This window comes from Mustela erminea, chromosome 11, assembly GCF_009829155.1.
Source record: "Mustela erminea isolate mMusErm1 chromosome 11, mMusErm1.Pri, whole genome shotgun sequence".
Taxonomy (NCBI): Eukaryota; Metazoa; Chordata; class Mammalia; order Carnivora; family Mustelidae; genus Mustela; species Mustela erminea.
Window position 1 is genome coordinate 42,195,317 of NC_045624.1, and position 256,948 is coordinate 42,452,264.

Consider the following 256,948-nt stretch of genomic DNA (forward strand, 5'->3'; position numbering starts at 1 on the left):
TAGAGATCCTTGCCATGGAGTAGATGTCTCATATTCATAAACCCTGTGTAGAGTGTCAGTGAGAAATGGGAATACAATGGCAAAAAATTAAAACAAATTTTCTTTAAAAATCACTGTCCACTTAATATTAGTGTGGAGAAGTGTGTTTCTTCTCTTCCCAGACAGTTTTTTCCTTTTTCTGGACTGTATTTCACTTCAAGATGCAGCTCAAGTGTCACCTCCTTCATGAAGCCTTCCCTGACAGACTACACCTTGGCTGAGTGACCTGCCCCCACTGCCCATGCTCCTATAACCCCTATAGTCCACACATATAACAAGACTTTTTCTACTGCATTGTGTCCTGGATTTCTGTCTTACTATCTAACTATGTTCTGAATCTACAGTGCCTCCTAGCACTGTTCCTGGCATGTAGTAATGCTAATGTTTTTGAAATAAATTATACTTCATTCAACTTCAATAAATATATTCATACAAATTGAATTCAACAATAAATTCTTTCAACAAATAAATCATACTTCATTCAACAATGCAGTAAATTCCATATAGCACTAAAAATTATTTATTTGAACTAAAAGAAATGGAAGATTATATATTCTAGAGGTGGAAATGAAATAATAAGGATATTCAGAGTACTTTTAGATGAGATTAATACCATATATAGGAGAAAGGATATCCTCGACAAAGAGCAAAACAAAAATTAACCTCAAGACATATTCTGGCCAGGTATTTTGATACATTCAGACATGACTAGTCACCAGAGAACTATTTTTAAAAAGCAATATGACAAAGACAGAGGAAGGACTCACTGTCCTGGTTTAGGTTGTGTGGCTTAAGATTTGTTGCTGTCCGGGAAGCAGAGAACTCTAGGAATTTGGTTAAAGTATAATAGAGGAAATTCCCCCCATATGGGGAGCGATTGATGTGTTGTTGCTATATGAGGATATTAAACAAAACATGACAGTGACATAATATTGTCATAATTGAGACAACTAAATTGGAATCCTGGCTCCATTTTCACAAACTTTGTGAGATAAGATATGTTTCTCATTTTGAGAATCAGTTTTCTTGTCTTTCAACAGACTATGCCTCCTATGGTGGTAATTAAAAACAGAAGAAACAGATGAATTCACAAACACACCAGAAAATTTTAACCTACCTCTCTTAGAAATTGATATAATAGGCAGGCAAGAAATGTCAGTAAGGATATACATAATTCAAGTAATAAGAAAAGGAATTTTGATTTAATGACCATACTTAAAACAACTGCACCAAACAAGGGAAGAATACACATTTCAGGTAAGCATGTGGGATGTTTCCAAGAATTGACAATAGAATGTGAACTCCAGAAAGGCATGAATTTTTGTTCAGGGATGTAATACAAACACCAAGAACAACACCTGGCATAGATGAGTGCTCAATACTTCTCCAAAAAAAAAAAAAAAAAAAAAAAAGATCATATGTGGAACCAAATAGCACTTTGAAAACAAATTCATGATTGAAAACCCCTTAAGTTAGAAATTAATACAAAAAGTTTTAAGTAATTCATGATCAAAAAACTGAAAAAAAATTTGAGGAAAAAAAAACCAATTATATACCACAAACAGTTTGTGCAGTATAATTAAAGAATGTCTACAAGTATACTTTTTTCCCATTTAGTCTAAAATGCACATTAAAAATGAATTCAATTATCTATGTCAGAAATATAGACAAAGGATAGCAGCATCCCCTTTCCCCAGCCCATGAAAGGAAATAACAAGCAGGACTTGATGAAATAGAAAACAGAGATCAATAAGGCCAAAGTTGGCTATTTAAAATCATTCATAATAAAGACAAAATAGAGGAGGCATTAAATATTAGGATCATCAAATTACTGAAGCTGAAAAGAGTAAACAGATAACGGAGATATTATGAACAATTTTGTCAGTAAGTTTGAACACTTAAATAAATGGTTAAATTTCTAGAAAAATACAACTTAATAGAACTGACCCAAGAAGAAATAGAAATTAAGAACAAACTCATTTCCAGCAAAAAAGTTGAATTAATAATTTTAAGAAACATCTTGCCCTCAAAGAAAACAACATAACCTAGACAATTTTATATGTCTGTTCTACTAAACTTTCAAGATACTGATGATTCCAATCTTATACAAACATATGGAGAATGGACAATTAGAGAATTCCATTTTTTAGGTGATAATAACATTAATACCCATAGCAGAGTGGGGTTAATGCAGTAATAGGGAAGCCCAGGTTTATTATATGCACAAAGATACAAACAAGAGCCTAAAAATAGGGTGCCTGGGTGGCTCAGTGGGTTAAAGCCTCTGCCTTAAGCTCAGATCATGATCCTAGGGTCCTGGGATCAAGCCCCACATCAGGTTCTCTGCTCCGCGGGGAGCATGCTTCCCCTTCTCTCTCTGCCTGCCTCTCTGCCTATTTGTGATCTCTGTCAAATAAATAAATAAAAATCTTAAAAAAAAAAAAAAGAACCTAAGAATAAATTGGATATAAGATAGAAAAATTCCAGCTCTCCTCAAATTGACCTATAGTTTAATCAGCATACCAATAGGGCTTTTTATGGACCTTTACAATCTGAATGTAAAGTTTTCAATGATGAACAGTCCAGACAAGTCTGAAGAAGGACATGAAATAGATGAATATTTTCCTATCAGATAACAAGATTTATTACAACAGATAAGAAGCATGGCACAAGGATATACAAATTGACTCATAAAAGAAGATAGCTCAAGAACAAATGTGCATATATTTAACAAATGAGGCTGACAACTAGTTATCTACATGGAAATTAATGAATTGTTTTCCTACCTTACATCATACATAAAAATGACATTGCAAATAGATGAAGGACCTAAGAAGGAGAGAGAGAGTACTAGAAAACCTAGAAGATAGCATAGGGTAATATCTTCATGCCCTCAAGGAGGAATTCCTCAAAGAAGGACTTCCAAAACAAAACCAAACAATCAAAAACCTTTAGAAGAAGGATAAATCAATTCATTAGGGTCATTAACTTCTGTTCACTCAAAGATATAAAGAAAGTGAAGCAAGCCATAATGTGTGGAAAATACTTGATTAGCAATCAGAATAAAGAACTCTGATGAACAGTAAGAAACAAATAACTCATTAGAAAAAGTGACCGAGGGGCGCCTGGGTGGCTCAGTGGGTTAAAGCCTCTGCCTTTGCCTCAGGTCATGATCCCAGAGTCCTGGGATGGAGCCTCACATCGGGCTGTCTGCTCCGCAGGTAGCCTGCTTCCTCTTCTCTCTCTCTCTGCCTGCCTCTCTGCCTACTTGTGATCTCTGTCTGTCAAATAAATAAATAAAATCTTAAAAAAAAAAAAAAAGAAAGAAAAGAAAAAGAAAAAGTGACCGAAGACATGACATTTCACAGAAAAAGAAATGTGAATGAACCAGAATCATTAAAGAAAATCCAGCCTACTCATAATCAGGGAAATGCAAAGTGAAACCATAATAATATCATTTATAACAGGACATTGGTTTAACACATTGGGAAACAGGTGGAAAAGCACAGTCTCCTTTATCCTTGGTAGAAGGTCACTATTTTGGAAATAAATGGCATTACCTGCTAAAATTGAGAATGTACATACTATGACATAGCTTCTCCATTCCTTAGACATATACCCTAGGAAATTTCTTATACATGTACATCAGAAGACATTGTCTAAGAAGGTCATTGCCAAGGGTTCATAATAGCCGAAAACCTGGAGCTCACTTACACATGTGTCTGGAATAAATAATAGAACAGATAGACAGATAAAGGGTCCTACTGAATATTTAAAATAGAAATAGACAACAATTTGGATGACTCTCAGGGGACTATTATTAGGCCAAAAAAATCTAATTTGCATAAGAAATTATGTAAATTTTGATATGAGTTTATTTACAGAACATTCAATAACATGTAAAGTTAAATAATCTATTTTTAAGGACCTGAAACATGCTAACATACAAAGAAAATCAAGTGAATAATAAATACAAAATTAGATTAATAGTCATCTCTCAAAGGATGGGTGGAAGAGGGGTACTCTGGGGTCTTCAGAGTTGAAGGTTATGTTCCTTGAAATTGGGTAGTGGTTATATAGATGTAACTTTATTATAATTATTTATACTTTTTCAAAGAGAAAGCAGGGGGAAGGGACGGAGGGAAAAGGAGAGAGAGAATCTTAAGCAGGCTCTACACCAACTGTGTTAGCCCGATGCAGGGCTCGATCTCACAACCCTGAGATCATGACCTGAGCTGAAATCAAGAGTCGGACACTTAACCAACTGAGCCACCCATGCACCACTGGGAATTATTTATACTGTAAACATTTTATGAATATTCTTCAACAAATATTCAATATTGGAAAAACAGGTAGACACTCTAGAATGCTAACACACATGAAAAGAACAATCCCCAATAGGTGTGACAGGAAGTAGAGAAGAAATCCTCAGTTTCTCTGGCAATCACAATTTTTAGATAGGATTTCCCTTAAGACTTGTGCATGATGTGAAGTTCATTTTGAAGGGACAAGAGGGATGAAAGAAACAGGTGTCTCATTTAAAAAAGCCAGCAGTGGCCACTTAAGTAAACAAAACCATAGACTGTTAGAAGAACATGTTGACTGGCATGGTCAAGGTCAACATCTGTTTACAAATCAAGAAACTGAGGCTCTGAGAGGGGAAGTCGATTTGCCCAGCTCACACTCCTACTCAAGTAGGAGAGCTGAAATTAGAAAGTAGCTCTCTGGGTCCTAGCCCAAGGCACTCCTGTCACCTGGGTAAGGTGAGGAGAGCATGGGCTTGGTCATACACTGACAGTTACATTCTAGAAAGCCCAATTTCCCCTTGGGTAAAACGGGGAGTAGAAATCATGCCAGTCTCCTATGTCTGTTAGAAGATTGCATGAGGTACTGTATGTGAACTTTTTATAGTCAGAGTAAAATCAATGCCAGCTGCCTCCCTTTCCTCCTACCCATGATGGCAGCAGATGAGGAGGCTGAAATGATGTGACAATGTCAACTCTGTACACACTCCAGCAGGGAAGCATGCTGCCTGCGGGAGAGCCAGAGCCCTGTGCCTCTCTGGGTGTGCTCTGTGCATGCTGGGGTTTCTAGTTCAGTGTCTTCTTGCTGCTCCTTGCTTCTTACTTTTGAGACTGAAACCAAATTTTTTTTTCTGCTGGCAGATAACAGGACATTCACTTTACATTTGTGCAAACAAAACAATTACTATTGTTTCCTGTTGACTCCAGGCCCACAGAACTTTTGTTATCACCCAGAGGTCCTGATGGGAATCAAGCTGAAGAATCAAGCTGAACAAAGATTTCTTTTTTTTTTTTTTTAGCCAGAATCAATTTCCTGAAGTTGAGAGGCTTTATCATTCACAGTCTGTGTGCAAAGAACTTTTTTTTTTTGGATGAATGACTGACTCCTTTATTGGTTTCTTCCTTCACCAAATCTCCCATTGCCTGCTATCTCACCCTGACTTTGGGATCTCACCCTGGGGGGAAAAGAATTGCCATCTCTCTGCCCATGAATGCCACTGGGAGCCTGGCTGAGGGTCCATAGTAAATGTGCTATTGAGGCATGTCTGGGTCATATTCTGGCTATGTAATCTCGGGCAAATTAATTAACTTGTGTACTATCTGGAAAATACTCTCCAGAACTTATAGGATGTCATTTCTTTCTTTTTCTTCTCTTTTTTGGGGGAGTGGTGGGAGGGGGTTGCAACTTAGTGTCTACATCTTGAGTATCTGCTGCATGTCAGTTAGCGGGAGAACACTAGAAAAGAAATAAGTCGCATTCCCTGCCATCAAGGAGATGGAGAGTGAGGTTTAGGGATGTGCACGTTTTATCACAAGCAGACTCTCGGCCAGGAGCCCAGGAGCTGGAGTGGGTCAGAGCGGGGTAAGCAGTTTGGTTCTACCAGTCTCTAGACAAGGCCGCATGAGCTTAGGTAAACACAGTAACATGCCCAATTCTGTTTTCCTGTCTCTAAAATATGGATAATAGGTCCTCACAGTCTGGGTGTGAGGTTTAAATGAGATCATAGTTTTTGGTCAGGTTACTGCCAGCTCTCTGAGCTCAGTCTCCCATTTACTGTGAGAATAAACTCCATCTTGGAATCCTGTCACATGTGACATTGTTAATCATGCTGGCTGGCCTTCCTATCATGCCGGTATCTTCCCTATCATTCTTCTCTCTCACGCCCTGAACTGCACTTTAAAGCCCCCCCACCCCCATCCACTAACACAAGTTGAATCATGTCCCGGACTTCCCTGAGGTTAGCAAGGAGAGGAGGGCCTGCCTTGCGGTACTGTCATTGTGCCCCCATTTCTACCTCAGGAACTTGTTCACGGCTGAGCTTCCTTCCTTGGCCCTGTGGTATGAACATTTAACCCGACATCTGCCCTGCTGACAACATTTCAACTGTATGACCCCCTGTAGTTAACTGTAGGCACAGTGTTGCTCAGGAGAGCTCTAGAACTCTACCTTGCATAACTGTTGATTAATAACTCCCAGTTCCTCCTCCCACAAGCCTGTGACAACCACCATTCTCCTCTCTGCTTCTATGACTTTGACTATTTTAGATTCCTTATATAAGTGGAATTAGGCAGAATTTGGCCTTTTGGCACAGCCTGATTTCACGTAACCTACTGTGCTCAAAGTTCATCCTTGCTGTCACAGATGGCAGGATTTTCTTTTGTTTGGAGGCTGAATAATACTCCACTGTATGTATAGACCACATTTTAAGAATCCACTTATTTGTTCTCAGACATTTTAGGTTGTTTCTGCTTCTTAGCTGTTGTGAATTCAGTGAGCCTAGGAGGGCTAATATCTCTTCGAGATTCTGATTTCAGTTGGTACATCTAACCTTCTTATCTGGGCGATCTATTCCAAGAGGGTTTCATGATCCTAATCAAACATGTTTGTTAGGTTATTTTTCCCAACCAGAAGACCAGAACTCTCTTTGAAATGAATTTTCTATCAAGCTCAAGTAGCAGAGTGCTTTAAAAAAATAACATCTCTCTCTTTTTCTCTTCCCTTAATCATAGTACCCAGCAGATGAGCAAATTGGGGTGGATCCACTCGCTCACCATTTCTAATGCTGAAAATCTTTGAGGTTTTCTTTGTACTTTTCTCCCAGATGTCTCCCCAACCCTTTTGGAATAATTTCTTTCTGTTCCTCTCTGCTTTTCATTGAGAATAGGAATAATTCATCCAAACATAAGGAGAGAAAAAAGGTTTTTTGGGAGAAAGGGGGAGGGGGGAGCCCATCCCCTGTCAAAATAGTCTGGCTCCACATCTGCCCCTTTCACTCAGCCTTTGTGCAAAGCGGGGCTGGTTGGGTACGACGCACTGGGGCTCTGTTCAATAGAGCATCTGTCACTCCCAGCAGAGCCAGGGCTGCCTTCTGAGCTGAACAGGAAAATGACTAAGTGATGACAGAAAAATGGCTGCCAGTTCCAAGTAGAATTGCCACCTCTGAGGACGCCCAACATTGTCTTTTCAAATGGCACTTTCACAATGAGCTTTCTCTCCTTTCAGTGGCTTATGATCTGAAGATTTGATTCCTGTCCAAATGCCCAGGCCTCCATTGATTCCTAGATTTGCAGAATTTTATGCTGGGAAAGAAGTTTAATGGCGAGAGGCCAAGTTGAAAGCTATGAGATTGATTTTGGACGGACAAGAAATTCCTAAAGAAATTTTTGAGAATTCCAAGGTTTCAGGGTGAGTGCTGAGGAAGGAACACTGGACTGATTCCAGAAGACTTAAGTATTAGTCTCTGCTGTATCACTCTGTGGGATTTTGGGCAAATTACTTTACTTCTCTGGATTTTAGCTTCCTCATCTATAAAGTAAGGATGTTGAATAGGATCAATAATTTTCAGATTGTGTTCTGAGAATCCTGTAGTCAATAAGTTAGAGGAAATGCTGGGATAAATTTCATAAAGTGCTTTAGTAATGACTTTCTCAGAAACTTTAATACATTACTATGCACCACAACTTTCCAGGGCAAGAGTAAGGTAAAAGTTTTCATAAGCAATCAAAAGCTCTTTAGAGCAGGTGACAGTCAAGGCACTTAATGGCTTTATTAGTACGAAGGTTATTTGTTCTGAACATTTAGTTGCATCACTCAGGAAGGTGGGGGAGAAGCTAGAAGAATGAGAAGCACAAGTCCTAATGTTATAGAGAGTGAGATCATAAGAATAAAAATCCACAGAAATGAGGATGTGAATTAGAAAGAGAGATGGGTAAAAGGTAATGTGATTCATCTTCACTTATAAGAAGGGCTTGAATGGAGAACCAAGTGAAGGAAGAGTGACATAAAATTTAAATAGTAAGAAAAAAAAATCTTAATGCTTGTTCATGGCTTTACCAGTTCTCACATTCCTTATGTGTATGTGTAACTCCAGATTTCCAACCAGTATCATTTTCCTTCTGTACAGAGGACTTCCTCTCACTTCCTGCAGTGTATGTCTGCTGGAGATGAATTCTTGCAGCCTTTGTATGAATGAAATGTCTTTATTTTGCCCTTGTTTTGAAATGTTTTTACTTAGTAAAGAGTTATAGGTTGACAGGTTTTCAGTACAGTGTTTTCAAGACATTCCTCCATTGTCTTCCTGCTCTCAATATTTTCAAGAAGAAATCCGCTGTAATTCTTATTTTTATTCCTCTGTATGTGACTTGTCATTATTCTCTGGATGTTTTTAAGCCTTACCCATTATCATTGTTTTTAAGCAATTTCATTGTGATGTGTCTTGGTGTAGTTTTCTTAATGGTGGTGTGTGTGTGTGTGTGTGTGTGTGTGTGTGTGTGTGTGTGTATTTCGTTGAGTTCTTTTCATCCCTGGTTTATAGTTTTCATTGAATCTGAAAAATCTTAAGCCATTATTACTTCATTTGAAGGACTATAGTTTCTGTCCACACCCCTCTCTCTAATATCTTTCCTGGAGACTCCAGCTACCTAAATTTTAGCTGCCTGTGACTGTCCTGCAGCTCACTGATGCTGTTTTCATTTTGGGGGCAGTAGGGGGCAGAGATTCTTTTTACTCCCTTTCATTTTGGATCATTTCTATTGCCATGTGGTCGAGCTCACTATTCTTTTCCTCTACAATGTCCAGTCTGCTGGGGACACCATGTAGAGTAAGTATTTCACCTCTTAGACTTCACAGTTTTCACTCCCTGATGTTCCACTGGGGTCTTTTAAAAATATTCTCTGTGTCCTTAGATAACTTCTGACCATACTGGAATAGTTAAAATAAATGCTTATTAAAGCATTATTAATGTCCTTGCCTGTTTGTTCTATCATCTGTGTTAGTTCTGGGTCAGTTTCTATTGATTGATCAATCCTCATTGTGGGTCATATTTTCTGGTTTATTTGCATATCTGATGATCTTTGATTAGATTTCAAACATTGTGAATTTTATCCTGCTTAGTGTGGATTATTTTTTATATCCCTGTAAATATCCTTAAACTTTGCTCAGGGATACAATGAGGTTTTTGAAAGATCCTTGTGGGATTTATTTGTATGTGTGTGTGTGTGTGTGTGTGTGTGTTTTGGTGGGTTCAGATCTGTGCTCAGTTTGGGACTACTGAGGTATGACTTCCCTAGGTACTTTCCCAATGTGCCATGAATTATGTGTTTTCCCCTCTGCCTGGTAGGAACAGGCTCTGGACATAGTCCAGTGTGAGCACTGGACACTGTTCTCCAATCTTTCAGACGGTTCTCCCCCAGCATTGTGTAGTTTCCTTAAATGTATATACTACTCACTACTGTGCTACATACCCAAAGGACCCTGAACAGGCTACTCTCTGTGCATTTTTCTCCCATCTTTGTACCCTAGCTTACCAGCTCCAGCTTCCTTCTTATCTCCAGACTCTCAATTCACAGGGTCCATCAGGCTCTATGTAGCTTCCTCTTTCTTGTGCTCCAGGCTATAAATTCTCTTAAGGTAATCTGTGGCAATTATAGGACTCACCTCCTTATTAGCCATCTCAGGGATCACTGTTCTTCATTGTCTAATATCCAATCACTTGGAAATCTTTGTTTCATATATTTTGTTTGCTGGTCATTGTTGTCATTGTTGTTGTCATTTCAGTAGGAAGATAAATCTAGTTCCAGTTACTCTATCTCAGGTGGAAGCAGAAATCTGTAACTGAAAATTATAGCAGGAAGTTTAATTTGAACGTAAGAAATGATTTCTTTGTTTAACTCCCACTATTAGAAAAACAAAAAATCATTGAAATAGGAGACCCAGGAATATGCGGGAGTCCTCATGCTTGGAGCCTTAAAAAAGGGGGCAGGTTGAGAGGGTGATCTGGTTGGGACATCTGTCACCCCATTTCATGCCACGGTTGATTTGGCTGTTCTGGTTGGCCAGGCAGGTGTCTCCATCCTTCCTAACTGCTGTAAGTTCGTACCTCCCAAAGCTGCATGCATGATTGAAGAGAATGACCACACCCATAGAGGAAAATCATTCTTCAGTCACGGCTATAAGAGTAGCTGTGCTCTTCTATTAGAACATCCAATCAACCTCTCAAAGTCCATTTGTAGAAGAACATAGTGTAGGCAAGCTTCCAAAACTCCAGACAGATCCAAATGAGCCACTGAATGTGGCAGTCTACCTTTCTTAAATAAAAAGCAAAACAAAACAAAATACAATACAATACAATAGTATTTGTTATGGGTGGTTATTTATTAAAGATTCTTTCTGAGCTATATGACAGAAAATAAATTTGAGCCTTCAGCAAAAACGGTTATTAATTATTTTAACACTTTTCAGGAAAGTTCAAGGAGTTATGCCAAGTACATCTGTTACTCAAGGTTTGAATGATCATTTCAATCTCATGGCTTCCCTTGACTTGAGGGCCAAGACAAAGAGAATAATCCTCTCCCCGACAGAAGTAATCCGAATGATGCCTGGGTCATGTGAACACTGCCAGATTGATTCTTGTTTCCAAGGAAATGATGTAAATTACTCTGATTATTTAGTTTAGATCTTGTTTTTTAGCCTTTCCACACTCCCCTCTGCCTCCCAGCCCCATGACTGACAGTTTTGCTAGAATCACACATAGTGGGGGAGGGATACTGTGTAGTCAAAAATGTACCCGTGAAACATGAGGCAGCTTTATAAGATGATCTTGCAAGATTTCTATCAACTCTAAAAATTCATGATTCTAAGGACCAGAATGGTATTGAAAGGATTTGAAAAATATTTGAAAAATGATAGGATCACAGATGATACACAATAAATCGATTTCCTCCCTAGGAATCCTTTCTTAAGGTTTTATTCTCTTTTTGATTTTTATAATAACTCATGTTTATTACTGAAAATTTGGAAAATCAAGAAAATGTCACTACCCAAAGAAGATCCCTGGAAACATTTCAGTGTATGTCCAAATTGTTCAAGAACTTGATTGATGGGAGTTAAAAGAAGGCACACCCGAATAAAGACTGTTGTTAATTCTCTTGATCTTTCATGCATATAGACCGACTTGAATACCAAATCTTGGCATTTATGCTCCTGGTAACAGTAAGCAGATTTTTCAATTAATTATGGCATATGAGCACTCTTGAAGGTCTTATTCCTCTAATTACTTACTAGTTGCTGCTCTGCATTTTGCTCTATTCAATAAAAATGCACATCATTAATGTCTAGTCACTGTCCCTGCACCCTGAATTGCAAGGCTTCAACAGAACACACATTTTATCTCGACGTATTTCTGAAGGATCTCACAGGAATGGTGAGGAATGGGTTGAATGGAGCCTATAATTAATTTTGTGTTAATTCTACTCATTCATTCCTACATTTATTTACTCATTTATTTATCACTTATTTACTCATTTATTCAACAACCTTTCATTGAATTTCTACTATGTTCCAGGTACTCATGGGTAGTAGAGAAATAAATGTAAACAAAGCAGAAGCGAGGTTTTTTTTTTCCCCCCTTCCTCATAGTTTGAGGTTTAATGGGAGACACAGAAAAAAATAAATGTCAGTGAAATAATTACAAACTGTGATAAGTGCCAGGAAAGAAGCAAATGGGAGTATTGAGATTTATAAACTTGAGACCACACAAGGCTCCTCTCTGCTTCTAACCTTCCATAGCTCCACATTGCCTATGCAAGGCAGCCAGTAACGCAGCTTGACGTTCAAGGCTCTTCATGGTATGGATCCTGCCTCAAGTTCCCACTTCCATTCCCCCCAAACTTAGGCACACATAAATATCCACCACTCCCTGGCTGTGTATGTCATGTCAAGGAGCACAGAATTTGACTCGCTAGCGATGGGGTGTCTTTGAGTGGTTCCAAGCAAGGCAGTGACACGAGCTCACAAAACGCTTACTTTGAATGGTTCACCTTCACCTTGCAGGGCGATGTGCGCAGGAGGACCTGGTCAGGTGCAGGCATAAGCACCTGGTAGGAAGCATCGCCAGGGCTGTGGCGAGAGGATGACATTGCCTACATGTTGGTGGGAGCGACTGAGCTACGAAATCTGGACGCGATCCATTCTCTGGGACATGGTCAGGGACTGGCTGTGATGGTGAGGATACAGCAAGTGACTCCCTTCCTCCTGGCCTTGAAGAGGTTGGCGAGCTGCCAGCTAAAGCCGGAAAAGTGACAGTAAATCGGTGTTAAGGTAGGCACACTACTTAACTCAATATATAGATTCTTCCAGAGGGAAGTCAGAAATAATTTCCTCCTCTGGGTTTTGCAAGAGCAGTATCCAGACTTCCTGCTGGTGGTTCTTTCCCAAGATAGGATATGGCAAGAAAGATCATTTCGTAAGTCTCTAATCTGAGGTCTCACAAGGGTGGCCCACAGGCTGAATGTGGCTTCCAACCCAATGAGCTGATTTAACTTGCACTGTGTCTTAAAACTGGGAGTTTCCCCCACAGAATTTCTGATTTTCACCTCTTTTAAAAATAAGATCTGTCAACATTCTCATGGGACAACTGGCTGGAGCTGAGGGAGACTTTTTCCAGAGACATTTCCACCCCTGGCTTATGACAGGCCCTACTACTCGCTAACATCTGTCAGGCTGCAGGTTAAGGAGTCCCCAGCTGCTGCTCGGCAGAAGGGCCCATGTGTCCTAGGTGCTGGGCCCTCCAGTCCAAGTCCTAGCGCATGCAGGTGAGGTTGTAAAGGAGGCCAGGGGGCGTTTCCTGATGGCCAGGGGGCATGGTTCTTCTCCAGGTGTTTCAGCAGGTGCCTGCCCCCAGGGCACGCCAGGCTCTGGCTGTCCCCCTCCCCAAGTGGGCCCCAGGCAGCATGCGTTGTGTCTTGGTGCCATTACTGAGCGCTAACAATACTACCTCCAATACTACCCATAAGAACAATTATAGAGCACTTACCATGGTCCAGACACTCTGTCAAGGGCATCACGTGGATACACGATTCCTGCAGTGAACAGGAGGGCAGGTGTTATTGTTCCCATTTTACAGATGTGGAAACAGGTGCAGATGTGGAAACAGGTGCTGCGGCCCAAAGTTACAGCACAAGTGCTTAGGGAGAGGGAAGAATCTAGGTTAAATCCTTGGTGTCTACCCTTGAAGAATTTCTTGATCCACAGTATATTTTTAAATAAAAATCATTCCTGTTTTTTCTATTTCTTTGCAGTTTAATAATGCATATTTGAAATTCTTTTCAAATAGCCACATCGATCTGGAATGGCTTGTTATTTGCAAATAGTGTGTCCTATGCTTTCCTATCCTGCTTCTTTGCCTATGGGGTTCTCCTGCATGGGTTATGGTTCTCTCCTCCTCCTCTTGTCCATATGTGGGTCTCTGGCCTGGAAGTTTCTGGTAGCAGTTTGCGTATGCCTTTTACAGATGACTATGAGGTCATCTTGATTAAAAATATTTGGTCCTATTGTTATGCTTTCTCACCTCTTGTGTCCAGACCATGGATACCTGATTCATGTTGTGTTTACAGTCCTTTTAATTTCTGTTCAGGGTTCGAAAAAACTGTATGCAAGTCTCCCTGATGAGACAGTGAGGTTCTAAGAGCAGAAACTGGGTCTTCCTCATGTGTATCCCTGTCCCTCCCTAAATGGTAACGAGCATTGCACAGAGTGGGCAGAGTCTGTCTTGTCCCATCAGTGTCCTTCTCTTGACTTAATAGCACGTTCAGATCCCTTTCTCTCTCCCCATCACATCGGCTTCCTTGAAATAGTGGGAATTCATTCTGAGGTGTCAGAGACAGATGACAGCTTTGTGTGGTATCTCTCTAGGCACTTACTCTTCAACTGGCATCAGAGGACTCATCCAGAAGCATCCACGTAGAAAAGGTCAGTGAACAGAATCCAAAGTGTAGGAAGACAGAGTACATATTAGAATGAATAACTATGGCAGGTTCGGGGCAGTGGTTCTGAGCTGGGGGTGGCGGGACCTCCCCACTTCTCTCCCACTCCGGGCAGTGTCTGGAGACACTCTTGGTTGTTATAAGTTGAGGAAGGGGCTCTACTGGCATCTATTAGGGTAGGGGCAAGGAATCCTACTAAATATCCTGCAATTTACAGGACTGCACCCACAACAGAATTTTCCAGCCCAAAATGTCAATAGTACTGAAGTTGAGTGGCAGGTGGAAAGGGTTTTCTATTGCTGCTTCTATAAACACCATGGCTTAAAACAATACACAGTTTTAATCTTACAGTTCTGGAGGTGAGAAGTCTGAAACAGGTGTCACTGGGCTTAAATCAAAATGTCAGCAGGGGGGCGTCTGGGTGGCTCAGTGGGTTAAAGCCTCTGCCTTCGGCTCAGGTCATGATCCCAGGGTCTGGGATCGAGCCCCGAATCGGGCTCTCTGCTCAGCAGGGAGCCTGCTTCCTCCTCTCTCTCTACCTGCTTCTCTGCCTACTTGTGATCTCTGTCTGTCAAATAAATAAATAAAATCTTAAAAAAAAAAAATGTCAGCAGGGCTGTGTTCCTTGCGGAGGTTCTAGGGGAGAATCCACTTCCTTGATTTTTCCGGCTTCTAGAAGCCACGCCCATTTCTTGACTTGTTGCTTCGTCCTTCATCTTCAAAGCCAGCAATGGCAGGTCGAGTCCTCAGCTGCCGGGTGGCTGGTGCTCCATCATTCACCTAAGGACCCTGTGATTACATTGGGTCTATCTGGATAAACCAGGATAAATTTCCTCTTTTCAGGTCATCTAATTAACAACCTTAATTCCCCTTTGCCACATAAACTACCATTCTTGTAAGTTTGGGGATTAAGATGTGGATCTTTAGGGGCCATTATTCTTCTTCCACAGAAGACTACCCTTGTCCTACAACTCAAATGCATTTACTGGCTTTATCCAAACCAAGTTGCAAGTCGTATAGATGATGCCCAAACCGTGTCGTATGATTTTAAGAGACTTAAGTGTGGATGGCTCAAGACCTCTTAAGTCCCTTTCAGTTATAGCTGCTCTTTAACCAAGTCCTGCCCTAGGACCTCTAGGGACATTGTTTCCTGAGCTGTGGGAGTCTGGGCTCGATCACACCTGCTTCCCTGGGTGCTTACCAGGTGAGAGGCTTATACACAAGCACTAATAGCCAAATGGAAATCCATGTGCCTCTTCACTAAGTGCCAGATGCAACAACTCCTGGTATAAAGATAGGAGTCCTAGAAAGACTTCACTCCTCTTCCCAGAAAATTAAAGACACCAGCCCAAATTTCCTTCCCAGTTATATGCAGAAGGAAGGTGTAAGAGCAAGAGCCCTGGGACCTCTGGGTGGCTCAGCTGGTTAAGCACCCAACTCTCTTCATTTTGGCAAAACGTGATCTCATGGGTCATGAGATCGAGCCCCGATGTGGGCGGTGCGCGGAGTGGGAAATCTGCTTAAGATTCTCCCTTCTCGGGGCGCCTGGGTGGCTCAGTGGGTTAAGCCGCTGCCTTCGGCTCGGGTCATGATCTCAGGGTCCTGGGATCGAGTCCCGCATCGGGCTCTCTGCTCAGCAGGGAGCCTGCTTCCCTCTCTCTCTCTCTGCCTGCCTCTCCATCTACTTGTGATTTCTCTCTGTCAAATAAATTAATAAAATCTTTAAAAAAAAAAAAAAAAGATTCTCCCTTCTCTCGTTCTGCCCCTCCCCCCACCAAACTCTCTAAATAAATAATTTTTTTTTTTTTTTTTTAAAGAGAGAAAGAGGGGCACCTGTGGCTCAGTCAGTTAAGCATCTGCTTTTGGCTCAGGTCATGATCCCAGGGTCTCAGCACTGGCCCCACGTTGGAATCCCTTGCTTAGCAGAGAGCCTGTTTCTCCCTCTCTCCCCTGCTTGTCCTCTGTCTCTTGCTACCTTTCTCTCACACAAATAAATATATAAAATCTTTAAACAAAAAGACAGAAAGAGAGAAAGAGAAAGAGCCCTGGCTGGGCCTGGGCTGAGCTGGAGGCCGTGTCCAGGTGTGCCTGCACAGGGAGCAGGGTATGCCTGTGTGCATGAGCGCTCTGGCTGTGGCTGATCAATGACCATGTTCAGTTCCTTTGTACCATCTTAGAAAATTAGGTAAGAAAATGGCTAGCACAGGTTTTGGCAGCCTGTTGGAGAGTTACACATACCCTTAGGAGGCATGTTAGAGGGGTGCCTGGGTGGCTGAGATGGTTAAGCGTCTGCCTTCAGCTCAGTTCGTGATGCCAGCGTCCTGGGATGGAGCCCCGCATCAGACTCCCTGCTCCATGAGTCTGCTTTTGCCTCTGCTCCTCCCCCTGCTCGTGTGCTTGCTCTTTCTTGCTCTCGCTCTCAAAAAATAAACTTTTTTGTTTTTTTAAAAAAGATTTATTTACTTATTTACTTGACAGAGATCACAAGTAGGCAGAAAGGCAGACGAAGAGAGAGGAGGAAGCAGGCTCCCCTCGGAGCAGAGAGTCTGATATGGGGCTCTATCCCAGGACTCTGGGATCATGACCTGAGTTGAAGGCAGAAGCTTTAACCCACTGAGCCACCCAGGTGCCCCTAAATTAAATAAAATCTTAAAAAAAAAAGAGGTATGTTGGAGTTTGGGGTCCTCTATAATAGTACAGAATGGGTAGTGGAGAGAGTCCTGGTGCTGGAACCAGAGGACTCCGTGGCCGGGTGCCGGCTCACCTCTGCCCGGGATGACTGCCTTACAGAGCCTTCCAGGACACAGGTGGTGGTCCTGCCCCTGTGGTCCCACAGCCTGAAGTTCCGGCCCCCTTCCAGTAGGGCAGGTGCATCCCAAACAATAGCCTCTATCGAAGATGCAGCTGGGGGTCAGTGGCCTGAATGTGGGAACACAGTAAGAACACAGGTGTCCTCCAGGCACTTACTGGCTTTTGACAGTAAGGCTGTCAGGCCAGGCATGTGTCGGGTGGTGCGTTAGTACTTCTTGGGTTGTGGCGTGAGCCAGAGAAATACTCTCCTTTGCAGCCAGCAATATGATTGATTTGAAAGAAAGTCTATAACGAGCATGTGCTTCAAATGAAAGAATCAGGAAGGTACAGCCAGAGCTCTTTTATGCTAATGCTCTGCAGGGAAATCACTTGAACATGGCTTTTAGGAAGGGAGTGGGACACGCAGAGTGGGGACATGGAGCCTGTGGGCAGCCAGAGGTCTCCTGTCTCTTCACCTTCAATATGTGAGCAGCCGGGATGCCAAGAGCAGTTGGCAGGGGCCACTGGCACGACGCTGGTGTTGCTAGGGCTGGCCTTGTGGGCTCTCTGGACTGGAGAAGTGCTTTCTTTGCATTCTGTGGTCTGAACCCGCTTTCCCTGGCTCCCTTTGCTCTCTCTGGGTATGAGTGAGGAAACAAGAGCCAGCTCTGAGTGTCCCCACAGAAGATGCAGGGTGTGACAGGTTGTGACAGGGTGTGACAGGTTGTGTTCCTGCTCAGAGGCAGGGTGACTGGTGGAATGGCTGGGCGTCACTGGCCCTAATAAATGTGATTCTTTCTACTGGGAAGAGGATGCCTGAGGGCACTGGGTGGACACTGACCTTACCACCTTTACAGGTAACCTTGTTGGTGATATAAAGAGCCTTCTTCCTAGAGGGTGAATGAGCCAGGGACCGGGGCAGGAACCTGAGGAGGTGCTGATGTTGCCATCTGCAGCATACATGCCCCCCCAAAGTTTTGGGAACTGTCCAACCTCCCCATGCTCCCCCCTCCCCGCTCCCTGCACTATACAAAAGTGCCTTCCTTTCCTGTTGCCTCTTCCTTTCCTATTAAACTCAGTAGCTTAGAACAACACATACCTATTCTTCTGGCGTTCTGGAATTCAGGAGTTTAAAAGCTCAAGATGTCGGTCAAGCTGCGTTCATTCTAGAGGCTTTAGAGGAGAATTTATTTCCTTGTCTTTTCAGTCTAGAAGCCGCCTGTGTTCCACCCTTTGTAACCTCCTGCTTCCACTACTGACCCTGAGTCTCCTGCCTCTCTCTTATAAGGACCCCATGATTCCACTCAGCAACCTCCATATAATCTAGCATAATCTCTCTGTTCTAACTTCCTTCATGTAACCATGTCTGCCGAGTCCCTTTTACTGTGTAAGACAGAAGGTTCCGGGTTGAGGAAGTTGGCTCATACCAGAACAGGAGGACAGCAGCCTGTGGTGTGTGTGTTGGGGCGGGGGGGGGGGGGCCACAAAGACCCTGCCCCTTCCAGTCCAGCAATGCCCCCTTCAGGGCAGTGGCTCTAGGACCAGACCCAAGGGCAACTTTGCCTTGGCTTGCTTTCTAGGTCAACACCAGCCACTCTCCATGACCTCTCTCTGGCACCCAAGCCTGTTCCTCTGACCTGGATCAAGCCTAGGGATAGCTATTCTGTCCTTTGGGAGGGGACCTCGGCCTGGAGATTCCAGGCCACCCTGTGGGGGTTCCCTCACATCCCCATCACTGTCCCTTTGTTTTAGTTTCCTGTAGGGAAGTGACAGGGGCCTGAGGGAACAAGGCAGAGGAGAGCCAGGGGCTACCTGAGCTCTCAGATCTCCCCACATTCCTGTCTCTGGTGGTGTCACAGCCTGAACCGGTGCCTGAACCGCCTGCGAGCGGGGGCGGCGGGTGGGGGGGGGGGAGGCCCTGAGCTCTGCAGCCAGCAGACGGTGCCATCATGAAGGCCTTGCCTCCAGCTGCAGCGGGGCACGGTGTCCCTTGCCAATTTGTTATTTGTTCTCCTAATCTCTCTCAACACAACTCGCACTTCGTTAGAAAAAAATCCTTGGGGATCTCCCTCCGCTTCCTGTGCAAATATCTTTCTTTCTTTTCTTTCTTTCTTTTTTCTGTCTTTCTCCTTCCTTCCTGCCCTTCACCTGTTTTGAAGCTTAACTCTAGATAGTGTGCTGGCTCTGAGGGGTTCTGGTATTTTGTTAATATTTTTGCTTTGATCTTAATCTTTTAATCATATTTTTCCTAGATCCCAATTCTTTTTTTTTTTCTGTTTTTGTCATTATTTCATTGAATGTGTTTTTGTCATTATGACCTAACTCGGGGTGTGTGTGTGTGTGTGTGTGTGTGCGTGTGCGCGCGTGCACTGTGTGCTAGCTCCGGAGACCTGAAGTGGCTTTACGGCTTAGCAACTGGTTGGCTCTTGGACGGGTTAGATACCATCCCTGGATCTTCTTTTCCTCATCTGAAAAATGAGGTAATTACCCTGCATAATGGTTTCTTGCAGCCCTAACTTCTTTCTGAATCAGATGGAAGCCCAGAGCGTTGACGGACCTCTTTTCTTCAGAGGTGTGCACATGGACATCACTGGACAGCCTCTTGCTCCCGCAGTGATTAGTCTAAATCAGGAAACTTATATTTGCTTTAGAGAATTTTCCCCCTTACTAGTGGAATAAATGTTCTACCGTCTGTATTATTTTCCTGAGGCTGCTGTAACAAATTCCCAAACACTGCGTAACTTAAAACAACAGAAATGTATTCTCTCCTCATTCTGGAGACCAGAAGTCTGAAATCGGTATCAGTGGGTGGAAATCAAGGTGTGGGTAGGACTAGCTGGCTCCAGAGGATTTGGAGAGAATCTGTTCCTTGTCTCTTCTGACTTCTGATGGCAGCTGGCATTCCTTGACTTCTACTATTCTAGTCTCTGCCTCTGAGGCACATTATCCTCTCCTGTTCTCTGTGTGTGACCCCTGGCTGTGTTCTCTTCCCCGGACATTTGTGATTGTATTAGGATCCCCACCCTGATCATTCAGGACATTCTTCCCACATCAAAATCCTTAACTGAGTCACATCTATAAAGAATCCTTTTCCTTATAACATTTCTAAGTCCCAAAGGTCAGAATCTGATATATTTGGGTGACTGTTTTTCAACCCAAGACACCACCTTATAACAGCCTTCCTAATGGCTGTTGGCGAGCAAGGGAGATGAGTGACTGTAGTGTCATCTCTAGCCTCTCTCTCATCATAGCTGCAGCCTTTGCGAAATCAATCCCAGGGGGCAGGGGGTTGTGGATAACTCCTGACATTCTTGGAGAAAAATGCATGGCACTTTCCCAGGCAAAGAAGACAGAGCGTGTGTCCACAGGTCTGTAATCTGGGCTTCTTTTTGAGGGCACCATGAAACCCACAATGCCCCAACTTCCTGACAGATGATAAGAGACAGATAAACTGTTCTAATAACTTTTTTCTTCTAAGTCACTGTTTAGAGAGAGAGTGGCATGGGAGGGAGACTGCAGAAGGAACTGGAGACCCATTGCCATGGACAACTGTTTTATTGTAAACATGGGACCTTCAGATCCAGAGCCTATCACCCCCAGGGCTCCTCTCCCTGTGCCCTCACTCCCTGCACATGGCTGAATGGTCAGATTGTTAATAAACATTTTTTTGAATTTATAGACATTAGTTAAAAGTCCCAATCTCAAAATTTGTTGCCTGTATTTTTCCCTGTGATGACATTGGGCAAATCACTACCCCTTCCCTAGACCTCAATTTGGAACTTAAAAGAGGATGGACAGTGAGGGCAGAGGCAGGAAAGTATGTCTAGTGTGAAAAAGACTGTATAATGTAGTGCAGAAACCCAAGCTTGAGAACCAGGCAGACTTGAGTTAGAACCCTGGCTTTGGCTCTCTGCTAGTCATATGCTCTTGAGCAAGTTGCTTCTCCTCTGCCAAGCCCTGGCTTCTCATCTGTAAAATGGGGTTAACAACTGCAGTGGGGATGGTTATGAGTTGAATTATATCCCTCAAAGAGACACTGAGGTCCTAATCCCTGGTACCTGTGAATGTGACCTTACGTGGGAATGGGGTTGGTGTGGATATAATTAGTTAAGATGAGGTCTACTAGTGGAGTGGGATGGCCCTTAATCCCATATTACTGGTGTCCTCATAAGAGAAGAGGTAGACACATGGGCAGAAGATGACCATATGACAGCAGAGGCAGAGATTGGAGCCATGCATCCACAAACCAAGAAATGCCTGGGGCTACCAGAAGCTTGAAGAAGAAAGAAAGGATCCTTTCCTGGCATCTTCAGAGGAAGCAAGGCTCTGCCAGCACCTTGATTTCAGACCACCAGCCTCTAGAACTGTGAGAGAAGAAATTTTTGTTGTTTTACCCCCTCCCCATTTTGGGGTCATTTGTTACAGAAGCCCTAGGAAATTACGACCATTGTCCTGCCTGCTCTTGGCTATAATAGTTTCTGGGGCATTCCTTGCTTTCGATGACCTTGACAGTTTTGAAGAGTGCTGGGGAGGTATTTTGCAGAATGCCTTCTATCAGGATTTGTCTGATGGTTTTCTTATGATTACACTGAAGTTACGAAATTTTTGAAGGAAGACACAGAGGTAAAGTGGATTCTCATTCCATCGTATCAAGGGTGCATGCTATCGATTTGATTTATGGCTATGAATGCTGATATGATTTATGGCTTGACCACCTGGCTGAGGTAGTTGGTCAGCTTTCTCTACTGCAAAGTTCCTCTTCTTGCCTCCTTTTCCTACTCTCTGGAAGGAAATCACCATCTGCAGCCCACATTTAAGAGATGGGCCTTATACTACACACCCTTGAAGGTGAGATATCTGTATACATTATTTAGAATTCTTCTTCACGGGAGATTTTTCTCTCCTTTCCTGTTGATTAATTGAATCATTTTTCTATGAGTAATGACTCATGGATATTTATTGTGTCCTACGGATTATGATTCAACCCTTTTTATTTTGTTGCTCAAAGTGTTTCCACTTGGCCGTAGTGACTCTTCCCTTTGGCTTTTGTTTCCCATTAACACAGCCCCCATCACTATGGGATGTTTTTTCTTCCCTAGAACTTATTTCTGGCGTATAAGATGCTCTAGGTTCATCTTGTATATTGTCTGTTCTGGTTCCAGAATTAGCCATTTCTCTAGGGGGACCTGGCTTTTTTTTTTTAATTTTTTTTTTTAACATGGGTCACTAAGATAAAGAAAGCATGTCCATTTCATTATGTGAGTTCTACTAGGATCCTTCCTGCTTATGGACCCAACAATCAGGAGGTTAGATGCCCATTAGGAGTATAATGAGGAGGAATCCAAGAAGCAGCAAACATGCAGTGAAGAGCAACTTAGGAAAAAACATGTATTTCCTTGCTCTGCCGACAGAGGGGGACTAGAAACAATGACACACTAGGGCAACAAGCACATAGTGATTTCTAATACTAACTTCTAATTCTAAATTAGAAGCCATTTCTCCATGTTTTCCCCATTCTTCCAGGCCCAACCCAGGTGGCTGCACGGGTGTGTTCCCAGTATATTAATTTATCAAACTGTACACCTAGGATTTGCACACATTTTTATGGATGCTGCATTTCAATAAAACACTTCCTTAAAAAGATACCTTTGATCTAGTTACAAGACATCAACAACTTTGCTTCCGTGAGGTTGCAAATAATCTTCATGATGCTAAAAATAAAACATTCTTATGCATCAGTTAAGATATGTTTGCCTGTAAGAAACAGAACCTCCGTCTCAAACTGGTTTAAACAGGGACTTCATTATCTCAGGAAACAGGTGGTGAGGTAGGCAGCTTCAGGGAGAGCTGACTTGGTGGCTCAGTGGTGACACTGAGCGCTGGCTGTATCTGGACATCGGTTTCTTCCTGTGGCTCCCTCTGAAGAGCAAGAGAATTTTCTAGCAACTTCCCCTTTCAGAAAAATCTTCCCTTCAAATCCCTTCAGGCACAATTGAAGAAGAGAAGTGAAGAATCTTTGAATCTTGGTGTTAATAACAAATACTGTCGCTCCTTCTTGAGGAAGGAAAGCTTTCTCGGGTCTCTTCTCTGCTCTGGCTTCTGATATTGTTGAAGTCTGGTTGGAGTGGCCATAAGACAGCCAGCCTGGAAGAGAAGGCAGTGGTCTTTATGGAGGAGAGTTGCAGCCCCCAGGTGCCCTGCGGGGCTTATTATCAACAATGGAACAGCTTCGGTGTCCAGCCCCGTCTTCATGGTGGGTAAAATTGATCCTGGCCATGATTTTGAATGTGGTTTCACAGTGCCACAAAAGTGTTCTCTCCAAGCATTTAGCACCATTCCAATTTTATATTTTCTTTGGTGATTAACTGATTAATATCTTTCCCCCTACTCTGTAAGCTCCCCAAGAGTAGGGAACATGTCAATTTTGCTTAGTTTTGCATCTCCAGCATCTAGAACAGTGTATGCAACATATGGGAGTTCAACACTATTGGCCAAATCCATGAACATGGTGGGAACGACATGCGTCTTCAGATCAAACCGATGTGGTTTCAAAGCCTAACCCAGGGACACATCAGCTTCCAGCTTCAACAGGGCCACTTTGCTTCTCTGAGCCTCCGAATCCCCCACCTCAAAATGAGGATAATGCCCCCCACCCTTTTGAGGAGTTTCATGCATGTTAGCTTGCCCCTCATTTTTCGCTCCCCTGACTCCCAAACACCCCGGCAGATTGTTACTTTATGAATCAAATGGGCACCAAATGCTTATCTCATAGAACGGTTATGGAAATCAAATGAAGCAAAATATATAAGAGGAGGTGCTTTGTAAAAGTTGGTGTTAAAATGACGATAATCATCATGTAAAAAGAGGTGTAGAGGAACATGGAAGTCCGTGTTCACCTTATAAGATTGGCCGGAATACACAAGACTTCTTACCCTGTAATTGATTTTGTTCTGTGTCCTTTGAAGACCCTAGTGGCATTTTCAAGGGTTGATTTGCTGTATTTAAAATTTTTTCTGTATTTCTTATATTTTTGAAATGATCTGTATTCTTGATGCTGTGGCATTTGGGGCCTTATTCTGGGGAAACTGCCACTCCCTACGCTAGCTAACTCCTTCAGATAGCGAATGACTTCCCCCGAGAGTGCCTCTTTGATACAGAAACCAACAGATCTGGTGCCCACTCCCTTAACCATCACCTTCGTCGAACTCCAGACCAAGCCTGTATTCCTCTTGCCCTGAATCACTCCACGGCCACGTTCTAAGGACAACTAGGGACCACCCCCATAGCCTAGACCCTGCTGAGATTATTCCAACTATCAAGTCCTAACCTGTTCAGAGCACTCACCTGCCTCACACCTTCTTTCCCAGGAAAACCCCCATAAACACGCTGGGCCAAGCTCTTCCCTCTCCTCTTGTTCACCTCCTGACTGACCCTGCTGCTTCTCAGTGTGGTCCTGCATGGTGTGGCATGTCTCCTGTTTCTTGGGATCTGTGGGTATAGACTTCCTCCTTCATGACAGTCATATCTGTATTTGTGATTTACCAGACTTGATTTAAACAAATCTTGTGTATATTTTAACATAGAAACAGACCCCAGAACCAAATGCTCTGGATGGGGGTGGGTGCCTGTGTTAGAGAAAGGATATCAGGGACCCCTCCCCCATCTTCTGAGAGGAAGGGCAGAGGCTGCCTGGGCAGTGGACTCAGAGCCTAGGGACTTGGCCGTGAGGATCCTCACAAGGCCAGTTCTTGGCCATGGAAAGGCTCATGAATTTCATACTTATATGGTGAAGAATGTCCATACCCCTCAGGAATAAGTAGAAGAGATATTATTTAATGCCCTAGAGACTTAACTGGAATCAAATCTTCAGATATTTCCGGTAAAGGAGTCAGAAAGGAAAATATTGTGCGGAGCGCCTCCATTGAGTTCTATGTCAGGGACCCGGCAGCCTTCTGGAGAAGGTGCTATTTAACCTCATTTTACAAATGGGGAAACGGAGGCACAGAACAACAAAGTCCCTTGCTCAGCTTGTAGGTGGTGAGACCAGCACTGGAACGCAAGCGCACTGCTTCAATCCTCCCCGACCTCAGCTGCCTATTGTTTCAAGACAACAGTGCTATCTGTCAGACACATAGGGACAAGGGAGCCCCAGGTCGCCGCCATCTTCTGGGTGTGAGAGCAGAAGTGAGATGAGGGAAGGACCTCTACAATGCCCTGGCTTCTCGGGAGCTCTCTGGGCTGTCTGAGCCTTCCCCAGGACAGTGGTGCTGCAGCAAGATTGCCATGGGGCAACCCTTTCTCTTTTTGCTGGGCTTTATTGGGCCCTTCCCTTTCCAGGCTCTTCCAGGGAACCCCTGGTGCCCACCACCTGCCATTCCTGCCCTCCCACTACATGAGCCCATCTCAAAGGCAGGGAAGGGGCATTCCCAAAGGCCATCTATGTGCCAGATACCACATGGGGCTTCTTCTAAGTTATCATCACCAGTACTGGGACTTTGAGGTGGGTTTTCCCATTCTCCTTTTGCAGGTGGGAAAATGAGAGGAAAAGTATTCCACCAGTTACTACACACAGCCAGGAAGTAGTCAAGCTGGGCTCGAACCAGATCCTCCCACTTTCCACCCTGTGCCGGTATGAACAATAGCAGAGCCAGCTCTAGCACAGCTGGGCTCTGGCATCGGTAGGACTAGGGGAACCCGGGAGCCCCCCACAGCCCCAGCTGCCCCCATGCACTGCCCTGCTGACGTTAGCCCCAGTTTCCCTGCTCAGTCCTGCCCTCTCCTGCTGATGAGGGCCCGGTCCTGAACGCAAGCCCAGGTCCCTACCCTCCTCCTTCACTTCTGTTAAAAACAAAAAAGTTGATATACTTATTGAATGCAGTGAAATGAGTGTTCCTTCATTTGCAAAAGCTGGCCAGGCTGTCCAGCAGTCAGGACAATAAGAGTACATTGAAGCAGACATCTGCGAACTCTCTCCAGAAGGAAGGGAGGAACAGCACACCTCTCTGGGAGGCATTTCATTTTTAGGAAACCCACACCACATATGTCATAATCTGCTCCCCAGCATTCACAAAAACACATATTCATTAGTGAAAGAAATACGTGTTGATTGGAGAAAACCTTGAAAACTGAGAAAGAAAAAGAAGAGCCTGTCATCCTACTGCCTAGTATCTATGCATCTAATACGTACGTGTATTTTCAAAATTCGAGTTATCCTATTTATTATACACTACAAAGCATATATAGATATATACACACACAAGTCGAGTTATACTATTTATAATCCTGGAGTCTGAATGCCTTTTGTTAACATCCCTTTTAACAGTCCCGTAGTAGTAGTATGTGGTGGAAATCAGTCTGGCTTGCTTCATCGTCGCCTGGGGAGCTCAGCCGTGTTTGTAGGTCCTCGGGCTCTTTCCCATACCCCACCATGTCAGAATGTCTGGGTTTAGAACTCTGCGTTTTGACAAGCCTCCCTGGTGATTCTGACACAGCCTGGCCTGCTGTGACCCATTTTCGGAGCCACCAGTGACCAGGAGCTGTCGTAGACGTCAGAAGTGGCGCCAGGCATGAGGCCACCTGCGGCTTGTGGGAGGCCGGTGACCGAGTTTCTCCCTGGTTTTCTCCTAGAGGGAATGGCAGAGCCGGCCTCCTGGAGTTGACACGGAAAGCAGCACTCTGGGAAAGAAGGAAGATGCATCGAAATGGATAAGGCCTGAATCTTCCTATGTGTAACTCCTTTGGGGAACTCTTCACACCACAGACTGAGCCCTGTTTGTTTTTCACCTTCTGACTCATCCCACTGTGGGGGCCTTCCCCACCCCCTTCCCCTTTGAGCGACTGTGATTATTTCTTTTATCCTCTTCCACTCCTTAGTCACAGCTGACCGGGGCTGCTCTATCCGGGCGTCCGCTCTGAGGACGGCTGTCATCCCTGCCAGTGGCAACTGAGAGGGTCCCGCACAGGGTCACACACACCCCTCGAGATGTCCACTCACTCCAGCAAGCTTCTCAGCCTTGCTGTAGAAATGGGGTCCCAGACCTATGCAGAATCTCAGGCTGAATCCAAACCTGTCTTGCCACAGGATCCCAGGCATTGCCTGTATGTACTGAAGTTCACCTAAGGGTGAACTTCCTCAGAGATCATTGCTGCCCTCCGCTCGTCGGTCTGTTTGAGGGATGAGATCACAAGGAGTTGCGACCTGGCCCTGCCGTTCTGTTCCCATTCTGTCCTCCAGCCTGGATTGTTCTGGAAATCCCAAGCTGAAGGGAAAAGCACAAGCCATTCTCCAAGGGGCATCAAGAACCACGCTGCCTAGAGGCCTCAAGCTGAGGTGCCTCCGCTCCTGGCGACTGCTGGCTACTCTGTTGGGGGCGAGTTAAGGGACAGTGGGGACAGCGGCTCTGGAAATGTTGAGTAATGGGGTGAAGCTAGGATCCTAGCTGCATTTGGAATGACAGCCTTGTTCTGTTTGGGGAAGAAGCACAATGGCTCTTTATCCCTGGGTATTATGGGATTTCAAGGGCGGGAGCCAACCAGATAGGCCAGGGGATGATTAAGAAACAAAATGCAAAGCATTGTGAGGGGCCACGCTTTGCCCAGCCCCAAAAGTCCTATCATAACAGCCATTGTTCACACAGCCCCTGCCTGGGCCCCACCTCCTTCCTCAGAAATACGGTAGGGCAGGGACATGGGTCTATTAATCTCTTCTCAGGAAAAGGGGTTGAGGTGGTAGTAAACTCTGGGGTCTGGGAGGATGAGTGGGGGGTTGTAAGGGGGGGGCACAGGTAGGACAGAAGGTGATGGTGATGGTTGGTTAGCTCGTGGACCATAGCAGATCAAGTTGGGTTGTGGGAGGCAGTATGAATTAGTGTCGCACCGGGGCTTTGAGGAGCCAACAGCAAGTGGAGTACAGGGAGGGGCAGGGAAAGGCCGCTGCCCGCCCACAGCGTGAGACGGGATGTCAGGGAGCCCAAGGTCAGAAGCCATGTCCCACTTATGGGTACATGGTTTTGGCATTTTGTGTACCTTTCCCGAGTCGTATTTTCCTTGTCTGCAAAAGGCAGATACTGACATTTGCCTCAGGAGGGGATGCGGCAATGAAATTAAATGAAATGAAGCATAAGAAAGTACCCAGCGCAGCACTTGGCACGAATCATGAGTTCGGGTTCAGAAAGATGTTGTTTCCTGTTGCCTGTCAACGAATACACCATACGCTCAGCCCTGACAGATCTGTGAGGCATCCCTCCTCTGAACCTACGAAAGGTTCAAAGTGTGATTCCAGAAAGCAGCACGTGGGGGAGGGGGCAAGGTAAGGCTGTGGGCAGTTATACTACGGTAGTCATTCTAGTGCTGGTTCATTACGGTCTGACCTAAGGCAGGGTGTGTGGGACTGGGGAAAAAGGCAGTGATTTTAAACAGGATCTGATGTCATCAAATTTGCATTTTAGAAGAATATCTTCCAAACACTGTGAATGACTGGGCCTATATTTTCTCCCCTTGAATTATTGTATTGTTTTCCTTGAATTGTTTTATTGTCCAGTCTCCATCTGTCTGATTTTTGCCTTCACCCATTGAAGAGGACACTTTCTTCCTTGCATTTGCCAGAGGGTGTCACTCGGCAACAGATATGTCTGCTACCACGCAGGGTGACAAGATGGGCAGTCTTCTTCCCATGGTCCTCATGGGACTCATTTTCATGGAAGCCTGCCCCTAAAAGCTAGCAAGAATTAATTGTTCATCTGACATCTGTGGGTGCTGAGGGGTGCAGCCGCCTGGTCCATCCCCAGGTCTCCTGTAGAGGATGTTAAGGGATACAGACCGCCTCTCCCTTTCATTTCTGGCATCCCCCATCTGCCCCAGGCTTCTGAAATTTGCCTTTCTTCTTCTGACTCCTTGCTCTTTAATAAAGGAAATTCACCAGAGATTTATTTAATAACATTCTAGTGTGTGCACCAGATGATTTGGTTAGTTGGCTAGTTGAACTGTCAGTTTTAGCTCCCCCTCATTTGATTTCCTCACTAACTTCTTTGTTTTGGCGAGGATTTAGAAAATTCAGTATATTATAGCTTCCCGTGTTACAAATTCTAAAGACTGGAAGTTTTTTAGGAAAACTGGCTGAACTTTCTGCATTTGGAGTAGATGAGCCTCATTAGTTTATTCCTTCCACTGATTTCAGAGTGCCTCCTTTTCATAAATGAACTCTCTTAAGTGAATGCAAAACTGTTTTGGATGCATCCTGGAACGCAGTCTGGGATCACTATTCCACAAGGAGGCCATTGAGTGTGGGAAGCGGCTGGCTTCAGAATTTCTTAAGAGATTCTGCTTCTTGAAGACGTTCCATTCATGTTCCCAGTGACCCTTTTCTTATTTCCACATCAAAATCAATAGTCATTATTGCTCCTTGGGTGATAAATGGGAAATCTCCAGGAGGAAAGATGGCCCTCCTCTGTAGCTATAACAGGTATGGGTCACGGGGACTTGGATGTGTTTCTCTAATAGGACCTGTGACGTTACCGGCAAGTGGGCATTGCCCAAAGACTACATTCTGACCCTCTAGCTTCTGACTTTGGGGCCCCAAATAGCCTCAAGCCTTTCCTGAAGATGGGGACAGAAGATGCACTGTGAGTCATCTAGTGCTGGGATCTCCGGCCTCATGTGGGGATCCAATCTCCCAAGCTTTCCAGCTGCCACTCTGCTACTCCCTCCAGGGCATGGCATGGAGCTAAATTCTACACCCATCCCTCTTCCTATTCACCCTGCTTTGGAGGTTTGTCCACCAAGACTCTTGGCCCTTGCAGCTCTGTCAGGACAACCACCCCTTTTCTTGGGGACATCTGTTGGTCTTGAGAATGGATTGAGGTTCTGGGTTCCATGTGACTGCAACTCTTGTCTCTGGGCTCTTGTACTCAGAGCCTCTTTGCCGTCACTCAGAAGGGTCTCACCCTGGCCTCAGCATTGCATAGTGGGAAGGGACCAGCGTCTGTCCTGGTAGGTTGAAAGGTGACAGCGAGGACATGATTTAGGTCTCTCCTTCCCAGCAGTAAATAAAAGAGTCAGCTGATTTATTTATTTATTATCCAGTACTCATCATTTCCTCACATGGCCTCAACTGGAGAATTCTTCAGTCTGGCCAGGACTTTTGTTTTTCTTTTCTTTCTTTCTTTCTTTTTTTTTTTTTTAAAGGATTTTATTTATTTATTTGACACAGAGAGAGTGAGAGATAGCAAGAGAGAGAAGACAAGCAGGGTGAGTGGGAGAGGGAGAAACAGACTTGGGAGCCCAATGAGGGACTCCATCCCAGGACCCTGGGGTCACAATCTGAGCTGAAGGCAGACGCTTAACAACTGAGCCACTCAGGTGCCCCTGGCATAGATTGTTTTCTGTGGGTGACTTTCATCCTAAGCTCCAAACCTCATAGAAACCTATAGAATATCACAGAGATTCACCTGTCTTATTCTCCTTTCTTCCCAAAGTGCCAATCTTGCCGAACTCTCTATTATTTATTCACAGCTTCTTCCCAAAGTTTGTAGCTCAAGGCATCTGACAGGTAGGAAGGAAGAGGAAAAAGCTCATATGAGCATAGTTTTCTACGAGTCACTCATCACAGTTTGATAACACAATTATAGAAATGAATTGTTCTAGTCAGACAAGGCTCTGTGATGTGCTTAAGTCAGGTCCAGGAAAAAGGAGGTTATTATAAGGTTAGACATGGAAAGAACTGAATAACTGTCAGGATCCAAGGTATCTCTGTGGATGGGTCCCTCCAAACTGTGTTTTCTCTCTCTCTCTCTCTCTCTCTCCCCCCTTCTCCCTATCCTTCTGTCTCCATTTGCATTTCGCCACACAACTGTCTCATTGTCTTTTCTCAGTCAGTTTCCTCTGCTTACTCATGGTCTTATTGTTTTATGGGCTTGAGATGGTCCATTGTGACCTCTCTTGTGTGAATCCTATATCATGAACTTTGGGTTTTTATTCCTATTAAATGGCTTAGACCCTTGGCCATAGTTTGTGGATCAGTCTGTAGATGACCCCCATGGATTGGGAACCCCATTGGTCTAATCTGCTTTGGCCAGGAGGTACTAGGTCACATGGTGTTAGGCCAAATGTTGGCCTACACATTAAGTACCGAGCAGGACAGTGTCCCTCAGAAGGGACTGTGAGTGGGGCAAGTACATTGAAGTGGGCCCACTCCAGGATATATTCTTGCTATGGTGAGGATCTGAGCTTTTCTCTTTCCATTTCAAGCAAAGGCAGAAGATAGGTGGGTCCAAGGAAGGTGAACTCTGGAAATGCTGAGAGCACAAAATTTCCCCAGAAATAGGCTGGTGACTTGTAAGCAAATGCCACCATTCTTAAAAGATAGAGGGGAAAAAAAAAAAGCCAACAATCTCCTGTTATATCTACTGAGCATAACCCTTTGCAGATCCTGGAATCTGGAGAAGGTTGGGGGTGGGGGGGGTCTAAGAAGCATTTTTTTTTCTTTAATTTTCATCTAACTTTGCCCAGAGGGCATTTGGGCGGGGCCCCCATGGGCCAATCTCAAGAGAGAAACAAAGGCAGTTGCCCTCTGTTTCACACCTGCTAGCGAGGCTGCAGTGGGAGTGTGTATCTTGGGAAAGAGCTAATAGACTCTGGATGGGGAGCAAAGGAATGATGTCGGTGATCAAAGCAAGAGGTGCAAGAAAAGAAGACACATCTTTGGTGGGCACATACTTCCAGATGGAGGCATCATGATCTTAGCCTCTGGAAAGAGGCTCCCTCCTACCAGGTGGGTCTTAACATGATTGGTTTGAACCTGGGAAGACTGTGCTGAGTACACCTGGCTCAGCCCCACTCTCTTTCTCTCAGCCTTGGGCTGTCCACAGGGTGCAGAAGGCTCCTCTGTCTCACGGAAGCAGCTAACTCCCTGCCATAGGAAAACCCATCCCGGATCAATGCTTCCAGAAGCTGGATGGGTAGATCAGGCAGGGCACGCTAAGGGCTAGAAGAAGCAATTTCTGGAAATTGAGCACCTTCTCCCTTTTCTATGCCCTCAGAGTCCTCTCCAGTCAGTCTGCCGTTGGGGGTGGGAAGGAAAGCAGGAGAAAATTCAAGGGCATTATTTATGGATCGTGCTAAGAGGATGTGTGTGACCTTCTCACAATCCATTGGCCAAAACTCATCTAAGCAGAGTTGTCTTGAAGAGAAGCTGAGTATATAGAGTGCAGCTGGGCCTAGGGAAAGGGCTGCAGAGATGTTGGTGAGCAGCTGTATATGCCACAGCCAGGATGTCTCATTCTAGGATTCATTATTAGTAGGCTCTCTTGACTGCAGGTATAAGCTACATTTATTTGTAATAAGGGTGTTTTATCCTCCCTTCTGTCATCCTTTGTTTTATTTTATAATCTGCTCAAAGCTCTCATGAGGAAGAGAGAGGCTATTTTTGAACCTCTCAACTCCAACATTTGGTGCATGGCCTTGGAACACTGAGAAATAGAACGTAGGAGTGGAATAACAAATCAGGAGGAGATTTAGCCTTTAATTTTCTTTGAACCTTAAATCAGAAGGGGAAGAGAATATGATTTTGGACTTTAAGTCCTTCGGACTTTAATATCTTTGGACTTTAACTTAATCGTTGAGCTTTAATTCCTTCCCAGAAAATTCATGATGAGCAGGGGTCGATATTCAAATTTGGAACATGCTGTAATTTGTATTTTATTGCTGAAGTATTTTAATGTCGTTTGATTTCATTGCAGAACATATAATGGTCTCTATTTAGAGTGCCCATATAATTTATCACCCAAACTAGGATGGTTTTGAGAGAGAAAAGAGGCTCTATCAATAATTAAGCCATGACAACAGGTACAAACCTGGACCATTTCGGGTGAATTTGGACATGTGGTCACTCTAGCTATACTGAACAATGTGGGAAAATGTAATTAGTAAAGAGGAAGGGAATGGGGAATAAATTTCCAGTAACATAGTAGATTTAGTCAATGAAGATTTCCTGACTCCCAAAAAAGCCCTCTGGGGATCAATTCTAACTTGTCTACCAGTGGTCCCAGGAGGACCCACCCACAAAGGAGCATAACTAGTCAGGGACCATCCAGTCAAGCGAGAAGAGCCGCCATATGTATTTCAGATAGAGGGGACTCAATGCAGTGAACTGGGTGCACAAATGTTGGAGGACAAAAGGACAGGGAGAGCAAAAAGGAGGAGGAGTAGAGAGATGAGTAATGACAAGAAGCTGCTACTATCCCTAAGACTGGGGGAACAAAACGTAAGAGGTAGAGTCATCCTAGGAGGTCATTCTAGGATCCAAGCTCCAGGCAACTGAGGAGAGGTACAGCCTGGATGTTGTTGGTGACTCTGAGGAGAAGGCGAGGCTGGTGCTTTGAACAGGAAGAAAGCTCCTCCCTCTCCCCAGATTGTGTTCTTCCTTCCATTCTCCTTCCCATCTCCCTTTGGCAGACCCTACCTAACAGGAACCAACTGTCAAAGGAGTCTGGGAAATGTAGTCTGGAGAGTCCCAGCCCCCGAATCAAGGATGGAGCCAATGGGTGGGCTTAGAGCCAAGAAGCAGCAGGGAGATGAAGGGCCTCCATGCAGTGGATGGCACTGGGGGGGCGTGCCTGAGGAAGGAGGAGCAGAAAGGTCCCAGCAGAACTGATCTCCCTCTGAGTATGGCCGCACTCCGCTAACCATGGCTTCATAGGTGAGCACAGATTGAACAGTTGAGGAAAGTCACAGTGGCCGCTTCTCTGTTCCTGATGCTTCCTCTCACATGGAGTTGTCACATTCCTAACTTATCTTTGTTTGCCCTTCAATCACCCAAGGAAACTGGAATGGCCTAATCTGGATCTTGAATTTGGGGAGAAGAAAATGGCCATGCTCAGCTTAGCCTTCCCTTCTCATGGTTGGAGCCTACCTGTAGGAAGCTGAGGTTCTCTGCCACCCCTCCATGTGTAAATCTTACCGGTTCATTCATAAAGCTGCCATTTATTGGCACTCGCTCTCTCTCAGGCAGTGTTCTGGTCCTGAGGATACAGCAGGGAATAAAATAGACTAGCTCCTTATCTCAGGGCACATGCAGGCAATAAACAATAAGCATAATCAATAAGTACACCGTATAGTATATTGGAAAGTGATAAACACAGGTGCAAAGAATAACAGAGAACCGTGAAGAGGGACCAGGGTTGCTGGATCAGCACCTGCGATTCTAAACAGTGTGGTCTGGGGGGGTCTTACTTAGCAAGCCCCTCTGAGCACACGGGGAATGCTATTTGTTGTTGCTGACACTCAGAACCCAATAAAGGCCCTCACTTTTGAGGGGAATATTGGCCATTCTGTTCCTCAGTCTAAGCAATCACTGGTCCCCAGTCCTGGACATGCTATAAAACAATGAACTCAGCCCCCAGCAGAGACAGGTTGGTGTGGTCTGGGAGCCTCAATCAGAATTGCCTATAATTAGTGCTTTAAGGAGCTTTACAAACAGAAACCTAGGGGCCCTTCCTCTGCCCACCTCACGCTGTTCCTGATTTGCGCCCAAGACAGTGGTAATGGCTAAAGCTGTTGGTAAGCAAGCCAATGCTGTTTTTAAGTCAGCAGTCCTCAAAGTGTGGTCCAGATCCTGGAGAGTGGAGGGCTGTGTCTTTGAAGACCTTTCAGGGGGTGGTGTGTGAGGTCAAAACTATTTTCATTGCAGCACTAGGATGCTATATGCTTTTTTCATTTTCATTCTTTCATGTGTATGGTAGAATTTTCCAGAGGTTACGGTGGCATGTAATAGCACAACAGATTGAGTGCAGAAGCAGATTAAAATTCTCCTTTTTTTCCTAACTACATATTTGTGTGAAGCCTGATTTTCTTTATACATTTCCATCAAAACAACATATTGCAACAGATTGAATGCAGAAGATTTGAAAATCCAGCTGTCTTCGGTTAAGCCAAACTTAAAGAGATTTGCAAAAGTTAAAACAATGTCACCCTTCTCGCTAATTTTTTGGAGGGAAGGTGCAAGAACTTTCCATATAAAAGATATCTTTGTTAATATGGAAAGAGCTTGTTATTGTTACTTGTAAATGAATTCATAAATATTAAATATTTTTCACTTTTAATTTTTAATGTAGTAAATATCAGTGAGTATAATCCATATAAACAAGTATAAAGGGGTCCTGAGATAAATAGGTTTAAGAAAGGCTGTTCTAGAGGGCTTTGATGTGATAGCATACCCACATGTTATTAGAACCCCAAAATACCTCTTCAGAGACATTCTTTTTTGGGTCCAGATGTCACATAAATACTTGGCCATCCTTGGGTGCCTGTGTGGCTCAGTCAGATAAGCTTTTGCCTTCGGCTCAGGTAATGATCTCAGGGTTCTGGGATCGAGTCGTGTGTCAGTCAGGCTCCCTGCTCAGCGGGGAGTCTGCTTCTCCTTCTGTCCCTTACACCCCACACCTCTCCTTACCAGTATTATTACCAGTCAAAATTTCTCAAATATTAAGGTATTAAAATAAATAAATAAAATCTTCAAAAAATACAGGGCTATCCTTGTCCACTTGACTCTCTTTTGGGTATCTACATGTGTGCAGAACTGATTTCGATTAAGTCTATCATCTTGGGGGGGAAAATGCCATTAATCCAGAGTGGAAGGAAGAAATAAGAGCTCTCTTGAGTTTGCCTACCAGATATCTGGAGGGCAGCAAGGTGATGAAGCTGTGGTCTGAGGAGAACACATTTGTCCTCAGGTCGCACCCAGGGCAACCTGATGGAGGTAAGCAACGAGAGCCTGCACATGTCCAGCCACGAGGCACGTGGGCTCGTGGCTTCTGGCCCACGGGAAAGCTGCACAGAAAGTTCCCTGACACAATCACCCGAGTTGCTTGCCATTCATATGGAGTTTCTGGGCTCTGCCCAGAACCCCGTTAAAAAAAAAAATCTAGGGCTGGAGATCTAGCAATCTATCCCCCCCCCCCCCCGCTTTTTTTTCTTTTTAATTCCTTGGGTGATTCTGTGAGGTAGATTTGGGACCATTTGATCAACCTCCATAAAGCCAGTCACGTAGTTATGGGGATGTGTGAGTTACATGTTGCTGCCCCAAATATTTCTCCCAGGTACCTATTGTGGGTCCGAATTACATACCTGTGGCGATTCGTTCTTTGGGGTTGGGGCAGCACCTTCTCCACTGTTCCCTACTTACATGTAAACCTCCCAGGGAATGCTGCGTCCAGTTCTTCTCTGGGAATAAGATCTTAGCAGGTGTATCAGACACCTGCTCTGCTCTAAGGGATGAGGAAGGGCAGAAAGGATGGGGACAAGGAAGAGAAAGGAGACTTGCGGGAAGGATACAGAAGTGGGAAAAGCTTAAGGACTCCAGGGCCCCTTGACAGGCAGGAAGAGAACAGAAGACGAATATTGATTTCCGCTGAATCGACTCCCAAGGCTCATGGAAGGAGCCAAGACATCTCTGCAGATTTTGAACAATGTTGGCATTGGTATAGCTAGTACTGGATGCTAATGATACGTGTTGGCTCCGAATGCAGAGAAGGAACCCAAGAGTTTCTTCAGCCCTCTCTGCTGTTTCTTGTGTGTAACTGAGACCCAGCTGATCCCCACCTCCTCTTCCAGTCTGGTTCCCTTCTCCACACTGTTTCCAGAATGATTGTTCTAGAAGGCTTTTGAAAGACAGTTTTGGAAACTCTGTTTATTGTGAAATATGACACACGTTCACAAAAGTGCTCGAAGTATAAATATATAGGTTAATGAGTAATTAGAACCTAAAGCGTCACCCAGAGCAAGAAACAGAGTCCGGTCCTTGCCTCTTCTGCGTGCCCCCTCTCAAAGGTAGCGCTTCCTTCCCCCACGAAGGTGCCCCAGTCTTAGCGTTTATAAAAAGTTGTTTTCTTGCTTTGCTTAAGAATTGTATCATCTATGTGTGCATCACCAAACATTAATTTCAGGTGGCTTTGAATTTTATGAATCAAATTATATATAGTATCATTGGGTATCCATCTTCTTTACTTTTATATTATGTTTTGAAACATTTTTTCATGTTACGGTAAGCCGCTATGGTTTTTTTTTTTTCATTTTTATTACTGTATAGTATCCTACTGTGTGAACTACATCATCATCTCTTTCTTTATTCTCCTACTGGTGGGCATTTGCTTTGCCTCCAACCAGAGTTCCTACAATCAATGCTATTATGAATACTCCTTCACACATCTCATGGTGCTATAATTATACTCTTCTGTGGTGTGTGTACTCAGGAATGGAATTTCAAGTTCATGGGGTATAGGCATCCTTTTTTTTTTTTTTTTTAAGATTTTATTTATTAATTTGACAGAGAGAAATCACAAGTAGACAGAGAGGCAGCCAGAGAGAGAGAGAGAGGGAAGCAGGCTCTCCGCTGAGCAGAGAGCCCGATGCGGGACTCGATCCCAGGACTCTGAGATCATGACCTGAGCCGAAGGCAGCGGCTTAACCCACTGAGCCACCCAGGCGCCCGGGTATAGGCATCCTAAAGCTTACTAGCTAAAGGTACATATATTTTCCCAGAATGGTTGTACTAATTATTTACACCAGAACAGAATGAGAATTTCAGATGCCCTGTGTCCTTACTAGTACTCAATATTTCTCAGTCACACATGTTTCCTGTCTGGTGGGTGCATATTATTTTCTCATTGTGGTTTAATTTACCTTCTCCTGACCTTTAATGGGATTGAACATCACACAGGTTTACTGGACGTTTGGGTTGTCTCTTTCCTGAAGCCAAGTCTTGCCCACTTGCCATTATCTTTTCCATTGTCTTTTCTTACTGAGTAGCATGAGTTTTTATATATTCTAAATACTCGCTCTTGCTCAGTTATGTGTGTTACAAACACCATCTCTCATTCAACGGCTTGCCTTTTCACCCATCCTGTAATGGCTTTTGATGAAGAGAGTTTCTAATCTTAAGTAATCAAATGTATTGATCTTTTCCTTTATGCACTGTGTTTTTTTTGTTGTTGTTGTTGTCTTTTTTTTTGCATTTTGTTTAAGAGCTATTTCCCTATTCAGAGATCGTAAAGATATTCTTCTACATGATCTCCTTAAGGTTGTTTTGTCTTCACAATCAGATCCATAATCCACCTGGAATCACTTTTGCATATAATCCACTAGGCTTTCATTTCTGTTTTCTCCCATGTAAACATCCAACTGTCCTGATGTCATGTATTAGAAAGACCACCCTTTCCCCATCCCTCTGCAGAGCTGCCTCTGAAATAAAACAAGTTTTCCAAATGCGGACATCTTCTTCTGGACTCTTTTCTTGCTCCATTTGCTAATTTGTTTACCCTGGAGACCATGATAAGATAAGATTTATTTACTTATAAGACTTATGATAAGATTTCCTTTGGGTCTGTTTTGGTGATTTTTTCTAACTTCACAAAATAGATGATTTGTTCATTGCCTTTAGATTTTTCCTCTTTCCAGTATGACTTTATCTGTATCCCACACACCTGACATATGAGTCCATGATCACTTAGTGCAACTGTTTTCTAATTTCCATATACTTTCTTCTTTGACTGTAAGTTCCAAGAAGTGTATTTCCAAATAAATGGCGACTTTCTTGATATTTTTCTAGCATAACTGCATTGTGATCAGAGAAACTTGACTGTATGAGCCCAGTCTTTCAAAAGTTTTGAAGCTTGTTTTGTGGCCTGGTATACAGGCAACTTTTGTAACTAACTGTTTCACTTGTGCTTCAAAGCCTGATTTTTCTGGGGTGTTAGGGTGAAGCGCTTTCTGTGTTATTCACATTGTTCCAATCATCTAGATCATTTCTAATTTTTGCTTCAGTTACTGGAATTAAGTGTGATCAAATTCCCCAGGAGGCTATGGATTGGCCTATTTATTTTGTCGCTCTGACCACTTTGCAAATAGAAACCACGCTGTTAAGTGCACAGAAATTGAAAATTATTATATCATCCTATTGAATGAAAACAGTGATCATTTGCAGTGTCCCTATTTAACTCTACTAATGCTTTATGCCTTAAAATCTATGTAGCCTTTGTTAACATAGTCCCCCCAGCATTCTTTCAACAGCGTTTGCATTGAATGCCTTGGTTCCTTCTTTTACTTCCAAACTTCCTGCGTTGTTTGTTTTAGGCATGTCTTTTTAAAGGACAGATTGTTGTTTGTTTTAAATCCAGTCTGATGATCATTGATTATGAGTTGGATCATTTAATCTGCTTACATTTATTATACTTACTGATATATTTGGATAAAAACCCCCGTTATCTTCCTCTGCTCTTTTTACTTGTCCCAGCTCGAGCGATTTAATCATTCCGTTTTCCTTCTCCTCTTTTAGTTTAGAAGTGATATACTTCTTCAATTCTATTATGTTACAGCATGCCTTCTGGAGAGGACCACATGCATTCTGGGTATATCGATGGCTGATGGTAATCTACATCCTCTCTAATTCCAGGTAATTCAAGGACCTTTGATCAATTTCACTACATCTAGTTTTCTCTGGACATGTGCTCTTGTGTGTAGAAACGGTGCTACTGAGTCACACCGGCTGGGAGCCTCTTAGAGGGTCCCTGAGCAGTCCGAAAACCATGAGATGACACAAGCCAAGCCACTGTGCACATTAACATTCTACAAGCATGGAGCTGCGCTTCTAAAATGTTAACTGGACCAGCTCTGTTGTGGATAATGCGTTTTAAAAATGCAATTGCGGAGCAATGAGGCATGGGTTTTTCATGATTCCCAAGGCAAGGAGGCTGGCACCTAAATGGGGCTATCTCCTTTTAATCAAATGCAATCGAAAGCAGTAGGGAACACAGGGAGATCTGCATATAAAATGAGGTGCATTCAGATGATGATAAAAGAACTGTGGGTGCCTGCAGGTCTGTAGCTCACCTACGATTCTAGAAGGACCAAATCACTTTACTTCCTGCTGTAAGTGTTTTTGTATTTCTGTTTCCTTAGCAGACCCAGGCTTGTGGTCCCTTTGCACTTGGAGCATGCAGAAGGAAAAAGCAAAGTCATTTCTGTTTATGTGTGTACAAAGTTGTCCCAAAAAAGGGAGGGAAGAAGGTTTAAACTGCATGTTTGTTTGCTTTAAGAAGGGAGACAAACCTTGTTAAGACTCTTGACTCTAGCAAACAAACAGTGGGTTCCAGAAAGGGAGCCGGGGGTGGGGATGGGCTAACTGGGTGATGGGCAGTAAGGAGGGCACGTGATGTGATGAACACAGGGAGTTACACGCAACTAATGAATCATTGAACATTATGTCAAAAACTAAAGATGTACTCCATGTTGGTTAATTGTATTTAAATTAAAAAAAATAAAATGGACACTTTTTTCTCTTCTGATGGATTTAAAATTAAAGCCATTAAAAAGGTGTTGCTACGTTCCAGAAAAAGAAAAAATGGTGGGACACGTTGCTTGGTGAAATTAAACTTCAATGAAATTATGCTTCACACAAGCCCTGAAAACAGAAAAGTTTTTACCATTTGTGTTTAATTTAGTTCAGTGAAGTGGACACACCTATTTCCATAGCACGGCTAAATATATTAAGCACACCTACTCTTGTTATCCTAAATTTTCACCTGTGCCCGATGTACCCACAGACCTCTGTGACGCCTCAGTGTAGGAAGTAAGCATCTTTATTTTGCACAGCGCCTTGTTGACTGCTCTGACCCTACTTGGGGGTCCACGGCTATCCACAGTGACATCACAACACTAAGCTTCTCATTTCCTCCAGGAGCACAAACTGTATTTCTCGATTGGGAAACGTGTCTCTGACTTTGTACTGATAGATGGGGAAGTCACACCTTCTAAAGGGCAAATGACTCGGTGTTGAGTCACCAAGTCATTGGTCCCCTGGGGAAAGAATTTCAGAAGGTCAGGCTCTCTGGGTGTCATATAAACTATTTTGGTCTCAGAACTCTATCTATAAAGAACCCACAAGATCATCTGCTCCAACCTTACTCTTTTCTCATCTTACAGACAAGACAGTGGGCGCCCAAAGACATTAAATGATTTCTCCCAAGGTCAGAAGACTAGTAATTACCGGTGTTCTCATAATGTCTAAATCATATTTCCCCAAGCTTAGCAGATATAGGGGAGATGAGGATTCCAGAATGCACACCACTATCGAGCGAGTTTCATTTCAGCGGCAGCTTCTCTTGCAGCAATGTGAGCCATGATCTTCCTGATGTCCAGTCTTCCCGGGGAAGGAGAGGCACAGCATTAGAGCAACTACAAAATTGCATTCCATTTCAGAAGAGCACGAAGGCCCTCGCTCCCCTCTCTCCTTCGCTGTCAGACTCTACTGATAGATGAGGTGGGCATTAATGGCTCTCGCAGACCAGAACTTGACAGAGATTGAAAGCATCTGTCAGGAGAACCCAGGCCTCCTGTTCTGCCATCCAGGCCACCTGCCAGGTTTTGCTCTGTTAATTGGCTTCCGTGCAAGCAGCTATTTTAACAACGATTCTGTGTGGGTCTTCTGCGGCACATCTTGATTTAAAGTGAGATGTTGAAAAGTACTTCTCGACCACTCAACACGTCCGGGGTTGCTCATATTTAGCGGATCGGACAGAAAGGGAGGCATCCTTCAAAACTATTGTGTCGACATAAAGCTAGATTATTCAGTCTCCTCAATTCGGAGAATAATTCTCAGAGAGATGGTGACTGAGGAGTCTGATTTCTGCCTAAAGAGATACCTTCCCTAAGGACAGACAGAATTGATAAAAGAGTTTGTGGAAAAAATGCCACTGTGACCTTAAACATGCAGTTTCTGGGTTGACACCATAATGAGGAATGGAGTGCTATTAAAATATACTGCACATTTTAATGACTCCTCTAGCGGTAGGCCAAAAAAAAAAAAAAAAAAAAAAAAGACTTAAGCTCAGAATAATTCTGGGAAGGAGGATTTTGCCAAGGAGATTTTAATGTCAAGAATGTATGTGAGGCTAAAAATAAGGAGCTCACGCACATTCCAGAGCCGTGGGTGGGGATGTATATATAATCAAATTAAATTATGCCATTTCCACTTATGAAAAAATATGATGGCAAAAATTGACTAGAAAACATTTAGTCATATTTCACTTGGATTAGGCTTATAAATACCAAACTCCAGACTTGTCAAAATAAACCCTACCAGCACTTTCTGGCCGAGGTGTTAGATAGACAATGGCTGCAACGTGCAAAACGGATAGAGAGCTTGCAGGAACATCGTGCCTGGAAAAGCCACAGGGGTTCAGTTCCCAACTAAAGAGAGGGTTCAGAGAAGTCAGAGGGGGAAGAGGGGACCCTGCAGGGTGGGGACTGGAGCCCAGAGTCGCCCAAATGTGGAATGCCAAGGGAGGGGCTGTCCGGGAGCCTCAAAGATCTGTGAAACCCAGGTCCCAACTCTCAGAAATGGGAAATCTGGGGGCCATGACGTTTTAGTATTATTATTATTTCCCATCAGAGAAAGTAACCCTCAGTTTTAACCTTCTTCTAGAGGGCAAGCACTGAGTTCTTTTGACAAATCATAAACCATACTTTAGCCTCCTCCGCTTACTTGAGAATGGACCTTGGGCCAGAGATGTCTCTGTCCATTGGGTTCTGGTGCTGACCAGTGGGAAGAAGGGCCAAGAGTCACAGGGAAGGAGGAAGCATCTTTCCTGGCTGGCATGAATAGTTGGTGACCTCACATTGGCCAGTACTTGCTGATGGAGAAGACACACACTCCTAGGCTGCTTGCCTCCTGCATCTCCCAAGTGATGGAAGGAGCAGGATGGAGAAGGCCGCTCAGGCTCCATCCACACGCCCAAGGTGGTGACAGGGACCCAGAATTGCTGATGGGGCTCAGCCTCACAATCCTACTGCCTCAGAGTCTAGATAAATTCTGGCTTGGGTAGAATTTGCATCTCGTGCCTCTGAGTTCTCTCCCGGAACGTCATTCTGGAATCCCTTGATGTTCGCTCCCTAGTGAAAGAATAAATCAGGGAGGGAAAATAATTTGACCTGATGGAAAGGGAAACAAGGATGTTAAAGGATAATAGTTATGGAGGAGGTACTGAGGACCAAACACTGTTGTAAGCAGTTTGCATGTGTTATCTGGCCCCCTCCCCAGCCCCCACACACTCCTTCCTTGCCCACACTTCACAGCACTCCTTCCCACGGGTCAGCACCAGAGTCTGGGTAGGAACTGCTATTAGCCCTGTTTTAAAGGCAAGGACACTGAGTTTTAGGGAAGTTAAATATCTCACTCAAGGTAAACACATAGCTATGAATCAGCAGCGGCCAGATTTGAACCTCAGACACGGGCATCAAACCCAAGCCTTAAACCATTTTATTATTCTGTCTCCTACGTATCTCTCTACTACTCCCTGCAGCTTCTGCAGTAAAACAGTTGCAAAACAGCAAAATGACTGAGTAGTTGTGGGAGGGACCTAATTTCAGTGTTGGTCCTTATTTTTCATATAACGTCAGTAATGTCACTTACCTTAATGAGCCTTCCTTTGTTAATCTATAACATGGTAATAATGCTTTGGGTCCTGCTATTCTCACAGCATCATATTGCTGGGAAGCTCCAAACAAAAAGTTCTATGTATGACCTGAGTGAGACGGTTGCTACCGCAGGTGAGGTGGTAGAGAAGAAATAACAAGGACCATGACCTGGACCTGGATTTGAATTTGTACATAAACAGGACTTTTCTGACCCTCAAGCATTTCATCTACAAGCTTCCAGGGAGCACTGAGAGAAAAGACACATGTCAGAATCCAAGTACAGTGGCTCTCTGCACTGACCCAAGCAGGAGGGCCTTTTACCTGCACGGACAGCAGATAGAGCTGCTGAAGACACAGTAGATGAGTGGGTTGATGGCACTGTTCAAGGCTGGGAGGTTCTGAATGATCACAGAGGCGTAGAAGCGTTCCTCGGTGTCTGGAAGAAGACTAAAATTGTCCAGTATGTCGAAGAAGAAGTATGGACTCCAACAGCAGATGAAGGCTGGGGAAAAGAGAGCCATGAGCACCGTAGCTGACCACAGCTTGGGGGTAGCTTTCAGTGGTGGCCCCAAGTGGAGCTCCAAATAGGTTCCTTAGCATCTGCGATCTCTCAGAAATATTCAGAACTGTTGTGTGTCAACATCCATGTCATGTTTACTCACACGCAAACACACATACACATGGATGTGTACATGTCCCACAGATAACGTTGCTAGAGTTGAGTGAATTTGTAAACGGAGGGTTTGATTTGACCCTTGTTGTGAGTCTTTGTGGAAAGGTCGCGAACTGCTTGGCATGGCCTCAGCTTCTCATCCCACATAGTGTGGAAGGAAAACCAGCAAAACTCTTTGGAGATTCTATGAGAAAAAACCCCAGAAGAACAGGAAGCATTCTGACCAGTAGTGACTCCTGGTCTTAGTATATGGCAGGGGGAAAGGTGGTGCCTAATATTTTCAAAGCACAATCTGGATTCATCTCCATGTTCTTAATTTTCTTTTGCATTTGTTAGTCTGCCACTCCAGAAAAGAGCTGCTCTCTACCCCTCTCCAAGTCAATCAATGTGTGTGAGCCCCTGATTCTATTAGTCTCCAAATCCTCAGGGGAAATGGGTGGTATACGGGGAGATCCAGAGTCTGACAGTGAATTTTATGGGTCACCTTGACTGGGTCAGGGGGTGCCTCGGTATTTGGTGAAACATGATTTCTGGGTGTTTCTGGATGAGACGAACTTTTGAATCGGTAGACTAAGAAAAGCAGACCACCCTCTTTGATGTGGGTGGGCCCCCTTCAATCCCCAGAAGCCTTGAATAGAACAAAAAGCTGAGGGAGAGAGGATTCATGCTGTCTGCTGGACTACCTTCTCGCTGGGACACTGTTCTTCTCCTGCCATCCTTCACACTCGGACTGAACTACACTATTGGCTCTCCGGGGTCTGCAGACCCTGGGATTTCTCAGCTCTGTGATCATGTGAGCCAATTCCTTATAATAATTATCTTTACATATATGTCCATCTCTGGAGAACGGGACTATTACCCACATGCACCAATGTGGACGGTCTTGGGGCTGACTAGACAGGGATGTGCCCTCTTCCGCTTTCTTGCTACATCCTCTCCAGCCTCCCTCTCCCCCTTTCTCACCCATAGGACTTCTCCTCAGAGAAGTCAGGCTTCCTTTGCCATCTCCTCGCAGGGGCCAACTTTCCTCTGTAACTGACTGGTGCGTCTTTATTCCCCAGGCCTTGGCAATGGATTAAAGAGGAGCAATTGAAACACAAAGACCACGGAGCATTCTTGGCACCAGTTGGTAAGCCTAGTGTTGGCTTAGAATAGTGGTTCTGGGGTACGAAGGAGCAAAATTACCTTTGGGGGGCATTTTGAAAAAAAAATGTGTGTGTTTATGTAGGTACGTGTGTGGGGTTGGTGGAGATCTGGTTTGCCCAGGGATACGGGTCCTCCTGTGTGGGGCAGTCCCATACATCCTTTGAAGGCCCAAGTGGACATTTATGTAGCTGGGAGCTCTGCTTATAATTACCCCGGTCTGGAAACCTAACTCTATTCTATATATGAACACAACTGTCTTTTAAAAAATAATGAATTTTCCAGAAATGTAATTCCTTTGCAGAGGGAGGAAAGATTACTTTCTTTCATTTGGAACTTCAGCAGGATTTATTTACCTGTTCAAAAAATCAAGTCCCTGACAGCAATGCTGCTTTATTTTCACATCTTCATGAAAACACACCTGTACTGATTCTCCTTTGTAGCTGTTACTACAACTAGCTGCCTACTTCATTCTTCTTCTAGGGCAGCCGTGGCCAAGTATTTGCATATTGAAATCTGCTGTTATATTATACGTTATTTTCTCTCTAGTCCTCCTTTGTGTTATTACATATTGATCTTGGAAGACATCTTAGGTAGATAGTGTTAATTATGCATTTCATCGCACGATGGTAAAGGAGCATCACAGAATATCTGTTATAGGAAAGGCTGGTTTGGTCTGTCCGGGCTGTTAACACTGGCTGGCCGTCTGGGGGCCTCTCTGTTCTCCGAAGAAAGGAACCCCAGGGCCTAGCAGATGGTTCCTGATTACAAATAATTACGTTGGCTCTGGAACACATGTCTAACATTTATCTCTGGACTCAACATCCAGGGGATGAGTATTTTCTTTTCTGTCTCAGAAGGCAAGAGAATCTTGGTGCTACTTGGTTGGCTGCCGGGGGAAGGACTGACTATGAACCCCAGTGCTTGTATCTGCTCTGGCCCCAGCTCTGCCCGCACTGCCGTTCTGGGCCTCTGTTCTACTGGCTGAGTCCCACTGCGCCTGCTCTGTTTGGCATTTTGCAACAGCGTCTTGGAAAGGTGAAATTGCCTGTTTTGGTGATGTGACATGCAGCTAACACAAGAAGTGTGAGGCTTTCTCAGGGCTCCCAGGAGCTGCAAGTGGGGTACGGAGGGGAAGGGGAAGACTGGAACCACATAAAAAGAAAATCACACAAATCACTTCCTTCTTGCATATCCTAATTCATGTGTTTCCCTCAGATATTAATGAAGCCCCTAGTGTATGTGGGATTCTCTTTCAGGTTTTGGTGACAACAGTGCAAGCGGCGCAAAGGCAAAAGTCATTGGTCTCACGGAATTCAGCCAGTAGGGGGAACAGACAATAAGCAGATCAATAGATATAATATTCAGAAAGAAGTGGGAATAGGAAGAAAAATACAGCGGGGCAAAGACTAGAGAAGAGCTATTTCAGATTTGTGAAGGAGGCTTGGCTGAAGAGGGAGCACTGTTGGGAAACCAAATGATGTGAGGAGGGAGCCAGGCCATCCGGTGACAGAGTATTTTAGGTGTTGGAAACAGCCCGTGGTCCCCCCAGGTGCAAACAAGTGGACATTTTAAAGAAATAGCAAGAAGACCAATGCAACCAGGATAGAATGAGCATGGAGGAGAGCACTGGGAGGAGAGGAAAGAGGAGAGGCTGGAGGTCTGGCTGAGGGATAGATCACACGTGGTAGAACTGTGGGGTTTTCTTCCAAAGTAATGGGAAGCCAGAGGTGGGTTTGCAGGATAGTGATGTTACCTGATTTATAGTCATGAAAGATCACATTGGCTGTTTTGCAGAAAAGGAATAAAGAGAAGAATAGGTATAATGTTCTAAGCAGAAAGTGGTGGAAACTTAGACTAAGACAGGAGTTGTACAGATAGTGAGGACTGGTTGGGTTTGGGAGCTATTTTGCAGGTAGAACCTTCAGGCCTTGCTACTGTATGAGTTATGTGGGATGTCAAAGGAATAGAATAAAGACAGATAGATGACCCTTAAGTTTTTGGTATAGACATTGGGTGAAAGATGGTGTCATTTACTGAAACAGGGACAACGGAGGGAGGAGTTACTTCGTGCGGGGGAGGAGAACAGGCCGACACTTTGGGTTTGACATGCTGACTATGACAAGCTTACTAGAAACGCAAATCAAGATCTCAAGTAAAAATCTTAAATAGGATTTCTAAGCAAAGGAAGTGTTCTAAGAAAGAGAAAGTGATTACACGTTGCTTACAAGTCAAGATGAACATTGGGAATCGACACTGGCCTTTTTAGAGGTCGTGATGACATTGATGAAGGTGGTTTCAGGAGTGACTGGAGAGAAAGCAACAGGCTCCAGAAAATGAGAGGTCGAGCATGGAGGAGTTGTGCTAGAAGAGAGACTGATGAAGGGGTCTGTTTTGAGGAGTTCACTGAGGGCCCTCCTGCACTGTTAAGGGGGGCTCCAGCGATCATTCTGGGCTTAGAAAGAAGCAGTGCCAGTTCATTCCTACAAACAGGAGAAAAGACCGAGCACACTGTAGAAAGGCAGAAAGGTCGATGAATGTGAAGATGGGAGCACGAGGGAGTTCTCTTCCGATAGGACGTTTTCTTAGTGAAACATGATGCGAGGTCATTAGCTCAGCGAGCATAAGGGGGAGGAACTTTGAAGGGTTGAGAAGAGCAAATTCTATCTACGCCAATCTGACACAGATCATGTGCTCTAGAAATACCTTATTTTCCTAAGATGAAGTGATGTTATGGGTCTTTGGAGTAGAGAGAACGGGGAGAGAGTAACGAGGCCATGAGGGAGGGATTTGTAGTGACCCTGTAATTAAATATCCAGAAGAAACGGAATGCCACGTCTGCTTTCTCTGCTCCTAAGCTTCAGCCTTAGGGGAGAATATGTCTCAGAGAAGGCAGCTGGGTCACCTGGGTGAATGTTGGGCATCATTCAGCCAGTTATGAATTCATCAACTTTCTCCCAATTATCTACCCTAAGGTCTTGGTGGACAACTCTATTCATAAAGGGAAGGATCCAGGAACCACTGTCTGCCCTTGAAGGAGACACGGATGGACTGCTAAATTCCACACATTCTTCTCCACTCAGACAAAGGTAGAGTGCCTGCAGGCACATTCCTTTCTTGTGGGATGCCCCTCCCCCCTCTGCCCAGCTCCTGGGACAAGCTTGCTTTTGGAATGTTCACACACAAGGAGGAACTTTGCTTACCCAAAATGATGACAATGCTATACTTGATGGCTTTGATTTTTGCCTTTGAGAGGAGCCCTCGGTGGTAATTGGTGCACAGCTTTCCATCTGGAGATACAGAAGGGGGAATGGTGAAACGGGGTAGTGTTTGTGCCAATACGAACATCACAGGTTAGATCCACAGCTTCACAGCTGTCATGGGGCCACTTAGATCCTGTTCACCCCTGCCCGGGAGGACACCCTTGGATATTTTCAGAGTCAAGATGGCTTTGGGCTGGATGCTGGTAACAGCTCAGGTTGCAGCTTAATATAAAATGTAAATGCACTGGGACATCCAGACTCTCTCCAGAGTCTTGGCTGAATGCCCTGAGTCAGCTAAAGCTGGAATTAGCCTTGTGACCTGGAATTAGCCAGGGGGTGATGCTAAGCTACCCATCTGGTCACTCCCGCAACTTAGGGTGAAGCCATTTTCTTAGAATGGTTACCCCAGACTAACTCGTTCATCTAACTCAGAAAATCCACTCTCAACAAAACCTCAAACCAGGGATACGAGAAACAAAGCAAAACAAAACAAAACAAAAAACCTGTCTCAAGTAGGATCTTGGATATCTAATTTAATTCTATGTGAGCTGTTGTTTGATGGTAAACACACGAAGGATAAATATAAGAATCTATTAGTATCCAAGCTTGATGGAGGCAGGGACTATGTTTTCTTCATTGCTGTATCCTCTAAACTTCGTGAGTGATTAATAAATATTTGTTGAATCAATGAATACAAACCTCTCTCTAGTTAAGAAGCAGTGGTAAGATAAAAGTTGATTAGGGTGTACAGAATTTAGAGGGTTAGCTCTCAGTAAAGAAGTAAATTGGTATGAAGTAAATTGGTGTGAAGATGGTACATATGGGAATAGAGATGTTGGGCGCAGGGTCTCCTACCCATGCAGAAGTGTTTTTACTGTTAGAGCTTCCATCAGGCAGTATGGCGCCTTTGTGAAAATTGGGAAAAGATGCCCTTCCTGTGGATGCCCTCAACCTTGCCCCAGCACACACTCAGTGAGGGAAGCATGAATGGGATGCTAATCCCATGCACTGCTAGCCGGATGCTGCTGACTGGAGCTCAATGAGCAGGACCCTAGTGGTGGTCCATGTCAAAGGCCTACCGGGGCACCTGTTGAATGGAGTTGTACACTAGAGGCCAGCTGCTGTGCTAGGTTGTCCTCACTACAGTGTTCCGATTCCACGTTTGAGATTTATTTTAATCCTATGGAAACTGATCTGAAAGTTACCTTGGCACTATTATTCTAGACCCTCTCCAGTCTAATCCAGCCCAATCCAACCAACATGGCATGTCTGCCAAGAGACAAGACTGAACAGAAGAGGCTGAGATAGAGTTCCTGTTCTCTAGGAGGTTCCAGTCTGGCAGGAAAGGTTGCACACTGTGCTGGGTGAGAAGAGAGAGAGGAAAACCAGCTGTGAGGGAGAGAGCCATCTCCCACTGCCCTGCAAGGGAGGCTGCAGGGCAGATGGAGAGAATCCAGAGGTGGAGCTCTGTGGGGCTGTGTGGGAGTGAGATTGGGAGAGACTTGCAAAGCAGATGGAGCGTCCTCAGCCAGGACGTGGAAACCAGAAAATGTCAGATGTATCTGGACCATGGGGGAGTCACTCACTTGACTGGAGCCTAAAAAAGGACGATGGTTTTCAGGGTGGGGAGGAGAACTGAGGCAGAAGTGGAAAGACCTAGAATGTCCTCCCAGGGAGTCTGGGCTGAATTTCGGAGGCAGCTGCCAACCGCTGAAGCTTCTGAGTCTTTTCCCAGTGTGAACATGTACTCGCTGGAGAGGACAAACGGTAATCAGGAAGAATAGGAAGAAACGTTTATGTGCAATAAGCTGAAATGCTAATTAGAACTGGTTTTTTATTTCTTAACGTATACGTTATAAGGCCACTCTTAGGTACTACTAGGGTTTCAAATTATTCTGTGCATTTCACAGAACCACGAGACTTCAGTAGCATAAGGAAGCAAAAACCCTTCAGAAGCATTTATAGCTGCGGTTCTAAGCTGTGGGCGATATTGCCCCGGAGGGCTACATTTGCCAATGTCTGGACACATTTTGGATTGTCTCAGTGTGCTGGGGGGTTGCTATTGGCATCTAGTGTGGAGAGGCCAGGAAGGCTGCTAAACATCCTTAGAGGCACAGGACAGTGAAACAGAATTATCTAGTCCCAAACACCAATAGTGTCAAGGTGAAAAAACCCTGATTTCCACGGTGGTCTCCTGGGAAGGATATGGGCTCCAAGGTCAGACCTGAATATACCCTCCAGTTCTACCAAACTCCACCTGTGTGACCTTAGGTAGCTGCGAACTGTTTCCAGCCTCAGTCTCCCAATTTAAAAAATGAGGCATAAAACACCAAACTCAAGAGGCTCTTTGAAAGGGGCAGAGGGAGGGAATCTTTCAAGCAGACTCTCTGCTGGGCATAGAGCCCCATGCAGGGCTGGATCCCGTGATCTATCCCACAACACTGAGATCATAGCCAAGAGTTGGATGCTTAGCCGACTGAGCCACCCAGACACCCTGCACCAAACTCAGAGTTTTGAAGATTAAAAAAAAAAAAAAAATGTATTTAAGATGCCAAGCTCCATACTGAGAATGTCAATTCCCATATTAATTGGAATGAATAAAGTTTTAATAGTATTTCAGGATGAACATGAACTCCCTTTATGGAAGTGAACAGACAGTATTACTACATTTAGAGAGTCTATTATACACTGTTGTTATCTGGATATAGGAATTATATACATCCAAAAGTTCTCCCGGAAGGATTTTACCCATGGGAGGCAAGTCAGAAATACAGCCGACCAAATTATATCCATTCAAAATATCCCCATTGGCTGGCCTAACAGCTGGCTCCGAAACAATACAGTTCTGAAAACTTGGTTGGTTTTTCAGAAAAGTTCTTGAGAATGACATTTGTGCTCTGAAATCTTTTTAAAATGGAACCTCGCAGTACTTCCCGCCGGGCAACTGGGTGACAATATAATCAACTACCTGCCCTTCGATCTCCCAATGAGATCAGTGAAAGCCTTCTTTAATCTGACCACTCGAGGAAATGCAAAGCCTCCAGCTTCTAAAGATGGCTCTTCAAAGAGAACTGAGCTCCCAAATGCCAGTAATTCTCCTTTATTGGAAGATAAAAGGATTATTTCCACCCAGGCCTTGGCACTGAGCTAGAGCAAAAAACGGTGAAATCCAGCCATCTCTGCCATTGATAGCTGGGGCCGCCTTGAGGCAGCTGGTCCATTAGATTCGGGACTGGAAGCTGCATCCTGCCCCAGGCAGTCTCAGTTCCCGGATGCATCCTTGGGTGGGCCCCCCACACTGTCCATCTAGTCTCCAAGGGACCACTTCCTGCTCTTACCTCCCCCCCTTCCCCACCCTTGCAGAGCCACTGGGAATCCATTGTTGCCTGAACAGACCGCCTGAAGGGGGAGCAATTGGTATCCTGGGATTTTTAAACGAGACAGAATTTATTCCTGGCCGGAGGGATTGTTCCATCTCTGGGCTTATAATGAGTGCAGGAGATTGGTTTGTAACAAGGAAATCTACCTGGGGATGTTTTAAAACAAATGTTTTTTTTTCCCACACGTTGGGAAGTCTATGTATTTCCGATTGGCTTTAAGAATGTAAATGTTTTTAACAGTCATGCCCAAATTGTAAAATTCTTAAAATTTGAAATTTTTTATTTCCAATCATTGATGGCCTGTTTATTTATAAATATAGCCTCAGGATTAAATATTTCTAGTGCATTTTTACACTAAATATTGACCACTACTTTCCCTTGTTTTTGTTTTTGTTTTTTTTGGACCAGAGGTCATAGCTAGATATGAGGAGGTATGACCTAACTTAGCTACCTCACAGCCTTTTCTGTTCCTCAGCTCCTCAGTTCAGGGGGAACCAGGAAGCCTGGCAGACCTAAAATAATTGTGGCTGGGACACGGGAGCTGTCCACCAAGCCTTTTCTTCTCAGCAGGGTGTAGTCAGATGACAAAGCTCTACCTATGGGAATATGGGAAGAATCCATGGACACTATTCTCAGGCCTGGCTCAGACAAACCACAGAGTAATCCTCTCTGTTGTGTCCCTACCCCTGACTGTAGGATGTCGATGCTGAGAGAGACACCTTATAGCCATCTGTTCAGTGAGGCAGAATCTTCATCTGCTTGAGTTCCTGAATGACTATGTGGAGCCTTTGTATTTGACTGTTGATTGGACTTTAATTAAACAGGAAACATAGTTCTCCTTTGTTAAGCTACTGTCTTTGGGGGTTTCTTTGGTAGGGCACCTAGTGTTTCCTTAACTGAAGCAGAAATCGGTATTTCATATGCATTGCTATTATAACAAAAATCTAAAACATATAGCATTGGCCTGTGGGCTGGCAGCAGGTGACAAGGAAACTGATATTGGAAGCTGGGACACTAGAGATCTATTTCATAGAACCATCACATACGATGCCTGGGACGTCAAATTGTGTATCTACTGAGCCTGGAGCCCATAGAACAGGCCTGGCTCAGCAGTCAGGGCTCTCCAGAAAATGGAACTAACAGGAAATACGTAGAGATATACATAAAAGGAAATGTATTATAGGAATTAACTCACAAAATTATGGAGGCTGGGAAGTCCCACAGTTTGCTGTTGATAAGCTGGAGAACCAAGAAAGCTGGTGGTATAATTAAGTCTAAGTATAAATCATGAGAACCAAGGAAGATGTTTGTGTAAGTCTGAACACAATGGCTGGAGACTCAGGCAGTCAATGGTGTAAATCCTGGTCCTAGCTTGAGGCCCAAGGAACAGGAGAGCTGATGTTCAAGGGCAAGAGAAAATTGATGTCCCAGCTCAAGCAAATTTACCCTTCCTTTGTCTTTCTGTTCTATTCAGCCTTCAGCAGATTGGATGATGCCTACCTCACTGGTGAGAACACCTTTATTTAGTCTATGGGTTCAAATGCTTCTAGAAATGTCTTCCAGACACATCCAGAAATAGTGTTTTGCCAGCTATCTTGGCATCCCTTAGCCCATTCAAGTTGACACATAAAATTAACAATCACAGTTGGTAAGTGGAATGTTAATAGTGTGTGTTGGTTGCTACCGCTATGTTTAGCAAGGTATTAGAAAAAAGAGGTGAGCTCAGACAAGAGATGGTTGGTTTATGAACAAAAATGACAGGAACATGGGGCGCCTGGGTGGCTCAGTGAGTTAAGCCTCTGCCTTCGGCTCAGGTCATGATCTCAGGGTCCTGGGATCAAGTCCCGCATTGGGCTCTCTGCTTAGCAGGGAGCCTGCTTCCTCCTCTCTCTGTCTCTCTGCTTGCCTCTCTGCCTACTTGTGATTTCTGTCTGTCAAATAAATAAATTAAAAAAATGACAGGAACTTAAAGTCTTAAAATATGGGATCTCATGGAACTGCAAGTGTCCATTGCTTCTGGTCCCTGATATTAACAGATACGTCTTTTGCATGACCTGGTGCAAATTGAAAATGTGAGTGGAGCATTAAAGTAAATGTGTACACCTTCTAAGTGTGCAAGTCTTATACCAGTGGAGCTGAACTTGGTCCCCAAATTAAGTTTGAGAGGTTTTAACCAACAAAGACCCATTCAGAATCATTCCTGAGGCAAAGATGACACTAAGGATGTGGCCTCCCTACTAGTGTTTTAGATGGCTTCAACCTAGCCTCCATTAAGTTAAAGACAGGGATGGTATATGGAAGCAAAGACACAAGTCAGATATGAGAATTCTATTAAGAAAGATTTTTTGGACATGGTCACTGGCACATGAAACTGACTGAAAGCAAATGGATCAGAAACCTACTACGTATTTGAGGAATGATATTGCCAAATAGACCATGAGCTCTATATCTTTTCAACACTTTGAGAGATCAGATGTTAACATTTTTACTAATCCTTTGGGTAGAAAATTGCATCTGAGGTTTAAATGTGCAATTTCTTGATCATCAAGAATCTTAGTTTTGGCCATTCCTTTTGTCCCTTCTGTGAAATGTCTGTTTGTGTATTGCTCATTTTTTTCTTTTTATCTTTTGTTGTTGTTGTATATGTTTTTTAAAATTGAAGCATAATCAGCATACAATTTTATAGTAGTTTCAGGTAAATAACATATTTATTCAACAATTCTATCCATTACTTTGTGCTCACCATGCTAAGTTTGGTCACTGTCTGTCACCATACAATGTTATTACAATATCATTACTATTATTATTTTTAAGTTTTTTTTTTTTTTAAAGATTTTATTTATTTATTTGACAGAGAGAAATCACAAGTAGATGGAGAGGCAGGCAGAGAGAGAGAGAGAGGGAAGCAGGCTCTCTGCTGAGCAGAGAGCCCGATGCCAGACTCGATCCCAGGACTCTGAGATCATGACCTGAGCCGAAGGCAGCGGCTTAACCCACTGAGCCACCCAGGCGCCCCATTATTTTTAAGTTTTATTTTATTTTTTTTTCAGTGTTCTAAAATTCATTGTTTATGCATCACACTCAGTGCTCCATGCAATACGTGCCTTCCATAATACCCACCACCAGGCTCACCCAACCCCCCAAACTGCTCCCCTCCAAAACCCTCAGTTTATTTCTCAGAGTCCACAGTCTCTCATGGTTTGCCTCCACCTCTGATTTCCCCCATTTCACTTCTCCTCTCAATCTCCCAATGTCCTCTGTGTTATTCCTTATGCTCCACAAAGTGAAACCATATGATAATTGATTTTCTCTACTTGACTTATTTCACGCAGGATAATCTCCTCCAGTCCCGTCCATGTTGATACAAAAATTGGGTATTCATCCTTTCTGTTGGAGGTGTAATACTCCATAGTATATATGGACCATATCTTCTTTATCCATTCGTCTGTGGAAGGGAATCTTGGTTCTTTCCACCATTTGGTGACTATGGCTATTGCTGCTATGAACTCTGGAGTACACATGGCCCTTCTTTTCACTACATCTCTATCTTTGGGGTAAATACCCAGTAGTGCAATTGCAGGGTCATAAGGTAGCTTTATTTTTAATTTGTTTTTTTTTTTTAATATTTTATTTATTTATCAGACAGACAGAGATCACAAGTAGGCAGAGAAGCAGGCAGAGAGAAGGAGGAAGCAGGCTCCCTGCTGAGCAGAGAGCCCGATGTGGGGCTCGATCCCAGGACCCTGGGACCATGACCTGAGCCGAAGGCAGAGGCTTTAACCCACTGAGCCACCCAGGCGCCATTATTTTTAATTTCTTAAGGAATCTCCACACTCTTTTCCAAAGAGGCTATCACAATATTACTAATGACATTCCCTATGCTGTACTTTTCATCTCCATGACTTACTTATTCTATTCAACTTTTAAAAAAATTCTTTTTTAAATTGATTTTTAGGAGTTCTTCCTATATTCTGAATACTAATCTTTTCCCAGGTCTCTGTGTTGCAAATACTTTCTCCCACTTTATACTTGACTTTTTAGATATTAATAGAGCCAAATTTATCTATCATTTCTGAGTTAACATAAATTATGTTGGATCTTGTTTATGTTGGATCTTGTTGATCTATGTTCAACTTGTTTAAGAAGATCCAACATAATTTATGCTAACTGGGATATGACATGTATAACATAATTTATGTTAACTGGGATATGACGTTGGGATATCTTATCCCAATGTCATAAAGGTATCACCATACATTTTCTTTTAAAAGTTTTCTATGGGGGTGCCTGCGTGGCTCAGTCACGTGGCTCCTTTGGGCGTCAGCCTTTGGCTCTTGTCGTGCTCTAAGCGTCCTGGGATTGATCCCTGCTCAGTGGGAGGCCTGCTTTCCCTCTCCTAGTCCCCCTGCTTGTGTTCCCTCTCTCGCTGTGTCTCTCTGTCAAATAAATAAAATCTTAAAAAATATATATATATAGAAGGTTTATATGTTGTGAACATAAGGAAACGGAGTCAGCAAGGCCTGAAAGGGGCGCTCACACGCACGTACCACTCCCGGCAGCCTGCCTAACCAACAGAAAAACCACTTGGAGAAGGGAGGGCGCTTTTTACACGAGAATTTGTCTCTTGCCTTTAAGAAAAAGTAAGGAAGATCCCGCCTTCCTCAGCACCAAAGCACCAACCACACCACCTGCTGCCAATAAGAAACCGCCGCCACCTGGAACTCTTCGTTCTCCAGTGACCTTTTGTTCGGAACAGCCTACCCCAGTTCCTCCTAAAACCTAATAAAGCTCACCTTCCCTTAGTCTCTTTGGACTTGCTTAAAGTTCGCCCCAGCTTGCTTGTCCCGAATTGCAATTTCTCGGCTGTTCATGAATAAATTCATTTTTTACATAAATAAAATTGCTCTTTGCTCTGCTTGCAGTTAACAAAATTTCAGTCTCCAAGTCTCCTGGAATTTGTTTTTGCTTATAAATTGAGGTAAAGAACCAGTTTTATTTCTTTCTCTATGGTCTTCTGACATATATCAAGTTTTTGTATATATGTAGGTTCTGTTTTGAGGTTGTTTCATTTTCTATTTGTGTATTGTATTGTCTCAATACCATACTCTATTAATCACTCTGACTTTATGATAGATTTTAATATTGAATAGAGTAAACCTCCCCTACTTTTGTTCTAGTTCTCTAGGAGTGTCTTCTTGGCTATTCTTGGCTCTTGAAATTTCCGCATATATTTTAAATTGGTTTGTCAAGCTCAATAAAATGTCCCATTTTAATTTTGACAGGAATTGCATTAATCTGTAGATTGTTTGGGAAAATTGACATCTTCAGGCTATTGAATCTTACTATCCATGAACTTGTTATAAGCTTCATTTATTTATATCTATTTCTTTTATGAAGTTCTTTGTCTTTTACTAAATGTCATTCTATGTAGAGAAGCCATTTTGCCTGTGTTTACTGATGAAGAAACGTGCTGAGAGCAGCTAATGGACTTATCTTAAATCATTTAGCTAGAAAAATAGGACTCTAACCCAGTTCCCAATCCAAAGCTTTCTTCCCCACCTCATTCTGTCTCATTTGATTTGAAACATGCAATTTGGATGTGGCATGGATCTTGTCCCGTCTCCTAAACCACAATGGCCAGACGCAGTCATACACAGATAGGTTTGCAAACCCTATGGCCGCACTTCCTGCATCTCCTGTCCCTATGCAGTTAACTGCTCTATTTTACAGAATTAGATTCCCCTGGGCATCAAAAACACGCCTGTTTAGGAAAGATAACTTACAAGATTGAAAAATCTCATCCCCGGTACCTCTTGCCTTCCACACTTGTTTGTGGGAAAGTATTTAGATCATTTGTTAAATAGTTCTTTTTCTTTTCTTTCTGTCCACCTTTGAGGGAGAGAAAATAGACTTCTTTGCTGGTAAGAAGAGTGGTTCATAAAAGAACGAGAGCTTGAATGTTGCAGCCTGTATTTACACCGCATGCTTCTGTTCACACTAATCATTGCCAATGTCCCCTCGTTGATGAGCAATAATCCTGGCATGCTAGCACCACTGGAGATCTATTTACCAGGCAACACCATAAGCTGCCTAGCTGTAATAACAAAGAGAAAATCAGGTGAGTTCCGTTTATGAATCAGATACAGAGAATATATGGGCTTTTGACACTACTCTCTGCCCCTCATTCCAGAAGAGGCTCACTGGTGTTAATATGGACAACTGAAAAAAAAAATAGGGGTAATAGACTTTGACTTGTATTAAAGAATAAAAATTGACTGTAGCCATTTCCACTTTGGGGAGGATAATGGCATATTGTATACTAGTGGGAAAACTGCTCTCTATGTGGCTTTGAACTATTTCAGAGACTGGAGGACAGGGCTAAGCCAGTAGTTTAGGGACTAGGAAATCTAGTAGCAGGGAGATATGCGGGACTCTGGAAACAGACAGAGCCCAACCACTGTGGTGAAAGGCCTGCTAGAAAAGGGGGGAGGCAGCTGATAAGAATTGGAAAACTTTCTTCCCCTCAAACCTACAGCAACATTTGCTCTATCTACTCTTGGGGGTGATAAACTCAAAGAAACTGATGTGGATCCCATGCTTGCTGGGCCAGGAGCAGAGGGAACAGAAGAGCGCTCCGTGGGCAGGTGAATGTGACAGCTCTGGGCAGGAGGGAGCTCAGGACAGACCAACCTCCTGGAACTGGAAAGAAGCAAAGGACGGGGGTTTAAACGAAGCTGATTGAAATCTGTAAGTACAGGAAGACCTTAGCCTACTGAGATAAAATCGGGCCCTTGACCAGTAGTGGCCACCTTTTAGATTTTAAAGACTTCAAATCAAAACACTTCAGGGGCTGGGATCTGAATAACAATCTGAAGGCTAAACTCTGGAGGGAGTGGGGTGGAAGAGAAGCCACGCCAAAGAGCCAGGGTTTGGGTTTTTTAACTAAAAAAAATTTTTTTTCACTTTGAACTTTTTTTTTTTTTTTTCCCCCAGCCATGTACCACCTCCCCTTCTGCAGTGGCCTTCCTTCTGAGAGGCAGCCTGATACTGGGGAGAAAACATAGGCTTTCTGGTCAATTGTATGGGCTGTCCTCCATTTGTAAGAGAGAGATTAATAATGCGCCTTGCAGCGTCATGCACAGATTCAAGAAGATGTAGTATGGAAAGAACTTAGTGAAGTGGCTGACAGGAGCTGCTCTGTCTGTTCCTCTGTCTTGTCAGCTTGTGTTGATAGACCATGTAAACAAATGCTTCATGGCCAGACCATATATAGAAGCAGAACCCCTGACCCACACTCTGCAGCCACCAGGCCAGGGAACCAACCCATTACCTGAAGTGACCAGACCAGAAGGCCAAGCTACCATGTATAGGTCAAACGTGTAGCCAGTCTGACCTGTATCTCTCTCCCACTGTCCTGTAAGACCCATAACAATCTACCCCAAATGGTCAACACTCAATTAATGACTGACAGCTTCTTTAGTTTTTGTCTCCACTTTCAACTTAAACCCAACCAGAGCTAGCCAAGTATATACCCTTCACCAACCACATGGGATTCCATGCTTCTACCTGGCCTGCCTATAGCTTCCCAGGCAAACAGCCACCAGCCACCAGCCAGGGCACATCTGAATTCTTCCCTTTTTCCACTATAAAGCCTTCCCACTCCTCTGCTTGCTTTTGAGTCTCTGCCAAAACAGAAGGCATGGTGCCTGACTCCCTTACAATGCCTCTTTTGTGAGCTCTGGATAAACGTTTGTCTATTCTCATTTGGTTGGACTTCAATTATTTCTTCAGTGTCTTTTTTTTTCCCCCCTGATTCTGCCTGTGTATGGACTATGGGTTTGTGTTCTCCCCTAATGCATATGTTGAAGTCCTAATCCCCAATGTGATGGTCTTTAGAGATGGGAACTGTGGGAGGTGACCAGAGTTAGACGAGGTCATGGGCATGGAGCCCTCATGATGGAATTAGTGCCCTTATAAGAATAGACAACAGAGCCTGTGCTCTTTCTCTCTCAATCTCCCCTCACCCCCATATGAGGACACAACAAGAGGGAAGGGGCAGCCATCTACAAGCCAAGAACAGCACTTTCACCAGGAATAGAATCAACCAGCACCTTGATGTTGGACTTCCCAGACTCTAGAACTATGATAAAATAAATTTCTGTTGTTGAAGCCACTCAGTCTATGGCACTTTGTTATGTCAGCCTGAACAGATGCAGACGCCCCCTTTTTACTTTTTTCCCCTTCACACCCATTGCTCTGGACCTTCCCAAACCTGCTGGTCCCATCACACTTGATCTGTCCACCATCAAATCAGGGGTCGTGTAGTCTAAGTGACAGTTTCATCAGTATATGCTTGTATAGTGCACATTACTCAATTCAGGTTACAAACGCACTGCTCCTAGGCTCTCCTAGAGACAGTATCTTGGTGAAAAAGGACTGATTCCATTGGTTTGAATTTCAGGCATCACAGAAAGCTCAGCAGGGAGACATCTGTGGGCAGGAAGAGGCATTTTTTGTTATCTGTTATATCAACCTCTGGGAACTTCCTTATGCCTTGTAGCTTCTAGATCCTACCTATGTATCAGAACACATCTTATCTTGGTCATTACCCATTCCCTGAAAATATAAGTTTTGAATGTTTAGGGATGTATCAGTTTAAGATATATCTCTATATCTATCTATCTATCTATCTATCTGTCCAGTGTGCTATCATCTGTATATGCACATGCATATTCTAATACTTATTATGTATTCGTATATTTATAAAAGTGATATCATTTAACTTTTTCCTTATTAGTTTAATACATAATAAACATCTTTTTATTGCAATGAGTATACTACATAATACTTTTTACAGCTGTCACATTTCCTTGTCTATATAATTATAGTCGATCCCTCATTACAGGTATGCAGAACTTTTCCCATTTTTTCCTGATTATAAACAATGATTCTTATGTTTTCTTTCCTTTCCCTCTCTTTCACTTAAATCACTAAAAAAAGTTTATTTCCTTGTGGCAATGAGGTAGGACTATAGCTCTATTTATTTCTAAATAAACTCTCTCAACAACACTAATTACTGAATGATCTCTACTACGCTATCAATTCGAAACACTTTATCCTCCCTTAAATTCCCAAGGTTTCCTTTAGAGTTTCTGTTCTATTCTCTTCTTCTTGTAATTCTTTGATAGAGATACCCTATTTCAACAATTTTAGTATTTAATGTATCTATTTCATGCCTGATAGAGGAAGGATGTCTTCCTCCATTTTTTTTTTCAGACAAATATGCTGACGTTTAGCCAGAGCCCCTGATGATGAATAAAATGAATGCATTTGTGTTCATTCTTTCTGCTTGCTCTTGTTCTTCTAGAAAAACCAGGGTGCAGAGACTAGACTGGAGGGAGGGAGTCTGTGTGGAGGACCTGCACGGAGCCCAGAAGGGGTCACAAGTTGAATGATAGGTGTTTCATGGGTGGCACATTTCCAAGCAGCCTGCACACACCTCGGGGTTGCTCTTGTCAATCACGGTGGGAGTCAGCAGCCTCTAACTGTGCCTCCCGCTGGACGAGAGGTTGCCAAACCTGGGTGCACATTAAAATCATCCAAAGAGCTTTTCCAAAGTAACGATGCCAGACCTCACTCCAAGCGGAGTGAATCAGAACCTCTCAGGCAGCGGTCTCCTGGTATTTGGTGCATTTGAGAATCTCCCCAGGCAGTGCTCTTGGGCAGCCAGAGCTGAGACCCCACGTGGGGGCCTAGAGGCTTCCTCTAGTCTGAAACCATAATATGGATTCATTTGGCATCCCCAGGCCTTGGTACTGCTGCTGACCTGTGGCGGACACAGCAGAACTGAACTGAATTCAGATAAGAACACCCAGCCTTACACGTCTCTCCCGATTTACCTAGAGAAGGGATACAGATGATTAGTGCCCGCTTGGGAATCCTTAAGACCTTCCCTCCATCACATGGGAGAAGTAGCTTCAAGAGGGAGGAAAATGAGCAAGGTCTTAGTCTGGTAAAGGTGTTCACTCACGGTTTGAAAAGAGGAGGGTGTCGAGACCATTTAGGCTGTCTCCTTATTTTAACCTGGTGAAGGCCAGAGAGGTTAAATGACTTTGCAAGGTGGCCCAGCTCTCAGTGGCACACCTGGAACAGAAACCAGCCCTTTTGTTTTCCGGGCATCCGCATTATACCCTGCTGTCCTCATGTGAGGGCGTGCGGGTGTGTGTGTATGTGTATATGTGTGTGTGTAAGTGTGCATGTGAGAGACTGTGAAAGAGTGCATGTGTGCACGCGGATACCAGGAACGGGAGGAGGTAGGAAGTCCGAGCAGAGAACTAGTGGCATTATAATAAATAGAAAGCCAGGAGCCCTCTGCCTTCTCTTTCTAGCACGTGGGTCACTGTGTTCTCTCCGGGTTGGTCTCCGGCAGGTGTGGCAGCATTGGACTGGGTGGCAGGGTAGGCCTCCAGGTCCCAGTGCCCGCAGTGTGGGAGGGGCTCTGCACTAAGGTTTACTGATGCAGAATTTGGGGAAGGGCTATAGTGGGTGCTCTCGGGCTCATTCTGGGGTGAGATGGTGTGTTGGGAAAGCACTGACCATGCGTTGCCTGGCTTAGGGTCCAGGACTGTTCTGTGGATGGACAGCCATTTTCTCCATCTGTAAATTCAAGTCAAGTAGAAATGTCTATGCCCATGCATCACTGAATGTGTGCTCCTTGGACAGACCTCTGTAAACCCCAGTGTCCTCCATGGTGTTCTCTTTGCCAGGCCTAAGTAACCAGGGTGACCTTTGGATCCTGGCACCCAAAGTCTCCTCTTCCTTCTTGAGTCTTCAGGGAGGCCACATGGAGGGGACAGCACCTACCAGGAGAGGCTTTGTTGGGTCTGACCAGCTGGCTGGGTCCTGATGGAAGAGTGCAGGCTGGTTGAATTCAGGCAAAGCCTGAGCTCTTATTTGCTAGACAAAAACCACTGAAGAAGGAAAATTATTTAAGAGCCAGGTAATGCCAGTTAGACACTTACCTGAGCAGTTGGAGATCACTGTCTCATGGGCTTTGCTTTTCATCCAAATGGTTCGGATCACAATGGCATAGATGACACTGTGGAAAGGACCAGAGGTAATATTAACATGGCTGGTGGGTTCCTACTGTCAGGACACAGAAAGACCACTCCAGTTCTCTGAGTGTGAGGTAAGGAGGGAGGGTGCTCTAAACCACGCCTGGTCCCTATCCTGGCTGATTATAGAATCCCTGCATGTCACAGCTACCACTTTTTTTTTTTTTTACCTGAAGAGGATAGAACATGGTGAAGTAAAATGGTTCCTCCAAGATAACTCAGATGGTTAGAGGTAGAGCTGAGATTAGAATCCAGACTCAGGGTTTGGGATCAGAAAGATTTGTATTTGTATCTAGCTCTACTACTTGCTGCTTGTATAACCTTGACCTTAGACACTCTTTAATGTGGCCCCATGACTCCTGCCTCTGGTATGCATGCCTTTGTGAGATCCCTTTCCCTTAACTGGGGGAACTGTGACTTGCTTCTAATCCAAGCATTGGGCTGAAGGTGATAAATGTCTGGGATCGTGTAAGATTTATGCTTGTCTTGCTAGCGCCTCTCTCTGTTGCTGCCATGAGTCCTACAGCCCCAGAAAATTAATTCTGCCAAGAACCCACAGGAGCCTGAAAGAAGACCCTTCCCCACTGAGCCTCTGGTGATAGCCCAGCCCTGGCAGACACCTTGATGGTTGCCTTGCTTCCGCAGAGGTGAGCCATGCCCCATTAAGCCATGTCTGACTCCGGACACACAACACTGGAGATAATAAACATATTTTGTTTTAAGTCATGGCTTCAGGATAATTTGTTACCCAGCAATAGATAAGCAATCTACTGGCTGACACAGGTTGAATGTTTGCTGCGTCTCCACCCCTAAGTTTACATGTTGAAATGTTAATGACCGTGGTGATAGTAGTAGGAGGTGGAACCTATGGGTGATTAGGTCGTGATACAGCCCTGATGAATGGAGTTAGTGCTCTTATAAAAGACACCCCACAGAGCTCCCTAGCCTCCTCTACCATGTGAGGACCCAGGAGAAGTCTGCTGCTCAGAAGAGAGCTGTCACCACACTCTGACCATGCAGGCGCCCTGTTCTTGGACTTCCAGCCTCTAGCACTGCAAGAACTGAAGTTCTGTTGTTTACAAACCACCCAATCTGTAATATTTTGTTACAGAAGCCTGAACAGACTAAGGCACTGGGCCTCTGTTGACACTAAAATGGAATTAATAACACAAACACTTTTTTGGGGATGGATCGAATGTGACAACATTGAAAATGCCAAGCACAGCACTTGGAAATTAGCAGAAACTCAATAAATGTCATTTTCATTACCCTTTTTCTTCCCCATTTTTCACATACTATCACACCTACTGTAGCATGAAATAATTTATGCCTAACAGGAAAACAAAATATTAATGACTCAAAAGCATCAGGAAATTTTGTATCTTTTGTTCCCTTTGATCAGTTGTTTGATGCTTCCAATATGTTAAGAACTTGAACTAAAAACTCTGGGACAAAGCATTGCTTTACTTTAGAATGCCACACATTTCTCTCCTGAGATTTACTGGTTAAAATAAAATCAGAACTCTGGTCTGCAGTGGCTGACAAAGCGCTATTGTTTTTAATGATCTTTAGAATATAACTTAATTAATGACTGTGTTAAAAACCTTCTGCTCCTTTTTGTTTTTCCCATTCTTGCTAAGCGAACTCCTCTGAGTGCTCCAGGTGTGCGTGGAGCCCTTTTGGAACATCCCCAGTCCTTCTCATATACCTGCCCAGGGATTTTTCTGGAACTTGTGTGTCTACATTATAGAAGAAATGAGGAAAAACTACTTGTGAGTCTATTCTTTACCTTAAGTTGGACATTTGTTATAGCAGAGAAACTTTTTCCCCACATAAATGAAATACAAGGAAAGGTTACAACCACCACGGAACATTAATTATGTATTACAGTTGCAACCCCAGAGCTAAATCAATCAACAATTCAAATATTTATTGGCCATGAGCCATATACACAATGGAGAATTGAGGAAGGTCTTATGTGTTAGGGGTTTGGGCCTAAGTCATCTCTGCCTCATCTCCTAAGGACCCTTCAGACAAGTGGAAAGCAACTCGTAATTAGTAGGGTGTCCCTTTATGACAAATCAGGCCATTGCTCAAAGCGGAGCAGTTATGTATCAGAGAAATCTCTGAATTATGTTCGTCTCCTTCTTCTTCGTTGTTCCTTTCATCAGCAAGTTCTGTGGTCTGTCCCTTCAAAACGTCCCCATGCCTCCATGATTTGTTCCTTCTTCTCCATTCATGCTCCTCAGCATCAGTCTAGAGACTTACAATCTCTTTTTTTCCCCCCAAATATTTTTACGTTTTATTTTTATTGTGTAAAATAAACATAACAAAGTTTACCATTTTAACCACTTTTAACTGCATGGTTTGGCAGCATGTAGTACATTCACACTGTTGTATAACAGTCCCCACTATCCATCTACAGAATTTTTCATCTTCCCCAACTGAAGCTCTGTACCCATTAAAAGGAAGGCTTCATGAGCGTTCATGGCATCTTCATATGGGGACAGACTAATTTCTGTATGGTTCCAATTTCAGTATGTGCGCTCCTGAAACAAGCACCCCTTATGACCTCTTATTATTGTGATCTTCTAACATCTCTGCTCAGCTACCATCTTGAATGCCCGCGCCTCCCTCAAGGTGGCGCTCTAGGACCCAGAGTCATCTCTGGCTTAAAACTGCCCCAATGTCTCCACTTACCTACAAGATGACATCCAGGCTCTTACACAGGGCATCCAAAGCCTCCCACAATCTCCCTCTGTCTTCCTCACCTTTACCATCATCATCCTTCTTCCCTCCACCCCACCGTCTCTCGATGACTTTTCTCCAAATCAGCAACAGGAGTGCCCAACAGGAGCGAGCTGACAAAACTGACCCCAACCCCATGCTTCATATGCAGCTGACTTTGGGTAAATCTGAGTTCCAGTGCCTTCTATCTCTCTGTGATTGCTTTGCTTTCTTGCTGAAATGCATTTTTAAGCCCATTCTCCATATATCACTTAGCTGTGAAACCTTTCTGAGCTGTCCCTGTTCCTCAATGATAACTGGCTCTCCCTTCCTTAGGGCCTCCATGCTGGTCTAACACGGTTTTCGTGGAGTCTTTTGTCTATGATGGTCATGTCCTAAAGATCAGCAAATCTATCCATAGCCCATTCTCAGAAAGAGAGCTCAAAACAGATTTTCAAGAACAGAAACATCTCTACTGTTCTGGTTTAACTTCTTCCACGTCTTCAATCTATTTCCACTCTCCCAACAAGTGCAGGTTTCTTCAAGTTTCTGACAAATCTGAATACTGAAAGATCATCCCGATCGAAGAAAGTATCCCTTATCTGTAACTGGCTGCCTGAGTTCTTGATTTTATGGGACACTCTCTAGACACAGACCCATTTTCTCTCATTTCCTTTGTAGAGGCAGCTCGTGATGGGGGTTGCATGAGAGCCGAAGCCAGAGAAAGACCTTGTAGGACTGCCTTAGGAGGATGCTGGTTCCTGGTTCCTTAGTCCTGATTCTGGATAATGCGTAAGAAGCGTCCAGGGAAGAGAACAAAACCTTTGCCCTTCCTGTGGGACACAACAGACAGTATTCCCTCAGACTGTAAGTGCCCCACCCCTGCAGGATTCAGCACAGGACTGGGGACTTCATGGGTTACAGTCTTGGAGCCATAGACATTCATAGCCAGTGGGGACCTAAGTCTCCATCTCTGCTTCCCATTTGGGGTCCGAGGATTGTGTCCAGTTAGGTCTCCTTCGAGGTCAAGCATAGGGAAGACAGGTAGGGGGAGTTGGTGTTTCACTGAACAAGGCCCTTTTTTCTCTTCTCCTAGCAGGGGCATTAAGGGTACTTGCTAGTCAAAAATGTCTCTCTCATTAATTAATTCATTTCATTTTAGGTATTTGAGGACTCATTTTGTCCCAGGCACCTGTTAAGTCATGGTGGATACTGTGGTAGAAAATACAGATTCCTAGCCTGCATAGAGCTTACACTACAATGTGGCAATACAGAATACATTCGTGGCAATAGGTAGTAATAAAATGAGGACACATTAATATATGCTTATAAAGAGGCAAAACGCTCTGAAGATAAAATGGAGGGTGAAACAAGAGTATATAATAGGGACCCTGATTGGTTGTGGGGGTCAGACTTCAGTTTTGAGAGATTCAATGACTTGTCTGAGTTCACACAGCTAGAGGATGGGTCCTCTGACTTCAAGGGCTGTAAACCGATTTGTTAACAACCTTGTTTTTTTTTTTTAGGATTTAGTTTATTTATTTGACAGACAGAGAGGCAGACAGAGAAAGAGAGGGGGTGAAGCAGGCTCCCCGCTGAGCAGAGAACCCGACGTGGGGCTTGATCCCAGGACCCTGAGATCATGACCTGAGACAAAGGCAGAGGCTTTAACCCACTGAGCCACCCAGGCGCCCCTGTTAACAACCTTGTGAAGGAGGGTGCACAAGTTTCTCTGGGGGCTGTATTGGGTTACATATGCTATATATGGTTCTAGTTATTTCCTAAATGCCTTCTTTGATTCCTAGACCAGGTTAGCATCCCTGCTGTGGATCCCCTAGGGCTCTCTATTTACTCTACTACCACTCATCACAGTGTTGTAACCCCTTCCTTAATTGGCTGTCTTCTCTGTTACAGGAATATTCTTAAATTCAGACAGCATGTGTGTCTAGTCATTTCTGTATCCCCCTTACCAGGTCCAGGTCTCCCAGAGGGTGGGTGCCCTACAGCTATTTCTAGAAATAATGAATATATGGCAAAAGTTAAAGTGTCAGGGACTCAACAGTATCTCTGTATGTAGTTGGGTTTTGGGAGACATGAAGGCAAAACTAACTTGTAAAAACAGCTTGATACTTAAGAAACTAAAAAATTACATGAGAGTCCTGATATATACAGTCCATTGGTACCATGTTTAATGGGCTCCCAGACAGAGAAAGTCAAAGGGATGCCTTGGCTAACTCACTTGGTGCCACTGAAATAACTGAGATTTCTTAATGGTCCTAGAAGAGTTCATTCTGATGACTTAGGTAATTCAGATGCATTTACTGATGTCTGGGAACAGCAAGTTTGGACTGTTGGGTATCAGTTAGGATACTTTTTATAGAAACTTATAGAAAACTCCCAACTCAAATTGTTCTAAACAATTGGAATATTTCTTATCTCCCATAATTGCGACTTCAAAGGGTCAAAGCTGAGTTTCAGAAATCTGCCTTTTCTCTTTTCTTTTCAGTGTAGGTGTCTCCCTGAGTCAACTGCAGCAGTTCCAGCTGTCAATCCTGGACACCTGTATACAGAAGCAGTATCCAGAAGATGAGAAGCCATCCTCTCCTGGACTTGTTTCCTAAGAATGGGGAAATCTTTTCCAAAAGCTCTTCAGAAGATGTTCCCTCACATCTCATTGGCTCGAATTGGTCACGTGGCCATTCCCAAACCATTCACATACTGAGGGGAAGGGCTGCCATGAGTGGCTTATTGTGGAATGGATACTGGAATTATCCAATCCAGTATCCAATTGGATACTGGAAATCCAATCACAAACGTCTACCTTGACCCAGCAAATTAATGAGAATGGCTTTTCAAAAGGTAACTCTTGCCACCCCTCAGGCAACACCATATGGTATGTCACTTCCTTTAATAATATGATGGGTCATTCTTCTTGACCTTGGACCTCATGCCCAGGGACAGTGCTAGCCAGATCCCTGGGGCCTTTCACACACCATGGCCTTAAACTCTACTGGGCTATACCAAACTTAGCATGGGACTTTCCCATAGTCTGATCTCCATTCTCCAAGCAAAAGAAATGGATCTTTTTTTCATATAACACGAATCAATGCTCCATGACAAATGTGCTTTTTTTCCACTTATTCCTTTGCAATTGTTGGCCATGGATCTTTTATGCCTCTTTCTTTATGTCACAGAGATAAAAATGATAGAAGAATGAGAAATCAATTAAGTTACAAGAAAATAACCACTGCTAAAGTAAAGCAATTACACCAGGGCTAATAACCTACCCAGCAACAGTTAGACAGTTATGTCAAGTAAATTTTGAAATAATGGGAGTTGTGTTGACCCAGAAAAACAATGTATTGCCTTTATTGTCAGTCACTATGGTTTCAAGTGCTGGGAGCCTGATTTAATTAATGACAGAAGAGCTAAATCTTTATTCATACACAGCTCTCATGAGAGTTTGCCCCAGATAATGCAACTCTTTTTTCCTCTCTCCTTCCCTCCCTCTCTGTCTTTCATCCTCTCTCGCTTTTTCCCTTCCTCCCTTCCTTCTTCCCTTTCACATACATGGAGGATCTACCATCTGCCAGAAACTGACCTAGGTACTAAATAGCTAGAAATTTCCATCTCAGGTGTGTGTGTATCAGAGTGTCATAGTACCTCTGCCCTGGGATTGGTTCACATTATCGGTCAGGCCTGCATTGTACATTTACTCCCACATTTATAGAGTGAGCATTAGGTACTGGATTTGGAATTCAGAAACAAAGAGACAAAGTTCTGTACTCAAGAGATACATCACACAAGCAAGCAGGGGTGACACTACCACAAAGTCTTCATGGCAGCAGGCACGAGCGGAGTTTGGAGGTTATGGGTGAACGCCCAAGGCACTACTTGGCCTGGGACCTGCAGTGGCCACTCCATGTGGAGTTGGTATGTGGAGTAAGATGTGAAGAATGTGACCTGGGTTTCTAGAAACAAAGCCGCAAGGCAGGGTGGGTGTGGAGGAGTGTTCAGGCATAAGGAACGATGTGCATAATGGTAGAGGGGTGAAAAGAGTGAGGAGCATCCCTGTTTGTTATGGCTGCAGTAGTGGGTGAAGGAGAGAGCATCAGTAGCTCCCCGGAAAGAGCCAGGGACCTTCGAGAAAGAGAAAACATTTATATAGATATTAAGTGTATATAAAGCTATAATAATTTAAACAATATAGTATTGGTGGCAGAAAAGCCCCCAGCTTAGTTATTTGTGCAATTCTCTGCTTTCTTCATTATGGCAATACCTATTAACTGATAAGAAAACTAAATTCAAAGTGAAGAAGCGAGTGACAAACCAGGGACATGTTTGCAACATATAAAAAAAGAAAAAAGCGATTGTCTAAAGACTACCACTCAAGATAGAGAAAGAAAGAAAATAAAAGTGCAATGTAGAGACTGACAAGTTCAGAAACAATGAGAGTGTTTAAAATATAAATATACATATGATAGAATTGCCACTTCATACTACGTCGAAAAAATAGGTTATTCAGTATTCAGTAAATGGTGTTGGGACAAAGGAGCTGGCCTCAAAAAAGTAAATTTAAGTTAAATCTCTAATTCATAAATAACATTGAAAGTAAATGGTATTGGGGACTTGGCAAATCAAATCAAAGTTTTTAAAAAGATTTATTTATTTGAGAGAGAGAGAGAGAGCATGAATGAGAGGAGTAGAGGGAGAGGGAAAGAGAATCCCAAGCAACACTGAGTGCAGAGCCATTGTGGGACTCGATCCCAGGACCCTGAGATCATGACCTGAGCCAGACCAAGAGTGGGACGCTTACCAACTGGGCCACCCAGTGCCCCAAATCAAATTTTTTTAAAGTAAAATTTTTAGGGGCACAGAGTCTGCTTGGGATTTTCTCTCCCTCTCCCTTTACTCCTCCTGCTCCTGCTCTCCTTCTAAAATAAATAAGTCTTTTTTTTTGAAGTGACATTTTTAATGTATTGCCAACACTGAAATTATGTTCTAGTAACTAAAATAATAAATCACTGGGGCACCTGGGTGGCTCAGTGGGTTAAAGCCTCTGCCTTCGGCCCAGGTCATGATCCCAGGGTCCTGGGATTGAGCCCCACATCGGGCTCTCTGCTTAGCAGGGAGTCTGCTTCCTTCTCTCTCTCTCTCTCTGCCTGCCTCTCGGCCTACCTGTGATCTCTATCTGTCAAATAAATAAAATCTTTTAAAAAATAAAATAATAAAATAAAATAATAAATCATTAAAAAGTTAAATCAAAGTAGAAATAAGCATGTGCAAGGGACAATTTCCTAAGAAAGAAATGGGGGCAATATGTAAAGAAAAACATGAGTAGGTGTGAACACATTTCAACGTGAAAGGTCTGTGTATAACAGAGAAGCCTTATACATTTCCTTAGTATTTCCACATGCATTTGTGTAAAGTTTTGCATAACGCTTTCCTATGGTTCTTTTAACTTCTTAAAGAATCTGACTTTCTCATTTCTAATTTTTGATATTCATGCTGTCTCCCTTTTTCACAGTTATGCCAGTCTTATTAACTGAAAGCAAAAAAAAAAAAAAAATCAAAATAAAGCCATATTCAAAACAAAAAGGCAAGTGACGAACTAGGGGATTGCCTCAACATATAAAAACAGGAAAAGTTTATTATATATAGAGTATCTTTAAAAATAAAGAAGAGAGAAAATAAAATTGAGAAAAATGGGTAAAAGAATATGAATATGCAATTTATCTAAAAAACTAAAATGATAATGTACATTTAAAATTTTTCAATCTCATCTGTAATGAAAAAAATTAAAACAACTTTATATGTACTTTTTGCTTATCAATTTGGTAAGGAGATATATATATATACATATCAATTTGGTAAGGAGATATATATATATATCAATTTGGTAAGGAGATATATATATATATATATATCAATTTGGTAAGGAGATATATATATATATATCAATTTGGTAAGGAGATATATATATATATCCTGCCTGAAGAAAAACAAAGCATTAGGCATGGTTAAGAAAGTGAATAGACATCTAATTTGAGTTGTTTCCTTTGTCTACTTAAGCTTGGAATTAAGAGTTTATCTAAAAGGACTATAAGCAACAGGATAGAGCTCAAGGGTCCAAAATGTGGTTAAGAAAGAAAAAAAAAAGATGAACTTTAACTCTGAGAGATATAAAATTGTAGCAAGTTATCCCAGGAGCTAGCTGGAAAACAAATTCTTCACAAGATTCCATCTGGGCCTGGTCTTGGGTCAAGAAGGAGGAGTTGCTGAGAGGGCTGGAGGGTGCCATATTCCCCAGACAGAAGCTCTTTCTTCTGCAAGAGGAGCCTGACCACAGAGGACTGAAGGTCATGACTGAGCAGACAGGAAACGCTTCAGGGAAGCTTGAGGTTGTGGGAGGTCACTCTGAATCTTCGTCATTCTACCACAGCTAGGAGCAAGGAGCACAGGGCGGGATTTAAGGAGGCTGTGCTTTGTTGAGGGCTGAGTGCAACTTGCTTTTGAAGTCATCCCTTTCATCGTCGTATTGTACTTGGCTTTTTCTAAGGGCACTACAAGAACACACAAGTCAGGCTGCAGGCAGGTCTGAGAGGTCCTGATGGGAAGGAGCAGCTTGAATTGATGGGGAATGATTATGGATGGGGAAAGAGCCACATGACAGATCTGGTCAGACAGCGCATTGGGAACACTGGGGTGGACATACTGTATCCACCAGCCTGAGCAGGTGTTTGGACTGATTTCACGAGCTGATGGGAAATCAATCAGGAGAGAACAAGGACAAACACTGTCCACTGAAATCGATGCGTCAGTTGCCTGTGACGGACGGCAGGAGGTGCTTCCCCCCAGATGCTTACCCCTGCGACGAGCCACTTTCCTCCTCCACGTGCCACTTTCAACGATGCTATGACTTAACTTTGACTGCTTGTCTAAATAACCTTCATCTTTCCTCCAAGATTCCTCCCAAATTCAACTCAGTGGAGAGGAGGCAGTACATGGAAATCACGTAGGCGTCAATTTGTCAAGTCAGCAGAGATGACTGACAATCTCCAGTCTCAGCAAGGCTGCGGCACTGGCTATGGGATCCCTCCCCTGCCCAGCTCGACCTCTGATGGAGAGCAAGTCATTTTGCGCTTTTTAGCCTTAGGCCTACTTTTGTGAAAAATTCAGGGGCTGGCCTATGTGATGGATCACATTCTTCCAGCTATGGTATTTTATGCAACTACAGATGAACAAAGAGCAAGAATGCAGGAGTCCCATAATGTCAGAAAAAACTCAAAACATATTTCATACACTTAACACTTCATCAAAGAAATGCATATGAAAACAATGAGATTTTTTTTGAAACCTCTATGTTGGATGGAGATTTCATAAACGATAGCATCTTCCATTGGGTCAGGGGAAGAAAACTCAGAGCTCTTTTTTTTTTTTTGCTGTTGGCAGGAATACACCTTTCCTGTAGGGCAGTTTATGAATATGCATTGAAAGTTTTAAAATGAGCATCATCTTTGATCTAGCAATTCCAGTAGAATAAGTTCTGAAGGAATAATCAGAGACTCATGAATAAATTTAAGTACAAAGATTTTTATCACAGCAGTATTTATATGATCTGAAACCAAAGGCTGGTTCCTTCATTCAGGACAGATTATGGGGCACACCGTGGCCGGCTTGGTGTAGGATCAGCCTGGCCAAGCAAACCCTCAACGTGCCAGTATCTCCCTCAATCCCTGACCCCACCCAGGCCTTTAGAGTCATGCTGTCAGAGGTGATCCTGCCACATGACAAGTGACACCCTGACTCTCCAAGCAGTTGTGGTCTTCTCTGCTGAAAGACCATCTGTGGCCATCATTGGTTATGGGACAGAGGGAGCATCCTATGACTTGGTTGTTAAGGCTCTTTATAATTGAATCTCACCCCACCAGAAGGAGCTTATTGCCAACTTCTTCTCTCTCCCACTGACATGCCTGCCTGTCCTTTCCTTGTCGCTGCACTTGACTTGGACCCCCAGTTCCCAGAAAACCTGCTTCCCTCCCACCTTTCCCTTCTCTTATCTGAATTCTTCTCTCCTCCAATTGTCACTTCCAAGAAGTGTTTCTTGTCATTACTTGACCTCACTTCATGCACTTCCTAGCATATTTTTTGTGTGTATCGCCTTTTTTTTTTTTTTTTTTTTTGCTCAGTTTTGCTTAAGGTTTGCCTATCTTTTCAATGACAACGTAAGATCTCTGAAATTGGTACTGTGCCTTATATTTGAAAGACTATATGAAATAGGAGAAAGAATAGGGTATAAACTCAGAAAAACCTTTTTAAATCCTGTGTGATATTGGGCAGGTTACTTAACCTCTCTGAACCTGAGTTTTACCATACATAAAAAGGGTACTAAATGTAATTATTTGATTGAGTTGGGATCTATGTTAGCTATGGGATGGAATCCCATATGCGGTTATTGTTAGTTATGTCTGTTCCATAATACATACTCAGAAAATATTAGTTCTCCCCTCCTTACACTACTTTGGAGAAGTTGGTCTTAACACAAAGTAGCTTCAGATGAAATCTTGAGGTTTGGCCACTTCCCTCAAGGACACTAGGACCAATGACGGGCCTTGTGGGGAAAGAAGAGCAGGAGTTGGTGAACCAGGAAAGCCTCTATTGGGGTCTGGCCTGTTGGTCTCTTACCTGATAATTGCCAGGGGGATGAAGTACACCAGGAAGGCCACAATGGTCATGTACGGGGTCCAGTAGGAGTCATCCGGCCATAGCGCCCAGCACTGCACTTCGCCATTAGAGAGTTTCCTTTTCCCAAATATTATCAGGGTGGGAATGGAGAAAAGGAAAGAAAGGCTCCAGGCAATCATGATGAGGATCTTGGCTTGCTTTTCTGCTCAAAGAAAAGAAGTTGGATGGTTTATCCATGTAGATATCAAAGACATTCAAGATGGGGACAGTATGAGAGATCACAAAGATGTGATCACTGGAGAACAGTGATCACATCTTTGGTGGGTGAGGGACATGGCCATGTGGTCAGACAGAGAGGGAACAGGTAATCTAGTTTGATAGCACGAGCATCAAAGGAATAGATCAGTGCGTGGGAAATAATGGAAGGGTTGGAAGTGGTCCAGGGAAGTAGGAAAATGTCTATACCACCTTCAGGACTTGAAGTGCTCAGAAGGCAAGTTGAGAAGCATCCACTTTGGAGATGTTAGGAGAACCAGGGATCTCAGGAGGCCTCCTGGATTTTGATGCTTGTTCCCTTTGCCATATTGGGGAAATTCTCTACAATAATTCTCTCCAATATACCTTCTGCTCCCCTCTCTCTTTCTTCTTCTTCTGGAATCCCAATTATTCTAATGTTGTTTCATCTTATGGTGTCACTTATCTCTCGAATTCTCCCCTCGTGGTCCAGTAGCTGTTTGTCCCTCTTTTGCTCAGCTTCTTTATTCTCTGTCATTTGGTCTTCTATATTGCTAATTCTTTCTTCTGTCTCATTTATCCTAGCAGTGAGAGCCTCCATTTTTTATTGCACCACATTAATAGCTTTTTTTAAATTTCAACTTGGTTAGATTTTAGTTCTTTCATTTCTCCAGAAAGGGCTTTTATATCTCCCAAGAGGGTTTCCCTAATATCTTCCATGCCTTTTTCGAGCCCGGCTAGAACCTTGAGAATCGTCATTCTGAACTCTAGATCTGACATATTACCAATGTCTGTGTTGATTAGGTCCCTAGCCTTCGGTACTGCCTCTTGTTCTTTTTTTTGTGGTGAATTTTTCCGCCTTGTCATTTTGTCCAGATAAGAGTATACGAAGGAGCAAGTAAAATACTAAAAGGGTGGCAACAACCCCAGGAAAATATGCTTTAACCAAATCAGAAGAGATCCCAAATCGTGAGGGGGGATAAAGGGGGCAAAAAGAGGCTCAGAAAGAAAAAAAAAAAAAAGAAAGAGAAAAAGAAAAGAAACAATTAAAAAGAGAAAACGAATAAAGAAAAAATATAATAAAGAAAATATACATATATATGTTAGATAAACTAGCTTAAAAATGTTAAAAAAGAAAAGGGTAAAAGTTAAAAAAAATTTAGCAAAAGAAGAGAAAAAAAATTGAAAAAGAAGAAAAAATTAAATTAACTGCAAGACTAAAGAATCATGGGGAGAAAGCCATGAGTTCTGTGCTTTGCTTTCTCCTCCTCTGGCATTCAGCTGCTCTCCTTGGTATTGAAACTGCACTCCTTGGTAGGTGAACTTTGTCCTGGCTGGATTTCTTGTTGATCTTCTGGGGGAGGGGCCTGTTGTAGGGATTCTCAAGTGTCTTTGCCCCAGGTGGAATTGCACCGCCCTTACCAGGGGCCGGGCTGAGTAATCCACTTGGGTTCGCTTTCAGGAGCTTTTGTTCCCTGAGCGCTTTCCGTAGAGTTCCGGAGGACGGGAATGAAAATGGCGGCCTCCCGGTATCCGGCCCAGAGGAGGCGAGAGCTTGGGGACCTCCTCCTCAGTGCGCCCTCAGAGAATAGCGCCCATTTACTCCCGTCTCCCTGGCCTCCGGCCGTGCTCCAAGCTCACCGAGCCTGCGACCAGTTCAAGGTAACCCAAGCTGTGAGCTCACTCCTTGGCTCTGTCTCTGTAGCCAGCTTCCCTGTTCTAATACCTGCAAGCTCTGTGACACTCAGACACCCCCGATCCTTCTGTGACCCTGTGGGACCTGAGACCACGCTGACCCCGCGTGGGCTTCACCCCGGTTTAGCCTCTGGAGTGATGTCCCTCAGTGGAACTGTTGGGAAATTTTTGATGACTGCTTCAATCTCCTTACTGGTTATGGGTCTGTGCAGGTTTTCTATTTCTTCCTGGTTCAGTTGTGGTAGTTTATATGTCTCTAGGAATGCATCCATTTCTTCCAGATTGTCAAATTTGCTAGAATATAGTTGCTCATAATATGTTCTTATAATTGTATTTCTTTGGTGTTGCTTGTGATCTCTCCTCTTTCATTTATGGTTTTATTTAGTTGGTCCTTTCTCTTTTCCTTTTGGTAAGTCTGGCCAAGGGCTTATCAATCTTATTAATTATTTCAAGGAACTAGCTCCTAGTTTCATTGATTTGTTCTACTGTTCTTTTGGTGTCATTGATTTCTGCTCTGATCTTTGTTATTTCTCTTCTCTGCTTAATTTAAGGCTTCTTTACTGTTCTTTCTCCAGCTCTTTTAGGTGTAGGGTTAAGTTGTGTACTTGAGACCTTTCTTGTTACTTGAGAAAGGCTTGTATTGCTATATATTTTCCTCTCAGGACTGCCTTTGCTGTGTCCCACAGATTTTGAACTGTTACATTTTCATTATCATTTATTTCCATGATTTTTTTCAATTCTTATTTAATTTCTGGATTGACCCATTCATTCTTTAGTAGGATGCTCTTTAGCCTCCATGTATTTGGGTTCTCTCCAACTTTCCTCTTGTGATTGAGTTGTAGCTTCAGAGCATTTTGTTCTGAAAATATGCAGGGAAGATCCCAATCTTTTGGTACCAGTTGAAACCTGATTTGTGACCCAGGATATGATGTATTCTGGAGAATGTTCCATGTGCACTAGAGAAGAATGTGTATTCTGTTGCTTTGGGATAAAATGTTCTGAATATATCTGTGATGTCCATCTGGTCCAGTGTGTCATTTAAAGCCTTTCTTTCCTTGTTGATCTTTTGCTTGGATGATCTGTCCATTTCATTGAGGGGGATGTTAAAGTCCCCTACTATTATTGTATTATTGTCAATGTGTTTCTTTGAATTTGTTATTAATTGGTTTATATAGTTGGCTGCTCCCAAGTTAGGGGCATAGATATTTAAAATTTTTAGATCTTCTTGTTGGACAGACACTTTGAGTATGATGTCATGTCCTTCCTCATCTCTTATCATAGTCTTTGGCTTCAAATCTAATTTATAAGGATTGCCACCCCAGTTTTCTTTGGATGTCCATTATCATGGTAAATTGTTTTCCACCCCCTCACTTTAAATCTGTAGGTGTCTTTGGGTCTAAAGTGAGTTTCTTGTAGACAGCATATTGATGGGTTTTGTTTTTTTTATCCATTCTGATACCCTGTGTCTTTTGATTGTGGCATTTAGCCCATTTACATTCAGGGTAACTATTAATATATATATATAAATTTGACTGGTAAATAGAACAGAGCCACCCACTTGATTTAAGGTGTATTTTGGTCTCTTAGAAGAAACTACCTCCCAAAATTTTTTAAAGAAAGAAATATTTATATATATACAAAAATAAGGGTAAACATGATAAAGGGATGACTAAGGATGAAAATTTTTTAAAAATTCTAAAAAAAGTAATTGATAAGTTGATTGGAAAAAAAAGAAAAGAAAGTGGAGAGAATTTGCTCAGAGTGGAGACTAACAAAGCCCTGTGCTAGATTTAGGGCATATTTTAATCTATTAGAAGAAATTGTATCCCAAAATATTTTTAGAAGGAAAAAACCCTATATGTATACAAAAAATAAAGTCAGATACAATGAAGGATAAATATGAGTATAATAATGAAGATTTTAAAAGATTTTTTTTAGGAAGTTATTATTAAGTAAACTAGTTAAAAGATATTAAAAGAGGAAATAGGAAAAGTTAAAAAATTAGAATAAGAAAAAAATTAAATTAAAAAAATTTAATTAACTTTGCAAGACTAAAGAATCATGGGGAGAAAGACATGAATTCCATGCTTTGCTTTTCCCTCCTCTGAATTCCGCCGTTCCCCTTGATCAGTGAGCTTGGTCTTGGCTGGATGTTCTTGCTGATCTTCTGAGGGAGAGGCCTGTTGTAGTGATTCTCAAATGTCTTTGCCCGAGGTGGAATTGCACTGCCCTTGCCAGGGGCCAGGCTAAATAATCTGCTTGGGTTTATTCTTGGAAGCTTTTGTTCCCTGAATGCTTTCCGAAGAGCTTTGGAAGACGGGAATGAAAATAGCAGCCTCCCAGTCTCCAGTACGGAAGAGCCCAGAGCTCAGGGGTCCCACATCTCAGTGCGCCCTTGGAGAAAAGCAGTCAATCACTACCGTCTCCCTGGTCTCCGGCCATGCTCCGAGCTCACCTGGCCTGTTACTGAGCATTTCTGTCTCTGACACACAGTCCCATTTGGAGTCTCCAAACCCAGCAGATTCCTGCCCCCAGGGAAGGAAGTTGAATCTTCCTAGATCTGCCACTTGTGGTGTCCCTGCTCAAATAGCAGTGGCCCGACTATGCCACAGATGACAGTTTAGGGTAATCCTGAGCTGAGAACGCACTTCTTGGCTCTGTCTCTGTAGTTGGCTTCCCCAATTATGGGGATACCTGCGAGCTCTGCTACACTCAGACACCCCCAATCCTTCTGTGACCCCGCAGGACCTGAGACCACACTGTCCCAGCGAGGGCTCCACCCCCGCTTAGCCTCTGGAGAATTGTCCCTCAGTGGAGCAGACTTTTAAAAGTTTGAATTTTGTGCTCTGTTGCTTGACTGCTTGCCAGGAGCCCGCCCCACCCCCCGCCGTCTATCTTCCCTTTGCTTTGGATTCACTTCTCCACACGTCCTACCTTTCAGAAAGTGGTTGATTTCCTGTTTCTAGAATTGCTGCTCTTCTTCTCTTTGATCTCCTGTTGGGTTTGTAGGTGTTCGAAATGGTTTGATATCTAGCTGAACTCCTGCAACCTGATGTCATCTCAGTCTGCTACTCCTCTGCCATCTTGACTCCCTTCCCCCTAATTCTGTACTTTTATCTTAGTCCTCTCTTTCATGCATCCCATAGATCTTCTTTGTTTTTTTTTTTTTTAAAGATTTTATTTATTTATTTGACAGAGAGAAATCACAGGTAAGCAGAGAGGCAGGCAGAGAGAGGAGGAAGCAGGCTTCTCGCGGAGCAGAGAGACCGATGCGGGGCTCGATCCCAGGACCCTGGGATCATGACCTGAGCCAAAAGCAGAGGCCTTAACCCACTGAGCCACCCAGGCGCCCCATCTTCTTTGTTTTTAATAATGAAAGCTACCCATGGTAATTACAGAAATACCAGTAGGGAAATATCAACAAAAAGAAGGCAAAAAAATCCCTGGTGGAAAGTACCGGAAATAGCCAGCCCAAATTTTGATAATGTGTTCATATGTAATATGTAGATTACACATATAAAAATGTGAACATAATGTACATGCTGGTTTTCAATCTGATTTTTTTCTCAGAAAAAAATTTTTATGACCATATCTTCATGTCAAAAAATTTTATGACGTCTTTTCATGTCTGCATCTATACAAGTGGCATTCAGACTTCTTTAAGCAATAAAAGCTTTTCATCAAATATAATTTTATCTCGAGCCCAGTGCAGGATGCCTGGTTGGCTCAGGCTGAGGTTGCATGACAGCCAGAAGCTTCCAGACCTGTTCTAGAGCAGGTCTACAAAATGAGTCCTCCAGGGCCAGTGTGTGAAGTGTAATTTGAAAAGCACCGATATAAATTTTTTCCCATCACTATACTAAACTCCAATTTTATTGATAACCTATTATTATTTAAATTGTTTCCAATTATTTTATTGCAAACAATTTATGTGTATTCTCTTTATGGTGCTGTTGCCTTAGGATAAACTCTGAGAAACTGATTTTGGCAAATATTATTCAATTTCTTCCAAAAGTGTCTACAACTTATGGCTCCCATTGGAAGTATACAGACATGCCTATTTCTGTATATTCTCCCAACACTGAGAGGATTCTTCCTCTTACTCTTGTTATCTCATTGATAAGATTGCATATCCAAATGTCTAATCTTGCAGTTCTTCAGTTAGTGATCAAAAGGAACATTTCTATATATCGTCCATTTATTATTTTTTTTGTTTCTTAATAATTTGTTCATGTCCTTTGTCTGTTTTTTCAATTGTTATGTTCTTATTTCTTTGCCAGAGTTCTTTAGAAGAAGGACATTATCCCTTTGCCTGTTGTATACAAATATTTTCTATTTGTTATTCTGCTTAGGTATGCATACGATGTTTATTATTTGTATAAAGAGTTTTAAAGTTTTGATGTAGTTTATTTTTATTTTTATTTTTTTATAAGATTTTATTTATTTATTTGACAGACCGATCACAAGTAGGCAGAGAGGCAGGCAGAGGGAGAGGGAGAAGCAGGCTCCCTGCTGAGCAGAGAGCCCGACGTGGGGCTTGATCCCAGGGTCCTGGGATCATGACCCAAGTCGAAGGCAGAAGCTTTAACCCAGGCGCCACAGTTTTGGTGTAGTTTAAACTACATTTATTTCCCTTATTGTTTCTGCTTTTGGTGTTATTCCCAGAAAGATCTTTCCCTCACCAAAAATAAAAAGTTTTACCTGTACCCTTTCAAGTTTAAAATTTTTACTTTTTCCATCCAACTGGCATTTACTTTGTAATTCACTGTGACAGATGGCAGTCTAATATTTTTTAAATGGCTAGACAACTATGCTAATGCCATATACTGACTAAGTCATTCTTTTCTAACTGATTTGATATTCCATATGCCTTATGTACATTATTCTGGTTTCAGTATCATATTTCTTAAATTATCAAAGTTTTATATTATGCTTTAGTATCCTGAAGTATGTATTTCTCTTCATTATGAATAGATGTTTTCCTAATTATTCTTGTACTTATTTATCCTAAAGAGGCTTAAAATGTCAGTTTCTTTGGAGTTCCTGGCTGAGGAAACCACCACTTTAGTAAAAAGCAGTGAACAAGACCAGTAAGAATAAGGGGAAGGCCTCCCCTTCCCCTCTTCTTCCATTGGTTTAGTCGCCATCACCTGGTGTCTGCTCAGCCATGAGGGACACTCTGTGACTTTTGCCTGCTCAGTTCTGGGTGAAGAAGCTGTGCTGCCCGGTGGGGAATCTCTTTCTACTGCCCCCTCTTTGTTCAATCACATGAACCCTTAGCCCAGCCCCTCAATGCTGCCCTTAAATTCTGAGGAACTGTAACTCCAAGTAATACCAAGTGAGCCCAACAGGGTTCCCTGTTCTCACCTACCACATCACCCCAAAACTCCTACATCGCCATGCAGCCTTTCTGGGCGAGTGTGGCATCCATTTTTCATCAGATCCCTGTGTGCTGGGAATTCCGTGAGGTTCTGTTATTTGAAGCCTTCTTTCCTTGGCTCCCTCCCAGCTGTACATCCCCTTTATTTCTGTTTCCTCTGTGACTTCAGTGGGATTGGCCAGAGAGGAAGGGAAAATGGATAATGTCTATTTCTAAGTTTTCACCTTTCCCCAAAGCTATTGAAGATGATTATTTTCCAAGTGCCCTCCACCAAACCTCTATTAATTTTGTAGTGAGGAAATAAATTGCTTTACGTTTTTAAAAGAATGCTATAATATTCATTGCTGCCTTTTCTGTAATTTAGGACACTGTTTAGAATATTGCAGTGTCTCCTAGAACTAGTCATATTTTCCATGAGCTAAAGAGTTGATTTTTTTTAACCCAATGAGTATTGTGAGATGAGTAATGTTTCCCTTCTGGCTATGGATTCCCTAAGCCTCCACCTCTGGCAAATATCTCAGGACACCCCTCATGTTTCCTTATACTTAATTTCCCTAATACTTATATTTCTGTACCTTGAAATACTCTGGTGTATGTGTTTTTGTATGCCCCCACTCAATCCTTCCTGGGGCTTGCTGGGCATAACTAAATAGGTGAATGAATAAGTATATCATACCTTTGTTTACATCATGAAGTGTCTCTCCCATTTCCCTTCATCCCACTCCCTGCTTCCTCCTTTATCACAATCACTGAGGCAAAGAAAGTGCCCAGAAAGCTTGGTGCTGGCCACATACTTCACACACACACACACACACACACACACACACACACAAAAAAAAAAAAAAAAAACAAAAAAAAAACCAACCTTAAGAAAAGCCTACAATAAACAGATATAAATTCTATTTTTAAAGTAGTTTTAATTGTGCACAACACATCAGTTTACCTTCTTGTACGTAAGTCCCTGTGGTCACTATAGCTAGTTGAAATCCCATTGCCAGAAGTGAGGACTTGTTGATGTGTGCCCTTGCAAGCATTTGTTGATTACTTTTTCTTTTTTTACTGTCTGTGGCTATCCCACTTCCTCATTGAGAAGCAGGATACGTGGTAGTCAAAATACCTGAATTACACCCAGGCCATCTTGGGTTCAAGTCTTGCCCTGCACCTACCAGCTGTGTGATTTGGGCAAGTTACTTTAACTCTCTAAATTATAATTGTCCAAACTGTAGGATTCAGATAATAATGGGACCTATCACATAGAGATGTTGTAAGAATTAAAGTACTTAACATGGTTAAAGAACTTATATAATCATGAATGCATCTGGTATGCAATCAATAAATCTAAGCTACTGAAACATCTACATTCCTCTACTGAAGGAATTCCTGCTGTTCTAAGCAAAGCTACAATAAACAACACATGTACATACAGGCATGAATGTGAGTGTTTGTCCAGAGAAGATACGGAGAAGTAGAACTTCAAGGTCAAAGGACTGCACATTTTGTTTTAACTAGATTTTGTTAACTTATCATTTAAAGGATCTATGCCGATTTTCTCTGAAATATTCAATAGTATCTGATGACATTAATTCTATTTATTCTAAAGTTCTGCTTGTTCTGCTAATTTTACTTTCTTAGTTGTGAATGCCTCAGAATGGTATTTTGAACTATTATCTATTTTCCACAGTTTTGTTTTTGTCTCATTTTGTATGATATTTGATTGCACTTCATCTCTGTAGTCAAGATTTCATATTAGTTCTTCATTTTATAAGTTTTTACAGGCTTCCTGGGAGAGTGTGGTACAGGTCATTCAACATTGTGTTCTTACTTGCTTTTAGGGGTCCTGGAGGAAACTGGGCTCTGCTCATGGGCAGAGTAATGGACAATTAGTCTTGTGACTAGGTACCAACCATCCCTCCAAGGAGTCATTTCTTCCTAGGACCCCACCCTGTCTCTTCAAATCCAGCATCCCCACTACTAGGAGGAAGAGCCCTCTATCTCTGTTGCCCCACTGGGAAGGGGGAGGACAGAGGGAACGTAAACATGCAGTGATGGACCCTCCTCCTTGTGTTCCAGAATCACCCTACTGGTTTCCTTGAGTCCTTCTTGCTTTGGCCTTTACACAATCTATTTAGGAAGCACTCTTAACACCATATTACTGTACTGTCATCTGTGGGTATTGTGAGTTGTGTGGTTTAAACCTTCCCTCTGACCCATCTGTTTTCTTCTTCTGGGGCTTCCACACTATTGCTGGATCAAGGAGAATTTTACTAGCCAGTAACTGTCAATTAAAAACATCTTTCCAATTATCTCTATGGTTTGGAAGTAAGGAAGACAAAGTGCTTGTTGACCATCCATGGGTACTATCTACATAGTAGATACATAGTATCCAAATAGTATCCACTTTTCCTAGGCATTCTGCTTCTAATTCTACATCTTTTTGGACCATCAGACCCATGAAGTGGAAAGAAAGTAGAAAAGAAGAGAGTGGGAATAAGAAAACCATTATTTAGGAGGATAACATTAGTGGAAATAAACCTACCCTCACCCAAGGATGGTTTCTTACAGGATAGACTTTAGTTAAGCCAACTTACCTCCTTGCAGGAACTTCATGGGGTAGACGATGGCATGGTATCTGTCTATGCTGAGGGACACCAGCACATAGGTAGAAGCATAGAGCAGCACAACCTGAAGAGAGAAACAAGAGGAGGTATGTGACTTCACAAAAGTGAGAGAATGCATATCATAGAGGAGTATTTTGTGCTATTTAGAAACCTGTGCACTAAAGTTAAGGAGGGATGAAGTTTGGGCTAGGGAGAGAAATGACTGACTCCCTATGTCTAGAAGTAGCTTGCTGTTTGGGAATTGGACTTTTCATTGCTAATGGTGACCAGTGAGAATGCTTCTAAGCTCACCCTTGTTCATTCATTCACATGACTTCTTGGAGACACCACATCTCAGGATCAGTCTTTCTTGACATTTGCATGGTACATTTGTTTGTAGTTGACTTATAAAGCTAAACTAATTTTCTCTGCCATACTTGACACTCCAGAATAATTAGAAAGAAACATTCATTTGGGTTTTATCAGTGTGAGTTGTTGAAAGACAATGGATGGGATCTGGTTTCCAGGAGCCCATGTGCTATTTAGAATCATTTATCATCATCTGTGTTAACAGTCTCAGAACTTACTTCCTCCTCCACTTCTTTAGCAGAGCTGTTCATTAGGGTCAGTCCTTGGGTCCCCTCTTCCTCCTTCCCACCCCATCTCTTACCAACTTTGCTCAGGCCCTTTAATTATCCTAAGTATAGTGTTATTTGTAGAGTTTGCAGAGAAGGAAATTGGGATATAAGAGGTTAACTTCTTTATGAGAGGAGCATAATCAAAATATAATTAAGTGAAATATCTCTGAAAGGATGATCAAAGTGGAAAGTTTTTGCGTAACGTTGAGCCTCATTTCTACCAAAAGTCCAGCCATATCTCTGTTTTGTAATCTTTGGGCCAATTCCAGAGTGGGGAAGGGTAAGTCAAAGACCAAAGTCTAAGGGTGAGTGTCTGAATCTCTTCTAAAATGAAAGAAAAATACCATGACTTTGGTAATAACTTTTGTCTGAATTTATACCTTACTGTTCTTTCCCTCACTCAACTAAAAATAAACAATATTGTTGTTCTTTATTATTTTTACCTAAAACACTACCACAAATGCATCCCAGTACTACCATTGTGGAAGGTGCTATAGGGAGGGGGTTTTGAGGTCTCATTAGTGATTGAAGGTTCTCCTGAGGGATGTAAGAAGAGAGTCTCCTCTTGCTAAAAAGGTGCTATATGGACGGGGGGAAGAATCATGTCCAAGTTTAACCAAAAAAAATTAGACAACTGTCTTCTTAGAGAAAACTGGGATTTCTATGTGTGATCCAAGAATTCAGAATTGTTATAGCTGGGCACACACAGCTCAGGAGGTGGCATTTCAGGAGGATGGGGGAAAAAAAGTCCCCAGGGGCAGAACTTTGTGGAGCGGAATGTTGTGGTAAGAAGGTCACAAGAATCTCAGCCATTTTTGGCTGTGTTGAGTGAGGTAGCTGACACAAGTTCAGAATCTGGAGCAAGAGGAAAGTTCACAAAAGAGAGTGCCAGCATTAACAAAAAGAGATGTATTTTGAGATACAGTCAAAAACAGTAGTTAATTTCAAGGGTATTCAAACATCAGGCAGGGTAAAAAAAAAACCTAAAGGTTACATAAAAGAAATGCATTTCAAATTGTCGTGCCTCTTTTTTACAAAAATAAAATGCCAGAAAAATAGCATAAAACATGTTCATAATTTTGAAAGAAAAATTATGATCCAAGAATTTTGTAAATATCATTTCTGTGCCAAGGCACAGAATAATTTACTTATATGTATAAGAAAGAAGAAAACATAACATCACATAATCTCCTGCAAAATCTTCTGTGAGGAAATATTTCTGCTGATTGAGCATTGTTTCAAAATTAAGACTCTATAAGAGGGACAGGATTGAATAATAGCAGCTATGGTAAGCAATGAGTCCAAAAATTCCCACAACATGTTTACAAAATAACTATGAATTTATTTAGGAAACATTCCAGGGAAAAATCTGGGGAGTTGAGAAGAGAGTATAAGGAAAGGAATCATGTTATATCTTTCCATTTGGACATTTTAGGCATCTCTTTTGTTTTTTACTTTGATAGAGACATACTCAATTTAAAAATTAAAGATAAGCTATGATAGTGAAATAAAAATGGAGAAAAATAATTTATTAACTTCTTATGGTTACTGTAACAAATTACCACTAACCTGTGGTTTAGACCAACAAAAATTTATTCTCTTACATTTCTAGAGACCAGAAGTGTAAAATCACTTATAGTATACTAGTTCAAAGTCAAAGTGTTAGCAAGGCCAGCCTCCCTCCAAAGGCTCTGGCGGGGTGTGTTTCCTCCCTTGCCTCTTTCAGCTTCAGGTGACAGCCAGCACTTTTTGATTTGTGGTTATACCAATTACATCTTGGGTCTGTGGTTATAATGCCTCTTCTGTCTGTCAAATCTCCCTCTGCCTCCCTTTTATAAAGAATATATATGATTACATTTAGACTCATTAAAATAATCCAGAATAATCTCCCCATTTAATTACATCTGTAAAGTCCCTATTTGCCATAGAAGGTAATATACATACATTTTAGGAATTAGGATTTGGATTTTGGTGGAGGGCATCTTTCAGCCTAACACAATTAATAACCAAATAGAAAAGAAAAAACATGTAAATAGGAAAAAAAATTAACCAAAAAGATTAAAATGAGGTGATTTAAATAATACCAAACACCATTTGTCTCAATAAATATAAATGGTTTAACCTCCTTGACTAAAACAAAGACTATGTACAAAATCCTTCCCCAAATCTAACTGCTTAGTGTGTTGAAAACAAACCTCTGAAACGAAATGATTATCAAAGTTTAAAAAATACAACAATGACCAAAGGCATACAGAACAACTAAAACCAAAAGAAGGCATTTAATACAATACTGCTAACAGAAAAATTAAATTCAAAGCAAATTGCACTACATGAGAAAAATGGATTCTTTTTATTTAAAAAAATACAATACAAAATGATGATAGAATATTAATAAACTTATATGTGACAAGCAACATAATACTAAATATGTATAACTAAAATGTTTAAAGATTTAAAAGAATAAAACATAATAATACATGGAAAAATTAAACACACTTTAAAAATAATACACATTATTGTAAAATATCTAGGCAACCATTTCAAAACTGGTCCTAAACTAAACTACCAAGAAAAAAAATCCCTCAATAGATTCCAAAAATTATACAACTTATATAATTTGCATATTTAAAACAACAAGCAATAAAAGCTGAAATTAGTACCATGTTATTTTTTTTTTAAATACCACTTGGAAATTTAAACACCCTTGTAATTAACTTGAGTCAAGAAGGAAATCAAAGTACAATTATAGTCAATTCATAAATGTCAACAATGAAAATTCTACACATCAACAACATATGGGATACCATTTGGAGAACAGATGGCAGCTTGAGGACATATGTCTGAATTCGCACTACCCCACCCCTCAATTCTGACAAAAATGACCTAGGAAATATAAAACTAAGGAAAATCTTCCAGAGAAGTGAGACTTGAATGCAGCAAACTTAGAAAAATTTTATTTAGAAAAATACCAGATTGGATCCATGTACAGGAGGATCCCCGGACTTAAAAAATTAATATACTTTATTTATTACAGCAATTTTAGTTTTACAGTAAAAATAGAGCAGATAGTACAGAGATGTCCCACCCTCCTTTCCCCCAGTTTTCCCTATTATTAACATCCTTCCCTAGTATTAACATCCTTCCCTATTATTAGCATCCATTTGTTAAAACTGATGAACTGATATCAACACATTATTACCCAAATCAATGTTTTATATGAAGCCTTATTCTTTATGTTTTATAATTCTGTGGGTTTTTGATAAATGCATGATATCATGTATCCACCATTCATACAGAAAAGTTTTACTATTCTAGAAATCCTCTGTGCTTTACCTATTCAATCCTTCCAAGTCCCTAGGAACCACTGATCTTTTTATGGTCTTCATTGTTTCCCTTTTCCAGAAGGTCATATGGTTGTAATCATACTCATGTAGCCATTTTTTTTCATCCATTCAGCTTTTGAGGAACATCTTGCTTCTGATTTTTGACAATTCTGAATAACATTGCTATAAACATTCTTGTGTAAGTTTTTGTGTGAATGTAAGTTGTCAACTCATTGTTTATATACCTAGGAGTGTAATTGCTATATTGTATGATAAGAGTATGTTCAGTTTTGTTTTTATAGAATTTTATTTTTATAAAATTGAACTGCCAAAATAGCTTTCAAAATGGATGTATCATTTTGCATTCCTGCAAACAGCATTAGCATTTTGCATCATCAGTTTTTTGGACTATAGTCATTCTAATAGCTATGTTAATGCTATCTTGTTCTAATTTGCGATTCCCTATTGCTATATAGTGGTGAGCTTCTTTTCATATGCTTGTTTGTTATCGTTCTATCTTCTTTGGAGAAGTGTCTGTTCAGATCTTTTGCTCATTTTTAAGTAGGTTGAGTTTTAAGAGCTCTTTGTATATTTTGGATACAAATCCTTTATCAAGTATATGTTTTGCAAACATTTTTTTTGCCATTCTGTGCCTTGTCTTTTCTGTCTCTTAACAGTGTCTTTTGCAGAGATGTTTTAAATTTTCATAAAATCCAACTTTTCATTTTTTTCTTTCATGGATGGTGCTTTTGGTGTTATATCTAAAAAGTCATTGAGAAACCCAAAGTCCCCTAGATTCTCTCTTATGTTATCTTCTAGTAGTTTTATAGCCTTGCATGTTTCATTCACGTCTATGATCCATACTGAATTAGTTTTTGTGAAAGGTGTAAAGTCTTTAGTCAGATCATCATCATGATCATTTGTATTATTTAATTGGATACCAATGACTCCAGCAGTATTTCTTGGCAAGGCTATCTTTTCTCCACTGAGTTGTCTTTGCTCCTTTGTCAAAGATCAGTTGACTTTTAGTGTGCATTTGTTTCTGGGGTCTCTATTCTGTTCCATTGATCTATTTGTTGATTTTTTTTTTCCAATATCATGGTGTCTTGATGTAGCTGTAGCATTTTTGTAAGTCTGAAATCAGATAGTAGCTCCTCCAACTGTGTTCTTCCTCAGTATTGTACTGGCTTGTCTGTGTCTTTAACCTGTCCACACAAACTTTGTTTGTCTGTATCTATAAAATAACCTGCTGGGATTTTGACTGGGATTGCATTGAATTTATAAGTTGTTTTGAACAAAATTGATAACTATAGTGCATTTTCCTAACATAGAATACCTATCTTTATACTTTGATATTCTTTGATTCCTCCCACCAAAGTTTTATAGTTTCCTTCATACTGATCTTGCACATATTTTGTTAGGTTTATACCTAAGTCTTTCATATTTTTTGTGCTAACATAAATGGTTATTGCTTCTTAAATTTTAAATTCAAATTTTTCATTCCTAGTATATAAAAGCATATTGTAGTTGTCAACCTTGTTATTTTTATTTTCACTTAATAAGCCCACAGATTTTCTATATTTTGTTTTGTTTTTTTCATCTGTGAACAGGTATTTCATCTTTCCCAATCTGTATACCTTTTATTTCCTTTTTTTGTCCTGTTGAGTTAGGTGGGATTTCCAGTATGATCCTAATGGGAGTAATGGGAGGGAACATCCTTGCCTTGTTCCCTATCTTAGGAAAGATACATCCAGTCTCTCACCATTGAGTATGAGGTTAGCAGTAGCTTTTTGTAGCTACCAACTGAGGAAATTGCCTTCTATGAAAAGTTTGTGGAGACTTTTTACTGTGAATGGATATTGGATTTTAGCAAATGCTTTTTCTGTGTCTATTAAAATGGTTATATACATTTTTTTTCACTTCAACTTTTTGATTTAATGAATTACATTAATTGACTTTTGAATGGTGAACCTTGCATACCTGGAATGAATTCCATTTGGTCATGGTATATAATTCTTTTTATAAGTATTTTCATTCAATTTACTAATATTTGTTGATAATTTTTATATCTATGTTCATGAGAGATATTGGTGTATAGTTTTACTTTCCTATAATGCCTTTGTCTGGTTTTGGTGTTAGAGTAATGCTGGACTCACAGAGTGAGTTAAGAAATGTTCCCTTTGCTTTTATGTTCTAGAAAAATTAGAAACTTATTAGTAGAGGAGCCTGGATGGCTCTGTAGGTTATAAGTCTGCCTTCAGCTCAGGCCATGATCTCAAGGTCCTAGGATTGAGCCTTGTATCAGACTCTCCTCAGGAGCAAGTCTGCTGCTCCCACTCCTCCTGCCCTTCTCCCTACACCCTCCCAACTCATGTACTCTCTCGCTCTGATAAATAAATAAAATCTTAAAAAAAAAAAAAAAAAAGAAACTAGTTAGTATAATTTCTTCCTTTAATGTTTGGTAGAATTCACCGGTAAACCCATTTGAACCTGGTGCTTTCTTTCTTAGAAGATTATAAAATATCAATTAAATCTTTTTCATAGATACAGACCTATTCAGGTAATATATTTTTTCCTTGTGTGAGTTTTGGCAGATTGTGTCTTTCAAGGATTTGGTCCATTTCAAGTAATTTATCAAACTTGTATTTCATAAATTCCTTTATTATCATTTTATTATCAGATCAGTAATAATGATCCCTCTTTCATTTTTGATATCAGTAATTTGTGTCATCCCTTTTCTACTCTTCTTTGGCCTGACAAGAAGTTTACCAGTTTTATTATCTCTTTGAAGAACCAGTTTATAGTTTCATTGATTTTTCACAATTGAATTACTGTTTTCATTTAGTAATTTGTTCTAATTTTTATCATTTAAAACATTCTGCTTGCTTTAGGTTTACATTGGTCTGCTTTCTCTGGTTTCCTAAGGGGAAGCTTTGTTATTAATTTTAGATCTTTTTTTCTTTTTTAATACAAGAAATTAAATGCTATGTTTCTTCAGAAGCACTGTTTTTACTGTCCTACAAATTATGATAAATTGTATTTTCATTTTTTTGACCCACATGTTACTTAGAAGCATGTTGTTTCATCTCCAAAAACATTGAGACTGGCCAGCTATCTTTCTGTTATACATTTTTAGTTTAATTCTAGTTGGGTCTGAGAGCATACTTTGTGCTATTTCCACTCTTTTACATTGTTAAAGTGTGTTTTATGGTGGTATGTAATTTCTCTTGGTGAATGTTCCCTGTGATTTTGATAAGAATAAGCATTCTGTTTTGTTGGATGAAGCGTTGTATAAATGCCAATTAGGTCAATTTGATTGATAGTTTAGTTTATTTCAACTGATAGCTATTTAGCTCAACCATATCCCTGCTTCTAACACAGAACTGGCATAATTTATTTCTCAGCAATTGCTAGAATAAGCAATTGATAACATCTACCTAAAAGGAAGCAAATTTTTTAAATAATAAATTAAAATGTGTTTTAAAAAATTATCCCTGAAAAAATACCAGTTCCAGATAGTAATCAGGGCTCTTTCACATCTACCAAACTTTCAAGATTATGTTCAGAGCACAAAAGATTTTTAATTGTAACTATTCTCTGTCCATTTTCTGGAGATGAAGTAACTCCATTTCCAAGGTCTAAAAATGATAGAACAAATTAAAATCATGGATGAATATAGTTGCAAAGATTCTATAAAACTCTACTAACAAATGGAATCTTATAGGGTAAGTTTTCCCAGAAATGCACTGTGCTTTATAAAGCTACAGTAATTTAGACCTGAAGTATGGGCATAAAAATAGAAATATATTAATGAAAAATAATTGTTAACAGCTCTGAAGCAGCACCTCAATCCTAATACCAGTTATGAAACAGTTCATTCTTTCTATAATTAGTTGATGTGCCTTAATCCATATTATATACATATATAATATATTACTAATATATGTAAATGATATATATGTAATATTTTATACCATATATTTTATGTATATATATATTTGTATTTATAATTTTTACTTTGAAGCATATTCAACAGGCAAAGTGTAAATGTCTTTAATCTGAAAATAGATATTATCAATAACTGAGAAAAAAACAAGTATCCCAGTTATAAAAAAATTGAAAAAGAATAACAGATACTTTGAAGAAGAAGAAATTCAAATGCCAGTAGATATTTTAAAAAGTCCAATTTCGGTGGTAATACAAGAAATACAAGTTAAAATAAACCAGAGATAATACCTACTTTCTAACAATCTGTCAACGTTTTTCAAAAAGAACAGTAGCCCGTGTTGTGTTAATTTGAGTGGGGGAAAATGGCAAAAAAAAGGAAAGAAAGAAAAGAAAACTGATAAATTTTCTGAAGATTGTTTAGACAGTGCTACATATACTCTGAATGTTTGTGTCCCTCCAAAATTCACATGTTGGAATCTTAATGCCCATTGTGATGGTGTTAGGGGTGAGGCTGTTGGGAGATGATTAGGTTATGAGAGTGGAGCCCTCATGAATGGGATTAGTGCTCTTACAAAAGAGGCTCCATAGAGCTCCCTTGCTCCTTCTGCCATGTGCCATAATCTGGAGTCTGCAACCTGCAAGAAGGCACTTGGTCTGACAATTTCTGGCACAGTGATCTTGAACTTCCAGCCTCCAGAAGTGTGAGAAATAAATATTTGTTGTTTCTAAGCTACCTATTGTGCAGCATTTTTGTTACAGCAGCCTGAATGGACCAAGACAGCCAGAATATGTCAAAGACCTTCATGTTGACTCCAAAATTTTACTTAATACTTGAAATGTGAACACTTATATTCTTACTAATGCTACTTATGTTTTATCTGTATGTTTATTATTTTAGCAAAAACCCCAAAATCTTACAAATTATTCTTGTCCTTCCAACTAGAAGAAGCGAGAAGTTTATTGGGTAGAAGTGCTGGGTTCTATGTTATTTTCCTTATGAAGAATCCAAGACCTAATCTTGGTGTCAGTTTGTTTCATCACATTCGTAAGGCGCGACATACCTGCAAATAACGAACCACTCGGCAGACGAGATCAGGTGCCAGAAAGTCTCCGGTGAATCGCCAAATGATGTCTGTCAAGATGTTTATCAGACCTGTGAAGGAGTCTAACAAAAACACACAGTGGTTAGTTTGAATCTCTTTCAAATTCCCAGCCTTGCCACAGTAGAAATGAATTCCTGGGGAGATATCCCCTCCTCCTGCCCCAGTTTATCAGATGGCCATTAAGGAAAAGTAAAGCAAGACAGGAGTCCATTGATTTTACTTATTGGAGCTTGTTACCACTTAGATGGAGCCACCTTGGAAGGATTTTGGTAATAACTAAAATGACTTTGGTAACCATGCAGTTGACATTTTAAGTCCCAGAAGAGGAGTTTTAAGGGGGTTTAGATCTCTACCCAAACAAGGACTGTGTGAGGATCAATAAGGACAAAATTGAGAAAAGGAAATTATTTATCTTCAAGAAGTCCCTCAAAGTCCCCTTCTTCTATCTGTTACTTTACAGTGTCGACCTCTTATTACCTCCCTATCATCAACAACTCCCCCCAACCCCCACCCCAGGTTCCTTTTCTTCCTTCTCCTTTCCCCCTTCAACACCAGTCCCTAGAAAAAGTCAAGTGCATGATCTATCACTTTAATTAACTTCATTGATTAAACTACAGAGGAACTGAGGCCAAGATTTGAGACCAAGGTCAGAGACTTTATGCTCCTGTGGTTGTCCTTACTCATTTCTATACTTACAGGTTGTAAGTTGAGCAGATGTTTACATCAGAAATGCAAAAGTATACCATATGTCTTAAAGCTCCCTCTCACCTCTCCATGACTGCTATCACTAATTGATCATGTGATTCAAAATTTTTCTCAAAACAGTGTTGGAGGGATTCTCTGCTGATTGTTGGACAGGGATGGGACTTAAGACAGGATAGGCCAGAATTCATCGACTTAGGGTCACTTTCTTGGAAATGGGATATAACACTCTATCAAGGACCCAAGAGGCAAGGCAAACTCTTTGATAGAGTAACTTAGAAGTCTGGAGGAAGTGTTGGTCCTTCTTAGGCAAAATGGAAATGTCTGAGTTGCCCTGGAAGACAGTATAAAAAAAGAACAAAAAGGTCATGGTGTAATGGACATATTTTGGGAAGCAAGAAGATCCACCAGAGAATGATGTTGCATGAAAGGGTTCAGAAGACACACCATTCCTGAAGAAAGTAATGGTGAGAGGAACCAGCATTACAAAGAAGCTCAGTGGTGGCCTCCTACTATAAGGCAGTAGAGAGGGGGTGATAAAACCAGGTCTTATAGAACTATAGTAAGTATGAACTGTAATAATTCTCCTAGTCCTTCCCCAAAGGGACTTATGGCCATTTATTTGAATGGCTGTGCACTGGGGAAAGAAGAATATACAGATGTTTTGAGGACTATTAGACACAGGGTCTATGTTAACCTGACACTTGGCAAACTGAAGTCTCATTATGGCCCCACTACAAGCATGGAATCTCATGGGGCCAGGTAACAAATAGAATCCTAGTTTAAGTAGAATGGTTCACTAGATCTTCAGACCTTTCATTGCTCACTTCCCACATCCCTGGGGGTTTAATTTGTATTGACATACTTGGTAGTTGGAATAACTCCATATTAGGCTCCTCAGAATAGTGGCAGGGAGTAAGACTACACATTTGGACAACATGATGAATTACCCCTTATCATGGTCAATTTAGCTATTGTTGTATTTGACTGTCTTGGAATTACCAATAACGGAGACCAACACTGAGCCCCAATATGGCACTACTTCTTAAGAAGACCAATTTGTTACCTTGTCAAAAGTTGACTACACTGGGTCCTTTCAATACTGCAAGGGAAAGCTCTCCATTTTCCCCGTGTATACCTACTCTGAATATGAGCTTGCTTCCCTGACCTCTGAGTTGTAGTCAGCACCATTCACCAATCCCTAGAGGATTTCTGATTGCTCAATTGGAACGGCATGCCAAACAACATAATATCTGATCAGGAGATCCATTTCATAGTGAAGCAGATATAGGCTTGAACCACTGATCATAGAATCCTCAGTTTATATCATATAGTATACTCTCCAACTCTTCTTGGAGCCCTGGGTGGTCTGCTAAAGGCATAGATAAAGTGCCATCCTAATGGCACCCTGAAAGGATGGAATGCCATCCTTCAAAATGCTGCGTATGCATAAAATCAGGGCTTTCTTTATCATGCTGTGTTTACTAATAGGAGGCTGACATACATCTGATAACCAAAGGGTAGAGACAGAAATGGCTTCACGAGACATCACTCCCAAAGAACCCCTGGGACACTTTGTGTACCTCTCTACTCTGCAGGCTGGAGGTCCTAGTCCCAAAAGGAAGTGCAAACTTGCCACGGGACATAGCAAGGGTCCCTTTGAACTAAAAGTGATGGCTGCTGCCACAAGGACTCCTTTGTGCAGGGACTAGCAGTCTAGATGAGAAGTCACCACTGTGGCCAAAGTCATTGGTTGTGATCTCAGCAGAGCTGGATTTATACAATGAAGAAAGGGAAGAGTATGGGTAGAACACAGGCAATTTACTTCTCAAGTTAGGATTGACAGCAGTAATTAGTGAACTAGGGATGCCAGGTATACTGCAGCATGCCCTCAGCGAAGAGTCTGGCAGATTATTCAGGCTCTTGGGTGCCCTGTCCTTCTGTGGTGGGAGGGTGATAGGGAGTGAAATTGAATCTTTATTCTTGTCATGGAGATGTGCACTCTGGCTTCAGGTGGCACAAAGACAAAGCTAGCAACTCTGTCTTGGATGACAAATGAACTGTACCTTCTAGTAAATTGTTCAGATCAAAATTCAAATCCTGCCTTTGTTGAGATTCACTAGTAGCCTTTATGGGAGAGGACTGTGGTTTCTGTGCAACTCTACTTAGAGGACTGGGCAGAACCTTAGAAGTAAAGGGTATGTGTTTGGTTGGATTCAGGCTCTCAGCTGAACAGCTAAACAGCAAAAGAAACTCCAGTTTTATAGTAGGCCACTCATAATTCCATTTCCAATAGTTTATTTTTATTGCTGTGTTTCTGTTTAAGAGGAGTAATGAAGGGACGCCCTGGGTGGCTCAGTCGGTTAAATGGCTGCCTTTGGCTCCGGTCATGATCCCAGGGATCATGGTCCTGGGATCGAGTCCAGCATTGGGCTCCTTGCTTGGCGGGGAGCCTGCTTCTCTCTCTACCTCTGCCTGCCACTCTGCCTGCTTATGCTCTCTCTCTCTCTCTCTCTGTGTCAAATAAATAAATAAAATCTTTAAAAAAAAAAAGGGGTAATGAAAACTGAAATGACATTGTCACTTGGTAAATGATATCTGTGAACCCTGGAGAATGAGAAACAAAGGGAAACCATCGTCCAGAGTAGGTAGGATATAAATAGGTTCTCAGAGAATATTTATCCAATAAATTGTCACTGTGGTTTGTCAAAAGTATTTATGGCTTTGTAAAAATTAAACTTTTATTTAGACATCATTAAAGGCTCATGAGAAGTTGCAGAAATGGCACAGAGTTTTCACATACCTGTCACCCAGCTGTCCCTCATGGTGACATCTTACCTAACTAGAGTTGACTTCGCTGTTTGAAGAATTAGCACTCTTAATCCAGGTTTCTGTACAACTGAGTGTGATCTTAAGGAATGTTACTAAGCAGTCATTATATCCTTGCTAATATTTTAAGTATTTAAAGTATCTTAAGACTTTTTAATCTAACTAAAAACTGTGAGGTACGTTCCCTGTTTTATAGATTGGCAACTAAGTGTGATTAGAATCTTTCTGAATGTTTTATGACAAATTAGAGGGAAAGCCAGCCTTGTAACCCAGACTTGGATGACTATGTCCACAGTCTTCACCACAGTGCCTGTGTTTTTATTATTATTTTTCTTTTCTTTCCTTTCCCTTTCTTATCTTCCTTTCTAATTCTTGTTCTATCTGTTCTCATATAGTCCTGAAACCTCAATATATAGGCATGATTCTTCCTCCCATTCCCCTCATTCCCTGTCCTGGATGCCCTGATTTTTTTTTGCCTCTCTCTGTTTATAGGGCCCCTCCACCCATAGAATCTTCCTTTATTCCTTTAGAGAACTGTGATGGTAAGTCTTCCTCTTCTGGATCTTCACCATAAACAGGATAAGTGCCCAGCTTAACCTAAAACCTTCTAGGATCTGGCCTTGCCTACCTCTTGTCAGATACCCCCATGGCATTTTTATATTGAAGACCCCAGATCACACATTCGTGTTTTCAGATATGAATTCCCACTTTTTGAAAAAAAAAAAAAAAAGAGTCACTGATATATGCCTCACTCCATATATCAGTCTGTTGAATTTTTATTTATCTTTCAATATCTAGCTGACATGTCCCCTTTTCCAGGAGCTTCCCTTGACCATTCACACGGTAGGGGCTACAACAAAATGCCTTTGGCCCTCCCAGTCTTGTGCTCCTCTGTCTCTTCCTTTTTGTTTCTCTGTAGATAACCATTAGACCACTGGCAAAGCTCCATGGGAAATACAGCAAAAATGTTGGAGATTAGAGAAATCTTGTAGCAGTCCTGGGTAGTCAGAGAAGTGCTGAGGAGGTCAGATTTGAGCAGGGTGTTGGGAATTGTGAGAAGAAACCTGATCAGTAGAAATCTCATGAAGCATTTCCTCTCAGGAATCGACTGGAAGAATGAATAAAATAGACATTGGAGTTCCTTGGCTCTTCTCCTTTGTTGTACTTATTCTTTAAAGAATAATGAGGAAAATCCCTAAACTTACGTTTCTCTAAATCTAAGTGATTATATTAACAGTTATAATGTACTCAGGTAAGACTCCCTCCACCGCCCAGCTCAGTCTGAGATAAGCCCAGATCTGGGAGTAGACTATCAATGAAACTCGGGCCCAGCCTTTGTGGCTATTAAGCAGATGCTGCTCTAACTGATCAGTAAAAAGCTATTTCGTTACCTAAGTAATTGAATACATTACAAATAAACCTTTCTTAAATGGTAATTAACAGGAGCCTGGGAACAAAGGGTCCACTTCAAAGGCTTAATCACTTCCATGCTATTACTCCTGCTTCTCCCCATTTCTTCCGTGAGAGATCCTAGGAAACTGCAATACTCAGAAAACCCAAAACAGGCTCACTGCGGGTTTTATGGCTTCTTTGATGGTCTCAGAAATCTGAGTGTGGGTTCCCCGTTGGAGCATGGATATGGGTGGAGTGGAAAGAAGTCAAGAATGAGAGGACAGGGGCACCTGGGTGGCTCAGTGGATTAAGCCTCTGCCTTCTGCTCAGATCATGATCTCGGGGTCCTGGGATCAAGTCCCACATCGGGCTCTCTGCTCAGTGGGGAGCCTTCTTCCTCTCCCTCTCTCTCTCTGCCTGCCCTTTCTGCCTACTTTTGATCTCTGTCAAATAAATAAATTTTTAAAAAAAGGAATGAGGGGACAGCTGAGCTGAACCCTAAAGGGTCAGTGAGGATGGGTCAGGGGAAACCAGGTGAAAGACACTGATTCTAGGCAGGGCTGACTGCGTGAACAGTTACAGTGTGAAACAACATCAATTTGGGATTGCTGAAGTCTGAAGTAGGAGCTTCCAAGGCCAAGATATGGGGCTGGGAAGACAAGAGTTGGTCCTTTTAGGGTCTCATGTGCCAGTTAAAGGAGCTGTGCTTTTCCCTGTGTACTGTGGGAGCTATTGAATGTTGATGTGGGGCAAACACCTGTTTCAAATAGATTTCTTTAGTCACCATTGAGGGATCTATTTGGGAAGTCCAATGTTAAATTACACTATGCTTGTTAGGAAACCATGCAGAAGTATGGGAAAGAGATAAGTGGTACCTGTTGTATGTCAAATAGAAATTGGAATAGAGAGAAGGGTGCAGATCTGAGATACACTTTATAAGGTAAAATAAGGAGGACTTGGTGTTTTGAGTGTGAGACAGAGGGAGAAGTCCTGGCTTGGGTGTTCGTAGTAGGTGTGGTGGCTCTTGAGAATACAGGAGGATAAGCTCTCTAGATTTGGCTTGTTCCCAGTCTTTGGCAATTCCAGACAAAGCTGCTATGAATATTCATGTATAAGATTTTATGTGAATGGAAGTTCTCATTTCCCTAGGGTAAATACCCAGGAGTAAGACTACTGGGCCACAGGATGAGTATACGTTGAACTTCACGAGGAACTACCAGATAGTTTTCCAGAGTGATCATACCAAAAATAAATGTCTGAGAGATACATTCTCTCCTTGTTAGCACCTGGTATGGTCAGTATGTTTTATTTTAGTCATTGGGCTAGGTGTGTTGTGGTCTCTTGTCCTGGTCTCCATTTTGCATCTTCCCACTAGTTAACAATGTTGTTGCTATGATCATCCATAGCCCCTACACTTCACATTCCTTTTGGGGTACTGTCAGGGTGGGAGATGGGCTGGGGAGGGTTTTAGTGCTCCGGTCTCTACTTTCCTCTGCACCTGTGTTCATGAACATGGCTGCTGCTTGTTGCTCAGGGCTTGCTAAGCTGGAGGTCGGAAGCCTCTCCTTTGTCTGACTCAGCCTTGGTCTTATATCAACCTGTGCACCAGAGTCTTGGGCTTGGGAGCTTCTCAGGGTCCCAGTTCCTTCCCCACCATGGCACTTGAACTTCTGCCTTAGATCTGTGGTGGGTCTTGTGTGGGAGAGACTTTTATACCCTTCCCCTAGTGGTGGGTGACTCTCAATGGAATTCGTATAGTAACTTGGGCCAGCCGTTTTATGCCCTCATCCCCAAGAGTTGGAGGCCTTCTTACTGGTTGTCTCTATGTCTTTCCCTGTGTTCTGGGGCAACAGTATGTGGTACCACAGTGGCCTAAGGTGTTTGTCGAGAGAGACGACTGAGCAGAAGGGCATGACTTCATGCCTTTCCTGAAGGCAGAAACTAAACCTTCATGTATACTTGCACACCGTCTTGGTAAGAACTCCTTCTTAACTCCACCATTGCGTAGTGGAAAAAGCCATAGACAACCCTTTAACTGAATGAACACAGCTGTGTCCCAATAATACTTTATAAAAATAAGCTACAGACTGGGTTTGGACTGAGGTCTATATCTTGCCAACCCCTGATCTACAGAATAAGCTACAAATTGTGGCGTTTGGAGCCTTTCTGTCTGCCTCTTAGGTCTGATCTTTTCTTGTCCTACGGTAAATTCATACCATAAGAGAAACCCTTTCAACCAGCACATTAATACTGACAGCTGGTTAATTGATCACAACGTTGGTTAAAAAAAGGAAGCACACACACAAAACCTTCTTAAAACATTTGAATATAAAACATTAATGTGCATGCATTTATCATTTCTTTAATGTAGGGCCAAGACTTTTATTTGATTTTATGCATCATCTTGCTTTTGTGTGCATAAAATATATCCATAATGCATCTTTTATGATTTCCAGTTTTGTTTTCTTTAAATTGGAGTGAGAACTTGAGATACCAGCAAAGCAATTTGAGGCAGAATCTCATTGTAGGGATTTTTATAATCCTCTTTCATTCTTTTATAGTTACATACCCTGTGCTTAATTCTATTGCTTCTTTTAGTGACTCAGGAAAAAAAAAGTCAAGTCTTTCCAAAGTATCCAATTTAATTTTCACAGAAACAACAACTCTTTAACATAGTTTATGTTAATTATATCATTTTAATAATGAGTAAAACTGGCATAGGCTGCTTTGGGAACAAACACCTGAGACTCATATAACCCAAGAGGTGGGAGCAGAAATGGATGACTTTTTAGGGACTATCCTGCTGGTCATGGATGCGAGTTAGTCAGGGTATTAGAAGGAAGAATGGAGTGTTGGTCAGCCCATCAAGGCATGAAGAAGATGCAGCCAAGAGGCCTTCTATGGGAATCCTTTAGTGTTCTTTGACCATTCCTGGTTGTTCACTCTGTCAGCCCCTTTCTTTATGTTGCCCCTTGACTTGGTCGTTTCTTTATGCACCTCTACCTAAAGGTAGATATCCTAACTCCACCAGGTTTAATAAGGGTCACCTTCTTTTTGAAGCCTTTTTGACTACTGGGATTGGCTGATTGCCTTCTCTGGACATCTCCCTGCCTTGCTATCAAAGCACCTATAACACATTAACACATGTATTCTTTTTATTTCTCTCTGATTCTGCTGTATTATGAGAGTATAAAGATTATTTATTTATGCACTGTCATGTCTTACACCCTAACATCTTATTACATGGTAAGGGCTTGGTAACTTTCCTTGAAATGAATGACGACATTGTTCCCGCTGTTGTTGGCTCAGCTGCTTCAGCAGAGGGGGTTTCACAGAGAACACTCAACCCCATTAACTGTATCCTTTAGAGAAAATTGAGGTAATGATTATAGAGTCAAGATGATGGAAGGAGGGATATGATTGGAAATTTTGATCCCCAAGCAGATTGATTTCTTTCTTTCTTTCTTTCTTTCTTTTTTTTTTTTGTAAATTTAATTTTTTTTTTAAGAGAAGGAGAGAAAGAAAGATAGAGGGATAGAAAAAAACTTAAGCAGGCTTCATGCCTAGTGCAGATCCCAACTCAAGGCTGGATCTCCTGTCCTTGAGATCATGACCTACGGTGAAATCAAGAGTCAGACACTTAGCTGACTGAGCCACCCAGGTATCCCTATCCCTATGCCGATTTCTAGAACAGTGCTCTAGACTCTCAGATCTCTGCCAGATTGTAAGCTCCTGGTTAGCAGTGGCTGTGCCTTACTCATGTTTAGAGCCTCGACCTTTTTCAAGATGTCTTGTAAGACACTCAGTGCTTTCAAGATAAAGAAGGAAATGTTGGCGAACTAAACAGATTTTTAAAGTCCTCAAAAATTCGAGGCCAGTCTTGTAAGATTCACCTCACATAGAGAACAAGATGAAGCACCATTTCTTAGATTCCTACTTGCTCTCAGCTGATGTTCATACTTTCCCACCCAGAACAGAACTATGGGAATAACGAATACTTAGTAAACCGAGTAACTTTTCTTGACAAGTGAGTAACATGTGAACATTTGTCACACTGATTAAGGGGATCACTGAATACAAACAATTTCAAGAAGACTTAGACATATTTGACAACGTCTTAGCTTCAACTATGGTGTTATGGATGAGAGGTGCCCTGGTTTTCCTGGAGGACACTGTGGATGGTAATGTCGATAGGGAATCTCCAGGGTATACAATGCTTCCAGCTCCACTCCATGTCTTTAGTATTGTTTGTTTTATTTTTAAACCAAGGGAGGTGATAATTGTTTGCTTGTGGTTGTGCATGAAAATATTTTTGATATTGCTAAGGGTCATTGTCTCTCTCTTAGCCCCCTCTTTCTTTGGAACAAGATTTGAAGACTTTATGTGAAAATTTGTTTCATGATGAAACTTGCATTGCCCAATCTGATGTCAGGTGCTTAACTGCCAATTAAAATCATTTCTCAAAAAAGTAAGTTCTTTCTCTAAGTTTTATTCTCATTTTATAATACTAATATGATCCTGGCACCATTCCCTTTGCCAAGATTAAGTACTGGCTGAGCTTAATGGCCCAAACTGTCAACTCCCCAGCTCTTTATTAATCCTGAGAAAGTGGCCTGCACCTCAGTCATTACTGCTCAATTAGGTAAATAACCATTACATCCATTCTCATTAGACCACTCTCTTCACAGAAAGCTCTTTCCGAGGTTTTCATCTAGTCTTAATAAGTCATAAATGCCACTAATGTCTCTCTTTTTCCATTGGTCCACTAAACAAATAAAAATCATGTATATAATTAATGGAACCCCAATCCTCCTAAAACCTATTCTCTGCTTCCTTGGGTGCAAAAGCCAAGAATCCCATTACATGAGGCCAAACTGGCTAGCATGGGTCATTGGTTATTGCTGGATGGTGAAGAATTCTTATACTCATATGTGTAAATATCAGGTCCAGCAAAAGCATATGTTTCCTTGAAGTGAGGGAAAATAAAGCATCGAGTGACTACTATTTCTCCTCCTTACTCTTCTTTACAGAGAAATTTCTTGAGGCATGGCAGTACATAACTCTGAGTATAAAAATGTAAGATATGGACAACTTGTCTCCTCCTTTAATGAGAGGTTTTTTTCCTAGTAAGAATGACCTTCCATCAATCCCATCAACGGTCTTGGATTTTTAAAAGTGCAAGTGAAGGAGAGGAGAGTTCCATTTGCAGTTATCTAAGAGATGAATTCTTTGAATGTCTTTTCTTTTTTCTTTGCAGTTCTTGCCCAAAGACAGCTGAGTTGTAGCAGGTTGGCATGCAAGTAGGAGATTGCAACAAGAAATAGTTGGTTCTCATTTCATCCTGCTGCAAAAGGCCACAGGCTTATACATATGGACGTGAGGCAGACACAGAAGGCTGCTCAGATCTCTCTTGAAGAAAGACCTTCCTGCGCAGCTGTGAGAAGTGTGGTTTGCTGGCATCCTCCCACTGTTAGACTTCTCAGGGCCTACCCCAGCTTCCTAGTTGAGATCATACTGTTTGTAGTACAAGTCCTGCCAATGACTGAGCAAGGTGTGGGTAGAAGGGTCTAGTCATTTATTTCCATCTAGCATGAGAATCTTATAATGAGCTAGCAGAAACTGTAAGACCGCCATTGTGTTCTGACGGGTCCTCCAGCCCAATCTTGCTTCTTCCTTTTTCTTTTCTTACACATTACGTTTCCCCCATCCATTTTTGCAAGACTTATTTTGTTCAGCATCTGTCTTCTAAAGAACCCAACTTGCTACAAGAGGTAGGGCAGGAAGGGACACATGACCATTGATTGTCTAGGGATAGTCTTTAAAGGCTGCCTCTTTGCATAATCTAAGATCTTAGCTGCCAGCCCAGTCCCAAACTCCTACCCAATTTTCTAGAAAATAGTTTTCTGAAAAAATTGATAAATAGGAGGTTCAGGCTTTGTTTAACTAGATCTACAGTAATGACTGTCTATCTTATTTTCTACAGTGCATGCTCATTAATTTGTGTTAATTTAATACATTTGTCATCCACTAAGAAAACAGTGTTGATTAAATTAACTGATTGGTTTACAAGGTGAATACGACCAAGCCAGTACTCGAGAGAATAGAAATAGTAGTTGTGATGAATGGTTCAGAGCTAGAACCATTATTTGTTGGCAGAGGTACTGTTTATGGGGCAAATCTTTGTTGGGTTAGACTGTGCTGTGCAATGCAGGAAATGTGACATCCCCAGACTGTGATAATTCCAAATGCCCAAACCTTTCTAAATGCCCCAGGACTTCCTCCAGGGGGAGATCACTTATAAAGCAAGGTGAGGTGTTCAAGGTCAGAGCTACCTAAAAGAGTCTGAACTGCTGCCTGATATATTAAGGCAAAGTGGAGTTGTCTGTGATGAGTCAGGAGTGGTGGGGGTCGGGGGATGGAGCCAAAGCTCAGAGGACAGAAGATAGGATCAGGCAAGCAGAGTGGGGTAGCAGAAGCCGATCACAGGGTCAGAAGGAAGCTGGATTTTGGGCCACAGTCGGGTCCTAGAATAGCAGAGTGGAACTAAGCCACGCCCTGCCTAGTAGGTGATTGATGAAAGCAGATCCAGGGATCAGTCTGGAAACAAGAGAGCACACTGGGTTTCAGAGCACTGGACCCTTGGAAGAGGCTTCTTTGTTCCAGTGTATCTTGTAAGGCCTTGGCCTCATCTTTCCAGGGGATGCTCACCTTTCCCAAAAAATAGCTCTCTGAGTCTGATCTTGCCAGTAAGGAGGGCAGAGACAAATTTTGGCTGACGACCTTTGTGCCAGGCGTTGTGTGGGGCTATTTAACATGCGTTCATTCATTTAATGCAGCATTTGCACGAGCGTATCTGAGCCAGGCTCGCCAGTGTACACATCGATAGAATTAGTGACTGTTCAGAGTTCGCATTCAACTTTGGTTTAGTGACATCTGGAGCGTAAATTGGACGTTTATGTATTACTAATTGAATCGAAGAATTCTAATTAGATGAAATCATTCAGTCTAAGGTGAAGTATAACCACAGACACTCAGAAAAATCATAGAATCTTAGAGAAGCAGGAACACTATCACCGAACCAGCGTGAGACATCTGCATGTGACAAGGATTAACCTCCACAAACAGGAGAGATCAGGTCAGGCATAATCTACAGGTAACCTCTTTCCATCACCATAACTTCCCCCAAAAGGCAACAGTATAATTCCTGCATCTTGTGGTCATTATGAGAACTAAATTAAGCAAGGCACAGAAAGCACACGTGTCAGTGCAAGTCACAAGGGAGGCCTTGAATGCACGCCACCTGCTCTGCTCAGTTCCCCAAGAGAGAAATGAAGCCAAGAGAATGTAAGTAATGTGTTTAAAGGCACACACATGATAAACCCAAGAGCCAGGACTCCGACCCAGGTTATCTAGTCTCTTATTTTTGTACAGCTTTCAAACTAAGAATGGCCTTTAAAACGTTATAATGATCGAATGAAATGACAAGAAGGAAAATGGTTTGTGGCACAGGAAAATTACATGAAATTCCAATTCCAGGATCCACATGTGTATTGGAAGGCAGCCAGGCCCATGTGCTCCCACATTGCCCATGGCTGCTTTCCTGCTACACCAGCAGAGCTCGCTGATGGAGCTCAGGGAGCTCCCAAAGCTAAAAAGGTTTAGAAAAAGCTGGCTGACCCTTCTCTAGACCTGAGACCCCAGCTCCTGTCATTACGCTCAAGTGCTGGTGGATCCAGACTGCTTGTGACTTTGCCAGATCTTTCGGTATTCTTGGGGAATTATCAAACTGCCACGTAGGTTGCACTGAAGTGCTCCCCACTGGCTGACATCGGAGAGTTGTGATGGTTACCAGATGGGAACAGATTCTTCCATCTTAACAAAAATCCAATCTCACTCTCTTTCATGTTCAAAGCACTTGATTAATGAGGACCTGAAGGGGGAGAAAGAACACTGGGCTGGGCTGGGCTGGGTTGCCACTGTGTGCTGCTGCAGTCAGAGAACCCCGCCCCCCATCTGACAGTTTCCTGAGTCCCAGCTCTGCCCCCATGCTAAAGCTGCGGACTCAGACACAGAGGACTTGGAGGCTGACAGCGCAAGCTCTGGAGGCAGGTCCCTGCTTTGCACCTGCCTCTCCAATGACTGGCTCTCTGGTTTGGGGCAAGGCACTTAACCACTCTCGGAGTCAGGTTCCACGGGTCTAAAATGGGAGGAGAGCAAGTGTCTTATAGCTCAGGCAGTTGGTAGGATTACATGAGAAACTATATGCAAAGAGTTTTTTGTTCATTTGTTTGTTTGTTTTGCAAAGAGTTGGCTGAGTGAGTATTCCTTAAATATTAACTATTATTATTATTATTATTTTGCTTGCCTATTTGTCAGGATGGAAGAAGCTCATTTTCTGATCTCAATGAAAATGCCCTGGAAGGTGCTTTACAAACTTTTTTTTTTTTTAAAGTAACACAAGCACACAATATGCGATTCAAGCAGGACAAATAACAAAAATAAATGTCTCACAAAACGAAGTGTCCTGTAATGTTCAAGGTAATACTATTCGTAATAACTGTAAACTAGAAAGTACCCACATGCCTGTTCCTGGTAGAATGCAGTACACTATACTATATGCACACGGTGCAGCCATTCAGATAAGAGTGTGATGGGTCTACAATAAGTGTAACAATGTTGACAGATCTCTTGAGCAGAACACTGTGTGAAAAAGGAGCAAGACATAGATAGGGGCACCTAGGTGGCTTAGTCGGTTAGGTTGCTGCCTTCGGCTCAGGTCATGATCCCAGGGTCCTGGGATCGAGTCCTGCAAAGAAGCAGTCCCAGCCTGCTTCTCCCTCTTCCTCTACCTGCTGCTCCCCCTGCTTGTGCTCACTCTGTCAAATAAATAAATAAAATCTTAAAAAAAAAAGAAAAAAGAAGAAGAAGCCAGACATAAAAAGCACATACCATAAGGCTTCATAAGGCTCCATGCAGGTAAAGTATAAAATCAGGTGAAGGTCATCTTGGCCTCTGGGACTTCCCTCCATGGAGGTGAGGGGTGAGGACTACAGGTTGGTGGAGGGGGTTTGGGAAAAGCCAGCGGTACTCTGTTTCTTGATTTGGGTGCTGGTTACGTTGGTGGAATTCAGTTTGTGAACGTTCATTAAACTGATATCTATAATGTGTGCACAGGATTAGATTTCGTATTTCAATATAAAGAATAAAATCTGAAAATAAGAAAGGCACCCTCCACCTACTCTTAACTCCCACTCACTCAGTTCCTTCCTCGGAAGCAGCCGCAGTTACCGTCAAACAGAATATCCAGAGCTGGTCGCTGAACGTGCAAGAACACGTCTGCACGGGTATATTTTGGGTATTTCTATCTTTCTTCTTACATCCGGAGAGGAAGTTTTTGTTTTGTTTTATAATACCCTTATTTTTAGAGCAGTTTTAGGGTCACAATAAAATCAAGCAAAAGTACAAATTTTAGGGTCACAATAAGATTGAGCAGAAGGACTTGAGTTCCCATCCACTCCCTGCACCCCCCTTGCCCCCACAGCCTCCCTCATTCTCAGTCCCCATGGGGTGGTGCATTTGTTGCAATCAATGAACCTACACGGACACATCATAATCACCCAAAGTCCACAGTGAACATTAGGGTTTTCTCTTGGTGTTGTACATCCTAGAGGTTTGGGTGAATGTATAATAAAATGTAACCATCATCATAGCTATTATCATATCAAGTATTTTCACTGCCCTAAAAACCCTGAAAGCAAGTTTTGATGGGCCTAGACCCATGTTCAGCCGACAATCTGTTATAAAGGCAGATCTCAGGAGAAGGAAGAAAGAGTAGAGGAGGTGGGAGGGGGCTGGACGCTGGGTAATCTTCCTGGACCTGGCAAGATTTCTGCCAGTGTTTGTTGAACTGTCAAAGCGAATTTCAGGGCTTCAAGATGGCTGGGCCTTCTTCCTGGTGTTGAGCTGGGACCCAGATTTCGTCACCTCATACCTTCTTTGTGTTTGAAAATCTAGGTATCCCTTCGGGCAGCCCTGGTCCTAAGTCTGTTCATGATGAGCACTGGGCCTGGTTTGCGACAGAATAACATCCCTCTTTTCTTGTGAAACCGTATTCCTCGTTCTGAAGCTGTAACAATGTCTGAAAACAGGATGGGTTATTTGAAATCAGGGTCACCAGGAAGCCATGGGAAGGCATCCTTGCATTTCTGACCTTTTATTCTGTCTTGTCCCCCTTGCTGGTGACTTTCTCCTATAGTTTTGGCAGCATCAGAAACCTCAACTGTAATTCATCTTTTTTTTTTTTTTTTTTAAAGATTTTATTTATTTGTTAGAGAGAGAGATACAGAGCGCAAGCACAGGCAGACAGAGTGGCAGGCTAGAGGCAGAGGGAGAAGCAGGCTCCCTGCCGAGCAAGGAGCCCGATGTGGGACTCGATCCCAGAACGCTGGGATCATGACCTGAGCCGAAGGCAGCTGCTTAACCAACTGAGCCACCCAGGCGTCCCTGTAATTCATCTTTTAAGACCCACTGCAAGTTCTACCTCTCCATGAAGTTCCCACCTTGCTTCCCAGAAGGATTCTGATTTGCGTCACTTCATCTAGGCCTTAAGTGATCATCGGTCTGAACTTATTGATTGCTGCCCACTGGGCTTCAAATACCATGCCCTGTCCTAGAAATACCACGAGGAAGCAAACTCCATTCCTGTCCTCAACTTGTTCACATTCTAGTGGCAAAGGGAGGCATGTGAAATAATTTATTGCATGGTGTCTGTAGAAAGGATGGGGTGACTGATCAAATCCGCTAGGGTAGCAACCAAGAGGACAAGGCAGGCTTCACAGAGGTGCCCCTGGAGCTTTGTATCTTGAAGAAAGAGCAGCGTTTTGCTAGAGAGATCAGAGCAAGAGAGCAGTACGTGTGAAGGCATGGGAGTATGAAACACCTGTTGTCATTCATCATCTTGTGTGTCATTGTATTTACTAATCTTTCCAACTAGACCAGGAAAAGGCTCATAACAGCCTGCTCTGTTCCCCTAGTCGAGTTCTAGACACTAAAATTAGATAGAAACAAAAGATTAAGGGGAAGCAGAGGAAAAATCTTCTTAAAAGATTTAATGGAGGGCCTACATTTTACACATTCAACAAATTTCCATTTTTAGGATGCAAACTTCTCATCAGACTTGGAATATAAAGGAAACCTTCTTCTCCTTCTCCTCTCCCCAACTTCTTCTTTGATTGTGTGTGTGTGTGTGTGTGCGCGCGTGCGCTCGTGTGCAAGTGGGGGGAGGGGCAGAGAGAGAGGGAAATAGTTAATCTTAAGCAGCCTCCATGCCCAGCACAGAGCCAGACATGGGGTTGGATCTCACTACCGGGAGGTCATGACCTGAGCTGAAATCAGGAGTCATGCCCTTAACTGACTGACCACCCAGGTGCCCCTAAAAAAAACCTAAAGAGATGAAACTGAACTTCAACTGGAGCAGTTTTCATAATCCGGGTCGAATTAGCAGCTTCGACCTTTCTGTACAAGGACAAGATTAGCAGCTTGTCCTTTCTGTACTTTCCTCCTTACTCAACACTCCATGGCTGGGTCCTCAGGGCTTGGCTCTCCAGCCGTCAGGAGGATGTGAGTTATTTTGAGTGTGATTAGGTTTGGCCTGTGATATAGTCACTATCTGAATCCATTGTTTTGCCGCTTAATTGCTCTGTGACCTTGGGAAACTTACCTAGACATCTTGGGTCATTGTTGCTGCCTTATAAAATTGAGACTAGTATACATACTTACTTTGTCAAGATTCGATGTTATCAATGTTTGGACCATGACAGCTCTCAATAATGTAAGCTTTTCCTTTCTTTCTTTTCTTGACTTCCCTTTCTATTCCTTTCCCGCTTTCCTTGGAACATTTAGGAAGAAATTTTGGAAAGAGAGAGCCTAGGAGTTGGAGAATGAAGAGATTCTGAGCAACTGAGAGAGACTCTGGGAGAGATAAGTGGATGAGTAGAGAGGAATTTTCAGACATGTTGCTGGGTTTCCTGCAATTTATCCCCACCGATAAATGCCATTTCCTCTGAGCGTTCTCCTTAAAACTGAAGTTGGGTGTTTCTTTGGAACAGGGCATCAGGTGAGACTGGCCATAAGGGGGCCCAGCTTTGTTGGAGTGCACACATTGCAGAGGAAGGAGAGGACATAAGTAATCTAGGAGAAAAGATTCAAGGTCACAATCTTGACCTTAGTGTGTGTCTGTCATGCATTCCTTTAAGGGCTGTCACCTGGGAAAAGCATTAGGTTTAAGATTAATATGTGGCTGGCTAAGGGCCTTTTCTCAGTAATATCTTGGAGCTTTCAAGCAGCTTATCCCCATTACTAGAGGGGATTATGCAAAGATCCTCTGTGCATTTGACAGGGATTCAGGCACAGTGGGGAGATGGGTGCAATGACCCAAGCTATGTCTCCCAGACCTGAGTCTATGATTCATTCTATAATGACTCACACGGATCCTTCTCTATGTCCCCCACCCCGCTCCGGGGCAAGAGAGTCCCAACCTCCAGTTAGTGCTCTTCCCCCCACCTCCCCACTTCAGCCCACCAAAAAGGGCCCTCTCAGTTGCAAACAAATCTAACTGACAACTAATTCTCCAGGGCTAATGGCTGAAGCCACTTATTCTCTCAACAGCATGTTCATTTTAATGGGGGCATCAAACCTCGGCCCAGGAGGGACTCGTTAATGGAAGGATTCTAGGCAGTGTAGAATGCAGACAGGAACAGAATGGGCTGGCAGCGTGCCCAAGGTCACACAGCACAGTAGTGGCAGAGCTGTAAATAAAACTCAGCTGCCTCAACTCCCAGTCTCACACGGCTGCCCCAGCCTGAGACTGCCTCTCTTTGGGTCCAAACGGGGAGCTGCGGCCCTATTCTTGAACTGTGTTAGTGACAGTGGCCTGGCCTGAGTGTGAAGAAGCTGCGACGTTGAGGAACAGTCCTCCCTCGCTGCCAGAACCCAGCATGAAGAACTGGAGCGTCGGGAGGCTTGATCAATAGATATTATGCAAATGCCTCGAGCAATAACATTCCCTTCCATTACCAAGCTAACAGTCCCAATAAAGAGCGTGCCTGGATTCTGACAGTTTTATTTTTCCTGGTTTGTCAGATGGAAACCAGGGTCTGACTGATGTCCACATGAAAGCATAAAAGGTACATGACTGGCAGAGGCCCAATTCCCTTTCCCTGAATTAGAGGCCCTTGCACCATGAGCTTGCAACAGGCCGGCTCTGTGCACATCAATTACGTTCTCTGGCTGACAGCCTTGCTGAGTAGTAAACATGCCTAGAGCCCCGATGAACCTCATTGGTGATGCAACCCCCTTAGCCGGGAAGCAGCGGACCGCGGTCTCCGCATCCCCCTCCCTCCTTGCCCTCTTCACCTCCTCCCACCTGTCACCGCAGCAGCTAAGGGATCCCGGAGCCGGAGGACTGGTTACATTTTTGTTTGCAGTGTACAAGAAAAATAACATTCTTCATCTTCTAAACCTGAAATTAATTGCTAGTATGAACTCCGACTCTGTTGGATGTCGAAAACTTAATTGCAGTCAATTAAGTGTTTACTCTTCCCTTGTCTCTGTAGTCCTCTTTATTAAGTTCTAGAAAACGTAGGCAGCATCAAGTCCTGTGTGTGCATGTGTGTGCGTACGTGTCTGTGCGTGTGTGCACGCAGTGTGTCTGGTCCTAGGTATCTTCCCTTATCCTCACTGGCATCTACTAAGAAGTGCCCAATCCCATCTCTCCTTTGGTTGTCAGCAGATCCAAGGGATGCCTGCCTGGTCCCCACCGTGCAGCCCCTTCCGGCCACAGGCTCTCTTCTCCTGTTGCTCAGAATACATTCCCCCTTCCCTGCACCAGGATGCAGGGCAGTCTCTGCCGACCGCCTGTGGCTATTTCAGGCTCTCTGCCTACACACCCACACAGACGCTTGTTCTCATTCTCAGTGCCGGGTGGAGGGGGGAACCCAGTGTCTCACTCACTCCCTGGACTCTCTCTTGAGAAAGTGGGTCACAGATCCCCTTGCTCTTAAATTTCTCTGACTTGTAGCTCTCCTCCCGTGTCCCCCTAATGTTTGCTCTGGAGTGGCTCCAGACTCAAGCTCTCCTTCTGAGCAATGACCTGATGGCTCGACGGTGTCCTGCACATGCCCCCTTGCCTTTCCCATTTCTGGATCTAGGGAGCCTAGCTTTTCAGCTTGTCTTCCAAATCACTTGAAATTCAAAACCCAAGAAGGAGACGATTTTTTGTTTTCATGTTCCTTTAATAAACCTTCATTATGGCAGTAAAAGCCTCATGACACAGTTGTCCAAATGGGGGATTATGGAGTGATAAGAATGCTAAAGAGGAGAGGGGGAAGAGCACATCGGTTGAGAAGCAAAAACACCATACAGTGCATTAGATTTTTAAAACTTGCTTGCAGTCATTCTCAAACAGAGCTCCAGAGAAAATGAAGCCTTAAGGAAAATGATTAGAATTTTCATTTTCTCAGTGTTCCCAAGGTTGATAGCTTCCCAAAGTTGCCAAGGGAAATTCCCCAGGGTAATTCTGGATGCACAGGAGAAAAATAATTCCTTATATCAGTGGAAACTTTGGGAAAGAGATTCTCAAAGTGTGATCTGAGGATACCCCCAAGGGTCCCTGAGACCCTTGATCTATCAGGTCAAAACCATTTTCATAGTAATAGCAGGACTTTATTTGCCTTTTTCACTTTTGTTCTCTCATGAGTGTGCTATGGCCTTTGGAAAATTTGTCTTTGCAAACAAACATCTGTGTACATTCTGTACACAAAGAAACAGGTGTATGAAGATTTCATATGTTAGAAACATCAGATAAATAATATTATATAGTTTTTAAAAACAAAATAAGGCAGGGGATTCTAAATTTGATGAGATTAAAAGACAACTAAAACTGAGCAAATATATTAAAAGAAGAATAAAACTGAACTTTTAGAAATGAAGAAAAATTATGTGCTAATTCAAATTAAAATCTCAATAAACATGCTAAATAGAAGACTGGAACCAGATGAAAAGAGAATTGTAAGCTTGAAGATAGGTCTGAAGAAATTACCCTGAAGGCAATAGAGACAAGGAGGTAGATCAAAGATAATTTCAGGCACATAGTGAATAGAATGAGCAAGTCCAATGAAAATCTCATTGGAATTCCAGAAGATGGTCAAGAGAATGGAAAAGAGGCATTCTTCAAAGAGACAGTGACTATGAATTTACTATAATTGAAGGATGCCAGTCCTCAGACATAAGAAAACTGACAATGCCTGGGTGTTAAATATCCCACACAGTTTTCAGACAGCATGCAAATTTAGGAAGAGGAAAGAGTTTGTGTTTGTGAACCACCAACAAAACAGAGTGGTCATTATGAACAGAAGGCCTCGGGGATCAGGGTTTCTTAATGGAACTCCCAGAGAGTCAAACACAAAAATGTCATGGGGAGACTTTATCTGAGTCCAGGAAGAAGAGCTGGCCATCAGCATTCACTTTGATGATTCAATGAACATTTGTTGAACCCTCGCCATTTTCCAGGAGGGTCACCCAGCCTCAGGACTCCTACCCTCTCCTCTGCTCTTCCTTGTCCTCTTATCCTGAGGACTCCTGCCCATTTGTAGCAGGCAGTCAAACTGCATGCAGCACTAGGCCCATGAATACTTGCTCTAAGAAAAGAAGAAAAAGAAGTATCTACAACATAAAAGTACAAAGCATTTTTAAAAAAAGAATATGTCAGACAAATATTAACTAAAACAAAGATGCTATAGCTACGTCAATACAAGATAAAATCTTAAAAGCTAAAAGCATTACTGAAGATAAAGAGAGTTACTGAATATTGATTAAAAGTTTAATTCACTGGGAAGATGTAGCAATTCCAAACCTGTTAGAAAAAATAAAGTAAAAAATAACAGAACTATAGGGAGACATAGAGCAATATACCTGCACAGTTTAGCAACTTCTTTTGGATATTTATAGATCAAGTAGATAAAAAAATCACTAAGGATAGAAAAAGATCTGAGCTACATGATAAGCAACCTTGACCTGATATAAATATATATATATAGGTAATGCTCCTCAAATCTAGAAAACACACATTTTCAAAGGTGCATAGCACTTTCTATAATTGTTAGGCATTAGACCATGTGTCAAGTTTCATCCAATTTCAAAAAATCTAAAGCATATAAGACATTAAGCTAACAATAAAAAAGACATAACCAGACAAGCCTGACATTTTTGAAATTAAGAAACAGACTTCAAAATAACAATTTGTCCAAGAAGAAACCATAATAGAAATTATAGATTGATTAATCATAATGAGATAGTAATGAAACTAATATCTGTCAGAAATTGTGAGAGGAAATGAAAGCCTCTTTGGGAAATACTTGTAATCCCTAAGTGCTTATTTTAGAAAAGAAGAAAGTATAAAAAGAAATTATCTGAGTATCTAACTTAAGAAGCTAGGAAATGGTGCAGGTGTTATTACTGAAAGTAGCAGAATAGGGAAGACCATGGTTCCATCACTCTAAAAACTCATAACCTAACAGAAATCTCAGAACCAACTTTCAAAGAACTCTGAAATATAGTTAAACAACAACAACAACAACAACAACTTACAACAACTAGGGGAAAGCCTAAGAAATTGCTGCATTGTGGTGAGAGAGTGCTATGGCATTTTGAAATTGCCTGCTTGACATGCCCAACTCCTCAGATCAGCAGTGGCCATAAAGACACTGGTTCGGGTTGCTGGGACCACAGGGAGCAATATGAATCTTGTTTTCAAAGAGCTATGGTTGTATTTTGACTTGTCTGGCAGCTCTCCTTAACAGAGGTACAAAGCTTGCCTTCATTTCACCTCACTTGGAGTGTTTCCAGGCCTGAAGAGTTTCCTGAGTGGCACTTGCTGAAGACATTTAAAGACATAGGTATTGAATACAGTCATATGGAGCAAGGAATAATAATAGGGACAAGCAATAGGTAAATCAGAAAGCCTGGGAAAGTTGAGGTTGGAGAAGAAGATGCTTGGGGAACTAAAGGCTTTCAAAAGCTCCCATGGGTATAGGTGCTCACACACATGCTCAGGGCTGTATGAATTCTCAGACAAGTCTGGGAAGCACCTTATAAAAGCTTTCACTTCTGAGAGTCTTGAGAGGGAGAGAGAGACAGGGAAGGGCAGAAAGAATATGAGGAAACAATGACCCAACTTCTCCCCCATTTGAAGGAAGACATGACTCTATACATACAAGAAACCCAGTGAACTCCAGTCAGGGTAAACTTATAGGAATGCTCAGGAAGTCACGATAGCAAACTGTCGAAAGCCAGAGAGAAAGACAGAATCTTGAAAGCAGTGGAAGAGAAGTGACTCGACATATACCAGGGATCCTCCATAAGACCAACAGCATATTTCTTTACTGAAATTATGGAGGTCAGAAGGTGGTGAGATGACATATTTAAAGGGCTAAAAGGAAAAAATTGCTAATCAAGTTTTATATCCAATAAAACTGCCTTTTTTTAAAAAAAAAAGATTTTATTTATTTATTTGATAGACAGAGATCACAAGTACGCAGAGAGGCAGGCAGAGAGAGAGGAAGGGAAGCAGGCTCCCTGCTGAGCAGAGAGCCAGATGCGGGGCTCGATCCCAGGACCCCAGGATCATGACCTGAGCTGAAGGCAGAGGCTTTAACCCACTGAGCCTCCCAGGCGCCCCCAAAACTGCCTTTTAAAAAAGAATGAGAAGTGAAGATATTGCCCGATGAAAAATGAAGAAGTACCTCAGCAGTGGACATGCCCTAGGAGAAACATTAAAGGGAGTCCTTTAGGCTGAAATGAAAGGCCACTAAACAGTGACTAGAAGCCATGTGAAAAAAAAAAAACAAAGAACAACAGTAGAGCTCAAAGCAAGGGTAAATACAAAAGCTAGGGTTTTTGCACTTTAGGTTTGTAATTCTTCTTTTTTTGTTCACTACAATTATTTACTTGTCTGTTTGTTTGTTTTAGAGAAAGAGAGAGAGTGAGAGAGAGAGAGCATGAGTATGCAAATTGTGGGGAGGGGCAGAGGGAGAGGGAGAAAGAGAGAGAAAATTTTAAGCAGGTCCTGTGCCCAGCTTAGAGCCTGACCCAGGGCCAGGTCTCAGGACCATGAGATATGATGTGAGGTGAAATCAAGAGTTGGATGGTTAACCAACTGAGCTACCTGGATGCTCCTGTTCAATATGATTTAAGAGACAACTGTATAAAGCAATAATGATAAATGTATGTGAATGGACACACAACGTATAAAGATGTAATTAATGACTAGCAACAGAAAAAAAGGATGAAGTTATAAAGGCACCAAGTTTTTATATGCAGTTGAAACTAAGTTGGTATTAATTTTCAAACTTGATTGTATAAACTATGACAGTTAAAGTTAAGATGTTAATTGTAATCTCCTGGATAACCTCTAAGGAAAAAAAAAAAGAAAGAAAGAAAAACCCCCAGGGAAATAAGAAATTAGAAAAACTATACACTAGGGGAAAAAAAAATCAATTATTCCTACAAGGAAGCAGTAATTAAAGAATCCAGGGACAAAAAATCTATAAACAGAAAACAAATAGCAAAATGACAGAAGTAAATCTTCCTGTCTTAGTAATTACTTTAGATATAAATGCATTTATGTTTGTATTTAAGTAATCAAAAAGTAGAGAATTGATAAAAATCATTATCCAGTTATATGTTGTTTAAAAGACCCTCACTTGGGGCACCTGGGTGGCTCAGTGGATTAAGCCTCTGCCTTTAGCTCAGGTCATGATCCCGGGGTGCTGGGATCGAGCTCCGCATCGGGCTCTCTGCTCAGCAGGGATCCTGTTTCCCCCCCTCTCTCTGCCTGCCTCTCTTCCTACTTATGAGCTCTCTCTCTCTCTGTCAAATAAATAAATAAAATCTTTAAAAAAAAAAAAGACACTCACTTTAGTTTCAAAGACACAAATAGAAGGAAACTAAAAGAATTGGGGGAAAAATCCAAGCAAATAGTAACCAAAAGAGAGCTGGTGTGTCATTAGTGGTTCACTCATTCAATAAATATTTATTAAATGTCCCACTAAGTGCCAGATACTCTTCTAAGCATAGTGAATAAAACAGATAAAAATCTTGCTTTAATGGAGCTTACACTCCAATGGCCATTATTGGATATTTTGGAGCTTGAGACAACTGGATCTCCTGATAGACTGGAAATAGGGTGTGAAAACAAGAGCCAAACATATCTTTGAGGATTTTGTCCTGAGGAACGCTAGGTATGGCCTTGCCATGAATTGAAATGCTATCACATCTTCTAGATTCCACATTTCTCTAAGAACCATGTTTTCTAGATTCTCTTTCCCTGTGTTGTTCCAGGTTAGAGTTTTCCAATAAGAAATCTGAGAAGCAAAAGTGAAGAGAGAACATTCTGTTAGTAGGTCATAGAAAGTACATGTATCGGCAGCTGTAAGAGTGATTGGTATCTCGGGCTTTTTGGAAGGGACTGTTTTGCTTCTGAGGTTGAGACAGTTGGTAGGAGCTTTGCCATAGAACCTCAGAATTGCTGCAGCTCTCCAGAGAATATTTAAGAACGACTGTTTTTTATTTTTATTTTTGGGGGGTCTTCCCTTCACCTTCTGGCTTCTTGGTCTTCATTCTTCCAACTCTGCTCACACTTGAGAAAGCACCCATTTAACTACCACATTTCTTTATCTTATAATAGACTGACTTTGATTTATTGACAAAATCTGGACCAGTACAGATGGGACAGGGTCCAAGTGGAGAAGGTTTTGGGAGAGAGGATCAGAAATTCAGCTCTGAATATGGGATTATTTGAGATGTCTTCCTGTGGCAATGTCTAGTAGGGTTTCATATTCAAGTCTAGAATTTAAGAGTGAGGTCTGATCTGTAGATATAAATGGGAAAATTACTGGCATATAGGTGATGTGTAAAGTCATGCTGCTATATGAGATCACTAAAACAGTGGATGTGGCCAGGAAAGTGTAATGGTATGAGGACCAAGTTCTGGGACATCCCAAACTAAGAGATCAGGGAGAAGATGAGAAACTGGGAAAGGAGACAGGGAAGGAAGAACCAGAGGGGTGAGATAAAAATCAGGAGAGTATGGTGTTCTGAAAGGCAGGTTTGGAATGTATTTCAGGGTGTGGGAAGTGATGAGCTCTGTCAAATTCTGCTGACAGGCTGATCAATGTGTCTGAGAATTGAACATCAGTTATGTTTTCCATAAATATGGATGTAAACTTTGGGAGAGAAGAAGAATCAAGTGTTTTATCATCACGAAAACCAACATTTTCTGTATTCTTTTTTTCAATGCAGGGCGCTACCTCTTTATATAGCTAACGTCCACTGTGCATGTACAATCCTTTTTCTCATTTTTCATTTACTTTATGAGATTTTTTCGATACTATTACAAGTTTATTATTAACATCACTTTTAATGGTACATTACATTCTTTGAGGGGATGTAGCATATGTTTTTTAACTGTTCCTTCATTGTTGAACATTTAAGTTGTTTACAATTTTCTGCTGTTATAAATAGCCCTGTGATAAAATCTCTTTGCAGAAAGCTTCATCAGCAGTTTTAGATGACTTCCCCAGGGTAGATTATCAAAACTTTCACTGCTATTTTTTTTAAAAAAAGAACATTTTTAAAGCTCTGTTTCAGGCTTTTGGAAATTAACTCATTAAGCATTACTTTTCACAAGATCCATTTTGTTTTCTCAAGAGCCTGAGGTTAAGAACTCCCACTTTTTCAGCTCTTACAGTCCAATAATCACCCAATTTATTTTTTGGAGGAAAGAAGGAAGGCTGGAATGGCAGTTGTGGGGAACATATGCAGGGGACCCAAATATATATTTACTTATTCATTCGTCTGTTTATTCATTCATTTATTCATTTATCAAAGTCAACATAAAGAAGAGAGGAATAAGGCTGTGAGATAAGAAATGAGAGTGTTGGCCCTGCTGTGAATGGTGCAAGTTGGCCCTCATTTTAGCTTTTTCCTCTAGGGTTGTTTTTTTCTCTGAAGCCTCCAGGGCCTCCCCATGAAGCATAGCCATCTCTGTCCCTAAGCACAGCTATGCATGGAGCTTGGGAAGGGAACATAGTAACCTATGGACCATTCCTGGTGTTCACAGGACATTGGTGAGGCTCAAGGGAATGGAAAATTAGAAACTCACTGAAGTTTTGCTGGTCACCTCTTGTTTTTGCTTACCCTACATATATTTCTGCTGATGACAGTATCTCAATGATTCTTTCTCCAATAAGGTCTTAATGCATGTGATTTAGGTGGTGTTGACCCTGTTCCTCCCATCAAGGGTGGACTCATGAGCCAGGCCTGACCAATCAGAATAGTCTACCCCATGGCCATAGTGATTAACTACTAGGATAAGCTTAGTGCTGTTGCAGTCCCTTTTCGAGAGATCCTGCCTAAGAGAAAAAATACAACCATTAAATGGGGAGAGAAAAACAATAGAAAACAGGTAAGGCCAGTAGGAGATGAAAGAGAACACACTTGCAACTGGTCATTGGTTTTCAGGAAGGGTGAAATCTGATAATTTGTATGAAACTTCATGACCATTTTTGACCAATTTGTTGAGAAACACTGTCCTCTGAGGAGATGCTCCACCACAGTCTTAAAGAAAAGAAATGATAAATCTCATCTCTGGTGGAAGCAAAATCCACATGATAAAATGTTGCTATTTCAATTTTCAGATCTCCCTTGAGAACATGCTTCTATAGTCAAGTCATTTTCTCTTGTGGCTTTTGCGAGCATGGGATTTTTGCGAGCATAGATTTGTAGGACAGGCTAGGTTTTGAAGAGATTATCAGTTGTGGTATATTCAAAGCTTGAAATATATTTAACTTTAAGAAGGTTCGCCATATTTTCCCCTTTAGTAAGTGCCATCCTATCCCCCAGACTGTCCAAGACCTACATCTTGAAGTTAGATACTTCCTGTTCTTCCATTTCTATCAGGCATCATCAAAGTCTAAGTCTTGAGTGTTTTTTTAATTCATCCACATCTACTGCCATTGCTTGGTTTAAATAGCAAAATCCCCACCTCTCATCTTGCATCAGAATCATCTGGGGAACTTTAAAGAATACTGATACCCAGGTGTTACTCCCAGAGATTCTGATGTAATTGATGTGGAATGGTATCCAGAAATCCGCAGTCTCAAGATCTCCCCAACGACTCTACTATCCAGCCAGGGTCGAGAACCACTGGGTTTGAGACTAATTTGAGATCTTCATCACCTTTTTAAGATTATGATAATATTCTCCTAAATTGTCCTGTTGACTCCTCCAGTCTGGTTCCTTCCCAATCTGTCCTCCACTCCACTTCCTGGGAAATCTTTTGGGGGAATGGGTTTCTAGGACAACCTGTCTGATTCTGTCGCTTTCATGATTGTGACCCTTTGTGACCCTAACTCAAATGCATGGCTGGAAACACAACCTCATGGTGGGTTCCCCACCCCCATCTCCTCAGTATCAATTCTTATGCCATCCCCCCCCCCCCCCAGTTTATCCTATAGCAGTACCAAAGCAGTCTTTGGTATTCAAAAAAAAAAAATATCTTAAGACTGTTGTGATGCTCTATTTTCTTGGATGTCATGTAATTTCTTCCCACACATATGTATAGTAGACTTAAAAAGTTTATGACTTCAATGACTCTTTACATGTAGAAATAGTAATTTAAATAGCAAGTACAAGTACAGTACATTTTGTCATGAAAATAACCTCCATACAATGTTGCATTTCATCTATAGTAATACAGACCAAGAATGATGAATGAGTTAGGCGTTCCAGTAGAGTCCGCATTTGTACAGTGGTGTGACTAAGAAGTCCTCTCCTCATAAAGCCCCATTAACCTAAATTCTACAAGGGAAAAAACATTTCCTAAAATTTCCAACCAATTTTTATCTTTCTCCACGTGCCATCAAAGCCTTAATGGTACTTTCGCTGTGCATGGGCTCCTGTAAAGAGTCAGACATCTGCTAACACTGTAAGCTCACCATCATTTGATCATTCATTTATGGTATCTCCAACTGGAGGAGCAAATTTTGAATTGGTTGTGGCAATCATGAAGACAGATTCATGAATTGCCTTTACTTCTTTCTAAATGCCATGCTCATTGTCATTCAAACTTTAACAAATAGATGAGTTCATATTTCTCTTTGTCATTTATCCACAACTTCTTTTCTTCTGTCCAAGAACTAATAAACTCTCACTCTTCATAGCCACCACAAATAGTGCCAATTAATACCCTTTTTGTGCCCACTCTTTACAAAATAACACCTCATTGTAGAAGTGTGCATGTATATTTGTGGATAAATACACAAAAAGATGTTTAGTAATATGTGACTTCTGGGTGGTCAGCTCATCTCATTCACTAGTTGAGTGATGTATTTTGCACAATAACCTTAAATTGTGCATGAGTTACATCCAGCTTAGGTAAAATTTAAATTGCTAAAATGTCATGGGCCTCTAGTATGGATACCTGAATGGTCTAAAAGCCACCCTAGAATTCTGGTATGGATGAACAGAATAGTCCAAAAGCCATCCTGGGAATTCTCACTTGGTTCCCTGCATGGTGAGCCAGGAGAGACAGTCTGGTTTTTCGCATGTCCGGAGATGGAGCTCTCCTCGTCTGTAACTTCTTGGTTCTCAAGCAGGCAGCTGGCTTTCCTAGACAACTACTGTAAACAACCTGCATCTAAGCCACCCTGCCTAATGCCCAGGCAGTCCCTTTCTTGCCTCCACCACTCCCTTCCCCACCACTGATAAACTTGCCCTATCCCTTGATGAATAAGAAAAGTGAACAACTGGAGAAGTTGGGTCTCTTTCCTGGGAGATACACCCAAGACCGACCCTAGCACTTCCCAGTGGGAGAGGGTAGAGAAAATCGCTCTTTTTTTTTTAACGACATTGTTTTGCAAATTTTTGAAAATTCTGTCTGTTACCCATAACCTGTCATTCTTTAACCTGAGCCTTCTTATATGATGAACTTTTAGTGTAAACATACGAATTCTGGAAAGTGAGAAGCCAAAAGTGTCATTTGTTTGTGTAACGACACTACTGTGCCCCATCCTGTCTTGCACCCCTATCTATCCCTTTGCACATTCTGTTCTGTAATTCCTTCCTCCACTGACTACCTGGAAACCTCTAGTGGGACTTCAAGATCCGTCTGTGCAATATGAGCCCTCACCCACTGGCCTTCATCCTATGGAGAGAAAAATCACACTCTCCTCCATGCTATTAATAGATGCAACAGACCTAGGCAATTCACAATACTGAGGCATTATTTTCCAGGACTGGCCCATCCTAGGAGCCAAGGTTTACTATGTAGTTTTCATGTATAATTAATTTTTTATCACATACATAATATGTTATCTCTAAAAAATTATAAAGTACCAAATAGCTAAATATGACTCAGAAATAAATACTTCATAACATTTTGTTGATACCATTTCAGACTTTGTTAAGAATTGGCCTGATGCCCTACCAACTTCTTAAAACCTGCTTTCATTTCTTAGTAGGAAAACATGGCAGCTCGTTGTTATTCTTATTTGGATTCATTTAGTTAGTGGCAACATTAAACATTTAAAATAGGATTACTAGTAAATTGTATTTCCTTTAAAAAAAATATATATATATATATATTTAAAGATTTTATTTATTTATTTGACAGAGATCACAGGTGGGCAGAGAGGCAGGCAGAGAGAAAGGAAGGGAAGCCGGCTCCCTGCTGAGCAGAGAGAGAGCCCAATGTGGGGCTCCATCCCAGGACCCTGAGATAATGACCTGAGCCGAAGGCAGAGGATTAACACACTGAGCCACCCAGGTACCCCTGCATTTCCTTTTTTATTTTACCTGTTTACATATTTGTGCTTATTTCCTTATCTTAAGTATTTTTCATCTTATCGATTTGTCAGAAGTCTTCATTTGGTGAGTGTATTAACTTGTTATCAGGTATGCAAATACTACTCATATTGTAACTATTCTAATTAGTTTGCAGGTTTTTTTTAAATTTTCATTTTACAACTTAAATTTTTGTGTTTTATAATATTTTGGTCAAACCTGTTAGTCTTTCTTCACAAGCTGATGTCACACTTAGCAAAATCCTTCCTCACCCTAATTGTTCAAATTTTTTTTCTGAAAATAATTTCACGTTTATATTGGAGACTTTAACTTACTTTATTGCTTATTTAAGTAAACCTCTTTCCTTTAAAGTAAACCTGTCCTCTCTTCCTTCCTCCAGCACATGCTTTTTGACCCACCAATTCCTTTTTTTAAAAATTTTTTCAATTTTCAGAAAAACAGTATTCATTATTTTTTCACCACACCCAGTGCTCCATGCAATCCATGCCCTCTCTAATACCCACCACCTGGTTCCTCAACCTCCCACACCCCCGCCACTTCAAACCCCTCAGATTGTTTTTCAGAGTGCATAGTCTCTCATGATTCACCTCCCCTTCCAATTTACCCCAACTCCCTTCTCTCTAACTCCCCATGTCCTCCATGCTTTTTGTTATGCTCCACAAATAAGTGAAACCATATGATAATTGACTCTCTCTGCTTGACTTATTTCACTCAGCATAATCTCTTCCAGTCCCATCCATGTTGCTACAAAAGTTGGGTATTCGTCCTTTCTGATGGAGGCATAACACTCCATAGTGTATATGGACCACATCTTCCTTATCCATTCATCCGTTGAAGGGCATCTTGGTTCTTTCCACAGTTTGGCGACCGTGGCCATTGCTGCTATAAACATTGGGGTACAGATGGCCCTTCTTTTCACGACATCTGTATCTTTGGGGTAAATACCAATTCCTTTTAACACTGGTGAAACAGCAGTGAACAAAGATGATACCATTCCTGTCTTCATAGAATTAATATTCTAATGAGAAAAACAGATAATAAACACAACACCCAAATAACTATAGAATTGTAATGTTACAGAGTGATAGGCGTTATAATAAAATATGAAAGGGGTGAGGAGCCAGAGAGGGGGATGGGAGTGTTGTAGAAGTAAGCCAGAGATGGCCTCTGTGCATTGGCTCCTAGCTTGCTTCTTTGTTCACAGCAAGCAGAGATCTGTTAGCTCATATAGCCCCAACAGACATATTTTTAGCTATTGAAAGGCTGCCTGCTTTGTAAACCCCAAAACCCTGTCCAACTAGCCATAAATGCTAGCCATACATCAGAACTCTGGGGCTATGTAGATCTCAAGCTGATGCTGTCAGCTTTGGGGCTCCCTGCAGTGCCACTGAGTGGCATCATCTAGACACATCAACCTTCTCGATTCTACTCCCCGCTTGCCCTCCTGTCCTCCTGAACCTTGACCCTTGCACCATAGCCTCTGGATCCTGTTGCCGGAAGGACTTCCTCACCTACAAACGTGTCAAAGTAGCACCTAATTAAAGCTCGTGCGCATTACTGCCACCCTGTGGTCATATCTTTTTCATTGATCACTCCTGGAAATCCCTCAAAGCCTCTACAGGATGCTGTTTTTTTTGACTTAGGGAGGCCAAGGAAGGCCTCTCTGAAGAGGGAACACTGAGCAGAGACCAGGAACAGCTTTAGCAGAAGACAGTTCAAGTCAGAGGGAAGAGCAAGCACAAAGGCTGCAGGCAATTGGAAATAGCCCAGCTAGTTCGCTATTATTAATTCTCTAATTTTGTTGTGTTCAGAATAGATACGCTGTATGTTCTGAGTTATTTTAAGTTCATGGTAACGTCTTCCATTGATCAGTGTATGTTCGATCTTTGTGAGTCTCACGAAGATTTGATTGGGTATTCTGCTGCTGGTGGATAGAACGTTCTGAGAATGTCAGTTAGGTTAACTTGATAATTTGTGCTATACTTGTTATTTGTTAGTAAAATAATAAATTTTTACTAATAAATTGGAAAAAAAAAAAACCCCAAGGGCTGTAGGCAGCATGGAGCTAAGTATGTGCCTGAAAGCAAGAAAAGCATCGATCAATCGGTCTCTGTTTATTCAACCACCTACCCCCATCCCCTACTCATTTCAAAAATACTTTTCTTATATCTTAGAGTCTGACACATATTTGCTTTGCTTCTGGCCTTTCATTCTGTTCCTTCACTTTCAGATCTTGAGCCAACAGACTTGTTTTAAGATGAGCAGCTACACTCTACTTACTGTTTCCCTTACAGAAAATTCCATGGAACATATCAGAAGTGCATGTTTCCAGATGTGCTTTAAAATACTATGTGCTGATTTTAAATTAAAAAATCCAGTTGGAGTCTTCATCTGAATTTCTTGAAACTTAAAATTTCGATTTGGGGATAACTGGAGTTTTTACATGCTGGTATCTTTTGACCAGAAACATTGAATGGATTTTCAATTCTTAAATTCTCTTAATGTCACTTAGTTAACTGTTCATGTAAATCACCATATTTATTTCAAAGTGGATTCACATGCACTTTGTGTTTTGATTGCTCTATGAAAATTTAATCTGTAGTTTTTTATTAAATTTTCTAATAGGTTATTGCTAGTATGTAGGAAAGCTAATTGCTTTTTATATTTGTTGGTTTTATAATCAGCTACTTTAATTAAATCTCTTATTAGGCCCAATGGGTTTTCCAAACAATCTTGCATTTTGTTCTTAGATGGTCACATCATTTGCAAACTGATAATTTTGCTCATTTTTTTTCACTTACATCTTTTATTATATTGTTTTCTTATTGGATTGTATTAACTCAATTCCTTAGAGAGTTTCCTTGTGAACTGTAGAATCTTTGTATGTGTTCATTGATTCTTCTATCAGAGGTTAGTGTATATTTTCAAGATGTTTAAATCTTGCAAAGTTCAGGGGCACCTTGGGTGGCTCAGTGGATTAAAGCCTCCTGGATCGAGCCCCGCAGGCCTGCATCAGAATCTCTGCTCTGCAGGGATCCTGCTTCCCCTCCTCTCTCTGCCTACTTGTGATCTCTGTCTGTCAAATAAATAAATAAAAACTTAAAAAAAAAAATCTTGCAAAGTCCAGGAATACATCTCTTCTCTTGGGTGGAGCACATTTTGACTCTTTTATTCACAAGGAGATGGAAATTTCAGGAAACAAGAGGAAAACAGAGATCAATCAATAGGTTTTGCTTCTCTTTTATTCCCTCTTAAGTGTAAGAGAAAGCAGTCTCCAGAGATGACTTATACTGCCATAGCCCTCAGCAGGATGGGATTCTTGCAGGGACCGGACCCTAGGGGCTGACAAGGCTCTCTGGGGGAAGACGCTGTGCTCAGAAGGGTTGTACTTAGAGCTGAACCTCTGAGGAGGGAAATGGGTGACAGTTCTTGCCAAGGGTTGGTGGGAGGCTCTTGGACACCCTGATCAATTTCTTTAGGTCAGAAACTATGATCACACTGTGAAATAGAATCTCACTTTCATTTTTCTCTCGGGAGACAGAAGAACAAACAAGTTTCTATCTTGCACTTAACAGCAATATTAAAAAGCAAGCAAAATTGTTTTCTGAACAAAAAAGGACTATAATGAAGAATTTACAGACATTTTATTTTCTCTATTTGCTCCTATTTCCCTTTTGTGTAGGAAGAGGCCCACAGAGACTGTGGCCAGTCACCACCATCTCTGGGCCAGTGGGCTTTCCTGTGAGAAGACACTCAGGGCCCATGGCTGTCAGGGTCTCAGGCCTAGCAGAACGGTCCTTCCTGAGGCCCTTTCCTAACACCAGCCTTGGAATGGAGCTTATCTCTTTCACTGATGATATTATACTTGTTAAAATCCTTGGATCGTTGCTGAAAACCCTCAGGTGAGCGGACACTAGCTGAGGCAGAATATTCTCTACTTCCATTTAGCCAGATCAAGATCCAGTTCTTTTTAGAGACAAAAGCAAAAGTACTAGCCCCACCTCCGGCTTTTGAGCCTTGTCAGGGGCTGAGGCCCTCCCTGCCATATTACCCGAGTTAGCATCACCCTCCCTGTGGTGAGAACTGGCTCTTAGCCACGGCCGCCCCACTCCTACACCCTTAGCCCAGCACAATCCACCACCAGCGTGCCTCCTTCACCCAGGATGGACTGGGAGGTCGCTCTGTGACTGGCTCTGGTGCATTGCTTCCGTGACTTATGCCCAGAATATCCTTTAATTGTAGCTCTTGGTTTTCTGAGTTCTGGGATTGAGAGTGGAGTCTTGATGGGTATCCCTTTCACTTGCTTCAAAGGCACGTTTCTGTTTTCTCACAATGCTGGCTTGCCATGTCACTGGCTCTGAAACTAGTAAGAAAGTCTTTTCCTTTTTTTTGAACTGCATGAATAAGCACCCTTTCCTATCACCAGGGACATAGTTTTTATCTTTCCTCCTATATTTTTGTTATATTATTTCAGGGAGAATGTGTTTGGGGAGGGCAGATCAGCTCATGTAGGTTCAATTGGCCAACTTGAATTGAAAGGGAGGACTCTTTAGGAGTGTGGTGAGGTGCTCCCAATCCAGACTTTATAAAAATAAAAATGGTTTGTGAGATCATCTGAGCTATATGTGCTATTCATTATGTCATAGATTCAGCCAGCCATCCAGCTACCTGCTGTATGTTCATTCATTGAGTTATTTCATAGCCTTACTGAGTATTTTAGTCCGCACTTGAACAAGATACTAGGTGGGTGGGGCACCTGGGTGGCTCAGTGGGTTAAGCCTCTGCCTTCGGCTCAGGTCCTGATCCCAGGGTCCTGGGATCAAGCACCACATTGGGCTCTCTGCTCAATGGGAAGCCTGCTTCCTCCTCTCTCTCTGCCTGCTTCTCTGCCTACTTGTGGTCTCCATCTGTCAAACAAATAAATAAAATCTTAAAAAAAAAAAAAAGATACTGGGTGGGCACAGGTGGTTACACAGATCTACACATGAAGTAAAGTACAGCACTCCCCCCACCCCCGGCATTTTACCCACATCAGTGTCCTGATTTTGATGTTATATTAAAGTTATGCAGAATGTGATGCAAAAACCACTGGGGAAGCTAGATGAAAGGTACAGAGGATCTTTCTCTACTGTTTTTGCAGCTTCCTTCAAATGTATTCTTATTTCAAAATAAGTTAAGAATAAAGCAAACAAAATAAACATGACTCTTGCCTCCTTGGAGATCACTGTTTATCTATGTTTTTACAATTCATTGATGTGTTTGAAGATTGGTATCTATTTCTTTAAAAAAATATTTCATTTTTTTAAGAGCAGCTTAGGTTCATTACAAAATTGAGAGGAAGATACAGGGTTTCCAGACATGCCCTGCTCCCGCACATCACAGCCTCCCCCACTGATAACACCCTGCCCCCCGAGTGGTGCTCTGGTCACAACCCATGAACTTTCATTGACACATTATTATGTTATCACCCAAAGTTCATCATTTACATTAGGGTCACTCTGGATGTTAGACATTCTTTGGTTTTGACAAATGTTTATAATGACCTTTATCGACTTTGCAATGACACACAGGATGGTTTTACTGCCCCCCAAATCCTCTGTACCCTGTCTGTCCATCCTTCCTTTCCCCCTCACTCCTGGCAACCATCGATCTTTGTACTGTTTCTAGTTCAATTTTTAAATGGAACAATTTTAGAATAATTTTATCTTTCCCAGAATGTCATATAGCTGGAATCACACACTATGTTGTCTTTTCAGATTGGCTTCTTTCACTTAGTAATATGCATTTATTCCCTCTATGTCTTTTCACGGCTTGATAACTCATTTTTTATTTTTTAGCACAGAATAATATTTCATTGTATAGATTCACCACAGTTTGTTCATCCATTCATATCCTCCTGAAGGACAAACCTCCAAGGTTTGACGATATGAATAAAGATGCTATAATAATCCATGTGCAGGTTTTTCTGTGGACATAAATTTTCAGCTCCTTTCAGTAAATACCAAGACATACAATTGCTGGACTGTGAGGTTAAGAGTATATTGAGTTTTGTAAGAAATTGCCAAACTGTCTTCCACATCGGCTGTACTGTTTTGCATTCCCACCAGCCATGAATGAGAGTTCCTGTTGCTCCACATCCTCACCAGCATTTGGTGTTGTCAGTGTTCTAGATGCTGGCCATTCTGAAAGGAATAACGTTGTAACTCATTGCTGTTTTCATTTGCAATTCCCTAATGCTGCATGATGAGGGGCATCTTTTCTTATGCTTATTTACCCTTAGTATATCTTCTTTAGTGAGATGTCTGTTCAGGTCTTTCACCCATTTTAAAAATTAGGTTGTTTGGGCGCCTGGGTGGTTTAGTCCTTAAGTGTCTGCCTTCAGCTCAGGTCGTGATCCCAGAGTTCTGGGATCGAGTCCTGCATCAGGCTCCTTTCTCCACGGGAGGCCAGCTTCTTCTTCTCCCATTCCCCCCTGCTTGTATTCCCTCTCTCACTGTGTGTCTGTCTGTCAAATAAATAAATAAAACCTTTTTAAAAAATCAGGTTGTTTTCTTACTGTTGACTTAAAAGTGTTCTTTGAATATTTCAATTGATCAGCCTTTATAAGAATATGTCTTTTGCAAGTATCTTCTCCCAGTCTGTGGCTTGTCTTCTCTTTGATCATCTTCCTTTTTATTAACAAGCTGGTGATGACAGTTAGCTGGTGTAGTGTAGGAAACCACCTCCCCAATGGGTTTTGTCCTCATTCTGGGGACCCTAATACAAGGGTTCTGATTATGAGCACAGGATTGGAAATGTCTTAACCTGCATAGAACCAGGTCCCATTCTCTAGGGTGTGTGTAGCCTTGCTGAACTTCTTCATCTCTCTGTCCTCAGTATCCTCCATCACAGCGAAAGACAAAACCAACACTTATCCTAAGGTGGCTATCAAGATAGAATGAGCCAGTCCCAATAGAGGATTTGGTGTTGTTGAGGGGACATAGTAAATTCTTCAAAAGTGTAATTATGACATTCGTGGTGACATCCTCTTTTGGCTTTAGTGTCTTTTTTTTTTTTTTAATATTTTATTCATTCATTTGACAGGCAGAGATCACAAGTAGGCAGAGAGGCAGGCAGAGAGAGAGGAGAAAACAGGTTCCTCGCTAAGCAGAGAGCCCGATGTAAGGCTCCATGCCAGGACCCTGGGATCATGACCTGAGCCAAAGGCAGAGGCTTAACCCACTGAGCCACCCAGGCACCCCTTGGCTTTAGTGTCTTAATTACTAAGTTTTAGTCTTGTAAGTGCTTTCTTTTTTTTTGCAATATGAGTAGTTTCAGGAAGAGATATGAAAATCGTGTTGGTAGTCACCTTGTGGCAATTGGCAAGCTAGGTTCCAGAGCTCCCCCTCCTTTTATTTTTATTCCTTTTTTAAAGAAAGATTTTATTTATTTATTTATTTGTCACAGAGACAGCGAGAGAAAGAACACAAGCAGGAGGAGTGGGAGAGGGAGAAGCAGGCTTCCCACCAAGCAGGGAGCCCCATGTGGGGCTTGATCGCAGGACCCTGGCATTATGACCTGAGCCGAAGGCAGACACTGAATGGCTGAGTCACCCAGACGTGGCTCTTTTTATTCCTTTCTAAAATGGATTTTGAATGTATCATCCATTTGGTAGTTTGGTGACACTTGCTGTCTACTATCATTAGTCATTCTCTCATCCAATCCCGTATGTGTCAGACATACTACAAGCATACTACAGTACTGTTTAATGGTTTCACATACTACAGTGATAATTTAATAATTACGCCAATTTATCAATTGCCTACTGTAATCCAGATACCTGCACTAAGCACTTTGTATATATATACTATCTCATTAATTTTCACATGTGATTATCCCATTAATAAACAGGAAATTTGAGACTTAATTAACTGACTTAGTTAATTGACTTGCCACATTCACCCGGTTGTGAGACATAGAGCTGGGACTTGACCCTGAGAAACTGTTATTCCAAGTTCCTAACCACAAGGTGCATACCACCATCAAATATCACACTCAGAGATTCTCAAATAGTGCCCCCAAATCACTTGGGTAAGAGTAACATTGAGGGAGTTGTTAAAAAAAAAAAAAAAAAATCCAGCTTCCTGGGTCCTACCCAGACCTGTTGAATCATGCTGTCTGCTTTCTCTCCCTTTCTGAGCACACCTTATTGCTGCAAACGTTTTACACTTTATCAGAAGAAATAATCTTCCAGCTCCTGGGAACAGAGAACAGATGCCAGGAAGTGAAGTCGTGTGGGCTTTTGGGTAGAACTGAATGAGTTTATATCCAACCATGAACAAAGGCTGCCAAACTCTAGGGAAAACTTATATAATATGCTTTCCTTCTCTAGAGTTCTCGGGTTTATTTTTCTGAATCTGTTTCTGTGACAATATGGCTACACTATTTAGAGGTTTTCCTTTATGCTAGCTATACCATTTTCTTCCAGATCCAGTTCCAGGGGGTGATGAAAAGAAAGTCAACTTTAATTGTTTTTGGAGAAACAAGCTAGTAATTCCGGTCTAGGTGACTTTGAGGGCAAAAGTCAAAGTCAAAGTATAATGGGGCTTTCTTGATAATGGCATATTCTTTAAAATACAAGTCTAACTCCTTCGTGTGGGAGGCAAATGGGTTTTGGTTCAACCAAGTGGGTAAGTTTTCTCTCTGACAGCTATAGAAATTAGGTTATCTTCTTCGAGTGATTGTTGAAAAGACAAAAGGAGATATATTTGGCAAACTACAAACATTCATACTATTTTATTACTGTTATTATTGTTATAAACTGTAACTGGTAAGAAATGTTGAGTAGATCAAGTGAAAAAAGAAACCTTTTGATAAAGAATTTCAGTGAAGATTTGAAATGGAAATTCCAGTGACCCATTCCTACTTTAAATGTCTGCTAAAGAGAGAGAGATAATTAAAGACCGTTTTATTTTGGGTCATTTAGAAATTTGCACCCCCTTCATTCTCTATATAAAGGATGCTTTGTTCAAACCCTTAGGCTCTTCGGGTCCTAAGGGAGGGCCTGTCAGTGTGATGAATCTTCACATTCTGACAGGACCTCGAATCTGCTGAATGGTATTTTGGAGCGGGTCCTGGGGAAAGGACACTTCAGCCCCAGTGAAGGTCACAGCGATGATTACTGGGCTATGGGACATTGCTCTGCTATTGTAAGTCATTGGGGTCAAATGTGTTACTATTTCCTAGAAATAGAAACTGTGCTGTGCTTGGCTGATGCAGGATTCCCAGGAGTTCTCCATTCAGGAGTAAATGAGGCGCTCAGCAGAGAATAACCCGTTCTGCAAAGCAGCCTTGGGCAGCAGCCCCTGGGGGATTGCTTCGGCCAAGATGGATGAATTCATTCTGACTTAAGGTGCTCAGGGGTTCTGGAGGGAGGAGTGGTTTCCGCTCCCTTTGAAAATGTTCACTCAGATTTGGTGAGTATGTTTGCAGTTTGGCTGGGAAAGCCCACGGGAGACAGGTCCAATAGCCGGACCCACACTTCTGGCTCCAATGGTCTTCCCTTCCTCTCCATCTGGCTGACTCTTCCTTATTCTTTAAACCTCAGAGGAGATGGGATTTCTTGCTGCACTGTACAGTGATTATCTGCTGCTTCACTCCCTTATGTACCCAGTCTCCAGCCTCATTGGTCCCTTGTCCTTGGAGTGACTCAAGCCTGTCACTTTTGTCCCTTTGCCCTGCCGCTCACTGCCTGGCTTTGGGCGTCCACCACCTCCCACCTGACTGGCTTCAGCTACTGCGTCTCTCATCCTGGCCCTCAAGTCTGTCTCCACCCTTGAAAATCGAATACGTCACAGCCTTGTTTAAATCTCTTACATGTAACTTGCAGAAAAAAACTAGAAAACCAGAGAAGCCAAAAACAAACCAACATAAACCAGAAAATAACAAGCATGTAAAACCTTTCCACCCAGATATAACAACAATTAAAATTTAGCTGCAGAGATGTTTAGATTTTTTTTTAAAGATTTTATTTATTTATTTATTTATTTTAAGATTTTATGTATTTATTTGAGAGAGAGATAGTGAGAGAGAACATGAGCGAGGAGGTCAGAGGGAGAAGCAGACTCCCCGTGGAGCTGGGAGCCCGATGTGGGACTCGATCCCGGGACTCTAGGATCATGACCTGAGCTGAAGGCAGTCGTCCAACCAACTGAGCCACCCAGGCGCCCGAGAGATGTTTAGATTTTATTTTCTGTTTATTTGCATAAGCTAATTTTTTTCCAAAGAATTATACTATAAATATTGGGTTTTAACTAGTCCTCCTTTTTTTTTTTTTTTTTGCATTTCACAGCTTATTAACCTATAAATAACTTTTATCTGCATTGTTCTTTTGTAGTTCATTAAAGGTATAAATTATTGTTTCTACAACCAATGACATCACTGTTCTTCTAATATTTCTCACTTTATGACTCTGTAAACTGTATCTTGGTTTAGAGCCATTATACCCAACCTTAAATAATTTCTTGGAAAATTTTAATATATATATATACACACACATAACCTTAACTTAATAAAATATATATATATATATACACACACACACACACATATATTCTTTTAAAAATATAATATTTGATACTGTTTTAATTTATAACAACATGTACTAATTATTTATGATTATTTGTATTTTAATAATTTCAGGACTCTATACCATGACTTCCTCAATTTAGGTCTTTAATTTTGCTCCAACACTTCCCTGGTTGTGGAATAACTTTAAGTTTGTTTTTAAACATTCTATAATAATTCCGTGGTTTCTAAACCACTGCTTATCTGCATTCATCGTTTTGTTACCTTCACACACAAAAGGTAACTTGGCAGCTTCTGAAATTCTTGGGCCACGAGCTATTCCCTTAAGACTTTACATGTCTTCTCAAAGTGTCCTGATGTTTGGTTTTGCAAAGAAATTGAAAGTCACTGTGGGTATTACTAGTCAACAATTTTGTTCTCCCTAAAATTTGAGGAATTTCCCTTAACCTTTTTAAATTGTAGTACCTTCACATAAAATAAATATTTGTTGAGCAAATGCATAAAAACGCTTTGCTAAGATGTGACTCGATGATGGTAAACGTGGGGTGGCAGGTCTGAACTTTCAATGACTGTGTCTAGAAATGACAAGTCCCTGGAACCTGCTCACACAAACCTCTCTCTCCCCTTTTCTTTAAGCTCAGGGAGAATTTCTTCCATTATAGGCTTGCTTCTGCTTTTCTTTCATTTATTCTTGCTTCTCTTTCAAGAATACTCTTTGTTCTCTCCCACTCTTACCTCCTTTTATTTTGTTTAGATTTCCTTATCTTTTTCCTCATCATTCTGGAAAGGTTTCTCAAATTTTCCTTCCATCAGTGGATGGGATTTTCTGCACCATGAATTGGGCCGTTTTTGGTTGTTGCCTCAAGTGTTGGTTGATGGTTCCCTCCCTGCCAGGGCTTCTTTCCTTTATGTGTCCTGCTTATGACACTGTTCCTACTTATGCCTTCTCATATCTTTAAATGACACCAAAACATTTCCTTGAAATGTATTTTTTTTTCTATCCGCTGAGGTATAAATTTTCCAGACATATCTTTTTCTTTTTCTTCTGAGCCTTCTGGATGTTGTTTCCTTTGTCTTGGTATAAACTACACGTCTATAGTTCTAAATTATTTGATGGCTTTATTATTGTTTTCAGGAAAACATCCAATTGCTTTTCAGATTGGATGATTAGAAGCAGATAGGGTGGATGAATTACTCTTGCTCCTGCTCTGTTCGGCCTCTGGTGAATAATACCCCTTCCCGAAATGCACCGGGAGACCAGGTCAGTGTGCCTCGCTCCAAGCCAATACCATGTTTCTGATGGCTGTTTGTCTAAGGGAAGTCTTCCCTCCCCTTCAATTGCCTGGATCCCTGGGACTCTTAATGAGTGAGGTACACACACACACCACACACAAACCACCCACAACTCCCAACATGGCACTATCACCAGAGGACTTCTCTCAACTCACACACTCAGCTTTTTGCTTGTAGGACTACCCATCACCTAATACCCTGAGTCTGTTCCTATATTCTGCCCATTTCCCCCCTGGGACTCATAATTCTTTCTAGAAAGTGGTTAATGGTGTCATGAGTTCGTTGCGCTTGCCTCACAGCCTGGCAGTATCCGAGGACAAGCTTCTCCTTGTCCAGTGGGTCACAGCAGGCCACAGATCATCCCTCTGTCTTGCATTTGTTGTCAGTCTGGTTTTGCAAAACAAATCTAGGCACGGTCCCGAGGGTTCCCTGGCTCTGTGTTTTGCCATGCAACCCCATCTACCTAATCAGTCGTATCAGTTCCTCTCTAACTCTGACATTGGATTGTCTGTCATGGGTAGTTTTTAATAGCAATGGGAGTTTTCACTTTTCCCCATATTTCTGAAGTGAGGAGAGGGGACAGATTGCAGGGAGGGCAGTGAAACGGGCACAGTCCCGAACTGCAAGTCCATCTAGATTTTTGGCAGAAGAGACTGGAAACAATGTGATTTAGGAACATGCTCTGACAGCCGTATGACAGTACATTTTAAATCCTCATTAAAGAACCAGGTACGAAATATATATTTATGTAGTATGGTGCTAGCTGTATGAAAAATCCCTTTCTTGTTTCTCATAATATTGCAGAAACTTAACAGCGCACAGAGACAGAATGTCATCATTATCCAGGGAAGGCGCCTTATCCTTTTCTCCCAGGACCAATCTTTTCTAGGTCACCTGCTGCTTCCACATAGCTCTGAACAATCTAGCATGCTAACCATCTGACTCCATTCTCCTCACTAAGTCATGAGAGAGGAAACATCTTTGCAGCAAATTATGCCAAGCATCAGCATGGAAATGAGAGGAAACAGCTTCCCTGCCCTCTCTCCCCTGAGAGAAGCAGACATGGGGCAGGGGGCGTTTGCCTGCCCAGCACATGTGATCTGAGAGCACTTACTCTCACTCCAGCCCTCTGATGCCCAGCCGTGTGACCGCCCATTTTCCTCTCATTGCATAATGCAGCCCCCCATGCGCTTACTAGGTATTCAGCGCTCATCTTCCCCTAGCATCCTTATCACATGCTGTGGGCTCTGGATATACTCACAGAGCAAACTCCGTCTTCCACCTCTTTCTGCTCCCTGCCGACCCTGGACACCTCACTGGGCCAGCAGGACTGGGAAAAAGCCTGGGCTTGGAGGTCCGAAAAACCTGGATTCAAAGTAGGACTGTATCATTTTGTGTCTAATGAGCTCTTCAGATTACTATATACACTCTGCAATCCAGGGTGTGAAAGTAGTCTCTTCCTACGGTGAGACCCCGAAAACCCTGCTGGGCTTTTGAGGGTACGCCTCCCCTTGGGGCATGGCCAGTTCAGAGCAAGAGTAGAAGTTCTGCACCAAATGGTACCTCCCCGGGTTCACATTTGGCTCCTTTGCCTTCTCCACTACTTCTCAGATCCTCTGGCTTTTCATTCTCTCCTCCATCTCCCCCTCACCTAAGCTGCTTTCAGAGAGAAGTAAATTGTCTTGGAAGACTTCCTAATAGAAAGCAGGAGAGTCAGTATTTGGACCAGGACTACCTTTGGAACCTGCTGCCAGTTGTACATTCTCTTCTTTTCAAGTAAAGATTAGTAGTTGCATGCTTAACAGCTCAGTCCCAAGCAGAATTTGCACCATGTCCTGGTACCGCAACTCTGGAGGCCACCTACACTATCCCCGCTGCTTCTAGGTTTTCTGTGCTTCCTTCTCTGGATTTAACCAGTGTCCCCCTCATTCTAACTGTGGCTTCACTCAACTCTCTTCTCATCCTGGAGCTACTTCCACTAGCAGCCCTCTAAGCTAAGTATGGAGTTTTTACACCCAGGTGCCAAGCTCACCACCTGCAGAGGTCCCAGCACCAGGATGCTCCTGGTGACCCCAGCAGACCTCTGGACTAATAGCATAGTTGAGGCCAATGCTGTCTGCAGGACTGCAGAGAGTCAGAGGCTCATGCTAAAAAGAACCCGACATCTCAACACATGGCCTTCACACTCATTACTGAACGTGGAGGGGTGGACAGGGTAATCAAGGGTTTATTTGTGGCTTCAGCCTGGGAGTGACATGACACTTCCATTCACACCTCATTGGCTTGAGCAAATCACATGACTCCATCCAGAAAGGACAGACAGGAAATGGAATATAGTGAACATATTACATTGCTTCTGCCAATGTTTAAGATAGGGTTGCAAAGAATGTTCTGTAGGGCCGACTGACAATTCCTTGGTGGAGCCCCCAGTGATATGAGGGTTTTCTGACTCTCTTATATACTTCAGTATGGGGGCACCTGGGTGGCTCAGTGGGTTAAGCCTCTGCCTTCGGCTCAGGTCATGATCTCAGGGTCCTGAGGGTCCTGGGATCGAGCCCCACACTGGGCTTTCTGCTCAGCAGGGAGCTTGCTTCCTCCTCTCTCTCTCTCTCTCTCTGCCTGTTTCTCTGCCTACATGTGATCTCTCTCTCTCTCTGTGTCAAATGAATAAATAAACTAACAAAAAACAAACTTCAGTACATGGGTGCCTATATAATACAGTTAGGCCTGATAGGTTCAAAAAGAACATTTTTGGGGGAGAAGGACTTTCTGGAACCATATTCCCATTTGCTTAACCCAAGAGCAGCGCTGGCTTGGGACAGCGTTGCCTTTATATGCCTGAGTTTCTTGATTTTATTGAGTTGGGTCTTCTTTCTTTGCTGTCTTTCTAGCAGCCCTAATTACGAGCCCATTCTGTCTCTGCTCTCTTCTGAAGCATTGGCCAGGCAGAGGGGAACCTGTCACAATGCAGAATGTCTGCCGTGACAGCCAGACTCCTCTCGCTCTCTCACATCAGGTGTCCTCAATTAATCTTCCTCCAGATAGAAGGAGCACAATGGGACTTGTCATTTGTGTTAATCAGAGCACACATCTTCACTGTGAATTGTATCAGCCTGGAGCTTCTTTTCAGAGATCACTCCTGTTTGCTTGAGATGAGAGGTTTGTGGTCCTGGTACAATTTCTTATGGACATGCCTGTGGGCTTATGTCCTTCAGAATAAGAGCTCATCATCGTTCATTTGGCTCTAGGTCTCCATGGCATTCCTTGATGCATAGGTCACTGGGTAGCCCACCCACCCATCTAGCCATGACCCCCAGCTCTGCTTCTTTCCCAAGGCTGGTCAGGAATGACTGACTGGATCTTGGGTGGGGAACCCTGTGGACTTCCCCTTTGTCAGCCTTGGCAATCACATCCCAGCTCTGCTAAGTGGGCCTCTACCTCTAAATTCACTTTCCTATCACACTTGGGATCTCTAAGAGAGTTTGGTGGGTGCGTTAATGTATAGAGGTCTTTTTTTTTTTTTTTTAAAGATTTTATTTATTTATTTGACAGAGATCACAAGTAGGCAGAGAGGCAGGCAGAGAGAGAGAGAGGGAAGCAGGCTCCCTGCTGAGCAGAGAGCCCGATGCGGGACTCGATCCCAGGACCCCGAGATCATGACCTGAGCCGAAGGCAGCGGCTTAACCCACTGAGCCACCCAGGCGCCCATGTATAGAGGTCTTATGGGGCAATTTTTATGATTACTTCTGAAGGGCCCTATGGAGTTGTCTTATTCTGAACCCATGTGTCTATTTGGCTTTTACACAGAGGTTCCTACTACCATAACCAAGTATGGCACATTGCCTACTTCCAGCCGCTTCAAAGATGCTCCCCTCCTAGCTCCTGAGCCCTGTTTCATGTTATTCACATGCGGTGCCCTCCTCTTGAATCCTGGCTGGGCTGTGACTCATGCCTGACCAATGGGATGTGGCAGAAGTGAGACTTTGTAACTTCTGAGCCTGGGCCATGTGAACTCTTGCAATTTCTACCAGGTGCTCCTGGAACCCTCTGCCCGCCTTCAGTGAGGCTTTAAAGGAGGATCCGGGGAACCTGCCTAACAGTTCTTGACAATTTCCCAGGGGCCAGCCAGCATCCATACGCCAGCCATACCATTCACGCCATTCCCACCTGAGTCCCAGACCTCGTGGAACAAAGACAAGCAACTGCACTGGGCCCTGCTTGATTTCCTGACCATCCTCCCAAGACACATGAGGGGCAACAAACTGATATTTTAAGCCACTAACGTTTGGGTGGGATTGTTTGTTGCACAACAAACAGTGACCAGAACAGGAGACACTTGTTAAATGATGGTGTCCAGTGTGCACGGTTGTTTGAAATCCTGTTTCTTGAGGTGTTCCTGTATCTGGAGGGGCCTGGGATAAGGCCCGAGACAGATGATTGGCTTCCCAGACAGCAGGGAAATTTTCCATTTCCCAGTCATGGATGGTACAGAGTCTCCCCAGCTCCAGGCTTTATTCAGGGAGCCTAGGTCTGCGCTTACTACTGGAGCCTTAACAACCGTCCCCCCCACGCCCCCGCCCCCAGAGATGTGAAAACACAGCTCTTAAATATCACCTCTGGATCTGCACTGTGTTCTTCTTTTTTTTTTTTTTTCTTTTCAACGTAACAGTATTCATTGTTTTTGCACCATACCCAGTGCTCCATGCAATCCATGCCCTCTCTAATACCCACCACCTGGTTCCCCCAACCTCCCACCCCCTGGCCCCTTCAAAACCCTCAGATTGTTTTTCAGAGTCCATAGTCTCTCATGGTTCACCTCCCCTTCCAATTTCCCTCAACTCCCTTCTCCTCTCCATCTCCCCTTGTCCTCCATGCTATTTGTTACGATCCACAAATAAGTGAAACCATATGATAATTGACTCTCTCTGCTTGACTTTTTTCACTCAGCATAATCTCCTCCAGTCCCATCCATGTTGCTACAAAAGTTGGGTATTCATCCTTTCTGATGGAGGCATAATACTCCATAGTGTATATGGACCACATCTTCCTTATCCATTCGTCCATTGAAGGGCATCTTGGTTCTTTCCACAGTTTGGTGACCGTGGCCATTGCTCCGCACTGTGTTCTGCCCGGCTCCAGCTCCCAGAGTTTTCCAGCCTAAGCATTTACCCTTCATGTCTGACCCCTGGAGATTTCTCTTGCTGCCTTTGAGCGGAATCATTAATTGTTTTAATATACATTTTCAGTTGTCATTTGGAGACGGGGTAAGGATGGGCTCTGAAGGAGGAATCCCAGAGGCAGCCACATACGACACTATAGACTGATTTCTTTATCTTCGTCTCTCAAAGATTTTTAGGCATTTGGCCCATCACAAGACTATGCTAGTAAAACCACAAATGGGCTAACTCTTTTAAAAGATGCTAATTCATTCAGAAAAAAAAAATGGAGTTCTCTGTCGTAGGTTATTAAATTCACAGTGGTTTTCTATTGTTCCACCAAGATGGGTCTGACAATTGGAATTCTATTTGTTTGGCGGGGGGTGATGTAGCTACTGATCAGGGCAGCTTCCTCTCTGGCCAGGCTGTGTGCTTTGTAACAAGCACCAGAGAGCTGTGTCCTTAAAATCATGCCTCCCCGCGATCCGTCTCCACGGCAGACGACGGCTAATGGGGCCAGGCTGCTCACATGGATCTCCTAGATAATGTAGAGGGTTTTTTTTTTCCCCCCATTTAGATTTTAATAAAACTAGCAGATGGGAATTCAAGCTGTAACATTCAGCAAGAGAATTAATATACTGAAATGTGACCCTTTGACAGAAACTCAAATGAGTATAAGGCTATCAGGGCAAGTGAACGGAGAAAAAAATAATTATGGAAGGAAGGAAACTGGAAACAGAACTGAGATGATTATATAGTCCTTTGAGAATGAATAAAGGACTCTCTCAGAAGTAATTAAGTCTCCTTCTTCTATCCTCACGCTGTATTTAGGCTTCGACACTTAAACACATTTCTGTTTAAGTCGCTCCTCTGCTCAAAGCCTTCAGTGATGCCCCAGGGCCCCAGTGTCTCACCCTCTGGCCCCCAGTCCCAACCCATCCCGGGGGCGGTGGTTTTTCACTTGGGGTGCATTCTCAAGTCATTGAGGACGTTTTATCAATGGTGGAGACCTTCTTGTACACACAAAAAGAGATTGAACGTTATAACCGACACGCAGGCGCATATATTATTACATCCACCAGACAGCTTCAGTAATGGATTTGAGTTTTGAAAAGCTCACTCTGGCTACAATTAGTTAAATTAATATTACTTAAATATATACCATATGTTAGAACTCTGCTGGGTGCTGAGTGCAAAGGGAAAGAGATTGTATAAAAAACAAAATGAAACGAAACACCATCTTTGATCTCCGGTGGTTCACGATACAGCGAGAGAGATCATATAAACAAGCCGCATTGATACAAGGCATGCTGCGAAAACTGAAAGAGCCAACAAATCAGTTTTAATGGGGAAATAGAGATCAGATCACGTGGCAGATGTTCGTGGGATAATTAACGAGGAGCATACTGTTGCCTGGGCCCCACCCTAGAGATGCTGATTTGATTGGTCGGAGTAGGCCACAGCACCCGTGTTTTTGCAAAGCCTCTGTTGACTGAAAGGTGCAGTCAGACAAAGCTTGCTTTGTGGTCTTACCCACCCTTTCAGGCAGCTGTGGGGCAGCGAAAACCATGCTCCTCCAGCAAACTGGGCCCAGGTCTCAGATCTCCCACACAATGATGGTGGAGAACAAAAACTAATGTTGCTTGAATAGGCTCTGTGCTGGGCATTTCAGGCACATTGTCTTGTAGTTGTCAACCCCGGCTGCATATTAAAATCATCTGGGGAACTTTGGAAAAAATACCAATGTCTCACTTTGGCCCCAGATCAGTTGAATCGGAATCTTTCATGTGGGGGGCCTGGATATTAGGGTTTAGGGTTATTCATTTATTTATTTATTTAGAACTGTTCTTGGACTTGATTCCTACTTACAGGATGACTGAAAACCCCTCGCCTTGGACATAAGAGGTGTTTCTCATGCTTATATTTATAACCCTCCTCCTTCCTTTATGGAGTTTCCTATTTTCTAGTCCAGCAAGCCGATTGGCCATATTCTGAGAACAACAAATACCTTTTGCTAGCCTGTTTTCTAGGCCAGCACAGCTCCTGGCTTATCTCTTTGGGAAACCTAACCATCGTTTAAGATCTATCTCTTCCAGAAAGGAAGATTTCTGATTTCTCTTATGAGAATATAATTTCAGCTTCTTTGAAAACCTCTTAGCTCTTGCTTTTATGTAATTTTTTTTATGACAGTTTCCTCTGTCTGGTGTCATTTCAATTAATAACTTTGACTTCTCCCTGCTACACAGAAGTCCCCCAATGAAAGACTATTTCCTACTAATGCCGCTCTTCTCCACCAGGTCTAGCAGTGGGCCTTGTGCACAGTAGGTCCCAAATTAGTACTTACCAACTGAATCAGGGCACTGACCAAGGAGAGCTTCTCAATCATCTAGTATCAGGTCAAGCAGAAAGTCTTTCTCTCATTGGCTAAAGGACTTCTTTTCGAGCTTCTGATTATTCATGGCCTTTTGAGACTCCAAGATAGAAAGTGCAGAGGGCTGTTTATACACTAAGAGTAGAGTCTAGAAATAGGTAATTCACAAAGAGTGGATTTCTGCCCTTCCTTTCTTTGCTTTCTCTCCTTTCCCTGAAGGGAGGTCCTTGTATAGTGTCAGGCTCTGGCAGAGAGCACCAAAAGAAGTGGGAATCGTCCTTCCCCCACAAACCTACCAGATTTGTCAGGTTCAGTCAGAAAGTAGCCTTTCTCGGAATCCCAAGTGGGAAGGGTTTTGGATACAGAGAACTAGAGACATAAGAGGGTTCAGGGAAGCTTTGGCTCGAGATCATAAAATGAAAAAGCACCTGAATGGCTAGACACTGACTTCGGATGGCCTTAGCTGCATGTAGCACCCAAACAGGTGGTCTGCGGGAGGTCACGTGGAGTCTCTGCAAACTTCACCAATCTTTGTAAGCATGAAGAAATCAGGTGACTTCCAAGAATTAGCTTAGAAAACACTGACACTACTTTCATGCTTGCCATCTGCTCGTTCATGCTCTGTCATACTCGCCGCTGGTGCAGGAACCGTCTCCCCTTTGTCTCTCTGTTCCAGATCTCCTGCGTGTGTGCTCCTCGGTGGCAGGATCTGACCTGGGAGCAAACGGCGGAAAGGATTCTGGGAGGCCTCTCCCCTGCGATGCCATAGAAAGCCGAGAGAGAGGCAGTGGCGACACTGAATTAACAACAGACAAACCGGCCAAACGAACTCAAGGTAGGTCCAGACAAACTTATTTGGGGGAAGGTTTAGATGGGAGAATGTGAAGAGATAAGAAATATGTAAGTGGACAAAGGAAAGAAAGCCTTTGAAAAAGTTTCTCCTGAAAGGAGGGTATGTAGCAAGCAGAAAGGTGTCTCTGAGGAGGACGCTGCTCGTCCCCAGGAGGTTTGGAGGGTGGTCTTCTCAGGGGGAATTTGCCACACGGTGTGGATTAGTCCTCAGTTCAGCAGGTGCAGAGATTGGGCTTCTGATCTATAGCCACCACAAAAAACCTCAGTTCTCTCTAAAAGCCCATTCGAGCCGCAGAAGCTGTCATCCCACGGTAGCTTCATGATCATCCCATCAGAGCAAGAGCTGGCAGCTGGTCTTGGAGAGCCCCCCCGCCCCGCACCCCCGTCGCCAGCCTCCTTGACCAGTGTGGGTGTAATATCTGCATCCACTCCATCCTGCTGCTCCACAGGGCCAAGTGCCCCCCTCGCTTGCTCACTCCTCCGGGGTGGCACTTAGCACAGCCTGGTACATAACAGATGCTCGATGAGTTTCCATTGACTGAATGGATATGTAATCATGGTGAGGCATGATGACACATCTTTGATTCAAAGGACAGAACACCACACTAGTGACCTGATTCATTTCTCTCCTGGCCAGTAGTATCATCATTTCATTATTTCATTAAAAATTCATCATCATTTTATTAAAACATTTCAGATTTAGTCTCTTTGTATATCTATATCTGTATGCATATATATATGTACACAGATATGGATAAATTGATGTGTATATGCAGATACGGGTATATAACATATCTGTATATATAATATACAATATAATACATATCTGGATATATTACAAAGTATATCTGTATACTATATATCATCTGTATATATTATATATGCAGTTACATATAGATATGGATATATATTACATAATATATGCATCTAATGTATAAGTATACATATCTATATAAAATATATATATCTATATATCCATACATGCATTATTATGTACTTTATTATTGTTTTACATGTTTAGAGGATTTAATATCACTGGTTAAGTTATAGTAAGTATTTCAGTGAGTCTAGAAGACCCTGCCTTTTCCCATCATGGATTGGTTTAGTAAATTTGATTATTAAATGGGAAGCTCTGTTCCCTCACTGGTTGGATAGCAAATATTTTGTTTCTGGTTTGTTTTTTGCTTTTTGTTTTTTTTAAGTCAGATGATTTCACAAGGAATTGCATGTGTGGTGTGATAGAAGGAGGGACCCTAGCATTCCTTCGTGTTTGCTCTAGGATTCTGCAAAGATGTGTTGGCATCACTGACAGGGAAAGCTGTGCAGGAAGAAGGGCCGTTTTAAGGAATATCAAGGAAGAAGTTGGGTGTAGAGGTCTGGAGTACTGTGTTTGTATTGGCCTGAAAAGTGTGAGAATGCATTTTAGACACAGGCATTGATTCCTCAAGTTTTCAGACAATGGCTAAACTGTACAAACAGCGTGGGTGTTCAGGGCACAAAGAGCTCGTTGTAGAGGAAGAAGTCAATTGGAGATCACACCCAACCTCTGTCTGTATAACATTGACTGCATTCTTAACTACCAAGAAACAGTAAGCCAAAGAAAAGGGAAATGAAAGTCACAGAAAGTTGTATAAGTTTCCTTAATGATTAAGATTAGGGACAAGCAACAATTAATTCTTAATGTTGAGTTTGGGGCAGAGTTCATAAGGGATGGAGCCAGTAAGCGCTGAGCCAAGGACACAGTTCCACAGGATAGAGCTGAGTTACCTGTCTGTATATTAAGTCACTCTACTCCAGGGTCTCCTCCAAGTATGACCACAAGGACTCCCTGAAGAGATGCTTGGGGGCTCTCAGGCCCTTTTAAAAGAAAGTGACAACCTGTGACTCCAGGTTCCTCATGGTTGCATCCCTCACACGGCGGAGTGCCAAAGGCACTCGAGGATTTTTGACAGGCTGCCTACCCTCTCTGAACCTCATTATCCTCTCTGGAAAATGGGAATATTTATCTCACAAGGCTGGTGTAAGTTCAAAGGGATGATATTTGTTAACATCCTGAAGGTTATTGATCACCACTCACCTATCTACATAATTATCAGGGAGACAGAAACGATTGCATTTTATTTGATCTGCGTTGTTTCTCCTGAGTTGAATGGAAAAGCTTACTTTATAATTTTATAAATATTATTTTCCTCTAGCAGTGTTATAATGTTTTGAATCTTCAAAGATATTCAGAAGGCTCCCAGCTCTTGGGCAGAGTATATTCTGCCATGTTCTGGAATCCGAACTGCCCAGCTACCCTACTCCTGAGCCTAGAGAAAAATCACCCTTTCTCTTCCGTTAACTAGAAGCTCATGAAGTTTGCGACTCCCCGTTTTTTCAACCCCCTTACTGTTTGTAAGCAGGCTATGCTCCCCAACATCTACTTCTCCTTCTTTCGGTAAACACCCCACCTTTTAACTCAAGTATCCATCCCATCTGCTTGGCCCATGTGTTTTGGGGAAAAGTGAATCTCTAGGAGTAAGGCATTTGACTTCAGTCTAAGCTCCTCAGTGTATATGCAAATCTTGTTCACATCAATTAGTTCAAATATGAGCATAAAGCTCAAGTTAGGTCAGGGAGGTGCATGAAGAGGGTTGACAAGCACTGCTGGGAAGAGTGCCTTCCTGTACTTCTAAGAAAGCTTCTGGAAGTCACAGTTTTTCTCAATGCCTGAGGACCAATGTTCCCCAGGAGTCATTAGGGGACATCTGCTGTGGATTGAATTGTGTCCCCCCAGATTTACTTGTTGAAGTCCCAACTCCCTGTTCCTCAGAATATGAGAGCATAGGGCTTTTTAAAAAGTAATTAAGGTAAAACAAGGTCATATGGGTGGGGCCTAAGTCATATGACTTGTAACCTTGTAAGAAAAGGAGATTAGGGCACAGACATTCACACACACAGAGGAAAGACCATGTGAGGACAAAGGAAGAAGACAGCCATCTACAAGCCAAGGAGAGAGGCTTCGGAAGAAACCAAACTTGCCCACACTTTCCTCCTGAAATTCCAGCCTCCAGAACTGTGAGAAAATAAATTTCTGTTGTTTAAGCCACCCACTCTGCGGTATTTATGGCAGCCTCAGCAGACTATGACAGCATCCCATAACCAAGATAAGGAACAAAGCTTAGGGGGTGAGGCCTTCTACCATATCAGAGACAGGGTCCTCGGTGACATTGCTGAATTGCTAGAGCAAACCAAGCCCAGGGATATTCTGCCACTGAACTTTGCAGGACAAAAGCAAAATTGTCTCCTTTCTTACGTTATTGTTTAAACTCTCACTTATAACCAAATATACCACTCACTGTACCTTTGGTACCTAGAACCATGCCTCATCAGCGTCAGTGCTTAATAATACTTACTGGATGACTAAAGAAAGGAATAAATAAACAGCCATGTATGGGTTTCTAGAATGTTGACCTGGAAAGCCCAGTGAGGCAGCGAGCAACAGGGGAATGAGTCCACCGCCTAACTATATTCCACGGGTCATATTCCTTCTATGAGCCAGAAGCTACATGTTACCATTATGAAGCAACAGAGTTAATTCATAAAGGTGTCAGCTCTCATTAAAACACAAGCTGTTTGGTTATTAAACAACTTATCTAAAGATATAAAAATTCCCCTCAATTTGTACAATTGGGAATTTTTGATTAGAGGCAAAGGATGATTACAACCAGATCACTCTAGCCTCTTAAGATCAACCAGCTAACCTCTTCATTTTTAGAAACAGAGACACAAAGACTTAGTGAGGGTAAGTGCATCTCCCAGGTCACACAGTGTGCTAATGATGGTGTGAAGGCAGGGAACAAAAAGAAATCCAGAAAAAAAAAGCATTCCTAGGAGAAGAGTTTATTCTTTTTAGTTAAATTATTCACGGAGTGAAAGGACAATACCTTCTTTTCCTGCTTAAGAGAAACTGACTCTCTTTATAAATACAGACCTTTTCTTTTCGGAGTAGGGAACAATGATGATATTGCATAGCGATTGTAGGAATTGTCTAAATGAAAAGCATGTGTATTTATTCAGATGTTAGCCAATTAGTCAACTTTTGGTGGAATGAGTGAGTCATATAGTAGAGAGATTTTTGTGGCATTAAGTAAGTAGAAAAAAGCACACAAATGTCAGGGGAAAAAAAAACTTAACATTAAAAAAAAACTTTAGTTCAGGGAACACTTCAATTTTAAGCAGTGTGTTTTGTGCTCATTTGCATTTTAGGAACACTTTGACGATGTGGTATAAAAGGTGAAGGAGGAACCAATAAGACATTAGATAAGTTGCAAAAAAGGAAATACTGAGAAATTGACAGAAATGAAAAGCACTAGGTAATATAAAAATAGATATTTTGAAACTGATCACTGGAAAAGCAACTTTCAAGAGACTTTATTTTTATTTTTTAAAAGATTTTATTTATTTATTTGACAGACAGAGATCACAAGTAGGCAGAGAGGCAGGCAGAGAGAGAGGTGGAGGCAGGCTCCCTGCTGAGCAGAGAGCCTGATGCGGGGCTTGATCCCAGAACCCTGGGATCAAGACCTGAGCAGGAGGCAGAGGCGTTAACCCACTGAGCCACCCAGGTGCCCCAAAACAACGTGAGTGCCCGGTTTAGCACTTTTTTTTTTTCAATTTTGTTTATTTATTTGATGGAGAGAGAGATCACAAGCAGGCAGAGAGAAAGGGGGAAGCAGGCTCTCTGCTGAACAGAGAGCCCGATATGGGGCTCAATCCCAGGACCCTGAGATCATGACCTGAGTCAAAGGCAGAGGCTTAACCCACTGAGCCATCCAGGCGCCCCTTCAAGAGACTTTAAAAATGATGAAAAGTAGAGGTAATTCTGCTAATAATGGAATCTAAATCAAATCAGTGATTAGGAAAAGCTTAAATAATCCTTCCCAATGTAAAGAAATAGGACCAAGATTTTAATGATGAGAAAGAAAAACCATGGTTACAGATATATGGATAATTAATGTTCCTGAACAAAAGATCAGAACAAATGGAAGATGATCAATATTCAGGCATAAACAAAATGAGCTAAGAAGTCGCTTTAATCTGCAGATCAAAAGAGCTTACTTGGCAAAGAGGAGAACTGATCAAACAGCCCAATAAATAGATATAAACTGTTAAAGGTATGAAACCAGAAAGAAAAAAATCTAGAACCAAACAAAAATTTGATAACCTATAAAAGAAGAAAACTCTGGTTGATTTTTGTAGCATCAAGTGCCAGGAGTCAATGGAGCAACATCTATGGAGATCTGAGTTGTGAATTCAAGATTTCTACACCCAACTATATTGTCATTATTGTGGAGACAAGAGAAAGACTTTTTCATAAATGTCATAAATGAGACACCTATCCACACACCAATCTGGAAAGGAGAAGGAATTACCACTCAGGGTAGTTCAGAGCTGTAGTTGTGAGTTGTGTAGTTGTGATCTGTACCAAACAGAGGGATCAAAAATGAGGAAGCCAACTGCTGGTGAGCATGGAACAGTCCAACACAGAAGTAATTGATAATTATTGATAATTAATTTTTTTAAAGATTTTATTTATTTATTTGACAGAGATCACAAGTAGGCATAGAGGCAGGCAGAGAGAGAGAGAGAGGAGGAAGCAGGCTCCCTGCTGAGCAGAGAGCCCGATGCGGGACTCGATCCCAGGACCCTGAGATCATGACCTGAGCCGAAGGCAGCGGCTTAACCCACTGAGCCACCCAGGTGCCCCGATAATTAATTATTGATAATTATTGCAAGCATTGACATAAAGCAGAAGACAAAGACCATAAAATATTTTTAATATAACTTTCTATTAAAATACTTGGTCTAGTGTTTGACAAATAAACACAATAAAAATAAAATAGATGAACTTAGTCTTAATATCACATAAATAAAATTTAGAGATAAGTGGATAAATGAAACTAGAAGGATTAAGTGTGTGTAACATTCAGCACACAAACCTGTATTAAAGATACACTAGTCAGGAGCCTTTAGGATCCAAATAACAAAATGTTGAAATTTATAAAATAAATAGTGATTAAAAAATATTGTGAGAAAATGAGAGAAAGTATGAAAGTCTGTAACAGCACTTTTAGTCACCCATGATGTATCAAATAGGCAAGAAATACATGAAAATAGAGAATATTTGAAGACTATAATTAATAAGGCAAATTCAAAAAAGTAAGCACAAAGTAGGGACTGAATTTACCAATGGACAATGATCAGACTATATATAAAAATAGAATTCTAACTCACAACCTGCAACAACCAGCCTAGGAAACCAACATATGACCTGTAGCAACCACAAGTCCAAACAATACCTACGGTAGCAATCCACTCCAAGTAGCCAGGACTTGATTGGTAACTGACAACTGTTCTAATTTTTGACCCTGTTTCCAACTTAGGACCAAGCAGAGAAAGTCAAATCCTCACAGTTAACCACAGAGGACGGCATGCTTCTAGTTAGCCTGCCTATGGCTTCCCTTGCCTGTAGCCTCCTATGGGGCTTCCCTGTTTTATATTTTAAAACTTTCCTGCCGTCCTGTCCATCTCTGAGAGGCTGCCAACAGAAATGATGGTGGCGGACTCCCCTGTTACAGCCAGCTCTGAATAAACAATTGTTGCTTGTTGTCATTTGGGTGGCTTTTTCTTATTCCCACATTAATTCTTATATCTTCTTTTTAAATATCTACTAAATATATTTTTAAAAAGATTTTATTTATTTATTTTACAGAGAAAGACACAGCAAGAGAGGGAACAAAGTAGGGGGAGTGGGAGAGGGAGAAGCAGGCTTCCCGTTGAGCAGAGAGCAGGAGGTGGGGCTCGATCCCCGGGACCCTGGGATCATAACCTGAGACAAAGGCAGATGCTGAGCTACACAGGTGCCCCCATTAACTATTTTTCAAAATAAGTGATTACATGTGAGACCTCAAAAATACCCTTAATAAATTGCAAAAAGCAGGAATCCTTCCAAAAATGTTCTTTGACTGCAAAGCCATAACATTCAATATGATTTACAAAATGTTAAAGAAGGGGCGCCTGGATGGCTCAGTGGGTTAAGCCTCTGTCTTCAGCTCAGGTCATGATCCCAAGGTCCTGGGATCGAGGCCCACATCGGGCTCTCTGCTCAGCAGGGAGCCTGCTTCCCCCTATCTCTCTGCCTACTTGTGATCTCTCTGTCAAATAAATACATTAAATCTTAAAAAAAAAAAAACCCAGTAACATTGTATCATATATATATTTATGAATACAGAAAAAATTCATATTGCTAATGTTTTCATTATGAATGAGTATTACAAGTAATGTCATCAAGAGGGCAACACACATCATTCCTGATTGCCCCCTCACAAGACCAACTAGTAAGACCATAGACAAGACAAGATCATGTAGCCCTCGGCTGGACCACAGGAACCAAGAAGGACTGCATCAGAAAGGTAAGAGGAGTAGCTGTATCCTGACTGCATCACCCCTCACCCAGGCAGGCATGGTGTCACACCAATGCCTCAGTTTCTCTAGTGGGGGAAAAAAGATTACTGGAGAAATCTGCAAAGCTTGACTATTGGGGATCAAGTCCAAACAGAAATCTCAAATATATTAATATCATACAATTCAATAGCCAAAAAGAAATAATCCACTTAAATAATGGACCTAGGACCTGAAGAGCTATTTTTTTCAAAGAATTTATTGAGGTGGCCAGTAGGTTCATGAAAAGGTATTCGACATCACTGATTATCAGGGAAACTCACACCACAATGAGATCCCCCCTCACATATGTTAAAATGGCTATTATCAAAAAAAAGAGAAGAGATAACAAGTGCTGGTAGGGATATGAGAAAAGAGAATCCCTGTACACTGTTGGTGGGAATGCTAATTGGTGCAGCCACTCTGGGAAGCACTATGGCGATTCCTCAAAAAATTAAAAAGAGAGCAACTCTATGATCCAGTAATTCCATTCCTGGGTATATATTCAAAGGAAATGAAATCTCTATCTTCAAAAGATATCTTTACCCCCCACACTCATGACAGCATTATATATAATAGCCAAGACATGGAAACAAACTGTGTTCATTAACGAATGATTGGTGTATATGTATATATGTAGATTTTTGAAAGTTCTTAGAGCAGGCAAATTGTAACGGTATGAGGTGCTGAATGTTAACGAAATTTATTGTGGTAATCATTCTGCAATACATACATATACTATATCATTACTTTGTCCACCTTAAGCTTACAACATATGTCAATTTTATATCAATGAAGTTGAAAAAAAGTTTTAAAGTAAACAATTAGCAGAACTAAAATAAATAAATGAATTAAGTATGCAACTCACAAACCCAGAAAAAGACTGAAGGAAATGGGCATAAGAAAGTTGTGGCAAGTTCCATATTTGGCCTGGGACAACTCAACACTCCTGATCTCACCTCTCTTGCTGAAACTCTCAATTTTCTCTGTTGTCAGATAATTAACAGGAGAGTTTTGAAGGTCGAGAATTCCTTAGTTCATCAGTAAATTGCTCTCCAAGAAGTGCTTTGAGATAAAGCGAATTTTCTTTACTAATACGAGAAGATTTGGTCCAATCAGAAAAGGGAAGTTTTCTGAATGTGTGCCAAAAAATATGTTTTCTATCTTTCCTTTGTTGAACACTCAACGGGAGTTATTCTCATTAGCTCCTTCTTCTTTATTGCATTTGAGTAAAACAGACAAGTCAGTCTTGAAGATGATAAATGACTAATAAATTTTAATTGGCACTTTAGCTCATAAAATATAAACAGTCATTAAATTCATCCAGAAAATTGTTAGAATGGAAGTACTAAAAATTGCAGAATGTGCCAAAATAGCAGCTTCAATATCTTCTGGTTTCCTTCCATTCTTAAGACTAATCTTATAATCAAAAATCCTAATGGAATATATAGAGAAGAATTAGTTAAGATTTTTTTGGAAGGGCTCAGAAATGTGGAGAAGTAAGTTAAAACATATGAAGACAGACACACAGATAAAGGTACTAGTATTGAGAGCCCAGAAATAACACCCCCACCATGTATGTAGGGTCCATTAACCCATGATAAAGAAGGTGGGAATAAGCAATGGGGAACAGGCAGTCTCTTCAGTGAATGGTGCTGGGAAAACTGGACAGCTATGTGCAAAAGAATGAAACTTTCCACTATTTTATACCATATATAAAAATAAATTCAAAATGGATTAAAAACTTGAATGTAAGACAAACCATAAAACTTTTAGAAGAAAATATAAGCAGGAAGCTCTTTGACATCAGTCTTAGCAAGATTTTTTTGGACCAGTATTCTCAGCAAGAGTAACAAACACTAAAGTAAAACAGAAATACGTCAAGCTGGAAAGCTTTTGCACAGCAAAGGAAGCCACTAACAAAACAAAGGCAATCTACTGAATGGAAGAAGATATTCACAATTGATATATCTGATAGACAGTTACTATGCAAAATATATGGCGAACTTCCACCATTTAACATCAAAACAGACAAACGACCCAATGAGAAAATGACAGAGGACGTGAATAGACATTTTTCAAAGAAGACATCCAGATGGCCAACAGGCACATGAAAAGATGCTCAGCATCACTCATCATCAGGGAAATGCAAGTCAAAACCACAAAGAGGTATCACTTCACACCTGTCAGACTGGCTATTATCAAAAAGACAAAAAAATAAGTGTTCGTGAGGATGTAGAGAAAAGGGAACCCTTGTGCACTGTTGATGGGGGTGCAGACTGGTACACCACTGTGTAGACAGTATGGAGGTTCCTCAAAAATGTCAAATAGAATTTCCATAAGATCCAGGAATCCCAGTACTGGGTATCACCCAAAGAGTATGAAAACCCTAATTTGAGAAAATTTGTGCACCTCTATGTTTTTTTACAGCATTATTTTCAGTAGCCAGATCATGGAAGCAACCCAACCCAAGTGTCCATTGATGGATGAATGGATAAAGATCACACACACACACACACACACACACACACACACGAAAATTACTCGGCCATAAAAAAAAAAATGAACATGAATGAACCTAGAGGGTATTTTGCTAAGTGAAAGAAATCAGGCAAAAAGATAAATACCTCAATTATTTCACTTACATGTGGAATCTAAAAAAACAAAACAAACAAAACAAAATAGAAACAGACTCATACATACCAGAAACAAACTGTCAGTTGCCACAGTGGGGAGGAGTTAGGGGTTGGCAAAATAGGTGAAGGGGATTAAGAGGTACAAACTTCCAGTTTTAAAATAAAGAAGTCATAGGGATGTAAAGTATAGCATAAGGAATATAATCAATAATGTTGTAATAACTTTGTATGGTGACAGTTGATAACCAGATGTACAGTGGGGACCATTTTGTAATGTGTAAAAATATCAAATCATTATGATGTACATAATAAGATATTATATGTCACTTATACTCCAATTAAAAAAAAACACAGATGCAAAATTAAAACACTTGCTCCATTCAAATGCTCTGGTAAATGATGTGTTCTTTGTTTTCACAAATATATGAGTGCTGCTGTAGTCATTATGGAAGAAAGAGATAAATTAGTTTTCTTCTCCAATACACTGGCTAAGGTTTTAACCTTAAAACATATGAAGACAGACACACAGATAAAGGTACTAGTAAAAGAAAATTTAAAATTTTCTTTTTTAAATAAGCAAATTATACCTGAATAGGTGTATAAGTATAAGAGATGAACAGAGAGAACCCCTGCCCTCAAGGAACTTGTTATGACTAACTCTTATAAGCCAGCAAAGCTTTTGTTTTCAGGGACCTTTTAAAATAAGGATCAGTGTGGATCTATGCTGGTGGCATCTAGAGCTTTTGTCTCATGACATTTCCCATCGTCTTTTAGTCCTGGGGGACCTAAAAGGACATCAGCAAATTTGAAAGCCACAGAGGTTTCTTTAATGCAGTAAGCCCACTTCTATAAACAATCCTAAATAAATAAATGCTCATGAGATTTAATAGTAAGGATAGTCATTGCAGGATTACTATAACAGCCAAAACTCTGGCGGAGGGATGTAACAGTGAACAAAAGGAGTTTATCTAACTAATGGGACAAAGTGTGCCAAGATAAAAAGTCAGAAGACCCCATGACCCTCTGGAGGAAGCATTCTCAAAGGAGGGGAATAGTTAGTCAAACAGATTCATTGTTTAAATTTCTCAGTTCTCTATGGAAATTGAAGTATGGAAAACAAGATATGCCGGAGACTGCTACTCATTCTGCCTCAGGAAAAGAACTCCGGGTTTCTTCTGGCGAAAGAACCCAGGTTAGAAATAAAGAAAAACATTTCCCTGCTTTTTCTTCAGTTAGAGATGGCTAATGAAACACAAGCAAAAATTAATGGGTGGGAATTCTAGGAATGTTAGTTAGGAGGAGGACAGATAGCTGGCGTGGGCTTCTCTTGTCTTTCCTTCCCCTTCCTTCCTATTGACTAGAATTTGGGCATGATGGGCAGGAGTTCTGGCAGCCATTTTGAACCAAGAGCTTTCCATACGATGAACTGACCTTGAGGATGGAAGACCTTGAGGATGGAATATGGTTCCCCAGTGATAAGCAAACACAGTAGGAGCCCCGGACTACATGCTTTGAGAATTCTTTACATAAGGAAAAACAAATCCTTATAAACTTAGACCACCATTATCTGGATTTTATGGATGTGCAACTGAATCTAATTTCCACTGGCTTACTCACTAAAGAAATAAAAGACCAAATAGAAATCAGAATGTTCCTCAAAGAATCACTCAAAGCTACTGGTCTATAAGTAGAAGGCTATTCTCAACCTCAACCTCAGTATTTCCTGATGGAAATTATTTAATAAAGGGCATTCATATTGCCTTTCCCAGTAATAACTGTTAGCACATATTTTTATCCCTCAAAAAATGCCAGGTGAAATGTTTCAGAATTTAGTTTTCCAAATATCTGTGGCACTGATGATGTCAGTTGAAGCTGATGATTAAAAATATGCTTATATGAAAATATTTGGTCATCCTTCAAAGCAACACTTGGCACCCAGAGCACACTTGAGCTAAGAACACTGTCCTGAATAAAAGAGCAGCTGAGGGTTTGCAGTGAACTTCAGGTCTTTTGGAGAACTTTTTGTTCTTTTGCAAGTAACTCAAATGATTTTAAATTAATCAGTTCCTTCATTTCATTTCAGTGAATGAAACAGCCATAGTGGTAGCATTGACAGCTAGTGTTTATTGAGCAATTACTATGTGCCTCATACTGTATTAAGCACTTCATTGATTTTATCTCATTTACTGCTCCCTACAGCTCTGAGAAGCATCCCCACTTTTTGGGTTAGGAAACTGATATTCAGACAAATTGTCTTTTCCAAAGGCTCAGAGCTAGGCCATACAATTGTTGAGATTCATACTCAAGTCTGGATAACCTGAAACACTGGTAAAGCAAAATGTTCATCCAAAGAGGTGAGTTTGTGGCAAGTTTTATGTACTTGAAGAGGGATTTTAATACAGTGGCTGATAGAATATGCTTTGAAAAGACCATAAATCTCCACTCAGAATGTTGATTAAAATGATCTAGCCCTTCCTAAACTTTGGAACCATGACGTTTGGCTTGCCTTTATGTAAATCCTGAGGTTCCGCAAAGGATCTGAAAGGCAGCTATGCTAACCACTATACCACCAACGCTCTGGCTCCGCAAAGGATTTGAAGTAGACAAGTTTAAATGAGTGAAATGTGTCTGGCTCCTTCCCACTCCTTGTCATCCGTGGCCCCCAAGACCCTTCACTTCTATAAGCTCTCAGATTTTCATTCCATACTGAGAAGGAACAAGCAAAGTGAAGTGTGTGATACGTTTTCAGAGTATTTTTATTTTAACAAGCTCCAAGAAATGGTTATGTTGTGACAGACATTTCAGGCATTATCAACAGGCTTGCGAGGCATTGCGATGGGACAGGAGGATTCCTGGCACCCCATCCTGCCTGCATGGGCAGTTTTGACTGGTACCAATGCTGGGGCTCATGATACAGACTAGAAATCCAGCCAGCTGGTCAACTACAAAAAATTTTTTTTAAAGATTTTATTTATTTATTTGGCAGACAGAGGGAGGAGGAAGCAGGCCCCCTGCAGAGCAGAGAGTCTGATGCGGGGCTCGATCCCAGGACTCTGGGATCATGACCTGAGTTGAAGGCAGAGGTTTTAACCCACTGAGCCACCCAGGCGTCCCCAACTACAAATATTTTTAACTGAACCACAAGCCCTTTCAAAATTGAAGTATGTATTCAGCTCTTATATTCTCCTACCTCTAGTGACTCCTATGCTCTTGCTCCATCAGTTCCCCGCATTTATTAAATACACTGGGACTAAGCTCTCAAATTTGCTCCATCTAATTGGACTCACATTGTCCTGAGGTCTTGCAGTCTGTCCGCAGACCACTCACCCACACATAGGTCCCTCAGGGACGTCCGATCTGTAACAATTAAAAGCTCATGACTGGAAAAAAAAAAAAAAAAAACTGCCTCGGTTTGAATATCTGGTCTACCCCTTTACTGTATGACCTAGGGCAAGGTCTGAATCTCTTTGAACCTTAATTTTCATGTCTGTAAAAAGGGTAAGATTAGGGCAGGGTTACGTCATAGGACTATTGTGAGGATTAAATAAAAAAATCTACACAAAGCATTTAGCACAGAGCCTGATATATGATAAGCATTTAATAGAATTTAGCTTCCATTATGGAGCCCCTGTTTACTAACCACTTTCCATGTGACTCTACTTTGGCTCCCTGTTACTAGGGGCACACTGAGTTAGTTGCACAATCTCTGCAACATTCACCTGAGAATATCTTGGGTGTTGAACACATACTCCCTTCTTTCCAGCTCTTTTATTCGGCAACCATCACTAAACCCACCTTACCACTGTGTGGTGACTCTCATTCCTTGACTCTCCAACATCTTTCTTTTTTTCTCACTTGCCTGTTTTCATTTCTTTCTTTAGTCATAGTCTCTTTAGTCATAGTGGTCCAACATTTGTGTCATCCTCATGACAAGAAATTCAACTTCCTTGCTTTACTGTGTTCCCATGTTACCAGCAAAACCTGGCCATGGGTTAGTATTGCAATTCTCATTCTTATACATTGGGATTTTCACCGTAAACTACTAAAGGGCAATGGTGGCCTGAACCAAGCTAGCACCACAGAGGATGTGCTCAAGGATTTGCTGAACATCTTAGCAAGGCGTCGAAACTCTTGTTTATGGCTACCCCTCATTTCTTTCATCTAGGTCCTCCAACCCCACATACTATGTTCTTCCCTCAAATCACTTGTAATCTTCTGATGCACCTAGATTTTCTCATCTGTTATTACCTGCATATTTGTGTCTCACCAAAATTCGTCATGTTAAAGCCCCAACTCCCAAAGTGACTATATGTGCAGATAGGGCCTTTATGGAAATGGATGATCAGACAGGATTAACAGCTTTATTAGGAGACACTAGAGAACTTGCTTTCTCTCTCTCCATCTGAGGACAGAGCGAGAAGGCAGCCCTCTGCAACGCAGGAAGAGTGATCTCACCAGAAGCTGACCCCACTGGCGCCCCATCTCACATTCCCAGCCTCCCGAGCTCTGGGATATAAATGTGTGTTAAGCCCCCCAGTCTGTGGTATTTTGTTATGGCGCACTGAGCAGACTAAGATATGATGCCAAGAGAAAAACACCTATAAAATTATAGCTGTATTTATGCAAATGTCTTGGTATCACAGGGACACACTAATAATAGCAGCATCTTTATGTGAGAACAACTCATTCATGCTGAGTTTAAGCCAGCAGCCTCTGTTTTAATATCACCCTGATAGGGCCCCAGTGTCTTGTCAGTGATTTTCCCTCATATCAAGAAGCCTGAGACATACTCCTCTGATGGAGGAATTTTAATGATAAGCAGATACGAGGATGTGCTGCTCTTGACTTTTCTCCTTAATCTTAGTGGTCATCTGATAATCATGTAGACTGGGTTATATGGGTTGGGCTTGATACCATTAGGAAATTTCCTTTTATATTTTCATTGCGTTATTGTTGCTCCTGAGGCATATAATGTTTTAATTTTTTGGGTTTTAATAGTACAATATAATGGTCTATAATTCTCAAATTACAATAAAGAAAACTGGAGAAGAAAGCCCTAACATAACATCTTTTTTTTTCTCAAGGCAATGCATTTTAAAACATTGAAAAACATGCAATTTTTTTAAACCATTATAAATGACAAGCTCCCTACCCTTGCTCTCACTCTCCCTAACTACACCCAAAAAGCTTACTATTCCCATCACATATATTTTCTAAAGATTTTATTTATTTATTTATTTATTTGAGAGAGAGAGAGAGTGTGCGCGCGCACCCAGGCATGCAAACATGTTAGGGGGAGGGGGAGAGGGAGAAGCCGACCCCCAGCTAGGCAGGGAGCCAGATGTGGCGCATGATACCCGGACCCTGGGGTCATGACCTGAATCAAAGGCAGATGATTAACCCACTGAGCCACCCAGGTGCCCCTCCCTTCACATATTGAGAGTGGGATTCATAACATGGGGTGGACTAGAATTTTATCATAGCAGAAGTTTTTCAGAATTTTGACTTTAAGATTTTATATATCAGCAGCTATAAATCAGGGGCCCTTAGGCCAAATCTGTCTTGCTTGTGTGGTTTGTTTGATCAGCATAATGTTTAACAAGAATTGAGTTTGAATGCCTGTTGGTGGGGTACGCTTCCTCTACTTGCCTTGGGGGTCCATCTTCACCTGTCCTTTCCCTGGGTTCTTTCACACAGTTACTCCTGAAGGCATTTGAGTTGGCAGTTCTACTCCAAATTGAGGTGCTGTGTTTTGTAAATAAACCTTTTTATTGACATAAACTACATAAAGTACACAAATCATGAGCATATAATTTGGTGAATTATCACAAAGGGAACACATCCATGTAATTACCATCAACAACAACAAAAAGAACATTATTAGCACTAGAATCCTCCTGTCTTTATTTTTCTCCCTTCTAAACCAAATGGGCACCAGTGCTTTAAGAAGAACCGCGAATATCTGGATTTCTGATATACATATGATATACATATATAGCTTCCTCAGCTGACTTTTGGTTTGTGTTTCCTTGTTTTATTATTTTTTATCTTTTTTAAAAAAGATTTTATTTATTTGTTTGACAGAGAAAGCAAGAGAGCACAGCAGGCAGAGCAGCAAAGAGAGAGGGAGAAGAAGGCTCCCCACTGAGCAGGGAGCCCAATGTGGGGTTCGATCCCAGGACCCTGAGATCATGACCTGAGCCAAAATCAAGAGTTGGATGCTCAACCTACTGAGCCATCCAGGTGCCCTGAGTTTGTGTTTTCCTCTTGAACATGACCTTTACCAATTTGGCCTCTACCCATCTCTGTGAGAGTTTTTATTTCACAGATCATTTTTAAACTTGAGAATATTTCACCATTCCCTCTCTAAGTGTGATGCATTCACACTTCAACTGTACTGGACATTCCCCAAATCCACATTTAAGCATCTTGATCCCTGATATTATCTTATGTCCTTATATCATGCCCACCAGTGGTATTACATATCACTTGTATTTCAAAAACAATGTCCACAGCCTTAAATCTGCAAAATACTTGAGACTTCACATTTATTATTGAATAGAGGTAATTCTGGTCCATTTGCTGGGATGTATTCTTTAAGCTCATAGCATGGTTTAATATCGTACTTTCACCTCAGTGAACTGTAGAGGCTGTTGTGTAGAGGAAGGGTGCAACCCTAGAGCAGCCCGTGGTGGCACTGAAAATAGCATTTTTAAGTGTGCTATATAGAGAGTTATTTTTATAATGGAATCTTATGGATATGTAAATGTGTTAAACTGAAAAAAAAAAAAAAGCTCCATATATGGGATCCTATAGAAATTACTCTCAAACTCGCTGATGCCTTTTGGACTTGATAGTATGCTATTTCTATTGGTAAAATAATTGAAAGCGAGGAGCCACAGGAATTTTGCACACAGCTTATTCTCTCCCACTTGCATAGTTACTCACCTGTGATAGCCAGCTGAGTCACAAAGAAAGTCATTCTTGACTTCCTCTTCCTCCTCCACGTAGAGAAGAGCACCATGGAGTTTCCGACAATGGTGAAAACAAACAGGACCCATAGAGTTATCAGCTGCTCAGTCTGTGAGAAAAAAAGCAACACAAAACCAGTGTCCTGGTGAGAACCAGGGTACTTTACAAAACACCAGGCTCAGTCTTCACTACTGGAATGTCTTCCTCCTAGTCTCAAATCCTTACCTCTCAAAGCTCTACTCTTAAGAGAACAGAGACACAGTGGTCCTTGTTTACAATGATGGCAGTGTAAATTGATGCAACCTTTAAAAAAGATCTATTTGGAAATATATGTCAAGGGACAAAAGAATGTACCTATATTCTTTGGCCAAGCAGTTGTTTAAGACTACAGGAAAGAATTCAGGGTGTGAAAAAGAATACTGCAGTAGCAAAGATGAGGATATTTATCATAAGAATAAATTGGAAATTGCTTAAAGATAACAAGATAGTTGGGGCATCTGGGTGGCTCAGTGGGTTAAAGCCTCTGCCTTCGCCTCAGGTCATGATCCCAGGGTCCTGGGATTGAGCCCCACATCGGGCTCTCTGCTCAGCGGGGAGCTTGTTTCCCTTCTTCTCTCTCGCCTGCCTCTCTGCCTACTTGTGATCTCTGTCTGTCCAATAAATAAATAAAATCTTAAAAAAAAAAAAGATAACAAGATAGTTAAGTAAATAAAGCACTTCAATTCAGTGAACTATTATGTGGCTATTAACAATAGCAACCATGAAGATTATGTAGCAACATTAAGCATCCTTATACTATAACAGTAAGTGAAAAAACATGTTAAAATTGTGTATTAGGTATGATTATAACCGCAAAATTAATACAAGTAGAGAAAGACTGAAGTATACTAAAGTGCTAAGATTCGTTATTTTAGGGTAATATGATTATGGCTTATCCTATTCTTTTTCTTTCGACAGAATTTTATAATATAGTAATACTAAAGTTTCACTGAGTAATAAATACATAAATAGTAAATAATGAGGGGAAAAAAGCAAGAATGCTACTCATTTAAAATGCCAAGTCTTTTGTGAGAAGTTTTCCACAATTCCTTCCACAATTCCCTCTGTTTAAAATCCATAGGCAGAGGCCCAGGGTGCTAGGACAGGCTGGACAAAGGAAAAAAGCAAAGCAAGGCCATGGCCATGAAGAGCTTGGGATGAGGAGATCCGGAGGCAAGCTTGAAATAAAAGCCAAAACACAGTAGCCTCAACGGTCTGGGCAGAATGCTGGTAAGAATGCACAAGTCTAATGTTGGCATGTGAAGTGCTTCTCTTACTTGGTAAAGATAAGAAGAGCCCGTTGTGATGGTAACAGTTCATGTGTCAACTTAGCTAAGGGATAATGACCACTTGCTTGGCCAGATAGGAGTGTAAGATGTTACTCTGAAGGTATTTTGCAGATGTGACTAATATCTACATTCAACCTCAGTTTAAATATACCAGGTAACCCTCAATAATATGGGTGGGACTCATCCAATGAGTTGGAAGCCTTAAGAGAAAAAGCTGAGGTTTCCCAGCAAGAATTCCTTGAGAAACATGGGAATCATGCTTGAATTTCCAGCCGGCTGCTCCTTTGTGAATTTCAGACTTGCCAGTCCCAAAATCATTTGAGCAACTTTTTTTCTTAAAATTAATCTCTCTCTGTCTCCCTCTCTTTGTCTCTGTCTCTATATTTCTACTGACTATGTTTTCTGTGGAGAATCTTAATATACTCTCTAAATATCTGAGACATCACAGTAGCACTTTTTCTTATATTAAATTAATTTTAAGTTATGCAATAACAGATACACGAATTCTTCTCTAAAACCTGTAACAATTCAGGGGGTCCTAGCTGACTCAGTTGGTAGAGCAAATGACTCTTGATCTTGGGGTCATGAGTTCAAGCCCCATTTTGGGTGTAGAGATTACTTAAAACAAAAACAAAAACAAAAATAAAAAACAACCTGTAACAATGCAGATAAAGCTCAAAGCCCCTTTGTCACTACTCTCTGTCTTAATCAACTTCCTTCTCCCAGAAGGTAACTATTTTGATTACATTATCTTTCCAGTCCTTTGAAAAATACTTTATAGCTGGATACCTCTGTGTATACACATACACACACACGCACGCACGCATAGAAATAAAGAGTATTGTGTGTGTGCGATTAGCAATTTGGTATTTACTATACTCTGTATATATTGTGTGTATTGTTTTTCTCAGTCAGTGAGAGAAATGGCCAAATAAAAGGTGATACTTTCATACAGTGCAGTAAAATAGTTCAGTTAGAAGAAATGGATTAGATTTGCTAAAACAAAATATGTTGACAATATGGGGAAGCTTCTAGACTGAGGGGTGGGGGGAGCTGGTGAGTGCGTACTGAGTCAGCTCCATTCTTGAAGCCACTATCCTCCCCAAGCATCCCTGGGCTTTTGTGGCCCTGCCAGGCGGAAACCCAAACCTGGTCTGCCAGGCTCCGGGACTCGAGCAGTTTCTCATGGTTTCTCCTCCAGCCCTATCCTTTCCAGAAGTCCAGACTGGAGCGAGCTTCTCCGTGAGCCCTGCAGTTTATAACACTGATATTCTGGTTCTCCCTCTCAGATTTATAGATAGATTCCTGCGGCCCTGGGAAGAGCTCAGAGCCTTGAAACTACAGATGGTTGGAGTTAGGGGGCACTGTGGTAGTGTTGGGGGGCAAGGTATATGACTGGAGTGGGAGGCCCACAGGGTTGACGACCTCCACTCCCTTGAAAGGCACAGGCGCAGATACCTCCAGCATGCTTACTCATCTCCCATTTGGAGAACAGTCTTTGCTCAGTGCCAGGTTCTATACTTTTTCTCTGGTCCTTTTTTGACCAGAGAAGTCACCTTCTTCTGGAAGGTCCATTTCTCCAGCAGTCTAGATATGGGTGGCATTGAGAAAGCATCAAGAATGGAAACTGTTATGAAAAGGGCTGGTCTGAGGGGAGTGAGGGAGTGGTTTTTAATTCTCTCCTTCGAGATAGACGGACTGTTGTCAGGAACAGATAACAGCCAGAGAGGCCTTTGAAGTGTCAGAACGATGTTTCTCTTTCAGAAGCTGGTGTATAGATAGTAGAGCATGAATAAGTGATTTGAACTTGCCTTTTAAAACTTTAGGGCAACCTGTGGACCAACAAAAGGGGGCTTAGACATCTGTTAACAGAAGGACTCAACTGACACTGGGATGCTGATGGCTGATCCAATTAGGGGCCAGTGTTGGGGAGGAGGCACTTATGTCCCCAGTATATAGTGCGCTGTCTGGGAGGGGCCCGGGGTCCTGGGAGTGTTTACAGGTCAGGAAAAGATAAGGAGCCCCTAGAGCAGGTGGTGTGGCAGATATGGGCACACAAATTCCTATCAAGCCCTGCTAAGAATACAAATGAGAGACTGCCCAAGATCTTCTCCTCTTGCTTTCAGGAAATTTGTTTCATGGGGAGAAACATTTCAATGCCATAATGTCTTTTTTCAAATTAGAGAACACACTGTCACATCCAGGCCACTTTTTCAGCCTGGGCAATGGTGTTGTGAGTGTTGTTTCCACACCTCGTCCGTACTGAGTTGATTTCCATTGAACTCTTTCAGTATCAGAAGAAGAAGAAAGGGAAACATTAGAATATTGGTGATGTTTCTTTGTAAGATCAGAAATCCAGATCTCCATGGTGAGTGGGCAGAAGGAGAAGGAGGCAGGCTACTCTGGGGACGGTGGGATGAGGAAGGTGGTGGATACAGGGCTGTTTCCCTTACTGAGACTGTCTTCACCAGCACCACCTACGGCTCTGCTCTGCTGCCTGTGTCTCTTAGCTGGATGAAAGCAGGTGGCCGTGTCTCCTCCATGGAGTCTGTGGTATTCGGTGACTTCCCACAGAAATCTGCCCCACCTCAGCCTCCTGTTATAGAATCTGCTGCGGTTGGCCTCAGCTTACTGCTCCTCCAGGAAGAGACTCTTACTTCAGAGGAGAGAGTAAATGAGTCTCTCTGCTCTGCCCCTCAGAACTGTCTTACCTACTCTAAACCTGACAGAAATTCCTTCAATTTTGCAACACGTGAGGTCAAATCTCCCTATTTTCTCCTTCTGACACAGAACTTTTTTCAACTAAAATTATACCCTGAAGGCCTTCTGGATGAGAACTGGAAGGAGGAGGAGATTTAAAAATTTGAACTAGAATTTTTTCCAGAATGTTTCTCTCCTCATGCTCTCCTTTCCTCACATAACTAACTGCCTGTGGTAAGTAGAGTGAAGGCTCATTGCCAGAAAAACAACACTGAAGTGGGTAAACGGTTTGCTTTTCACATGGCACGTTGGTGCTCATGCGGCTGGCATCGAAGTGCAGAATTCCAGAAATCAAGTTTCTCTGTAATGGAGGATACCTCTGGCCTCTCACTGGTCATGGGGCAGCTGTGTTCCTTGTCTTCGTGTGGCACAATTCTGAGCCAGGCATCCAGTATCTTCGGAGTAGGCCTGGAGCTCAGATTGTCTCCACAGGGAGCACAGTGACAAACACTGCAAATCAAATTATCCTGGTTAGATAGATCCGTGAGTTGGAAGTCGGGCCTCAGGAGGGCTGGCATAGTTGGTGCTGGCTTGGCTGAGCCTTTTTTCTTAGAAGCTTGTGGTCACTGTGCTTTGGGCTGGTAGAACCACGGCTCTCTGTAAACAGGTCAGAGTCTATTCTCCTTGGGACTGGATGGTATCTATTGGACAAGCTGAGCAGGTCCTGTGAAATTAGGGTCCCTGTTCCTGCTTTAGAGTTCTCTATTTGAAGACAATCTCCCCTCAGAGTCTTCAGGAAACTTCCAGATGCAAGAATCTCCCCACTCCCTTCTTGCTTTCTGGCGTCTTCCTAAGAGCCATGTTTATTCACTTGTTTATTAATTCATTCACCATCAATTAATTGTCTATAGTATAAGGTGTTAGCAGTACATGTAGAGTGTATAAATTATACTTGGCCAAGTTTAAATCATGTTTCATTGAGTAGTACAAGGGGCATTAAGTATGCAAACACTTACTTGTAGGATCATTTATTCATAGCATTCTTACCCATGCACGCACAAACACACAGACACACACAAATCCCCAGGGTAATATGAGGATTTAGAAAATTGTAACAATGGGAATTGAGGAAGCAAGTTCGGACGCATTTGAGTATTACAATCAGGTGAGTGATTTGTAGAAAAGCCTGACTTGGGATCAGACTCTTTGCTACTCCCTAGATGTGTAATACATAGGTAAGTGGTAACATTTCTTAGTCTATTTTTTCACTTATAAGATGAAGATAGAGATAAAATCTGCTGCAGAAATAATCCTAAAATTTGTATGGAATCAGAAGAGACCCCGAATCGCTAAGGAAATGTTGAAAAACAAAAATAAATCTGGGGCCATCACGTTACCTGATTTCAAGCTTCATTACAAAGCTGTGATCACCAAGACAGCATGGTATTGGCATAAAAACAGACACATAGACCAGTGGAACAGAGTAGAGAGCCCAGATATGGACCCTCAACTCTATGGTCAATTAATCTTCGACAAAACAGGAAAAAATATACAGTGGAAAAAAGACAGTCTCTTCAATAAATTGTGCTGGGAAAACTGGGCAGCTATATGTAGAAGAATGAAATTCGACCATTCTCTTACACCGTACACAAAGATAAACTCAAAATGGATAAAAGACCTCAACGTGAGACAGGAATCCATCAGAATCCTAGAGGAGAACATAGGCAGTAATCTCTTCGATATCAGCCACAGCAACTTCTTTCAAGATATGTCTCCAAAGGCAAAGGGAACAAAAGCGAAAATAAACTTTTGGGACTTCATCAAAATCAAAAGCTTCTGCACAGCAAAGGAAACAGTCAAAAAAACAAAGAGGCAACCCAAGGAACGGGAGAAGATATTTGCAAATGACAGTACAGACAAAAGGTTGATATCCAGGATCTATTATGAACTCCTCAAACTCAACACACACGAAACAGGCAAACATATCAAAAAATGGGAAGAAGATATGAACAGACACTTCTCCAATCAACACATACAAATGGCTATCAGACACATGAAAAAATGTTCATCATCATTAGCCCTCAGGGAGATTCAAATTAAAACCACATTGAGATATCACCTTACACCAGTTAGAAAGGCCAAAATTAACAAAACAGGAAACAACATGTGTTGGAGAGGATGTGAAGAAAGGGGAACCCTCTTACACTGTTGGTGGGAATGCAAGTTGGTGCAGCCTCTTTGGAGAACAGTGTGGAGATTCCTCAAGAAATTAAAAATAGAACTTCCCTATGACCCTGCCATTGCACTCCTGGGTATTTACCCCAAAGATACAGATGTCGTGAAAAGAAGGGCCATCTGTACCCCAATGTTTATAGCAGCAATGGTCACGGTTGCCAAACTATGGAAAGAACCAAGATGCCCTTCAACGGACGAATGGATAAGGAAGATGTGGTCCATATACACTATGGAGTATTATGCCTCCATCAGAAAGGACGAATACCCAACTTTTGTAGCAACATGGACCAGACTGGAAGAGATTATGCTGAGTGAAATAAGTCAAGCAGAGAGAGTCAATTATCATATGGTTTCACTTATTTGTGGAGCATAACAAATATCATGGAGGACAAGGAGTGTTAGAGAGGAGAAGGGAGTTGGGGTGAATTGGAAGGGGAGGTGAATCATGAGAGACTATGGACTCTGAAAAACAATTCGAGGGGTTTGAAGTGGCATGGGTGTGGGAGGTTGGGGTACCAGGTGGTGGATATTATAGAGGGCATGGATTGCATGGAGCACTGGGTGTGGTGAAAAAATAATGAATACTGTTTTTCTGAAAATAAATAAATTGAAAAAAAAAATCTGCTGCAGAACATTTGTGATGGATAGAAATGACAATGAAAATGCAGACTCCGAGCTCAGTGCCCAATGCATAGTATATACACAATAAAAACTGTTTTTTCTCCTTCCTAAGTTTCATGGACTACGTACAGGTTTGAGGAATGTTTTATAAGTAACTCACAGCCTTTTCAGGAAGATGTTTGAATTCACTCTGTTCATCCTACTTTCGGTTCCAGTCTGTTGGAATTTCACCCGAGTCTAACAGGCCCTCCACCCTGGATTCCTTCACCCAGCCAGGTAGGGATGGTGTCCCAACACGGGTCTCAAACCTATTGGAGAAATATAGTTGGGAATCAAATGCCCCCTAGTGGTCATGTGAGGCAAAATTCCAGCCAGATGCTCAATACTGAGTAGAAGTAATGGGTGAGTTTGGAATATTTCAGTGACTAAAGACTACAGCACTTTCAACTCACTTACATGGTTGTAGGCATGACTAATTGGTTTTCTGCCTCAAAGTGATGAGGCCATGCGGTGACATTATCTCTCTGCAGTCCAGAAAATGAAGACCTGGGATTTAGAAGGATGAATTACAGCATCCCCTGAATAATGCTGGTGTCGCCACAGGGTTGGTATTTGGGGTTTCATCCTATGGGATAGGCTTCCAGGGCCAAAAGGAAGCCTTTGAGGGCAGGCATTAAGTCTAGGGCACCACTCCAGGGTGGAATTCCATCTTCCCCATCGAAAGTGCTTAATAAATATATCTGTTGGATGTATACACAGATATATATCTATATCTCGGGCAGCAATATATGTATATGTATATGTATCTACAGTTCAATAAATATATGTTGGGTGGATATACAGTTAATGACAAGTGAAAGGTTACTTATATGTATCATAGAACAGGTTATCTGAAATGGGAGTTATATCAGGAAAACACCAGACATTTAGTTGGGGGACACTATTTTTGGTGCTGGTTATGTCAGACTCGTCTGGAGACAAAAACAAGATTTATCCAAATTCAAGGAATGGTAATTCTCTTTTCCAGGGGAGTCCTGGAAACTGAAATTAAAAGTGTAAAGTATCATTAATAATTATAGGGTGAGTGGGAACTAATTTTATTGGAGTGAATCACATTAATCTAGCACCTGACTTACTTAGTTTGTCACATATAGTAGATGCTTAATAAATGTTTGTTCTTGATTGATTGTCATGGACCAAACATTTGAGAAGCTTTACATATTGCTCATGGATATCACAGACTGACCAATGAGATGTCACTGTCCTCCATTTTGTAAGTAAGAAAATAGGGCTCATGGAATACCCAGCTCATAAGCGATGTCGCTGGGATGTGAACATAGCTTTCCTGGACTGTAAAGTCCATCCCCAGCTTACTATAGAGGTTTTCTGTTCCAATTTGGGGCCAGGACTGGTGAAGTTGACTCATTTATTTTCAATTTTCATTCATTTCCCTCTGACCCAAAACTTGTCCGTAGCTGGGTTTCTGGGGCTGGGTCAGTTTCATGACTGTGTCTGGCAGAACTGAGTGTATAAGGTCGATGCTCAGTACGTGTTTGAATGGACGGACCCTGGAGCAGAGCATGACTCCCACCCAACCGTCGTCATAAATATCACACAAGATGCAGCTGCATCATCTGTCCCAGGAATCACAGAACCTTCTGTACCGCTTACATTTTCATGGCTCATTTTATGATTATTGTTATTTTCGTGATGTTGAAGATGAATCTCTCAAACACAGGAAGGAGCAAATATATCTTGGTTCCCAAGAGAGGAAATGAAATCTCAGAAAGGTTATGATTCAGCCTCAGTTCTCAAGGAGCAGCAGGAAAGAAACTCTGCTCTTCTGTCACTGAGACTCATATGCCACCTGTCATTCACAGCACACAGGCTCTGAGGCTGCTCAAAGCTCTATTAATTTGCTTAGGTGGGCTGCAGATATCCAAAGCAAAGATCTGAAGATGTTTAATTCCACTGAGGATGAATCACCACTCAATGCAGGGAACACAGAATTCAAAGTGAGGCAGGTAGGAACAGACTACAAAGCTTTGGACGCCTGAAGGTGCCTAATTAGACCTGGGGAATGAGATCCATTGAGGGGATCTAGAAACTCTTGGGCAGCAACTTCTTTTGCACAGTTGGGAACCTCTCCCTCGGGAGTTTGTACCAACTACTCCCCGTGTCTCACCCCACCTGCTGCTTCAGAGACGCTGCCAGGGAATGGTTGGCTAGAAGGCTCAGAGGGAAGTCTGGGTTTGTTGCAGAGAACACACCTTAACTTCTTCCCCACCACCCCCTCCTCCTAATGATGCCCCCTTTGAAAATCTGCAATTTCCCACTAACCATCTGAGAGATGCCCATGCAAATACAATTCAATCACTACCATCAAATCATCTATCTGCATTCACCTTTTCAAACTATTTTACCTAAAACTAAGAGAATCCCATCTAGGATTATCCCATCTAGGATTAGGATAGCCTTCATTTCTAGTACTTAGTTACCAAGTATGAAAAAAACATATAACAAGACTTCTAAAATAATTACTATTGCAAAAAATGAGAAAATTATATAAAGCTACATGTAAGTCTGGATGTTAATTTAAGTTTCAAATTTTCTCTAAGGCTTTTCATACCCCTTTAACAGGGGCCCAGGGCAGGGATGTAGGTTTCAATCTCTGACTAGGGGCTGGTGGGACACACTGAGCGGGGGGGGGGGGTCTCCTGCTTGAACGAGAATGTGAATGGGATGGGCAGTATTGTCACAGCCTGGGTTTGTTGAGGTTAACAGCATGGTTGTGGACCACGGCAGTCCCAAAGGGTTATGGACCAAGAGTCATTCTGTGAACTCTATGTAGTATATCTGGGGGAAAGGCATTTGCCCTGAGGGGAGAACCTTGTCATCCATCCATCTATTTCTCTCTATCTATCTATCTTGGTATAGAAATGATACTCAGACCAGAAGTGGAAAACTGTCCTCGAAATCATGTTGCTGTAAATACACACATACTTGCTGCATTCTGTATAATCAAGTTCAACAAGCATTTGTTGAGAATCTAGTTCTAAAGTTCAACATAGTTTGGGGATAGAAGGAAGGCTAAGACAAGGAGCTCATGGTCTAATGGTGGAGAAATAAATGTAAAAAAAAAAAAATTACTGTGAGCTACTATGATGGAGATTTTGTAGAATTCCAAAAAAGGACATGCAGTAGAACTTTAGGAAAGACTGGCCATGGTTGGTCAAAAGGTGTATCTTGGAGAAATTAATATATGAATTGAGTCAAAAAATGAATAGAAGTAGCCAAGGAAAGAGTAGGATGGCTGGCAATAATATAAATGAAGGCAGAGGTTGAGAACTTTCAGGTTAGTGAGGACAGATGGGGGCCACTCGGGAACGTTAAGTGTGGTCACAGAGCAATGAAAGGCTTAGTAATGAGAAATCAGACCTGTGTCCCGAAAACCAACTATTTCAAATGGGCAAGGTCCATCTTAGGTCTCTGTTCTGAGTTAGGAGAACTTGCTACCAAGAGAAGAAAGGAATTCTCCTTCTGGAACCTTCTCTAGTTACATTCATTTCTTCAACTGTCTTTGCCCTACCACTCAACACCACCATCACAAGTGAAAGAAGACCACAATTTTATCTCCTTCAAATTGGGACTGCACAGAGAAATGATTCACAGCCTAACATTTATATCTCAAGTTAGCCTCTAGGACACATTAAATAACTGCATCAGCTCTTTCTACTCTGACGAGGAAGGGTTACTTATTGGTCTGGAGTATTTTATCATTAACTGCCATGGGTTATATTTCATGTTTAATTCCCAAAGTTAATTTCCCACTACCTAATTGTTCTCATTTCAATCAGGGTTTGGTGCATGGGACTGCCTTTAGATGGGACTGTCTGATTCAGCTTTTTGATTTCCAGTGAATTCTTGAATTTCACCCACAGCAGAATCACCAGCGCCCCATATTCATTTCAATGTGAGTCCCTTCTTGTGATTCATTCCCGGATCATAAGAGAACCTCTAGATCAATCACAAATAAGGTGTATTGGACATTTTGGGGCAATTAAATTCTGGAATTCCAGGGCACCTGGGTGACTACAAGGGTTAAGCCTCTGCCTTCAGCTTAGGTCATGGTCTCAGGGTCCTGGGATGGAGCCCTGCATTGGGAAGGGGGTGTCTGTGCTCAGCAGGGGCCTGCTTCCCCTTTTCTCTCTGCCTGCCTCTTTACCTAATTGTAATCTCTTTCTGTCAAATAAATAAATAAAATCTTAAAAAAAATTTCTGGAATTCCATCTGAATTCCCATAATATACCAGATCACAGATACTAGAAATCATCTGAAAACTCACTGGGCTGCAAGTTCAGGTAGTAAATAATGTTTGTTGAACAAATGAATGAAACTCCTGCTATGTACCAAGAGCTGAGATTAACATTTAAATTGCTATTTGAGCTCTAGACCTTTGAAATAGAAAACTAACATTTGGATAAATTAGGTCCAAATCTCTACACATAGTAGAAACTAAATAATTACTACATAATAAAAATACCAAAAAAACAATTCTTCCTTGTGATTCACATAATTAAAAAAGTAAGCCTCCAGGGGATGCCTGGGTAGCTCAGTCAGTTAAGCAACTGACTCTTAGTTTTGGCTCAGATCATGATCTCAGGGTGGTGGGATTGGGTCCCAAGAGGGGCTCCACGCTCAAAGTGGAGTCTGCTTGAGATTCTCTCTCTCTCTCTCTCTCTCTCTGACCTTCCTCCTGCTCACGTGTGTGCACGTTCTCTCCTACTCTCTCTCAAATAATTGAATAAATAAATAAATAAATAATTTCTTAAAACAAACAAACCAACAAAAACCTCCAGGAATCTGTTTTATGTTCTGAGGGTACTAATAAATGGGGAAAGTTTCCAAGGAATCTTTCTCCCTGAGAGCCCACTGCAGTACAGACTCTGATACTTTCAATCTGTACTTTGCAATCCATCTAGGAGATTCACAATCAAGTAGCCAAAAGAAACCAGGAGGAGTCAAACAAATGAAGAACAACAGAAGCAGACGTGAAGACAGGATATGGAAGCGATGAGAATGGGTAGCGGGAAGGGGCATGAGAGGTGCTCAGTACAAAGATTCCAGGTAGATCATCTTGAACTCTGGGTGATTTTATTTTCTGGGGACCGAAGTTGGGTGGTTGGCCAGAAGGTTATAAATGGCTAATTGTTTGTCTGTACCCAACTCATACAGCTGGTGGTCTGCCTTGGTTTCCATTTGTCCTTTGGTTCCCTTGCCTGCATTTCTACATTTACTCTGAGTCTTGCAAGGCTCCCCTGCCCAGGGTAGCACACTAATCTCTCTACGTCTCATCAGTCATTCCATGGGAGCCTATCTGAGATCTAGAGAGGCAACCACCCACCTAGCAGCAGGCATCATTCTCACCTGAGCCTCTTGGATTTTGATGGGGTTGACCACAACACCTTGGGCCTATACTCAGGAGCTTCAGTTACCCCAACAGGGACCTGTCCCAGAGAGACTGGTCCTCTAGGCTGGTGCCTGCTTCTGTCTAAGCCACCTTACTAGTATTCTCCACTCGCTATGGGAGTCTAAACACATTTTGCGGTTCAACCCATCCCAATGATGATAGAGAAATGATGCAAATGATTGGAAAAGTCGATTTTCAAAGAAACAGATAACTCACAGGTCACGTGCATAAGTTAAAAATCACTTTCAAAATCTCAATTGGAGGCTGAAGTGGCGAAAAATTATGAGGAGAGTGATATGGGAAAATGGAGAAATAAAGAAATGGGAGAGTTCACTAAATTCCTGAATCGAGCTGTGGCTCTGGAAGTGGGTAACCATAATTCTTTAAAGACCACATCCCTCTCCTCTACACCCAGGTCATTACTAGAGAGACACTGGCAGCTCCCCAGACCTTTCCATGTGTGAGCCTCAGGGGCCGGGACATTCTCTGGAACTCCTCCTCCTTCATTTTGGCATACTCCCTCCTCCCTCTGTTTGGCATGTGTTGTTGTCACAAAGGTGTCTTGCTTTCAGATGCCTTTTAGAACCCCCCTTAAGGTTTCTCTGCAGAAAAAAATTGATGCTTTCATTTGCTCTTATGGAAATGCAATGAGCAAAAAATATGTGAAAATCTGTATGGTGTACTTTATAGGATTACTTAATTATTTCTGCTAATAAAAGTAGTCTGTGTTCATGGTCAAAAATTAAGTTACATACTGAAAAAGAACAAAGACAAAACCCCACCTTCCAGAGAGAATGTTTCACTTTCCCATTTTGGTATATTTCCTTCCATATTTTCTGAGTATATATCAATATAGCATATAAAACTTAGAATGTATTATATATGCAGTTTATCATGATTTTAAAAAAGCTTTAGCATTAAATGAAGAGCAATGATTGTTATAGGTGCATAATATTCCTTAATATTTCATCCTGTGATTCTATCATATTTTCCTCTTCTATTGTCCAAGACCTATGGAATAAAATAAGCTGACACTTAAGACCATGTCTCAGACTTTCTTCTTCTTCTTTCTTTCTTTTTTTTTTTTTTTAAGATTTTATTTATTTGGGGTACCTGGGTGGCTCAGATGGTTAAACATCTGCCTTTAGCTCGGGTAATGATCATGAGGTCCTTGAATGAAGCCCCAGGTTGGGCTCCTGGCTCGGTGGGGAGCCTGCTTCTCCCTCTCCCTCTGTTATTCTCCCCGCTCATTCTCTCTCTCTTTCTGTATCTCTCTCTCAAGTGAATAAATAAAAATTTTTTAAAAACAAACTCTTCAAAAAAAGATTTTATTTATTTGACAGAAAGATAGAAGAGCACAAGCAAGGGGGAGCAGCTGGCAAAAAGAGAGAGAAGCAGGCTCTCTGCTGAGCAAAGAGCCTGACACGGGGCTCGAGCCCAGCACCCCGTGATCATGACATGAGCTGAAGGCAGACACTTAACTGACTGAGCCACCCAGGTGCCCATCTCATCCAATTCTTATTCTTAAAAATTCTTTAGAATTCTTTAGTATTCTTATAATTCTGCAAGGAGAGTTAACTAAATCCAAGTGCAAATACATTGTTTAGGCTTGAGTGTATATCACGAAATGGTTCTCCTGAAAAGTTAGCTTAACTGTCCTGATTTACTGACAGTGTTACAGAAATGTCACATGCTTTACATATTTTTCTTGAATCTTTGCCAGTTGGATAGGTCTCATTGTTAAGGTTGTATCATTCAGACCACTGGCAAAAATATTTTGATATGTTCTTTTAACTCTGCATTTAATCTAAAATTATTTTTATTTTCTTTGCCCATTTTTCCATCAAAAACATCTTTTTTTTTCTTCTAGGAGCTCATTATATACTAATGGCTTTAATCATGTTACTCTTGTCATACAATTATTATATGTATCATTACTAGCTATAATACTACATATATTTAGTTTTATTGCCAATAATTTTCTTAGTTTTTGTTTTCCTTTGAATTTTAATTTTTTGAATTTTAAATTTTTTTTGAATTTTTATTTTTAAACTCTGAAAGTTTTTACTCATCTCAAAATCAGTCTGATAGTTATACTTTTTTCTAGCTATTTTATAAAAACTTATTTCCGAAATCCAACTGAAATTGATTTTACAACCTTACCTGATCTAAGAATCATCACCCAAACACCCATCCTCTACTTTTATTGCCCAAATACACATTCCTTCTTATTGATTTTTGCAGTTTCTTTGTAGTATTAAGTTCATTTATGCACAAGAATTTTATTTTCAGGGCAGACCATTTGTTATTATTGATCTGTCAAGTATCGTGCTAATTCTGAAATGTTTTTGCTTAATGCAGACTTATATTTATTAAAAGCTGATAGGGAAAAATCCCTTTCCTCATTAGCATTTATATTAAAATCTCTTAGTTTTTCTCACCTGTTTTTTTATGAGTTTTGAATTATTTTGTCACAATAAAACAATCACATTGAAGTTTTGACTAAAATGGTTTTAAACATCATAAGATAATTTGGAAGGAAGTGACATCTTCACAAAATTTGATCTCCCTATTCTGAAGCACCATGTTTTTTCATTTATTCAAATATTTTATATATTTCAATAGTGCTTAGCATTAGGAATGATGCTATCTTAAATTTGACTAGTGCTTTCCAGTTTGTATTTTCATGATGCTTCCACAGGCCGACCAGGAGCCCTAACTTAGGTATCTAGAGACTACAGCTCTGTCCTGTCTCTACCATTTACTAGCCTGTCTGACTTTGGGAAGATCACTTTACCTTTCTGGGTCTCATCGGCCCCAAAAGGAGGTTCTGTTGGGTTACTGCACAGGTATGGGAAAAGAATACTATGTGGCGTTTTCTGAGGTGTGTTCCAGGGACCACTGTCTCCATGGCATATTATTAGAGGTAACATCCTCATGTACTATGGTCAGATATGTTTGGGAAATCTTGATTAAGCAGAATTAAACTGTTTTTTTTCTTACGGTAAGACTTCTCAGAAACTTAAATAGGCTAATACACTATATATGATGAATATAGTATGTGCTCTTTTCTACACTTTTTTGGTCATAGTTCTTTTTTACACACTTAGCAACTTACATTGTTTGAGTTCTGTGGAACATCTTTAGGGAGCTCTGTTACGGTGGAGAATGCATGTGCTTCTGAACCAGATGGCTGGGTTCACATTTCTGGACAATCAACTATTGTGTGAACTTGGCTTCTATGCGCCTCACCTTTCTCTCTGTAAATCAAGGATGATAATGCCTGTTTCAGAGTTGCAGGAGTGGCATTCACAATTCTCCAATAGCCCCTGACTTTCTCAGGAGGAGGCTGTTATTTCTGTGTTCCATTGATGTCAGATCCGACCATGAACTTACTTTAGCCAGTGAATCGGGAGCAGAAGTGAAGTGCGCCCCTTCTAGGCAGAAGCTAAAAGAACCAGGACAGGGTTCACCCTTTTCTGTCTGTCTGTCTGACTGTCTTCTAGTCCTGATATTAAGGCAGCCTTAATATCAGCCTATGACCCTGAGGGACTACAATAAGCAGAGGCCCCTTGTTAACTTATAATAAACACATGGCATGACAGGAAATAAATATTATACTTTCAACTTTCTGATAATAGCTGGTTATTTGTTACCATGACATGATTTAGGTTAACCTGAGTAATAAAGGAGTAAATAAAATAATTGATGGAGAAGACAAAGTGCTTAGCAGTTGGCATTCAATAGATTATTCTAGGTTTTTGGGGGGACATAGTTTCTGTATTCTTGAATACCTTTTGCATTTTTATACAACCTAAGTAGGAAACAAAACAAAACAAACAAAAAAATGTATATATATATATCCTCAAAAGGAACGAAGTACATTGGAAATAAAATCAAATTCATCCTCAGTTGAAAGAGTATCTTCTATTTGCATAGATTGCTATGTGTTGCCAAGGGCAATAGTCCACAATGTTAGATGAAAGGAAGGAAACTTGCATTTGGGCCCTAACAATATTCCATTTCATTTTTTTATTAAATTATGAGTTGTGAATAATGGTCCTTGTGCAAAGACTTCGGTTCAATATCTGTACGTGAATGGAATTCTAAGTGCCTTAGGGAGATCCCTGATCAAATGCGGAGCGTGGAACATTGGAGATGCAGGCTTGGGTGAATCAGGGCTCCGGCCCACAGAGGAGCTGGGCAAATGCCCTTGGGAGCTGGAAGAAGAGGAATTAAGGGGAATCCTCTTCCTCTTTGCTGCTGCTTCTTCAAGGAACCCTAGCACTCCTCTAGACCCTGTGATCTTCACTTTCTCTACTCAGGGAGCTCTGGAGAGTAGGGGTTTGTTTAAGTTAAGCAAAATCCTCTTTAAAATGCAAACAGCGTTGGAAGGTTAAGGGGGCTGAAGGGAGAGACACCCCAGGGGAAGAATTCCTTCACTCTGAAAGGCTTTTATGCGGATACTTGGAATCTGTTTGTTGAGGAAAAAATGTTTTTAGATGGAAGGAGGACTAGAGAAAAGAGGGAGAAAAAATTTTTTTTAAAGCAGAGCATGCAAGGCCCATGATGAATGCCTGGGGAGGCAGGGATGCAAGCAGGAAGAGAAGACAGCAAAGGGAAAGAAGTAGCTCTTAAGAGTGTGGGACCGGGCTCTTGTTTGTGTCAAGGTTATGCTTCCTTCTTATTCCTCTCCAACCACCTACTTCTATCTTGGAAGAACTGTCTCTTTCCTTCCAAAAATAGAACAGAAATGGGGGGAGGAATCTCTGGAAGTTTCTGCTTTACTTTCCTGCAGCAAAGGGAGAATAATCTGGGTGGGTAGAGAGTGTGGGAGGGTGGAGAATCTGGGTGGGTGGAGAATCTGGGGGGGTGGTGGAGAATCTGGAAGAGAGGAGAATCTGGGAGAGAAGAGAGTGCGTAGGTGGGTGGAGAATTTGGGAGAGTGGCAAGTTGGAGAGTAGAGAGTGTGGCAGGGGACAACCTGGGGGAATGGAGTATTTGGAAGAGTGGAGAATCTGGGAAAGTGGAGAGTGAGAAAGAGTGGAGAAAATGGGTAGATGGAGAATCTGGGTGGGAAGAGTGTTGGAGACTGGAAAATCTGGGTGGAGAATCTGGAGAGCAGAGAATTGGGGAGAATGGAGAATCTGGGTGAGTGGAGAACCTTGGGTGAGTGGAGAATCTGGGTGGGTGGAGAATCTGGGAGGGTGGAGAGTGGGTGAGTGGAGAATGTGGGTTGGGGGAGAATCTGGGAGAGTGGACAATGTGAGGGAAGGAGAATCTGGGTGGTAGAGAGTCTGGTCTTCAGGAGGAAATCCATCAGCCCTCACTCACTGTTCACTTACTGTCAGCTTGAGGGGACGCTGACAGGAGATTCATGAGTAGAATTCCTCCACGACTACCTTCTTCTTTTCTTCCCCCAAATCCATTTTCCACGTGAGAACTCGCTCCTTCCTTACTTCATTTCTAGGCTCCCGGGGCAGAGCTGCCTGAGGCCAGAGCAGGCATGTGAGGGGTTCAGGACTGCACAATATGGAATTGGTTTTAGGTTCCAGAGCCCATGCCTCACACTTTCCTCGGTTGTCTTTAAGTGTCAAGAATCACATCCTTTTACTTCAGGAAGAACAATGGAAAATCCTCCTATTGAGTCATTATGAGAAAGTGACCTAATGTTTTGGGTAGTTTATTAATCTAATATTTTTAAAGTGTTTTTCGCGTTTTTCATAAAATTACCTAGGTACTGTCATTATTTGAAATGTGGAGAATCATTTGGAAAAATTGAAGGTTTTTTTCTTTGGGAAAGAGGAGAGATTTTTCTTACTCAGAAACATATAATCCAGTCTGAATCAATGTTTATAAAACTCTATTCAGGGCCTCTTTAATAGCAGGATGAGAAACCTGAGCATAGCCAGCCCTGCACCACCCAAATGTAGAATAAAAGAAAATGAAATGTTTATTTGATTTTCTGTGGCGCACTTTTAAGGCCTTGGCTTCAGAACTCTAAACATGTGATTTTTGCACCTTTAAAAAAAAATCTACTAGGAAAGTGTTCAGCTCAAAAATAAAAGAAAACCCACTTAACAGGGGCTTAAACAAATAATGAGTGTTTTTGTTTTTGTTTTTCATATAAGAAGAAATCTGAAGGTAGGTGGCTGCTGTCTTTGACTTATCTAATTTGCCCTGGGATTTCTCTTGTGGTCACAAAGTGGCTGCTGCAGCTCCATGCACTGTGTCAGAATTCAAGGCAGACTGAAGGGGAAAATAAAATGCCAGCCATATCTTTCTCCTTTTACTAGACAAGGAGAAATTTTATCAGAAATCTCACAGGCTTCCAATTAAGTTTCCCAAACTGAGCTACTATGAACTGCAGGGGAGACTAGGGCAGGGAGTATTTAGCTGGGGAAGTGAGAGGGGGTTGAGATCAGCTATGGGGTCAACCAAACAGCACTGCCCATTCAGCATCTGTTCATCTTCATCTCCTCCAGGTGCATCCAATGCCTCCTTTCCCATCTGTTGATGTTCTCCAAAATGTGGAAGCAACGTCTTCATTCCTCAGCTCTATTAGCTTTATATAGTTAAGATTCATGCTAAATGGCTAATGGTTGATGTCTACTTGTAAAGTAGAATAAAGAGAAACCTAGGGAAACATTCATAGAGCTGTGCCCTGAACTCTTTGTCAATATTTACGCTTATCTAAGTCCATAGTAGGGTCTATTCACTCTTCAAGACTCTCTGAGGGTCTAATCAAGGCTAGCATGGTTGTTGGCACTGGAGACACAATGGTGAAACCAGGTGGGGTCTGGTCCTCGTGAAGCATAGTTTCTAGACACTATGAGACAGAGAGATAAGGCACAGATGTGTCCTATGATGTCATACAAGTCAAAGAAGATGACATTTGAGCAAACACCCCGTGTGACATGGGGCCTCCATCTTTCCGTCCATTTTGATCCATATTTGCTGCTTTTGGAGGCTCATCCATCTTGAACCCTTGATTCGGTAGTAATCTTCTAAATCCATATCCCATTTCAGGTGCTCCTGGGGCTTCAGCTCTACGTCCATTATGCTGTCACTTGGAGATTTATGATTTTTAAATGAAACACATTTTGTTGAAAATTAAATTCACGATATAAATGTCTAGATAATGAATTTTTTATTAAGGTATAATTTTTACAGAAGAAAACTCAGCCTTTTAGTGTACAGTTCTGTGAGTTTTGACAAATGTAACCATCATTACACTGGAGATCTAGAACAGTTCCATCATACACAAAGACTCCCCCGTGCCTTTTGTAGTCAGGTACTGGTCCACCCCCAGCCCATGGCAACCACTGATTTGTTTTCTGTCCTTAGAGTTTTATCTTCGCAATGATGTCACATAAATGAAATCATGACAGTAGGTAGCATTTTGAGTTTGATTTCCTTTCACTTAGCATAATGCTTTTGACGTGCCTCATGCTGCCTTGTGTATCTCTAAGTTTATTCCTTGTTATTACTCGGGGATGTTCCATTGAATGGGTGTATTACAGCTTGCTTCTCCATTCTCCACCTGCAGGATGATTGGGTTGTTTCTGCTTTTTGGCATTTTCAAATGAAAGCAGTCTCACTATTGATATATAGGCTCTTGTGTAGATGTACATTTTACTTCCCTCGGGTAAATAAATGCCCAGGAGTAGGAGTTGGGGGTTGTACAGTAAATGTATGTTTAACTTTGTAAGAAAAGGGCAAAATGTTTTCCAAAATGTCTACCATTTTGCCATCAGGAATGTAGGATGCTTCTAATTGCTTCCCATTATTGACAGTGCTTGACACAGTCAGTATATTTTTATTTTAGCCCTTCTAATAAGTGTGTGGTGGTATTTCATTGTAGTTTTATTCTGTATTTCCCTGATGACTAAGGAGGCTGAACATCTTTTCATGTCCTTATTTATCATCTATGTATTTTCTTTGGTGGGATGTCTGTTCAAAATTTAGCTACATTTTATTTTAACCTGCTTGAGAGAGAGAGAGACAGAGAGAGAGAAGAGAGAGAGAGAGAGAAACTGTGTGAGGAGGGGTGTGGGAGAGGCAGCCAGAGAGAGTCCTAGGGTTGGAGCCCAATATGGGGCTCTATCTCAGGACCTGAGATCATGACTTGAGCCAAAATCAAAAGTCGAAGGCTTAACCAACTGAGGCACACAGGCACCCCTAAAACTTTTCCTACTTTTTAAAAATCAAGGGCTTTTTTTTCTGCTTTTTGAGCTTTAGAAAATTTTTATATGCTCTGGATAAAATTACCTATTAGATCTGTATATATTTTATAGATATTTATTCCTAGTATGTGATTAGCCTTTTTAAAAAATCTCTTAATAACATCTTTTAAATTATAGAAGTTCTTAATTAGGGGCTTCAGGGTGGCTCAGTGGGTTGGGCCTCTGCTTTCGGCTCAAGTCATGATCTTAGGGTCCTGGAATCGAGCCCCGTGTTGGGCTCTCTGCTTAGCGGGAAGCCTGCTTACCCCTGACTCTCTGCCTGCCTCTCTGCCAACTTGAGATCTCTCTCTCTCTGTGTCAAATAAATAAATAAAATCTTTAAAAAAAACAACAAAAGAAGTTCTTAATTACAAAATAGCCCAATTTATCAAATTTTTCTTTAATGGATTGTATTTTGGTTTTGTATGTAAGAAATCTTTGCCTAATCCAAGCTCACAAAAGTTTTCTCCTAGATTTTCTTTTAGGTGTTTTATTTTAGGTTTTACACTTAGGTATATGATCCACTTGGGGTTAAGTTTTATAGGGTATAATGTTTGGGTAGGGGTTCACTTCTTACATGTAGCTATCTATTTGTTCCAGCACTAGTTTTGCTTCCTTCGTTCAATTTCTGTTTTACCTTTGTCAAAAATTAATTGACTATATATGTGTGGGCCTGTTTCTTTTCCATTTCTGTATGTTTAGCGTTCCCTCAATACCTTACTGTAACATTACAGTAAATCTGTAAGTCAGGTAACATGAATGAGTACCCTGACTTTATTCTTTTTCAGAATTGTTATGGCTATTCAATTTCCTTTGCCTTTTCATCTCATGTCATCTCTGCCTTCTCTGCCTAAGTTAACACTCTCTGATTCCCTGAAACCTGCATGTGACCTGACACATGAGCTTTCTTTCCACTCTCAGACAAGACAATCCTTGCCTGAGCACCAACACCTCTCCTTCAGGCATCAGAACTGACTCTCCTTTCCCAGGGTCCCCTCCCTGCAACCCTGCAGCCTGATCAACCTCTCTAAAATCAGTTTTCACTGTTAACATTTTTGTTAATAAAACTTTAAAGATCTTCTTGCCTATAAGAAAAAAATCCATATTGTTTAGTCTAATGATTCCCTTGGGTCTTTTTTTTTTTTTCTAACCTAACTCTATTTTTTTTTAAAGATTTTATTTATTTATTTGAGAGAGAGAGATAGTGAACATGTGCATGGGTGTGGGAGGGGCAGAGGGAGAGAGAGAACACACTCCCTGCTAGGCACAGAGCCTGATGCTTGCTCCTTCTCAGGATCATGACCTGAGTCCAAACCAAGAGTCAGACACATAACCAACTGAGCCACCCAGGCACCCTTCTTCCCTTTTCTAAGTGACTATATCCTTTTCCCTTATAATTATTGACTAAATGTCTGGTTTCCCATTAAACAGAGCCGTCTAAATCTCTTTCTTCCATCTCTGATCCCTCAGTGCCTAAGGTAATACCTGGTCAAGCCAATCTGTGATTCTCAACGTGATAGGGTAAAAAGGTGCATAACATATGGGGAGGGAAAGAATATAATTTAAAAAATTGTATTCTGCATTATTACAATTACACCTTTTACTTATTCTTAGACATGGTATTTGTATTTTAAAATTTAAATTGAGTGAGAAATATTTATGTTTACCTATAGGTATTAAGAATTGAAAAGGCTGAAGCCACTTCAGTAATATTTTTGAATTAAAGCTTTAGTTTTCCAACCCATCCAGACAGTGATGCATCCTTCTTGGTTTCCTAGTACTTAGTATAAGGTCTTCTCCTGAGAAGCAGCTATAGTCTCACTATTCACAGGACAGACACATTTTCTGCTTGCAGTGTCCAGAGGCAGCAGACAGGAATCATGTGGTTGCTTGACTAACATTCTAGTAGACAAGGCTGAATCATTCAGCCCATTGCATTAGGTTCTATTGTCCACAGATGGTGCCCTTTGCCCTCTGTATCTTACAGAAGATCTCTCTAGCTGAACTTCTATAATCAGGTGTCAGAACACATAAAAGGAGTGCAGGTACATGAATGTTAACATTGTGCCCTTTCCTAATACCTGCCTGATGTCTTGGGGTTCAGAGGTGAATGGTTTCCAGGCCTCAGATATGGACCAGAACTAGCAGCCTAGAAAGGAGTATCATCAGACCTTGGCTGTTGTTTGCTTCAGGTCTAAAGATCTCTTTACACCCTGCTCTCTGGCCTTGCTGTGGTGTTAGGAATTCCCCCAAATTATGGTACCTTTAAAATTCAATCCCTATGGCTTGTAGAATAAGGATTAAGATTCCATCCACTCAGGGCGCCTGGGTGGCTCAGTGGGTTAACGCCTCTGCCTTCAGCTCAGGTCACGATCCCAGAGTCTTGGGATTGAGCCCTGTATTGGGCTCTCTGCTCAGCAGGAAGCCTGCTTCCTCTTCTCTCTCTCTCTGCCTGTCTCTTTGCCTACTTGTGATCTCTGTCTGTCAAATAAATAAATAAAATCTTAAAAAAAAAAAAAGATTCCATCCACTCGAATATGTTCACATTAATTTACTGAGACCTTAGGAATAAACTTATGACACAGATATGCTTGATATGCTCTTTCATTAAACAAAATATTTTTTGACCCTTCATCTGCTCTGTGTCAGACACTATGCTAGGGAAGTGGGATCTAGAGTTACCTTTCCGTGATTGAAGTCGACTGTGTGTGTGTGTCTGTGTGTGTATGTTATATAACATATTGGGGTCATGAACATACTTAGGCCAGGCTGAAGACTTTGGGTTTCAGCCTGTAGAAGGTGAAAATCAAGCCAAGCTTTAAAGCAGTACACTATGTTCCCCACACTGGGGATGTTCATTCAGTGAAGCTACATTTCCCATGCTCATCACCTAATTCATTCTTGCCAATGGAATCGAGTCAAGTCATATATCAGTTCAAGCCAAAGCAGATAAGACAAGGCCAACGCCTGCTCCTTTTGAAACCATTTTGTTCTAGAAAGCAGAGTTACAAGTTGACCTTCTTGCAACTGGGATGTGTGAGAGAAATATACTTCTGATATGTAAAACCACCAGTATTCAGAGTTTAGTTTTTACTGTTGTGGAACCCACCCTATCCTGACTAAAATCAGTGGTAGAATCTTATTTGTTTTTTCTTCTTTCTATTTCATTAGGAAGTTCACACCTTTAACTTTTCTCTTAACATGAACTTTTCATGTTCACATCTGGTTAAAATATATGATATTTTAAACCCTCCTAGAGGGTCAAATGAAATCATGTGAAATTATGCTATTGACTATAAAGTGCTGACAAGTGTAAGAGATCTATCATTTTTAGGCAGTCAGCAATATTGCCTAAATTAGGAGGAAAAAAAAAAAAAGAACACTGATGATTCCTTCTTAATGATTTCATCATGAGTGTGCATGCTTTTGCTATCTTGTGGCCAAGATTTTTTCACCCCAGTAGAAGCCCATCCTTTCTTCCACTGGATAGGGCATAATTTCCCATCATTGTAAATAGCCCTTCTTGCAGTGGGTCATCAAGCTTGCATAGATACAAATTAGGCATTATATCAAGATGATAAAGTAAGAAATGGAATCTTCTTTAAATATCTTACTCTACGGTTTTCATGGCCTAATTGAAAGAAAAGAAACAGCTTGATTCACCACCACCATGTGAGGACTTGATGTATATTAAAACTGTCCCAAAGATCTTCAAATGCAGTGATGTCTTTTAGAATATTCAGAAGTATGGATAATGGTGGTTCCTCATCTCTCAAAGAGTGAAACAATTAGTTCCTGGGGATCTAACAACTAGTGATTATTGAACACTGTAGACCAATTGCCATTCTTAAAGACTTCACAAGAATTCCTTCACTTAACTTGTCACAACAATGCTCAGAAGGACATTTAATTATTAGTATTATTTCTTGGACATGGAAACCATGGCAGAGGTAGAAGGGAATTGCTCAAAGTCACAGAGTTACGTAGTGTGGCCCTGGGAGCTGACCCCAACAATATGGTTATAGATGCCATGCCTCACTAAAATGTTGGGGAAGATCTGAGGGTCTAAGTTTACCTAGGAATGACCAAACTGTTTCTGCTATCAGGTGGACTGAGAGGTCCAGAGAAAAGCTAAGTTCAGTTATGGAACAATGATCTGACATGTCTTTTCTTTCTTTTTAAAATTTTTTTCCATTTTATTTTATTTTATTTTATTTTATTTCTTTTTAGTGTTTCAAAATTCATTGTTTGTGCACCACACCCAGTGCTCCATGCAATACATGCTCTCATAATACCCACCACCAGGCTCACTCAACCACCCCACTCCAAAACCCTCAGTTTGTTTCTCAGAGTCCACAGTCTATCATGATTTGTCTCCCCCTCTGACTTCCCCCAACTCACTTCTCCTCTCCATCTCCCAATGTCCTCCATGTTATTCTTTATGCTCCATAAGTAAGTGAAACCATATGATAATTGACTCTTTGTGCTTGACTTATTTCACTCAGCATAATCTCTTCCAGTCCTGTCCATGTTGATACAAAAGTTGGGTATTCATGCTCACAGATCGGAAAAATAAACATTATTAAAATGTTTATTGCCTAGAGAAATCTATGCTTTCAATGCTGTCCCGATCAAAATTCCATCAGCATTTTTCAAAAAGCTGGAACAAACAATCCTAAAATTTGTATGGAACCAGAAGAGACCCCAAATTGCTAAAGAAATGTTGAAAAAGAAAAACAAAACTGGAGGCATCACGTTGCCTGATTTCAAGTTTCACTACAAAGCTGTGATCACCAAGACAGCATGGTACTAGCACAAAAACAGACACATAGATGAGTGGAACAGAGTAGAGAGCCCAAATATGGACCCTCAAATCTATGGTCAAACAATCTTTGACAAAGCAAGAAAAAATATCCAGTGGAAAAAAGACAGTCTCTTTAATTAATGGTTCTGGGAAAATTGGACAGTTATGTGTAGAAGAATAAAACTTGACCATTCTTTTACACCATACACAAAGATAAAACTCGAAATGGATAAAAGACCTCAATGTGAGGCAGGAATGTCAAAATCCTAAAGAACATAGGCAGTAACTTCTCCAACATTGGCCACAGCAACTTCTTTCAAGAAATGTCTTCAAAGGCAAAGGAAACAAAAGCGAAATGAATTTTGGGGACTTTATCAAGATCAAAAGCTTCTGCACAGCAAAGAAACAGTCAACAAAACAAAGAGGCAACCCACGGAATGGGAGAAGTTATTCGCAAATGACACTATAGACAAAGGGCTGATATCCAAGATCTATAAAGAATTCCTCAAATTCAACACACACAAAACAGATAATCACATCAAAAAATGGGCAGAAGACATGAACAGACACTTCTCCAAAGAAGACATACAATGGCTAACAGACACATCAAAAAATGTTCATCATTAGCCATCAGGGAGATCCAAATCAAAACCACATTGAGATACCACCTTACATCAGTTAGAATGACCAAAATTAACAAGGACAGGAAACAACAAGCATTGGAGAGGACGTGGAGAAAGGGGAACCCCCTTACACTGTTGGTGGGAATATAAGTTGGTGCAACCACTTTGGAAAACAGTGTGGAGATTCCTTAAGAAATTAAAAATAAAGTTACCCTATGACCCTGCAATTCCACTACTGGGTATTTACCCCAAAGATACAGATGTAGTGAAAAGAAATACCATATATACCCCAATGTTCATAGCAGCAATGGCCACATCACCAACTGTGGAAAGAGCTGAGATGCCCTTCAATAGACGAATGAATAAGGAAGATGTGGTCTATATATACTATGGAGTATTATGCCTCCATCAGAAAGGATGAATGCCCAACTTTTGCATCAACATGGACGGGACTGGAAGAGATTATGCTGAGTGAAATAAGTCAAGCAGAGAAAGTCAATTATCATATGGTTTTGCTTATTTGTGGAGCATAAGGAATGACACAGAGGACATGGGGAGAAGGAGAGAAGAAGGGAGTTGGGGGAAATTGGAAGGGGAGATAAACCATGAGAGACTGTGGACTCTGAGGAACTAATTGAGGGTTTTGGAGGGGGGGGGATGGGTGATCCTGGTGCTGGGTATTAAGGAGGGCATGTATTACATGGAGCACTGGGTGTGGTGCATAAACAATGAATTCTGGGACACTGAAAAGAAAAAAAAAAAAAAAAAAGGAAGGCTGCAAGGAGGGTATCTAAAGAGCCTTGAAAAGAAATGGCCTTTTCCCTGGCAAGAGGAGTGTCTTTTGAGCAACCTGAGCAGAGAGCTTAGAATAATAAGTTTGGAAGAACACAGTGCAACCAGTTTCCTCTTGATAAAGAAAGGCCAAGGGAGCTGGCACAGAGGACGGTGCAGCAGTGGGACAGAAGGTGAGCAGTGGGACTGATGAGAGGGTATTGTGTTGGCCCCTCCAAAGGCCTGCACCAAAAAAGGAAGAGAGAACACCCACTGAGTCTGAGAGCAGAGTATTAAAAGGGGACTGAATCCACTTACTGTGCAGGAAGGGGGGAATGGTAGTCCCTGGGGGTTTCCCAGGCTATTGTGAGGTGGGAGTTTTACAGATATGATCTCCATGTGGGTAGAGAGAGGGGCAGAGACAACACCTGTTTCTCACAGCCCAGAGCTGGGATGGAGGCAGTTGAACTTTTCATTCCCAGTAAGGACACAAAAATTTAGCCAGGATTGAGATAAGAAAAGAGGGGTGTGAACACCCGTGTGGCTACAAGAAATTTGACAAAAGTACTCTGCCTCAGAAGGCAGTGTGGTCCTGACCTGAGCCAGAGGGGGATCCAGACAAGGGTCTGGAACAAGGATAACCACTTCTGAAGGCCAGACAACACTTTTCTGGCTGACACCAACTTGCCTGGGTATCTCCCCAAGTTGGACCCCCTCCCTTACCCTCCATCACACACATGTGAATGCACAAGAGACACCATCCCTAGAGCTTAGATACCTTCCTTGAGTCAGAAAATGGGAAAACTCTTCATCGGCTGAAAAACTAATTCTGAGTTCACTTGGAATTAACTAAGATTATGTTTCCTGCCCTGAGATGTATTAGTAACGCAAAGAGAAATTTAGTTGAGCAAGTTTCCCTTTCTCAAAAACCAGCTCGAGAATTGACCGAGGTCCCTGTAGAGCCAACCAGCAACATCTGTGCCTTTCTCAATGACACAAATTGGACATGATAGAACTTACCCAGTGAGGGAGTGGAAAGTGGAGTGCTAGGTCTGCACAGCAGGAACAGGTAGTAAATAACAGACCTTTAATAATTATTTAACCAAGCAAAACTAGTAGTCATTTCCTTATGAACAACCACATATTCAACCACATGAATGTACTGAAAATGAACATACTTAGTGAAACTCCCCAGAAGGCATAAACAAAGGCATGATGTGAATGCTAGGTCCTTTTGTAATGGGCAGGAGATAACATGAGGAGGCCAGGGACTCAGGGCTCCTGGATTCCGGGAAGGGCATCACTGACACTATCCTTGGGTCCAAGACAGGAAGGAGACAAACAGGCCCATAAAAGGTGGGCTGGAACGAGAGGAGAGTTCAGAAAAGTGGGCAAAGACGAACTGAAATGACAGTCGCTGGAGGTGAAAATATTGGTACTCAGTAAGTAGATCAAGTTGTTAGAAATGAGTTGTCAACCAAAATATACCGAAAACAAGCAGGCTACATAAGCTTTTTCAATTGAGCTCTTGCTAAAGCCCCCCGTGAGATAAGTGGGACAGGAATCCAACAAGAATTTGCTTTTGTTATATTAAAGGATGAAAGGTGTGTTAAGAAAATGAACAGACAGTAGGCAGGAGACTGCACTAACAAAGGGAAAGAAACTGTCTTATCACCCTCAAGCACTTAGAAGCAACCATTTACATATAAACAATAGTTAGGCTAATCGCATATCATTTGTAGCTTCCCACTGAAGGAGATTCAATAAAAGATCGTCATTAGGTAATATTTAACAATCTTGGTTCAAGTTTCTTCCCTCACCTGAGAGTAATAAAAATGAGTTCATTTGCATTATTTTATAATTTCATCAATTTACTAATTCAGACAGGGTTCTCTCCTAGTTACTTTGAATTAATTTTCTCATCATTAAGAATTAGAGATACAGGATACACTGCTAGCCCATTCACGGGCAAAATGAAAGGCTGAAATTAAGTTTCACCTTTGTCTTCCACTTGGGCAGGTTTGTAGTCACATCCTCTCTTCACTTTCTGATTAGCCAGGTCCCAGCCTCCTTGGGAATTTTCTGGTAGAATTTGGTGCTGGGGCTAGGAATTGAGGAAGTGAACTGGATCGGAAATTGAAATTGGAAACTATGAAGGAAACCAGGGCTTGAGCTGGGAACCTTGAACCCAGAACCACATAGGTTCGATCACATGAAACTCACAATAGAAGAAGGGGGTGGTGACCTCACTGCTGACCTTCCTGCCTATATCCGAGGACATACTTAGATAGCAGAGTAGGTCAGAGCAGTGGGAAGTGGGGACAAGAAATTGGGGGTGGAAATGGGAGGAGGAAAAGGCACTAAGCCTGTAGAAGAGAAAGTTAACCAGATCCAGACAGGGATGTCTTGTCTCCTGCCAAGAGAGCGTTGGGGTTCAGAAGAGAACCCAAGTGCTACGTAGGAAACACCTATTAGTTCTTGCTATTAGTTCTGCTACTTTATCAGAAGCCCAGGCATGCAGACTGCACAAGACCACTGACAGTAGTAAGGCTACAACATGGTGGGTACGGATTCCCAGGGCTAAATCAGGTACTAGGTACTAGTCTACGGCACCACAACTAATTCTATACCCCACCCACTGGACCCATAACTTACTTTTGTCGCATTGGCTTTGAAATGGGATAAGGATGATTTGAATGTTCATGCCGAGAAGGACCTTGCCTGGCAAGTACAGTGGGTGGAGAGACAGGCAGGGGCTACCCTGTGGAGTCATGGTTAACAAGAGCCCCACCTCTGTTACTGAGAAAGCAAGATTTCTGCGAAAACATGGGCAGTTGATAGCAACAGAGCACCACACTTCATTAATGTAGTAAATGCTTATTGGGGATGCCCAGCATGGTGCTGGTTTCTGGAGCGAATAGGAAACAAAAATCACTTGAGGGGCTTAATGGCTATTTTACATCTCCCGGACACATATTGAAATAGCAGTTGAAGACAGCTGGATTAAGTGACAAGAAGGCAGGTGCACTCAAAGGAGAGGTGAGTCAAGGGGGGCTTCAGGGAGAAGCAATTCAAGAGAAGACTTCAGAGGCGGTGGAATTTAGACCAACGCAGATGCGGGTGCAAGGCAATTCCAGATGGAAAGGTGCAGCATTGTGTGCAAGAAGGAAATGCGACACGTCACAGAAGTCATTTCGAAAGATTCCTAGGATCAAGAAAGCCCAAAGCAAATGAGACGTTAGGCTATTGTTCTTGCTATTAGTTCTGCTACTTTTACTGCTGATACCATTTTTATTTTTATGATATTTTTACTGCTTTTGGTAAAGAACGGGGATTAAAAGGACACGTTTGGGACATAGTAAAGAGCAGTTTGGACTTTCTTCTTGAGTGGTATGTGCAATAAAAGGCTCACTATGAACAAGAGTTTGTATCAGAATTGTTTCTGGACCCATAGTATAACAGAACTGCCCTTTTCCAAGAGCACCATGGGAAAAAGTTACTCTGAAACTTTTTTTTCTTTTTAAAGATTTTATTTATTTACTTGACAGAGAGAGATCACAAGTAGGCAGACAGGGGAGGGGGGAAGTAGGCTCCCTACTGAACGGGGAGCCCGATGTAGGGCTCGATCCCAGAACCCTGAGATCATGACCTGAGCCGAAGGCAGAGGCTTTAACCCACTGAGCCACCCAGGCATCCTCTACCCTGAAACTTTTAAGCTCAGTGCCCACAAACAGCACGGACCACCTTGTAACTACAAATCAGTGTGTTTTAGTAATGATTGCGTGGGCCAAAAAATGAAATAGAACATCCTAAGCTCCTGGACAAACAATCCCTCCCTTTTATCTTCTTTTCTTGTCCAATGGTCCAGTTGTTTGAGGGCAAACATGAATAGGAATGAGATTTTAAAAATGATGTGATTCCCTTTAGTGCCTAGAGATGATGATGCTAGGACAGTGTATAAACACTAGTAAAGAACCAGCTAGGATCTGTTTTTCTGAACACTCAAAATACCCTTAGGAGCTGTATTCAAAAAAGGGCAAATCAGATTTCAGCGGAGAGTGATTATTGCCTGAGTCTCAGAACAGCTGCCTTCCTGCTGATCAGTATCCCTTTGCAATGGCCATTCTCTCTTCGTTCTGGTTGCTATCTGGTTTTATAACTATCAAGACACTGCAGAGGTAGGGTCCCTGAGAAGGAATGGTGTGTTTCCTGGGTGCACAAAGCCTGCTTCTCCAAGACAGACTCTCTGGATCTGTGAGCTGATTCCATAGAGACGATGTACTCAGTCAAAGGTAAATGGCAACAAACTCTGATTTCAGTGTCTATTTTCTGTTGCGAAGCTGGGCAGCTGGGCTGTGTGTGTGCATGCGTTAGGGGGTGGTTCTGAGGGGCTGGGTCCCATAGAGCCAGCCTAAGTGACTTGTTTGGACTTTGCTCTGCTATTTTGTCTCTTGGCTTTTGTGGAAGGCTAGGCTGCCTCCCAGGATTGCTCCCCACTGAAAGTTTCATTTTGAGTGTTTGCAAAGAAGCAAAGCTCCAGGAGAGAGATAGATGTTATAGTAATTCTACTTTGTGGAGTAAAAACCAAATCACTTCAAGAACACCCAGAGGATCAAACAAACAAACAAACATGGCTAGAATTTTTCTTGAAATATTTTCCTTTCTGGTATAAAAGACCAGTTTGAGACCTGGGAATTATTGCCACGACTTCAGGCACCTCCAGGCAGCATGTGAAATATCCTGACGTCTGCATTCTGATGCAAAAGGCAGAGAACTTGCTTTCCAGATGCCTGGCTTGTTTCTGACTATACAGTCTTATAGAAGAGGAAACAGTATTAACCTAATAAGGATCATTTCGCAGGGTGGCCTCTGAATGCTTTGAAGGTGAAATTCACCAAAGTCTGATTTACTTACCTGTTCCAGGAGACAACTTGTTGCAAAATGTGGCACCACAAACTACAGTCACAGAATCTATTACTCCCTGATGTTCAAAGCCAGGATCAAAAAACAAGTGTGGTCTTTCCTTCCTTACTGCTATGTTTCTCCTTGAGCCAGGCATTGTCCTGGGGGATGGGGGCTCTCCACACTTCTGATGCTCCTAGCAAAAACACTCACAGCAATAATCCTTACAAGAAACAGACAACATTTCAAGCACTACTATAGAATTAATTAGAAGTGCTTATACCTAAGGGAATGGGGGGGGGCGGATATTCCACTCTACAGTCTCTTGGTTAACATAAATGCTATTCAAGATTCACACATTTTCAGCAGCAGAACAAAAAGACCAGTATTCATAAGAAACTACAGTTTAGGTCCTTGCACAGTATGAAAAACTCCTTGATTTAGCTAATCAGGGTTTTTTTTTTTTTCCTTTTTCTTTTACTCTTTTAGTTAAAGAAAAACAAACCATACCCATTCACGGTATTGGCAACCATAGTTTAACTGGGTCTCTTAAATTCTACTTGTCTCATTATTGAAAATCCTTTTCAGAGTGGAAAGCTGGGAACGTACCTTAAAGGAGTAGTAGAAGGAGCCCCACTCCTCGGCTTCCACCACTTCCGTGAAAGTTACCGTTTCAGTGCAGAAAACTGGGGAAGCATCTAGGGTCTGCGTGGTCCCGCTGGAGTCGGGGCTGCCCTCTGTGAGGTTGGCTCAGGTGAACTTGAGTCTGGCTGTCCTGGTGCCTGCAGCCCAGGAAGGGTCCAGCTGCCCTCTGAGCGCCGGACAGCAGCTACAGCTCTGCCCCTGCTCTGCCTCCCAAGGCTTCTGGTGGAAGTTCAGCTAAGCAGAGGCACGGAGCCCTCCCGGAGCCCACCTCCCTGAGGAGCTCTGCCTGAAGCCTGCGAGGATCCACGTGCTGCTCTCTGCTCAGCAGTTACGATCCAATAGCCGGCACAGCCTCCTCACCCCACGGTCCCGCTCAGGGTGGGGACCTCACCGCCGAGCAGGTGGGAGCCCCTCTACCTCCCGCCCCCACAGCGATCCACGTGGCTCCCGAGACAGGCCTTCCTGCCCAGCTATGCTTTCCCTAACTTCCAGAATGGACCTCCCTTCTGCTCCAGCTTCAACAATACAGGAACTTGGACTCAACAGCCAACTGATTAATTCAGGTCATGTTGGCTCTTCCGATATCAAATCGTAATTGTGCATTTGCTCGGGCTGAGCTTGCTTTCTGACTTACAATACTCACCTAACCATTTACTCAGTAGCCTGTGCATTATTTCAGTAAACGCGGGGAAAGAAACTATTTGTATTTCATACCGTGGTTTACTCTAGGTGTTCGCAGGGCACTTCTCAGAAAAGCCTGGGGTCTGTGTTTGTCTGCAAGCTATGACCCCTGGTGAGGGGACTGGGACTGGGGCTGGGTAAATACTTTGATCGCCTTGATGTTCTTTCATTTGACATCCAAGCAACTCAGGGAGGTAGGCAGCCATTGTATCTTTATGTTCTCATTATACCCTAGCAAAGACTGGCTTTCAGAGCTGAAATGACTGGCCCAAGGTCCCACAACCAGTGATGGAAATGAGGTAATAACTCCTCTCTTCAGAAATTCCTAGACAGCGGTGCCTGGACACTACCATATACTGATTTGCATCATATCTCAAATGCTGGTTGAGGCATGCAGTTAACACAGTAGGGTTAGACAGCCAGGTGTAAAACAACAGAACTAAGCTGCTTGTATTGCAACCAAGCATAACTATCTGATTATTTACATGGAAAACACTCCAGACGTGGGCAGCCATTGGTCCGTGACACCTGGTAGAAGGAGTAGCAGGTTAGTGATGATCATAAAAAAACCATAGCTGGATGGAAGTGGGGAAGCTGTAGCATTATCTGCCCAGCCCAGAAGTACATAGAATGCTATAGATGAAAAGGTATTAAGTCTACACTGAAGGGGCAGCAAATATCCTTGGTCTGACCTTCTGAACTCAGGAAGGTCATAAAAACTTCTGCCTGTCAATCTTACCTTTAAGAAACTAACCAATGAGCTGCTGAAACAGAAGAAGAAACATTTGAGGAAGATGCCTGCACGCAAGACTCAGAAAGTACCAGAAAGTGTGCCTGGGTAGCTCAGTGCATTAAATCTCTGCCTTCGGCTCAGGTCATGATCCCAGGGTCCTGGGGTCGAGCCCCACATGGGGCTCCCTGCTCTGCAGGGAGTCTGCTTCTCTCTCTCTCTCTCTCTCTCTGCCTGCCTCTCTGCCTACTTGTGATCTTTCTCTGTCAAATAAATAAATAAAATCTTTAAAAAAAAAAGGTGCCAGAAAGTGCCTCCACCTCATTATAATGTTAAAATACTACTTGGAATATTTCGGAAGCTAAGCAGGGTCGGGCCTGGTTAGTACTTGGATGGAATATTTATCCCGCCTCCTAAAAAAAGGAGCCTGTTTTTTTTTTTTTTTTTGTTCAGGGAGACATGACTTTAGAAATTATTCTCCATGATTTCCTTGTTTGTACAAATAAAGTTGAGTTTGTGAGACAATGCCTCCTGGTGTTATCTCTGTCTGTGGTATGTCAAGGAGCAGATCCACTTTGGTCCAGTAACAAGGGGCAGCAAATAGGAGGGAGCTGGCCAGAAAATTGGATAAGCCAGGGATTGCAAGGGAAGAGTCAAAACAGGACAACAGATAGCAAAATGAGCAAAGGAAATTCTGACTGGCAGATAAACATGAAAAGATGACCAACCATGTTAAAAATTAAGGAACAGCAACTTAAAACAATACGATAAAATTTTTATCTATTGGCATAGGCAAAAGTAGGGTCTGACTACCCCGAGTATTGACAAGGATGGGAAGAAATGGGTGTATTTTTTTCACTTCTGTGGGAGTTAGCTGACAGTCACACTGAAGAGCAATTTGGCCGTATCCAGTAAAGTTAGAATTACATAGCCTATGATGCATCATTCCATTTCTTAATGCTGGTAATTTTCTGTCTCTAACTCAGTTACTTACATGTATTTAATTTAGGGAAGTTCATTTCACTGCACACATAAAATGTATGTACTTTTTCATAAGTATGTTTTACTTCAATAAAAAATTTTAAAAATCTGTGAGAAATTTCTGGGAAAGAGCAGAAGCTGGTTAAGTCATAATGTGGTAAGGTTGGAAAGAGAGAAAAGAGTAGATTCCGTGATGGATAAGGAATAGGTGGAAAGAACTTTCTGGTTGTGTTTTTTCCTCTCCACTCATGGTGCAGATGGGTCATTTTTTTGACCTGTGGCCGCCCAAGAGGAACATTTATGTTTGTGTGTACAAGGAGACACTGGAAAGGATGGCTTTGCAATATTGTTTAGAAATGAATCAGAAGCAACCTAAAATTCAGAGTGACAAAATCAATGAGACACTCCAAACTGTAAACTATCTACAGGCTCATCACTAGTAGATGAGATAAATAAATTTCCATGCAGTCACATGATGAAAACTATACATCAATGAGAATGAATAATTTGTAGCAAATATAGTACATTATAGATGAAACTCACAAACATAATATTAAACAAAATAATACTTTTTTCATTTGTAGTAAGTATAACTATATATATGTGTGTTTGTATATACTTACATTTATATGTAATGGAATAATACTATATCACAGTTGAAGGAATTTTGTAGACAAGACGACAAGCTAATAAGTATGATATGATGGCTAGTTTTATGTGTCATCTTGACTGGGGAGTGAGATGTGATATTGGGGAGTGGGAATGATATTTGGCCAAACATTACTCTCAGTGTTTCTGTGAAGGTGTTTCTGGATGAGATTAACTTTTGAATGTGTAGGCTGAGTAAGGCTGATTGCCCCCCTTAATGTGGGTGATCTTCATCCAATCATTTGAACCATTGAACAAAAGGCTGATTCTCCCATAAATAAGAGAGAACTCCTGTCTGACTCCTTTGAGTTGGAACATTGGTCTTCAAAGGTCTTTGGGCTTGAACTAAACCATTAGGTCTTCTTGAACCTCAAGCCTGCTAGATTTTAGGCTAAAAATACACATCAGCTCCCTGGTTCTCTAGTATGCTGACTACAGATCTTGGGACTTCTCTTATGGTTTCTATGTTCTTACCTGAATACACCCCAAGATATCCCACAAAAACGAGAGAGGCATTGATGGAGCACAGGATCTAGCATGAAACCATGAGACACCTGTTAAAAAGGCTTAAATGATAAAGATGGGAAATACCTTTTGCTGGTAAGGATGGGTAAGATGAAGAGCTATCATACACTACTATGACAATGTAACTTGGTACAAGCACTTTGGAAAACTTCTTGGCAGCATTATCTAAAGCTGATCATATGTGTATTCTATGACCTAGCAGTTTTTCTACTAAGAAAATACCCAACACAAATGAATACTTACGTTAATCAAAAAACGTAAGGATGAACAGAACAGCTTCTTCGTAATTGCCCCTAACTTGAAACTACTTAAGTGCTCATCAGGAGAAATGTGGACAAATAAATTGTGGTGTATTCATACCATGGAAAACATATACCAATGAGAATGAGTGATCTGCCACTATAGGTAACAAAATGCATAAATCTCACAGTTCTTATTTTGAGTTATAGGGAAGTCATACTGTTTGATTTCATTTACATAAATTAAAAGTTAAGAAGCCTTTGCTGAGTAGTGACTGGAATAGGCTAGGAGAGAGCCCCTGGGCTGCTGGTAATATTCTATTTCTTGGTCAGGGTGACAGTTACATGAGAGTATTCCAATTATGAAGAAGCTGTGAGCTAAATACACTTACCATCTCTGTACCTTTTTGGGAGAAATTTCTGGATGTGAGTCAGAGACTGGTTGGGTCTCAGTATGATGAAGGCTAAAGGTGGGAGGGGAAATAGAGACAAGACAAGGGCCAGGTGCCATGGACAGGGATAGACTGAGAGGATGCTTTCTACTTGTGCATTTTTTTTCCTGCACACATTGCCCAAGTGGATTATTGCTTGGCTCATGGTTACAACAGAGAAAAAAAATGGTAGCAGCAATTCCAGAGTCTGATCTGGGCTGATAGGAGTAGGTCACAATACACAAAGACGGGGAGTCCAGTCTCTCAGTCTTTCTTCTTTCCCATTTGTGTTAGGCTGAGATCAAGGTGCTGGCCAGGATTGGGATCTCATCAGAGCCTCAGCTGGGGTAGCATGCACTTGTAACCTCTCTCATGCTGTTGGCAGAATTCATTTCTTTGTAACTGTAAAACCCATGGCACCTGTTCCTTCAAAGCCAGTAAAGGGAAGAGAGACTCTACCAACATGGGTTCAACAGTCTTATGTAATCACATATGTGTAATTGCATACATCCCATTCCTCTTGCTTAATGCCCCTCAAGAGAAGGGGATTACGGAAAGACATAAATTCCAGAAGTCAGGGATCATGGTGGCCACTTTAAAGTCTATACTTCATACTACCCCATGGGTTAAATGTTCACAAGTGTGGGAGGTAGTTTTTTGAAAAGGAGAAGGTAGAGAAGAGCTGAAGTTTAAGGTGTACCAACTGGAAAAATGGATATAAAAATATATTGTTGGAAAAAAACACTAAAGAGATGTTTTGAATTGCAAAAAAAGAGGAAAATTTGATAGAATTCAGGTAAGAAACTCTCAGAAGGCATTAAAAGTGATATAAGAAAAAGAAGGAGAGAAACATAGTTAAGGAATGTGAGCAAAAGAAATACATGTGTAAGCATTTAAATAATGAGTCTTAGAGAGACATTAAAAATAAATGGAAGGGATTGGATAACAAAGTTTACAGAACATTTTCATTTATAATTCTTTAGAATTCTTTAAATTTAGGAATTTAATACTCTTAGGAATGTATTTAGCAAAAGATGTGAAATACTTTTTTTTTTTTTAAGATTTTATTTATTTTACAGAGAGAGAGAGGGAGAGATCATAAGCAGGCAGAGAGGCAGGCAGAGAGAGATGGGGAAGCAGGTTCCCCGATGAGCAGAGAGCCTGATACGGGGCTTGATCCCAGGACCCTGAGATCATGACCTGAGCTGAAGGCAGAGACTTAACCCTCAGCCACCCAGGTGCCCCAAAAGATGTGAAATATTTCTATAAGATATTGCTGAGAGAAATGAATGAAGACTCTGACAAATGGAGAGCTAGCTATACCACTTCAAGGACTGGAAGACTCAGTGTGGTTAGGATGTCAATTTTCCCCAAACTGATCTGTAGATTCAATGAAATTCCAGTCACAATCAAATTAAGTTTTTTTTTCTTTTTTTTTTTTAGTAGAAGTGGACAAACTAATACAAAAATATGGGAATGCAATGAACCTAGATTATCCAAAGTACTCTTAAAATTGAAGAATGTTGGAGGCCAAGAATTTCCATAAGGCTACAGAAATCAAGACAATGTGATAATGAAATAAAGAATGACAAATAGGGACACCTGGATGGCTCAGTTGATTGGGTCCGACTGTGGATTTTAACTCAGATCATGACCTTAGTGTTGTGAGATCAAGCCCCATGTGAGGATCCAGGCTCAGCACAGAGCCTGCTTGAGTTTCTCTCCCTCTGCCTCCCCCCTCTGCCCCTTCTCTCTCTTTCAAATAAATAATTAAAATCTAAAACAGCAATAACAACAACAGACTGATAAGTAGCTCAAGACAAAACATTTTATATGTGCAGAAATGACCCCCATTTGTAAGGGCACCTGATTTTTGACAGAGGAGTAAAAAAATCTAATGAGTAAAAAGTATTTTCAGTAAATGGTGCCAAAATACTGGATATCCACATGGAAAAGAAAATGAACCTTGGCCTTTATTTCATACCACACTCCCAAATTAATCTGGGGTGAATCAAGACTTCTATGAGCTCTTAGAAGAAAACATAGGAAATATTTTCACAGCTGAAAATATCAGTACTGGGGCAGCTGGGTGTCTCAGTTGGTTAAGCAGCTGCTTTCAGCTCGGGTCATGATCCCAGGGTCCTGGGATCCAGCCCCATGTCGGGTTCCCTGCTCAGCGGGGCTGCTTCTCCCTCTCCCTCTGCCAGCCACTCCCCTCCCCTCTCTCACTATCAAATAAATAAAATCTTAGGAAAAAAAAAAAAGAAAATATCAGTACTTTAGCTTTATTAATTAGCTGTTAGCCCATAACAACAACAATCACAAACCCAGCAAGTAATTGTGGTGCAGTAGAGAAACTGTGCCTTGGCGATCCAGTAGTGCTGGGGGGCTGATTCCATCCTCTTTGGGGAGCTCTAGCCTCTGCTAGGTATATCATTAAAGGCAGCCTAGTAATCCTCACCTTGCCACCTGCCTAATACAAATCTTAGTAAATCCTTTACTAACATTGCAAAGAGTGAGCCTCAAATCTCTGTGTTCCCTGTAGAAACTGGGAACCCTCTCAAAGAAAGCCCTATGTTGTACACGTTCAGTGCTCACCAGGGTAGACGCTCATAGTCCTGGCTATACATTGTAATAACCTAGGAATCTTTATAAAATACAATGCACGGAGGCCAACGTCCTGATTAGATTGTTCTAGGGTGCCGCCTGGGCATTGGGATTGTTAAAAGCTCCCCCAGGTGATTCGAATGTGCCTCCAGGGAAAAGAAACACCATTTTAGGAGCAGGGCAATCTCTGGTGCCCAACTCCCAGTGGGGAGTTTTTGCTGCATGCCCAGGGCATTTATTGTGGGGCTGCTGTCTGAGTTAGCTTGCCCTAGGTCTCCAGCCCTGGGGACTGATTCTGGTGTTCCTGGGATCCACAGTGAGCTCGACCTCATTTCGGCGCCCCGCTTTCTCCCGACCAAGTTTGAGCTGCAGGGCACCCGTACCTCCAGAGAGGGAGGGAAGCTTCCTTCACCTTTCTCTGTGGACCTCCAGAGAGTTTTGTTCTCTCTTTCGGAGCACCGAGAAGTCATAGAGTTAACCTCCCTTTCGGAGACATTCAGACACGCAGTTTGGATCCCATTTCCAAGACTTGCTTTCCTAAAAACTACGCAACGAGAGCCTGAAAGAAGAATTTCCAGGTAAGGAAATGGGTCATAAAACTCCGATCCACCCCTTGGATGCTCTCGGCCTGTGAGGGGTGGTTCAGTAATTCATTCCGCCTGCCTGACCTTCGGGCGGTGAGTGGGGTTTAGTTCCTGCTCCTGAGAACGCTTCAGATCCCAGAGTGAGGCGTCTCAGTAAAATGGGACCAAGGCTTGGAGATATGAAAAGAGAAATTTGCACAAACTGCTAAGAAACTACCTTAATAAGGTATTTACTCGTCTTGCTCCTGGGGCACAGTCAGGTGGGGCTTTGAAAAAGAAGTGGTGTCTGGGAGAGTCTCACTTTTTATTTTCTGGTCCGCCTGTGTATGTGCCCAGTTCTCCTCTCCAACCCCCCAACAACTCCCCCCGCCCCCCCTCCCCACAACTGCCTCCTGTCCTGTTGTATCATTCGAGCATTCAGTTTCGAGGATGGGGTGAGCAGAATGTTGGAGAGGGTTTGGAAGGGAGATGCTCAAGGTTCCCTGAATTCCCACCACCTTCCTGCTTCATTTATCACGGAACCCTGGCTACGATATTTACAACCTTGAACAAATACATTGTTTTTCTATAATGTTTAAAGTAGAGCATTCATCAACTTTGGAATAAAAAACTATAGACAACATATTTAAAGTTGGTTCTTGTATACATTTGATGGTTAATGGGGTCCATCTCAGTGGGGATGCCATTCCCCCTCATTGCAGTTTGGAAGTCCGAAGTCTTCTCTTTAGTCCTATGTAAAGGAGACGGAGTTCGGAGCTCCCAGGTACTTCCTGACCTTCCCAGAACTCAGTCATTATTTGAATTTTCACGTATGACTGTAACCACAGCAGTCAGAGTGATCTGGATCCAAAGCTGGCTCTGCTACTTCCTTTCCATGAGTACAGGGACACCCTGAAGCTTCTCTTTTGTCCTCTGTGAACAGGGATGACAGTCGTGCCTGAATGGGTGGGGAATTAAATGAGATAATACTGATCCCATTAATGCTAATTGTCTTCCTTCTTTTCTTCTTCATTATGACTCTTTTATGTGTGTAAATTTTCCTGGGCTCTTTGTTTAGTTTCCACATTCCTAAAGGGCAGAAGCTGCCCCTTTTCTTTTCTTTTCTTTTTTTTTTTTAATATTTTATTTATTTATTTGACAGAGAGAGATCACAAGTAGACAGAGAGGCAGGCAGAGAGAGAGAGAGAGAGGGAAGCAGGCTCCCCGCTGAGCAGAGAGCTCGATGTGGGTCTCGATCCCAGGACCCTGAGATCATGACCTGAGCAGAAGGCAGCGGCTTAACCCACTGAGCCACCCAGGTGTCCCAAGCTGCCCCTTTTCTTTTTGTATCCTATGACCACACTGAACCTTACCGGACCCTGTGGGAAAACAGGAAATAACCAATTACTGTGAGTAACCATTGTTTCCCATTTGGCTGGGATCAGACTCATGGATGCCCCCTTGTGGGTCACGGCCAGCTGTAACAAGGCCAGCCATAGACCCTCCAATTCCCTTTCTTTGCCTCATAAATGTTAGCTAAACTACTGTGTCCCCACTGATCAACTGGGAGTACAATGCTCGTTAAACCAATTTTAGTCAAGATTCTGTCCTTTCCCAGGCTGAACTTCAGCCCCTCTGAGCCAGATTACAACCCCTTCTTACAAGCCCTGCTTCACTAGAATGGCCGGTCCCTCAAGAAAGCATTTTCCTTCTGCTATCAGACCATACTATTCCATTCATCCCTGTTCTCCATGCCTGCTTCTTTCCAGCCTCATAAACCTCGTTGAGTCCTAACCCTTCGGAAGATTGCACATCTCCTGGTGGGAACAGTCTCCCTGTGGTAACGGTCCTCTTATCCCTGTTGCAGTGGAGTCCTTCCCCTCTGGAACAATTCTTTCAAATTAAGTCTTTTCTTACAGAGTCCAAACTGTATGCATGAAAAAATTCATGCTGCATTGAATTGAAGGGGTTATTGGTAGGAAGAAACAATCTCTTGAGCAATTGCTAAACGAAGTATACATTTTATCAGGTGCTCTGGGAAAGCTCATGGTTTGGTCGGAGAGACCAGAAAATAGAACTCTCTGGGCTGAATCACAGAAAAAGTAAAATAATATGAAATCTGTGAGTGACACAGGCAGAGTGCGATTAATCTCCAAGTGAGTAGTTAAGGAGAATTAAATTCCAAGTTCAGAGGAAGATCCCAGTTCTGAGGTTTAAGTTTGGCTTTTAGTGTTTTTATTACTTTGGATGAAGCATACAACTTTTCTTTATCCACCAGTGTGGAAAACGGTGACTAAGTGTGGGTTTAGGACAAAGGAAATTAACTTCCTCCAGTGGGATTTTGATCCTCGGATACCAGAAGGTGCCACTGCCTGCAGAGACTAAATTTCTCAAGGTTGAGGTGATAACAGACAGGCCACCTCCCATGCCCTGTGACTTCTCTCTCAAAGGAATGAGCTGACAGTCTAAACTTGCTGTCGATACAATGTTCCACACAGTATCTAAGTGAGATACATCAATGCACGCCTGGCTGTTTATTCTCTCCTTGCCTCTTTTAGGATCTGTGAGAATGTGGATTGGTTAGATGAGTTTTAATCATGTAGGAGGTTGGAAAGGATACGGGGGAGAGAAAACGAAGGATTCCACCAAATCTCTGTGCTGGGAGTTTGACATATGTCACAACATTTAATTCCCAGGATATTGCTTTCAAGTGGGTGCACGTTTCTCCATTTTAAAGGTGCAGAGAGCTCCTGGTAAAGGAGAGCTTTTCAAGTAGAGACACCAAATTGGAACCAATCATTGACTCCCTACACTGGTTAATTTTCCTTTAGTTTTGGATTGCATTCTGAGGGGGTGGTAAGGGCTCTGAATCATTACTATGAAATAATAGTATCCTCTGAGGGGAAATTGCTTTGAAAGCAGAGAGAAATCCTTGGGATCCTAGAGAAAAGATAAATGCAGTATTACATCTGGTAATTGCTTGCTGTAATAGGTGCAAGAGGTTACATATGTTATAATGACTAAGAGATATTATCCCTAAAGAAAAGGAATGCAGTGTTCTACTTTAAAGAGGACACCAGAGGAAATGGGATTTAGAGGTCTAAACTTTAAGGATTGTATTTTTCTAATTATATCAACAAAACTTTCCTACTCTAAATACTGACCTGAAATGCAAATATAGAAATTATATGATCTGCTAATGTATTCCTTAGTTACCCAATGAGATCATACTATGCATTCTGCTTACGGTTCTGCGTTTTAATTTCACACATTTTGGGCTTTTATATCAATAAATATAATGGCTATTTCCCTGTAATGCTAATATGTGATGTTCCCATGATTTTCTGCATTCCTTCTCATAATAACTGAGTTTTCAGTTGTGTCTGATTTTTCAGAAACTGTGCACTGAGCAATCATCTTTGAGTACTTTTCTTCTGATTTTCCCCAAAAGATTTTCTTGTGGTATTTTTGCTACTGCTTCTTTGATCTATTTCTTTTTCTGTCTTAATTTTGCTGTTCTTTATCTGAACCCTTGGATTAAATGCTTTACATTTATTTTCATTCTTTCATGTTTAAAGCAATGACTTTTCCTCTGAATATGCTTTAGCTATGTCATATGGATTCTGAGGCATATTATTCTTATTTTAATATATATCAAATAATATATATTCTATATATTGAATATATTCATATATTCCTTATTTTTTAGAATACATGTAATATGCACTCTGATTTCTGTTTGGACCAAAGAATTATTTTGAGTGACTTCCAAATGTTGGTATTTCTGTTCAATCTAATGTACTTTACATTTTTATTTATTTGTTGAATTATAATTTGAAGATAAAATCTATATTTTGAAATATTTAAATATTTTCATATAATCGATTTTTGAAAAACAAGTCCATGAAATTCTATTTATAAGACACTTAAATATAGATACACATGAACATATTCATATGCCTACGTGTCAAAGTACCCTCTTTAATTCTACTGTATTCTTTAGAACCTTTATTTTCTTACCTAATGGTTCTATTTGAGTTTTCAAAGATTCAGAGAAGCTTGCTTATGTTTCTCATTCTAATTGAAATTCTGTAAGTTTCTCTTTGTAGTTCCTATAGCATTTCCTTCATTCAATTTCATGTATTATAGTTACAGAAAAATTTATGCCACATACTCATGTTGGATTATATCATTCAACAAAGGGATTCTCTGTCACATTTTTTTAAAATTTATTTTTTATTTATTTTAAGCATAACAGTATTCATTATTTTTGCACCACACCCAGTGCTCCATGCAATCCGTGCCCTCTATAATACCCACCACCTGGTACCCCGACCTCCCACCCCCCGCCCCTTCAAAACCCTCAGATTGTTTTTCAGAGTCCATAGTCTCTCATGGTTCACCTCCCCTTCCAATTTCCCGCAACTCCCTTCTGTCACATTTAATTTTTTTTTTTTTTTGCACATTGGATTTTGGTTTTATACTGATTTTATGGTATCAGTGAAGAATTGCTTTTGGGTACAGGAAACAAGGATCTGAAGACTAGTTGAAAACAGGATGGACTTTTGTTTGTTTTGTTTGTTTTCCCTCTCAAGTAACTATCAAGAGGTTCCAGGATGTCATCGGTGACCCAGGCCCATTGTACGTTCCTGCTTTAGCATCCTTGATGAATTGCTTCTATCCTTAAGGTCAACATCTGGTTGCAAGATGGACATTCCAGTTTTATCGTGTTGGCAACCCAGCCAGTGGAAGGGAGCAAGTGGAGAAAGCAAAAGGGTGCTCAGCATTTTTAAAAGAAGCTTCCCTAGAAAACTCCCCCAGTGTCTTTCCACTGTTTCTTTGATTCTCTGGCTTCTCCTGTTTGTAAGAGAAACTGGGAATATTGTCATGTCCCGTAACATGAGGGTTCTTGTGCAAGGGGCCATGCTATTCTTCTCTGTATTGTTCCAATTTTAGTATATGCGCCATAGCGAGCACAAAATGAGGGTTCTTTAAGTTAGTCCGTTAAGCATGGAGATTGAGTTGGCAGATATCGGTCCCTGACACATTGGCCTTTTTTCTTTTCTATTAATATCCTTTGCATATCTTCTCTTGTCCTTTTTCCTGTGTTTTTTAGTCTTTGGCTTTAAGTCATCTGTAAATAAGTTTATTTATTTATTTAGGTTTTACTTATATATTTTTTGTGTAATGTTAGAGTGTCTTTCCTTTTTTTTTTAAGATTTTTAAAAATTTATTTATTTATTTGACAGACAGAGAACACAAAGTAGGCAGAGAGGCAGGCAGAGAGAGAGAGGAGGAAGCAGGCTCTCTGTGGAGCACAGAGCCTGATGCGGGGCTCGATCCCAGGACCCTGGGATCATGACCTGAGCCGAAGGCAGAGGCTTTAACCTGCTGAGCCACCCAGGCATCCCTCTTGCCTTTATTGAGAGAGTAGTTTAACCATTTGTAATTATTGTTAAACATTTTATGTTTGGTCTCTTAATACACTTTCTGACTCTCACCTCTATTTTCCATCCTTTTCTATTGTTTTCAGTATTTTCTTTAGTTTTTATGCTATCTTTTCTTTTTTTAATAATCTTTTTAAGGTTTTCTTTAGTTGTTTTTTTTTCTATAATGTGAAAGACGTACAAGTTTTTTCTTCTGCTAATATATACCTTTTGTATCTTCAAATAATTTAATTAAAGCTTTGTTAATTTATCAACACTGGAAATGAGACATCATTGATTCAGTTCCCTCTGTGAAAAATAGGAAACGGTTGCACGTACATTCCCTTTCACCTTCTTCTACCCACTTCTTCATAAAATTTTTAACTGATATGCATTGGAATTGCTGATGCAGTAGAGAAGTTAAATATGGTGATAGTTCTTCAAGAAATCAAATATGCACATTTTGTCCAGACACCATATTTTCTGGATCAATTTATATATAATTTTATTTTTTTTTAAAGATTTTATTTATTTATTTGACAGAGAGAGATCACAAGCAGACGGAGAAGCAGGCAGAGAGAGAGATAGAGGGAAGCAGGCTCCCCGCTGAGCAGAGAGCCCGATGCAGGACTCGATCCCAGGACCCCGAGATCATGACCTGAGCCGAAGGCAGCGGCTTAATCCACTGAGCCACCCAGGCGCCCCTATAATTTTATTTTTAAAATGGATTGTTGCCCACTGCCAGTCCTTCTCTATCTTACTTTTGTATTTGTGAAGTCTGCATTTTGATTTATCCCACCATTAGCTGAAGAATGTCTTCAAGTAATTGCTTGGGTATTTGCTGCCCAACACTTTGTATATTTTTAAGAACAGCTTTTTATTGTTTTCCTACATTAATTACAACTTGTCTGTATATAAATTGTTTTATGCCATTAAATGTTGTGGTGAATAAGTCTAGGATATTATTTACTTACTAAATTAAGTACTTGTTGCTTTTTAAATGATTGCTTCTACTGAATGCTACATGTAGACTTGTTCATTTATCTTTGAAATGCAGGATTTTTGGGGTACCTGGGTGGGCTCAGTGGGTTAAAGTCTCTGCCTTAGGCTCAGGTCATGATCCCAAGGTTCTCTGCTCACCAGGGAGTCTGCTTCCCTTCCTCTCTCTCTGCCTGCCTCTCTGCCTACTTATGATCTCTGTCTGTCAAATAAATAAAATCTCTAAAAAAAAAGAAAAGAAAAGAAAAGAAAAGAAATGCACGATTTCTTGGAATGACCACTTTTCACTAATTTTGACTTGATATGATAAACACTTTCGCTCTACAGAGTTGTTATAATAAAATGGTTAAGAAAAAAGACTTTAGAGACTTATTTGACTATAAGTTTTGGTTCTGCAGCTTACCAGCTATGGTCTTAGGCTCAAAGTAAGGTCATCATGTAATTTGCTGTCCACATTTCTGACACTTTTGAGGATGGAGTGTTGCCTAAAGTAATTTATATTAGTTTATCGAGGTACCACTGGAGTGAATCAGCATTGTCCTAGGCAAGCTGGGAATATGCAGTCATCTTCTTCTAAGGATCATCTGTAAAATGGGCATAATTAGAGTGCATGCTTCTTAGGATTGTGATATCAAACAAGATGCTGTGTGTGAGGTCCTCAGTGCAGCTGCAGGGACATTTTTATCTAGTATCTTGTTAGCGATGGTGCCATTTATATTTAAAATTCTCCTCTGCTAAGAGAAAATGTAGATAATAGCCTTTAACTTTGTTTTATGCTGTTCTCTCCTACACCCCTCAGAACACTATTATCTTTTCTTTGGTCCTTGTTTTATGTCATCCACATCTATCTATCATCTATTATCTGATCACATTAATCTCTTTCTCCTTTTCTTCTGCATTGACCGTACTGTTTTCAATCCCATTCTGATCATCATTAAACTGCCTTTGGATCTTCATTATTTTTCAGTCTTTCTAATAGCATTTACAATAATGTAATGGCATTGTTAATTCCTTGAATCATTTCTTTAGCACTACCACCTTCCTTTTAATTTAAGCCTCTCTTTTTATGCTATCATTTCATTTTTTTTAATGTCCAGTTAGGCTCAGATTCTCTATCTCTAAAAGAGGATATAGTATCAGCTTTATAGGATTATTTAATGATAAAACAATGTAAAGCACTTAGAACAGCGTTTGGCATATAATAGTAAACAATATATTTAATTAATATTTTTATAGAGCTCATGCATTGTTGAAAAAAATTATTGGAGCTCTCTTTTCTCCTATTTCCTTAAAGTAATTTTTTCAGAGTACTAATCTTTATTTTTGCCTGTTTGTTTTTTTCAGAACTTTATTTTTATTGATTTATTTTGAGGAGGGGGAGTGGGGTGAGGAAGGGAAGAGGAGAGGGAGAGAAAGAATCTTAAGCAGGCTCAAGGCTTAGTGTGAAGCCTGATGCCAGGCTCAATCTCATGACCCTGAGACCATGACCTGAGCCAAAATCTAGAGTCCAATGCTTAATCAACTAAGACACCCAGATGCCCCTTTTCCCCCAGAACGTTAAAACTAAATCCACATTGTATCTTTCTAAACAGTTTTATTGTTTACCATAAAATTCACCTATTTGGGGGGACCTGGGTGGCTCAGTGGGTTGAGCCTCTGCCTTCAGCTCAGGTCATGATCCCAGGGTCCTGGGATCGAGCCCCACATCAGGCTCTCTGCTCTGCAGGGAGCCTGCTTCCTCCTCTCTCTCTGCCTGCCTCTCTGCCTACTTGTGATCTCTGTCACATAAATAAAGAAAAAATCTTAAAAAAAAAATTCACTTATTTGAAGTATATAATTAAATTGGCTCTTGTTAATTTATAGAGTTGTGGAAACATCACCATTATCTCAATTATTGTAGCTTTGTAGTAAGTAAGTGTTGAAGATAGTCCTCCAACTTGTTCTCTTTCAATACTATGTTGGCTATTCTGAATCATTTACCTTTCCATATAAACTTTAGAATTGGTTTGTCAGTATCCACAAAATGACTTCCTGGCTTTTGATTGGGATTGTATTGAATCTATAGATCAAGATGGGAAGAATGGACATCATGACAATATTGAGTTCTGATCCATAAAAATGGAATATGTCTTCATTTATTTAGCGCTTCTTTGATTTAATTCTTCAGAGTTTTGTAGTTTTCTTCAAATATTATATATTTTGCAGCTTTTATTAGATTTATATCTAAGCATTAATGAGGGGCTGTGTAAATGGTATATTTTAATTTCAAATTTCACTTGACATTGCTGGTGTTGTCTATTAATTCTAAAGGAATTGCCTATTATTTTGCCAATATGGTAGTGAGAGGGCAGAAATATGGACAGTTATCTCTGGAGCTTATCTTTCTGCACATGTTCTCATATTTTTAACTATTTTATCTGATACCAAGTTATGAGAGTATCCTAATAAAAGGATGATCCTTAAAGATACAGACTTCTCTTTTAATTCAGAATGAATCACCCTCATTTGTGAGAATTTGAGTTAGAGACAGTGGTTTTCAAGTTTGGATAGACTTTGAACCCTCTTGGGAGCCTTATGTATATATATAACCTATGCCTGTGATCCACTTCCAGACCTTGTTATAATAGTCTGGGGTACAGCAATGGGGACTTTTAAAAGTTTTCCAGATGATTCTAATATGTAGTCAAAGTTGAGAAACACTGAGTTAAAAAAAAAACAAAACAGTTGTTCCTGCGGGTTCTGTATGTTGAGGATAGATAACCCCACTCCTACACAGTTAGCTGGCAAATAAATTGGTGCTTGTCTGTCCTGTGGTATGAAGGCATGGGCACACAACCTCAGGTTGTTGAGTCTGTGTGGGCAGGGGTGCTTATTCTAGTCAGAGGGAGAAGACACGGCAATTAAGCCACTGTCTTCTTAGAAACTCTCTGAGACAGGCTGAAAAAGGGTACTAAGCTTCTCAACATTTTCCTACATGCAGTGGTTATATGGACAGGAAGTAATGCCATTTTATCTACATTGGCCCCCCTTTCTCTACTTACTTTCCGTAGTACTGTCTCGGCGGTTCTCAAACATTCATGTGTTTCAGAGTCACCTAGAGAGTTAACAAAGAATAGAGCAGGGATGCCTGGGTGGTTGAGTTGGTTGAACATCTGACTCTTGATCTGGGCTCAGGTCATGATCCTGGGCTCCCCTGCTGCAGGCTCCATGCTCAGTCTCTCCTTCTGCTCCTCCTCTCATGTGCTCCCTCTCTAAAATAAATAAATAAATCTTAAAAAAAAAAAAAAAAAAAAAAAAAAAAGGACCAGAGAGACTCAGATACATTAAGTAGGTAAAGCCCTGGGCCTCTCTATTTTACAAGTCTCTCAGATGATACTGATGTAAATCAAAGTTCAAGAGTCACTGCCCTGAGGCATTTTCTTGGGAACTTGAATTAGTTACAGTCTCAGGGAGGAGATTTGTGCTCTGTTTTTTGATGCACATTCTGCTGTGATTACATTTAGTAGAAATTTCTTGAGTTGCTATCATTCTACTTTACTTGATTTTTGTCTGGAAGGCATTAGACATATAAACGCTAAGCAAAATCAAAGGCATAATAATACGGGGCAGCACTTCCTGCATACCTAAGACTTTATTCATGTAGTTGGTTCCTGCCTAAGAGTCTGGAGATGCTATGAATACATAGTGTTGTGTAAAAAAACCACTGCCTCCAGATTCACTGCCTACGTTGTGAATGAGGAATTTGGATAGGAGGTAGCACGAATGGTTTGTTACTACTTGGTGATATCTGAGGTCTCCATAGGAGGTCTTGAAAACTTTGGGTAATGTAAATGGCATCAGGTCATAATATTTTAGAGACCTTTACTCTCACATATTTGGCACTTGAGCTGGGGTGACTCTAATGCTGATCTCAGTGGGGAATGGTGACCAGAGTACCTACACATAGTCTGTCCATATGGTTTGGGCTTCCTCAAAGCACAGCAATCCTAGGATAACTGAACATCTTACATGGCTCAGGGATCCAAAAGTGAGTATTCCTGTAAGTAAGGTACAACTATGTGACCTTCTGTGACCCAATCTTCAAAATCGCATAGCATCATCTCTACCACACCGTCCTCTCCAAGTTAAAACAACTGCAAACCCAGTTAGATTCAGAGATGAACACAGACCCTATCTCTTTACAAAATGCTTTGTGCTTTAAAACCCCCACAAGAGGGAAAGCAGTTTGTCATGGGTAACCTGGACTGGCTAAACTTCAGTGCAGAATTCTCTTAATTATTTGATAAATAACCCATCTTACTGTAAATAACACTTAAGTCTCATGTGCGTGATTCAGTTCCAACTTCTATAGTCTTAGCATTCATGGGTCAGTTTTTGTTTTTAAATGTTATCATGGACTCAAGGCTTACTTACACATTAATCTTATTCTAGTGGAACATAATTATTATTTTTCTGGTCATCTTTTTGCTGTTTGAATGCTCTGCTGTATAAACATCTCATGTCTACTACTTATTTGCCACTATACTATCTCCAGAATGTCTGAATAGATCACCATCTCCAACCACAAAATGTCCCACACCCATCTTATTTTCCCATCCCCAGATCTAGCACCCATACCCTATAGGGGAACTGTCATTCCCTTTAGGGAGAAAGTATAAAGATTGAATGCAAGGTCTAATTCTGGATGGAATGATGCCAGGCATATCTGAATAATTTCAGTTTCAGAGTAAATGGTTTTCAAAGTCTTCAGTTAATGTCAATGATTTCAATTTTTACTTTTATATCTTTATCAAATATAAGAGCTTCTTAGTCCACTATTTTCTCTTATCTGAACTGCCAGCTTTTCTTCCTTTCCCTTTTCTCACATATGGTGAATTTATACCAGAATCAAAACATTATACTCTACATTATCACACTAAACTCTGTTTTAAATTATAATGCTGAAAGAGTCCTAGAAATACTGATATTAAGGTACATTTGGTGAAAACAAAATTAATAAACCCAATCTCTTCTCACCTGAATAAGAGAAAGATTCATTGCTGTAGGCTTACTTCATGCTGTTACTCAAGTATCTTGTATATGTCAGCAGAAAAGGAGGTTCTGTCATTCCTGAGACCACCTAGACTTCCCCAAGAACATCATTTTCCGCCTGACATTTGATCTGTAGAATGCATCCAAGAGAGAAAAAAGAGATATTAACACTCTGAAGGGAGAGTTATAAGGGGATGTATAGTCCCTGATCTCAGTAACTCCAACCAGCTACAAAGTTTCTGTGCTACTAGTGAACCAGTACTCAACATTTCCTTTGGCAATACATTCACTGGATCATATGAGGAGATCAGACTGCTGCCCCAATTCCTAACAATCAAGGTGGTGAAGTCAGCTATTGGCTGGAAGTGGGAAATCTGAGGAAGTCTTAGATGGCTGTCCTAACCCTAGTTAGTGTAACATCAGAATGGGGAGGTAATAGTGAGTTAGGATTATGTCTCACCCAAGGGATAAGGAGTCTAGGATAACAAGAGATTCTTACTCTTTATGTGCTGTGACACTTGGTTATTTGTTTGGCTGAAAACCAAAGCTATTGTCCTATTTTCAAAGACAAGGCAAATGACAGGTAAGAAATCAATGTCCATGTATGTTTGATTAGGGTAAGAGTGGTACAATAGTATTTAAAATAGTCCTTAAGTATTCCTTACTGCCTCCTAGCTCATTGCTATGTCTCCTCAGTAGTCTTTTTTACCTTGTTTTTAAACTACATCCCAAGAACTCAGACCTATGCCATATACTTTAATGTTTACTCCTGCTTGGTCTTGTTCCTCCAAATTCCCATTCATTTCCTGACCTTGCTCTATCTCTATCTTGGCTTTGGATCCTGAATTAGGTTTTGTGAATCTGCCTGCACATCATTTTTCTTGCAATGTTCTCTGGACCAGGATGGTTAATGAATTCGGAGTGGAGCAGAAGCTGGGGCAACAGCCTGGGGGGTTCAAGTTGTCCTTTTCCTTCACTCCCTATCTGGCTATTAATATGTGCTACAGTGATGGTACAGGCCTTTCCCTGAAAGCAGCAGCTTTCAGCCACTGGAACAGACTCAGGGCCCCAGAGATGGTGTAGAAAAAGTACCCGATGAAGGGGAAGAGTCAAGGAAGATGGGTCCCACCTCAGGTTGTCCCCAACTTGAGGTGGGGCTCATACAAATATGACAAGGAGAATGTGGGATATGATAGGGGTTCAGGAAGTAATCTTTATACTTTTTATGTTACCTAGGGCAGAAATGGAGGGTCCATAGTAAAACCTAATAACACATTAATTTTACCTTTTCAGGACATTGATATGATAGCTTCTCAAACATACCTATATATAAAAAGGGGATATATAATTTTAAGAAATATGGGTTTTATTATTTTTAAGATTTTATTTATTTATTTATTTGACAGATCACAAGTAGGCAGAGAGGCAGGCAGAGAGAGAGAGAGAGAGAGAGGAGGAAGGAAACAGGCTCCCCGCCAAGCAGAGAGCCCGATGCGGGGCTCGATCCCAGGACCCTGGGATCATGATCTGAGCCGAAGGCAGAGGCTTTAACCCACTGAGACACCCAGGTGCCCCGAAATACGGGCTTTAAATGAAAATGTTTAACTTGCTATAATTCCCGAAGAGTAACTCAGAGGCTATGGTTTTCTTTCCTCTTCATAGAAATGAAACCAGCCCTTAGAAGGAGCACCTAGGCTTTGCAGTATGTGGCTCAAAGTGCAATGACACAATCCGTTCTTTTCATCTACTTTCCCTGTAAGACTGAAACAATTATGTGCGGGTTTCAAGGGAATTTTTCTGAAGTTTCCAAAAACTTCTTCCCAGATGCCCACTGCCTTTTATTTTTACTACTTTTTTCTTTGTTGAGAATTGAATAGAACCCCATAAAAAAGATAATAGCCTAAGGGACATGGGGACATGGGGAAATTTTTGTTATATCTTATTTGCTTAAATGTATATGCATTTTCTGGATGTGAGGAATGTGGCTTTAGCCCTCTAGCCTTCCACATCACCTCTGTCAGAGTCTCCCCAACTCAGGCCCTCAATTAGTATTCATAGACTATGTTATGTGGTCCTCTTCACCTCCTCCACCCACCTGCTATTTACACCTGCTCAGTAGGCGAGATGCACCTGTGCCCCCTCTTCAGTGCTTTTTGAAACTATTTTAATTTCCATCATCACAATTCTTGTTCAGGCCACTATCATTTCTTGAAACCATCTGATACAGCATCCTTGCTCCTCAGTCTTGGTTTTGAGTTTCATATCCTTCATCTTAGCCCCATAGCATCTGTCTTATCTCCGCCATCATATTACAGAGACTATATTGTCCCCTTTTCTATTCCCTGGGCTTGACGACGAGATTGGCCCGCTTTTGGCATAGAGTGAGCATCAGTTGCATGAGTACTGATGAAGCCATCTCTAGCTGTTCAAGTGTAGATCACGACTGGTTACCTGAGGGTTTCAGGTCTCCTGGTCCTGTCTTTATTTATGGAGGCCAATGGGTATAGCCAAAGCCACAATTAATTCAATTGACTTAAAGATGAAGTCACCATGGTTGTTAAACCTTAGCATACATGTGTTGTGCTTAAACTCAGAATATGGTAAAACTTTTAACATGAAAGAACAGACGAAGGGAGAAAATGGGTATTTGTTGTATTTCTTGTATAGCCCAGTCGATCTCTTTTTATCTTCAGATAAGTGTGTTGCGGTAGACATCAGCCTTCCAATTTGACAAATGAGGAAATTGAGGAAAGAGTAATAGACCCAGAAGGGTGTGGACCTAGGATTTAAGCCAGGTTGTCTGGTCACACACCCGCAGTTATGTTGATGTCCTGCAGGGGACCAAGTGTCTCCTCTACACTCACCTTGCTTGGATCTCACTTGGTTCATGAATCGAATATTCTCTTTTTGGGAGCTTCAGAACTTCAAATGGCATAAAGAGCCATTCCCAGGAAGCCAAGAAGCCTGTCTGCCGATAATGAAACATTACTTAGGATGGGTAGGTACCCCCAGGAAGCTGGTATCAAAGGCAAACCCAATGGAGTGATGTGGCTTCTTGTGACCAAGGGCTGTTCTTGAGCATGGCAGTGCTTTGTGGTGGGGACTGGAAAGGCTGAGGAAACCATCTTCCTCTGGCGGGCTTGACCTGCTCGTTGTGGTTGTGAAATATAATCCACGCTTAAAATGTCTTAGCCTGTGGGATTTCTCCACTGGAGATTGTCAGATTAGGTCTTTTCTTTTGGGTCAGTCAGATGCGATGGTCATAGGGCAGCCTGCTGCTGGGGGCTATTTGGGGAAATTGCTGTTAGCTTAGATAGATGAGCTCTGACATCATATTCCAGTGATGTCAAATTGTCTGTAAATTTGTAATACCAACTCCAATGGTAAAAATGAAACTTTATTAAACAAATCAACTTAGTTTATTAAATACTGCTAGGGGGATTAAAAACCACCTTTGTCTTTACATTAAAAAAAAAACCAAAACCTATGGGGCACCTGGGTGCCTCAGTGGGTTAAGCCTCTGCCTTTGGCTCAGGTCATGATCCTAGGGTCCTGGGATCGAGCCCCACATTGGGCTCACTGCTCAGCGGGGAGCCTGCTTCCCCTCTTCTCTCTGCCTACTTGTGATCTCTCATCCTCTGTCAAATAAATAAATAAAATCTTAAAAAAAAATAAAAACCCAGTCTTTCTATTTCAGGGTAATTAAACAGTGTCTCTGAGTTGTTCTCTTTCCACTTAATTTTCTTTCCATTTTTCTCATGCCATCACTTTCTCAGTCTGCTGGGGGATTGTGAATCCCTGACTGTATTCCAGCTCTTAATTCTCAGCTGTCCTTTGAGCCCCTCGGAAACTTTCTGAGTCTCTTCCAAGGCCTGAGATAGGTGATCTCATTATGCCATGCATAATTAGGTCTTACTAATCTTTAGCATTCTACCTTTTTTTGGTATGAGGCAATTGACATGACTCTCCTGAATGGGTTCCAGACAGGGAGCGTGGAACAGGTCTTTCTGCATTAGGTCCCCAAGCCCATTCTATCCAACCATCTAATAATGGGTCAAATCTGCAAGAAAGGGCCGGCAGGATTCAGACCCCTAACATTAGCATCTATTGTGCTGCTATTTCCAGTACTCTGTAGAAAATCTTATCTTCTCTGTGTGCAGTGAGGATACAATCATTAGGTAGAATTCTCCTGCCTTATTATATAGATTGTAGGCTATGGGTCCAACCAAAATTTTCTCAAGAATCTATGTAACAATGAAAAGCCAAGGCTTCCTGTGGGTTGTTTGCTTCTATTGCTTCACAAAAATGTCACTCAGAGACTCAGAGACTTACCTGTACTGTTTAGACTGTATCTGTTTCATCAAAGAGGGCAGAACTTGTAGAAAGTCATTGCTATTACCCATTTGATGGTGTACTGGTTTTAGGATGTCATGGGCTGCAAGGGGCAGAAGACTCAACTCATGGAAGATTGCGCCATGAAGATGAAATGTTTATACCACAGAAGGCTGGGTCTGGGCACTATCACACTGAGTCTGGTCGCTCAGCAAGGCCATAGGACACTCAGACTCTCTTGATCCTTTATACCATTCTATCATGTTGCCACTGTCTCCCTTCCTGGTGATGGGATGGTGCCCAGATCCCTCATCATCATAGCTTCACATGGCAGGGTCCAAAGCAGAAAGAAAGGATGGTGGAGCAGAGTGTTCTTTTCTGCCTCTCTTTTCTGAGAAGAATATATTTTCATGATACCCAAGAAAGTACTGACAGTTACCCTTTTACATCTTGTTGGCAAGAACAAGAACATATGGCAACCCCTAGGTCTAAAATGAGTCCCTGGATTTTAAGGACTTAATAGTGGGAGGCAGCAAGGAAGAAAAGTGCTGGAAATGACTTCAGAGTAGCTGAGTTGGGTGACAGCAATAAGAAAGCCCAAGGAAGGGGCACCTGGGTGGCTCAGTGGGTTAAAGCCTCTGCCTTCAGGTCAGATTATGATCCCAGGGTCCTGGGATCGAGCCCTCCATCGGGCTCTCTGCTCAGTGGGGAGCCTGCTTCCTGCTCTCTCTCTTCCTGCCTCTCTGCCTGCTTATAATCTCTGTCTGTCAAATAAATAAATGAAATCTTAAAAAAAAAAAAAAGCCCAAGGAAGAAGCAGCCTCTTAACACTGTCAACACATTCCCCTTCCTTATGTCCAACCTGGACATGTTCTCCACTCTCTACACTTGCTACCTTCCCCATACCCACTGAGGATAACACAAATGGATCATGGCCCTTAGGCCCAGTGTGCCTTAGTATATCCTTAATTTTTCCATAAAACTGTAGTACAATGAGATATTGACCAGTTAGTTTTAAAGGTAAAATCTAGATTTCATTTTGGAAAATTTTGAGAAAAATTTCACTCTGGCTTTAGTTTGAATCTTTAATTTGAATCTCCAATTCACTTCTTAATAGCTGTCTACCATAGGCAAGTCAGATGTCTCAGTTTTGGTTTCTTCCTAAATAAAATGAAGGCAGTGAGGCATATACCAGCTTTTGTAAGGATTATATACAAGTGTATATTTAGAGCACCTGGAACATCATGGGTGCTCAGTCAACGTGTGCATTAACATCAAGTGATTAGAACAGTTGGTGTGCTCCCAGGTTTGAGAGAAAAGAAGATACTAGAAAGGAAGGCTAACTCACAGAAACACTGCCGATTGTGTATGCACCTTGGGGAACAGTTAGAGATAACTGAGAAGTAAGATGGCATCCTGGCTACAGGGACAACGAGAGAAAAGTTGTGGAGATAAGAATTAGAAAGTAAGATTAGGATAGGAGTGGCAGCGTCAGGCTGTGTAAGGGGGAAAAGATTAAAAACTAAATGCTGGAGGATTTTGTAGGATCCTGAGTGACAGGATAAGGAATTTAAGCTTGACTTCAGGAAGAAGAGAGGAACTCAAGATTTTTCATCAAGGAAATGGTATGGTATTACCCTGATTTACTTGATAAAACTTTTCTTTCCTTATTACCATTACATTTAAAGATAGGATTTTAATTGATAGTTGGTTAAAAAAACAGATGTTGATTGGCTTGTTCTCAGGAGCACCTTTTGCTCTATGTCAAGATACTGCTGATGTTGGTTTTTAAGTTTAGATAGTTGGATGATACAAAGAAACGGATTATTACAAAAGTATAAAACAAAACAGGGCATCCTCCTATGTAAGCTTGGCTGTATTTTTGTGCTTATTTTATGTCTATAATTTGAATCTAGTATTGTTATTGGAATTGACCTATATTTGGAGGACTCTGGAGCCAGAGTCGCAAATCCCGGCTCTGTCACTCTTTGCTATGTGATCTCGAGAAGTTATTTAAATGATCTGTGACTCAGTTTCTTAATATGTAAAGCAGAGGCAATAATAGTACTAACTTTTACATATATAAAGTACTCAAGAGTAGATAGTGTGTGGTATAGTAGGTGCTCAATACATACTATTAGTAGTGATTGTTCAGATTATCTGTGACCTGGTCATCATCCCGGCCATGTATTTAAAGCTTTGAGGAGGCAGTTGCCATTTCAAAAAGCCTTAAGTAGACAAAGAAAACATAACTACAACTGTTCTTTTCTTTTAAGTCTTAAATTATGTAAATTGCTTCTTTGTTGAGGATTTCTTGACTCACGCTTCTTAGAAGCCAAAAGGATAATCTATCTCCAAAATGTAGTTAATGTTCTCTTTCTCTTTTAAATTCTAGACCTGATTAGAGACCTCATTCCCCAACTGGCTCACTTGTGAGAATCCGCCAAAACTGAAGTTATGGATGAAATATAGCTCTTCCTACATGTATGCTCTAGTAGTCTGTTAGCATAGTGAATGGATGATCAACACTATTTCCATGTGTGAAAGATCCACTCTGCTCCCCTGCCCATCCTTTTCCACAGTGGAAAGGGTTCTAGGGGCCAGATAGTACAACTTCCAGATGAAGACGACTCCATGCTTCCAATACGATTGTGAAAACACAAGGTACCCTTTCAATTCCTAAATGTTTTAAGTTAGATATAATTAGATATAATAAATAAATAGGTAATATATATTTGACTTTTTCTCTCCCCAAAAGATATTTTCATTATAATGAGCACCTTGAGTCTATAGGGATCTAGAGATTGGTCACAAATGGTTAATGATGGAAGTCCCATTACAAGAAAATTACAAGAAAACTGAAAAACAATGAGGCGATTAATGAATTCTTATCCAGGCAACATAAGGTCTTTAACTACAACAGATACATGAGTATGTTCTATGTTTATAAATTTCTAATTTTTCAAAATATCCTCAGCAGCTCGAATTAATTATTGGCATGTGTTACTTCTTAAAACACATTCCATATTTTGAGTCATAAAATAAAATTAATTTTTTTCACTTGAAGTTTTAACTGATGTGGATAATCAGATGTCAGCTGTGCAGAGAAACTAATTTCATCCAAATTATGGGTAAATGACATTCTAAGTCAGTGGTGTTTTTTTCTTGGAAAAGTCTCGCCTCTCTTACTTTCCACACCATTCCATTGTGTCCTGATCTAATGTATGACAACACATTAGTTCCTCCATCTCTTAACTTATAGTGTGCAGCCAAGATAGGAAATGCCTGGTACGAAACTAATACTTAGTTCGCACTTAAAATTTCCTCACTCGCTCCCTATATTTGTCAGTGATGATGACAGTATCATGCACTCAAATGCTATTCAATTGTCTTGTAGCAAAATGCTTTTACAGCACTTTCACATTTATTACTTCACTTAATTTTTACATCAACTCTAGAACAAGGACGGCAATAATATTATGACCATTTTTATAAACAGTGTAAGAAATATGTAATATTTTCACAAAATTACCAAGTTCTTAAGGCTGGAGCTCACAAAGGTACTCAGGCCTCCTAACCCTCAGCACACAGTGTTTTCCAGAGTATCCAGTATTTCCTCAGTAGAAATAATTTGAGTTTTGATACTGCACACACTTCAGTTGGAATTCTCTCTCGTAACTAGCTAGGTGAATGGAACTGGAAGTGAACGGCTTTCAAGTCTCCTTGACCTTCAGTTTCCTTTTCAGCACAATGGAAATAGTAATGTAGAACTAATGGACACAGTTCCCACCACATCCTAAATTTTTAATAAGTAACTGTAGCAAGGATGCTATTGGGTACATAACAGGTGCTCTGTAAATGCACATATTTTTATTTCTAGCCAGATCTCGTCAAGTTTTGTTGTGAGACTGTTGCTAAATGAGGATTGATAGAGCAAAAAATACTTTCCACTGTGGAAAAGGAAGGATGGGCAGAGGAACAGAGTGGATCTTTCACACATGGAAATAGTGTTGATCATCCATTCACTATGCTAACAGACTACTAGAGCATACATGTAGGAAGAGCTATATTTCATCCATAACTTCAGTTTTGGCGGATTCTCACAAGTGAGCCAGTTGGGGAATGAGGTCTCTAATCAGGTCTAGAATTTAAAAGAGAAAGAGAACATTAACTACATTTTGGAGATAGATTATCCTTTTGGCTTCTAAGAAGCTTGAGTCAAGAAATCCTCAACAAAGAAGCAATTTACATAATTTAAGACTTAAAAGAAAAGAACAGTTGTAGTTATATTTTCTTTGTCTACTTAAGGCTTCTTGAAATGGCAACTGCCTCAAAGCTTTAAATACATGGCCGGGATGATGACCAGGTCACAGATACTTCCAGTCCCATTGGTAGGATGATTGCAGTAGCAGCATCATGAAGTGTGTCATGAATATCATCAGCCTCCAGGCTTCAGGGCTATGGGGTCTTTCACAGGGAACTCCATGGACTGATGGAGAACTGTTCATTATGTGACTCCGAGAACAGCCAAGGAAACAATGGAGGCTCCTCAATGGAACTAGTGTGTCACCTCCTTTAACTTCCTTCCACATGCTTAGATTTTGCAGTATTCTGGTACCATCCTCCAGTGTCTTTGAGGCTGAGTTCCCATTATTTTCCTTTCCATTCTTTGATTTTTTTTTCTATACCCCCCAGACAGACGGAATGTAACAATCTCCTTTATACAACTGGAAGCAAGATAAGTTTTCCCTGAGATCTGAGGGGAGGAGAAAACAGAATGTCAACTCAATATACAATTATGAAAAGACAAATTGTCATGCTTTTGCAATTTTGCATAAATTTTGTATAAATGTTGTAACATATTTAGAAGGTCCCTAAAAGTTTACAGAAAGAGGGACTCAGGCAGTGTGGTTGTGCTCAAGAAGAATCAGGGGTGTCTTGGGCACGTGAATTACTTGGAGAACCATACAAGACATATCTAAACCCAACAACAGGCTCATGTAGTGACCATTAATTCCATAATTAGAGCCAATACTCTGCTAAGGGCTTTACGGGGTACCATTTCATTTTATCTTAATGACAACTGTATGAGGTAGATATTAGAAGGGAACTGATGACCAGAGGGATTAAATAATTTATCCATGGTTGCATGAGTAATCATGGAGAGGCAGGATTCACAGCCAGCTTTGCCTGACAGAAGAGTTCCTTTTGTGAACAACATGGTGTGATGCCTGAGCTCTGCACAGATGTTGCCTTCTCCTATCCCTACCCTTTCTTTGCTTGTTGTGGTCTCCTGAACGATATGCTTGGGGAGGCCAGGGACCACATCTCTCTTCTTTCAAGTGCATCCCAGCACTAGGAACAGTGCTTACTCTAGAGCAGGAACCTCATGGTATTGGTTGAATGAATGAATGAATGAATGAATGAAAATGAATATCTCAGCTTCCTTGAAGTCTTTGAATAGAAAATTATTTCAGAAGGGTTGAGCTCTGACTATGAAGACGACTTAGGAATTCTTCAATTAATCTCAAGTGTATTTCTCTTTTACATATGCTCTCGAGTGATAGTTAATGAAAATCCCTGTCTGGATAAACTTTAACAACTTTTTAAAGAACTATAAACATTTTCCAAGTTATAAGAAAGTTTCCTGTGTGGTTTCATCAACAGTTTTTTCTTCCTGGTACATACAATAGTATTTCTTCTAATCGACTGGTTCCTGGAGTCTATGCCTTTCACATAGTAGGCAGGATGATTTTTTAAAAACTCTTAAATCAACTGTTTTCCACCTCCCATTCATCCTCCCTGAGTGGCTTCTCTTTGCCCTTGGAGTGTATGGAGAGCCTTTCCATGAATCATGCCGCCCCGGGTAGTTCTGTTCCTGCTCTGATCTCATTCCCCACGTGACCCACCTGAGCCACCTTCTTTCTAGCACCACTGGCCTTTCTGTTTCGCCAGATGGGCTTTTACTTCAGCACCTCTGCTCTCTCTTCCCTCCACCTGCAGCTGCTTCTTTCGTAGATGTTCCTCAGACTCCTACCATTCTGATCTCTGTCAAACTGCTCCTTTCTCAGAGTCCTTTTTGATCACTTTCCACACCCCCGCCTCACCCTGTCTTCTCACATGAGTGCATTTCTCTCTGTAGAACTCGTTATTCTCTTATTCCAAGTGTGCACTACCTGCCTCACTCCTGCCTTTCCCTCCCACACCCGCTGAGATGGAAATGAGATTTGGTCTGCTTGGCTCACGAGGGGATCTCCAGTATCTAGGACAATGTCCAACACAGGAAGTTTTGAATAAACCCTCAGTGAACTAGTTAGCCAATGGATGAGGGGATGGAAGGATAGGCTTTCCCCAAGGCCAGCACAGGTCCGTGGGAATGCATGACACAAGGGTGGGGTACTACAGGTCACTGTACTGTTGGAAGGGGATATCATTTAAGAGGCAGAGGGTGGATATACTTTATACCTGAGGGCAGCTTCTCACAGTCAACATTCAGAAATCCAAACTCATTATCTAGTTCAATGGGCACTAATAATAGGAGGCGAGACTTTAAAAAATCCCAGGAGCTGCATAGATTGCCAACGGGATGGTAAAGAGATGCAAGGGCTTCTTAGCACCAGGAAGCCCAAAGCGTGTTCCTCATGAGTACTGCAGAGTTAGAGAAGGCCATTCTGTCTTGCTATTTTACTCCTATAATTTTTTCCCCAAGCCTATTATACTTTTCTTTGCTCCCTTATCTTCCTTTTCACGCTCAGAAATAGGAATAGAGCCCTATTATTTGCAGACAATCCTTTTTTTTCCTTTTTAAAGGTTTTATCTATTTATTTGAGAGAGAGAAAGCACAAGAGATGGGGAGGCAGTGCGAGAGCAAGAGGGACAAGCAGCCTCCCTGCTGAGCAGGGAGTCCAATGTGGGGCTCCGTCCCAGAACCCTGGGATCATGACCTGAGCACATGGCAGACCCTTAACCAACTGAGCCACGCATGTGCCCCTTGCAGACACTTCTAACAGGAGCTATGTGCAGGGGGCTTTTTAATTAATTTATTTAATTATTTTTATACTTTTTATTATTTTTTAAATTTCTTTTCAGTGTTCCAGAATTCATTGTTTATGCACCACACCCAGTGCTCCATGCAATCTGTGCCTTCCATAATACCTACCACCAGGCTCACCCAACCTCCCACCCACCCCGCCCCTCCAAAACCCTCAGATTGTTTTTCAGAGTCCACAGTCTCTCAGTTCATCTCCCCCTCCAGTTTCCCCCAACTCCCTTCTCCTCTCCATCTCCCCATGTCCTCTGTGTTATTCCTTATTCTCCACAAATAAGTGAAAGGATGATAATGACTCTCTCTGCTTGACTTATTTCACTCAGCATAATCTCTTCCAGTCCCGTCCATGTTGATACAAAAGTTGGGTATTAATCCTAATTAATACTCCATAGTATATATGGACCACATCTTCCTTATCCATTCGTCCATTGAAGGGCATCTTAGTTCTTTCCACAGTTTGGTGACTGTGGCCACTGCTGCTATGAACATTGGGGTACAGATGGCCCTTCTTTTCACTACACCTGTATCTTTCGGGGAAATACCCAGTAGTGCAATTGCAGGGTCATAGGGTAGCTCTAGTTTTAATTTCTTGAGGAATCTCCACACTGTTCTCCAAAGTGGCTGCACCAACTTGCATTCCCACCAACAGTGTAAGAGGGTTCCCCTTTCTTCACATCCTCTCCAACACTTGTTGTTTACTGTCTTGTTAATTTTGGCCATTCTAACTGGTGTAAGGTGGTATCTCAATGCAGTTTTGATTTGAGTCTTCCAATGGCTAGTAATGATGAACATTTTTTGATGTGTCTGTTAGCCATTTGTATGTCTTCTTTGGAGAAGTGTATGTTCATATATTCTGCCCATTTTTTGACATGATTGTCTGGTTTGTGTATGTTGAGTTTGAGGAGTTCTTTATAGATCCTGGATATCGGCCCTTTGTCTGTAGCGTCATTTGCAAATATCTTCTCCCATTCCGTGGGTTGCCTCTTTGTTTTGTTGACTGTTTCCTTTGCTGTGCCGAAGCTTTTGATCTTGATGAAGCCAGGGGACTTTTGCTAATGTTTTTCAGCTTCAAACCACCCTTCTGTGCCCAACTTTTAATCAGGACTGCAAACCCTGTTTTTGTTTTCTCAGAGGGCTCTTTGTTGCCTCTGCCACCAGGGGGAGCTAGAGGGAAGGTGGCCAGTTCCTTCAAGTCTGCCACCAGGGTGGGATGGGGTGGGATGGGGTGGGGGGAGCTAGAGGGAGAGACATGCTCCTTCACCTCTGTTTCCAGTTCATCCCAGCCACACCTTTGCTCTGGCATCCTTTGCTCTGGCAGCAGTAGTTACCCACATGATATCCCCGCAGGGGTCATAACACTGGCCAGCCTGGGCCCCGCTCAAGATTTGAATCCCAACTCCACAGGGTTCCTCCTATGGGTCCCTCTGGTGTCATCCCATACCAACCAAGAAGTGCCCTCTCACCAGAGGCTTCCATCGCAGTTCTTCAACATCCCCCCACCCCTGAGCATCTAAAGTCCCTTCCCCTGTCCTCCCAACCGTGGAGAGAGTTATTAGTTCTTGAAATCACAACCTCTATGAAACCTCAATGTCCTGCTTTGCGTTTCAGTTCTCCAATACCTAATTAGCTATACTTTGCATTATACTGTTTTTATAAAAATAACTGATGTGATCACTACCTCCTGACTGGATACTGGCTGAGACAAACCAGAAGGATAACTGGTTTCTGATAGAAAAGGAAGAGGTCCTCATTTTGCCATTTCAGGTTGGCATTAGAATGATCCTCCCAAGGGAGATCTGCATTCTAATGGTAGTCAGGTAACACAGATAGTGTTTTGAGGAGTGGGGGTGGAATTAAAATCTAACAGAGAATGCACAATATGAAATAGATGATGTTAAACTATGAGAACTGTAAAATAAAACATACTGAATTACAGAGGTTAACATGATAATAAAAGAAAAAGATGTGCAAGGGAATCCTAAAGGAGATGATTCATAATGTATTATTGAAAGAGATAAAAAGGAATCGGCTGTAATATACCTTATTACTTCAATTGTTTGTGGGAGTAGAAAAGGGCAAGCGAAAGTAAAAGTACATTGAACATTTTCTTTGATGGTCAACATCAATAGTGCAGTTATGTATTTCTTACTGGTAGAAACTAAATCTCAGCTTTTTTCTCTGAACGAAAGGCTCTAAACATGATAAAGATGCTTCATCTTTATATCCAGTATTCAAGGAGTCAACAATCTAATTGTTCTTTTCTTAAACACAGAAACACGATTATCCTTTTATTGTTCTAAGTCACTAGTGTTATATACTCATTTTGGAATAACTAGAAGATACAGATCAAACCAAAAATAGCATCATCCAGACAGCGCTAACATTACTGTGTTCTCTAGTCATTTTTCTACGTGCTTATCTACTTAGGTATGTATTTATATGCCTATTTGAACAATATAAATGTTTATAACCTGTTTCTTTTCCTAAAATACATCATAAATATGTTTTCCTCATCAATAAACATCACATAGAAGTTATGCTGGCTTATTGCCTGCTTGCTCTCAGATGCATTCCCCATCTTTTCCTACTCGGTTCTGAAATGCGATCGCACATCCCAGGCTCCAGTGCCTCTCTAATCTCTAAGTAGACTCACCAGCGGGAGGAGGAACTGGTGGAAGATTGGGAAGAAGCAGCTGGGGTATCGCTCTGCCCTTCTCATGGGCTGAGTGTTACTTCTGACAGCAACTCATCTCTTCCTTGGCTCCCGCAGTGATAGGCCAGCCCTCTCCTCTACGGAACCTTGCTCCAGTGTCCACTGGAGCCCTAACTTCCGCAGAAAGGTTTCAGCTTCCGGTTCCAGTGACACCACTTCCTCCCCACCATCAATGAAGGCATCCGGGTGTGAGGATGCTTCTGCCATTGCTAATCTCTGTGTTGCCTCATCATCTGCCGTTTACCCTCTCAGTTCTTTTGTCATCTGGAGATGACACCAGTTCCCTGATGGACCGTGACTGACAATGACTCTCCTGCTGAGACTTTTCTCCTTGTATGCATGTGTCCTAATATATTTATTTTTTAGATTTTGTTTGAATTCCGGTATAGTTGACATCCAGTGCAGTATTAGTTTTAGGTGAACACTATAGTGATTCAACATTCCATAGGACACTGTGCGCTCATCCCCACAAGTGCCCTCCTTAATCTCCATCACCTATTTCGCCCATCCCCCCACCCAGCCCCCCTCTGGTAACTATCAGTGTATTCTCTAGAGTTATGAATCTGTTTCTGGGTTTGTCTCCTCTCTTTTTCCTTTGCCCGTTTGTTTCTTAAATTTAATACTGCTTCACTATTCACCGTAGGATGTTTCAATTACATGCCTTTATAGGCTACAGCGAACATTTTTTGCCCATTAGTCTAACTACATCTTTATGGTAGTTTCCTAGAGACAAAATTGCCTACCACAGTGCATGTACTTTTATTTTTCAACCAAATATATATGTTTTCTAGGTAGTTATTTCAGGAAGGTCTTTTATTATTTTTGGCACCGTGTTTTGTTATTCCTTCACTGGTATGTAATATATTTTGGTACTCTATAAGTTGGATTTTGTGTAATTATCACTGTTATGTTGATTTTGTACACTGCTTTTTAATTACTAACTTACTGAATTCCTTTATCAGTTTTAATAGTTATTTAGTTGTCCTTTTGCAAGTTGCACAGGTATAAAAGGACAGCATATAAAAAACATGGTAATTTTGTCTCCTCTATTTTAATATTATAACTTTCTAATATTATAGGTTATATAAATATAAATTTATATTTATATTAATTTTCTTTCCTTTCTTCTTTTGTTTTTTGTAAGGATGAAGATCTTCTTGTATTGACCAATATACCCAAAGCAATACTGAATAATTCACTTACAGCAAATAATCTTTTATCCTTCTTGACTTTAGTGGCACTGTCCTTAGTATTCAACTCTAGGGTAATTGTTTTTACCCTTTTACTGTAATTTTTCAAGTACTACTTCAGTATCTTTTTTACAGTTTTCATTCTTTGATCCATTTAGATGATGAATTGCCTTAAGAGAATTGCCTAATGAACTGCCCGACATTAACTTATACTTTTATTTATGGAATAGATCTTCCCTGGTCATTGTGCCAATTTGCCCATGTTTGTTCATAATCTATTCCCTGCCCTCACCCTGCTCTACTTGTTGACTCTGGAGGTGACTTTGGAAACCAAGTTTCCCAGGCTCTCTTGTAAACAAGATTTTGATTAAGTTTGGCTCCTAAGTTCTCTGCATTTTGCCAAGTACTCAGTAAGCCTTTTCATCTGAAGATGGAAGCTTTCTACATCTCAGGGAATTTTCTTCTGTTATTATTATTATTATTTTTATTACTGGTTTCCTTCTGCCTCCTTTAAATAAGGAACTCCTCTATTAAATAATTGCTTCTCTAATTCCTATTATAGATGAATGAAACTGGTTTTTTCATCTGTATTTATTTAGAGTATGTTCACCACGTTCATCATGTTTCTTTTTTTCCTAGGTTCTGAGAAAATGTCTTAAGCCTTTCATCCAATCAACCCATTTCAGTTTTTTTAAAAAAATGTATTATATTAGTCATAGCTTCCATGATATTTTCACAATAATTATGCTGATCATCTGAAGACTTTGTTCCTTATTCCTGATTTGTAACTTCTCACAGATACAAGTTTCTCTTGAATCTCTTCAAAAATATAAACCAAATTTATTAACCTCAGTTTTTCTTTGGCTTTCTCTTTAATGGAAGACCTTTATTTGGATTTCTCAGGATGGTCTCTTTATTTGAAACTACTGAATGTCTCCACAAATTTGAAACTTCTCTCTTTTCACTTGCTCTTATGGGCAGATAACATACATATTTTGTTTCTACATTAGGGTTTGAGAAGGATTCAGTCGGAGGTTGTTAGATACCTGTTCAATTGTGCAGACAAAGGGAGAAGGCTATATTCATGATGCATCTGCTCTGTTGTGTGAGGAAGGAGATCAGGTTGTCAGGGAGGTGCAGGAAGGTGTTTCAGTGGGAGGGGTTGGCAGGCTGCAGAGCACATCTCTGGTTGGTTGTCAGCTAGGGGCAGGTCTTTGCTTCTGGAGGCTACCTGAGTTCCTTCTCTTATCTGCCAGGTGTCCCCACCCCCAGGAATGTCATGTTAAATCCCTTTCCTGCTTCAGATCTTTCCCACCTCCCTTTCTGTCACATCTTCCTGACTCCAGCTGGCATGTTCTCTCTGTTCTCAAGACCTCACTTGATCAGTAATGCCCACTTGGATAATCTAGGCTCATCTCCCTATTTTAAGGTTTGCCACCTTAATTACACTTGCAAAATCCCTTTTGCCATTAACAAAGCATACCCACAAGTCCAGCGGTAAGAGTGCACATATTTGTGTGGGGGTTTTCCGATTACCACAGGATCTAAGTTTCCCCTTGTGCTCATAGGCTGAAGGGGAGGTGCCACTTCTCATAATAGTAAAGACTATTTGCTATGATCTTGGGGTTGGGCCAAGTGCTTTACAGTCAGCATGTCATTTAATCCTTGAAATAATCCTGGAAGTTAGGTATACGACCTCCTAATACCAACCAGAAAATGAGACTCCAATGATGGAACAAAGAAACAAATAGTTCACACTAATATAAATAGTAATGATATTAGATAATGCTATGGGTGCCAGGGAAGATAAGTCTTTGAGGTTGGATCAGACTCCGATAACGAATGGCTTGGTCTAAAGTACTTTGTGAGAATGTCACTATGATGAAAAGTCTAGCACTACCTTTGGAAAATGAGAGGAAACCCATTCATAACTAGGAAGGAAACAGCACCACCAGTGAAGCAAAGGCAGAGTTAGAGGACTGAGCAATGAGGTTACCAGGATACAAGATGAGGGCAAGAAAGAAGGGATCCTACTTGATGCAGGCACTTCCAGGCTGAGTCAGTGAACAGAAACCACCTTGCAATTGCCTTGTAAGAGGAGGGGTGAATAAGTACAGAGGCTTTAAGGCTTAAATCTGGACCTTTGGAACTGGCCGAACCTTTCCTTCTCAGAGCACCTTTTGTGGACTCCTTTACCCATTGCTTGAAGTAACTGATATGCAGCTTATAGCCAAAATGAAGCGCTCCCTTGGGATGACTCCAGGGATGCCGTGAAACAAGTAAAGGTAAACCAATTTCCTAAGCACTTGTGGGGAAACAGAAAATAATGTGCAAAACAAACAAGAAAGCACAGACCTCTCAGGGCAGCTTCTTGAAACAGTCCGTGAGAAGGCTCTGTCTTCAGCAGTATAGTTATCTATGTGAAGTGGAGTCCTTTTGCCATATTTTCCCCTCGCTTCTTACGAATAACAGAGCTGGGTCCTAGAACTAAAGCATAAAACACCTGAACCTCTGCCCCTTTGCTGGCACCCAGGCAGGGTCTCAGAGGAAACCAGTCATGTTGCTAAAATATAGCAGGAGGCTCCCTTCTCCACAGGGCATGAACCTCCCAGAGGTAAAAGTAACAGATAGGAATTTGAATTCTAAAATGCCATGTCAGGATCTACTTCAAGCCTTCCCAATTAGTAAGAGAGGGAAATTAATTCTGGTGAGGTACCTTCTTAATCAGCAGAGTGACTCTGTCAGTAAAATTGTTCAATAACATGTTTTCAAATGAATTGATAATTAAAGGAAGGAAGAGATGCAACTCCCCTCCCCCACCCTGCCCCATCCCCACAAAAGCAAAAATAGCAAAAAAGGAAAAAAGAATCTTGATGGCTGTAACACATTTTTTCTTGTTTTGTGTACCCTCCCCCCACCACCCCCGAAGAATCAGCCTGGTTCAGGGCAACAAGTGCTCACTGGGGAAGTCCCAGCATCATGAGGCTGAGCTGGATGATCTAGGACAAGTCAAATGCCAGCCTTAGCCTCATACCTTTATCTCTAAAAATCAGTCCTTTTCTTTTGTCCAACCTGTTTAGACACAAACGTCTGCTCTATTAGTCACATGGAACTCGCGGAACTTAGTATAAGACTCAGTACAGCGTGGGGGTTGATAATAACGGCTGACTTCTATACAGCGTGACTATTCACCAGGAATTATTCCAACCCAGAAGTTCCAAACATCCTCATTTTGTGGCATTCACAGCAACAATCGTTTTTTTAGGGCACATCTGGGCTGAAAGAGATACCCATCATATCCATTTACTAAGTAGTTAGGTATCAACAACTTAATACATATTTATGTCCTGACAACTTCCGTAGCCATTTGAAAAAAAAAAAAAGACATACATAAATTAAAAGATAATATGTTTATTTCTTTCTTAAAGAACATAATTACTTATAATGGGACATGTGCACCTGTTGGGTGTTGCCCAACTATTCGAACATAGGAATTAGATAGGACACTGCCACGCTCCCTTGCTGCTCCATATTGAATTTTAGGTGGGACTTAGCTTTTTGCACAGCATTAACTGAAAACCCAGCTTTGAGGAGATATACCATTATCAGAAGAATGTGGTAAGATCTAATGTTGCAACTGTGAATGACTTGGAGTTAGTAGTGCACTCAATGTCAGACAGATGTCCGGTATCACCACATTTCCCTTGAAGATTTTAAATGTCCCAGTAATTCTCTGTGATTTCCCCCCGGTGCCCTGGGACCACTCGGCACACAGGATAGGAATTACATATTTAACAACTTTAAATGTATTAACTCATTTAATCCTCATGACAGACCTGTGATTTACTATCTCTACTACTGTTCCTCATTTTGGAGATGAAGACTTTGAGGCACAGAGAAATTACAAGCGTGCCTAAGGTCACACAGCTCGTGGAGTCAGAATTTGAGCCCAAGTATTTTGGTTCTAAAGTCCATACACTGCACAGGCTCACAAGTTAGGGATTGGGGAAAATTGTCTCCACTTCTCAGGATCTGTATGGGCTTGGTATAACCAAATGTCCCCTCTAGGCCTCGGCATCATTTTCTGATGAAAGGGGATACTAACAGTGGTCTTAAGGATTAAATGAGAACAATAGATGCAAAGATCTGAGCTTAGTACTTTCCCTTAAAGCTGGTAAAATTTTGCAGAAGGGTTCATTTATTCATTGTGTTCTTTTTTTTTTTTTTTTTCCTCAGTTTCCTGTAAGAACTTTGTAAGATAGACATCAGTTTGAATATCCAAATTAGGATATTTGAGAGATAATTGAGAGGACATTGTAGTGAGCCTGTGGGTAGTTGCTCTAACCTAGCCCTACAGGTATGGGTTTCCCTGTGGATCCTCTATACCCTCCTGCCCGCTCGGGCCTCTGAGAGACAGCCCTGAGCTTTAGGAGGAGGTGTCCCTGACCAACACATGGTAAGACTGAGGAATTGATAGGAAAAGGCTAAATACTTTTATTAAAAAGCTTTATTTTTCTGTTGCCATAGAGAAAGGGAGAGTGAGAAAATTGTAGAGTCCTCATCTGACAAAGTCGAACAGTGAGTTGCAGGACCACAAGAAGTTCTACCTATCCTTCCGCAATAAGTAAAAAAAGAACAACAAAAACCAACAAACCGACAAACTTCTACTAATTCAAACAGGAAGACCTGAGGGAGAAAAACTGTCCCCTGCCCCCTGGCGAATTTCTTTCCATTCCCAACTGTAACTATTTTTTTTTTTTCCCAGACTATTTTGACACAAGGGCTCAGCCTGGGCAGCCCCGGCCAGCCTCCCACAGCAGCAGTTGCTTCCCTCAGAGCCTGTACTTTCTCTAGAGCCTTTCTTACCTGTGAATTCCGATAGTCTGTTTTGGTGAGATGAGCAGCGGTTTGGGTAGTTGTGGGCTTTGTCTCTGTGTTCCACAGAATGGTTTGATGGAAAGAGGTCAATTGTGAAGTGAAGGGGCGCCTGGGTGGCTCAGTGGGTTAGGCCGCTGCCTTCGGCTCAGGTCATGATCTCAGGGTCCTGGGATTGAGTCCCGCATCGGGCTCTCTGCTCAGCAGGGAGCCTGCTTCCCTCTCTCTCTCTCTGCCTGCCTCTCCGACTACTTGTGATTTCTCTCTGTCAAATAAATAAATAAAAATCTTAAAAAAAAAAATTGTGAAGTGAAGCCAGTCACATGTTGAGTCTCATGTGAATTCGGCCATTAAATAGGCGTGCGGACGTGTGAAACCTCACTTTTACACCTTTGCATCTCCTCATCTCTAGTCCTGGGATAATGGTATTGCCTCTTCATTGTCATTGGGAAGATTACCTTTGATGATAGATTTGAAGATTAGGTATGTAGCAGACATCGTATTGATGTCGTCTCTAACTGTAGACCTTCTGTCCATGTTTTCTCAGCTCTAGAACCTTGTTTCTGTTTTCTTATCACCTCTGCCCTCTTGGTAGAATATAAGAATTCCTAGGCTATTTTCTTCATGGATGCTCTTTCCTACTTAAGCATTTATTTTCCTTATAAATATTTGCCTTGTTTTCCCTGATGCTAGTATACAAATTGGTTTCTGAATTTCTCTTAAAGAGTTTGCATGTGCCACAATTTGCATGGAATGTACTCATTTGGCTCCTTTTTAATGCGATGGAAACAGACATTAGGGACTTGGTAGAGTTATAAGGACTTAAAAGAGATAAGAGAAAGGAAATTAATGAATAAATCCATATTATCTTTTGCAACAGTTTCCCCACACAGCAGGTTTTCTCATGCCATCTTTTTGTCCTATTGAAATGAATACTGCTGGGGTGGGTTAAAGCCTCTGCCTTCGGCTCAGGTCATGATCCCAGGGTCCTGGGATTGAACCCCACATCAGGCTCTCTGCTCTGCGGGGAGCCAGCTTTCTCCTCGCTCCCTGCCTGCCTCTCTGCCTACTTGTGATCTGTCTCTCAATATGGAGTATTATGCCTCCATCAGAAAGGATGAATACCGAACTTTTGTATCAACATGGATGGAACTGGAAGAAATTATGCTGAGTGAAATAAGTCAAGCAGAGAGAGTCAATTATCATATGGTTTCACTTACTTGTGGAGCATAACAAATAACATGGAGGACATGGGGAGATGGAGAGGAGAAGGGAGTTGAGGGAAATTGGAAGGGAAGATGAACCATGAAAGACTGTGGACTCTGAAAAACAATCTGAGGGTTTTGGAGGGGCGGGGGGGTGGGAGGTTGGGTGAGCCTGGTGGTGGGTATTAAGAAGGGCACATGTTGCATGGAGCACTGGGTGTGGTGCAAAAACAATGAATACTGTTACGCTGAAAAGAAATTTAAAAAAATAAAATAAATAAAAGACTCTTATTCCAATAAATAAATAAATAAATAAAATCTTTAAAAAAAAGAAAAAGAAATGAATAATACTTAGAAAGTTTTGTCCTAGAGCATTTTCTTGTTGGCCGTTCTTCTTCCCCAAAGAAGAAGCACTCTCAAGCCTGAATGAAAGTTGCATAATTTAATTCTTAGCAATAATTGGAGAACAATGTGGGCCTTGAAAGCAGAGATTGATGGAAGGGAGGATGCTTGGAAGCTTACCTCTCTCTTATGGTGCAAGATAGGTTAGAGCTGGTAGGTTGGTCCAGTTTCAATTACTTAAATATAAGAACAGGGACCTGCAATTAGGATATTTGGCCAAGATGTGGCAATAGTGGCTCATGGATGATGGTGTGGCATATACTCCAGTAATAAAAATATCACTAATATAACAGTAATGGTCACTGTATGCTTTTAGCATTTTAGATATTGTATTCAACACTTCTTATGGGATTATTTCATTTAAATGTTCTCAACCTGAGAAGGGAGGTATGATAATTATCTTCATTTAATGAAGGATATTAATCCTTCTTTAATGAAGGATTAATGAGGCTGAGGATATTGGGGCTCAGAGAAATTAAAAATTTTCTCAAGATCACAGGGCTAGCAAGTTAGAGGGCCAGAATGGTTCTTAACCTAAACATGAATCTTGGGAAAATCTGGAAAAACAAAACAAAACCTCTGCCTAAACTCATTTTTAGAGACTTTGATTCAAGACACTGGGGTAGAACCTAAGTCTGGGAATTTTAAAAGCTCGTGAGTGACCCACTGCCATAATTTGCCTGAGAGGCAAGGATTAGGGTCTCCAGACAATACTGCTTATTTGTTCCATCAAGTAAGCATTCTACTTACAAGATACTATCTTAATTTTGATCAAATTGTACTATGTATCTTTAATTTCTCTTTAATTTTGATTAAATTATGCTATTTGCTTGATCCAAGAATTTTTGATTTACTCTATATGCTAATAAGAGGCTTGTGTTCAAAAGCAATCAGCTCAAAAATTCCATAAATGATTATTAAGCACCTATAATATTCTTGACTAGTCTGGGGCTACAAATATTTTAAAAAATATCCTTCCCAGAAGGACCTCTCAGGCTAGTGGGAGAGCTTGAAAGAAACTGAGAATATGCTCTAATGAAACATTGAATGGACTTACTTTCTTTAGGTTAAAAGATGTATTGAACACATTTTCTGTGCCAGCCGCAGGAAATCTTTAGTGAAATAGGGATGAATGGAACAATCACCACCTTGGAGCCCACATTGTAGCTGGAAAGATGATACACTGTAGACCCAGAGTCAAAATGCCACGGACCCATCTGATAATAATTAGGAAGCAGAACAGTGCAGCCCAGAGAAGGGACTATCTACCTCTAACCGAAGAGTCCCTGAGAAGGAACTTTCAAAGCTGGGTCCTGAGTAAGCGTCTGCCACTGAATGATAAGAGGAGAGGAATGGCATGCCTTACAGGAGTCTTACGTGCTGTGCCCCAGGACATGAATTTTTCATGACTATCCAGAGTTCTTTAAAAAGTGGTGAGGAATTCATAGTTACCTGGGTATAGAGTGGGTTGCCGTTGCCAGTGGGAGAGCTCAGTGAGAAACCCATTGTCAGGAGGAACCCCACAGCCACCCAGAATCAGCTCCTGCGAGCTGCCTTGGTAATTTCCAAATCCAACCACAAGTCAATCTGAACGCGAAATACCAGTTCTGATCTTTTATACACCCTGGGGGAGGGAGGGTAGGAATGGTTCTTGCCTCAATGGGAGAGTAACAGCTAACAGCTATTATTTATAAGTTCTGGGTTACAAACCTTTTGTGATGAAAGCAACCCTGTAAAGCAGCCCTTCTTCCATCTGCATTGTATAGATATGGCAATTGAGGTGTAGAAAATCAAGAAACTTCCTCAATGTCACATCAAGAACTAAAGCAAGGATATGAACCTGCAAAGTTTCAAGGGACCTAAGCAGGTGCAATTACCCAATTTTCTGGGTTATATGTCATGCTAGACATTGTGTGCAAAGAAAAATCTATCCTTCAGTTTCTAGCACAGCTTGTGAGGAAGAAAAGGAGACTCTGCTTTTATCACATTTGAACTATATTATCTGTAATGATCTCATATGGTTATTAAGAGCCTCTTTCCTCTCCGTGAAGTGACAGGGTGATAAGAAAGAGAGGGACAGAGAGGAAGAAAGAAAGAAGCTGCTTGTCTGTATCTCTCCCAATGGGCCCCTGGTCCACACCCTCCACCCCTGCTACTCCATTTATTTCTGGAGTAGGGTTTTTGTCCTTTTCTTGGAAGTTCAGGGGCAGAGACATCAGTGGAGAAGAGAAAGAGTCCTGGATGTGAGGGTGTTTCCACAAATAGAGAAAAGTTGACTTCCAGGAGTTTTCAGAAGACTGCATCAGGTCCCAGGAAGCCCTTTGTCCTGCCCTTGGTGTAGATGAGGCCCAGAGTTGTGATGTGCTATGTGCTATGTGGTGATGTGCTATGTGCGTTGTGGGTGCTGGGGGGAGGGATTGCTGGCACTCCAGTACAAGAGCATGCAAAAACTTCAGTTTCATCAGGAATTAAAGATTATGACATAGATGAAAGATGGGTCTGTTGTTAGTAATTGAACTCTGAGTGAAAGAGAAAAAGGGGGTCTGAGAGCTAACTCCATTGAAATTGCAGTAATCCTCCGTGTATCCTATCCCCACCAGCTGCACGGGCAGTGAATACCACTCACTGTTCTAATTCAAAACAAGCAAAACAAAACAAAAAAACCTTAGGTTACTTACAGTTCTTTTTCTTTTCTCTAAAACAACAATTTTTGAGATAAGTGCCTGATTTCCCTGGTTTTAATGAATACGAAAAGCTTAAAAAACACCATGCCAAATAATTTGAGGGGAGGGGCAGAAGATTATGTTTGTCAAAGTCAAGTTACACTTGTGGCTTGTGTAGTGCAAGTGGGAATCTTCCATCATGTATGGCCCAGGAGAACAATACCGTAACTGTTCTTTAGAAAAACTTCCATAAAGATGCCTTTGGTATTCCCTGTTGGCCTCCTTTCATCCTGCCATGATGGTGGCCAACTCTGGCACCCTCCTTCCAAGGAAGAGTTTCTGATCAGGTTTTCCCAGCTCCTGGCTGGGCTCCTGCCATAAACAGTCAGATCAATCAGAAGCATGGCACAACTCCGCCATGCTGGATTTTACTGGATTGTGCTGGATCGCACTGGATCTGGAAGCCTGGATGCCTTCTTCTGTGAACCACCAGGTTCGTGGTTTGGCATCTGTGCTCTCATGCTTGCTGGACCCCATGGCCCAGGATAGTCATGCACCATTGTAGAAGTCTGTGCTGCAGCCAGGTCCTCTCTGCACAGGAGAGCTTACTGATCCAGTTCCCTTGGCTCCTCTGTCTTTCCTGACATCAGCCTATGTTAAACCCAGACCTGCATCCCAAAGAGGATATTATCTACCTGAGGTCAGGGACCCCTTCTTCTGTCTGATTTGAACACTCACTCTATACAATGCAATGTTGATTAGTAAATACAAGGACAGATGTTGTCACAAATTATTTAAAAATTAAAATTAATTCTAAAAAATGACATCAAAGCACATTCCAATTCCACCATTACAGGAATCTTTTCTAATAGCTTTCCTCTGGCAGTCTCAAACATATTGGTCTCAAATATATCTCTTCTTACCTAACAGGTGTACTTTATTTTGCTGCCAACCATTGTAATCGTGGGAGGCAAGGTTGACAGTCCCCGCCCACCCCAACCCTTATATCCATGGCTGCAGCTCGCCCCTGGCTTGAAGAGTCTGGAAGAACCAGTCCATCCATAATTCTCTACCACATTTGCAAGTTAACTCTGGGCCTCAGTACACCTAAACAGGACCCCAGGAAGAGGTTGCCTGTCCAGGAAATGACTTGATAAGGTTTTCCATTTAATGATTCTGGAAAACTGACAATTGACAGCTTAGGGCTTGGTTGTCCAACATGTCAGACTGAGAGTAATAACAGCAGTGGGAAGTCAGAACAGTGGGGCTCAAACAATGTTCTAATGAGCCCCTCCTCTGTGTTTCTGAATTCTTGATTTTTATGCTTTTCATCCCTGAGTGGTGGTATGGTTGACCTCAGAAAAACACTAGTTTCCTCAACCTGTGATGAATATTTTGCAGTTTGGAAGGAATTATTTTTTTACATAAGTACAATATAATTTGGTTCTACAATGGAACATTGAAGCTTTGGCTTGTTCTTTTAATTTTTTAGTTCTGCATTACAAGTATTAGAAGTGTCTCATCAACCCCTTCTCCTTTTCTTAAAACAGAGTCTTCTAGTTTCTCAGAGTTTCTTAATAACGGTATTTGCAAAGATGCACATACTCACTCCCGACAAGAAACTTTCAGGCCAAGGAAGATAAGCCTTGACGAGGAGTAAAAACCTCTTCCTGACATATCAGAGCTCCCAGGCAGATGGGAAGAAAGATATGTGAACAGAGCAATGCCATGTTGGGCAGTGAGGGGAGTGCTCTTAGGGGCCTTGAGAACTAGAGGAAAAGAGCTCTTTGCTGGGTCACTGGAAAAGGCAGTCACAGAAAGAGGCACTTTCACGCAACAATGAGGAGAGAAGAAGGATCAGGGGAAACCCGATTTGCACATATAACCCCATAGGATTTGGGTGTGGAGGGCATCACAGAGGCTACGTAGGTCAGCTTTCCAATCCTCAGTCACCCCCAGCCATTACTATTTCTAACACCCAAATCCCTGCACCCCCAAATGTCCCTAATAGCTACTTGTCTGTTTGAGCCCCTCGTTGGTAGTCCTACTTCAGCAGCCATTCAGTCCTCGAGAGCCCTGCCTTACTCAGGTGCACACTCTGCTTTAGCGGTCTATCTGTCCTTCACTGCACGACGGCCCTTCAAGTGTTTGAGAGCACATGGGAGGTCTCTTTGTCTCTTCTGCAGCAGCCCATGTGACAATGCTTGAATGCCTTCCCCATCTTGATTGTCCTCCACCAAACTGGCTTTAGTTCATCTGAGTAATCTGTTCATGAGTAGGTTCCAGAAGTGAACCCTATCATATAGCTAAACACACACTGGGACCATGACCTTCCTTTTTTCCAGATATCATAGGAGCCCAAGACTCACATCATCTGTATGGGAAACCACACAGAATTGTTGATTTCCATGGAATCTGCAACCAAATAAGCAGATGTCTCTCTGATAGATAATGATTCCCAGCTGATATGGTGATGGAGGGGAGCCTGGCTCTACCCTGTGATATGTTGATGATCTCTGCTTCTCGTGCTGGACAGCCAAGTTGACCCCACTTTCCTGCCCTCCTCCCCACTGCACTCCCCCACTTCATAGTCTCTGGTCAAGGTTATTAGCTCAGTATACCATTGCTGTCCATGACCCAATCATTAATAACAATATTGACCAGAACAAAAATGAGGACATGGCAAACCATTAGAGACCTTGTTTTCTCTAAAACTCTATTGTCAAAGATAAGGACATAGACAGATTGTCAGGCCAAATACAGACAAGTTTACTTTGAACATGTCCTTTTTATGAATTGTGACCTGTAGGATAGGTAGTGTCTGTGTAAACTTCAGAACCATTTATTTTGATCAATACTTTCATTCACCTACTATTTCAGTTTTTGCTGCAAGAAAATAAAGGAGGTAAGGATTAGGTAATTGGAGTATTTTGGTAACTGAATGTTTATTGGGATAGTCTCCAGCTCTCTGTCATTTGGGGCTTTCTTACAGTATTCTCTATAGTAACTTTTTGTATCAAGAGGGAATACAAGTTCTTAAAGGATTTTTGTATTTTGTTTCTTACTGAGACCAGAGAATGATTTTTAAAAGTTTCATTAAAAATATGTTTCTTTCTTCACATAAGGAGGTATAGGTATAGAATTGTTTTACCAGACTAAAATTTTAAACTTAGGAACTGAAATTTTTTCCATTGTGGATGAAGAGCTAATTTCCTTGACTATATAAGTACCCCAAAGGAAAGGACAATGTGATCTGCTAAAGATTTCTAAAGCTAGAGGGATCTACATGTATAAGTATATATCACTGTGTATAAATATAAACATATATCACTATGAATTTCCCTTTAAGCATAGCTTTCACCTGCCTCCTCCATTTGCTATGTCATCTCTTTATTATAATTCAGTTTTATATTTTGTTTCCATTTTTTATTTCCATTGTGATTTCTTCTTTGACCTAGGTACTTCTCAGAAGTGTATTAGTTCATTTATACTTATATGTCTGTACTTAAAGTTTCTAGGTTGATTCCATTATGATCAGAGAACTTAGGATGAACGATATAACTTTTCTGAAGTTTGTTGACATTTGCTTTATGCCCAGCTTATGGTTATTTTTGCTTAAGGTACTCTGTGAACCTGAAAAGAATGAGGGATCTGTCATTGTTGGTTACAGTGTTCTATATATGCCACTTAAGTCAGTTTTTAAAAATTTGTCTCTCCTATCTTACATATTCTTACTAATTTTTAATTTTCTTATTCTATTGAGTTCTCACAGAGGTATGTTAGGGTCTCCTGGTAAGGATTTAAATTTTTCTTTCTTTTTTTTAAAATCAATTTTTTCTCTATACACTTTGAAATTCTCCATGTTCTTTTTTAAAAGTAAAGCAAACAGAACCAAATAAATGTACCAGAGAATAAATCTTATGACAAAAACATTGTCAGGAAAAATAGATGGTTTACTGGTTCAAGTATAAGTGGAATTAAATGGAAAGTCAGAAACAGAGGAGTCAGGTCTTTGGGGGAATTTAATGTACGATAGTACCACGTCTACATTGGAGAAGTTAGATTATTAATCGAAGGTGCTCAGAAAACCAGATCACAGGGTAAAGAACTATACATCATGCAAAATACAAGGATGGAGGCCAGTAGAATTTAAGTATTAAGGGTCAAATACAAGATAATAGGAAAAAAATGTAGGTTATCTTTCTGACTTCAGGTCAGATGAATATTCCTAGAGAAGATCTTAAAAACTCTTAAAAACAATCTGAGGGGTTTGAAGTGGGGGGGGGGTGGGAGGTTGGGGTACCAGGTGGTGGGTATTATAGAGGGCACGGATTGCATGGAGCACTGGGTGTGGTGAAAAAATAATGATACTGTTATGCTGAAAATAAATAAATGAAAAAAAACATAGCATAAAATATTAGGAGTGGATGAAATTTATTTTTTTTTAAGAGTTTGTTTACTTGTTTGACAGAGAGAGATCACAAGCAGGAAAGAGAGGCAGGCAGAGCGGGGGAAGCAGGCTTCCTATAGAGTGGAGAGCTAGACATAGGGCTCGATTCCAGGACCCTGCGACCACTACCCAAGTCGAAGGCAGAGGCTTAACCCACTGAGCCACCCAGGCACCCCCAAAGCTGAAATTTCTGTTAAATGAAACCATTGACAAGATTATTAGACAGGCAATGAACTGAAGGAAGATATTTGCCAAATCTAAGGGGAACAAGGGATTAAGATCTAGACCCCCGAAGGGATTCTTTTTAATCAATAAGAAAAAGTCAGAACACAAAAAAGAAAAAGTGGACAAATAACATGTATACTGGAATCTCAGAAGTGAAAAATCAAATGGCTATTAAGTATGCGAAGTGATGGTCGAAGTCCCTAGTTAAACAGGCCCATGTGAAATACAACAGCTGTGAGCTGTGCTATTATCCCTGTTACTCCGACAGAAGTAAATAACAAGCATTGGTAAGAGTGAGAGGGAATGAACCTCAGGGAGTGCTGGTGAAAGAAAAGGTATTTATATATTTATACACATGCATGTGCACAAGTATGCATGTGCGTGCACGCACGTGCGCACATGCACACACACACAGACACACACACACACACATCCCTGCGTCTCCAGCTGAATTTTTACATAGATTCATCAGGAAAGTGCATGACAATGTTCACTGTGACCCTGGCTGTGATAAAATGTCCTGAGACCATATAGCTGCCATTTCTAGAAGAATGGATTTTCATAATGTGATGGGCGATACTGGGGAAGGAGGAACAGGGAAATGAGCAAAGGGAGCAAATTAATAAGAATTAATAAGCAAATTAATAAGAAAAAATAAAAAAAGAAAGTTTTTCCAAGTGTGTGTGATATCAATTAATGTTTCATGAATTGAGGAAAGTGAGCTGTGTATCTAGTTCCAAAACAAAACAACCACTCCAAATAACCTTTGACTTGTGTCTTCGCATAGTAGAGTCAAACATGTGAAAGAAAGTTTCCTTCAAATGGATTGTTAGGTCAAAGGGATTATGCATTGTACATTTTAGTTTTATTACCAGGTTTCTTCTTCCTTTGCTGTTTCAAAATATTTCCTTACATAAGTCTCACTTATTTATATTTTAGGTTGAATTTAGATTGAATTAATCAGGTTTTAAGAGAAATGCATGGGGATGCTTATTAGAATGGAATTCCAACAAGGAATCAAAACTTAGAATTACATTAAATGAATAGCTTATTTTATGGGTGATTGACCTATTTTCAATCTGAGAAAAAAACTTTATAAGCATAAAACTAAGAAGAAATCATAGATGAAAACACTGAAATGCTAACAGTGATTTTTCTTGGGTAACGGGGCAAATGTGCTTTTTTTTTTTTCCTTCTGTCTACTTTTCTGGGTTTTCCAAATGTTCTTTAATATGCATGTTCTACTTTTATAGTGAAAGCATTTATTTAAAAAGGGAATCATCCAGTAATAGGGCCAGGAGGAATGTCTGTTTCCAAAACTTATTTTTTCCCATTTAATGAGAGGAGAGATTCAAGAGCTGCATTTTAAATGTCAGAAATTATTTATCAAAGTCGGTTGCCATGATTAGAGTTGTAGAAAAATTGACATTATAGTTTTAAGTAAGAAAAACTGCTTTCCTTACTTAAAGTCATGTTCCAAAACCAAATAGGTCTTATTGCGTGGCATGGTCCCTGAGGACAGTGTTCCCAAGGTTCTCCTAATGAATCATGGCACCAAAATGGTATTTTTTTTTTCTTTTTGGTCCTAACATATTTAATGCTCAGAAATTCCCCCAAAGCAGGAGCAATCTATTCTTGCTAGAAGACATCAGCACATCTTGGCAGAGGGCAAGAGAGAGATCTGTGCTTTTCCATAAGTAAAAAGGAGAGTCCTTTGGGGTTAACCCTTTCTTATTAAGAGAAGGAGGAGTGTATCTAACACCCAGTTTGCTAGTTCTTTCTGAACAAGGTGGAATAAACCATTGATGGTTGTGACTACATGGAAGCAGGAGGTGAGACATTCTCACTTCTCTGCATGTCAATGTCATCCTAACTCTGCTGTCTGGGGTAATAAAGAAGGAGGGAGTTGGGAGGACACACAGAAAAGGAGAAAGTCTGAACATGTGGTAATGGGAAGCTGAGTCAAGGAATCCTAGGCCTTGGCACTGCTCTGTGGGGTCTGGGAGAAGAGAGGACGGCGAGTCAGCTAGTGATTGGCTTCTCCCATTACTTTGTTCTAGAGGGTTCTGTTGGAAGCCATTATAAGTGAAGTTAAAAGCTCTCAGACAATCCTTTTAGCTGAGATGAGCAGAATATGAAATTAGAGAGAATAAATTTTGGACTTTAACAAGGAAACGTGATCTTCATCTTTGAATTTCATTTCTTTCTGGAATTTGATTAAGGGAGAAAGTTTAATTATCAGATTCGGGGTATATCTATCTGGTTGGCATTTTGTTCATTTGTTTTTATTGCAGAACCTCTGATATGCTGGGTGGACATAATTTGGCATGGGAAATAAAATGAAGAACAAATTTTCAGGCTTGGGAATTGAATGACCTTAGGGTTGTATTGATTAATTAACTGTCCTGACCAACTTTTGGAGCTTTATGGAGGCAGATTACATATGGAGGCAGATACATCAGCAATCCCATGAATACATAAAGATGCAGATCTTAATTCTTGGGGAAGGGCCTAATTAAGTGGAAATGGGTCTTCCCTATAACCCTGTGATGATCTTATCCCTATAGGAAATAGCCACAACCCTCATTGACCAAAAGCTTAAGATCAGTGGACCAAGGTAGGCAATATAAGGGGTGTCTCTCTTCATGTAAGGTGATGTCCATCCATGTGATACTTCAGGCTCTAAACTGACCACCCTGACTGGCAAGTTACATAGGAGAAACATGCCCAGTCTCTCCCTCTCCTTTTCTCCTTGGGAGAAGCTTCTCTTAGGAGCAACCCTTCCCTTTGCTCCTTCACATTGTAATCCTCACCCCTTAGCAGGACCAAGAATCCATAGGAAGTTTCGGGAGCCCTGCTATGGTCCCATAATGCATGTGTCAGAATGGGTACCCATTTGGTTTGAGTCACAGCCCCCATCACATCCTCCTTCTTTGCACTGTCTTGGGAGACCACCTGCCTGCAGAGAGCCTGGATTCGGTTACTTTCCTCCATGCTGCCCATTTTAAAGGTGTCTACTCCTTCACACTCCTTCCAGGGAACTGCCTGCTTGGAAGCCCACTTGACCGCAGACATAAGCTCTGTTCTCCAGCCTCGCCTCTAGTAGCCATTTCCAGTAATAAGGCATTTTGCTTATTCTTTGACTCATTTTTCAGGCTGAGTGGATCTCAGGACCTGGGTGGTGCTATAAACACAGGGGTCCTGGTACTGTTGCCCTGACCTCAGCCTTACAATGATCATATATTTTCATGGCCATTATCTGATTTATATGCATCTCTTTCATACTCTCTGGGGAAAGGGACAGGTCAAAGAAAGTTGTCTAATAGTCTCTCAAGTGTCTATCATCATCTGCTGGTTTATAAGCTTTTAAGCAAGGTACTCATGAGGCATAAGTTGATGATGTGAAGGGGATGTGGTCCCCATCCAGGGGAGGCGTCAGTTTCCAGCAGCAGCGAGACTGTGTTGGCTCAGGAGGGAGGGGCTGCAGGCCCTGCTTACAAACTCTGCACTCAGTGACATCACCTTAGCTGCTTGAAATCAGCAATGATTTACACCAAAGAAAATGACAAATGCTACAAATCAGGATTTCTCTAAAAAACATTTTTGAGATGTGTCTTACCAGCAACTCATGTTCTCCATCTCAAATATCTCCACCCCACTTTTCTTATGAAAGTGTGGAAGTAAGTACCCCAAACCAGTGTGAAATTGAGGGCAGATAGATGTGATTTTATCCGGTTAATCCGTACCCTTGAACTTCATAGGAGCCTGGGAAGTTGCAGGGGAAGTCGGGAGACAGGCCCTGCTCCGTAGGCCTTCAGAGAGTGTCCCCTTTTTCAGCAGCTCTCTCCATCCATGTGGTCCTCTGCACATCACCTCTCCATGCTCACCACCTCTCTCTGGACAGTCCTCTTTCTATATGATAACAGTTGCCCAGTGACCCTCCCTCCCCATGTCTGACTCACTCCGGTCCCAGTCTATAGCTCTGTGTTAATGAATTTTCTTTCTCTCTTGGTTTGCCTTTGCTCCAAAAAGGGTGGGATCACTTGTTCATTGTGGGGAATGAAGGTAACTGTCCTGAATTGAATGTTTGCTTTCTCCACTAGTGGGGCCATACCTGATTTTCTCCTGGACCACCTAAAGGAAAACTCACTCAGCTGCTATGATTATGTACCTTCTAAAAAGAAACCAGAGCCAGCTCATTGGGTGGTATTCAGATTCACATATTGGCAATGACATTGAGTCTAAAGCTTGGCCTTCTGTTGAAGATACAATAGCATCTTTCTTGGACCATCCTTGCTACAAAGGCCCAGGTTAGCTGAATCATCAAGGTGGAGGCTCCCTCATCAAGATGCCCTTTATATGCTTCAGTTCAGGCATTTTTGTCTTCAGGACTTGTGTTCTACTCTCATGATTTGGGGCTCACAGACAAACATGACAGTTCTTTTTCATGTTATCGGAGAAAACAAACAGATATTGTAGGTTTTAGAGCTCTGACCCAGGTACTTAGGGTTAAGTCCCATTCTTAGCCCCATGAAAAGAATCACACTTAAATAATATTCTCTGCAACTTTATGTTTATAGCATTAATTTAGCTTCTGCTCAAACAGCCTCTGGGAAGCTGGAGGAACCTTTAGGAAGAGAACTCTACCGTAGCCCTGAACTTACTCATTCACCGTTCTGCTAATCCAGAGAGTGCAATTAAAATACAGCTTTTCCTGTAAAGCCCACTTTACTTTATCCCTAAGAATTTTTAGGAGGCAGGCACTTGCTAAAGATTAATACTCAACACCAAGGGGATTAAATACTTACCCAATTCCAGCAGTCAAGAGGAGATTAGGAAAATCATTCTACCTTTTGATTGTTGGATCCCAACTACTCCAAGTATGTTGTTTGAGGCTGATGATTTAGTTTTGGATTTATACAATGTGAAGAAACTATTTAAAAGTAGTATTTACCTTTCCATGAGGCAGCATAGCCTAATAGGTAAGGACAGGGCCTTTGGTGTCAGTTACCTGTGTGTAAATTTCGGTGCTATGACTTTCAGCTGTGTGATCTTGAGAAAATCACTTAAACTCTGTATATTTCTATTTTGTCATCTGTAAGAGGGGATATTTTACCTTATAGGGTTGAATATTAAATAAGCTAATATTCATAGGGCCTTTAAAACTGTTGCTACATTATAGTAAGGGCTATGCTAGCATTCATTAATTAGAATACATTTAAAAATGACAATGGTAGAATTTGTCTGGAAATTATTTGATATCCTTGAGCATTCTTTTTTATGCTCACAAGAAACATTGAGAGGAAATAAACACTAGATTTGTACATAATGGCTATACAACCCTGTCTTGACTCGCGGTGATTTGACTTGACTTGACTTGACTTGGTGACTCCAAGTGATTTGCTAGCTCCCAAGGAAACCCCCCGTCCTGAAGAGGATTGGAAAACTGCTTCTAGAGTCTCAGTCTAAAGCTTCCTCTATTCTATGTGGGTTCTAGAAAAATAAGGTAGCCTTTAGGCCCAGATACCACCTATAGTCATCTCGTATCTCCCAGAAATATTAATAATATCAGTGAACTTAAAATTCCCAGCAATACATTCAGCAACAGAGCCAGTAAACATCATCCTTCTGACATTTAACAGATGAGGAAGCTGAGATGCCTACGTGTTGGTAACTTCCCGGAGTGGGGACAGTAATGTGCTCCAACAGGGTTTGAGTCTCTGACCTTTCCACCTGCACCCTCCTGATCTCCCTATGCATCATAAACTGACCTGGAAAAGAAAAGGTGGCCTTGCCTGATGACATTGTCTTCAGGGTATGGAGGCGATGGGATGGGCGCCCAGGACAGGACCCAGGAAAGGCATGAGTGGAAAACTTTAGGCTCTCAAATCAAACCTTGTTTGATTTACTTGTCATTTTCCAGATGCTCTCAGCTGCTTCTTTCCTATATTTGCCCTTCCAAATGAAAGAAAGAATTGTATTGATGTCGCTGAAAATAACATCGATTCAGCTTCTTGGTTCTTTCCATCTGCCCAGGGATGGTGAGGTGTCTTGGGATTTTGCCTGTGTGTGTAACTGCTTTTTAAAGCCTGATTCTTATAAAAAGTATTTTTCAGTTGTTGCATTACTGTTCAGAACCACTTACACACGCACGCATGCACACACATATGCACTCTTAACACTTTAATTTTTTAGAGGTTTTTATTTTATTTATTTGTTTATTTTTTTTTTCTTTATCAGAGAGAGAGAGAGAGAGCACAAGCAGGGGTAATGGCAGCCAAAGGGAGAAGCAGGCTCCCCCGGGGACTAGGAGCTGGACTTGGGACTCAATCCCAGGACATTGGGATCATGGTATGAGCCAAAGGCAGACAGACACTTAATCCAGTGATCCACCCAGGCATCCCAAAACTTTAATTTTTTTCAAAGGCCTGCCATTCCCTATGGATAATTGGAACTACCTACTTTCCCACTGTTTAGAATTTTGGCAACATTGTTTTATTCTGCCCATCCAGTTTACTCGGCTTAGCTGTATTTTTTTGTTGTGTTCTTCAAAGAAAGTTGACACTGTGACTAATCAGTGATTAGACATGAGTGCTCTATCAATCGATGCTGTAAATTCCGATTTCTGGAACTTTCTGGACAATGAAACGCCGGATGGCTTTTTTCCCCCTCCTGCCTTGTTAATGTGGTAATGTGTGATGGACCCGCACTGGTGGACCCCCGGAGGCATCACTGGCATCAATCAGTAGGCGTTTGTGTGGCCCAACAGTGGTGACTGGGGTATCTGTTTTAATTGTTCTGTGCCTTGTCCTTACCAGTGGCTAAGTATTTTTATTATCACCTTCCCCAGAGGTCTTATGGCCTTTCCTCGAGGTAGAGAATGAGGGGAGGGTCTGGCAGACGGATCTCCAGGTCCCACTTCTGCTCTGAATTGAGCCTCTTCTTCTGTTGCCTTCCTCAGCATATTTCATCTGCAGTAAGAGTTCAGGGGTGAAAAATGTTTTGAACCAGTGGTATATGAGTGGACAGCACAGTGTTGATTCAAAAGATCAGAGTAGAGCAACTGACTAGACAAGGAGAGAAATTCTGGGGAAACTATGTACCTCCTGAGGCATGTTCTTGATTTTTTTTAAAAAAAGGAAGAGGCTTAACTAGGTGATCTACAAACTCTTTCTCCCACTCTAACTTTGTGTGATTCACTGGGACTAACTGAAAAGAACTTCATATCAGTAGTACACACTGCTATTAACGATGTAGACAGGAACATGAGAAGGGAAGGTTGGTGGTCACAGAAGTCCAGGTTGGTGGAGAGAGGGAAAAGGAAGAACAATATATGAAACATTGAGATGCGTGTGTATATATATATATATATATATATATAGAGAGAGAGAGAGAGAGAGAGAGAGAGAGAGTCTTCATTAACACTATGGGTCCATTTTACAGATGAGGAAACAAGGCTGAGTGACCACATGTGGCCAGAGTGGCCAAATTGCCCCATGAAATAATATCAAATTTTGTCTCAGTTTTCTTTGTTGACTAGGAATTCAAGCAGATAAAAGAATTGATGCTACAGATTAGAATAGAATCCTGGAACCCAATGCATGAAGTTTGGTGACATGCTTAGGTTTGGTCTCTGGGAGAAATAAGGGCAAGTCTATACCCTGACTTGCTGCAGACTTTCCCATGGGTGAGAGTGCTGAATTCCCTAAATTTTGTCCTTGGATGACTAGGCAAACCTGAGAGTCTCAAAGGCTTGCTTAATGATGCTCAGGGAAAATAAATAGTGGAATCTTACTATGTTAGGGTAGGATTTTTAAAATCTGCTGAGATCTGAGTTTTCAATATTTGCTTCATTCAGGGGGAGAATTTCAGAATTTCCACCTTTACATTCATCGCTCTATTTTTTCACTCATTGTGAAGAGTAACTGCTGAATGCTAGAAGCTCAGATGTGAGCTTTTAATCTTTCAAAAGGCAATTGATATCCAAAACAAGATGGCACACCACTATGGAGATAACACCTATGTTAATACTTAAAGGAAAATGATTCAAAATTTATCTGGCAAATCCCTGCTTCTTCTGGAAAATCACTTCCATGGAACTCCGTGGGATTTACACAAAATAGATACTGGCCAAGTGACAGGTTCGTCTGAGTGCAAATCAAGAACTCAGGCTAAATGATTTGTGTAAGAGAAGAGACAGGTGTTTGGAAATTCTGTGATTTAGACCTTTCCTTTGTAGGAATGCTTTGTGGGAGGGAAAAATATATATATCACTTCATATTGGTTGCACAGAACTCATTTACTTCACTTCCTTGTAGTGATTTTTCGTTTTTATGACCATAAATTATTGAGGATATTCCGTGGCCCGAAGGTAAGAAGGGGTGGTCCTTGGAGAGACAGGCAAACAAATACCCTGCTGGTTAGCGGGCGCCGCCACATTACTTTGTCTAAGGTTCCTCAGGTGGGCAGTTACCTTATAATTTCATTTTAGCAGAATGAGAGTTAAGGGACCTTGATGTGAGCGTCTGCTCCCTCCCATCATTTCATCAGAATAGCTTTCAATTTGCAGGGAGCTGCGTGAGGAAAAGCAAGAAGAGTGAACTTCAATTCCTTGAAGGCAATACACAATTTATAGACACTAAACTGTGGAATGAGGAGAGCTGGCAAGCAGCTTCATAAAGCCGCTGTGCCTGCTGTTTTGTCACCTCTTTGTCTTGACCACTTTTCTCTTGCTTCTGAGGAGAGGTAAAGGGCGGTGGAGAGGAAGGAGCAGTAAGCTCGATGTGGGAAGACGCAGGTTGGAATAGCAGTCTGAGCCCAGGAACTGCTGGGCTGGGAGTGTGTGTAGTCTCTGTTACCTCACAAAGTGGTGGTGAGACAAAGAGGAAAGAACATCGGGGGCTGTGTTGTTGGAAGTGAATGTTCAACGTTAGCCATTATTGTTTATTTTTCTCTTCTCTGCTTCACCCTGCCCTTGAGAGGGAGGAGTTGAGATGAAGAGGTCAAGTTTCAAGGTTGAGGTGGTTTTGGTGCTCAGTGAGACGGGTGTGGAAAGTCATTGCCTGATGGACAGTGGAGCTTTCTCTGGAGTGCCTTAGTTCCACTTGGTGGGAGGTGAACTCTAGAGGAGGCTGTTCAGCTCTGTTTTTATCTCTTTGTGGTTGCTTGGGTTCCACTTAGACCACAGGCACTGAGACAATTTCATATAGAATTCGAGTGTAGTGTTTTTCCCCAAACTGCTCAATTTTTTATGGATATGGTTTTTCTTTGGTATGAATGTTTGTATTTTCTTAGTGAATCATTATATTCTCAAATAGCAAGGATATTTGGGAGTTCTAGATTATGTGTAAAAAACTAAAGGACCAATCCCAACCATTTTCAAAAACAAAAATAGTTTCTTTGCAGTACAATGAATGTTGGCAGATCTGGGAATGACTCTTCAAACTGGTATTAGAACAAGAAAATCTTTTCCCCCGCAACTGCCTAAGAAAGTCAGAGAGCTGCATGCACTTCAGAAAGATTTCGAAGAACTGTGACAAGTAGAGCATTGGGATGGGCCATGGAGCCATTTAGATCATTTCTTTCTTCAGATGACCTTGTCAGTACCCCGCCCATAAACCCTGGCCTTACCCACTGTTACTTGAAGAGAGGTCCAGTGCTGCCCTAGGGTGTTTGATGTCCGCAGGAGTGTGTCCTGCACCCAGCCACCCCCGCTGCATGGCAGGTTGGGAGCGCCAGACGGAGTCCCAGGGTTGACCCTGAACCAAAGAGTAATGAGAACAGGTGCCATCAATTGCAGAATCTAGGTCACGGGTATATGGGCATGCAAGGCACGATCTGTACTTTCCTGAATGTTTGAAAATGTTCATAATAACGTGTTGAATGGAATGGTGTTATAGAAGATAAAACAGGGGAGAATATTCACCTTATGTTGTTCTGAAAAGTGAAGTGAAGGTTACAAAATGGTGTAGACTATGATCATAATTTTGTATATATATATATATATGTATATATATATACACACACGTGCACAGAGAGAGAGTTATATGCCACTTTCAGTACTACCTTTACCTGTATTAAAATATTTCCAGAAGGAAAACAGCAAAAAATTAGCAGTTGTTAGTTGTGGGTTGTGGGCATTCAGAGAATTAAAAACAATTAAAAAAAACATTTTTTATAACACTGAAAAACATTAAATCAAAAAAAGTTTTTAAAGTCTTTCTCTGTAACTTCCAGATACTCTACAATGCATCAGTTTATATAGTCAAATTTAAAAACATATTATTTACAAATTGTGTTTTGAAGAGCGTTTAATGATGGAGAAATAAAGCTATCCCTAGTTTTTTTTATGTATGATTACAACTGAAAAACTACCTATGCAATTTTGAGGGCCTTGAGAGAGGATTTTATTGCTGGTAACTAAGGGGAAACAGGGAGCAGTCTACTGGGAGTTAAATCCTAAGTGTGATAGTGCATCATTGCTGATCTTTGAGACATGCTTTTACGAGAAATTCAAATTTTTAAAATAATTCTTAAAACTTTTGTATGTCCAGATTTCCCACAAATTTAATTTACCCTGATTATTTTTATAAGCAAACAAAATGTTCTCTTTTAAAGGGAGAAGGTCTACGTTCCTATTCCGCACCCAGCGCTTTTTGCGTCTGTGCTTACCCCAGAGGACTGTCATCAGTTTCAAATGTATCAGAAAACACTCTTTATCAATGTTGAAATAAAGAAATTATAACATCTATTAAGGTAGTTTTCCTCCAGCTTTTCAAACTCAAGAGATTATTTTAGGCATTAAGACGGTGAGACTCTTATTACCCATAAAATCTTCAGGCTCTACTGATCTACCTTTCATGAGATTCATTTTTCATGGACGAGGCAGAACATAACAAGCTTCATATGTCACTCCCTGAGTTGAAGAGCGGCACGACTCCAGAGCAAGAGAGAATGTTATTAATCCTGTGCACGCTAGGGCTCTCTTCACTCCACACTCAAGAGAGCAGCGGAGCGACAGCACTTGGTGGAAACCTCTGGGTCATGTGGATGGGCTTTGAAGTCGCTATGCAGATGCGACTGTGAGTCACGCTGCAAATCCCTGAGTGTGTGATGGCTTGATTGCCCGATGACTGTGTTTTCCCTCTCTCTACTCCTCATGCCTGTTCTTCACCGAGCAGGACCCCTTTGCCTGCATACTTGGTTCTGGGCTGGACTGAATGCTTTGACCAATCGACTACGGTACAAGAGATGTTGCAGCAGCTTCTGGGCTAGCCTTTAGGAGGACCAGCAGTTTCTGTTGCTTCGCTCTCAAAGCCCTGAATGGCATGGAAGAAGTGCAGGCTAGTTGTCTGGAAAATGAGGTCATGTGTAGGAGCACTGAGCTGCCCACCACGTGACCTTCTTCTACTAGAACTTTCTCTGTTTTTTCCTCTGTGATCGATAGGAACTGTGAAGTCACCCAGCTCTGTTAGTGATGAGGGTAGCAAGTTTCCCTTCTGTTTCGAGGGTGACACTGAGAGGAGCACATGGTTCGGGATGCCCCTTGGGCACCAGCTCTCAGCTGCATTCCCCAACCAGCCGTATCCGTGAGTAGGCTCCTGCATTCTCCGTCCGTCTGGCTATTTGGTCTGATTTCTCAACCTAGAGGTCGAGATGGGGGAAGACATTTGATTTATTGTCATCCCCTTGAGCCTCAACACTTGAGGATTTTCTTATGTCTGTGTAATTAGAAAAATTGCCAGGATGGAATCTATCATGGATGCCTTGTCGTTGATTTTTGTCTGCGTTGCAGGGAGTCATTTACATTGTGTACAGATATCTCCAGGTCATGGGAGTGTTTGGAAACATTTAGCCCCACCACACGAGTGCAGCCGGCTCCAAAGTCTTAGCTAGTGGGCAAAACAACACGTGCATTTTATCCTTAACATTAATGGGAAAACTGCTCTGCTTCTATTAATGGAGAACAAAGTTCAGGCTTTAAGCTGTTAATAGCAATAATGAGTGTTGGTAATTACATACTGTAGATAATTATAATCTCTATCATTATGCAATTAAATTTAAAAAACTTTTGAAGTGATAAGGATTTTAGGAAAGTAGTAACATCAGTGCCCACCATTCTGTCATTGTTTTGTTTGTGTAAATTACAAGGGATGGTTGAAATGTATGTAGGACAGAATTTTGTAACAAATATTAATTATATTATAATATAAAGTATCATTACTTATATAATTAATAAATTATGGATGAAAATATTATTAAAGATAGAACTCCATTTTAACCTTCAAATCTGAAAAATACATAAGCAAAATTTTATGTCATATGCCTCTGAGCTGACTACAACCAACTTCAACATTGTAGAAGTGAAAAAATCCTGCTCTGTATACCAAACTGGGTGGTTTATAAATGTATGGACTTCTGTGTGAAAACGTGGAAAGATAGCAAAAGAATGAATGCATATTTTTGATTATAGCTTCTGTTCCTCTTGTCTTCTTTCATTCTGGTCCATGAGTTACTCATATTAGCCCTCCATATTCATTAACTTTCTAATTGTTTAAATCTCTGTTCATTTTCTAAATATCCTGGGAATATAGCCCATTTGTCTCTTCATCATTACTTATAATCCCAGCATCTCTGTGCTTGTTTTTTGAAGGTAAGTTCCTTGAACACTTTTGACAGGTAATAATGATGATGCCTAACGTATTTCGATGAGCGATAACGTGCTACCCTAAACAGTCATTGTTTTATGTCTGTAATCCCATTGGTATTAGGTATTGGGATTGAAGCCTTAGTAAGGCCATGCAAACTGCACAAGATCATGAAGTTATTAAATAATGAAACTGGAATGCAAAACCTTGTTCCTCTGATTTCGAAGCCCATGTTTTTAGCCACTAGAGAATACAATCGCCACGGTTTCTTGAAATTTTACTCTGGATCCTGCATGGATCATTTTCATGTGTATTCTTCCTCTGAATCGTCCTTATATGGGCCACTTTGCTTTCCCTTTAAGTAACAGAAGCTGTAATAGGCTCAGTAGATGTTTTCTCTTTACTTTTCTACAGATAGTGTACATTTCTTTGCTTCCATTTACACGTAATCTGCCAAATAGAAATCACTTCCACTTGTACTTCTTTTTCTCTTCTCATTCCAATACTAAAGGAGGGTCCTCCATCCTGCCCACGGTTAATTTCTCACCTACCCTACACCCCATACCCCTGTAGCTCTCTCATCCGGGACTTGCTCCATTGATCTGTCTCTATCCTCTCTGTGTGCTCCTTCCCAAGAGGATCCCAAGAAGGATCATCTCACATTTAAATAAAACAACCCCCAAACATAAAATCTCCTTCAATCCATGTCTGTAACTGACTACTTCCCTACACTTCTGTCGCAAGCAAAGAGTTTTCTAAATTTTTTTGTCTCCTTATCCCTCTGCTACATCCATTCCTCAAGCTACAATAATAAGGGTTAGCTGTCTCATCCCACCCACACTGCTCCCTGGCATGGTTCTTGTTTATTAAATCAGATGGACACCTTTTTGAACTTAGCTCATTTGCCCTCAACATTATCTGGCTCTGCGTATAACCCACTCCTGAAAATACTCTCTCCACATCTTTCTCCACTGTACAAAACATTTTTGTGGGTTTTTCCCCCCTATTCTCTAGATGCTTTCTTTCTCCTCTACTGAGGAGAGCTCTTTTGTTTCTACCCATCTCTTTAATGTTCATACTACTTACTCTTTACTGCCTTTTCTCCTTCTCCCTTCTAGGTCTGTTTTCAATACACCTACCACTTTCTGTCCACACCGCCAGGAACCTAGCTTCCAGCAATGACACTCAACCCAGTCCCCCTGCTTTTGGTCTTGCACTATTGGTCATTCTAAAATGTCAACCTAATCATATCACTTCCTTACTTAAATTCTTTAATGGTTTCTTTGTGAACTTAGGTGAAATTCAAACTACTTCCCATGGTTTGGACATCTGAGCTAGGCCAAACTAATGTTGATTGATAGAGTTATGGGTTAGAATTCCAGCAACATGGCAGGGTCCCTTGCAGCTGACTGCTTGTTGGTTTATGAAAGAATACTACTTATTGCCGATTTACCCTGTAACCCAATTTCCTATTGTTATGAGTTTGACTAGGCTGAGTTACCTCAACAGATGGGCACCACATACAGTTTAAAAAGTGTATTTCTTCTTTACATTATGGTTGAATTGAGGCTTCCCATATGATAAGCAGTGCTCCCCTAGTTGGGATTCAGGGAGCCCCCCACCTCCAAGCCCTCATCATCATATGTATTCAGCTGACGGAATGATAGAGGGTATGGGGAGGCCATCAGAATCTACAATGCAAAATTTCCACTTTCATCCTCTTCACAGTAACTATCCACACCGTCATACCTAGATGAAGTGGTTAGGAAATATAGTTCTATGGTAGGTAGAAAGAAAAAAAATAAAAATAATTATGAGAGATTGATGTGTGTCGGAGAGGCAAGTCAGTCAGTGGTTGTGGCTGGATGTGAGGCTCCCTCTTTTGGAAGTATAGGCAGGAGGTGGTAGAAATCTGGGGGTAGGGTGGCTGCCATGATTGTGAGGGACAGGATGTGGAAGCTTATTCTTTATCGTCTTCATTCTCTCAGGAGAGAGGCTAGAAGACCTCTTGTCATTCCATAGCCAACATCACATATTGTTCAGCTCATCCTAGTGCCCCCATTTTATACTAGGCAATTGGAAGAATGACACTTTTTATTAAGAGAAACATATCTGTGAACGAGTCCATTAAGTGGAGCTGATTGAAATGGTGGGAACCCGTATGCTCTGCTCTCTGAAGAATTTAATTGGAACTCTGACTCCAGCCAGAGTGAAGCTCTCAAACCAGGAAATGAGCCAAAACTCTACTGGAGATTTGCGCTCCTTCACAGTAATTGCTTCTGAATAGAGAAACACCTTCAAAGTTTTCCGTGGGTATATTTATCAACAAGGGACTAGCCCTAGAAGTGGGGCTCTTGCAATCTTCCATTCTAAGACAATGAAATATTAATATTTAATAATTACTGCTGGTAACAAGAAAATACAAACCTGCCTTGTCCCATAAAATTAGGGCTGCTCACTGGAATTGTCTGCCAGAAGCAAACCATTGTGGTGGCCATCTACAGCAGAAGCGAATCCTTGTGTGATAGGAGACTCATTACTAACCTGGTCTGCATGTGGAGCTAGTAATAGTGATCTCACTGGCTTGTCATGAAGATTAAACAAGGTCACCTACAGGAGAGCATTTGGCCTATAATAGATGTCTGACAAAGGTTAATTCCATCCTTCTGTCCTCTCTCTTTCCCTCTTTCCTTCCTTTCCTTCTTCTCTCTCCTCTCCTCTCTCCTCCTTTTCCTTCTGTGGAGAACTAAGATTTACAGAAGAGGACCACGGAGGTCTAGAGAGAGAGGGGACTGACCCCAGGGATTGTGAGGGAAGGAGAGAAAAGTCACAGGGCAAAGGGCAGGTAACAAGTGAGGGGGGCAGGGTTGAAAACCATAAAGAGAGCAATGGGGGGAGGAGAAAGGAAGGAAGAAAAGAAGGGTGGGAGACATGGAGGGAGGGAGGGACAAACAGAAAAGATTTTTCACTTAGAAGGTGTCACATGGCCACAGGGCACTGGGGAAATCTGAGGGTTGAAGAGGTCAAAGAAAGACAAGGATGACAGGCCTCCCACAGTCAGTGCTGCGGCTGAACCTAGGGGTTCTTCCTGGCTGAGTTGGCTTCACATATTTTAGTGTCTAATGAGGAAGAGCCAGGCAGGGTCTCCCCCAGAGCCCACCTCCAGCCTCAGGTGCTGCACTTCCTTTTTGTTTGGAAAAAACTTCTTGTTGAGGAAGTTCTTTATCATCCCCCACCCCACAGCTGTGCCTGCCATTCTTCTACTTATGTTTTGATATTCCACTTAAATGTCCTATGGTTGGTGTGACTGATTTTCGCAGGTGTCCCCGCAGCATCCTGTCTGTCCTTTCGATATGCATTTATT

The 256,948-nt window shown here is 41.5% G+C and overlaps 1 protein-coding gene and 1 pseudogene across 1 annotated transcript; both read right to left on the reverse strand.

Moving 5' to 3' along the window:
- Window positions 1–42,961: 42,961 nt before the first annotated feature.
- NPSR1 (neuropeptide S receptor 1) lies at window positions 42,962–226,134 on the reverse strand. The gene is made up of 11 exons (XM_032304415.1): window positions 226,014–226,134; window positions 197,170–197,241; window positions 192,938–193,077; window positions 160,626–160,758; window positions 93,439–93,542; window positions 84,460–84,553; window positions 74,563–74,764; window positions 63,058–63,134; window positions 48,597–48,683; window positions 43,899–44,079; window positions 42,962–43,052 (listed from the first exon to the last, which is right to left on the reverse strand). The coding sequence occupies exons 1-11, from the start codon at window positions 226,132–226,134 to the stop codon at window positions 42,962–42,964; spliced, it is 1,302 nt and encodes a 433-aa protein (XP_032160306.1).
- On the reverse strand, window positions 205,255–205,355 carry LOC116569748 (annotated as a pseudogene).
- Window positions 226,135–256,948: the final 30,814 nt, after the last annotated feature.

Excerpts from the sequence above, each read along its gene's own strand:
- NPSR1 (XM_032304415.1), bottom strand. The coding sequence starts at position 226,134 with ATGGCAGAAGCATCCTCACACCCGGATGCCTTCATTGATGGTGGGGAG. Across the intron at positions 74,765-84,459 it reads CATGAAGTTCCTGCAAGGAG|AAAAGCAAGCCAAGATCCTC; the intron begins GTAAGTTGGCTT and ends TTCTTTGAGCAG. Across the intron at positions 43,053-43,898 it reads TCTATCTGCTGTCCGTGCAG|GGAGCGAACATCAAGGGATT; the intron begins GTAAAAGGCCCT and ends TTCTTTCACTAG.